The sequence below is a fragment of the Typopeltis vanoorti genome, chromosome 10 (genome assembly GCF_054136105.1).
Source record: "Typopeltis vanoorti isolate ZY-2024b chromosome 10, IOZ_Tvanoo_1.0, whole genome shotgun sequence".
Classification (NCBI taxonomy): domain Eukaryota; kingdom Metazoa; phylum Arthropoda; class Arachnida; order Uropygi; family Thelyphonidae; genus Typopeltis; species Typopeltis vanoorti.
The window spans coordinates 116999447-117255054 of NC_143558.1; the positions used below are offsets into that span (position 1 = coordinate 116999447).

Sequence of the window (255608 nt, forward strand, 5' to 3'; positions counted from 1 at the left end):
TCTTAATAAGCCACCCAAAACCTTGTCATCATCATCTTAAATACCCTGGCGTATATAAAATATTGTGTGATTGTGATATTCCTTATTTTGGGCAGACAGACAAATCTGTCGAATTGCGTATGGAAGAACACATGAGGGACATTACTTACAAGCGACAGCGAGCCAGTGCATTATCAATTCATATCCTGTTCTCGGCTAATCCTAATGATGAAAGCCAAAGTCACACAGTCTGCTGGGAAAAATCTACTAACATCTTCCGTTGCAATGATGAACTAGAGAGAAAAATCGTGGAATCTAGGGAAATCATCTTCAATCCTGTTCATCTAAATAATAACTTGAGCTACAACCTCCCAGATAGTCATTCAGCTGTAATCATGTACTGGCGTTCACGAGATGCTACTAGCACGCATTTTCCCAACAATACAACAAACGAAAAAACAGCTTTAAATACAACCACAACGTTTTAATGTCAATTATATATATAGACTCTCTTGTTGATAGTTTATTTAAGCTTCAGTGTTTTAGTGTTTTTTTCTTTTTTTTATGATGTCACCTGATGAAGGCTGTTACAAGCCGAAATTAGTCGTGTTTTAATATTAAAACCTTTTTACTTAAATCTTGGTTTTAGTCATTCAATTCTTTTAAAAAAAAATAATACACACACACACACACACACACACACACACACACACACACACACACACACACACACACACACACACACAGTATATACATATATACAGTATATACATATATATATATATATATATATATATATATATTAGGTTATTATGTGCACTTATTGGTTATTTTCGCATGAATTTTAAGTACTGGTTATTAGCTTAAGGTTTTAGTTTATTAGTTAGTTGAATTTATTGGTTAGTAAGTTATCAGCCTGAATTATTTTGCTATTAGATTTAGTTATCTTGGACATTATGGCTTATCACTTATTTATATCTGGTTTAATACTTGATAAATTAAGGTATAAATCACTCTTGCTACAAATTTGAAGCAGCATAGATAGATTCTTACTTGTTGATATTAGTATAAGAAAACGAAAGCTTTTTTTATATAAGATAATGAAGTTGGAGGGTGGGGGAATGGAATCTATGCAGCTTACTACAAAAAAGTGCTCTGTGTACGAAAAAAATAGATCTAGCACTAAGATGAAAAGCCAAAAGGCTATTTTTTCATCTTAGTTTCATCAAAAGGCTTTTCATCTTAGTTATACTATGTTATAATGTAATATAGTGACACACCTTTCGGTCAATCGTATAGCAAAAGTATGTAAGTTTTCTTCACTTAAACTCTGATATTATTAACTAGGTCTAGGTACTCACTGATGAGACCTCAAAAAAGGTTGAAACCGGTCTGGGTAGTGACCTCTCCTCATAATGTAAAACAGTACTACATCTCTTAAGAGCTGTGTTTTACATTATGAGAAAATATCAAGAACAGTGAGGAAGCTTGCTTCACCTTTGCAACGAGTTGCCGTGGTGTGGCACTACCAAGTGGTCACTTACGCTTGGATTCGCTGACAGTTCGTCGGCATGAAACGTTACAGATCGTAGTGTTCGATTTTACTGGCTGAAAAACAATAAGGGATTTTTATCCCCTTAACTTAGATCTAGCACTGTTTGAACAAAATCAACGTGTCCATTTTTAAGAGATTCCTCTATTACGCCCCTCTGCATACCACCACCATCAATTTTAAAAAAATGTTCACTAGATGGAGGTATCACACACATTGCCTTACACTAATTATTCCGGTTCATCTCACCAAACTGCATTCACTGGTGCCTAATTAACCGATTTAATATTTTATTTCAAGACCATAACCCAAGCATCATGCAGTATCTTAATGCGAATATCATATATCAAAATTAATTAAAGTTGATTCATTTTTAGACGTTTGATTTCATTACTGGTATTATAAACTGGTAGAGACTTGATTGAAAAATTCATGAATTTATTACAGTTGGATGATTCCTTTCAAGACGGTTGCAATAAAAAGGAAAGTTAATCATGATTGCTTAATTTATCGCTATTTAATATCAAAGTGTTCGTTTCGAAAATTTGTTTTTATGCTCGTATTAATATTAGTATTATCAGGTTTCTTACATGATGCATCTTTGTAAGCGTTTTTTTTAATTGTTGTTGTTCTTTTGTTTTTCTTTGTTTGTTTTTGTTCGGTTTAAAACAGCCGACGAAAATAAGTGAATTAAAAGTGATTCATTTATCAATGTTTAATGTCACCGTCTTCCAGAGTTAATATTGAAATGTCTTTTAATATAATTATTAACAGGCGTGACAAATGCAACACCTGTTCAAACCACAAGTCGAAAACCGTAATGTATTCTGCAGTGAGTCATCACCAGTCAAAACACATCAAATTTTATTGATATAGCAAAATACTGTCATGTGTTTTCTTTCTGAATTTATATATTACTTTAGTAAGACATTTAGCTATCAAAATGATTTTTCTTTATCCGACCCTGAAGACGTTTCATTTTAAATAAGCAAAATCGGCCTAGTTTAGTAAGTGACGTGACGTTTTGAAATTTCTAGACAGCACACAGGCTGCCATCTTCCGGTAGTATATATAAACTACTTCTTTTTTTACCCCCTCACCCCCGTTACCAAATGTAATTCTGGGGTCCAGACAGCAGTCCCCTGTGGCCTGCATTCCTGTCATTCCTTCGTGAAGCAAGAACTACTTGCTGAAAGAAAGAAATAAAGAAAAAAAAACTTGCGGCCGTAATTTCAGGCTTAGCGGAGTGGAAAGGGCAATTATAGCAACCAGCAGGAGAGCACCGCTACAGGGCAGCTTCCCCACAACAGATCACGACACTTGCCACCCCCGCCATGGCCCTCTTCTGCCCCAGGGTACTTCCACTTAAAGCTATAATACTTCAGCAGATTCTCAGAATTCCTGCTATAAAATACGTTGCAACCTTAAATAGAAAGTCACTGTCAGATTGCTGTGCGATATTGATCATTCGCAGTGAATCGTTATCCATCTCATGATAAATACTGTATATCCAAAGGGATAAATCACTAAGCATAAATAGCTACTACTGTATGTGTCATACAGTATATCAGTATTTCTAACTGGCTGATCAGAGGATTAAAACACTATATTACCGTGTTCGTGTTCCGTCTTCGAACCATGCATTATTCTTAATGCAGTTTGACGAAGGGTTTGGGAACACACTGACTCATAAACAGTATCCCACAGCGCATAGTGCAAAAGAAAACATATGGATGGAAATATCAGATTGATTTTTTTTAAACTGTGGAATTTCGTTTTGTTTATTTATTTATCCAGGATGAAATTCAAAACAGCCGGCAATCTCGAAATTTATAGTTTAAAATATCTAAACATTTAACCAATATAAAATATGCAAATTATAAAATTAAAGTGAAATAGATATTTTTTTTTGTCTGAATTACGGCCGAAACAAGTAAGACTACGAGGTCAGTCTACTGTCAGTTAATCTCGCGTACTTTTGGTGTACTTCGCGTACTTCTGGTTTGCCTGTTTTGAGGAATGAATAAAACCTACGTTTATGGAGGTAAAACCCAGCCACCCCCGTAAGATGATAACAGGACAACTACACAAGATAAACATAAGTGTGAGCCAAATATAATATGAAACAGCATGTTACAACTGATTTTTTTTTTGTTGGGATTTTACTAGATACGAATATTCAGTTGAATGAAACAATTACAAAGACCGATGAGGAACCATGCACACAACTTCACCTTCTCACGGTATGGTCCGTTTTCAGCAAGAGAGGTCTGGGGAACTCGATGAGTTTTACGCTACTACTAAAGAATGCCTATCCTAGTTGGAGAAAATGCCAAATAGGCAATAGTAGATGTAGATAAACAGAAGATAATAAAGACCTTCAGCTCCCAGTGAAACACTACCTTCTTATTGGGGACCTGATTCAGCTGTTGCGGAATGTAGTCTCCAGACCAAAATCTACCCTTCATTCTTACACGTATGCTAGTGGCACCCTTCAAGGACATGCCAGATACACTGCGAGGACCTTGACCCTCCCCAATTCGAGGTACAGAAGTAAAACGGTCCCGCAGGCCTGCTCTAGATAATACAATGTGCCTAACACGATAAAAAGGATTCGGGAAAAGTTCTGAGTAGCTAGGAAATAATCTTGCCATCTGGTTAGTCTTACTCAGCCAGATCATGCCTGGATAACTGATAACGGATCTGGCATGATTGTATGATTGGATCTGTGGTCCCTAATCCCTTTATCGTATCTACAAAGAAACATTTCGGTTAAAGACGATTACTGAACTTTTGACTAGCCCATTTTGGACTAATGCCAGAAAGTTGTTTAAAAAAAACAAGTTTCCCATCGAAGAAAATCAACATTAATCATCCAAAAAAAAATTATATATTATATTATATTAGAGTATGTGTAGTTCAGTGGAAGAAGCTTGTGCTGTCTACGTCGCTAGACTGCCTAAAGAAAGGGCAACGTAAGTTTAGTTTAAGCGCTGACTTGAGAAACTTTTACGAAGGCTTTTTCAGACCAGGTACCGATTTAGTCGATCTCTGACATGTGCAAGGGGATTTTTTTCTCCCGGAACCTGCGTTTTTTTTTCCCATAAACTCAAGAAAATCGACCATAGAAGCCACACAATTTTCAGACAATAAACATAATATTAGGATTATGGATCACAAGATGGCAGAACTTGCCAGCTGCCTCTCTTCACAGGATGCCAGATAAAATTAGTGATAGTCTTGGGGAAGCTATCTCTGATTGGCTACCAGTGGAGACTGAACAGTCCCATCAGTCTCCAAAAGTTAGATAGGACTAAAACAACCTTGCATACTTCCTGTGTGGGAAAAAAGGCGTTAGCTGATTTTTGATTATATTATATAATATAATATAATGTAAAAAAATAGGTAACATAATTTATTTAAAAGTTAGATACTACTTAGATGGCTCATCTAATCCGTATATAGGGATTAAAGGATTGCTGATTTTTGATTATAATATATAATATTAAAAATCAGTTCCCTTTATTGCCTTATAGGATAGGCAAGGCTTTTTTAGTCCTCTCTAATATTTGAAGACTGAGGGGACTGATCAATCTCCACTAGTAGCCAGTCAGAAACATATGGCCCAAAGCTAACACTAATTACACATGGCATCCAGTGAAGACAGGTGGTTGATAAGTGCCACCATCTCGCGGTCCTTAATCATAACACTATGTTTATTGTCTCAAAACAGTGTGGGTTCTACTGTTGATTTTCTTGAGTTTAGGGATGAAAAATCAAAGTTTCCAGGTGAATAAAATCCCTTGCCCATCCCAGAGATCGACTAACAATGCCTCGTAAAAGCTTCTCTATTTGACAACTAGAAGTGAACTTACATTCTTTCTTGTGGTGATCTAGCATAGCAAACACCACTTGTACTGCACTACACAGGCGTTATTTATTTGTTATCTTATATATATATATATATATATATATATATATAATAAGTTTAATGACTATTACTGAGAGAAAAGATGGCAAGATATATTTAACAAGATACTACTAGTTTACTAGTTTCGTTACAAGAACATCATCAGGTATCACATACTCAAAAAAATATATAAAAAATTACAGAGACTTAAAATTGTATTAACAGAACAAGTGAAAAACAGTAGCATGTTTGAAAAAATGCAAGTATGAGTTCCATACAAACGAATACTACGCGCTGTCGCGAGTGCGCCAGTACTGAACAGAAGCAACGTGTGCGTCCGAGAGATTGTAACTCAGGCTGTTGTTGATATGAGAGGTATCTAGAGAAATTTCTCTTGATTCAACAATCTTTCTTTCGAGTTCATCGTAGCACACATGGATATTAGCAGTTTGAGTCCAGTTTACAATGTGCTGGCGGCCTTCGTCTGAGTTAGCAGAAAAGAGAACGTGGCTAGAGAGAGCGCTAGCTCTAGTCCTGTTATAGGAGATATCTCTACGGTGTTCATCCAAACGTAGAAGGATGGATTTGGCAGTCTGTCCATAATAAGGCTTTCCGCAATCACACAAAATCTTGTAGACTCCTGGAAACTGAGTAGGAAGATGTTTCTGTTTATGTTTGCAAAGTAATGAACGAAGTTTTGGAAGCGTAGTGTAGCACGTTTTGAAGTTAAATTTCTTGAGAATCTTTGCCAGTTTTGGTGAAAGAGAGCTGATATAAGGCAAGGAGATGAAGGCTCTTGGGGGAGGGGGATCTTCAGCAGTAGTTGAGTGCCTGGGGGAAAGAAATTTGTCAATCTTCTTTGGAGAGAAGCGATTGTTAATAAACGTTTTTTTAAGAAAACTGAGTTCATTTATAATTTCTGTTTCTTCGGTAAGTAATGATTTGGCTCGGTGGGCTAAAGTGGAAATAATACCACATTTTTGTGGAGGATAATGATGGTAAGAAGCATGAAGGTATCTGTCAGTATGAGTAGGCTTTCTAAATATTGAGATTTTAATGTTCTCAGCACATCTGGTAAGTTTGAGGTCTAAAAAGGGAAGACAGTCATCCGATTCCAGTTCGAGGGTGAAAGAGATTTTTTCGTGGCACATGTTTAGGTGTTCTAAAAATAAATAGAGGTTATTGACGCCATCTTCCCAGATGAGGAAAATATCATCAATATATCGGTACCAGACTTTTGGTTTAAAGTGAAAGGAGTTAATAGCTTTTCCTTCAAATTCGTTGAGAAATATATCCGCAAGAATCGGAGAGAGTGGGCTGCCCATAGCCAGACCTGCGTTTTGTAAGTAGATCTTGTTATCATATTTGAAGTATCCTGACTTTATGCAATGGGAGAGAAGAGCAAAGAGTTTTTTTGATAATTTATTCTTGAGAAGATCGAGGACTTCTTGAGCAGGAACATTTGTAAAGAGAGAAACAATATCAAAACTTGCCATTAAATCTGTTTTTTTAAGTTTGATGTCCTTGATTTTAGAAACAAAATCTGCAGAGTTTTTAATATGTGAAGAAGAAATTCCAGAAAGATTTCTTAGAAAACTCGCTATAAATTTGGAGAGATTATAAGTGGGAGAGTGTATGCCCTCAACTATAGGTCTGAGTGGGCAGTTATTTTTGTGAATCTTGGCGAGACCATACAGTCGAGGTATCAAGGGATGAAGCGACCGAAGAGAAAGCCGAATGTTTTTTTGTAACTCTAAGGTGGTTTTTAATAAATTATTAGTTCTATTATGTAGTTCCATCGTAGGGTCATTAGCAATTTCTGAGTAGGTATCACTATTTAAAAGTTCCAAGATTTTTTATGGTAATCAGACTTGTTTAAGATGACAGTTGCATTCCCTTTGTCTGCGGGAATGATAACTATGTTACTATTATCTTTTAAGGACTTGATAGCTTTCCTTTCAGAGTAAGAAATGTTGTCAGGTGGAGGTCTAGCTTTATTAATACAGAAAATTGCTTCCATACGGAGGAGGTTGGCGTCTTTCTTTGGTAATAAAGAAGCTGCCTTTTCTATCTGAAGAAAGGGAAGACGGCGTCAATAACCTCTATTTATTTTTAGAACACCTAAACAAGTGCCACGAAAAAATCTCTTTCACCCTCGAACTGGAATCGGATGACTGTCTTCCCTTTTTAAACCTCAAACTTACCAGATGTGCTGAGAACATTAAAATATCAATATTTAGAAAGCCTACTCATACTGACAGACACCTTCATGCTTCCTCCCATCATTATCCTCCACAAAAATGTGGTATTATTTCCACTTTAGCCCACCGAGCCAAATCATTACTTACCGAAGAAACAGAAATTATAAATGAACTCAGTTTTCTTAAAAAAACGTTTATTAACAATGGCTTCTCTCCAAAGAAGATTGACAAATTTCTTTCCCCCAGGCACTCAACTACTGCTGAAGATCCCCCTCCCCCAAGAGCCTTCATCTCCTTGCCTTATATCAGCTCTCTTTCACCAAAACTGGCAAAGATTCTCAAGAAATTTAACTTCAAAACGTGCTACACTACGCTTCCAAAACTTCGTTCATTACTTTGCAAACATAAACAGAAACATCTTCCTACTCAGTTTCCAGGAGTCTACAAGATTTTGTGTGATTGCGGAAAGCCTTGTTATGGACAGACTGCCAAATCCATCCTTCTACGTTTGGATGAACACCGTAGAGATATCTCCTATAACAGGACTAGAGCTAGCGCTCTCTCTAGCCACGTTCTCTTTTCTGCTAACTCAGACGAAGACCGCCAGCACATTGTAAACTGGACTCAAACTGCTAATATCCATGTGTGCTACGATGAACTCGAAAGAAAGATTGTTGAATCAAGAAAAATTTCTCTAGATTCCTCTCATATCAACAATAGCCTGAGTTACAATCTCTCGGACGCACGTTGCTTCTGTTCAGTACTGGCGCACTCGCGACAGCGCGTAGTATTCGTTTGTATGGAACTCATACTTGCATTTTTTCAAACATGCTACTGTTTTTCACTTGTTCTGTTAATACAATTTTAAGTCTCTGTAATTTTTTATATATTTCTTTGAGTATGATACCTGATGATGTTCTTGTAACGAAACTAGTAAACTAGTAGTATCTTGTTAAATATATCTTGCCATCTTTTCTCTCGGTAATAGTCATTAAACTTATTTTATAATATTCCTACCGAGTAAAAATGAATTCTCCTAATATATATATATATATATGCATTATAAAATATATATAAGATAATATATAAATAATGCCTGTAATGCCTGTGTAGTTATTTATAATAACTACACAGGAAGTTATTTATAATAACTTCGGGACATGCTTCAACCAATTTCTAATATGTTGCAACAGGAATTGTGATTTTAGCACTAAATTCGCCTGAAGCTCAATAAGTTCCATCTGTAAGTTTTCTGGCACATTATTTACATCAGCATCCATCGGACGAGCAAATATAGCGAATGTGGAGTCTTTGTTTTTGAAGTCGGCAAACCTTGTATCAAAAATTGCTCTATTAGTGCCTTCAGTTCATCTCCATAACAATTATAAGGGGTATTTTTATGAGTTGCTAGAGTAGGAAAATGATAACAATTTTTAGCTCTTATCTGACTTTCCAACAATCTTAGTTTATTACAAAAAGCTTTGACATGTCCATGCAGTTCATGAACCAATTGTCCTTGTTTTTGCAATTTAAGATTTAGTTCGTTTAGGTATCCGGTGACATCTACAAGGAATGCTAATTCACACACCCACTCATCACCTTTTACTTGGTTAATTGTGTTTTCTTTTATGTCCATCAAATCTGCAATCATGTCTCAGATCATAAAATCGTTTTAACATTTTACCTTTACTCAACCACCTCACTTCACAATAATAAGACACATCTTCATAATCCGAAAATAGGTCTGCCAAATACTCCTTAAATTGGCGGTGATTAAGTGTACATGACTTAATAAAGTTAATACTGGCTACTACAACTTCCATAACATTTGTGAATTTAATCGATTTTGCACACAGATTTTGTTGGTGGATAATGCAGTAAAAATTTGTTAAATTTTCCGGATGGATCTGTAGTTCTATTGCTCTTTCATGAACTATTGCAATAAATCCCTTCTGTGCACCAACCATTGCAGGAGCTCTATCAGTGAATATGCCAGATAGTGAACTCCATTTAAGCCCAAATCTCTCGAAGACTGTTTCAAATATATCTTCACCGGTAGTTGTTCCTTTTAATGGCCGAAGCGCCAATAATTATTCTGTGATGTTGAAATCCGCATCAACTCCTCGAATAAATATTGCTAGTTGTGCTGTATCGGAGGCATCGGTGCTGTCATCTAAAGCAATTCAAAATGCTTCCAATCTAGTAATCTTCTCTTTTAAACTTTTTTGATATCATCAGGCATAATTTCTATCCGTCGGACAACAGGACGTCTCGACAAACGAATATTCTCGAAGTCTTTTTTCTTTTCAGGACATATTATACTTGCAACATCCAGCAGACATTCTTTGATAAATTTTCCTTCACCAAATGACTTAGAAAGCTTAGCGATTTTTTCGCTTACCACAAAGCTGGCTTTGACAATGCTGTGGTGCTGCGTTCTGTGCTTGTTGAACATTTGTTGCTGGGTATCTATCCAAGTTCTTCTTCAACTTCTGTATTTCAGCTTTTCGTAGTTGTCCATTAATTTTTGGGTGATCCACGTGTCTCTTCAAGTTGCATTCTTTATTGACGGATACGGATTCGTTGCACAGCAAACATACAGGCAAACCTTAATTCAGAATAAAATAATAATCCTTCGTCCAGTTGTCTTGAAATTGGTGATTCTCTGCATCTACTTTTTTCTTTTTTTTGCAAAAACCCCTGACATTGTCCCAAATTTATAAGTGATATTCAGAACTGTCAAACAAAACTGCCTTCTACACCGCAGGCAATGAACAAAACACAACACCAACGCAAGTACCGAACTGACACGTTGTAACACGTTCACACACCCCGCTAGTCAAAGTGAGAAAGAGACCTTGGTTGGAGAAAATATAGTGTGTTTTGCGCAAATCATATGACGTCAGCTTAATGTGAGTTAGTAGAACACACCATGTTTTCTCCCACCATGAATCAGACAAACTTCGCTGAAATAGATTAGGGCCGGATCAAAAGAAGTAGAAAACCGGATCCAGCCGCGGGCCGGGGATTGCCCATATGTGGTCTAAAGGATAGGTCTCGCAACCTCTCTTGTATGGAAATAATACTATTTAAAGCCTGCCAAATATGTAGAGTTACTGACTTTTATTTAACAGATTTCCTCCAAAATCTACTATAGATATCAACTCCTCTTTGTATCAGACCCTAACCCTGTTCAAATTACCAATGATTTATTATTGCTTCTGCATTGTCAATACACACATTAGTTCCAACAAATAATTATTTATTTGTATATATGAATCGATCAGACTGTATTTTCAGAAGTATTTTCATCAGAATCGATCAGAAGTATTTTCAGGTCTGATATATGATCAGACCTGAAAATACTTCAGGCGCAAACTTAGCTTACTTGCTTGTTGGCTTACTTGGGAAAAAAGGATTAAAAACCAAGTTTATAAAATTTCTTGGTATCTTTAACAACCAGGTTTAAAATAGCTTGGTATCTTTAACACACACACATATATATATATATACATATATACAGATGTTAGATGTTAGATAAAAAGAATCGTTCGTAATCCTCACTAATATTTATACACTCGTATGTGGTCTACGGGCGATTTCTCTGACTTAAGGGGTAAAACGCAAATTTTCTTTAGGAGAAAAGTCATCGAATTCTGGGATCGATTGGGGAAAAAAAAAGTTGTTCTACTTAGTCAGGTATGACAGTGAAGCTGCCAGGTCTGACATTAGATCTGCAAAAAATTACAGATTTAATGTCATACATGGCAGCCTAGATAAGGTAGGTAATTTCGGATGTTTCCGAAAAAACATTGAAAAAAATTAATGTCTTATTTTCTATCTTTTGACAAAAGCTTTATGCACGCTGCTCATTCATGCATAAGTTTTTCAGAAAGGAAACTATCTATCATCTCAGGATCAATTTGTTTTAAATAAAAACTATGAAAATTAGGTTGTCACATTCATATCTTATCCTTGGCTTGATTCCATGATCTTTATCATGGAAATCGCAAGTTGCGGTCAGAAGCATTTATCGCTCTGAGCAAACGGGATGTCACAAATCGGGGATCACAGTACTTTAAATAAAACTTCGAAGTTGAACTGTGTCACTGTTAGCAGTTGACTAACTGGTACAACTGTTAAGGGTGTACTGTAGTTGTTCAGTAAACAGCATTCTTAAGGAGGATTTTGTGGTGTACAACCTGGAATGTGAGAGCAATGTTCTGTCGTTTATGAGATCTGGAATTTATAAAGCAGGAGCCATACAGAGGCGAGAAGTAGTGCCTTGAACAAAACAGGATAGCAAGTTTTTTGGATGGTGAAGAGACTACAGATGTGAACTGTTAAAGTCAATTCATGAAGAGAAAAGTTATCTTGATTAGAGATCGAATATTATCAAAAGTAAGGCAGAGTGAAATGAAATTTTTATGGTGAAAAAATAAATAAATTAACATTAAAACTAAACAGATTATTTTCACACCTTGTGAATGGTAAGCAGATCAGTATTTAAGACATGGGATATCTAAGTTCATGAAGTTTGAATCATGAGCACTCAAGTATTTCGAATGAAGAAGAGAAGTGCAGTACTATCATCAGCAAAATATAATTACGAGGGGGGCTGAAAAGGTCTCGGCCTCGACTATAGATGGCAACACCATCGGCAAGATTTTTTTTCTAATTTGGTAGATCTGTCATAAGCATCCATGTGAAATTGCAAGTCATTCTATCAAGTAGTTTTATACAGCTGTCTCAAGCAAAAGTGTTGAAACAATTGAGTATCGTGCGGTTATAAAATTCTTTGTAAAAGAAGGTTTAACGCCAAAAGAAATTCATTTCAAGTACATAGAAGTTTATGAGCACTCTTCTTCTTAGTTTTCGACAATTAAGAAATGGGCTGCCGAGTTTAAAAGTGGCTGTACCACCCTTGAAGATGATCCACGGGAACGATATGGTATTGGATGACCTGCTTAAGTAGCCAAAGTACGTGAAATTACTGAGACTACAGGCATTTCAAAAGAACGTGTAAGATATATTTTGCATGAAGAATTGCAAATGAAAAATCTTTGCGCGGGATGGGTGCTGCGCTTGTTCGCAGCAGATCAAAAACGCAAATCTGTGAACAGTGCTTGGAGCGTTTTAACAAGAATAAAACTGATTTTTTGCCATTTATTACTATGGATGAGACTTGGATTCACCATGACACACCAGAATACAAGCAGCAGTCAAAACAGCGGACAGAAGCCGGTTATTCAGCGCCAAAGAAGACAAAGTCGGTTCCATCAGCAGGAAAGGTCATGCCATCGGAGTTTTGAGATGCTAAAGGCATTTTGTTTATTAATTATCTTGAAACGGGTAAAACAATAACCGGGGAATATTATTCCGATCTTTTAACCAGACTAGACGAAAAAATTCGTCAGAAAAGACACGGTTTTCAGAAGAAAAAAATCATTTTCACTAGGACAATGCACCTGTCCACAAATATGTTTTGACAATGGGAAAATTAAGGGATTTGCGCTATGATTTGTTGGAACATTCACCCTATTCCCCAGATTTGGCTCCCTCTGATTTCTATCTCTTCCCAAAACTAAAACTCTTCCTCGCTAGTCAGCTTTTTTCTTCGAATCAAGAGGTGACTGTAGATGAAGAGGGGTATTTTGAAGATCTTACCGAGAACCACTACAGGGACGGGATAATGGCGTGGAGCATCACTGGAATAAATGTATTAGTCTTAAGGGAAATTATGTTGAAAAATAAAATAATTTTGAAAATTATAAATTCGTTGTTTCATTGTTAGGCCGAGAAAGTTTCAGACCACCCTCGTATTATCTCAGGTTAGTGAGAGAAAGTCGTTAATGTATAGGAGGGAGACATCGACGAAAGCACAAAAGTCAGGGGATACTCTGTCGTTGATGGAGGAATCTGTAAAAAGCAAAGCATCTGTTGTGATGGGCAATGCACAGCCAAATGGAAACTGCGTTCCAATCTTAAAGAGCATAAAAAAAACTGAAAAATGGTAAATTAGTGTGAAGATCTCATGTCATATTCGATCGAACCTTGAAATGTCAAAACCGACCATATATGGGTTTTTCCAACATTCCATAGCTTGTGCCCAAAGGTGGGCAAGTTTTCTAGGGGATCTGTTGAGGGGTGAGAGTAGTGGAATACATACTGGTAATTACTAATTAATTAGTAAACCTACAGATAGTGAAGAAATTGACAATTAATGTTCATCTCCCATTATTTTATAGACGATTGAGATAAGGGCAATGGGACGATAGTTTGATAACAGACATTTATTTTCCTTTTTTCGGGAGAGGTTGGATAAAGAGCTTGCTTCCTCATCGCTCACTTCATGCTAGGAGAGTATGCCAGCTTGTATAAGGAATATAGAATAGCTGTTGATTTTAAGCACAATTTGTTAGCACAGTTGGAGTGATAACACCTGGACAAGGAGTTCATTAATATCTAGATTGCCGAGGATTTTTTCTGGTACATTTTTTTTTCTTAGCGAGAGATAAGGGTAGACATGTTGTGAGTTGTTTGTTGTACGGAGAAGATAATTTTTCTTTATCATCTAAAAGAGTCAACCAGGACTTTTCTTAGAAGATAACCAAACTCAAGAAGTCAGCCTTGTCTATAGACGGTGTCACCATGATACTGCTGTCTGGGTATGAGAGGTTAACGCATGGACAGAAAAAAATTGCACACACTAGCCTTGGCAAAGAACCAAAATTGACAAGAAGCAAACATCTTTTTTGTTCGTTTGTTTTGCATTGGGCTCTTTCATATCTGATTTGGGTTGATCTTTTCACAGATGCTGCAGGCTGGTGCAGCCTGAATGCGAAGCTGGGATTTATGATTTAAACTATTTAAGATCTACAGAATTTTAAGCTCGGCTGCCTTGGCACACGAGTTTGAAAAAAACCTAGATGGTGGTCGTGGGTTTTATGCAGAGATGAGAATGAAGGCCCTCATTCCAGCAAATCATTTCAGTTATTCTGTCGAGCAGGAGATCTGGAGAACGGAAACAGCAATCAGAGTATGGAAAAGTAGAGTAAAAAAAACCGGAAATAATCCGATTCGGTGCTGCTGCAGTACCAATGGTTCAGATAGGACATTTTGTTAGCCAGGATAATATTTACACTTCCCTTGACAAGAAACTGATGTTGCCCGAGCTACTGAGTGATAGATACCCAATGGCGGCATTGCTGATAAACGAAGGGTGCAAGAAAATCGGAGACGAGTATGGGAGCCAAATTTATCCAATGGGATCTATTGGATTAAAAGAACGTGTACTATAATTTATCAGTCCACATAATGCATTTTCATTATGTCAAATAGAACCATGTAGAAGTTATTTCCCAGTTAATCTTACAATCTACTGCATTTGAGAAGCAACTATTTAGTTATTTCAGAAATTTACGTAGGGGGAAGCTAAAGACCATATTTTGTCCAAGTGTTGATTTCTTTTGAGATAAGTTTAGTAATTAGCTAATTGATTCAATAGCTCACATTGAGTGACTCTTGTCCTAATCACTCATATTAAGGTTTTATGGGAAAATTTGTCAACAACTTTACATTGTCTGTTCTTCATTACCTTAACTCGTTTTGTACAAAATTCTTTCCACTTGTAGCAGCACCGTGATTATTCTTCCTTCCTGGCATCCACAACGAAATTCTACACACCACTACAAAACAAATACTGTTCTGTATGTTTCGCAGCCACATGGTGGAATATCCTAGAATTTGAATAATGTTATAATATTGTATCTTCTGCATACATCATACAAAACCCAGATGATACAGTATAAGTATACAAACCACGAGGTCCAACAACAAAGACTATTTATAGATAATCTATACATGTAATGAAATACTTGATTACTGCAAAACGAATGCAATGATTTTACGGAAAGAATCAATAATAATTGCAGTTTATTGCTGTGAGACATTAATTATTTTTCTATTTTCTTTTCAGAAATGGATGAAACAGAGTATAAAAATTAGAAAATATTTAATGTCGCGCCTAAGTTAAAGAAGTAGAGCTGGCTAGTAGATCTGCTCTTAAGATATCAACAGTAGGCTACATATTAATGTTTTCTTTGCTAATTAAATTATCAATAAATGAAGTTTTTAATAGCAGTACGAGTATAAAGAGAAATGTGAACATACCTGGATAAAAAGTAGAGATAATTTCGACATACTTAGTACTGGGTTTAAAATCGAACCAACATTAGTGTGAGATTGGAAGAAATTATGAAATTATGCAATAGTAGGAATTAAAAATAAATAAATATGTAACGAATTAAAAGATAAAGAATCAAAAATATGAAACGTTAGAGAAATTTAAAAAAAAATGCATATATGAAATACGCATTCTCACTGTTCTAAGATCTAAGATCTTAGAACAGTGAGATAACACATGGCTGGCAGCCACCATTACCTTGGTGGCTGTCAGCCATGTGAAGTATTTGTGAAGATAAATGTGGATTTACAAGGCTGGTGATTATGAAAAGCTCAGGAGATGGCTTGAAGCTGTAGCATGGAACGAGAAGTTTGGGTGGAAAATAGATCAATTCTGATTCGGCGCTCTTCAAGAGCTATCTAGCAAAAGCAATATCTAAATGTATTCCAAGAGTCAGAAGGTTAAATAAGGTAGGTGTGACATGGATGCAAGTAAAGGTATGTGCATTTGGTTTTTTGTTTCTCTAAATCAGGTGTATTACATGTATTTATATTACATTCCTGTTATTTCATAATTCCATAGATATGTATTGTTTCTTATTTTTCAATATTTTCCCAATCTCACACTAATTTTAACCCAATTAGTTTATTTTAAAATCAGTACTATATATCGAAATCATTCCTGCCTTTAAGATATTCAGGTATGTTCATGTTTGTTTTATTTATAATCCAATTAAAATTTCAATTAATAACAATTTAATTAGCAAATGAAACATTGATATGTGGCCTATTGTCTTAAGGCAGGTTCATTGTATTTATAATTCATGATACAATTTCAGAACAAAAAATCAATTCAAATATTTTTTTGTGAAATTCACGAAAATGTTTATGAAAAAATATACTTGTCATACAACAAAGAAAAAGGATTATCATAAAAACTTTTGAAGACAATGCCAGTAGCGAACGATTGTATATCTGTAGCACATTGGTATTACTATGGAACAAAAAATAATCTGGAGACAGGTTCAAATTTGAAATAGGGACAGTGTGGTGTGAGATAGAGGTGAATAGAATGAAATACTTAGTTGGATGTTGTTACAGACCCAGTAATGTGGAGGGTGGTGAGACCATGAAATGTATAACGAAACCAACCAAACAAATAGTAAAAGGGTAATCATTATCAGTAATTTCAATTAGAACAATATTAGATTGGGGTGACAAGATAGCATGAAAGTAAAGAAAATGAATTTCTTCAGTTTTGAGAAACAGCTGCCTCGGGTAGTGTGTAACGGAGTGAACGCAAGGATCGATGATCTTACATTTGATCATCTCATCGTAGGATGTCATTAAAGATGTGGTCTCAAATCTCCCTCCGGCGGTTGGTTAGAGTGACCAGGAAGTGATTACCTTGGTGGCTGCCAGCCATGTGAAGTATCTGTGAAAATAAATGTGGATTTACAAGGCTGGTGATTATGAAAAGCTCAGGAGACGGCTTGAAGCTGTAGCATGGAACGAGAAGTTTGGGTGGAAAATAGATCAATGCTGATTCGGAGCTCTTCAAGAGCTATCTAACAAAAGCAATATCTAAATGTATTCCAAGAGTCATAAGGTTAAATAAGGTAGGTGTGACATGGATGCAAGTAAAGGTCTAGCATGCAATACAAAGGAGGAATGCATTATGGAGGCAACATAGATGAGTGGTAATAATCAGTTCCATTAGGAGTATAGGGAACATACAGGCAAGGAAGATGACTCTGTAAGTAAGGATAGCAAAGGTACGACATGAGCAGCACTTAGCTAATGAAGTCAAAAAAAATAAATAAAGGAAAAGAGTTCTTTCGATACGTAGCCAGCAGGAAAAAAAAATATTGTGGAAGAATGACATTTTTGGATAAAATGGTATAAGGATAACTTCTGCGGAAAACACAGTTGAGATATTAAATGAACAGTTGATAAACGTATTTCATCCTTGTGAATGTGATATCATGCGGACCCTGAGAGCAGTAGAAGGGGTTAAGGAGAAACTGTGAGTGAACAAGACGTATATGGGAAGTGAGCAAGCTTGATGTTAATAAGGATGTGGGACTTGATATATCATCACATGTTTGAGGGAATGTGTCAGAGAATTGACATCTTCTTTGGCATACTTGTCTAATATGACTCTTACAGCGAGTCAAGTTCCAAAAGAATGGGAGGAAGGCAAGATTGTACCGCTTCATAATGAAGGTGACAGAAGTCAAGTTGTGAATTACAGGCTAATCTGTAAGTCAGGTGTTGTGGTTAAAGTGTTGGAGAGGTTAGCGAATAGGATCCAGAATTGGGTTGACAACAGTGTTATTCACTTTGATGGACACCGATTTGCCAAAGAACAGTCGTGTTTTAGTAATCTACTTACTTATTACAATAAGGTGACAGGGGCATTGGACAAGGAAGAAGGATATACAGTAGTATATTTCTGTATATCTTTCTTATACTGTATCTTAGTATACTAAAATTTTACAAAGTTTTTTTGATAGAATGCCACATAAATTTATAGTTAAACTAGAACGAATGGTGTTGGATATTAGATTAGTACACTGAATTGGAGACTGGTTGTCTGATAGGTATCAACAAGTTGTGTACTGAGGTGCATTATCCCAGAAGAGGAAAGTCACTAGTAAGCCTCAAGGATATGTTTTGGGGCCATTTCTTTTTGACCTGTATGTTAATGATATTGGGGAAAGTCTGAATGAGAATAATCAGTTGTTTGCAGATGTTCTGGCTTTACAATGGGGCTTAAGTAGACTGAATGAATGGGAATGGAAGTGAGATTCGGTATTGAAAGTATAATGTTTTAAAATCTCCGCCTGATTATTTAAAACGATTATATTTTACATTATAATGACATTGACAAAGATGGAATGCTGAACTTCATATTTGGTGGAGAAATATTAGAGGAGGTGGTGGAAATAAGAGATCTGAGGATGATGGATGTATAAAGATCTAATACCCAGAGGACACACTACTAAATTTGTGAGAACAACAGAAAGCATTCTGGCGATGATGCGGAGGATACTGACTTGTAGAATTAAAGAGATTCTAGTTCCATTGTATAAAGCTTTAATTGAACTAGTTTTTTTATTTATTTATTTATTTTTATTTATTTTTTTAGAAGAAGAATGCGAGAACACGGTAACAAGATTTCCGTTTTAAAGTATAACCCAAAACACCAGTGCCCAACCTAAAAAAGTTTATTGTTACCGAGTGAACAAAAAGAAAAACAAAGCACGGTGATCAAAATTATTTTACATGAAGGAGATTTCAATTACGAATCTGGATTTCCATAAAAAGTCATTTAAATACCTCATTTATTGCACTTTCCAACGAAAAATACTGGGATCGTTCTCAAGACAACTGGATTCTGATCATGACAATGAGTCTCAGAATGCTGTATAAAATTTAAAATATAACTTTTGGGCAAAAAAAACAACGTGCTTCACATTCCACTCGTTAGATGGTTACGCACAGGACGTTTTCTGATTCTCCAAAATTAAAATCTTCTTTTTGAATCCATTATAATGACATTGAGAAAGTAGTCTGAAAGGACTTACAGAAAATGTTTCTGATCAATGACTCACGTATTAACATAGATAAGGAGGTGTTTTTAAATCAGATAGTGAGAAAAACGAGATGACAGGAAGACGAGGAAAAGAATAACTTAAATCAGATTACTTTAATCAGAATCTTTCTTATTAATATGTTTTGTAAATTACATGACATTGATAGTGGATTTAAAAAAAACACGTATAATATTTTATAGAATTATTCTACAAATTTTATTACCATATGAATGGAAAATTTAATTTTTCCTGCACACTGCCTGATTATTCAAAACGATTATATTTTAAAACCATTTAATGGGTTTTAATTAATCTGTTATTTCTGAAAATTTTCGATAAATAATTGCAATATTACAAACAATTAATATAACTTGTAAGTTGAAGACAAAATCCTTTAATGCAGAAACAAAAGCCCTTAATTAAACTGAAGTAATTATCAAGTAACGCCTATTTACAGATAATATGGGTTAGAAATAAAATGACCAAGTTGCCTTCGTATCTATTAAAGTATAGGAAATTAAATAAAAAAACATAAATTAAAATAACAAATTGGAAAAAATAAAAATGTATTTTCTTGCTACTTTTTGAATCCCTTAGTACATTTAACATATGGTCTTTATTGTGATACTGTTAAAAATCCTCTGCTCCTCAAGTGTTAACGATACGTGGTATTTGGAATCTTTCTTTATAGACATGTTTTAACTTTAATTTAAAAGTTAAAACATGTTTAAAAGTTAAGTTTTTAAAATTTAAATGCGACCAATTTATGAAACGTATACTCGTATTAGTACCGTGATGATGGCTTATGTGTTAGATAATCCGGAAAATATATTCTGAAGATCCAACATAGAATTTTTTGAAGACATTCAGGTTTCAAATAAGAGGAGTGGTAAAAATCAAACATCTGAAACTAGTCCTATTTACAAATACTCCGCTAGCACAATGGCTTTGTGTTACTCCACTTATAAACTATCAATTAAATATACACTCTAAACGTACGTAAATAAAAAAAAATTTCTATGACATCTAACATCAAAAATGCGTGTATATAATGAAATAGTCATATCATCACACTTTCGATCGCCTATCTAGTCATTCTTTGTGTTTTGATTTCTCAGAATTACCGAAAAGAACAATTATTTCGGGAGAATTAACGCCAAGCTGCTTTAAATAATACGCTCCGCTAGCACAATGGCTTTGTGTTACTCCACTTATAAACTATCAATTAAATATACACTCTAAACGTACGTAAATAAAAAAAAATGACATCTAACATCAAAAATTCGTGTATATAATGAAATAGTCATATCATCACACTTTCTATCGCCTATCTAGTCATTCTTTGTGTTTTGATTTCTTAGAATTACCGAAAAGAACAATTATTTCGGAAGAATTAACGCCAAGCTGCTTTAAATAATATGCATTCTTGAAAGAAGAGCAGTTCTCTCTTTAGCATCCGGTAGGAAACTCATTCTTATCGGAATGGCCTTTTTCTATTTCTATGGCATCCTTTGACGTATATGGGCGTGAGAGATAACGAGATTCCAGGTGACGGGGCTTCGGTTTGTGGGCCGGATATGCTGACAAAGAGTGAGTTTCTGACTTACCAAAACTCTCGAATAGTGGTGGGGAGCCCTTATCTCTATCATCTATCTTTACACACTGCTTTCACTAGCTCCACGTGAGCCAAGGTTGTGGAAGGCCAAGGTAGTCTAAGTTCTACGCTTGACTACTGCTGGTATATACTAGTCGAAAGGTTGTAGATTTAAGTGGGAAAGCTTGTCATACACACACTAGAAAAGCCCCACTATGGAAGTCATTAGATAACCAACAAACAATAACAATGTAACCATAAGTGAGTCCAGAAAAAATAAATGAACAACGCCTATCGCCTGCTGCCAATCGTTACATTTCTTTTGAAGACATTACTTTGTTACACTTTAGAAAGACGCATCTACTCAGTTAAGTATTTTCTTTGGACAGTATCGTACAAGAGAAATATAGCGAACCTTAGATTAAGTTTCTCCAAATATGTTCTGTTAAACTCGGTAGGAAATTTATGTATTTAAGCAGCGGTGATTTAAACCAAACATTAGATTTTATAAATCGCCGTGACGAATTTCGTGCTTCAATAAACGGATTGCCAAGTAAAATCTGAAACACGTTCGTTCTGTGAATTTTTTTTTAATCTTATACTTTTCTTCCTGAATTTTCTTTAACTCGTAGGGTATCTTCTCTGTATTTGTTACGTTTGTATGTATATAATATATATATATATATATATATATATATATATATATATATATATATATATATATATATATATAATATATATATATATATATATATATATATATATATATATATATATATATATATATATATATATATATATATATATATATATATATATATATATATATATATATATATTATATATATATATATACACTTCAGAAAATATACACCTGAAAATGGAAACAAGCTATTTATATACTACATATTACAAAAGAAATGGATTTTTAAAAATGTACGTTATAACAGGGGAAAATAAAGATAAGTAGGAAGAGAAAGGGTCAGTCATTTTTCAACTACATGAAATACACTGTCTTTTCCAATCCTTAAAAGAGTACCAGTTGGGTAATCTTTACCAAACCCTTTATTCTGCGCCTCTTCTTATCTGAGTAGTCTTCTTGGCTATGTGTGTGTTACTGGTGCTAGAAAAAGTGTTCAAGGCATAAGTGATAATCTGTTTAATAAGCCGAAAGGCTATTTTACTGTCGAACATGTTAATAGAAAGGGGGATGGTTAATAGAAAGGGGGATGGTTTCGATCCGAGTTTCGTAGCCGGCTATTAAAACTTAAAGGGATTTACCATCCCCCTTTCTATTGATAATCTGTTTGTTTACAGGACAGGTCAGATATGTGTGTATTCCAAGGTACCTAGGATGTTGCAGAAGAGACAAAGATCCGATCCTCTAAGTTGGATCTTGTGGAACTTAGTAGGCAAGATGTGCTTATGGTTTGTTTTGTACGAGAGAACCCATTGAAAACTGAATGACATGTAGGTTTGCAGAGTAGGAAGTTGAAGATCAGGATAAAACTGCAAAGCTTGAAGTCTGAGGCTCTGACATGAAGAAGTATATTTTCTTGAAATTGGAAGGAAGAAATGGTAGCAAGGTTTAAAATTATGAAAGGTGAAAGGTTGGTTCTTTGGAGTTTTCAAAAGTAATTCGGATTCTTTTAGGTGGGTGATATTTGAAAAAGCTTATATAATGCCAGTGTGTACCTGATTTTTTGTTTTGTTTTGTTTTTTTGTGGGTTTTCAGCAATAGTCATTTGAAGATTTTCGACTGTAGGTCTCCTGTGATTCTTATTTCGTCCCAGTTTCATGTTGGGAGAAAAAGGTATTGGACAACTGTTGAACTTGTTATGTTTCTGCTTGAGAACAATGGTTCTATAAGCACAACTGTTAATCCTGTCGGTGTGTCACGAGATTCTGTAGTTTTCATTTTCGATAAAAAGAAGGCAGATTAAGAGGTTAGCGTGAGTCCCCCAGTGAATGCTTTCATAATGTGATCGAGAGTTATTGCATGAGTCTGATTTGTCTGTAGTTATTGAGGAGAAAGATTATCTTGAAAGATATTATTTTGTTTTCAAAAGAATTACTCTCTAGGCTTCTTTAATGAATGGTCTGCGCAGAGTGCTGAATAGGTTATGTAGTTGGTTCTATTTCAGAGGATACGTGTGATTGAATTTTGGATGTCATTATGAACAAAGCCTGCGGGGAGGGGCATAATTTTCAGGATATGGAGGTGTATACTCGCAGTATGCTGTTCTGTTATAGAAACTGCTTGAAGCAGTTGTGCATTTGTGTCCAGCTGAACATATTTTAGATTTAGGAGTTGCCAAGGCGTTTGTTTAAGTATTTTGGTCCTTCATTTCACTAGATACATTCTATTGGAGTGTAAGTTCTAGACTTCCATTTCCTACTCATAAACTATTAGGTTTTTTTTTGTTTTTTTTTTCAGAGTTTAATTTTGTACCTGAGTTTTGTGCGCGTGTAGTCAGTGTGCTGCATGGGTTACTTTCATTTCTTCATCAGTACCTATTATAATGGTGATGTCATTAGCACATGTGGATAGGCTTAATATCAGATGATTTTCTGTTATGCTGGTTCGTTTGGGAAGCATGGTACTACGTTTTTTTTTTTAAGAAAGGTTTAATGGCCAGGGTATACAGCTATTCAGAAAGAGAGAGAGAGAGAGAGAGAGATCATATCCTTACTTGATTTCTCCAGAGTATGGTAATATTCAAGTGAGAAGATTTATTTTTACACAGAAAACTACCCTTGAGTAAGTAGTTTGACTGATTCAATAATGAAAGGACCACGTCCAAATGCACTCAGGATTTCGAGAAGGCATTCGCGCTCTACTCTGTTAATTTTTTTTTTCTTTTTCCTGATCAATTCTGATGAGTGCTAAGTTTTTATTTTGATTGTTTGCGATGTGGACGAGATCTCTGATGTAGGTTTTTATCTATTGATCTGCGAGTAACGGTCAATAACTTTAGAAAGTGTAGACTTATGTCGGTTTGCAATAATTTTGAAATGATTCTGCAGCGTGTGCTACTGTAATTAGATTGGGCACCAGTTTCGAACGTCCGTGTGATTTCCCTTCTTTGGTACTAGACCTGTGCTACTGAGATAGTGACAGATTGTGGATTGTGAACGGTGTTTGTACATTGATCCTCCAATCACCATCAATTAGCTAGGCTATCTGCCGATGCTTGCTATGAGAGTAGATAAAATGTTTTTCTAAACCTTTGTTTTCTCAATTTCCCCTGTGTCGGTGTTTTAGGTACAGCTCCTATATAGTTTATTAAATTTCAGTAATAGTGAATTTCTTTTTCTCTTTCGTGTGTGTGTGGGGGGGGGGGGGAGCGAGCACACTATCTAATCACATTTCTGTCACTCGTTAATCTGGAACAAATCGGAACACATTTTGAAATGCTACGATGAGCTGAAGAGAAGAATTGTGGAGTTCGGTCCACCTTAATACTAACCATAAATATAACCTTTTTTTGTCACGCTTCAGCTATCCAGCTTTGGTATCAAAGCTTCAAATGTGCGCAATACGTTTGTAAGTTAATTTATAGTTGTTATTCTCTTGTAATGTATATTTTTATATTTCTCTTTTATCTCCCGATGAAGTCTTCTAAGAAGACGAAACTAGTTGTCCGTTCAAAAAATAGTTATTTCTATTTTCGTATCACTTGGCTTATAGTCATTAAATTTCTTTAATTATATATATTTATATATAATTATACATAATTCTTTATTATTATTATTATTATTATACTTCTTGCTTGGAGCGCATAGATAAACTGACACAGTGGCGCACCCAGAGGGGGGAGGGGGGGGCCTTGGTACCCCGTAAAGAAAAATGAAAAAATCTTTTCCTAATTAAAATTCTTTTTTTTTTTAATTTATGTTGTGTCGTGTCTTCTATTTTTATACTACTTATGAATTAACTATGCTTGCAGATGCTCAGTTATAGGTCATTTGAGATGCGTAGTGTGTATTCTCAAATCGTCTACTCAACTCGGGTTCCCCCCCCCCACACACACACCCAAGATTAAATCCTGAGTGCGCTACTGAACTGACACATTTCGTCTTGGAGTTCTGAGAAGTGAAAGAGACGTCCAAGAATTATCTGTAGAAGAAAGAAAAGTCTGGAGAAACTTTTATTTCGATCCGAATTTCTATGGACGTCTATGCAACATACTGAAGGGTGATCAAAATCGTCAAAGGACAATAGTACTATACCATTGGGTATAGTATAGTACTATCTTTGTCCCTCTGCAAGTGTAGAGAGAATAAAATCTGCTGGATTATTCCCCATTTTCAAAATGTAACTTCTGTTACTGAGAAAGTGTAAGACAATCACATTTCATGGTTTTACGATTTCTACTCCAAAAATAACAAATATCAAAGTATTGGATGTCCATCAAGTTCTTCAAACTGGCAAAATGCCAAAAAGACATCCGAGGGGAGAAACATTCCATTTCTTCTGTTCATTTTTTTCTCTTTTCGAACGAAAAAAAAATGAGCAGAACTTGAAAGATTGCTTTTATTAATTCAAAATCGAAATTATGTCTATCTACGATGCTGGAAGCCAGAAGCAATTCATTATTAGGCCAGTGTGTGTGTGTGTGTGTGTGTGTGTGTGTGTGTAAGAAAAACTTTCCACCTGCACATGAATTAGTAGTTGCAAAGTCATTCTTCACATCCTAAACAAGCTGAACGTCAATAACAACCACGGATTATGGATTTGCAAAAGGATGAAATTAATACACTGGATTAAGGAATATATCAATAAAAAAGCGATACGCTAATCGATACTCCTAATCATTTCGGAATTTCATTTGGATCCTGTCAGGCCATTCAGGCACAAAGCTAGGCTGCACTGATAAGGCAGCCTAGCCTTGTACAATATACTGAGAGAATGTGGGTATTGCGTTAAATAAATGTTTGGTTTAACAACAGAAGTATAGAAACTGTACAGATGTGAAGATTGTAGCGGTACTTGAACTGTATGTTCAGGTTTTGATGAATAATCAAATTACCAGAATCGCTACCATCGTAATTAAGCACTGTCCTTGAACCTCAGATCCGTGAAGTATCCGGCGGCTTTTTTTTTTTTCTCAGTTTTCCAACCTGAAGTTAAGTTGGCTATGAAATGAAGAGGAGCTGACGAACTCATCACGATTTAAAAACCATAGTCTTACCTGTCGAGTTAAAAACAAGTGATTTGTACAAAATCAAACAAAGATATTCCATGCCTCCCCCTTTGATATATATATCTATATATATATATAGATAGATAGATAGATATAGATATAGATATAGATATAGATATAGATATATAGATATATAACGAAACTTTTATAAGCTCAAAACGCACTGCGATTAGCTTGTTAGCCATCAGCTTGCAAAATGAATCATTGAGCAAAAGCAGGGAAATGTATTTTGATCACAGACGAGGAGGAGGAAATAAGTTATTCCTCCCACAAAGGTCACAGATAAAGTGACCAGTGAACGATACACAAACGAAAAAATTATAATAAAAGTAATGTTTACGAGAAAAACTGAATAACGCATATATCTCAGCAACTGGAAGAGCAATCGTTATCCAGCATACAGAAAACCCAGTGTATTAAGTCAGAAACTCCCCAGGACTAGAATCATTTGCAAATAATGGTGTGAACGTGATAGACATTAGCGAATTCCAGCCTGATAACTCATCCAAATGTTAAAAATTAAGTAACACGCAACAGCTCATTTTTAGTGGCAGAAGGAAAAACACCAGGTAATGTTGCTTACTCTACTTCCTACTGTGCAATCCCGAAGTATTCTTATTAGATGTGCGAAATTCTGCAACACCTTTCAGATGTAAACGGGAAGTTGACTACCTAACTGCTAAGGCTGTCCACTGTATTTCTAGAGCCTAAGCATAACATTTATTCTAGAAAAATTAATAACCTTGTATAACAGATAGGGTTTGGAATATTTGCAACTTACTCCCTACAACTCGGATGCTTTTCACGTGATTTTTACATTTTTTTTCCCATCCAAAACAATATAAAGGTGACGATTCAATCAATTCAGACGATTCGTTTTTTAATACGAATCCTTCCAAGAAATTAAAATTACATGAGCACTTTTTTAATTTATTTTTTATTAGCTATATTTTCCCCACTACTGGATAAAGACCTCTCCCATTGCGGGAGGATAATGTCTACTTCTCCCATTGTGACCCACTCCATCTTGGGAAAGTGTTTATATAGTTGTATGAATGAATTCATGAAGATGAAAGATAATCACAATCATCTTGGCGGGAGAGCGAATACGCTAATCACTCGGCCAACCAGGCCGGCACATTAACACACATGAGTGCTGTGGGTAGGGTAAGGGATAGATTTTCTGGAAACCGTACTCATGAGACTAAATAGGGAACTTGTTTCAAACCTCCACTAAGCAGGAATATAATAAAAGTAATGGTCTCACACCCGGCAATAAAATTCATCGACCGGTGGGATTCGAATGAATATCCTACTGGTTGGAGAGAGGAAGTGCTTTCCACTCGGCCAACCAGGATGGACGAAAACATGTAATTTCTAGTATTTAAAAAAATGTAAAAACTTTTCTCATCCACAATCGTTTTAAAAAGTATCATGTACTAGCTATTTTATGGTTACATGAATTAACCGGAATTCTGAACTGGTATTGATCAATAACCTGTTTATGCTTTATTTTTGAGTGAATTTTCTACTCATAGAAACCACTAGAGTTGAACAACGCAGAGTATTTTTCTTTATTTACTTTTATTTTTATTCATTTATTTATTTATTTTTGTAGCAAAATGATAAACATCATCCGATGTTTACTCAATATATAACTTCTTCTGGAAAACTGATCTGGTTTAAACAGCAGTGTATACATTTGCGAGAATTTCTGGAGTATCTTTTCTGACACGAATGGAAAGATGACAAATTCCTCTGTATTACTATTGGCGACAGCATTTTAATGGGACATTTGAAGCACCTTCATGCATTTTACCACTGGCCATAGCTGCTTTGACATTCATAAGGAATCAAGTCAAAAGCTACTAGAAAAATTCCCATTAGGAGCATGATATCCTATCAAGGTGGCGATAATGACTTGATGTTCACATGGATGAACTAATACTCAATTCATATGTTTAGCACTGGCGTCTGAACCTGAACGATTACGGATATCGTATGACATGAGGATATGAGGTTAGCTAAAGAAGAGAGAAAGTGAAGGTTAAGGTTGTGATGATTTGCTATTTCATTCAACCCAGTCCCTTTGAGTTCCTGCGTTTCGGAAAAAGAAAATGAACGATCATTGAGGAATTACAAAAATATGCACAAACAAGAGAAAAATGTTGACATTTATTGTGTTAATAACATAAGGTTAAAGTAGAAGCCAGAAAAAAATCAATGAAATGGAAACACGTGTATCAAAGAGAAAAGAGTTCAGAGAAAAGATTCATTGTGCGTTAATTTAAATGCAGGTACCAATGAGGATAAAGTGCATTAAATTGAAGATGGGATATTAAGTAGCTAATTCTTGTCTGTCATCCTAATCAGATGCACGAATTTTCTATATTCACTTAGTACAAATCATCAGACACCGCTGGATGTAAGAATCTGCGTCTTAAACGAAAGATGTGTAAGTTCGAATCCCCACTGTTAGAAGCTGGTGAGTTTTTCAGACTGAATCGTGCATCTGTAATGTTAGCACTGATGGAAAGTCAATGTTATATAAACTGAAGTTATTCAGTTATACTACTATTTTTATTAATCATTTTAAAAATATGCGCCCGTAGCTGACAGTATTTTTTTTTTCAAATCAAACCAGTTTTATTTCTTCTTAAGTAACGCTGGTGTGTTATAAAATTTAGTCAGTAATATCACTTTTTTTAGTGCAGATCATAATGGCATTACAAAGGTGATGCATATTTAATTGACATAAATAGTATTATAGTTGAATGTTTGACAACGTAAGTAGCATAAATAATATTACAGTTGCATATTTTGCAATTTAAATTGCATAATAATATAATTTTTGTATTATTATTAATATGTGCAGAATGAGAAAAATAAATTGAATTAAAATAAAAGTTGTTTTCGAATAGAGGATATAATGGATCCATTCATATTTTATAGCCAAATTTAAAAAGAACCTTAAAAGTTTCGAAATTACCAAGGAGTTATGATATGCACTACTTAAGAGACACAAGTTCTTCCCAGGAGCCCATATGGTCACCTTTTAGTATTGCTGAAATTAGTTTCACTGGTATGATAAATGTTCACACTGTTGGTTCCCATTGTGACCAGGAAGAAGCCTAAAGAAAACAAATACTCTCTGTTCAATACCTTCTCCTAAGTAAGAAAGTTTTACCCATCATAACTTGGTAGACATACCGGCCATAATTAAAAATGTTTATTTAATGCCTTGAGAGCCTCCGTTAGCTCAGTTGGTATAGACGAAGCCCTTTGGTCAGAAAGACCTGGGTTCCATTCCAGTCCATGACGTAGGGATCCTTTATCTGGTCCCTTTCGACTAAAAGTGAGTTAGCCGGTCTCAAACGGAGGAGAGGTTTTTTTCGCCCGGAAACTCGGGATTTTTGTTACCCAGAAAAGGAGAACCGTCCCCGTCAAGATACATACAGATTTACAGCCATGAGTCAAATCATGGTAATAAACCTCCTGGATAGGAGATGGAACTTGAAAGGGATGGAATTTAAAACCGTGTTGTACCTCCATTAGTCCGAATTACAGCACCTATGCGGTTTGGCATAGATCCTCGAGTGACTGGATTGCATTTACGTCTACAACATGCTTGGAATTCATCAAACAGTCCTTAATCTGGCTCAGATTTGACGGAATATGACACTGCTCCCAGATTATCTGTTTTTTCTAACATGTCCCATGCATCCTCAATGAATTTCAGATCGGAGCTTTGTGGTGGCCAGAGAAGATGAATGGAAGCTGCTGTTATGCTCGCCGAACCACTGCTGAACAATTCTTGTATGATGGACAGTATCACTGTCGTCCATGAAACTGTCACTTGCAGGATAAAAAAAGTAAAAGTCAACATTGTAGGATGAACTTCATCGGCAACAATGTTCAGATATTCTTGGAGGACATCCTAGAAATATCAGAACAAGGTGTACCATGACTCGTCGGACAACATGATTTTTTTTCCAGTGTTTAGTCACGGTGTTCCTGACACCAATGTAGACGTACTTTCCTGTTCTTCGAAAATAAGTGGTTTCCGTATAGGCATGCGACTGCCAATATCGATCCTCTTCAGTTACCTGGGCATAGTGAGATATATTTCGGGAACAACCCTCGTTAAAAGCTTCAGTCAATTGCACAAACAGACAGGAAGCTGTGTGTGTCTCCACAAGCTTTCTGACTTAGGACGACAGTTACGCCTTTTATACAAGCAATGTGAGTTATTTTTCCACTGAATAAACACCCGGGATATCTTACCTTTTGAGAAACCAGTCAGCTGTTCTGTTTTCTAAATCGTGGCTGCAGGCAGACGGGCACCCACAATAAGCCCTTTATCGAACTCCGAAAGATCCTTTGTTTTTCCCATTATGATCAACACTATTGACGATTACTGACCAGGCATCTTAAGTAGTTGCCTAGAAGGTGACGCAGGTGACTAAGTATTTTGTATTTTGCATATACGCTGCGTAAGTAACATTTACGTATATTTACATAAAGGTTTCTAATTCAGTGGCCGGTATGTGTAATGAGTCACTAAAATAGCTCATTACACATTACACAGTACAGAGGTACAAGGGCTTCAATCTGTTATAAGTTAAGTAATTTGTTCAAAGAATAATAATAGTAATGAAGGATAATGAGATGTTAATGTTGAAGAGATGTAATACTATCGACTTCGAAGTATAGTTTCTATTATGAAGAGAAGTGGAATTAACATATTACTTATATTGTTTAGTGATTTTTTTTTATATATAGAAAGTACGAGTAGGCGTTAGATATTGCAGTTTCTGTGTGTGTGTGTGTGTGTGTGTGTGTGTGTGTGTGTGTGTGTGTGTGTGTGTGTGTGTGTGTGTGTGTGTGTGTGTGTGTGTGTAATGGCAAGAGGACGTTTGGGAATTGATCAATGCAAAAAAGTCAGGTTTCCTTTCTGTGAGAAATAAAATAGAATCATTCGAAAGCAAAACTGGTGAATTCTGGATTTGATGAAACAGCCAATAACTTTGATAATAGCTGAGAAATAATGAGATGATTAGACATGATGCAAGTTTTCTGTGGTCCTTTCAAAATCTATTCTGGATGTCTGATAATTTGCTTTCAACTATTTCGATCATTTTGTATAAATAGAAAAGGAAGACAGAATTTGATGGAAGCCAACTGCGACATGCTGGATTCTTTTCTTGTGCAGCATTGGCACATTTCTTGGAGGAACGTAATTTACACAATGGATGATCATTTAATGTGCAATAGGGAATGAAAGTTTTCATACCAATATCAATTGTTTTAGAAGTGCGTTTGGTGCAGGTGCTTGGATCAGAAGAATAAATGCAATAAACCAAGAAAATTAAGAAAATGAAAATCTACAATAAACCATGAAAATGAGAGTGAAATGAAGTACAGGATCACGACGATCATTCCACTTGGCATTCTTGTAATAGCAACAGCAAACGAAAGTGGTTGTGTGTGACTGTTTTCCTTCAATGATAAAGAAATCAATACCAGATTGTCTTCGAATTCCTAGAAGACAAATGAAATCCACAGTATACTTAGAAGGTTACTAGTAAAGATGTGATATTTATAGTAATTGAAAAAGTGTTTAAGGTTATTATCTGATATTCTGATAGACATGTGAACAATTTGTGTGAGTTCAATGGTGGTAGTAAATGTCTCAGCATCTCTGCAGCTTGATCAGTGCAGTTAGAAGAGAAAGGTAGTTGGGAGAGCAGCGAACATCAAACCTCGCAAGGTCATTTCATCATTAAGAAAGCTGGAGTGCAGGAAATGAACATTTAAAAAAATAATAATAGTTAAAAGTTAACTAAAGATCAATATTAGATTCTGTATTGGAAACTCTTGCGAAAAACTCTGAAAAGCCTAATGCTAGAAGTACTAACTTGCATTCCTGTTCGAAAGAGTTGGTGTGGTTTTGGAAACTGGAAATACAAATGAACATCACTGGAGATGTAACTGAGAACACATAATTTGTAAACGAAATCTGGATGGCTTAAGAGGGATTCATATTTCTTTGCTTGACTTCTTATAGCTGTTGTTTGATTTCAAACCGGAAAAGACATAGAATATACAGTAATCGATTCTTTACTAAGTCATACATATGTAGAATTTCACCCAAATCCTCTGCAATCGTGGCTTCCAACATAGTACTACTCCGGACTCCAGAAAAGTACATCTGGCAGCGACATCGGTCTATAGAATAAATTTTTAATGCTGCACCCTCAAAAAGAAAATTTTAATCTCTCCATAATAACCAGAGTCTGGACACTCGAGTTTAATCTTTTTTGGCCACTTCATCTTCCACCATGCTGTATGATAATAAGTTTTCATACAATAAGCTCTATCCCTAGATAGAGCCCTCTCTCTGATGGTTTAATACCTGCTGGCTGGAGGATGATACAAGCAGTGAATATGGTTGCTGCAGGCCAGATAAGTTTATTGCTGTTGTTGTCAAATCTCTGTATTTTAAACTTCTGAAACACTGATCGTGCATTCTATCTAAAAACGATGCTTAAAAAAAAATATGAGAAAGATTATAATCAGGCAATTCCTCCTATCTATCATAGAAGACCTGGGTAAGTGGCTTAAACATTCATCTGAAGACAGTCTCGATTCCTTTTAAACTTTTTCAGCTTTTCTAGATAAAATTTTTTGTCTCCGCTATCAATCTTGCTTGCTGCCTTTTTCACTCTCTCTATGTTACCAACATTTCTGAACTTCATTTTTCTTTCTTCAGATATTGATTTTCTCTAGTCAAAGTTTGATTTTCTCTAATCCAAGTGGGAAGTTATGAATGAGGTGTGCCTAAAGCGATTAGCTTAACGTATTACGTCTGTACATTGCATGTTCTTCTGGTCAGTTTGCCTGTTTCGCGAGAGGGGGAAAAAACTGCCACATCAGTATGAGACATATCCCTAAGAATCACAATAAATCTTTACCATGAAATTACTGCTCACTTACTCATTTCAGTTCTTTCTAAAATAAATAAAAACTATATGGAAAAGTTTGGGTAAACTCAAGCAGTTACATAGGTCATTTGGTCAGGCTTGACACAAAGGCCAATTATATAAACTCCAGTTTTATAGTCTGCAGTTGTTCTGAAATTGTGGTTTTCTCTGTAATCTCACAAACTGTGCGATGGTGGACGGATCTCCTTCCTCAAACGCTGAACTAATCTGGAAAATTATACCCAGGAGTTGTTTCTTTTCTTTCACTTGCTCTACTGCGATCGAAATTGTAGTGAAAAAATCAACACATTATTGATTTTTCACTGCAATTTCGATCGCAGTTTTGACCAATAACAATATATTGCAGGTATCTTCCCAAAAAGAAAACATAAAAAGAACAATTCTTCAGGACATGACTTACCACTGGTACTCAGCAGAACATCCAGGAGCTACCATCAACTCCAAGTTTAATCGCAGTGCCACTACCATGATCTCTCGCCTCAAGACTGGCCACACAAGACCAATCAAGTTTAGCAATGGCATAAAAGTCTTCCCCACATGCAAAATCTGTAACATCGAGGAAGCATCACCAATGCATTTGTTAAACTGTATGAATATTTCCAAATGTGAACTCTATAACAACCCAGAAAAGGTGCTGTATAAAATACATGAACTTGACCTCTATGATCTGGTGTAAAAATACCATGGGATAATTAAGAAAAAAAAATCCACAATTTGACAACGGGTTTTGACAATCTTTTCAGCATGCTGCTTGCAAAAATCAATCCTCTCTCATTTTTGGCAAAAAAAAAAAAAAAAAATCTTGCAGTCCGACTTTAGGCAACACCAAAATTTCTGCCCCAAGTTTTATTTTCTTGGAATAACTCTAGCTTCCAACTTTTCTTAGTATGAATATATTAGAAATATCACGTCCTCAGCAACAAAGACATTAAGTTTTCTCTTTTGCTCCAGTTTTCCTTTATCTATAAGCGAGTGTTAACTCTGTATAAATCACAAAGCTTTCAAATAAATGAACATTATTTTCACATTTGGAATACAGTATTCCTTAGAACTCCCTAAAAGTCATATATTGATTAGATAAGACAGAAAGTGAGCTCATTAATGATTCGTTTCTCATCAGTTTCCTGTTTTTTATGTTGTTTCCGCCTAAGAAACGTTATTTGCAAACCTATAGTACATTTCGTAATGTGGGCAGGATAAAGATTTTTTTTGCATTTATTAATTTTATACAATTTTTATATTTTTAATTAACCATTTTCCGTATACTTTATACACTCTTTCGGAGATATTCAATTTGTGTTGTATGTTTTTTCTGCTCATATTTCAATGGATTGCTGTTCATTAGAATTTGCATCAGTAATTCTCAGTTTATAGTAATAAACTCACAGCACACATATTTCATCATCTTCATTCATTTCCTCTACTAGTGTTCTTTAGATCAGCCTTCTCGCTTATGTATTTCCTAAAGTATAATCTATAAGTCTTTAATTCCAATGTTAATAAATGTCTTTAGCTCCTCAAATTTTTACTCATTCACTGTACTACAAATTTAACAAATTTGTAGTGCAATTCAATAATCCCTCGTATGACATTAGATATGAAAAATGTAAAAACAATAGTAAGATATTTCACTGAGCCTACTGAGCACTGAAAAAAAAATTCGATAAACAGGTGAGTCATGTACTTAATGATCACTAATGTGCCCAAACTAATATAAATAACGCAACATATTTGCTATCCCGACGTTTAGAGGAAAATAATCCTGCATGGTTCTCTCAAGAGGTTCCCATTTCTTGAATTCTTCACTTCGGTTAACCTACGTGAAGAATTTTAGCGCAGTAGTGTTTTATTATTATTATTTTTTTTTATGTGGAAATAGAAAGGGAAGCGTGACCAGACCACTTAGAAGAGAAATGCACATGGAAAAAAATTCCCAGTCATTCTCTTCTTAAACTTTTGTTTTCATTCCTAATAATATTGTATTTGATACGTAACTATTCTATTTTTTGGTACATCTTGTAATACAACACCGGATTGCACATAACTGCGTTGTTTTTCTACCATGTTCAGTATTAACCAACATTTCGGTTGTCCAGTATCCTCCCCCCCCCAGCTCAACGACTGTAGGTTAATCGGGATTATTTAGCAGCACTAAAGTCAAAGCATGCAGATAATTACAATAACCTCATTATTTTGAGAAACTAGGAGGAATTTTTCAGTTTTTCCTATAGGGCATGATTAAAAACTTATTGATGAAAGCAAATACTTCTATAAAAACGCATTTTCTTTTTCTCTCTCTCTCTCTTTCTCTCAAAATAATAATTATAATTTCACATATTACACATCCAATTCCATATATGAATTAGCATTTCTAACTGTACTTAAAATAACATTCCAGAACGATCATAATCATAATGTCATTCTGAGTCGTCAAACAGCTTCCGACTGCACTATACGTGCTACAAGTACTTGGTATTTGGGTTCCGAAAAGCAGATTGGTAACACTCGAAAATTTTTAGTTGAGAAGTAGCTCTTGTAGATTTTCATAATCTCAGCTTATCGCATACTGTTGTCCCACTTACGGATATCTCTATTACGCACTTACACAGACCACCAACATCTGCACATGTTGACTGCCATTCAAGTATGCCATAGCGATATTCGAAGTCTTGAACAGCTTAACATTCTGATATAGAATGGAATTCTGACTTAAATTAGAGTGCGCGCGCTCCCCTTAACAGGCACTTCAATTCGGGACCACCTGTTTAATCAACCTGTGACTTGTACGGTATGTGACGCTGGCAGCCCACCCTCGAAGACAAGAGGTAGCTTATGGCTAGGTCATTAAGAACTGTGTGAGGACAGAATAAAAGCCACAGATATAATATAGAAAAATATTTTTATGCTAATTCAAAAACTCTTAACTATATAAGTTAATGATATATACGTATCTTAACAAGGACAGGCATTTAGCAGAAATACTTAACTCAGTGTGAACATAAATATTTCACAGAAGAGACACTTACATTTAAAGAAATGTTTAAGAAATACTTAAGAAATTATTCTCAAGTATTTTATTAGCGTTAAACAGTAAAATCAACTTGATTTACGCTCACGCAATTTTTCTCAACTACTCTACTAAAACACTACAACCAAGAGTCCGGAAACTATCGTTTCTGATTAAAACAGTACCGTTCATAGGGAAACTTAATTTATTTCTCGTATTAATATTTGAAAAAGAGAAATAAAATTAGAACTCAGAAATATCAGAAATACCAAGGAATTATCAAACATGCGAAAAGACTTCTTTTTTTTTAATATAGGCTCAGGGAAAAATCGTATACTGTCGATCTTTTCATCAACCTAAAGCTGCTCACCTAAGTCACTAACGTCATAGATAACTTATTGTTATCTAAAGTCGTCATGGAAACATGAAAGTATAATATTATATACATCTTAATCAGATGACATTGGAATCAAAATTCTGGAACAGTATCAATTATTTTACACCATTAGTACATTTTCTGGACTGCTCGGTCGAGTGAATGGAGTATTTCACTATAAAAGCAACTTATAGAATGTGAATTCAAATCCTCCTGTGAGATGAGTGTAAAAGTCGATCGGTGTTAAGTGATTTTAACAGGATGTCAGACTACAACATCCACAACCAGACTACTTTACGGAGACCTTAAATGGCTTGAAAAAGTTCGATATCTAAATCTCTTGAGCAAAGTTTTCGGATTACCTAGACCAAGATGGAATTTCCAAAAAGCCTACTGGGAAAACTTCACTGCGGATCTACACGCACGCCTTAGAAGAATTCCCCCACCTTACAAAAACTATACACGGTTCACTGGAGTAGTTACGGCGGTGGCAAAAATACACATTCCTCGAGGCTACCGAAAAGAATACGTGCCTAGATGGACCAATGAAAGCGAATCCCTGTATCGGGAATTCCTTGAAAGTAAGGATCCTGAGATAGGAGAAGAACTGCTCCATAGTCTCAACGCTGCCCGTAGAGAAAAGTGGATTCAAATAACTGAAAACATAGATTTCAAACACTCTGGTAGAAAAGCCTGGTCGCTACTTAAAAAGCTTGGCTCAAGCCCTCTGTACCAAAGAAATCTCCTCTTGTCGATCCGAATCAGATAGCTGCTCATATTGTTTCTCTTTCTAGAGCTCCAATAGATAAAGAACATACTAAAGACGTAAAACAAACTAAAAGTTATGAAGTCTGTAATTCAAAAGAATCAACAATTCTATTTGCCTTTTCCCCGTGAGGAACTATTTTGGGCGCTTCAAAACATCAAAATGGGGAAGGCTCCTGGATTTGACAATATTCATAATGAATTCCTGACGCAGCTGCACAAATCAAGTTCTCAGCTTAACAACCTACATTGAAGCAGGATTTCAAAGATGCCTGAAGACTACTGCAGTCTTTATTGACTTAACAGCGGCTTGCGATACTGTTTGGAGGGAGGGACTCATATATAAATTTCTTAAGGTCATCCCATGTAAAATATTGGGCCGTCTCCTAAACAACTTACTGTGTGATCGATATTTCAGGGTAGTCACCAGAGGAAGCATCAGTAAACATAGAGTGCTTAAGAATGGATTACCTCAGGGCTCAGTGCTCGCACCACTGCTTTTTAGCTTTTACATCGCAGATATTCCTGAAACAGCCAGCAGGAAGTTTGCTTATGCAGATGATCTAGCTATGGCGATCAGCGACAAGTCTATCAAAAGAACTGAAGAAATATTGACAAATGATCTGTCGGCTTTATGGCAGTTCTATAAAAAATGGAGATTAACACCAAAGTCAGGTAAAACCGAATGCTGTTGCTTTCACCTGAACAATAGACTTGTAAATCAAAAACCAGAGATATATGGTGATGAAACATTAATTTCGTTTAATCCAACACCTAAATATCTGGGAATAACTTTGGATAGAACTCTGACATATAAACAGCATATGATAAATATTGCTGCTAAAGTTCGCACCAGAAATAACATAGTTCAGAAGCTTTGTGGTACTATATGGGGCTCAAGTGCCACACTGCGGCACTTGAGTGCTCCTGTCTGGCTCAATAGTTACCATGTCAATAAACTAGATACTTAACTTAACTCCACTCTGCGTTTAATAACAGATTGCATTAGGAGTACACCATTACAATGGCTCTCCACTTTGAGCATATTGCTGCTCCGGAACTGCGACGACAGGAAGCCTTGCTTCGTGAACATAAAAGAATTTTAAATAACCAAAATCTCCCAATACATGAATTTATTCCAGATGCGTTATCTAATAGACTAAAATCCAGAACACCTACCGTAATCTTTTTAGCCAGAATGACAGTATGGTGAGTAGGTGGGATGTACTGTGGTCTCCCAAGCAATACCACCTGAAGTTCGTAATCACAAAAACATCTTCCAAAAACCATCTGGATTTGACCTGCCCAGGAATATATGGACGACGGCTAAGAGGATTCGTACAGGCCATGGTGTATGTGGAGACTCACTTTCAAAGTGGGGTAAGATACCAAATCCCCACTGTCCCTGTGGAGCCGAGACCCAAACTATTCACCATATAGTACAGGAATGCGAGCTGACAGCATATACAGGTGACTTTAAGGATATATTTGACCTATCCCCCAGAGGCGATCAACTGGATTAAAAACCTAAATGTTAAAATATGACTAATCTTCTGTCTGATGCTTGTCATAAATTTCATATTTGTATTTGCCTGAATGTAGACGTTTTTTTTATTATCATATATGTGTATCTTATCTATATTTATGTGTATTATATCTTATTGTCCTTTAACCATGTGTACAAGCCATACGATAAATAAATAAATAAATTCGGATTATCTAACCCTCCAGCCAATCGAAGGTAGTAAATGAGCAAGATTTACAGTACAGGAAAAAAATATGCCATAACTTTTTTACATCGACAAAAAAGTTATGTAGTGTTATAAATTAAGTCAAATATATTTACGCAGATGTATGCAGATGATACAGCATTACTGACAGTCCACACAGACATGAACACTGCTCTCGCCAAATCACAAACATGAACTAAACAAAATAACCACCACTTCTACCACAATTCAGTTATACTAAACAACACTAAAATGCAAATACTGATTATAAAGAACCCAAGAATTACGCACACTACACCATTCACGATATACTGTCACACATACCATTGCATTAACAACAGCAGTTGCCACTGTTCCAAAATCATAAATCGTAACGCATGCTAAATATCTTGGTCTATACATACACAGCCACCTTAAACAGGCTAAACATATAGAATACCTTCATAACAAACTCCCACTGTTGCTACAAAACAAACTCTTTCACGCAAAAGACATGAATGATACCAAAGAACGTATAAAACTCATATCACGGGTGAAACGATACTAAGATACAGTATAACTGTCACCGCAAACAGATAAAACAGTCACTTATCAAATTTAGAAAAGCTTCGCCGAAGAATCGTTTTAACGGTGCTTAGGAAGCCCAAGACACAGGAGACAATAACGAACTCCCGATGGCACAATATTCTAAGCATAAAGAATCTAAGACACAACATAGTATTACTAAGACACTATTTCAATAACGCTTACCATAACAACAGAGATAGGTATCGCATAACACGACCAACCACAACCGCTATGCAAACAGATGTTGTAACTTGTTAAAGAGACCATGAGGGAACAGCTCATATGCAGACAACTTAATAACCTGTCATGCAATCTAAAACATCTGAACACTTTTAGAATATTAAAACACTTAGCACTTCAAAAGTAAAAGTTGATATTCACATCACATAAAAGACAGTACACAGCAACAATGCTAACAAAAAATGTTATGTTTATAGTTAATCTCACTGTCATCAGAAAAGTTAGTCTGGCTTCAAAGTCAATGGGATTACTCTGGTTCACCATTCTTTTTCTACTAATATTAACAGCCATAACATACCAAGAATTATGCACCCTGAACCACTAACGATATATAGACACACACATACCATTGCATTAACTATGAAAGCTGCTCTGTTCCAAAATCACACCCGTAATAAACCTTAAATAACAAACTACACGCTATTGCTGCAAAACTCTTCAAAGCAAAATAAATGACTCCAACCAATGTTAAAAACTTATATATCATGCAATTTGTGAAACAATACTAAGGTACGGTATGACAGTCTAAGCAAACACAGCAAACAGTCTCTTATCAAATTTAGAAAAACTTCACCAAAGAATTGATTCAACTGTGTTTTCGAGACCCAATACACATCAGAAAATAACCAAACCCCTAATGGCAAAACACAAAATCCTGAGTATAAAGAATCTAAGACACTACATAATGTTACTATGACACTATTTCAACAATACATACCATAATAACAGAGAAACGTATCGCATCACAAGACCAAACACAACCTGTACACAATCAGGCATTATAACAGTTTGTATGGAGCAGCCGTGTGGGAGAACCTTGTTTTGCCATATAAGTAAAACTTCTGAACAAAGAAAGCTGAAATATGAAAATTGTATCAGCAACTCCATTGTTACCATGCAATTATAAACCATATTAACCACAGTAACAAACACTAATAAAAAGAAAAATGTTTCCTCCTCATCATCCTTTTACTGCAAATATTATCATGTAAATCATTTTCATAAATATATGAAAATTTCCATTCCTTACATCACATTACCCTATTATGCATTTAATCTAAAATAAAATTATTGTTAAATTTTTCATTTCCATACTCATGGAAACGGAAATGAAATCTCTCTCTCTCTCTCTCTCTCTCTCACACACACACACACACACACACACACACACACACACACACACACACACACACACACACACACACACACACACACACACACACACACACACACACACACACACACACACACACACACACACACACACACACACACACACACACACACACACACACACACACACACACACACACACACACACACACACACACACACACACACACACACACACACACACACACACACACACACACACACACACACACACACACACACACACTTAATTATTCAAATAATGTTCTTAGCCTTTTATAAACCTTATTTTAAAATTAAAAAAAAAACGAAGTATTTATTGCATCAACCATATTTAAATTAATACTAATATTAAAACTATTAAATGTAATGTAATATCTTCTTCTTCTTCCTAACATGGAATTTAGGCCAAGTGGCCTGTTCCGGTCTCATGCGTATCTCTTTCTTGGCCTTCCGATTCTTCTTTTACCACTTATTTTGTATCTGTATAATATTTTTGGTAGTCTGCTGTTGTCCATTCTATTTAAATGTTCTAGCCATTTTTGTTTATACTGTCTTATGTAGTAATTAATTGGTTTAATTTTCAGGGATTGTAAGATTTCTTCATTTGTTTTATGGTCCCACTTGGTATATCCAGCTGTTTTTCTGAGGAACTTCATTTCTGCTGTTTGAATTCGTTTTTCATCTTTCCTTTTCATGGTCCATGTTTCACTTCCGTGTAGTAGAGTTGGTTTTGACAAGACATTATATAGTCTGATTTTAGTGTGTTTTTGTACTAGGGATGGCTTAAATATATTATTTATTATGCCATTTACTTTGACAAAGTTTGGTATTTTAGTGTCTATGATAGATCACATCCCAAGTATCTGAAAGTATTTACTTGTTCTAATATTTTATCATCTATCACTATTTTACTTCTTATTGGGTTTTCTCCTTTGAATGCCATTATTTTTGTTTTTTCTTTAGATATTGTCGCATTATATTGCCTTGAGATATCATTTAATGATTTTAATGATCTTTGTAAGTCATTTTCTGATGTAGCTAATACTATTTGATCATTTGCAAATAGTAGTGTATCTATCTTCATTTGCGGGGTCATTTGTATACCAAATGGGTTATGCTGTTTTTCCAGATTGTTATAATTTTATTTATATATATATTGAAAAGCAGAGGTGAGAGGGTACATCCTTGTCGTTCGCCTCTTGATATATATTTCCATTCTGAGATGTGTTCTAATTTAACTGCTATTTTATTTCCTGTATATATTTCTTGAATAGACTGTAAAAGTTGGTTTGGTATGTTTAAATCGGTTAATATTTTAAACAAATTTTGTCAAAGGCTTTTTCATAATCAATAAAAGCCACGTGTGTAACATCAGCAGGATGGAAGTAGCAGAGATGAGAATGCTTAGGTGGATGTGCGGTGTGACGAGAAAGGATCATCTGAGAAATGACTATGTCAGGGGAACAGTGAAAGTTACGAACTTAAGAGCGAAAATACAGGAGGCAAGGTTGAGATGGTTTGGTCATGTGATGAGGAGGGAGGACGAATATGTGGGAAGAAGGGTCATGCAGATGGATGTGCAAGGAAGGCGGAAGCGTGGGCGGCCAAAGAAGAGATGGAGGGAGCTGGTAGAAGAGGACTTGAAGATGAAGAACTTGGATGTGGTGACAGCCCAAGACAGGAAGGTGTGGAGGAGACTCATAACAAACAGTGACCCTACTTAAGTGGGAGAAGCTGTAGAAGAAGAAGAAGAAGAATAAAAGCCACGTGTGTTTCTTTTTGAAATTCTCTTCTCATTTCTATTAATAATTTTAAAGTAAAAATTGGATCTATGCAGGATCGGCCTTTTCGGAAACCAGTTTGTTCTTCTGGTAATTTGTTTTCTACAATGCTCCTTAGTTTCTCTTTTAATATTCCTGCATATATTTTATATCCTGTATTCAGCAGGCTAATTCCCATATAATTATTGCAATCGTCTTTATTTCCTTTTTTATAGATTGGGATAACCAGTGCTTTTTTCCAAGAGTTAGAGGTTTTTCCGGTAATGTAATATTATTATGTAAAAATATGACTATTACTATATATAGTGTAATAATGTAATAATCTTATTATATAAGATTATTACATCAAATATATGAATATTATATTATCGCATTATCAATATATTGATATATTACATATATCAATATTACTATGCATAATATCATAATATTACTATGTAATATATGAAAATATAATATATCAAAATATTAAAATTACTAAAGTATATAAATAACGAATTTACTTTGCACTGTATGTCTGTTTCGAAATAGTAAACATATTTCATTGTATATATGTAAATACTGTGTATAATCACACTTTCTCAAATTTTGAAGACAAAAAAAGTGAACTGCAACATGTATAATTAATTAACTTATGTAACTGTGAATTATATATTTTAAATTATCACAGTGATTATTATTCATAATTAGCAATACATGAATGACTACTGTATACCAGTAGTCATTCATATAATATGATTTTAAATATAAATATAAATATAAATATAATTTGCACGTTATGCAAATGATATTTAAAGTTTGTACTGAATCACAAGTAGTAAAATGTAGTATCGTTGTCAAAATTGTACAGGGTATATGAATCCTATCCATATTTTTGCTGGGCATTCACAGATCCTAAGATTACTGACAACTTAGATTCATTCAAACTCATGATTAAAGACTTGCTTATTACACACACATGTAAAAAGTTAACAAAAAAATTCGAGGAGTATGAACATTACATACAGTATAATAACGATATCCTTCACGAAATGCTTGGAACTGTGCGAGACAAAACGAAATTAACGGTAGCGATAGAAGCAAGATAACCTGAAGCGCGAAAATAAAGAATTGCGGTAAGAGGTAAACACTCTCAAGTGCTAAATTGAGCACATACTACAAAAAAGAACGAAAAAAAGAACGTCAAACAGAGAGAATAGCAAAAGAAAAAGACAGAAGAATTAAACGCCATAGTGCAATTTATTGGCACTAAAATTGGCATTCCAGTCACAACCACAGACATCACCCTCTGTTAATCGACGACTAAAAAAATAAAGAGATGCCACCACCAAATATTGCTCATTTTACCAGCAGAAGTCTGAGAGATCACATTCTAGCAGCTAGCAAGAAAACGAAGCAGCAACATCGATGCTAACTGAAAAGAAACTCCCAACAGCAATCTATATATCTGAACATTGGACTCCATACTTTAAAAATCTTTTATACTAGGCAAGGAAAACAAAAAAAGAGAAAAACTAAAGTTCCTGTGGACTAAGGATTCATAGATATTTTTGACAGAATGAAAACACTCGAGTTAATATAATTGCAAGAGAGTCCGACCTACACTGTCTACAAATATAATACAATAACTCTCCAATCCTTAAGAAAATATTTAAAATTATTTTAAAAACCATATCATGGAGATCTCAAATTTAGGCGAACATATCCAGTCAAAAAAATACAAACTTCAAAGTCTTTGACTCTTTGAAGAAATGGACAGACAACATTTCCACTAATACCGACTTCGCTATCATACACACAAACATAAGAAGTATAAAGAAACACTGGCTTACGTTGATAACACTGCTCAACTGCACCTTGACAAACATAAACATACTAATCCTAACTGAAGTTGCAAAAAATGACACAGAAACTTATGCATACAACATTAATAACTACCAGTCCTACAACTTATGTAGACCAAAACAAAAGAGAAGGCCGAATCGTGGCATTTATCAAAGAAAAATACAGTATGACCGAAAATCTAACTCATTTCGAACATGCGGAAACACTATTTTGGAAATCACAAACATAGCATCAAATACACAATAAACATAATATACAGACCTACAGATAATAATCCACTCAGTTTTCTGCATGAATTAGAAACATGGCTAAGCAGCATTGAACCCAATACAACATATCGACTCATCCTAATAGGAGACATTAACATAAATACTCTTGACCATGCTTCTTCAACCACTTACACATACTTAAGGAAGTAGAACATTATCTCACAAAACCAAAAGACTTCCAAACAACAAAAAAACACCATCACATTATTATAAGACATCGCATACCATAAATATAGCTCTCAATAAAAATAAGTTCGTTGTCCTTATTGACTTAACTAAAGCCTTTGATACACTTGAACATGATATACTGCTGACCAAATTATATTCAGTCGGAATAAGAGGAACACTGTATACCTGATTCAGAAAAAATACAGCTATCTATCTCTCAAATAGAACACATCTTATACCCACGCTACTCAACAACCTACCACAAAATTTAAAACACATAGACAATTACAGAACATTAAAACACGAACTGTGGAAGCTATACCCAACACAATTAATATATCACTCACACCTATTTTCATTTCATAAACCACCAGCATCCAACGCCTGTTTTTCACCCATAAAAAATAGCAAACATAATTGGCTAAACATAATTGGCTAATCCAACTCTCTTCATAGCTAACCCTAGCTTCGAAGTAGGTAGGATTAGCACAGCTTAATCAAATAATCCTCATTAGCCAATCACTACAATAAACTTCAAAGTCACAATACCTTAACCGGTACTAATAAGTATGATAACATTCTGTACTAAAACGAAAATAATATTTGAATAGTCTAAATGTAAATAGCTGTATGATATATTAAATAAAAAAGGCAATATATATATATATATATATATATATATACTGTACATGTATATAATAAAATGTAAAATGTAGCATGTAATCATATTAACTACCTTGCATAACTGTGAACAACATATGAAAACGATTACTGAGATCGTTATTATTCTATTATATGAATTCCATATTATGCATTTATAAAGATGTTAAGAGTGAAAAGTGTAACGTAAGAAATTAGAGCACTGTTTCTAAATATTATGAAATATATGTCATTCTCTAAGAGGAAATGATAAGTGAAAGTAAAGTGATGTAGGAATTGTACAGATGGTTGTACGAAATTATAAAGTTTCAATGGTTCATTGTTGCTGTCGATTTTTTTATTTTAATTATTATTGTGAAAAGTGAAATGAATGCATTTAGCATTATCTATTGAATGTTAATAAAAATGTAATTGTTAATGTGAATTGTGTGGCATATATATATATATATATATATATATATATATATATATATATATATATATACCCTGAAAAAACAAAGCGAATGATATTCAAAAATACCCAAACACCCTACCCATAGAAACTAATTATATCACTGTCCAACATCCATCCTCTTATACACAAAGCGCTGATCCTAAAACCACTACCATCACAAAGGTAAAAACAATATATTATCTCAGACTTCACTACGATGCTGATCACAGTTGAAATAGTCATACAAATTATCTACACAGCATACTATATCTATTAAAAAAACATTTCTCACACACAAAATAAATATACACACTAAAGCCAGGATGTTTTGCGTGTACCTTGGCCTTTACATAGATTGCCCAACTTAAAGGGACAAAACATAGAGAATACATACATACTAAGCTCCGCATCATCGCAGCAAAACTCTCCCAAGTAAAAGATATGATTCCATCCAACATAAAAAATTAAAAAAAATCCTATATCACGGTATTTGCGAATCTCTACTCAGGTATGGTATAACGGTCTACGCAAATACATCAAACAGCCACCTAAGAAAATTAGAAACATTACATAGGAATATTGTATCAACAGTGATTTGGAGACTTTATATAAAACAGCCAATATCCGAACCGCTTATGGCGATACACAGAATTCTGAGCATTAAAAATCTGAAACACTACCTAACATTAATAAGGAATTACTTCAACATCACCTATCAAAACAACAGAGACACATATCGTATAACACGACCTACAACAACTCTCGACATCCACAACCTTCAATAACTCATATGGTTCTTTTGTGAGATCGCATCAGATATCCAACAACCTACTCAACAACCTACCAAGAAATTTAAAACACATAGATAACTACAGAACATTAAAACACGAACTCTGGAAAATATACCAACAAAGTTAATATACCATTAACACTAATATACACATCACAAATCACCAACATCCACTGCCTACATCCCATCCATAAATAGTAACAGCAACATAAATAGTGATGGCTAATCCCACTTTCTTCATAAAAGCTAATCCCACTTTCTTCATAAAAGCTAATCCAAGTTTCGAAGTAGTTGGGATTAATCCGCCTCATTCATCTACACGTAATCCTCATACCAAAGACTACAGATTATGTAACAAAACAGTCAGTAAGGTGTATAACAATAATGAAGATGCTGATAACGTTATTCAGATAAGCTCTGCAAAGCTTCGAGGAAAAAAACACCCAAAGAAACAAGCAAATATTATAATCGATTTAATAAAAAATGAATTTAAATGAATCATTGTAAATAGGAATGTGAAAAAAGATGTAAAAATGCATTGTTAATATCATTATTTATGCAATTTAAATAAGATATTTTCCTAGCATTCTGCACGGTATCTTAATGGGCTGCAGACATCTTCACATAACCTAAACACAGCTTTGAATTGTGTTTACGCAATCAGTATTAATTTCTTATGCTGTTAATATTATTTTGCTTATTATTATGTAATACTTCTAAAAGATGAAAGTATTAAGGATTATTATGCTGATTTTAACATCAAATGTAATAATAATAATGTACACATTTCTTGTGGAATTCGGTTGTAAATGAAAACAATTTCAAATAAATGAAATGAATGAAATAAAAAATATATATTATCATTATTATTATTTAAATAAATGTTATGTACGTGCAAGTATCTGTTATGCACAATTGTGTTAATATAATGTATCATAAATATTATATATAAATAATAAGGTTTGATTGATTGAATTGATTCAAAAAAACAGCAATGTTAAAAAGTGAAATGAATCCATGCAACATTCCCTACTGATAACATTAAATAAATAAATAAACTGTAAATATAATTTGTCAATTAAAATGAAATATTGAAAGATTGAAATATAAATGTACATGAGAAAATGCAGAAAAGGATTATGTATATATTTATAGAAATTATTCCACAACCAATATCGTTAATATAAAAAATCTCTCTCTCTTAACACATTAAATGAATCATTGTAAATATATATGTGGAAAAAATGTAAAATACGTTGTTAGTATCATTATTTATACACATTTAAATAGGATATTCTATTAAACTGAACATGTTGCCACCTATTGGTGAGAGTGATCATAAGGTCTTGACATGGGAGGTGGCTAAAGGTGTGGAATTTTCGATTAAGACAGGGTATATGCGGAAATACCGTGCTGGCAAGTATGACAAGCTTAGGAGATAGCTTGGATCAGTGCCATGGCATGTACAACTGCAAGGGCTGGATGTCAATAGAGCATGGGAAGTGGTCAAGGAGCATTTACAGGAGGTTATGGCTGATTGTATACCTAGGGTCCGAATAGTAAAACAAGTAGGGGTTAAATGGATGAATAACACCATTAAGCTTGAGCTGCAAAAAAAAAACAACTATGAAGGGAATTTAAGAGGAAAGGTGACCGGCAGGCACATGGACGGTATAAAGCGTAGGCCAGAAGGGTAACGAGTGTGGAAAAAAAAGCAAAAGCGGATTATGAAAGGAAACAAGCTATGCAAGCTAAAGAGAATCCCAAACAGTTCTTTCAATATGCTGCAAGTAAGAAAAAAACTGTACACGGCAAAATGATTTTAAGGAATGACGATGGTAAGGAGGTCATTGAATCAGTCGATATATTGGAGTTACTGAGCGAACACTTTACAAAAGTATATCATCCAAGTGGTGACATTGAAAAAATGAAGGAACCATTAGTTTATACGGAATTGTGATGAATAAAGTGGAGGTGAGTAGTCTATTATAGAACCTTAATGTGAATACATCTGTGGGATTGGATGGTATACCGGCACGGGTCTTGCGTGAAGCGGCTAAAGAATTATCAGTGCTCTTGACCATCTTGTTTAATCTGAGTCTCGGGTCTGGTTTAGTCCCGAAGGTGTGGAAAGAGGTGAAAATAGTTCCACTGGATAAAGGAGGATCCAAGACTACGGTTGCAAATTACCGACCAATCAGCATATCAGGAGTCGTTGTCAAGGTCTTGGAGAAAGTAGTCAAGGGGAAAATACAGGAATGGATTGATGAAAATGAGATACTGTAGGACAGCATGGCTTTGTGAAGGGTAGATCATGCCTCTGTAACTTGCTCAAGTTTTATGACAAGGTGACGGCTGAACTGGATAAGGGTAATGGGTTTACAGTGATACTGCTAGACCTGGCAAAGGCGTTTGACAGGATACCACATGGAATTCTAATACGTAAACTACAACATATGAGAATGGATATAGGGTTGGTGAGATGGATAGGTGGGTGGTTGATGGAGAGATATCAAAGAGTAGTTTATTCAGGAGTAGAGTCCAAAAGACGGCCTGTGACTAGTGGTGTGCCGCAGGGTTCTGTTCTTGGACCACTGCTGTTTAATTTGTTCATTAACGACATAGGGAAGGATCTAAGAGGTACAGTTCATTTGTTCGCTGATAATTCAAAGTTGGGTAGAGCGATAGTGAATGCAGAAGATGTCAAAATCTTGCAAGACGACTTGGATAGATTGGAGTTCTGGGCTAAGGAGAATGGATGTCAATTTAATGTGCCAAAATGTAAGGTTATGCATTTTGGGGTGAAAAGATTAGTAGCAGTATACCATATTGGTGGAACTTTACTCCAGGAGATTGATGAGGCCAGGGACTTGGGAGTGTTGGTGGATAGGGAGATGAAGGGGCACATTGCAAAACTAGCTAAATCAGCTCATCAACTCACTTGGTTGTTGAAAAATACCTTAACGAGCAGAGACAAGCAAGTTAATGTACCTCTGTACCGAGCCTTGATAAGACCTCATCTCGCCTATTGTGCCCAGATTTTGTCACCTAGGTTCCTTCTTGATGGGGAGGTGAAGAGGATCCAGAGGCGAGTGACTAAGATGATAGCGGGTCTATGGAATGAACCATATGAGAACAGGTTGAAGATTTGTGGGTTGCAGAAATTAGTTGATAGGCGGAAAAGGGGAGATATGATTGAGACATTCAAATTGCTAAAGGGTTTCTATAGGATTAATTCAGAGGATATTTTTGAGATCATGGTGGTGGGAGAACTAGAGGACACCTATGGAAGCAGGGCAAGAGTGTGGTTAGCAGGGGTGTTAGAGCTGGGTTCTTTACTTTTAGAATGGTAAATGAGTAGAATAAGCTGCCAGAGTCTGTTGTGGGTGCTATGACGGTGAGTGAGTTCAAGGCAAGGTATGATAGATACTGTGAGAATGTCGTATAGTTGTGTGACATGATGTTTAGGGCCACACTCGATGAGTCTAAGGACTCCCTGGAGTAGCCCGTAATAATAATGGTTACAGGAAAATTCATCGAAAAGCGAATTCGTCGAAAAGGCAATTCATCGAATGAACAATTCATCGAAAGACAATTCGTCGAAAATGCAATTCATCGAAAAACAGTTCACCGAAAATTTTAAATTTTCGATAATGTTATGGTAAAATAATCCATTTAGAACAAAAAGCTTAACTATGCAGACTGCTTCTTGTACTGCAACTTATACTAATTCCGCCAAGACAGAGAGTTTTTGTAATCCAGTACATAATTTGGACCCATTATTTCTTTGTCGCCCCGAATATAGCTGAACTGAAAACTGGAACAGTTCGACATTTTCTTGTAAAAGTTTCAAATAGCGAATCTGAGTAAAATTCATCCCATAAAAATTGCTGTATTGAAGTCGCATATTACTACTAGCAACAATAATAATAATGAAGCCCGCATAGTTCAGTCGAAAAAACCGAAGCTGTTTAGTTAGAAAGACCTATGTAGTTGGATCCCATTTATGCATAATTTTTATCAGTCCTGTTCTGCTAAAGGCAAGTTAGCAGGCATAATATAGATACGGCTGGGCTTTTCTTCCGGAAACAGGCAAATCAGTCCCATGAACAGGCATGAAACAGTTATCGGACAAGAAAGACTAAAAGAAACCATATTGTTCTATAATTTTTCCCTATGAAAGTAGCATTGTAATCTCCTTATTCACGGTTCAGGTTTTGTTCTAAATGGACCAATGTTCTCATAACATTTTCGAAAATTTTAAATTTTCGGTGAACTGTTTTTTCGATGAATTGCATTTGCGACGAATTATCGTTCGATGAATTGCCTTTTCGATGAATTGTCTTTCGATAAATTGCGTTTTCGATTAACTCTCCGGATACCAATAATAATAATAATAATTAACATCACGTACTGAATATTTGTAGTGAACAAAAATGTAATAGTAATAGTTCAATTGTATATTTGTAAATATTTTGTACAAGTGAAGAGGATAATAAACTTTATGAAGAATTATAAAATAAAAAAAATCGGAGATCTCCAGAAAGTCAAGGAGTTATCGAGGAGGCTATAAATCACCCAAACCGGCTGTCACATATCTCTTAAATTCATTCACACGACATGCACTCAGTATCCCCTAAAGGGAAACTATTCCACCCACTCACTGCTCTATGAGAGAAAAACCTAGAACCTAGGTGTTTCCTTTAACTTACATGGATGCCCCGTGTTTTCTCCCAACATTTCATATAACGTAAACTTTCATCAGACGATATCCTATAACACCTATTCAGAAGTTTATAGACCTCTATTACATCACCCCTCTTTCTCTTCTTAACCAGTCTTTAATCAACATACTCGTAATCTATCCTCATAATCTAAATCCCATAATCCGGATATTATCGTCGTAACTGTTCTCTGCATCCTTTTTCACAGCTTCATTCCCCTTGGAACTCTGGAGACCAAATCTGAGCACAATATAATCCAGGTGTGGTCTTATCAAGGCCTTATAAAGAGGCAAAATGACTTTCATATCCATATGTCAAGATTCGCTTCAATATTGCAATTATTCTGTGAGTTGCATTTGCAACTTTTGTTATGTGACGTTTGAACTTCAAATATCCATCATTACGCCAAGATTACTATTTATATTACTAATATATTATGTAATAATTTATAAAAACAAAAACATATATATGAAGTTGTTTGAAATTCTAAAAACCAATTACATACCTGTAGAATAGCAATTTTTCTTAAATAATACAAGTATAATTTCATGAAATGCTTGGAAAAATCACTTTCTCCGTAAGCTGTCATTTTGGTAATATGATCTTTGGATATCATATTCTAAATTTTAAGCAAATTAAAGGAAATGTTTGATTATACATGAATAACGTTACGAAGTACATGACTCTTATAACTACGAAAACAAACAAGAAAAATAAAAGGCACCAAAGTAATTTTCGGCAAGAATTCCTTAAACACAAAACACCAAACGACTTAGGCGCAACGAGATTAGCGCTACCTTCCGCTAAAAACCATAATAAATAATCTGTTATTATGGCAGTAAACAAAACGATAAAGCACTCTTCGAAGCGACATCATAAATACCAATATCGTTTATAAATAAAAATAACCAACAAAAGCTAAAATTCTAAAGAAACATTGAAATAAACAATTGAAAAAAAAAAGAAAAAGAAAATGAGTAAATTGGTCAGAACATAAGAGGAATAATAATCCTTCGTTTATCTAAATGTATGGCGAATGGTTAAAGAGATATTTGTGCTAGACTGACTTCTTTTCGTTTGTCATTGAACACTGTATTTTATTGGTTTTTAATGTTGAATTTTTACATTCCTTGTTTCAACTGTTGGTCGATTGGTAGAGCCTCTGCTACTAATGGCTCACGCAAAAAGTTAAGCAAGTTAGAGCGCGGGTAGTAGTTGGAAGGGATTCAATCGTTCGATGCTGTTGGCACACTCTCCATCGATAAGTCTTTGGACTCCCTGAAGGTGTCAAATAATAATAATAATAATATTTGTATCTTGTATAAGATAAGTAATCAACGTATGGTGTTTGTATTTGTACTTAAATATGTGTAATTTTCATGTTATAGGAAAAATTTGAACAGTTCATTAAACTATAAAATAATGAACACCATTATTTAGTAACTTATTTGTAATTTCTAGAGGTTGCATCAAGAGTGATAACATAACATACACTAGTTTCCATAAATTAAGGAACAAAGAGAAAATCGCGATAACGCGGAAGTGGAGGAGGGGAACCATACGAAAGTCAAGTACATTATGTAACAAGTGATGCTGAGTAATGTTTATCGTATATAAATAAGTGACGCTGGCAGTGGTATATGCAAATGAGCAACAGCATAAAAGCAGGAATTTTTGAGTGGTTTTCCGTTTCGCGTCTCGAGTGAAAACAAGACATTTCGCGATAGCAAAATTCTTGCATATGGTTGCATGACATCATTTAATCCATGAATTCAGGTGGCGAGTCATGGTAAAACTAGAGGTGGGCCAAAGGCAGCGGAGATAACTGAAGGTTGCTAGTGAGCCGTTCCGTAGTTCACAAAATATGGAACCAATTTCAATAGTCATAAACAGCATCCCTGAGTGAAGGAAAGCTACAGATCAAAACCGCAGTAGGTGACCGATATCTCATTATCTTCTCGCCGAAACAGGAGTGCTGCACCGAATCAGCAACACTCTGACCTCGCTTCGGCTATAACAACATTGACATCTGCTTCTAGTGAGAGCAGAAAGCTTCACGAAGCTTCCTGTCTATGTACTAGCCGACGGGTAGTGTGTGTTCTCCAGTCCCTCACGTCACAGGAGAGAACATTTGAAATGCGCCAGGTTTCACATCAACTGAATCCAAAAAAGCAACGGAAGTCGCTATTGTTTATAGACCAGACCCGATTTGCTCTACAAAGCGATATTAGATGTGCTCTGATTTGGAGAGAATCATCTCGTAGGATGAAAGCACCGACCTGTATGTGCTTCCTGCGGTCCATGAATGTTGCAACTTATAGAGACCCGGTCCTGCATTCCTATGTTCGTCCGTATGCGGTATGCGGTGCGATAGGGAAGATATTTATCTATAAGACGATAATGCTCGTCCTCATGGAACGAATCTCGTGGATCAACATCTTCAAGAAGAGAGTATCGTGCGTATGGACTGGCCAGCCGGGTCTCCTGACCTTAATTCCGTTTAGCATCTCTGGGATGCTCTAGGTAGACGTGTTCATTGGCGCACCAAGGGACTCTGCCCCCCCCCCCCCCAAAAAAAAGAAAAAGGAAAAAAGACTAGAAAAATTTCCAAAAATCTTTGCCTAATTAAAATTAATGTTTTTAAAAATTTATGTTGTATTGTGTGTTCTATTTCTATTCTACTTATGAATTGTCGGTCACATAAGGTGGGAATACCCTATAGCGCTCGGAAATCCTGGCCGCTATGAACGCAAGGCGAACGAAGTAGTGCTCGGGCACCACTTCGTTTGCCAGAGCCGGGCCAGAGGAGATCACAGGTATCATGTATTGGCGATCACTGCAGATGCTCAGTCATAGCTCGTATGCAATGCGTAGTGTGTATTCTCAAATCGTCTACTCAACCCCCTTAAGGAGTGTTCCCCCCTCACCAAGATTAAATCTTGAGTGCTCGTCCCCTCCAAGATCAAATCCTGAGGGCGCCACTGGACGTGTTGATGCCCTTTCAGGGACTTAGGAGAGTTTTGCAGCAGCAATGATCGTTGTTATCAATTGAGCTTCAGGACACCATTTTAAACAGTATGAAACATTGTTGTGAGCGCTGAATTGCGTGAGGAGTGGCCTCATTCCTGAGGCAATCTGATAATCGTATTATGACCTATAGTTTTTGACCATTGTCTTCTAGTAGTCATATGTTACTGAATTAAATTATTTATTTACTGTTTTTGTAGATGTTTCTTTCACATTTCATATTATGTTTTTTCAGCAAATTGAAGAAAAATTTATTATGCAGTTTATGAGTTATCGAATTTTTCTCTTTGTTCCTTAATTTATGGAAACCAGCGTAGTAGTTACCAAGATACATCCACAATGCAGAGATTCAACGGGTATTCCAGCAACTTAGTGTTTGAAAAATCAAAATCAAAATGACGTTGATATGAAAGTTTCTTGCCCTTAATCTGTTTTCTGATATATTATTATTATTTATTATTATTATTGTTCCGGGCAACTCCAAGGAGTCGACAGACTCATCGAGGGAGGCTCTAACATCATGTTAAGAACAACTATTCGACACTGACACAGTATCTATCATACCTTGCCTTGAACTCATTCACAGTCGTAGCACCCACAACAGACTCTGGAAGCTTATTCCACTCATTCACCACTCTCCAAGTAAAAATCCTAGCTCTAACACCCTTGTCAACCACGCACTTGCCCAGCTTCCATGAATGGCCCCTAGTCCTCCCACCACCAGTCATATTTTCAAAAATATCTTCTGGATCAATCTTATAGAAACCCTTCAGTAATTTGAATGTCTCAATCATATCACCCCACCTTCGCCTATCGTCCAATCGCTGCAACCCACAAATCTTCAACCTATTCTCATAAGGTTCATTCCACAGACCTTCTATCATCTTGGTCACTCGTCTCTGGATCCTCTTCACTTCCTCCCCATCACGAAGAAACCCTGGTGCCCATAACTAGGCACAATAGTCCAGATGGGGTCTTATCAAGGCTCGATAAAGAGGAACAACAACTTGTTTGTCTCTGCATGTTAAAGTATTTTTCAGAAGCCAAGTGATTTGATGAGCTGATTTAGTCACTTTTACAATGTGCCCCCTAAACTTCAATTCCCTATCCACCAACACTCCCAAATCACTGGCCTCATTAATCTCCTGGAGTACGGTTAAACCAATGCGATATACTGCTGCTATTCTTTTCACCCCAAAGTGCATAACCTTACACTTTGCCACATTAAATTGACACCCATTTTTCCTAGCCCAGTCCTCCAAACTATCCAAATCATCCTGTAACATTTTGACATCCTGTTCACTCACAATTGCTCTACCCAACTTTGCATCATCAGCAAACAAGTGAACACTTCCTCTCAAATCCTTTTCTATATCATTGATGAACAAATTGAAAAGCAGTGGTCCAAGAACAGAGCCCTGCGGCACACCATTAGTCACAAGCCGTCTTTTATCCACTCCTGCATAAACCACTCTCTGGTATCTCTCCTTCAACCACCCTCCTATCCATCTCACCAACCCTATATCTATCCCCATCTGCTCCAGTTTACTGATTAGGGTTCCATATGGTATCCTGTCAAAGGCCTTGGGAAGGTCCAGTAGTATCACTGTAAACCCATTACCCTTATCCAGTTCAGCCGTCACTGTGTTATAGAACGTGAGCAAGTTACCGAGGCATGATCTACCCTTCACAAAACCATGTTGTTCCCCATACAATATCCCATTTTCATCTATCCAATCCTGTATTCTTTTCTTGACTAATTTCTCTAAGACATTGACAATGATTCCTGATATGCTAATCGGTCGGTAATTTACAACAGCAGTCTTGGAACCACCTTTATGCAGTGGAACTATTTTCCTCTCTTTCCACCCCTTTGGGACTAACCTAGACCCGAGACTCAAATTAAACAAAATGGTCAAGGGTACTGACAATTCTTTCTGCTTCTCGTACGACACGAGCTGGTATACCATCCAATCCCACGGATGTATTGACATTGAGGTTATGCAATAGACTACTCACCTCCACTTCATTCACCACAATTCCCGTATAATCTATTGGTTTATTCGTTTCTGCAATGTCACCACCTGGATGATATATACTTGCAAAGTGCTCACTCAGTAACTCAACTATATCAACTGATTCAGTTACCTCCCTACCATCGGCATTCTTCAAAATCATTCTGCCATGTACATTTTTCCTTTTACTTGCAACATATTTAAAAACCGGTTTAGGATTCTCTTTAGCCTGCATGACCAATGTTCTTTCGTAATCCTTTTTTGCTTTTCTTACCACACTCGTTACCCTTCTGGCCTATGCTTTATACCGTCCATGTGCCTGCCGGTCACCTTTCCTCTTAAATTCCCTTCATAGTTGTTTTTTTTTTTTGCAGCTCAAGCTTAATGGTGTTATTCATCCATTTAACCCCTACTTGATTTATTATTTGGACTCTAGGTATACAGTCAGCCATTGCTTCATGCGAACAATTCTTAATCGCCTCCCATGCACTATCAACTTCTAGCCCTTGCAGTTGTACATGCCATGGCACTGAACCAATCAAACTCGTAAGCTTGTCATACTTTCCAGCCCGATAATTCCACATGTACCCTGTCTTAATTGAAAATTCCACACCTCTAGCCACCTCCCAAGTCAAGTCCCTGTGATCACTCTCACCAATTGGTGGCAATGTGGTCATATTTGTTACAGCCAAATCCTCAGATGTAATTACTAGGTCAAGCACTCTCTGACCCCTATTATTTCCATTACATGCTGTCGCAGATAGTTATCCCTTAATAACCGCATAAAATCAAATTCCTTTCTCCCGTGTGTCCTCTCCTCACTCCAATCAATGTGACCATAGTTGAAATCTCCCATAATAATCACCCTCCTTCCACTCATTTCTTCTATTTGCTTATGCATACTGTCACCACCATCTTTTCCATCACCTGGTCTATAGCAGCACCCAATTGTATATTCAGTTCTGCTAGCCACAATCTCACACCAAATGGCCTCAAATGTGCTCTTTTCTCTATCATGCAATTCAACTTCTATTCTCCTTGGCTGTAGCTCATCAGCTATCATCAACAATACTCCTCCCCCATTTTATTCTCCCTGTCATTCCTGAACACACTATACCCATCACATTCAATCCCACTAGCTATATCATCTACAGTCAGCCATGATTCACTAATATCAATAACCTGTGGTCTGGAAGTGCCAACCATGGCCAGAAACTCTTCCTTCTTGTTCCTAATGCTCCTAGCATTAGTGTACATGAATTTAAGACCCCCCATTAGCCCCAACCCTACCTTGTTGCCTTATATTAACTATCCCACTCTGATTTGTTGTCCTTATTCACTCGGGCATATTATATTCATTCATACATTCAACTGCCTCCCTAAGAATTGTATATCTACACCTCCCCATTAATAAATCTAGTTTCCCTGAATTTGCACATCCACTAGATTCAGCAACAATTTCTCAAGTCTCCTTACACTGTAATCATTCAAATGTAAGCCATCCATCTTATATAGATCCTTTCGCCCATCGAACTCACTCCACACATCCACAAATTCCACACCACTCGTCATACATAACCCACGCATAAAGTCATTCGCAATTATGGCCCTCCTTTTAAACATTTCACTGTCATACCCTGGCAAAAGACTAATCATTCTAACTCTCTCACTCTTTTCTTTTGCTACCTCAAACAATTCATTCAGGTCTTCTATCATTTCCATTTTATCTCCTTTCAAATCATTTACCTGCCACAATAATCATTTCTTTCACCCTTTCCTTTTGCTCTCTAATAGACTCAGTTACATCCTCTATGGTCGCACCAGGTTGGTACGATTTTGTCAAATCCTCTACTAACACTCGTACTAACGAGTCTCCATACAGCACTCTATCCTTCATTTTGTTAATGTTCACACTCATACGCCTATTTTTCCTGTCATACTTTTTATTATTGGCTGGTTCATTCAGTCGACTTTTGCTCATACGCTCTAGCTGCTGTTTTGCCCTTTGTATCGCACCATTCAACAACGCGATCTCACTCATTGCATCTATCTCATCTTTTTTATTCTCTGTAAAACCATTAATACTACCATTCACACTCTCACAATTCTCTGGTACAACCTCGCCGTTTCTTGTCATATCCCTATTTTCTTCATTCTGAAGTTTGACAAAAATATCACACTCACGATCCGAAATACACTTCAATTCCTCATTCCCTCTACATTTTCTACGCACATTCACTCCTTTATTATCATCTAACCACACTCTGACCGCACTCCGCAAAGCGTACATTTCGCAATAATCTCCTTTACATTACCGTTCTTGAAAGAAGATTGCGAACCATCATTACTGGCCGCCATTTTCCTTCGTGCTGGAGCTATACTTACTAGTAACGTATTTTATCAAATTATAAATTATAAACACCAAAAACACACATACAGACGCACTAACAAAGCAAGGCAAACAAAACTACGCAATATTAAAGTAAATTTATCAACGATAACTGAAAATAACGCTTATCTTATCAGGAGCTTTCACGAACACTACACACTACGAATCCCTCTAGCGGCGACTTCCCGACATAGATTATGTTATAAAACACTTTAGTACACTAACTACACTAATAAAACTACAATAATATACTAAAATTACACAATTAAATCTAACAAAATATTAATAAATCAACAAAAATCACAAATCTTTCAGGAGCTCTCCGACAGTACGTCCTTTCACCAGCTAGTCTCGACACCAGCAGATACAAAAAAAAGCTTTTTGGTTATTTTTTTTCAACAGAGGTTTTAAGTTATTGTTATTCTTCTAAGTAGGGAACTTGTCTTAATCGGAAACGGGGACGAACAACAATTTCATTACGGAATGGCTTGTTATTTTTGTTGTTGTTGTTGAAGAAGAAGAAATAGGACGAGACTAAGTTTTATAGTAATCAAATTCGAATTGTGTTTTCCTTTCCCATCATTATTCATTAGAGAATGGAATTTAATTTAATTTAATTTAATCGGAGAGAGATTCGAATGTAAAGGAAGAGAACGTTAGTGGAGTAATTAGAAGATAATAAAATGTTATCCGCGCTCATGTGTGTATATATATATATATATATATATATACCAGTATCTTCAATATTATTATACACCGTACTGACTGTTTTGTTACATAATTTGCAGTCTGATTGTGAGGATTAGATGTTGATGAATGAGGCGATTTATTCCTAACTACTTCTAAGCTTGGGTCAGCTTTTATGAAGAGAGTGGGATTAGCATTCATTATTTATGTTGTTGTTACTGTTTATGGATGGGATGTAGGCATTGGATGTTGGTAATTTATGATATGTATATTAGTGTTAATAGTATTTTAACTTTGTTGGTATATTTTCTAGAGTTCGTGTTTTAATGTTCTGTAGTTATGTTATGTTAGGTTGTTGAGAAGTGTGGATATCTGATGTGATCTCACCAAAGAACCATGAGTTGTTGAAGGGTATAGGAATGTAGAGAGTTGTTGTGAGGCGTGTTATACGATATGTGTTTCTGTTGTTTCAATAGGTGATGTTGAAGTAATTCCTTAGTAATATTATGTAGTGTTTCAGATTTTTAATGCTCGGGATTTTGTGTATCGCCATGTGCTGGTCGGATATTGGTAGTTGCGTATAAGGTGTCCAACTCACTGTTGACACAATTTTCCAATGTAATATTTCTAATTTTGATAGGCGGCTGTTTGATGTGTTTACGTAGATTACGTCGTATCTCAGTAGGGATTCACAGATACCGTGATATAGGAGTTGTTTTTTTTTTATGTTAGATGGAATAATGTCTTTTACTTGAAAGAGTTTCGCTATGATGATGCGGCGTTTGGTATGTAGGTATTCTATATGTTTTGTCCAATTAAGATGGCAATCTATGTAAAGACCAATGTTACAGGTTTGATTTCGGGATATTGGCAGGTTTTTTGTTGTTAATACAGCTGTATGTGTGATAGTATATCGATAGTCGTACGGGGCGTATGATTCTTGGGTTGTGATTTATCAACATCTGTTTTGGTGCCGTTGATTACAATTGCGTTTTGGTAGAAGTGTGTTGTAATTTCATTTATGTCTTGTTGTGCTTTGGAGAGAGAGCCGTGTTGATGTCTGTCTGGATTGCTAGTAATGCGGTGTCATCTGTGTAGTGAAATATTTGATTTCTTATGGCCAGGTTATGAACATCGTTAATGTATATATTTAACAGAGTGGGTGATAATATGGCACCTTGAGGGACACCGTGTTTTATTTGTATATCCCGGCTGTGACATTATACCTATTTTTGTTACTTGTGTTCTGTTTGAGAGGTAGTTCCTGAACCAGTATGCAGTGCTCCTCTTATACCCATTGGGTATAGTTTGGTAAGTAGTATGTCATGCTAAAGTGTATCAAATGCTTTGGTTAAGTCAAGCAGAATAATGACAGAGTACTTGTTTTTATTTTGAGCTTCGTTTATTGTGTCGACGATGTCTTCTACTAAAGTGATGGTGCTTTTTGTTTTCTGAAAGCCGTATTGGTTTTGTGAGATGATGTTGTACTTCTGTAAATAGTTCTGTAGTCTGGTGTGTGTTATTTTTTCTAGAATTTTTGAGATGACTGGTAGGGCAGTTATTGGTCTGTAGTTCTGAATATCGTTTATTTTAGAATGTTTGTGAATTGGCGTAATTATTGCAGTTTTTATTGTTGTGGAATAATGCCTGTGTGTAATATTATGTTCACGAGTTTCAAAGTATTGGATTTATTTGTTTAAAGTGTGTTACAAGGGCTGTGAGTCTTATTTTGTCTATTCCTGGAGTGGTCTTTGGTTTTAGCTGTAAGAGCGTTTCTTTGAGTTCCTGTTTTGTTACGGGTGGAAAATACATAGTTTGTTGTTGACTTTGTGTCGGTAGTTTTTTGTTGATCGTTGATAGTTGGTCTTTTTTAAGTTGTGTGATATTGTTTGTGAAGGTTTGGTTGAATGAGTCTGCTAGTTCCTCTTGGTTTGTATCCTAACCGAAATTTTTGCGATAAAATCGTTTGCTGAAATTTTATTTTATTTTTTTTTGAGTTTCTTATTCATTAAGTGTAGCCCATGTTTCCTTCATGTTGTCGTTATATTCCATGATTTTTTGGAAGTAGTAGTGTCTTTCTGCCCTACGAATTTTTGCTATTAGTTGATTTCTTGTGTTTTTGCATAATGTTTGTAAATGTGTGTTACTGGGTGACTTTTTCTAGTTTTTTTCCATAGATTTTCTTTTACAGTAATGCTATTTAGTATATCGCCATTTATCCATAGATTATTGTCTGTTTGTCGCCTGCTTTGTGTAGGCTTTGTTGCTTTTTTGTATATTTCTGTGAACTTTAGTCGGAAATTCTCATATAATGTTACAGGATCATTTATTTTAAGTAAGCAATTCCAATCTGTATTTTTTACAAGGTTGTCAACAATGCTCTTTAATATGATCGAGTTTTGTTGACTTCTGTGGTGGTGAGAGGGTAGAATGTAATAAAATGAAGTTGAGACAAAGTAGTGATCGGCAATTTTGACGTTAATTACAGATGATGTATATGTATTAATGGGAGCCAGTATGTTGATATGATCAATGAATGATTGTATTAGTGAATTGTTGAGTATTTCTTCTCTTGTTGGGGAGTAAATGGTAGAGTTTATGTTGTACTGACTTAGGATATAAAGGTATGTGATAGTGGTTGAAGAAGCATGGTCAAGAGTATTTATATTAATGTGTCCTATTAGGATGAGCCTATGTGTTGTAAGGGGTTCGATGCGGCTTAGCCATGCTTCTAACTTATGCAGAAAGCTGAGTGGATTATTATCTGGGGTCTGTATATTATATTTATTGTGTATTTGATACTATGTTTGATACTATTTGTGATTTCCAAAATTAGTGTTTCCACATGTTCAAAAAGAGATTTTTTTTTTTTTTTTCAGTCACATTTATTTTTCTTTGATCAATGCAACGATACCACCTCCTCTTTTTTTTGGTCTACATAAGTTGTAGGTTTGGTAATTATTAATGTTGTGTGTCTAAATTTCTGTGTTGTTTATTGTATCTATGATTGTCAAGGTGTAGTTGAGTAGTGTTATCAATGTAAGCCAGTGTTTTTTATTCTTCTTATGTTTGTGTGTGTGTATGATATTGAAGTTGGTATTGGTGGAAATGTTGTCTGACTATTTCTTCAAAGAGTGAAAGACCTTGAAGTTTATATTGTCTGACTGGATATGTTCGTCTATATTTAAGGTCTCCATTATATAGTTTTTAAGTGATTTCTAATCTTGTTCCTAAGGATGTGAAGAGTTAGTGTTTTATATTGGTAGTCTGTGTAGGTCGGATTCTTTTGCAATTATATAAACTCGAGTGTTTTCATTCTTTCTCATAATGATCTGTGAATCCTTAGTCCACAGGAACTTGTAGTTTTTCTGTGTTTTTGTCTTCCTTGCTTGGTATAAATGATTTTTAAAGTATGGAGTCCAGTGTTCAGATATATAGATTGGTGTTGGAAGTATCTTGTCAGTTAGGATCGATATTGCCGGCCTTGTTTTCTTGCTTGCTGCAAGAATGCAGTCTCTCAGACGTCTTCTGGTAAAACGACCATAGAGGCGATGTCTGTGGTTTCGACTTGAATGCCAATTTTGTTGCCGATCAGTTGCACTATGTCGCTTAAATCTTCTGTATTTTCTTTTGGTATTCCTTCAATTTGAAGTTCTTTTTTCTTTCTTTTTGTAGCGTATGTGCTCCATTTAAGACTTGAATGTGTTTACCTCTTCCTGCAATTCTTCGTTTTCGTGCTTGAGTATTTCTTGTGTTTCTATCGCTACCGTTAATTTTGTCTTTATTCCTCGCATGGTTCCTAACATTTCTTCCACAGTCATGTTATTGTATTTTATGTACTTTTCATACTCCTCGAATTTTTTGTTAATTTGTTCCATGTGTGTATTTAGCAAATCTTTAACGATAAGTTTGAAAGAGTCTATGATTTTTTTAACATTTTATTATGTCTCAGATAAATTACATACATTGATACAATGATTATTATATATACACGTATATATATATATATATATAATATTTATAATACATCACAATTATGAATAATAGATACGTGCAAGTTAATAATATTTTGAAATAATAATAATATTTTTTAAAATAAATAAATAATATTTTTATTCATTGCTAAAATATTTACACACATATATATATACAATAGTTATTTTGAGTATAATTTTAAAACTTTTTGTAGATTGGATTTCAGTTAATAATTTTAATAACACTCTTTGCCTCTGTATTATGCATTTTCAACAACACATGTTCTAATATTAACAGTGATGATTAAACAGAATTTTTTTTAGTGAATAACTAATATAATAATAATAATTTGGGAGCCATTTCTGATTTCTTCCTCGAAGCTTTGTAGAGCTTATCTGAGGAAGATGATAGACGGCGGTGGTTTCGTGGTTATGTTTCTATACTGGTCGCAAGCCAGGTGTTGTTGATTTTACTGTTTGTTGATATGTGCTTGGAAGGTTTCAACTGCTATTACACAGTTTAATTTTTTTTTTTTTTTTTTTTTTTTTTTTTTTTTTTTTGCAAGTAGAGTTGGATTTGAACATGGTGTGTTTGTTTGCGTCCTTGTAGTGGTGTTTTTTGAGAGGGGTTTGTCATAGTTTTTTTTTGTGGGGGGGGGGAGGAAGAGAGAGAGAGAAACAGGACGTTCTCTAATTTTCATTCTCGCTATAATATTTATATAGTGACTGTTTCAGCTCTCTGTATCCAAGGTTTCTGTTCGTCGAACAGCAGTTTGTTTATCATCTTAGTTATGTAGAAGTTTTGGGTGGTTATGCCGTAGTGATTGTTGTATTTATATGTTATGTAGTTTGTTGACTGTGGTCTTGTTATCTGATATGTTGTTCTAGTTACTCTATAGGTTGGGCTGTAGTAATGTTTTAACATGACTGTGTAGTGGCATAAGTGTTTCACCTTAAATATTTTGTGTTGTGTCCGTGCTGCCTGATAACAATAATAATAATAATAAAAAGTATATGAAAAAATTTTATTGAAGCATTTTGATGTTTTCAATAAGTCTTGAAAGCTGTTATCCGCTAATAATAGTACATCTCATCTCAGTGAATATTTCACTCAGGGCAGACCTAAGCATGCTTTAAGTTGAATATTCAGGAACAGTTTTATAACTAGTGTTTAGAGTCCAGTAGTGTTATCAAAGCTAAACGAATTATGTTACATTCTTTAAATATGTGTTTCCTACTCAGTAAATTCCTATGACCAATTTAGATTATTTATCTATTCAGCCACGTACAACACCAGTCATATTTCAGTCTTCAAGTCAGTATCAACCCACACTTTCCTTTTCAGTTCTTTTTGTTTGCTTCGACAGACACCTGCTACATTTTACATTCAGCCCCACTACAGGTGTTCATCAACAACACTAGCATTCCTGGCCTGTCTATGTGCCGCCTGATCCACATATAAACGGTGTGCAATGGAGACTATCCCATCTGTCATCGCTTGATTTCCTTGTCAAGTGATTGTCTCTGTCCGCCACCAGGAGGCCACGATGAACTTCGTTTGTCTCCATAAATTCCTCGAAGGAAAGTGGCTTAATTAAAACCTGTTTTATCTCAGGAATCAACTGTATCCGCAACGCGATCTGTTGCTGCTGCAGATGAAGCTAATGGTTTGAGACACGAATAGAAGACTACTAGATAAGAAGGTGTCTGAGATTAATCACCACTAATTTTTAATTATCCTTCAAAACATGGCTCTTTGTCTAACTTAATATCACCATAAAGTGTTCATTATAACTAGAAATAAGAATTATAATATGATATGAAATAAGAATTGTAATAGCGTATATTATATTTTAAGTTTTAGCACTAGAAAAAATTATTATAAAAATATGGAAATTAACTAGATTTCAGAAGTATATAATCTGTATAACATTAAGAGAATACCGAAAGGTCGTGTTTTCTCATTTCTGCTGTTATGCTTAATGTTATGCTTATGCGAGGAATTTATGGAGACAAACGAAGTTCATCGTGGCCTCCTGGTGGCGGACAGAGACAATCACTTGACAAGGAAATTAAGCGATGACAGTTATCTCTTAGGTAAAACTACCCAATTTTAATGAAACAGTTGTATTTCCATGCGATAGAGATATCTCAAATGAAGTTCATCAAGAGTACTTCCTTCTAGAAAGACGTCCAAAAAATAGGCAAAGAAAATAAATCTGAAATTCTTTTGCCTGGATTTCAAATAGACCATTAACGGTGAAACCGATCAGGGTATGTGTAGTATAGACTTATACTATTCAGTGTGAAATACTGTAAGAAGAATACCTTAGAATGAGAATATACTGAAGAAATTCCCATTTAGGTTTTTTTTGCAATATGCCTATACCATACATAAGTTTGTAATTAAAATTCATTTGCTTTTTTTCAGGTCTTCTTACAGTTCGATTTCATAAGAGGTAGAGTTGGTGCCTTTAGCACCAATTAGTTAAAATGAAGCTTATGCATCGTCTTAAATCTTGGTGACCGAAAAAACAGCTTACCAGAATATCAGTCCATGTACTAATATGGCAGAAACAAGGTAATCCTACAGAATAGCACATGAAAGTAGAAATTACGAATCAGTTGTCGAGTAGAGTACGATGAGATTTTGGAATAATAATCAATCTTATTTTGGATATTTGTGTGATAAACAATATTACCTAGAATGTGCATGTATTATGATCCTGCACTTCTGATCATCTAGCAAAAGAAGACGTATTTCAAAATTACTCACAAAAAAATTCAGCCGCGTATTCTAGAGATATCTTTTTTTTATTAAAATGTGATTTTTAATTAAAATCGCATTTTAATAAATTATTTTTTTATTCAAAAAGAAAATAATTTTTGAATAAAATTATTTTTGATTAAAAATTCTAGAGAAACGCATTTAAAAAAATTAAAGAGTTTTCTGTTAATAACTATTCACAGTCTTAGGACATATATTCGGGAGTTCATAGTCCACCGCTTTTTTGATTATCCGATATATATTCTAAGAAACGTTTCTTATAATTATATATCCAAATCTCGACGTTACAGTTATCCGGCTGTTTGAATTAGTAAAAATAACAATCATAATAAATTTAATCAGCAGTACCTTAAAAAAGGTATTGCTAATTAAAATTAATTAAAATTATTTTTTGTAAGTTCAGAGTAAAACGATTTTTTTTTTCTGGTTGGGTGAAGAGAAATAGATCATGCGCCTTACCTGTTTGGTTGATATTTTTGAACAGCTGATAAACTGAATTTTCAGATGCAAGGAAGGAATACAAACATCATATTATTCATTGATTCCTTTCTTTCATGAGTAAGTTGCAAAATTGGAAGAGAAAAGTCAAGATAGAAAATGTTGCCATGTTTGAAAAAAACTGTCATCAGTTCTTGTTGCTGGTGGTGAAGACATTTTGTCTTCACCACCAGAATTCTTCCAGAATTTATGAAAAATGAAAATTTTCAGCATCTGACAACACTGGAAAATTAATTCAGCCGATATTTTCTTGAATTGGTGATGAGGAGTTACGATGTAGTCTGAGACTCATTCAAGTTGTCAGTGATAAAAAAATTCCTGAAGATCATCAAGATGAATTTCTGGAGCTTAAGATTGATTCGGGAGGAAAAAGGTATGTTCAATAAGAAATCAGTCGCAGAGTTTTGACATTTGATGTATGATTCCTACCCAAAAATGGCAGAAAGAGCCATTCATACATTGCTTCCATTTGTATTGGCATATCTCTGTGAGTAAAGCTTTTCAATTTTGTTGCAAATGCAAACGAAACAACGAAGTAGGTTGGAGGTTGAAAATGACCTACGTTGTGCCTTTCAAGCAGTCCTCGTATCCAAGAAGTGGAGAAGGAAAAACAATTACTGGTTTCTTATCGATTGTAATCTTTTTGAATAAAATGAGTTACAATATCCTAGCATTCTCGAACTTTTTGTTTATTAAAGTATGCTTTAGATTATTCCATTAATTAGTTATGAATATAAGAAAACTGCTTTTATTCAAGTTTTAAAATCCATCAACATTTTCTACTACCAATAAATTTGTAAAATTCTGTAAAAAACATAACAAAATAATCCGAGTGAATGTATTATGTACATAATATAGAAAAATAATAAACGATTTTCAATATTGTGTCCATATTATTTGAACGCACCTTTTGGTCAGGCAATCTTGGAAATGTGGGGAATAATATTCAGGCATATGATAAAAGGGGTATATGGAACAAAACGCCTAGATTCCGATTCGGTCTAGAACGTCAGTAAACCTTTTCAACTGAAGGTCTCATCCAAATATAACAAAGTTTTTCAAGTTGAAACTTTTTTTTTTTTTGACCTGGCAAAACTTGTCGAAGCGATCAACAGACAAAATACACACTGGCCTAATAGTCTCGATTGTTTCAGCCGTAATAATTTGAAGCAATCCAACTCTACAGTACATCAGGGCATCTATGGGCAAGTGGCTAGGAAGAAAAAAGGAACCTGTTGAAGCGTTTCCTGAATATTGATGATTAAAGCAGCGTGAGGTAGACCGTGTAGACGGACTGAATGAGGAAGGTTGGTTCGGTAATTCCGATAAAGCTGGACTTTGAATATTTGTTGACTATCAGCTGAATATTTTTGCAGGTTTAGGGGGAAAGTGGAAGAATAATCGAAGGAAGTTCAGCAGAACAATGTCCATGAAAACATATAGGACAGAAACAGAACATAGTGAGAAAGCGATTGGTGTGTGTGTGTGTGTGTGTTGGGGGGGGGGGTTGTAATTTGGTTATCTATTCAGTGTGTTGCTTCTCTGATTGCACAAACATTTTTCATGCTATCCAAATATATTATATTTTGAGCGGGAAATAACAACACTTTTTTTTTTTTTTTTGTAAGCTGTGGAAATATGGATGTGGTGTTTTTAGCAGGAAGGAATAGATAGTATAAGATAATAGTTTCGCAAATAGTTCTCTCTAACAGACTCTCAAACAAATGGCCTAGAAACATCAAGAACGACCAGAGGAATTGTTTCAGATCTTTCCTGGTTTGTGTCCACATGTTGGTAATGTTTTCCACGTCTTTCGTTGGCTACGGGTGGGGGGGGGTACAGTGCAGACAAGGAGTCTGTTGAGATCACCAATGAAATCAACGCGAAAGAGCATCGCCCCAGTAGACAATGCAGAATCACATGAAAATTGACCTAAAATCAATCGCGCCCATATCCCCCTATGTTTGTTCAAGAACTGACAGGGACTTACTTTGGAGGAAGGAGGCATGTTGCAGATTATTTCTAATTTTAACTCAGTTTCAAATCGTGGTAAGTCATTGTTAACCGTCAATGTGCCATATATCCAGAAAGTAAGTTCTGATGGGCTGTCAGAGAAACAAAAATATACTTACAAAAAAATTTTATTGAAAATTAAAGTAGACATCTTTCACTACTTTTCTACATAATTTCCGCCATTTTTCAGGCACTTATCATAACGGGACACCAAGAGTTGTATACCTTCGTCGTGGAAGGTTGCCGCCTGTGACGCAAACCACATATTGACTGCTTCTTTGACCTCATCGTCGTCTTGAAACCGCCGGCCACCAAGGAAAGATTTCAGATGTTTGAACAGGCGAAAGTCGCTTGGCGCGAGGTTAGGACTATATGGGGGATGATGAAATCATCCTATTTCATCATCCTATATGATGAAAGTGGAAGAACTTTCATCATATAGGATGAAAGTTCTTCATCCTAACACAACAACTTCTTGCCACAGCAAGAAGTTGTTGTGTTAAGCCTGTCATGTGTGTGTGTGTGGAGGGGGCGTTAGGCGTTAGTCCAAATAGTCAGTCACTAAAGATGGTCGCCCGCTCCGTTCATCATCGTGTACCAGGAACGGATAACTGACCTAATTTCACATTCGGCGGACGATTCGATTTTCTTAGACATTATACACACACCAAGAAGCGTACGCACTGCGAGAATGTCTGAAAATGGCACCAAATCCTTGCTAACGAATCAACAAATTCACGCATGCGCACCATTGCGATCGCAGCGCTGCATTGAAAATATTTAGAAACGGAAGTTACTTTCTGGACGTCCTCGTATATCGGAATTGTTGGGCACGAACAGGCCCGTTTCTACATTTTGCGGGGCCCTGTGCGAAATAGAAAAGCGGGGCCCCTGAAAGTTAGCAAAATGTATGGAAATTTTAAATGGAAGAATATCTTGTTAATTAATTAATTAAATCAAATATGAAAAATATTTATGCACAGAAATAAACGAGTATGCTCTTTAGCATCAATTTAAGTAAAGAGAAAAAATTAGTTAAAAAATAAATGTGTTTGTATGTACATGATATATTATTTTATTATGTAAGTACACATTATCATATAAATACGCCAGAACAATGATTTATTTAATAATATAAATAATAATATAAAAATATGAAAAAAATATCCATTTTTACTATAAAGAATGAAATATATGTATAACAACTTATAAGATTTAAAAGAAATCTTAATATATTAAATTTTATTTAACCTAATGCACTTATCAATAAAATCATTTATAACGCTATCAAAATTCAAATTTTTTGCAATTTCATGCTGTATAGATATTATTGCCAGGGAAGACAAACGTTCTTGAGACACAGAAGATCGCAAATAGGTTTTCATTAATTTTAATTTGGGAAATGACTTTTCTCCTGATGCGACTGTAACTGGACTGGTCAATAATATTTTAAATGTCGTAGTAATATTTGGATAAATATCCAACAAATTATTTGCAATTATGAATTTTAAAATATTATTGGGTGCATCTTCTGGAACAATATTTCTAAAAATAATGAATTCATTATAAATTTCAGATTCATCAATATCTGTATTTAATTTTTGATACAGCTGTTTGCAGCAAAATTTTAGTTCAATTTCTGTCATTTTTCTTATTAATTTCATATCATAAAGAAATCCAAATGATTTTTCGTGAATTTTATACAATTCAAATCTTTGTGTGACAGATTGTAGAGCAGTATCTAAAATTACAAAAAAAGAAATTTATCCTAAAATTGTCTCTGTTATCACCTATGTGTGATTCATCAGGCGTTTCATAATGAAAAAATACTTTTCTTCGACGTACTCGACTTTCTTTAAATTTAATTTCTATTTCTAATAGATTTGACAGTTCGTTAGCAATTTCAAAACAGCTATCAAATCCTGATATTCTCTGCTCTTCAAAGTACTGCACTAACTCGTTAATATGCTTAGTTGCTACGTCTATGGGAATTTTTGCATTTTGTAATACTTTACTTACTAAATTAACTTTTGACAAAAGCTCATAGCAAATTACAAGGCTTAGTATAAACTCAAATGAATCTATTTGTTCATATATTGAAACCACTTCTACTTTGATAGTATTATCTGATGCAGTTTTAAATAATTCTTTTAGTGCATTTAAAAATTCTGGAATTTGAAAACGTACAGCTCTAACTGATTCTATTCTACATTCCCATCTTGTATCACATAACGGTTTTGGAGTTAATTGTTTAACAAATTTCTTTAATATGTTCCAACGTGAAGTTGAGGCAGAAAATAATGTATATATTTTTTGTGTGACATTAAAAAAATTTATTGCTATAATTGATGATTTTGCGACATCCCCTAAAATGAAATTTAAATTATAACAGGCGCAAGGAGAATAAAATTCCTTTTCGTTTTCATTTAAAATGTAAGCACGGACTCCCTTATATACTCCTTTCATATTCGCTCCGTTATCATACCCTTGCCCTCTACAATATGACAATTTAAGATTTAATTCATCCAAAAGTGATTTTATATTTTCATATATACCTTTACCAGTAGTGTCATTAGTTGTTAAAAACGTCTAAAAGTGTTCACGAATTTCAATATCTGCTTCAAATATATGTAAAAATCTAAAAATTACTGAAATTTGCTCCTGATGGCTAACATCAGGAGTACAATCGATAATTATTGAATAGTACTTTGCCTGTAGTATCATATTTATAATATTTTTTTTGAATTTTGGTTCCCATATTAACGATTAATTCATTTTGCACAATGGGTGATAGATACGAATTTTGTTTCTTACCTATAATTTTTGTTCCCCGAACATCGCATTAAATGATCTTTTAAAAGCGGATCAAATTCTGCAATTAATTCTATGATTCCAAAAAAATTACCATTATGGGATGTGTACAAAGTCTCAAAATTACCTCTAAAAGCCAAATTATGTTCGGATAAATAAAGAATTGCTGCTACTATTCGTCTTAAAACATTTCTTAACCGTTCTGCTTCAAATTTTATGACATTTTGATTTGTATGATAAATTGTATTGTGATTTTTAAATTACATTCCATTTGTGTCCATGAATACATGCATTTCATGTGCACTGGATTTCGCTCGTGCGATTTTAATCTTTCACTTACATGTCGCCAGTCAGAAAAGCTATTATTAGGTAAAAAATTATCGTCAGAAGAAAATAATTTGCAACCAAAACAAAAAATAGAGTCGGAAGAGTTTGAATATACAAGCCATCTTCTGTTTTGCTTCTCTCCGTTTGCAATTGTCCTAACATAGTGAGCTGTGGAAAAACACCTCTTGTTGTCATCTTTTGGAAAATAATTTTCAGTCGGAGGAGACGGTGGACCACGTTGTACAATTTGTGTTAGTGTTGCGTTGTATTCAAAATTTTGGGCCATGTTGCTGGATCATCAATAGTAAATAGTTCACCTTCCTCTGGTGTCTCAGTTTTAGGATCTTCAATACTCATTGTTTGACCAAACGCGTCATGTTCTCCGCTTCCTTTGAGTATTTCAGAACTCTCATTATTAATTAATATTGAAGCCTAACTGTTTGTAGTTATTTAAGAACTCTAGTTATCAACTGATATATCTGAACAAATATATGAGTTCAACTTCATAAATTTAAACAGTGAATTTCTTTGACGTTCCTCAGCCGCTTCTTTTTCTTGTTTTCGCTTTCGTTTTTCATGCCCACTTGGTCATTTTCTTCCATAATAATCTCTCTCACGACACACGACTAGTCATACTCTAGAATTAAATACGATAGATTTAATTATAAAATAAGTTAATAAATTTAAACAAAATTACTTACCTGATAAATAAATATATCTAAAATAGATAATATTAGAAAATAAATAAATCTAATATAGATTGAAAAAAAAAACTGCTATTGAAGAAAAAATTCTGATGTCGGATTACCTAAAACCAGTTTAAAAAATATATTTTTAAAGATGTTTTGCAAGTAATGTCATATAAAAAAAATTGCCATGACAGTATGTATATACTTACTTGTACATAAAATCATAAACTAAAATCAAAAAACTACTTAAAATTATTAAAAACACCTGTTTTAAAATGCACTTTTCCCTATTTAACACTATGTTATACGATATTGTTATATATCTTAGAGTAGTTTCAAATACTACCGCTACGATCTTATTTCGCTTACTATAACAAAAATAGTTGGTTGTAAAATTGTATACATATATTTTTCTATATAATGTTTTTTTATATAATAATTACAATATTAATTTATATAATAATAAAAAAAATTAATTGATTTTCTTTTTTCAATTTTTTTTCGCTTTGCGGGGCCCTGTGCTACCGCACAGTTCGCACACCCATGAATACGGCCCTGGGCACGAAATGTGGTATTTTCATCGAAGAAAAACCCTCACTTTCACGTGAATTTAGTACTTGCCAAATGATTTTTATTTATCAAATTTTGCATAAGAGTAATGCGATTTTATGGTAACCCTGCATATAAAGTCAAAATATGGCTGTGCGAAATGCACATACAATAAATGCGTTGTAACTATGTATCACCTTCAGTTTCAGTTCACATATATCCTCTATAGCGAAGTGGAATTTAATTTAATGGATAGATGTTTACTAAAATTTACGAATTAATCCAGTTTTCTTGTTTAAATGATACCGTTTTTGTTTTGGTGGCAAAATTCAAATATATATTTATTTATACTTTATATACTAGACACGTCTCCAGATGCAGCTCTGCTAAGTTTAATGAGAGACTTCCCTATAAAGAATGCAACCAGTTTTGCATTCTTTATTTGTGAATTGCAAATAGTTTCTTCTGACGTAATTGCCTTAAACAAGAACTTATTAAGGATGACATCAGTTAGTTACTGTTAGTGGTTCTTCTGCCGCGTTGACAATGTTACAAATGTATCGAATACACACACAGAAATAATGGTAATAATAATAATTTCTCACACATTCTATTTACATTATATAGTACATATCTAATATATACATGAGGAGCAGCTTGTATCTATCTTGGAAGGCTGTGATACGATTATCCGAGGATGATATTGGTTAGTTATTGTTTAGTAGCTGTTGCTATATTGGAAATAGATGTGATCTATACTACACCACTGCTGCAGTAGGATGAGAAACACATACGTTACGCTTAAGAAGGCTATGACACTTGACTTAACTGGAAAGTCTGAGCTAGTATAGTGCTACTCGTTAGGTTATAAAGGTTGTAGAGAGAAAGAGAGGTAGAGAGAGAGAGAGAGTTTATCTTTCATATTATGCCCTTTTTTTTTAGAATTCTGTAGTTTGCAATGTTTCTACTTTCAAATCATAGTTTGTTTAACATTTCTGGAACGTAGAAACTCGTAACTTTTCCATAGCGATTGCTGTATAAAGGAATTCTAAACTTAGTAGATCGTTGGAATAAGGTTATAATTAACGATGGCGATTATAGAATTGAATAATGTTAATTTGTTCTTTAATAAAATTTATATGAAAAATGCAGTTTTAAAATTTAATTACTTTCCCGTCCCCCTTATATTTATATTCGATGTTTCAGGTCTCATTATACGATATGTGGTATTGGCTATTCCGTAGTTGGCATCAAAATAATATTTTAGCATCTGTTAGTTCTAAAATAATATTTTAGCATCGTCTGTTAGTTCCAGAAATATCAGTTTGAATATTTTTTACTGTAAAGATATTAATCTAGTTTACATTATGCATAACGCATACGTTGATATCTTAATATATTTTCACGTAATGTCTTGTATATTAGTGCTATTATTATAAATCACTCAGTCTTTTGATTGTAGAGTTTGCGGCGATTGTCCTGAGTTTGCTTTGGAGACAATTTATATGACTATTCTATAGATATTTATATGGATCTTGCAGCTGAGCGAAAGTCAATTAATATTATGCATGTAAATGTTGAAGAGAATTTGACAGAGAGAGAAAGAGCCGTTCTTCTCGGGACTCCACAAGTTACTGGTAACTCTTTCTCTTGACTGGGAGTTGATCCGCTACTTGCGATTTGTTTTCTGCTTCATAGGTAATTATTAAATAGGAAAGGATTTTTACTGCACTGACATCACGCTACATAAAATATGTGAACTGTATCCACGACTCTTATTAGCACTTTTAAGTTTTTACGATAATCCCAACAGAGAAAGGGGTAAGCCAATTATCGTTGGTGACCTACAGTTTTAAATAACCCTTTTTCTGAATACCAAACATATATACATGTTTGGTATTCAGATTTTGAAGCCTCTTCTACCTTTCAGTAAACAGGAGTACTAGTCTCGCTATGCGATGATACTTGTCGTCCATCTGAAAATATGATTCCCCCCCCCCCCCTCTCTCTCTCTCTCACACACGCACACAATTTTTGGGTGGAGAGTCCTTAGCTAACAAGTCTGGCATTAGAAATCGAATTTGGGATTTTCAAACAATTTTTGTGCTATTCTTGCGTTCTAACAATAGAAGCAACAGTTCGAAACTGTGTTAGATCTGCGAAATTCCTTTCCCTTACTGAAATACTTTAATAAAAGGCAAACATATGAATTCTTAGGACAACTGTGTTGGGTTGTTTTAAAATTTACGTATTTTATCTGAATAATTACAAATTTCAAGATGGGTATTCTTTACTAACACCTGAACTTTTTACACATTCATTCATTCTGAATGCTTCATATTCATGCAAATAAAATTGGTTTTCACTTGTGAAAGTACTGGTAGAATAAATTTGTTATGAACAATTGAATCAATTTTGAGGTCAGTGTTTTATGTCTGTTAACTGCATATTGATTGCATGTTTTAGAAATGAATAACCCGATGTTTTGAGTAAAATACCCCTCCATGAATGTATAAGACGAGATACCTCACCTTTATTTGATAAGAAAATGAAAGTCCGCGTCTAGAGGTATTCTTCAAACCCAGGTCTTTTCCGTCAAAGAGCATTGTCAGTACCTATTGAGCTACTGTATAAAAAAGGATTATTCTACCCAATGCAGTATTAATTTTTTATAATAATTTTATATTCAAAAATTGCTACGTATCGTGTGATCATTTTTAAATACTGATAGCATAATAAGATATGCGCTTCCTAAAGGAAGCGCAACAAATATGTTCTTTTGTTCTTACATCATTTAGTTCAGATACTTTTTGTGAGAGGGTCTGTTTTCATCAGACTGCATTGCGCCATTCTCTAGGAATAGTTCAAACTTGTCTGGCGAAAACAGATGATTTCCAGAACTTCCTCTCTCGCTTTTTTTTTTCCTGCTAACTTTAAAATACTTGGCAGATTTATTGCATTTTTTCAGCTCATGTGCTTGTGACCAGATGCCCATGGTACGTTAAGAGTGACTTGCAGTACATCAAACTGCGATACGCAAGATGCTAAAAATGCTTTTCGTCTGTGGGTATTCACATTCCAATAAAACACCTACTATGAATTATATTCTGGTAATACTTTAAAAGTATAGCATGAATGATCTTTTAAAAAAATAAATACATTTTTGTTTTAGCTTAGCAAAGATATCATTTACTGTGAAAGTTTATAATAATGTTTTTGATATGCTAAAACATCGCTTCCTCGTCCAATTTCTTTGGCAAAAATATTCACAGACATTTTTGTAGAATATATGCTTAAGCATAGAAATATGTTTATTTAATAATTAAATACTCAAAAGATAAATACTACAATTGCTATGAATGTTGAATGTTGTTTCCTGTGAATGTTTTGAAGTGGAAAGTCGTGACCAGTAATGTTGGAGTGGATATCTAGAAAAAGCTGGAGTTTGCAGAACTGCTTTAGTAGGAGTTACCTTATTTAGATAATAGTAATAGTGAAACACAGGGCCCATGGCAATCTCCTTGCTCGAAATGCCAAAAGTAAGCTGCGGCTGTGGTTCGGAATTACTGCTGAAGTAGATAAGGCTATGAGGTCACTGTAGTCTGTTTATCTGTTAATTGCGTGTCTTCCTCCAGCAGGTTTCTTTGTTTTGAGAGATTAAAAAAACTCAGTTTTAGGAGCACTGCGATCCCTCGCATAAGACTAGCTAACTAACCCTCAGATGAAAAAAAAAAAAAATCTTTATTAGGCTCTTCGCGTCTTAGACGGGAGCCGAACACAAGGCTTTCTAACCAAAGGACTTAAGGCCGACTTTGAAGAAAATGTAAATACACATATCTCCTATTAAACAGTTATGATTTACAGAGATATCGGTATAAGCCCACTCGTCCCCCCTCATTTCAGGAAGTTGGACGGAAACACCAATACATTTTTGGAACGTCTTGATGAATTTCCAATTGTGATTTCAAGTTTCCATTCTGACCATTTTTGGAGAGGGAAGAAAAGTTGAAGCTGACTACATTGAATAATACTAAATAAGAGAAGCAGTATTTTTTGTTGTGTAGATTAAATAAAGATGTCTAGCTATCTTGTAAAGTTCGGCAATGATAATATGGTGATATAGTGCTGCCATCTACTGATATGTAGAATTAAAATCTCGAATTTTAATGCAACTTCCTATTAGAGAAATGTCCTACATATTTCTCTCGAGACCTTCCATACTACAAAACTAACCAATATTTAGTATGCGTTTATTTAGTTGTTTATTTTTAATTAACGCTACGTGTTCATTTAATCCAGATTCATCACTAAGATGACTTGAAGTAGTGCAGTCGTAGCTGGATGTACGAAGAAAAAAACATAATAGTAACTTTTCAATGATCAAGATAGCAGTACGGTATGTATGTTTATGCTTAAAAATCAGGTTATTTATAAGCATAAACATACATGCCGTACTGCTATCTTGATCATTTCAACTTCAAAATCCAAGCGAAACTAATTTTGATGAATGAGTCATCCTGAAAATATTTGAATGAAATCTATAAATCAATTAGATAAAATGTTTCTTAATATAAAATGTTTTAAATGTCTAAATGTGTTGTGCGCATTCAAACACGTAAAAATTTCACCAATTTGAGATAATTTGGATTAGGTATTATTGTATTAAATAAACTATACTACATTTGGATTAGATGTTACTGTATTACTATATTACAATTATAACATATATGTTATAATTGTGCAGATGAATCCGTTAGTTTGGACTAGAACCCTTTGTTATGGTACCTAGTAAAACAGACCTAAATGGTATACTCAGGGCCGGATTTAGACTTGCCGAGGCCCCCTACTGTTTTAAATTACATCAGCTGGTCTTTTTGTTTTTTTATTTGAAGCCCCGGCAGTTTGCGAGGCCCTAAGCTGTAGCTTTTTTTAGCTTATACGTAAAATCCGGTACTGGGTATACTGATATGCTAAACAATTCTGTTTTACCTATGCTAGGACTTTTTTTTTGAGAAAGAGTCATAGTATCAATGCGATAATGTCATAGGCAAGAGCTATAGCAAAATCTTTGCTATTGCAACAAGGTTTGAACATATGACCAAAGCTAAATGGCTGCCATTTAATGTGACCACTGGATATGTACTATATTGATGGAGCTGAACTGCAGGAAAGTGATGAGGCCAGGAACTTGTGGGTAATCGTGGACAGGGTGTTGAAGCTGAGAAGGAACATTGCGATGGTAGCCAAAATAGCACATCGGAATATGGGTTTTTGACGAACACACTAACAAGCTGGGATAGAGACGTCACTGTTTCCCCATATAAGTTTTAACCACCCGAACGGCTACATGGATGAAATATATCAAAAATATAAGCTTTATATCCGCGTTATTTCAATAGTATTCAAATGTTATATTAAAGTGGACGTTGGATTACTTCGCACAGATCTGGACCCCTGATTCAGTGGGCATGAAGAAGTCATTGCCAGATGCAACCGACAAGGATTGTAGCAGGACTATGGAATGCTCCCTATGAGAATACAGTGAAGGTCTGTGGCCTTCAGAAATTAGCTGATAGGAAAAATAGAGGAGACATAATGGAAACATGTAAGTAAATTATTAAAGGAATTTTATAGGTTTGAAACTGAGGACTTATTTCAGCACATGGCAAGAAGGGAGAGAACAAAAGGTCACCCATGGAAATTGTATAAGAATGTGGTTAGCAAAGGTTTTAGGACAAGATTTTTTTCTTGGAGGGCGGTGAATGGGTGGAATGAGTTGCCAGAGGTTGTTGCAAGTGCTTCATCAGCGAATGAGTTTAAGAAAGGTATGACAGGCATTGCGTGAATAATGAATCTCCTGAGATGAGTCTTTTGATTCCATGGAGATACCTCAATAATAATAATAATAATATAAACTTATTGGAACATAAATGGAAACGCAAATTCTAGACTCTTCAAATGAGTCCTAATTTTCCCTTCGCATATTTTGGCGCTTTAGTGAAGAGTTATGTTGATTAAAAGTAAGACCAACACATAGATGCCAAAATATGATTAAAAATATAACAGTGTACCGTGAGGTGATAAAAGTAGCCATGATATCGGAGTACTTGGGATATGTAATATTTTTGTAGATAATATAATTTGTCTTTCTGAAGTATAATAGCATTTATGCAGCAACTCTCTTCAGTTTTTGTCAAGCTAGTTGTTATCAGGATTCCCCAAAGTCAGGACAATGCATACGGAGACTGTAGCAGTGAAGCATGTGAAAATGATATCTGTTATTTGATCTTTTTACCCATTGGGTCTGTGGATATTTCTGTCTGTGCCACGTAAGAACTATAACATTTTTGAACTACAACATTTAAGAACTATAACATATGCATCGCAATTTATAAACATATCTCTGCATCAAGTTACTTTGATTTTGTTTGACTTATCGTATCAGAGAACAGATTTTCACAGGTAGAGACGTGTCAGTCTATTTCAAATTCATTTAAGGTTTGTTAGCTTCGTTTAAACTCTTCCACCACAAGACAAAGTGATGGGACCTTAAAATTCTTCAGTGGTCACTGTTGTCTTTTTTGCAAGTTGTAGATTCAAACGGCACAATATTTCATTATTGTGTCGTTTTGATTACATCATTTACTGAAGCCAGCTAGATTAACTCTTCATAATTAACTTTTCATCAAGCTTTAATTGCTAATAATATGAAATTTTGAGATTTGCAATGGTGAAAAGCAAAGAGTGGTTTTATTGGTTTAATGGTTTAAAACAAAGTAGCCTTTATTTAAAGATTAACCATTATTTTTTATGTGTGTCTGGATATAGTACTCTCGCTTATACTTGAAGAGAAGATAAGGTCTCCCAATCTGAAATGAAATGTATTCTATTTTTATCTTAATAGATAGATAAATCATATAATTACTTATTCGTTTATAAAATGAACTTTGTATAATAAGATGAATAGAAATAAAGTTAATAAAATGAAATATAATTTAGTACATTGATAATAAATGAAAACATAAATGGTTGTTAAAGAAGAGTCGCTGGCTTTGAAGTTAGAGAGCATTTTATAAAGAAAGTTGAATTGCAATTGCTTGGCGATTTTTTATGTATATAATTTTGATCTTGTTTAATAGAAACCTGGTTTTTATGTTATATGTGGTGTGACTGTCACCACCCATTTCTACTTTAACTATTTTGATACAACGTTGTGTTTTAGTGTCCTGTAGCAGTTTGGACATTTTAGGATTTGTGGCAAATTGCTGAGCAGGTTAGTTATGAGACTGAGTTACAAAGGCATCGCATTGTGTAAAGTCAGATTTACAGCGTTATGATGCATACCATGTCATTTATTGTCACAATAAGAGTAATTGAAATAATTTCATAGTAATTGCACATCATGTCTGTTATTGTTATTATTTTTAATGCTGTGAATTTGGCTCATGCACCGTAAGAGGGGGGCCTAGTGTACGTTAGAATCCCACAAACATTGTTGAAAAAATGTTTGGGTATTTTTTTCTCATTTTAGTACATGACTGTTTTACGTGACATGACAACAAATGTTAACAACGTTAAAAGTTCTACAATAATGTTGGCTAAAACAGCTTCCGTTACACGCAAATGTAATAGAAACAGTCACAGAGGAAAGTTTAAAGGAACCAGATGGATCAGCATCAATGAGCAACTATGAAATAGTATCCAACTTTAAACATTTTTTAAGATAATTAATTGCGAAATAGGATGTTAATATTACTTCTGGCGTGTACTTTATCAGCTACCCTACAATATGATACAACCAAGAGCGGCTCGTGCATTGGCACTGCAGAACTGCAGCACCCCCATTTTTTCTTGATATATAAATAAAAAGAAAAGAAGCAGCTAATGCCTTTTTGTTCCCGTATAGGGAGTAGGCGAGGCCGTTTTTTTTTAGCCCTATCTAACTTTTGGAGACTGAGTGGGCAGTTCAATCTCCACTGGTAGCCAATCAGAGATAGCTGGCCCAAGGCTATCACTAATTAATCGGCATGCAGTGAAGAATGCGGCTAGTAAGTGCAGCCATCTGGTGGTCCCTAACATAATATATTTAATGTCTGAAAATAGTGTGGGTTCGACGGCCGATTTTCTTGAGTTTACAGGAAAAAAATCCGCTAGCCCGTGCCAGAGATCAACTAACTCTGGAACCGGTTGAGAAAAGGCTTAGAAAAAGTTCCTCTAGTCGGCGACTAGATTCGAACGTCTTTCGTCGTGCAGTCAAGCGCTGTAGAGTGCAAACGCCACTTCTACTGAGCTACACAGGCTCTCCAATGCATAAATATATTTATTAAATTATTTATATTTGCTCGTAATATTTAATTTTATCATCAACAATCCTATAGAAGTCTCTTATTTTGTATAAAAAATAATAAAAATCCATCTTGTAACACTTAGGAGGGCGAAGGACGCTAGTAGTACTGTGTTTACTACAGTGTCATATTGCTACGCGCGCAAGCATATGCACGTCATAGTGAGATACGAGCTATTAGCGTAATGCGGCACTGTCCGTCGTTCATTTCCACTGTTGTTTATATGCAGTTTGCGCCAGTAGTAAAGTGTTCGTAGTGCTTATCGTGTTTACTCCGTCTCATTAAATATTTGGATATTACAATTAAAGATATAACATTTGTTATAGTTTTTATTTTAGACCATTATTGCGGTTGTGATAATGGATTTTATTTTTAAGTAGTTTTGAATTATACCAAACTGTATAATTTTATTGATAATAAACAATATTTTTTCATGTTTAATTTTTACCATAATTTTGATATTTTATTCAAGCACGTATACACTGTACTACTTACAGTGTGAATGTATATTTCGAAAGTTGCAGCCCCGACGATTTCAACCAACGAACCACCACTGGATATAACTGACAATTGTGTGGCACTTATAGTATTCTAACAGTGAATCAAAATATCTTCAAAACCTAGGATTGTCAACAACAGTCCATAGTCTTCTGACTTACATACAATGTGAGTAAATAGAACAAAGAGAGAATTATCTTAGCGCTAAGCTTAGAAAATGGCGATGCGCTGCAAGATATGAGAGGACCTAGCCCTTGATAACAAGATTCATAAAATGCGTAAATGCTAATTGTAACAACATGTATCATTTTTACTGAGCAGGACTAAGTGACAGCGAGTGCAAAAAAGATCTAAACAGAGAACTGGAAATGTAGTCCATGCAGATTTAGGGATCAACAAAGCATTCAGCGATCGAGCAACCCAAAGCAGACTACATTTCGGTGCCGACCAGTGCTCGCAGGCAAATGAGTCACTCAGTGCTGCCACCAGTGCAGCTACGCCTGTTGCTAACTTAACCAGTGAAATATCAAACTTAAAGAAAGAGGTAAGTGAACTAAAAAGTATCTGAATACACATCTGCCAAAATAGATGAGTTTCTATCCATTATAGTTGAACTAACACAGTAAATCAAATAACTTAAATCTAAAAATACAGAACTGGAAAATTCCAATTTACAGTTACGGCGCGAACTTAAATTAATTAACCAAAGTGCTGATTATCTTAGTTCAACAAGACTTTCCTTGCTAAGGCCGTTGGACACAACTTCTGCTCTCGTGCATTTCCATTCTCTCTCTCTCTCTCTCTCTCTCTCTCTCTCTCTCTCTCTCTCTATCTATCTATCTATCTATCTATCTCTGTACACGACACGATCATCTCCAAACGAACCAGAATAATAGAGCCACATCAAAAAATTGCCTTATCAGCATATGCCGATGACGTCACTGTAATAGTACGAAATGAAGAAGAAATGACAGTAACCGAAGAAGCACAAAGACTATATGCACAAGACTCAGGGGCCAAATTAAATTCTGCCAAAACCACGGGCTTGTGGTCAGGCAGATGGAAGTCTAGAAATGACTCTCCGATCGAATGTACCTGGTCAAGCGAAGGACAAAGATGCTTAGGTGTACACCTTGGCAACACCAAAATATATAACACACTGAACTGGACACAGCTGCACAATCGTTTTAAACAGGTGCTAGGTAAATGGAACAGCGTTCGTTCCATGTCTTCACTTAGAGGAAGAGTACTAATAGTTAACCAGATGGCTGCGAGTATCTTATGGCATACCCTCAAAGTACTCACACCTCCCGAAGAATTTCTCCACCACATTCAGAAGGAAATCAAACGTTTCCTCTGGAACAAAACTCACTGGACAACATACCCTCAACTCTGCAAGCCACTCAGCAAGGGAGATCAAGGCCTGATTTCCCTTGAAAACAAGATTAGATCTTTCAGGATAATCCTCCTCCTAAAAACACTTCAATACAATCACACTTATGTGACCACCTTCGATTACATCACGAAATCATCCACCAGAGGACTTACACTTTCCACAGTCCTCCGAATGGCCAGTCCTGCACTATCTCCTCCTAAGCTACCTCTTTTTTACAAAGACGCTCTACAGCAATGGAAAAACACAGGACTTCATCACACACTCAAAGGATCAACAGAATCAGCTGTACTTACAGAACCACTATTTGCGAACAGAAACATCACAAGTCTCACAACGGGCCAGCCTTTTCTTTTCCCTACATGGAACTGGGCAGGAATAAGAGTCATAGGAGACCTCCTAACCCACACCCTAAAGTGGAAAGCATTCACAAGCCTACCAATGAAGAACCCAAAAACTGAAAAGCAATATCAACAGCTGCAAGCCTCCATTATAAAAGCCTATCCAGACATCGCTACACCTCAGGAAATCCGTATTCCACCTAGAAACTGCTCGGGGCCAATATTTCATCTTGTACAATCTGAAGCCTCACTTCCAATTCTTCCCTCCAACTACAAGAAAATATACCAGTTCCTCATGTCAGTGTCCCCATCCTCGCCCTTCTTATACTCAGCCTTAACACTCTCATCTACAAGGCTGCATATACCACACAGTTTTCAGTGGGATCTGCCATATAAATCAAAATGTGCCAAACCAGATTCCGATATACAGTGGAGACTATGGCACAACATCTTGCCAACTCCTTCTAAGCTCTACAAATTTCAGCTAAGAGAAACGGATCTGTGTCTATTCTGTGACGTTTCAGGTACCTTGGAACACACACATCTGACCTGTCCCGCAAACAAAATGATAATCACCTATGCCCTGAATACTGCCTCGAGCACCTGTAACTACGCACACAGCCAAGAAGACTACTGGAATTTAGTCCACACAGAAGAAAACAGACATAGAACATGCAATTTCCTCTTCATCTGCGCTAAGGCCGTCATCTACAGCTTCTACCTAAAACAGGCAAGAAGTAACCAGCACCCATCCATCACTGAAACTGCACAAACCCTCATGTATATCCTCCGTCGGAAACTAAAAAGTTGGCTGATATTGGAATTTGAGCACTTCAAAGAAACAAGAACTGTCGCGAAATTCATAGAGGCGTGGAATCCGACTGGTACCCTCTTCTGGATTGACGACGACAATGTGCTTCATCTGAAAGATAACTCAGACGACTGAAACTGAACTGTAAATTTTTAATTCATTTGTTGCATTCTGTATTGTACACCCGAAAAAAAAAAAGTTTCTTTCTCTGAAATATATATACTTAAAAATACTTATAATATATAATATGTAAATAGTCCTTGTTACCTATCGTGTAATGTTTATTTTAACAAGTTAAATAAAAAAAAAATAATAATAAAAAAAATATATATCTATCTCTCTCATTTTGTTTGCAGTACTGTTACTTCACCGAAAGATAAAACTGACCTCCTGGCATCGTCTACCGGAATCCGGGTAGCGTATTCTTCTATAGTTTTTCTAGGGAAAAAAACCGAAAAAAAAAAAAAAACTAAAGAACTGAAAACTAAAAAGTCCTGTTCTGATGGAGTATTCTCTCCAGCTGTTCCCAAACATTGTGTTCCAAAGCTAACACCTATCCTGCATAGTCTCAGCAATTTATTATATATATCTGGTACTTAGCCCAATGCATGGAAGCGATCCATCCTATTACAAAAAAGGGTGATAGAAGTCTACCGTCAAAATAGCAACCAGTTGCTATCAACTCTGTCCTCTCCAGAATAACGGAGAAAGTCATCAATAGCCAACTATTGTGGCTATTCATCAGTGGCGGCTGATCTCAGCTTATATCACCACCACTGGACACGTACCATGGAGAAGTTCGGAGAACTTGTGCTGTCGTCCTTGCCATTTCCAAAGCTTTCGACTGCGTGTGGCATCGAAGCCTACTAAACAAATTGCCATCCTTTGGTATTGGGCAGCAGGCTCTCTCTCTCTCTCTCTCTCTCTCTCTCTGGTCATTCTCTTCGAGTCCATGACAGATGGCTCCTTCTCTTCGAGTTTCACCACTCAATGCTGGAGTGTCTCAATGCGCTCTAGCATTGAGGTACTCTACTGTCCTATAATATACTCTCTTTCTCTTGTACCTAAATGACCTACTCACAATAACGACTAATCCTGTCAAGAGTTTTGCAGATAGCAGTCTGCATTCATCATACTCATTTGACAAATCATGCAATACTCTGATGTCCCAGGCTACAAGATCATCTACATTAGTGCCTTAAACATTAACCACCTTATACATACTATCTTGAAATTGGGCGAGGACAACCTTGTCATGTGCAATGCCACCAAAACACAGCCTGGCCTTTTCTTGTGCAAAAGAGATCCTAGCTCATCTTCACCTACTTCAGTAATACACAAATCACCAGACAAAATCAGATCTCCTTTCCTGGACTAACGTTTACGTCCATTTTTTTCTAGCATATACACATCACATCAATTGCCTCTTCAGTCTTCAAGAAACTTGACAATCTCTTTCGGTCAAGAGCGTATTTCACATTCAACCAACTCTTAACCATATATAAATCCTATCGCCTATGTTTAGAATTTAGAATACTGCTCACGTGTTTGGAATGGTGCACCTAAATCTTCCATTAAAATTCTGGACTCCTTCCAGAAGCCAGCAATTAGGCTCATCGATGATCCTCTCTCTTACAGATTCACTTTAACCTCTATCTCACAGGCGTAGTGTTTCAACACTCTGTCTATTCTACAGGTACTTTTATGGACAATGTTCATTTGAATTGGCACCCATGACTCCTCTACTTTCTGTTGCATCTGATAATACAAGAATGGCAGCTGATCAGCATCCTTTTACTGTGCACACTGAACTTGCTTCTATTCTTCCCCTTTTATTTCGTCCAAGTCTGCCCTCTGGAACAACCTTCCTCATGAAGTATTCCCAAACAACTATACCAGCAACTCTTCAAAAGAGAGAGACAGAGAAAGAGAGAGAAAAAATCAGTAAACTTCTATCTCAGTCCTCACATGCACTCCACACGCTGCACTGATGTTCTAAAGGTCTCTTGACCTCTAAATAGCAAGTGCCCCTCAAAAGTCGCATGAAAACATATGAGATAATGCAAAAGATGCCACACAAAATTCAAGTGGATTATGATAAAAAGGACATAAAAAAGATTCACCTACTCCAAAATGGACAAAAAAAAATCGAACCATATTATCGTAAAATTCTGGTCTAAGGAGACGAGAGACAAATGGCTATTAGGACACAAGAATTCTTCTTCTTCTTCATGCAGCTTCCTCAGTAAGAGGGTGCAGCACCATGTTCTTCCCGTTCTCTCTGTTGGTGACTTTCCTTTTTTGCTTCTGCATAGCATAACCATGTGATCCTGTCCATTATCTTATATCTTCAGGCCATGTCCTTCGTTTTTTTTTTTTTTTCCCCTCTTGATCCTTTTCCTATAATTTTTCATTCTAAAACTGTTAGTATCCTCTGCCCTGCTGAACTTCTCAGTACATGGCATGCCTATCTAATTTTTCTCTGGATCATTTCCTGTAATAAAGATCTCTGTGTTCTCATTCTCTGTAGGTCATCTGTATTTGTCACATGTTCTGTCCATGAGATTTTCAGAGCTCTCCTATAACACCATATTTCAAAAGCCATTATTTGTTGCCTTAATCTCTTGAATATCCAGGTCTCACTTCCATATGTGAAAATTGGCCACACTAATGTTCTTATCATTCTTTTCTTTATCTCGATACTCACAGAACTTCTGAGCAGATCATTATTTTTCCAGAATGCATCTTTAGCTATCGCTGTTCTTATTTCTTTTTCTTTATCTTGCTTTCCATCTGCAGTAAATTAGGTGCCTAAATATGTGTATTCTGTTGTATGTTTAATTTTCATATTGTTTATGAATATTTCTGGCTCGGATCTGTTCTCTTTTGAGATTTTCATAAATTTGGTCTTTTTTTTTGCAGTATCTGCAGTAATTTGATTAATTGGTTTCTGTTTTCTGCTATTAGAATGGTATCATCAGCATATCTAAGATTGTTGTATTTTATACTAATTCCTATTTTTTTTTTTTTGTTTTCAATCTTTTTCATCATTGTCTCACTATAGATATTACATAGATTTGGTGAAAGGATACAACCTTGTCTAACTCCTCTTTTTATTTTCACTACAGAAGTCTCAGAGTTAAACAGCTGCATTTTCTGTTCGGTGTAAATCATTTTTATGATTTACACCATTTACATGATTTAGATGTACATGATCTTAATTAATTGTTCAATCTCCTTTCTGGGTAGAGTGGTATCTGTTGTTACGTTTTACTTAAGGTGTCGTGAATCATCCAACATGTTACCATTATCATCATGATACAGATCTCATAAGTACTCCACCCATCTTCCATTTATCTTTTCCTTATCAATGATTACATTTCCATCTTTGTCTTTGATGTTATTAGACTGTGTACGTTTTGCTCTTCCATTAAGTTCTTTCACTTTCCGAAATGCTTCTCTGTTTTGTTCCTATTTTGTAATTCTTCTATCTCAGTGCACTGCCTGTTTATCCAGATTTCTTTCAATCTTCTACATAACTGTTTTATTCTTTTATCCAATGTTTTATATATTAATCTTTCTTCTTCATTTGCTCCTCTTTTCAAAGTTCTTCTTTCATCGATAAGGTTGATTACTTCTTGTGTTATCCATGGTTTTTCTTTCTTTCTTCTTGTTGATTGATGTGATTTTTAGCAGATGTTATGATAGCTGCTTGTAGTCTATTCCACTGAGAGGATTCATTTTCGTTTTACAACTGTGCAAACAGCAGTTCTGAAACATTTTCATTAAATTTTGATTTTACTATCTGATTTTGTACCATTTGCAGATCCCATTTTAGGGGTTGACTTCTTTTATTTTTTATGATTTTCAGGCGAATATTCATCTTTATTAAGACCAGTCTATGATCAGATTCACAGTCAGCACTTGGCATCACCTTTGAGTTCCGTATTCCATTGAAGTAACTTTTACTGACCACAATATACTCTAATTGATTTTTGTATCTTCGATCTGGACTTTCCCATGTGTATCTTGCTGTTGGTTTTTTCTCAAAATAAGTGTTAGCTATGATGAGACTGTGCTTGTTACACAAGAATATAAAATATAAATTCACATTGTGGTGTCCGATGACTTCTTTCCAAGCAGTGTACTTTGCCGGTGTACAAGAGATATAAGTGATACTTTTAAAGATAGCAAAATACGTATACATGAACGATCATTTGACTGAGATTATGAAACATTTACTGTACGTAGCAAAAAAAAAAAAAAAAAAAAACATTTTTTCATCGATGATTCCTCTCTTACAAATCCACTTCAATCTCTATCTGACAGGCGCGTCTAAGGTCGTATATTCCTTCCCTCCTCTTTTTACCTTGCGGTGTCGAGAATTTTTCTACATTTAACTGCTACCGTGTCGAGGATAAAGTGGTTAGCACTATGCCTCCCGGTGTGTCCTGTAGATGCGTGTGTTCACTGGCTAGTTTGTCTGGGGACGAAAAATTCGAGTTTCCCAGTAGCACACTGTTCTTTGATTTTTCGTTGCAACCGGATTTCGGTTCTAGAAAGTTCTGATAAACACCTAGAACAAAATTAATTAATTTTATGTCTTCTTATATATCCTAAAAGAAAAATAAAAAAATATTACAATTTAATGAAACATAGGGGGGGGGTGTAAAGAGTTTTAAGATATGTTCTTTCTTGTGGTTATATCAGTTGTTTTAATATAATTTTTGTTAAGTATCAGAACTTTCCAGATCCCCCAATCTTATATTGTTCTTGATTGTCAATATTATTGTGCACTCTGATGCTCTGTATATCGATATTTGTGTAATTGTTATATATTTTATAACTCAAAAGCTTACATATGTTGTCTTTATGTTATGATTTTGAAAAATTTTAAATGGAATGAATTTTATTTGTAATTTTGTATTTATTTGTATTTGTATTAAAATGATTATTAATTTAAATAAACCGTATATCATATAGCATAAAGAAAGACAGTTATATGTGCATTTGAAATTTGCAACTAAGCTTCATTTCAATGAAGCTTAGTTGTAAATTGCCAGATCAGAATCTGAAAATGAAGCAATCTGAACCATGGATAATCCGGTAGCAACGAAAAACCAAAGAACAGTGTGCTGATCTTCGCAACTTACAAAAATCTTAAAGAACAACATCTGAAAAATGATAGCATTTATTATTTTTCTTCAGATTAATAATAGATAAGATTCTTCAGAAGATTATAGAATTATGGAAATAGAATCAGAAATGACGAAAAAAAAAAAAAAACGTAAAATGTTATTATTAAATAAATTGTAAGTGCAAACTGTCAAATTTGTGATCCTTGTAAACTTCATAAGAGAATTTACTTGATCACAATTTAACAAGTAGAAACTTTAATGAGAAAATAGTGCTTGCATCTAGGTATAAATGAAATAAATATATTGAAAAGAATAATTGTTAACTAGTATAAGAACATTGATTGTATAATATTAGAAAAATGACATAATTAATTTACAGTATTTAGTTATAAAAGTTTTGCATGTAAAAGGCTTGCTTGTTATACACTTGAAACTAGAGATTGTAAGTTATGCTAATTTTTAGAAAAATTGGGCGAGCTGATAGAGTTTGATAAAGTTGACTCATAGGATTAACTAGAACCAAAGTAAAATCCAAGGTCACTGTTCCCGACTTAGACACTGCCACGGGTCAGTCGGGTGCACACGGCCCACCAAAGGTAGAAGTTTCAGCAGGGAGACGCCGCCCTAACAGGTTACAAGAAACAAATCGGCCCTTCAGAACACACGCAATTTACAGACATAGAATACCAGTTGTGGTGGTGGTGGAGGTGTGCGGTAGATGGCGTTGATTCGTAGTGGAGGTTCGGTGTAGTGGTTGAGACAGTTGTAGGTGTCCTCCCGCGATGAGTCTTCGGACTCCTTGGAGGTGTCAGGAATAATAATAATATATCGCGGGAGAAAAAAATTAATTGCAGAAGGTGCCGGTAGGGTCATAATATAAAAGGGTTAGGAACTCCCCCCCACGAGGTCTTTTGCCTGTTTTCGTTCGGAGGCTACCTTAGGAGTTTCCTGAGTGACAGTCAGGAGTCCCCCTCCGTCTGCCACGACATGGAATATTAGTAAGTGGGATTTAGGTCCCGTTTTCCTACCGTCGAGAACAAAGGACGCCATATGGTTGGGAAGAAAGGTATTTTACTGTATACTACGCCAACCCCGGTCTAAAGGAAGGAGATCATCAATAGAAATTGTGGATATCTCATGGTGAATCTGATGACTGCAGAACAGCAGATAGATCGTGTTTCCTTAGAAGAAGCCTGATATGGTATAACCGAGATGGCCCTCATGATCCGAAGTACCCCAAATATGTCCCACTACAGAAGAAATATTTCTTCAGGAATCGCAGACAAGTAACGTCTAGTAGAAGAGCTTCATCAAACGGTATTGTGAAAGATTTTATGTTAATTCTGTTAATTTAATATGACTGTAATTATACTTCGTATTACTAAGCAATTTGAAGGACTTGAATGAAAGTTGAACTAGGACTTTAGCTCACTTAATAGTATAAAGAATGAGGGATTTAGTTTATCAGCATTACTGAGCGAGCAATAGTATGTATCGATACTAGTATATGTAATTTACCCTTAACTGGGAAAGGTCAAAAGAATTGAATGTGGCGTTCATTGTAGCAACGGAATTGCTAAGCCCACATAACTCTTGTAAATCAATGTGTGTAATCCAATTGTGTCTAATTAAATTATTGTGTCATATTATTGTGTTTAAGAGGGTGAAAGATTTAAGCCAACTTAATTATTGATGGGAAAGCCTCTTTGTCATGTGTGTGTAGAGTCTTTGTGAAGGGCATAACAGTTTATCCCACGTGCTAGTGTGAGGTTTCCCTTTTTTTGTATTTTGCTAGTCTTATTAACATTGTATCATCTTAGTAGTGAATTGTAGTTTTTAGAATTTCATGTATTGTATTGTATTTATGAGTTTAATAAACTTTTGCTTATCAAATATTCAGTTGTCTGAGATTGCCATTCAATGCACCGCTTGTTATAACGTACTAACCTAGGCGCGGGGGAGGGGAGTTAAGTTACGAGATCAAGGTTACGACTGCATGATTATTTCGCTTCCAAACTTATTTAGGAATTGCTTCTTGTTTTAAATTTCTTTATAAAGTGAATGTCCTAAATGGCACAGCTTTAAAAAAATAAATGTTTTAGGATACTAAGAGGAGCAAGAGCTTAGATTTCTAGTACGGAAGTGACGATACGCGGAGAAAAGGGATAAGATATATAAAGGAAAGGAAAGTATAAGGGAAATATATATTTTAAAAAGAATAGGACGCAACAAAACTAGAGAAGTGAAAAACTAAAGTGCATCTGACAAAGACGAATTTCATGGATTTTGATTAACACATTGAACCAGTCAACATAGTCGAATGGCTTAACAATTTCATCGTTTCTTGTAATCAGGCTCAATAGAAGACTGGATATCTGGATGAAACGTTCTCTTTCTGAAGAAAAAAAAAAGGAGGAAGACAAACAAAATTGTCATGGTAATCTTTACTGATTTAACTAAAGCATTTGACACACGCACACATCAAAACGTATCAGAAAAGTTAAGACATGTTGGAATAGATGGCCTCTGCACAGGTGGTTTAGAAACTACCGTCAAAATAGAAAGCAGATCACACATCGGGTCAACCGCAGTAGAGAGCTACCAGTAACCTGTGGAGTACCACAGGGAGCTGTTCTCTTCCTAACTCTATTCAACATTTATATGCACGATATTAATCAGCTACCTCTCAAAGTCAAGATCTGCCAATGCACAGACAATACAGCTATAATATCCATCCATAATAATGCAAGCATATCTCAAACAAATATGCAGCATGATATTAATCTGCTCATTGACTGGCTCATCAAAAATTCCATACACCTGAAACTTAGATAAAACAAAATTAATGATATTCAAAATCCACTGACTCGATCAGTTGATAATATATATATAACCATCCAGGTGTATACCTTGGAATTTACTTTGATGCAGGTATGAATTGGAATAGTCGCATAAATCATCTTCAAAACAAACTCCGAACAATAATTGGTAAACTCTACAGGTTAAGAGGCATAGTTCCCACATGCCTAAAAACACTAATATACAGAGCACTATGCCAAAATATGCTAAGATACGCTATAACAACGTATATGCATTCTGTGCACACTACAAACTAAATAGATTAATGTCATTACATTACAAAATGATAAAACTGATCTTTAGGGAACAAAGAGACAATGCCGGCTTTATATACACTGCGATGTCAGAACACAAAATACTAACAGCAAAACACTTATGTCACTATGTAGCTATGCTAAAACATTATTTCGATGCCACCTGCAGGACAACCAGAAATATATACCTTATAACAAGATCTCAGACAACTAATTATATCACATATAAATACAATAATCACTACGAAAAGGCCAACTGAAGCCTCTACATCCCAACAACAGAAACAACCATGGGTTCAACGCCCGCAGGTATCTGATGCCATATTGATAAGATTCTTTCAATGAAGAATCTTATTTTGTGCAAGATGACTTAGTTTGTGTATTGAGTTACGGCACCATTTGACAATGTCATCGCCCCATTCTCTGTTTGGTTTTCCTCTTTTGTTCTTTCCTTCAATTATTCCAAAGAGCAACGTTTTTAATTTTCTTTCATTGTTCATTCTACATATAAGTGAAATAGGCCTAGTTTCCATTTGATTATTTTCTGTATCAGGTTTTCTTTTGGTTCTATTCGTCTATACATTTTCTCATTGCTCACTTTCTGGATCCAGCTTATTTTCAAGATCTTTCTATAGCACTTCCTCTCAAATGCCAATATCATCCTTTCAGATTCTCTCAGGAGTACCCAGGCCTCACATCCATAGAGCATAATGATGAAGATACAGGTTTCCACAATGCACAGTTTAATGTGCATCTTTATAGCTCGGCTTTTCCATATTTTGCCCATGGCTTTTAAGATAGCTGTAACAGCTATGCATCATGTGGCATCCAAGATATGTGCAGTGTTCCACATATTTCAGTTGAAATCCTTCAATGGTAACTTTGTTCAGTAACTCTTGCTTCCGAATATCATTATTATAATTTTTTCAAAATTGACATTTAGCCCATATCTTTTCCCTTCTGTATATAGTGTTTGCAGTGTCCTTTCCAGCCTTGCTGCATCTTCTTCAATCAGGACGATATCATCTGCAAAGCAGAGGTAGTTTATTCTCATCCATTTATTGAAATTCCTCCACCTTGTTCTTTGATCTTATTTAGTGTCCTTCCCAGATGTGTGATGAAGGTGGTTGGTGATATTGGGTCCCCTTGTCTTGTGCCTTGACTAGTAGTAAACCAATCTCCAGTCACACCTGCTATCCTGAACTGTCGATTGTGCTTGGCTGTTTATATCTTTCAGCAGGTGGATCAATTTATTGTCCACACCATAGGATTCCAAGACAGCCCGTGTTATATTTTGGTCAATATTATCGAATGCTTTTTGGAAGTCCACGAAACAGCAGTATATCTTTTTGTTCTTTCTTCGAGCTTTCTCTGTTATTAGTCTTAATGCGAGTAGTTGTTGCCCAGTTAGGCCTGCCGCGAGGCATGGGCGGAAAACGTACAGAGTTTATGTTATAATTATACTGGAGGTAGAAAAAATTTAAATTGGATATATCATATATTTAAAAAATATTAATTTTATATATACATATTTATAAATATAATTATATTTTATTCTAATTATATAAGCTCCAAATAATTATTTTTATTTTGATACTCCCTGGGACAAGTACTGTTGACAGGGTGTAGCACAGAGGTGGCCTGCCTCACGGCGCTGCTTAATAAGGGCACTCGTTCAGCCGTATTACGGCAAGAAGATATTTTACAAAAAATACATCATTTAGTTTACCAAATAAAAAAGGCGGCATTTCCCATTGACAGTTAAATATGTGCTTATTATATTATTAATAAAAAATTTAGTCCATATCTTTTCCCTTCTGTATATAGTGTTTGCAGTGTCCTTTCCAGCCTTGCTGCATCTTCTTCAATCAGGACGATATCATATATATATATGTGTGTGTGTGTGTGTACTGTATATTAAATTATATTATGCATGAATTCTCCTACTCAAATTGCGAGTCACAAGCGCCCTGACTTTTCACGTTGGAGTGATAACTCGCACCCTGCAGTAAACAATACACCCTCCACAACAGCAACTATACTGCAGAAACACGGAAAACAATTAGTTTTATCATGTCACTGAATAAGGTTCACACTGTGAACCTTATTCAGTTGAATCACAAAATTCAGATGAATCACATCTCCCCTCAACAGAAACTGCTGTTTAAAGACTTTGCTTATAGACTTAAGCAAAACCACATGTTGCCGGTGCAAAATATGGTTTTGCTTGACACTACTCACGTCATGAACGTGTTAAAACTAAGAAATATATGGTGAATATATTTCAGATATTATGGAAATTTAAGAGAATTAGCACTTCCATTCAATTATCAGTTTGCTTTTTGTTTGGTCGCGCGGTCTTTTGTTAATACCGCACCAATCATATGCACTTCCTGATAGGTGTTCTTTCTCTACTGGCCTACAATCGCGCACATCTTTCACTTCTCATTAGTAATTTGTCAAGGATTGTTCATTACGTATTTCAAGTCTTAAATTACTGGTAATTTTTGCTTGATATAATGGGAAGGAAGATGACTCTATTTGGGTAGATAACTCTGCACACAAGGAAATCGCTCTCCATGACAGAAGTGATGGAGAATAGAAGCTTCTTGGTAAGTCATACATCTTTTCAGTTTTTTTTCCCCTGAAAACTTTAGTTTCCGAAAATCTCTGCATATATCTCGCACCACGATTTTTTAGCTTTAATTTTGGAAAAAAGTGCGAGTTATATTCGAGTAAATACGATAATTTTTTAAGCTTTCAAATTGTTAAGTATGGATCATTGGTTAAAGACTGGATTTATAAAACGCACAAAAGAGAGCAATATAGCAGATATAGAAATAAGCAATTTCACTCCTCTCATTGATGATAAATTATTTATATTAAATAAAAATGTATAGTATCTTTATAAATTTTATTCTATTAAAAATAAATCATATTTTTTTGTTTAAATGTACATCTAAATTCAAATAAAACAGATATTTTCAATGAAATATATTTTTATTTATTTATTTATTATTATTATTATTATCATTATTTTGATAAGAGCTTGATAACAATGAAAAATAAAGAAGGGGTATATGGATATCTGACAATTTAATTATGGGCTTGGTACTTTCAAAAAATTATTTTCGCTTCTGTATGACGGCAAGAATTTTTTCGTGACATCTAATGATTTCAAGGCTTCCATAATATTGCAAGAGATATTTTGCAATTGTTTGCTAGATGCATTGACTTCACTCAGAATGTCATACCAAACAAATATGCTAAATATAAATTTGAAAGAATTATTTTTTTTTACTAACGAACTAGCTTCCAATTTTGTTTTAATATCTTGTTGCCCAAATAAGCTGTCATCTTCTGTCATGAAAATTAAAGCTGCATGTATTTCTTTTACTTGATTTCGTATTGCTTTTACAGCTTCAACGCGACTTTCCCATCTCGTCGTGCATAAAGGTTTTAAAGTAAAATTTTGGATGTGGTTTAGAAGAACTCCCCATCGATGACTCGATGAAGAAAAGAAATCATAGATTGACTGAATTATGTCAAAAATTAAAACCGTATCTACATTGCAGCTTGCTGCATCATTTAATACCAAGTTCAAGGAATGCGTACAACACGGAACAAAAAATGCTCTAGGATTTTTGTTTCTTAAAAATACTTGTCCCCCTGCATTCTTCCCCTTCATATTTAACCCGTTGTCATATCCCTGACCACGGATATTTTGAATATTTAAGTTGTTTTTCTTCTAATAATTTTAAAATGACTTCAGCCATACCACTTCCTGTTGTATTATTAATTTTAATAAAATCTAGAAATCTTTCCTCTATTTGTATAATATCTTGGGTTTCTTCATTTTTTTCTTTTATAGAAACATATCTTACAATTAAGAACATTTGCTCCTGCCGCGAAATAACAGTGGTGCAACCAACAATTATTGAAAAATACTTAGCATTCATTATTTTATATATATTTTTTTTTTAATTTCATTACTCAATATATTAATGATTTCGTTTTGCATACATTTCCCTAAATAATGAACGTGAATTGCATTGTTTTTTATGCGTTCTACATGTTTTTGTAATACGCTGTCAAATTCGGCGAATAATTCAATCAGTTTCAAAACTTTTCCGTTATTATTTGTATATAGAGTATCTGAACTTCCTCTGAACGCTATGTTTTCTTTTGCAAGAAATGTAATAACCGATATTATGAGTTTTAAAACATGCATCCCGTGTTCTTGTTCTTTTTTGAGTAATTTTAGCTGATGTTGATCAATTGTAGTTTCATTTTTTAAACGTTTTTCCAAATCAATCCATTTTTAAAAATTATTAAAATGTTCTTGAGATTTCTCGTGGCGCTGAAGAACTTGGGACATATGTCCCAAGAAAAATTTGCGGATATGTGAACGATTTATAATAATAATAATAATTATTATTATAAAAAGATCCATGGAGTGAAAGACTCATCGTGGGAGATCCACTATTATACACATAGTTTATCATACTGCGCTCACTACACTCTCGGGCTATTCATTCCAATCACTCACCGCTCTCCATGCAAAAAACCTTCTCCTCACTCCCTTGCTCACACAAATTCCAAATCTCCTTATATCACTTGTTGCTTTCTTTACTTGCTTTTCCTTTCTCTTTTCCTTTTGAGAAAAGCAGCTCCCGATAACTTTTTCTCTTTCAAATTACTGATCTAAATGACAACAAATTTCGTATTGATAAATTATTCTTTTTTTATTAATTATTAATTTTGAGTTAATTCATTTATTATTTTTAAGAGTTTTAAAACAATTAAATCTTATTTTTAAAAAAAATCGATTTAAAACAGTTGCCTTCTACGGATTTTTACTATAAATAATTAATTTATACAATAATTTGATAATTAAAGGTAAACTATAATTATTGAGGGCAATGTAAGATGTAAAGTATGCTGCCCAACCAGCGGTTTTGACATTTTAGCAAAATGCGCCTCTGATTAATGTTTATAATTTATAAACTATTATCTTTAAAATTTTATTTGTCTATCAAAAATCCAAAAATAAGTACACAATTAAAAACAAAGTCAAAAATTGTACAAAGTCACTTAAACACACAGAGTACTCAATATATTTCACATTCAAAATTGAAATGACGCTGAAAAATATGTAAATGAATATCACGCTGTTTCGTCTATCCAAATTCGAAGAGGGATTTAAGAAAACGAACAGCGTAATATACACCTATGTTTCAGACTAAATATTTGGATAGATAAGTGATTTCCCAACTAACGACAGCACACGAACTCGACATGTAAAAACTCACTTCGATTATGAATGCCCTGATGAATCAATTACTAATTTTGAGCGACAGTTTCAAATTAATTTTTTAATGTAATTCTTGATTCAGCAATAACATCAATTACTGAGAGATTTGAACAGCTAAATAATATGAAGCAATTTTTGGGTTTCTCTTTAACATTGATAACTTAAAATTTGATAATGATACAGTAAAAAAAAGCTTGTTTCGACTTAGAAATTGTTCTGTCTGATGGTGATCAAAAAGATATTTCAGCAATAGTTTTATTAGATGAATTTAAAACATTGTCTCGGAGGATATCAAATAATTATTCTCCCAAAGAAGTATTAAATTATATTTGTGCAGATAACTGCATAAGCCTTTTTCCTAATGTGTACACATCACTACAAATTCTTTAAACAATCCTAACTACAGTTGCAAGTGCAGAGCGCAGTTTTTCTAAATTAAGACTTATTAAAAATTATTTGAGGCCCACAGTGTCCCAAGAGATATTAAAAACTTTATCTATTGAAAGCGACATAGACGAGACATTACATCTAGAAGAAGTAGTAAAGTCTTTTGCCGAAATTAAGGCTAGAAAGATTTTTTTTTTTAAATAATTAAAACTGTTAATTGTTTATTTACATTTTTTTCATATTTGTTTTGTCGTATTTAATGTGATTTATCTAATATTTATAAATTGTGTTAAAATTATGTAATCAAACAGATATTTCAGCAATATTTATTAGATGAATTAATAATTTTATTAATAATAATTTTTATATATACATATACAATTTCGACCAAAGGGCGGAAGTAAAAATCTTGCCCATACTCAAAAATTTGCTCTGACCGGTGCTGTGCCCTGTACTTCAATCACTTCAAAATCTGGCTCACTCATCAGGAAGATATACTTCCATATGACCCTTCAGGCGTTCTGTATTTTCATCAGCACTTTGCCAAGATGACTCATTAGTGCAATAGTTCTGTAATTGGTGCATTCTAAAGCACTGCCTTTCTTATGAAGAACTACCAAGACCGATTTTTTCCACTCTTCGGGGGGTTACTCTGATCTCCATATTTCATTGCATAGCTTATGGATTTCTTTTACAACCAATTCTCCCCCATATTTCAGCATCTCACCTATTATGTTGTTATTTCCAGGACTCTTGTTGTTCTTGCGATGTTTTATAGCCTTATTTACCTCCTCTTCCAAAATGTCATTTTCAAAGATCCCTGCTGGTGGAGAGATTGCTTTTAGTTCTTTGATTACTTCTGTTGCAGTGTTATTTAGTTGATTTTTATATAGATCACTGCAATATTTTGTCGATCTTTGTATGATTTCAGTCTTGTCCATCAATACTTTACCATCTTCATTTTTGACTGCTACTGATCTTGTTTGCCACTTCCTATTGACATTTCTTATAAGTTTATAGACCTCTCTAGTTTTGTGTTCTCCATAGTACTGTTCAATGTCTTTGCATTGGTCCTCCAGCCATTTGGCTTTATCAGATCTTGCTGCTTTCCTTACTTCATTGCATTTTTGACGGTATAACTGGTCTGCTGCGTCTGAATTCTTTTAAGTTTCAGTTCGCTTTTCTCTTGTACCAATTTCAGGGTTTCCTGAATTATCCATTTCTTATTGATCTTCTCTTTTTCAGGAATTACTTCCTCTACTGCTCTTTTTAGTACTGTAGTCAGTCGTTTTGCTCTTGTATTTATATTTTGTTTTTCACTTGGGGTCTTAAGCTTAGTTTCCAGAAGCTTAGTTTCCAGTATATTTTGATATGTTGTCCTTAGCCTGTCTTCATTTAGTCTTGAGATGTCTCTAGCCTTTTGGAACTTTCCTTTGTATTTCTGTTTCAGTTTTAGTTTTATATTCGCAAACACTAAGCTGTGGTCCGAATCAATGTCAGCTCCTTGATATGATCTGCACTGTTGAACTGATGTTCTCCATTTCTGATCTATCAATATATTGTCAATCATATTCGAAGGAGCGCCATGTCCATTTACGACAATCTTTTTGTTGGAGTTTGGTATTGCAAATCATCAAGTTGTTATCAGAGGCAAATTCCATAAAATCTCTCTGCATTCATTTATTTTTCCATATCCAAATTTTCCCATAACCTTTACCCATCCTGTGCTATTTCTGCCAATCTTTGCATTCCAGTCTCGTCCAATGATGAGTATATCCTGCTTCAGTACCTCATCAATTTCTAGTTGTAGGCCTCTGTAAAATCTCTCAATATCTTCATCTGTACTCTCTGCAGTGGGAGCATATACTTGGATAGTCGTGATATTAAATGGTTATGCAGTGAATCTTGTAACTATTATCCTTTCACTAACTGCTTTGTATCATATCATTGCCTGACAGGCCTTGTTACTTAGCAGGAAACCTACGCCTGCTTCATGCTTACTTTCATTTCTTGACCAGAGAACTCTTCCACCATTTGTTTCTCCTGACAATGTCAACTGCAACTACAACTGCAATTTTCCAGTTGCCCACAGTGTACGGATATTTCACGTACCTATTGATATTTCATCCTTTACAGGCATGAGTTTTTTTTTTTTTTTTGTCTTTGTTTTCAGTAGCTGATTTTTCGAACCAACCCTGATTGCTCGGGGACTCAGACCTTGTTTGACCGGGCGACGTCCGAGCCAGCATGAGTCTTTTCTCTTGTTCTTTGGGATCAGATTTAAATGGTATTTTCTTTTTATTGTCAGCACATCGACACTTATCTGACAAACCCTTAGTCTTCCTTGAAGAGCTCGGTAGAGATGTAAGAGGTAGCATATAGATTATGTTTAGGCTTTGGGAGGCCTATCAGACCACCCACTTATTTTATGTACATAACATAAGTGGGTGGTCAGATAAGCTTTCGGCCTCAACCATAAATGGCAACAGTATTGGTCAGATTTTCTTTTCTTGGTTGGTACATCTGTAATAAGCATCGATGTGATTTTGCTAATCATTCTATCAAGTAGTTTTTTTTTTTACAGATATCGGAATCCAAAGTGTTGTCTGTATCCCATTAAATGGATAAAATTCAGACTCGTGCGGTTATAAAATTCTTTGTAAAAGAAGGTTTAATGCCAAAAGAAATTCATTCCAAGTTCATAAAAGTTTATGGGCACTTTTCTCCTTCGTTTTTCACAATTAAGAAATGGACTACCCAGTTTCAACGCGCCCGTGCCAGCCTTGAAGATGATCCACGTGAAGCAGGTCCAAAAATTGTAACACCAGAAATCATTGATCAATGCGCGATATCGTATTGGATGACGGGCGGATCAAAGTGCGTGAAATTGCTGAGACTATAGGCATTTCAAAATAACGTGTAGAATACATTTTGCATGATGAATTGAAAATGAAAAAGCTTTGTGCAAGATATGTGCTGCACAGATCAAAAACGAACTCGCATGAAAATCTCTGAACAGTGTTTGGAGCGTTTTAACAATAATAAAACTGATTTTGTGAGTTGATTTATTACTATGGATGAGCTTGGATTCATCAGTACACACAAGAATCCAAAGAGCAGTCAAAACGGTGGACAAGAGCTGGTTGTTCAGCGTGAAAGAAGACAAAGTCATGGCATCGGTGTTTTGGGACGGTAAAGGAATTTGGTTTATTAATTATCTTGTAAAGGGTAAAACAATACCAGGGGAATATTATTCCGATCTTTTAACCAGACTATACGAAAAAATTCGTGAGAAAAGACCCGGTTTGCAGAAGAACAAAGTCATCTTTCATCAGGACAATGCACCTGCCCATGAAGGTGTTTTGGCAATGGGAATATTAAGGGATCTGCACTATGAATTGTTGGAACATCCTCCAGATTTGGCTCCCTCTGACTTTTGTCTCTTCCCAAAACTAATAATCTTTCTCGCTGGTCAACGTTTTTCTTCAAGTCAAGAGGTGATTGTAGCTGTAGAGGGGTATTTTGCAGATCTTACTTAGAACCACTACAAGGACGTTCAATGGCCCTGGAGCATCGCTGGAATAAATGTATTAGACTTAACCACTACCAGCCAGGACGTATATATACTTCCACATTTCCATGGATGCGAAGTGCATATAAAAATTGTAATACTATTGATATTACATTGAAATTTATGATGAATACGAAGTTTTGAGGGTGCGTATTTGATCTTTAATGGCCGCTAAAGTGGTTAAGGGAGATTATGTTGAAAAATGAAAATAATTTTGACATTATTAATTCGTTTTTTCATTGTTAGGACGCGAACTTTTCAAACCACCCACGTATATTATTGTATGTATATATATATATATAATTTAAAAAAAAAAAAAAAAAATCAGCTAACGCCTTTTTATTCCCGTATATACGGGAGTAGGCGAGGCCATTTAGCCCTATCTAACTTTTGGAGACTGAGTGGGCAGTTCAATCTCCACTGGTACCCAATCAGAGACAGATGGCCCAAGGCTATCACTAATTAAGCGGTACGCAGTGAAGAGAGACGGCTCAAATGTGCCGCCATCTCGTGGTCTCTAACCCTAACACAATATATTTAATGTCTGAAATAATGTGGGTTCTACGGTCGATTTTCTTGAGTTTACAGGACGAAAAACCCGAGTTTCCGGGAGGAAAAACCTGCTTGCCCGTGCCAGAGATCGACTAACTCGGGAACCGGTCGAAAAAAGGCTTAGAAAATTTCCTCTAGTCGCCGACTAGACTCGAAACCAAGACTTCCTTCGTGCGGCCTAGCGCGATGGTGTGCAAACGCCACTATCTGATAAATAATAAAAAAAATGTTTTTATTATTTTCATCATCATTACCTAACACCTCCAAGGATCAAAAGACTAATTGCAAGTGGGCACTGATATTTAAAATTCATTATATTTTTAAAGGTAAATATTTTGAAATATAAGTTTTAAGTCGAGTCCTTGCAGTTAGCCTGCTGGCTATGCACTTGGCATCCATATGCCTGGGAAAGGAATGTCTTGGGTTCGATTCCCGTTGCCGGCGTGAGAAGCTTAAGGATTTTTCTCACACATAGCCAAGCTAGTCGGTCTCGGGCATGGACATCAGAGTTTATCCCAAATACACAGAGGAAAATCCCAGTGTATCTATCTGGGATTTTCCTCTCGAAAGCATGCAAACCGTCTCTGTGAACATACACAGGTAAAGCAATAGAATATAACAGGAGGTATATGGCTAGTCACCTTATCCTCGGGACGGTACGACTTAGAAGGGCTTAAGATAGCTTTATAACTGACCAGTAGGCCTAACACCTAGATAGGAGAAGAAGATGTTTTAAGTTAAGAGAACTTATGAGAATTTTGCCTTTTGAGTGATCTATAAAAGAATAATGGATTATTAATAGCCTTTGTTTCAAGAACCTGATTTGAAACCTAGGCTCTTTCTTCAATATTCATGCACCGACCAAGAATCCAGTAATCAAAATGCATCATTTGTCCAAAGGATTGTCAAATGTAATGGTTAGAAAAAATTTATAAGGATCTTTCATTACGTGTGAAACTTAATTAGAAGCACTAATACAAGGTTACTCAAAGACTATCAGCAAGGTCCTTCAAAGACAATAATTCCTGCGGAGACATCGTCGTTGAAGTAGTGCAACACCAAGGCAACTCAAAATCAAAGATTGTGTTATCATAAGCTCTATGGTTAATATCGAAACTTTAATGGTTTAAAATATTTTTTAATGAAAGAATATGGATTTTTTTAAACTTTCTTTCATTTCTTCAGCACAGGAGACACTTATCTCTCTTAATAACTTGCCGAAATTCCATAGTTACCAGTGTAAGCTTTGGTTGGAAAGACCATTGATGGAATCCTGTCTAGAAAGCAAAGCAAAGGCTGAAAGATATTTAGCACGTTTCCTACGAGGTAGAAGGGTTTCCTCTCGAAAATTCTGTTTTTCATCTGAAACAAGCAAATTAGCTGGGATAGAAAATACATAAAATAAACTGAAAGAAGAAAGTTTCTTCTTTAAGAAAAAAACCCTATAATTTTTATGTCACCTCTAGTACAATGAGATGTAGTTCCTGTTTTCTCAGTATAGTTTTAATGAAGAGTGTTAATTGTTGAGTTCTGCAGCCTTAAACTTGATCACTTTTATGTACGGTTGTCAGCCTATTTGGCCGAGTCGGTAACTTCTCCGCTCTCCAACCTTCGAACCCAGGCTTGGGTTCGAATCTTACATGAGCGTGGCCATTTTTAATGGCTTTATGTGGTAGCACATACAGAAACCCTATTCTAGAAAAGCATTCATCGATCTTTGCCTATTGAAGACGTGAAATGATTTCAAAAAGATTCGTGATTGGTTTTCTAGACCAGGGATCTTGGATGATGAAATCCTCACCTAACTCGCGCTGATGATGTTATATAGGTCTATAACTTTTCATTGGTGGAAATCATCTAATAATACAAAACTTTATGATCACTTTTTGTACTACAAATGAAAAAATTTAAGTAATTCTTAATAAAAATCGAAATAAATGATAATTTGATTATTATACCTATTTATGTAATTAAAGATTATATTAATTATAATTATATTATCGATTTGCGAATTTTTAGTCAAAAATAACTAAATATGGATTCGTCCTGTTTTCAGTATAGTATCCCACTGCGACGTCGCAGTGGGGTGATCTGCTTAACTGCGGCGTCGTGCCGTATTTTGTCGTTGTCACCTAGTTGTGGAATTTTGTGGTTTAACCATGTGAATTTTTGGAAAGAGAACTTGACAGGTATTTGCATTTTAATGGTAATCTTCAAATGTTGTAGATGTACTAAGGCTCAGTGATGAGGTTAACATGCTAACTGTTTCACTTTAAGAATGGAGATATTTCATCCGTAACTTCACGTTCATCTTCATTTTGTTCAGAAATGTTATCCTTATTTCATTTGTCATGTGAAAATGAAACACCTCATCAGAAAATGGACTGATCAGTCAAGTGGCATATTCACGAGTCCACTATTTACTGATTTGAAATACAGTACACATGATCCTGGAGAGTAAAATTACTAGGAATTAAATCAGTGATGGATCTTTTGCATTACTGTGTAAGTAACGGATATGAATACTGATTATGTTTGTTTACTTGTTTGTGTTATTATTATGAATAAACTCGGAAATGTTATTCTAGAAGTCATTGTGGAAGTCTAAATGTGAGTTTTTTTAAAATAGACTAGGGATTTTTATATTATATTTATTATTTCTTTTGCGTAATTACATATTTAAATTTGTTTACGTATGTTTTGGATTTTGTCAGTTCGGTATAAAATTCAGAAAAGCATCGAAAGAGTAGCTTTAATATAATATTCGACAGAATGCGAAGGTAACTTGAATAGCAATCAGTTTCACGTAGAGTGATATTTACTTATTTGAAAACAGGAATTTGGACAATCAGATTTATTCGTGCCAACAGATACAAAAGGTTCTAGAAGAAAAGAGGAGAGAGATTTTTCAAATACCAAGAGAGTGTACCTGACACTAAGAAGAGGAGCTGGTTCGTGTTTGATTCCTGCTGAACAGCAGAGTAAAATTAAGATAGATGACGGTGTGAAAGTAACTAAAAAAAAGTCATGGGAAGACTAGTAAGCATATAGGAGTTAAATATCATGAAGGCTACTGAAAAAGTTTATAACTGGAGAAAAGTGTGCTACAAAAGGAATGAGAGATGATAAATTTGATATAACGTTATAGCATAAAAACTGGTGAAAATGATATTCTAGATGTCTGGAGTAATAACTGAAAGATTATTAAATTACATAAAAGCAGTGACAAATCAGTGATAGTAAATGTTCAGGACAAATCCTCTCAGGGGTAGATAACAGCCCTTGAGGTAGAAAAGCTATTAAGATACCTTTAGTGCAGAAAGAAAGCTTGATTTACTTTTGTTGTGCAAATCTTACCCACGCATAAAATTACAGACCTAGCATTTAGAGTTAGATAATATGGAAACTTTGCTTTAATGGTTAAAAGAGATTTGCATCAGACCTCCAATAAACAGAGTGGTAGTTAACACTAAGTAGATTAGATAACTTACCAGAAATGCTTAGATATGGAGATAGTTTTACAGTGACTATACTGCATAATTCTGAAGGTCTTGGTGAAATTCTTGATGGTTGGCATACCCATCTGTAAAAAGGAAGATGGAGTTGAATGTGAGAATATTAGAGCAATTTCATTATTAGTTGAATTTTTCTGTATTTCTATAGAGAAATTATAGAGCAATTTTATAGAGATATAGAAATTTTATATGTTGTAAGAAACACTCCATAGAAATTCATTATCATCAATTTTCTGAAGGGAGTACCCTCAATGGGCATGCAGAGTGCAATGATAGTCTACATGATTAAGTTTACATTATTACTAATGTCCAATCAGTTTTCCTCAAGATTAGTCTATCACTTATCAGCATTTCAGTATTGTTAGATTTTTATACTTTTGTTTTCAAGTACTATGATTGCATTAATCCACCTAGATCTTGGGCTTCTTTTGGATCTTTTTTTTTTATACTGTCATCCTGATATCAAACATCTATTTTTGTTAACCTTTCTATTCTTTTTAAATGATCATACCACATTTGATTAGCTCTGCTAACACATTCTTGAATGCTAACAATGTCAGGTTCAAACCTTATATCATTTTTAAAATAGTTCCAGCTTTGATGCTCTCTGTTCACTCCCCTCATTTTACTCAGAATTCTTATCCAAGGTCTCCAGACCTGTCTTGAATCATCTATTTTATTTCTAATCCATCTCTCAGACACATATGTTAAAATTGGTTTGAACACTGTTATATACTTCTAGTTTAATGTTTTGGCTAATTTCACTCTTAATCCATACAAATTTATTCAGTTAGCTCTCTTCTATATCAGCTATGTGTATCTTGTTTTTGTTTCCATACTAAATTTTGCTATTAACACCAAACATTGTGCCTAAATAGCTGAAATATTTTACTTGTTTTGTATGTTCTTGGCATAGAATGCAGTTGGGTTTCCATTTTTGTGCTATTTTCATCTCATGGTTTTTTTTTTTTTTTTTTATTCCTGTCTATTTTTTAGTCATTTTATTGCATATTTTTATACAAAGTTTGTTACAGCTATTATTCAATTTAGTTAAAGAATCCTGGAGAATTAATTCCAGGATTCTTTAACTAAACTAACTAAATTCTGGATTTCTTTAGGAGTATATCATCATCATCTGCATAAAGCAGAGTGATAAGTTTCATATATCTCAGATAAAGGATTTGATGCCAGTTTCTTTCATAATGGGAGCAACATAAATGGGAGTGGAGATAGAGTGCATCCTTTTCTCGCACTCATTTTTATGTCAATGCACCTTCCTATATATATATATATATATATATATATATATATATATATATATATCCTTTGTTGTGTTTCTCTTTGATCCTTATCATATCCTTTTTTTTTTTTTTTTTAAATCTACAAAACTTAAATACAGATCCTTGTTATATTCCCATTATTTCTCAAGGTTCCCTCCCCCCAAGTGATGAAAATATCATCCTGACAACCTATTTTTGGCATGAATCCAGCTTGCTGAAGTTTTTCTTCACATTTTTTCTTAGTGATCAAGTATGGTGCATAAATCTTATCTGAAACTCTTGTACAGAAATCCCCTGTAATTCTTGCATTGTGTCTTTCATATTTGTAGACAGGAAGTATGATAGCTCTACTCTAATCGTTTGGAACTAGACCACCTTCTGACCCGCACCTCCATATTTGAGCATTTATGGCTGTATCATCTACTCCAGCTGCCCTTGCTCATTTCGGGAATTGTATAGCTTTTCTATCTGAAGACTTGATGTGTACTTCTGATTTGCATTCCTTTTGAATTTTTGTGTGACTGCTTTCAGTGTTTGCTTGATTCAACAAGCTTTCAGGGTTATTCCAGACATCTAGATTAATTTTATCTTCAGTTTTCATGGTACCTTTATCATTTTTGATTTCTTTTACCAAATTCTTTCAAACTTTTTCATCAGCCTCCAGAACGTTTTGTCACCTTCCTGATATTTATCATGTATGTTCTTACCACAGTATTCCCATGTAAGACATGGGAATACTGTGGTAAGAACATACATATTGCTTTGCTGTCTTACATTATCCTCAGTATTCTCTTAGGGTGTCTTCTGCTGCTATTTAATTTGATATGCTTTCTTCTCTTCGATGAACTTCTTCAGCAAATCATTATGGAATTCTTAGTTTTCTAATCCTTGTGGATGACTTCACATGCCTCCCTAACCGAATCAGCATTTTCTTTAGTTTGCCACTGAACTCCAAGGTTTGTTTCTTGTTTTCGAACGTGTTGATGTTTTCTTGAATAATATTTGTATAGTTGAGTGTATAGTTCACCCACAAAAGCTACCCAACTTTAATCATCATCATCATCATCAAATTCCTGCCATGTACTCTCAAGAGGTGTACATGGCAGGAAAAATTTGGTGGTACAATGATGGTACAACCCAACTTTAATTCTTTTAAAAGCTTTATTACATATTTTTTCTTTTCAGTATGATATTAATTTTTAAGTAGTGATCACCTAAATTCTATAATTCGATTTCAAATCCTGTGTGTATTCTTGTATCCTGGACCAGTGTGAACATATGATAATATAGTAAATACAGCAATTCTTTTTTTTCTTATATCTTCTACATGTGAATTAGGCCATATCTTTATGGCCAATTCATCACCAACACCATAACATGGTGTTGGTGATGAATTGTCCATGTCTTGAACAGAAATCTAACAGGTACTAACCAATTTATTAGCTTTGCACTTTTCTTCAAATTTTCCTCAAGCATTTCTGTATGCCTGTGATTTATTTCCTACCCTGTTGCCTAAATATGCAACAGGAGCAGCTTTTCTGATTTCTTGATGTCAGTGCTTTCTCTAATAACTCAAAAATTTCCTCTGCTTCTTTCTAGGGATGGGCCTCTATCCTCCTCCTGCAGGTTCTCCTAAGGAACAAATAAATTTCATTGTCCAGTTCCCCATTTTGAAATTTGTCCCCATAATTACTTGATATTGCCTGCCATTTCAAGAAGATCATCTTCGCATTTGTTTTTGAATGCTATCTGTACTCCTTCCTCTTTTTGGTTTGATGCATGAATATAGCATTCTATATATTTTCATCTAACCTGCTTTAGTCTTCATCTTAGTAACACCAATTATATCCATGTGGCACTTCTCCAGTTCTTGTGCCAGTTTGACTTCTTAGGTCTTATATCTTTCTGCTGATGAAGCAGACTGGGAGGCTTGTTTAACTGGACAGTCCCTGCATGAAATTTCATCATGTTGTACCATCATGCTTATTTCTGGTTTAAGTCATTACAGAATACAATTTGGTCATCTAAGGACCAAATTGTCATTCATCCTTCTTCATTCAGCATCCATCGGATGCCTATTAATGGGGGAGCACCACACAAAGTGAGTAGCATTAGATTTGAAGTCTCATTTCTCTACATTCCTTAAAGGTTATGTGGATGGTTTTTTCAAGTTATGTATCTCTATGCCCTTAAGCAGTCCCTGTAGAAATTCTATAATTTCTGTAGAGCAATCATAGAATTCCAATGTAGAAATTATAGTGTGCTATAGTTCTTTAGAGCAATTGTAGAGAAATTTCACTTGCATGGGTGTTAATTTTGCTTGCATGAATATTGACAAATAAATATTCATGCAGGCATATTTGAGAAGAGGCTAAGAAAAATTGTGCAGGAAAAACTTGGGTATGAACAAACTGGGTTCAAGTCAAATAGGTTATCAGGACTAGATTTTTACTGAATGACAGTCAAGAAATCATGGGAACGTAATAACAGGGTTCTGAATTGTATATATGAAAAGGCATGTGATAAGGTATCAAGAGAAATGCTGTGGATGATTATATACACTAACTGTACCTAACAGTGGAGGTAGTGTAATAATCATCCACATGTATGGATTCTATTAGAACAAAAGTGGTATTCATCACCATAATGGCCATCAGAAGGCACTCAAAACAGGTGCAAATTATACTTTTGAAATTTAAATATAATTGAAATAACATGGAATAGAAGAATAAGATAGCTAATATATTTCATCCTCTATAGCAGCCTGGGCAGTTTAACTTGATATTAAAATTAGATATTCATCTCAACTCTTTATGCAAATGAGATGGTACTAATTCTGTACTAAATAAATCTGCTAGATTTATTTAGGAGGAAAAGCTGATTCAACGCTATTTTGAGTGAGGACAGTTTATTTCAAGTCTATGGTGGTATCACTTTAATAATAATAATAAACACAGCTTTACTTATACCCATTTAGTTTTGAAAAGGTAGTTGTAGATCCTTTGGGGGAGGAATATGAGTTAGAATTATTTTCTGTTGTTTGGATCCACATGCTAAGCTGCAGCACATTATTTCCCATTTTAGCTCTTCTTAAGTGTTAATATCACTTTTAATGATATTTCAATACTAGGTTTTAAGCTTGGCTCCAATTGGCATCTTCAAAAGGTATGATGGTAAAATGGAAGCTTCAGGTGAACTGCAGCAAAAAAATTAGGAGTTCAGCAGGAGGTGAGAAGCAGAGGGAGTATATTTGAGATCACCATGTTAGAGGCTTAATGGAGTGAAAACAGTACTGGGAAAGGACCAAATTTAAAAGGACCATGGGACAGGATGCAACAAATTCTATACTTCCGGTTTGCCACTTAATTAATATGTGATTAATTATTATGTGTGTTTCTAGAAAAACAATCCATTGTGGTACCTGCTGTTTATAGATTTTGTTCTTCCAAGAGAATGGATAGCAGAGGCAAAGAGATTTGTGATATCAGGAGGAAAAACATTTCTTTAAAAGTGTTAAGTATCATTCAAAGAAATATTTGTAAACAGAGAGTTGATGTCAAAGCTGATCACCATGTCAGTTATTTACAATTAAAATTTTTGATAGATGCTTTAAAATTGGTAGAATAAGGGCATGACCGGTGGTGGGAGGAGATGGAGTTTGGATAATCCCTAACAGGAGGAATCTCTGTAGTCATTGCTGTAATCATTTACTGTGGCTTTAAGAGTATAATTAGGTCTCTGAGAATAACATCCAATTTTCGATTACATTCACCAATATTGAGGATTACCTTGTCTTCTCTGGTAAGAATTATATTATTATCTTTTCATATACTCTTGAGATTATGTGACAGATTACTTTTGAATAGTGAAGCTTCAGAAAGAATGTTGGCCATTCAGTACTTGTTTAAGCACTATATCAAAGTTGTGGTGACTGAGACTAAGGGTTCTGATGACTGCTTCAATAAGCCTTTTTTGGTGGTAGATTAATTACAACTTGGAGAGGCTAAACTTGAGGTTGAACTTTTGAGTTAAAAAGACTATTCTACTTTCTGATATGTCTGTTTCTTACTTTTATGAATTCTTTAAGGGCACAGACATCAGAAATGTCAAAAGAATGCTTGAACTCTATTTTGAGAATTGTAGAAAGCTAAGATGCTCACTGCATTAGCAGCAGCAGCAGCCAGGCTAGTACAAATAGCTGATCTGTTCCCACAGCAGAGCAAAACTGGCATGTTTATAAATAAGGAGAACTTTTTTGAAAGATATTGAATGAATACAGGCTGTGTATAACCTTCAAGCCTCACTTGCAACTGATTATCCTTGTTTGTTCTAAGGACCAGCTCCTTTCACCTTTAGTTATTGGTGTGTATAAAGTACCTTGTTTTTGCAAACTGTCCTACTATGAACAGAATGGAAGTTTGACCATCATCCACATAGAACATAAAAATACATCTGTAATCATGGTAAACTATGGTCATTCAGACCATGTATTGGGTATTACTCCCATTAAGTTTGAAAGTGAAACACTTTTTTATAATATGCAGCAGCCTTCAAAACTAACGTTATCTAAATAAGTATGGATGCATCAAACTTCTAAAATTCTCAGAGATTCTGTGTTACAACTGAGGCCCTTCAAATGGTGCTCATACAGGGCATTCTACCTAGTTAGGACTCTGGACTTGAGTGTACTGAATGTCAGTTTGTTTGGTGTGTGTGTGTGTGTTACAGTTGGGAATTCTACTCCCTGGAGATGTTTATTTTCATGACAATTGGAAGCACTAAACATTGATTTAATCCTTTCCTAGTGGTATTTTCACTCCTGAGAGTCAAATACGAGTTTTGCCCAGCACTTCTAAACACAAGACATTTGATGTGAGATAAAGGCCAACAGGATATAATATATACGTGGGTGGTCTGAAAAGTTCTCGGCCTAACAATGAAAAAACAAATTTATAATTTCAAAATTATTTTTATTTTTCAACATAATCTCTCTTAAGACTAATACATTTATCGCAGTGATGCTCCAGCGCCATTATCCCATCCCTGTAGTGGTTCTCAGTAAGATCTGCAAAATACCCCTCTACAGCTGCAATCTCCTCTTGATTTGAAGAAAAACACTGACCAGTGAGGAAGATTTTTAGTTTTGGGAAGAGGTAGAAGTCAGAGGGATCCAAATCTGGGGAATAGGATGGATGTTTCAACAATTCATAGTGCAGATCCCTTAATTTTCCCATTGCCAAAACACATCGTCCTGATGAAAGATGATTTTTTCCTTCTGCAAACCGTGTCTTTTCTCACGAATTTTTTCGTCTAGTCAGGTTAAAATATCAGAATAATATTCCCCGATTATTGTTTTACTCTTTTCAAGATAATTAATAAACAAAATGCCTTTAGCATCCCAAAACACCTATGTCGTGACCTTGTCTTCTTTGGCTCTGAACTAACAACTGGCTTCTGTCCAATGTTTTGACTGCTGTTTGGATTCTGGTGTTTATTGGTGAATCCAAGTCTCATCCATAGTAATAAATCAATGCACAAAATCAGTTTTATTCTTGTTGAAATGCTCCAAGCACTGTTCAGAGATTTTCATGCGAGTTTGTTTTTGATCTGCTTGGCACCCACCTTGTGCAAAGCTTTTTCATTCGCAATTCTTCATGCAAAAGAGGTCCTACACATTCTTTTGAAATGCCTATAGTCTCAGCAATTTCATGCACTTTGACTCGCCAGTTATCCAATACTATATCGTGCACCGATCAATGATTTCTGGTGTTGTTACACTTTTTGGACATCCTTCACGTGGATCATCTTCAAGGCTGGTATGGGCGCATTTAAACTCGGCAGCCCATTTCTTAATTGTCGAAAATGAAGGAGAAGAGTGCCCATAAACTTTACCGAACTTAGAATGAATTTCTTTTGGTGTTAAACCTTCTTTTACAAAGAATTTTATAACCACATGATACTCAATTTTATCCATTTCAAGGAATACAGACAACACTTTTGCTTCTGACAGCTGTTTAAAACAACTGTCACGTAGTCATTCTATCACTACGTGATAGAATGACTTGCAATTTCACATAGATGCTTATGACAGTTGTACTAACTTAGAAAAAAAAAAATCTTGCCGATAGTGTTGCCATTTATGGTTGAGACCACCCATATATATATAATAGTATATTCATATTATTATATATTTACTACAGTGTGATTCGCGTGATTCATTTTTTCACTGTTAACTGTTCTTTTCTCCCTGACATTGTTCATGTTACATTCAACAAAATATATTGGAGTCGTTAATACATTATCTTTTTTCTGTGCATTTGTTAACTGTTGTAAATATGTCCAGTATGCATGTTCCTTTAAAATGTCTAAAATACGTTGTCAGTTGCTGCTGTAGGTCAGATGATGCAGAGGGTGATATTATTATTATGATGTGATCCCTCCAGGGAATCCAAAGACTCATCGAGGGAGGGCACCCACTCTACAACTCTTCGTCTCCACCACTCAATCCACCAACTACAGCGAACTGCAACTACACCAATATCATCATCTACACCAGCGTATTCCACAAACATTTCCTACGATGGAACACTTCACAAATCCTGAAATTTTAACCGAACACCTTGGTTAGAGTTGAGTATCATCGGTCTCATATTCAATGTAAAGTTAAGCACATATATTATCACTGAAGCAGGCTTAAACCGCTTGGCCAACCAGGCCGGCTAATGCATGATTTGCATCAGCAAATAAGCTCAATGAGTAAAGGGCAATAATTATTATAGGGCACTTCAGCATTGCAAGAAGGAAAGGCTACATGGGGTTAAAGGAATTGGAATTATGTAGCCTACTAAGGATTAATTACATGAGGTAGGTCACCACTTGAATTTTGTCCATAACCAACTTCTTCAGTACCTTGACCACTGCTGCTGAGATGCAGATTGAGTGATAATTTATATTTTTGTCTTGTGCCTCCTCTATCTTCCTCTCTTTTCACTACCTTTGGACCTTACTAGAGATAATGCTTACGTTAAAAAATCTGGTCCAAGGCTTGTTCCCTAGCACATTCTGGATGATAGCATAGTAGTTGTTCCCATCTATGGTGGAGATGCAAGGAGCAAATATTGACAATAGTTTTAAAGCAGCAGGTGTGAAGTGGAGGTGGACAGGATGAAATGTTTAGTAAGGTGTTGCTATAGACCTGGTAATGTGGAATGCAGTGAGAAGGAAATGTTTACACAAATTGGTCTGGCTAATAATTGAAGGATGATCATTATGGGCAATTTCAATTATGGTAATGTAGACTAAAATGAACAGACAGCATCAGGAACTAAAGAGAATGATTTTTTTGAGTTTTTAAAGAATAACTACCTTAAGCAGTACATAACAGAGGCCACACATGGATCGAGGATCTTGGATTTGATCACCTCATTAGAAGATGTTAGAAATGAAGTGTCACATCATCCTTCAGTTGGTTAAAGTGACCATGAAGTGATCAGTTGGGTGGCAGCCAGACATTTGTAAGAAAGGGTTATATGTGGAACTATAAGGCAGGTGATCATGACAAACTCACAAGGCAGCTTGCAGCGATATCATGGAATGAGAATTTTAATGGGAAGAAAATCAGTGCTGCTTAGTCTGTACTCAGGAAGTGACTGAATTTATTTCAAAGATCAGAAGATTAAATAAGGTAGCTGTATAATGGATGACTGAAGAGATGAAGCATGCAATCTGGAGAAAAAAAAGAGTATTGTGGAGGTGGCACAAGATGAGTGAAGATAATCCGTTACATGAAGAGTACAAAGAGCAAACCAGGAAGGTGACTCAGTAAGGGTAGCAGAAGTGTAGTATGAGCAGTAGTTAGCAAGTGATACTAAAAGAAATTCTTGGCAGTTTTTTTGATATGCGACTAGTAGCAGGAAGCCTGATTATGGGATGATGATATTGGTCAGTGATAATGGGAGAATGATGAACACTGAGTTGAATATACTAGGTGTGTTAAATGAGCAGTTCGTTAAAGTATTCCATCCTTGTGATTGTAACATAATACAGAACTTGAGAGCAGTGGAAACGGAGGAGGAACCAGTGACAGTTAGTGAGCAGGAGGTACATGAGGAATTAAGTGAACTTGATGTCAACAAGGCCATGGGACTCGATGGTATATCACTGTATGTGCTAAGTTCCCAAGGAGTGGAAAGATTGCAAAATTGTTCTGCTTCAAAAATTGGGGGGGGGGGGGGTGATAGACTAAGGCTTCAAATTATAGGCCAATCTGCTTGTCTGGAGTTGTGGTCAAGGTGTTGGAGAAGCTAGTGAGGACAAGGATTCAGAACAGTGTTGACAGCAGTAAAATTCACTTTAACGAACAACATGAATTTGCTCAAGGAAGATCATATTTTAGCAATCTGCTTACTTATTATTATAAGGTGACGAATACATCATACAAAGGAGATGCACATACAGTAGTATATTTAGATTTTGCAGAGGCTTTTGATAGATTACCATGTGACAAACTAGCACAGCAATCCCTTGATTAGTGCGTCATTTTTTTTCGATACCCAAATTTGATTAGTGCACCTCTAAAATTCGAATAGTGCACCTGTATACATCTTAAAAATAAATGTTACAAATTTTAAATATTTTCGATCTGTACATTTTTTATGGCTAACTATTTTAAAAAATCACTCACCAGGATGAAATAATTTAATTACCGATTTGAAACATTTTACAGAGTTATTTTTTAATAGCATACTACACTATTTCCATGTACGCTATGTTCCAAATTTACGTCATCTGCTTTACATAGCATTTTGCTGATCATATCTCGTGCAGTTGTTTTCCGTACCTTTTTATTTTAAATTATTTTCCTAACCTTTAATCATGAGTAAAAGAATTAGTGAGCAAAAAACAGAAGTGTGAAAATTATTCGAAAAGTAATCTGAATGGAAGAAAAACTTGAAATAATAAAGAAAAATGAACCAGCCAAGTCCAGGTGTGTTTGCTTGAAGCTCATCATGTATGCACTGAAAATCAAAGTATTATAATGATTGAATTAGACAGACTTCTTTTTACATGGATCGAAGATTGTAACCAAAAACGGATCCTGCTAAACACCGGCCTTATTAAATCAAAAGCATTGTCTCTTTGTAACCTGGAAAGAAAGGGCTATCAATGATGGAAAAGAAGAATTGCACATTAGTGCTGGGTGATTTGAGTGTTTCAAAAAGAGAAGTAGCCTACATAATGTTCTAATCACAGGCGAAACTGCAAGTGCAGATAAGGGATATCCAGAGATTTTGAAGCAAATTGTGTAAGAAGGGGACTATTGTCTCCTTCTTAATGTCGATGAAACCAGTCTTTTTTTGGAAGTGAATGTCTGCCAAGACTTTTCTAGCCAAATCAGAGAAATCTCAGCGTGGTTATAAATTTGCAAAGTCGAATGAAATTACTGCTAGCAAGATGCGAGTTGTTTGGAAGCACATTCTTCCACATTGTGCAAATGATTTTAGAGGCTTTTCAGATGAAATTAAATCTCATTCTGAGAAGTTGAGTGATTCCGACCTGCTAATTTTAGATGCACAATGGGAAGATCCTGAAAAATATGAAAAAAATTCAATCACTGACAAGCCCAAAGTGGTTTTACAGAAACAATTTGAAGATATGTGTGTGGAGGCTTAAGTGCTGTGAGGACATCATGTTGGAGGCTTAATGGATTTTTTACAACACTCAAAAAGAATTAAAATAGAATTTAATACTTCATATAAATTTGTCCTAGTCACTAGGACATCTACAGGGATTACAAAAACAATTAATGTAACATGCACACACAAATCTTACAATACTAAGCCCAACCATGTGGGTGACACTAAAGTCCTATCTAGGTGGAGTGCCCTCTAAGGGCAGTAGTAGGTGGCCTGGAATGTAAGATGGGACCTCTGGTGATGAGTGTTTCCCAAATCTTCAGAAGCTTAATGCAACCATATTTATTAAGATTTGGTTGGTTTCTGAGAGCTGCTGCTGCTGCTTCTAAGAAAAGTCTCTCTTTCTTGAATTTGCTGTGGTGGAGCATGGTGGTTTTCTTCCATGATACTCTGTGGGTCGTGTCCAAAACATGGTCTGCCAAGCCTGAATGGCCATAGTTATGTTTACATATGTAAGACTTGTGTTCCTCCAGGCAGATGGATGCTGATCTGCCTGTCTGTCCAAAGTACGCCAGCTTACAGGAACAGGGTACTTTGTAAACTCCAGACAGTGAGAGAGGAGGGAGTTGATCTTTCGTAGAACGGATAAGAGTACAAGTTTGCAGTAGGGCTTATATACCGTGTGTAGGTTGTGCTTTTTTAGTATCTTGGCTATTTTATCAGATGTGCCACGGATGTAGGGTATGGTGATGGCATTTTTAAAATCTTGTTGACGAGAAGGACGGGGAATGGGGGAGGAACTGATTATTTTTTTGATGCTGTGTTCGCTGTAGCCATTGGAGAGGAAAGTGTTGTGTATGTGGTTAAGCTCAGTAGTAAGGGCGGTTCCACTGGAACAAAGATTGTTAATTGATGATAAACTAATGATAAAATATTAGTATTGCAAGATTTGTGTGTGCATGTTACATTAATTGTTTTTGTAATTCCCGTAGATGTCCTAGTGACTAGGACAAAATATAGGAAGTATTAAATTCTATTTTAATTCTTTTTGAATGTTGTAAAAAATCCATTAAGCCTCCAACATGAATTTGAAAATAGTTTTCATACAATTGAAGTTTTTAAGCAGCAATGCTTAGAGACTGAACCTGGTGAAGAGAGAAAACCAGTAAAATTTGCAGGTGAGGCAATAGGATCATACCGTCAGTTGTATGAAAAAAAGAAACAGAATTCCCACTAAACTACGTTAGCTCGATTCTTTGTTAAGAAGCAGAATAATAAATTTATATTCTGAATATGTTTTATTGTCTTTCAGCTTCATGGTTTTCCTTCGACTAAGCCCTGAGACATATCCTAATTTTTTTATAAAAAAAATTAAGGGTCAAAAAAGAAATTTGAGCAACAAATTATACATTTTCTCATAGGTTATTATATTTGATAATTGCGTTTTCGATTAATGCACCTGTTTTAAAGAACATATTAGGCGTATTAATTAAGGGATTGCTGTAGTTAAATTGGAACAGTTGGAGTTGGATAGTAAATTACTGCAGTGGATTAGAGATTGGTTGTCTGATAGGTATCAGCAAGTTATGTATGTGGGAGTGATATCCCAGAAGAGTAAAGTCTCTAGTGGCATGCCACAGGTGTCTGATTTGGGGTGGTCATTGTTGTTTAATTTGTATGTAATTGACATTGAAAAGGGCTTAAATGGTGATACACAGTTATTTGCAATTGAGAAGTAGAACAGGTGTAGATTTGCAAGAGGACCTAAATAGACTGTCTGAATGGGTGAGAGTGTGGGGGGGATATCAGTTTAATGTTGCAAAGTGTAAGGTTTTAAAATTTGGGAAACGGGAACAAAGATGAAATGCAGAGTACAGGATTGGTGGGAATATTTTGGTGAGGAGATGAAAGATCTGGGAGTGATGTCGAATAAGGACTTGAAATTTCCTGAACATGTTGCTACATTTGTGTGAACAACAAAGCAGACAATAGGAATGATATGGAGAAAAGTGATGTGTTGAAGTAAGGATGTTTTGATACCATTGTACAAGACTTTGATCATGCCGCATATGGATTACTGTGCAGAGATTTGGTTGCCAGGTTTTCAAAAGGATGATGTGATGTTGGAGAGGGTTCAGAGATAAATGACTAAGTTATAGTCTGGTCTCAAGAATGCAGAATATGAGGACAGATTGAGAGAATGCAAATTACTGGTCCTAGTGGATAAAATGAAGAGGGGAGACTGATTGAAATGTACCAGATTAACGTGGATGAGATTTTTTATAGAATATCTGGAGACAGGGAGAGTGAGAGGTCATCCCTTGAAATTGGGTGTGAGCAATGTGGCGAGGAGTATATTTTTTGCATGCTCAGTGGTGGGTGATTGGAATGCATTGCCTGAGAGCAGAGGTGATATTCAGCCAGTACACCTGTTCCAGTTGTTAAAGGCATTATTTAATTTTATCATGATGCCATTATTTAATTAAATAAATAAAGAAAAATAAAGAAAATGCAAGCATATTCATAGATTTAAGGAAAAAACACACTGATTACATCAGAGTACTATTTATCATTGCATGCACAATCCACACTTAGTCACAAGCAGTGACACATGTGTGGCTATGTACTCTGTTTTTTTTTTTTTTTTACTTTATTTATGAACAGTCAAACTTTCAAATTTCAACCACCAACTGCCGACAAGTCCAAACATGCTCGAAACAGATGTTTTGATCGGACGTTATCGGCTATCATCGGGTGAAGCATACTCTTTCTAATGTGTATGTTTGGATCACTCAAAAAACAGTCGAGTGATGATGGTTACGGTGCATGCATGCAGAAAGATTTAATGATCAAGTACAATATTTTAAAATTAATTTCAATTTATTATTAATTATTAAAAATTTTCTTTGCTTCCCTCTCAAAATGAAAAGGCAGCATTTTTTTTTATGACTTTTTAAGCAAATCTAAAAAAGTAAGCAGTTAATGACACCGAACAGCAACTCAAATTTTTTGAATTTTGAACAAGCAAAACATTTACAAACATCTGCTGGGAACGAAACAAGAGTTAATTACGATACCTACCTCTGAAATATTTTGGAATGAAAAACAAGGGAATTATTTTAAAACTAAATACTAGTGGCTTAATATTGTTAGCAATGAAAATGTAGGATGGCAGTGGTGTTCAAAAGTAGAATTGTTAAATGTTAAAAGTATGATATGGAAATTGAGTAGATTTCTAATATTATTATATACATGACATGTAAATAAATAATTACAAGTTAATAGATGTCTACAGTAATTTATTTTTTATTTTTTGAAGCGTACTGGTTGTCGAATATTTCAAATATAACCTGAGAGAGTGGTGACTACAAGGAATGCATTTAAGTTGAGGTATGATGAACTGTGCACATTACAGCACTATCTCCCACGAACTCCATGGAGGTCTGTTGATGATAATAATATCCTATCTCAAGGTTGTATTCACATCAAAGTTCTGTGATAGCCTGCATTTTTACTTCATTTGCAGCTATTTCCAGATTAAAGTTTTGTTTTAATTTGGAAAAAGCAGGTTACCCTCTTACTCTATTTGCATATTATTATCATCATAGTTCCTCAGGTCTAAATACCTGTCATCTCTCTGTGTGTGGCTCATTGTCTTTCAGTGTATAGAAATATACATTTTCTTGATAGGAAGTGTGATTTGCATTATGGAATATTAAGGCAATTTATGTTACGCCATCATAAATATAATTTATGATGGCTTCGTGAAGCTACTTCACACACAAAGTTTGTTTTTTATGCTTTGGAAAAGTGTGAGTAAACTTGCCAAGAACATAATTTCTTGGCAGGTTTAATTTCATAGCCTAATCCCCCCCCCTTTTTTTTGTGTGTGTGTGTTTTCATCCCAATAGTAACCCTACTAGGAGGTAATTTATTCCTACATGCTCCATTGCATTACAGTGCTTATATTACATGTAGCTTACAAGTACTGATTAGCATTTCTATTTATATTTTTGTATCATTTATATTTTTATATATACACATGTTAACACTATGCAGTATAATTCACATAAATGTTTGATCACAAGGACTGGAAGTTGATTTTATTAGCAAATTTAATTAATTCTGTGTAATACTTTTCGATAAGTCTCTGTCTTGACACTGGCCACTTGTCTCCGGAAGTGATGATGTGTTGTATTAGGGGCATCCGGATGGAGTCCAATAGCTGACATTTCTAAAGTATGTGGTCAACAGTCTGTTGAAGATGTGGACTGCAAATACACGATGGTGATTCCAGGATATGGAATCTGTGTAAGTAGTGTCTTAGTTTTCCGTGTCCCATTAGTAGCATTGTTAAACCTGAAGAAATGGCGTATTTTTTCAGCCGGAGTCTGCTTCTGATGCTAGGAAAGAATTCTTTTGTTGTTGATCCTTTTTTTGATGTTTTCCATTCTTCTTCCCACATGTCTAGGCTTTTCTCTTCTGCAAGTGTTTTTATAGCAGATTTCAAGAATTTCTGGTAACTTGTTTCTAGCCATTCGTTTCTAGCTGCTTCTTTAGCCAACTGATCTGCTCTCTCATTTCCTGCTATTCCAGTAAGTGCTTTCACTCAGCAGAACTTGATTTCCCATCCCTCTAGAGTGAGATTTCAAACAGATTTCTTGTCTGTTCTATCAATGCAATATGGTTGTTCTGGTTTTTTATGCCATCTATAGTCCTTCTACTATCACTGTAAATTGTTACTGTCTTTTGCTGAGAGGTGTTGAGTTCTAATTCCTGGAGATATGTAAGTGACTGAACTATAGCAAGTTGTTCTGCTTGGTTCTTGGAACAGAGAGGATGCAGTCTAGAGCAGCATTCTTGTATAATGGACTGTCTGTTGTATGCAGTGAAAGAACAACTGATGTCCCTTTCAGTTTTGCTTCTGTCAGTGTATATTTGGAATTCATCACTATCAGAGCTTTCCTTCTCCTTAAATTTATTTTCTTTGCTGGGTGAGGCCACTTACTGTAGTGAAGTGAACGTTCGTAATAATTTGGATCGATGTTGTAACTTTCGATATATCTTCCGGAAGTGACTTCATATATAAGAGATAATTCTTGTATTTTCAGGCACATCAGTTTTAGAGCTGCAATAACGCAAGCTGCCTTGAAAGATATTGTCCTGTATCCTTTAATTATGCATATGGCTATAAGGCGTTGAACTCTGTTTAGTTTTTTGTCGGTTTATCTTTGATTTTAGTGTATGTTTCCAGGCAGGTGCAGCATAAGATATCAGTGGTAGTATAGCACCGGTATATATCGTTTTCAGCTCCTGTTGGCCTAATCCCCAATTAATCCTTGCCGACTTAACTAGGATGTTTACTATTTGTAAGCTTTTTTTGGCATATGAGATGTGCCTATCGAAGGTGAATTTTTCGTCTATTGTTACTCCTAGGTATTTTAACACTCACCGGCTACCTCGAGAACTTCTCCTTTTAGGAAGACTGTTACAGGTTGTTTTGATTTTTTTTGTGAGATGTGGAGCACTTTAGGCTTGGTGCTATTGAAGGTCACTTCCTTCTTGCGTGCCCGCTCTGCAATTTTAAAGAGTTCTTCGTTGGCCGTTACTTCTAACTATAAGCCGTGCGTCCCTGAATCATTATCATTGGCGAAGGCTATGACTTTTGTTTCACTAGGGACAGGAAGTCTTAAAAGAGAGTCATACTGGATGTTCCAGAAACCTGGCCCATAGCAGGAACCTTGTGGACAGCCTTGTTTGACTTTTTTCATTACAGTTGTGGTTTTTAGTATCATAGTTGCTCTTCTGTCTGAAAAATAATTTTTTGTAAGATAGAGTAAGTTTTAAGGGCATTTTAAATCTATTAATTAATTGTTTATGGCTGGCAACCATGCACCATCGAAGGCTCCATGTACATAGAGTGAGATCAGTAGTACGTCTTTTTTTTTTTGCTGTAGACTGTGTTCTGCGAAGTCTTTCACCTCCATAACTGCGTCTACTGTGCTGGACTGAGGTCTGAATGCGTATGGATTGCTGCTTAATAAGTTTCTTGAGTATACGTAGTGCATTATTTGGTTTATTAGAAGTTTTTTTTAGTACCTTACCAGCAACGTTTATGAGTCTGATTGGTCTGTATTTGTTAATTTCGTCGGATGTTTCTTTTCCTGGTTCGATTATAGGTATAATTTTTGAGTGTTTCCGTATTGAAGGAAATCATCCTCTTTTTGGGCATTTATTGTAAACTGTTCCCCCATTATACCCCCCCCCCCTCTCTCTCTCTCTCTCACACACACACACACACACAACTTTAAGAAATACATAGTAAATGTTGTCATGGCAACTTCAGATGTTCTATAATTCGGAGAGAATCAGCATTTCAACTCAACAATCATTGGCTTGCTTTTGTCGTTGAGTCACATGCCTTTTTGTTAATACCATACCAATCTTATGCGTGTCTTCATTACTGCACTATCTCTACCATTTTGCACTCTGCTTTAACTTCTAATTAGTCATTCGTGAAGGATTATTTGTAACATATCTCTTGTAAATTCGTGGTAATTTTTGCTTGAAATATGGAGAGACATTCAAGTTACAGTGTGGGTTTTTAACTCAAAGTTATGATAAACTCAAAGATCTTATGATTCCAAAATGATATAAGTACAAGCAATAATGAAACTGTTTGTTTTAATTTAATTTAGAGGAGCATTGTCGCTGAAGATTCAAATATATTGCATGATGAAGGTGAGCGGCCGATCACATAAATAACGTTGATAATTAAAATTTAAATGCATTTATTTTATAAATAATGTGAGCAATTATAAATTATAATGAATACCAAGGATTTAATTATAAACGTTGATTTAGTTTTTTCCAGAAAAATTAATTTCCGAAAATCCCCACATATATCTCGTGCCATGATTTTTTTTAACTTCACTTTTTGGGGAAAAAAGGGCGAGTTACATTCAAGTAAATATAGCACGAATACATGACAGAGAGAATAAAATGGGGGGAGGAGTATTGTTGATGATAGCTAATGAGCTCCAGCCAAGGAGAATAGAAGTTGAATTGCAGGATAGAGAAATGAGCACATTTGAGGCCATTTGGTGTGAGATTGTGGCTAGCAGAACTAAATATACAATTGGTTGCTGCTATAGACCAGGTGATGGAAAAGATGGTGGTGACAGTATGCACAAGCAAATAGAAGAAATGGGTGGAAGGAGTGTGATTATTATGGGAGATTTCAACTATGGTCGCATTGATTGGAGTGAGGAGAGCACACACGGGAGGAAGGAACTGGATTTTATGCGGTTATTAAGGGATAACTATCTGCGACAGCATGTAATGGAAAATACTAGGGGTCAGAGAGTGCTTGACCTAGTAATTATCTGAGGATTTGGCTGTAACAAATATGACCACATTGCCACCAATCGGTGAGAGTGATCATAGGGTCTTATCTTGGGAGGTGGCTAAAGGTGTAGAATTTTTAATTAAGACAGGGTACATGTGGAATTATCGGGCTGGAAAGTATGACAAGCTTAGGAGTTTGATTGGTTCAGTGCATGTACAACTGCAAGGACTAGAAGTTGATAGTGCATGGGAGGTAGTTAAGAAGTGCTTGCATGAAGCAATGGCTGACTGTATACCTAGAGTCCGAATAATAAATCAAGTAGGGGTTAAATGGATGAATAACACCATTAAGCTTGAGTTGCAAAAAAAGAAACAACTATGGAGGGAATTTAAGGAGAAGGGTGACCGGCAGGCACATGAACGGTATAAAGCGCAGGCCAGAAGGGTGACGAGTGTGGTAAGAAAAACAAAAAAGGATTACGAAAGAACATTGGCCATGCAGGCTAAAGAGAATCCTAAACAGTTTTTTAGATATGTAGCAAGTAAAAGGAAAAATGTACATGGCAGATTGATTTTAAAGAATGCCAATGGTAGGGAGGTAACCGAATCAGTTGAGATAGTTGAGTTACTGAGTGAGCACTTTGCAAAAGTATATCATCCAGGTGGTGACATTGCAGAAACGAATAAACCAGTAGATTATACGGGAATTGTGGTTAATGAAGTGGAGGTGAGTAATCTATTGCATAACCTCAATGTCAATACATCTGTGGGATTGGATGGTATACCAGCTCGTGTTGTACGAGAAGCAGCTAAAGAATTGTCAGTACCCTTGACCATTTTGTTTAATTTGAGTCTCAGGTCTGGGTTAGTCCCGAGCGGGTGGAAAGAGGGGAAAATAGTTCCACTGCATAAATGTGGTTCCAAGACTGCTGTTGTAAATTACCGACCGATTAGCATATCAGGAATCATTGTCAATGTCTTAGAGAAATTAGTCAAGAAAAGAATACAGGATTGGATAGATGAAAATAGGATATTGTATGGGGGACAACATGGTTTTGTGAAGGGTAGATCATGCCTCAGTAACTTGCTCATGTTTTATAACACAGTGACAACTGAACTGGATAGGGGTAATGGGTTTACAGTGATACTACTGGACCTTGCCAAGGCCTTTGATAGGATACCACATGGAACCCTAATCAGTAAACTGGAGCAGATTGGTATAGATATAGGGTTGGTGAGATGGATAAGAGGGTGGTTGAAGGAGAGATATCAAAGAGTGGTTTATTCAGGAGTGGAGTCTAAAAGACGTCTTGTGACTAGTGGAGTGCCACAGGGCTCTGTTCTTGGACCACTGCTTTTCAATTTGTTCATCAATGATATTGGAAAGGATCTGAGAGGAAGTGTTCACTTGTTTGCTGATAATGCAAAGTTGGGTAGAGCAATTGTGAGTGCACAGGATGTCAAAATTTTACAGGATGATTTGGATAGTTTGGAGGACTGGGCTAGGAAAAATGGATGTCAATTTAATGTGGCAAAGTGTAAGGTTATGCACTTTGGGGTGAAAAGAATAGCAGCAGTATATCGCATTGGTGGAACCATACTCCAGGAGATTGATGAGGCCAGGGATTTGGGAGTGTTGGTGGATAGGGAATTGAAGTTTAGGGGGCACATTGCAAAAGTAACTAAAACAGCTCACCAAATCACTTGGCTTCTGAAAAATACTTTAACATGCAGAGACGAACAAGTTGTTGTTCCTCTGTATCGAGCCTTGATAAGACCCCATCTGGACTTCTGTGCCCAGCTATGGGCACCAGGGTTTCTTCGTGATGGGGAGGAAGCGGAGAGGGTCTAGAGACGAGTGACCAAGATGATAGCAGGTCTGTGGAATGAACCTTATGAGAATAGGTTGAAGATTTGTGGGTTGCAGAAATTGGACGATAGGCGAAGGAGGGGTGATATGATTGAGACATTCAAATTACTGAAGGGTTTTTATAAGATTGATCCAGAAGATATTTTTGAAAATATGACTGGTGGTGGGAGGACTAGGGGCCATTCATGGAAGCTGGGCAAGAGCGTGGTTGACAAGGGTGTTAGAGCTAGGTTTTTTACTTGGAGAGTGGTGAATGAGTGGAATAAGCTTCCAGAGTCTGTTGTGGGTGCTACGACCGTGAATGAGTTCAAGGCAAGGTATGATAGATACTGTGTGAATGTTGAATAGTTGTTCTTGACATGATGTTAGGGCCTCCCTCGATGAGTCTGTCGACTCCTTGGAGTTTCCCGGAACAATAATAATAATAATAATAATACTGCATATACAAGGACAGTATTCCATCAATATGAAAAAAAAAAAAATTTTTCTTTTTGAAATATCCAGGTTTGTAATATTAGCAAGAAAAGTACATTTTATTTTGAATTTGTATTTTTTAATTTATGTATTTTTAATGATTTTCTTTTATTTTAAAGGAAAAATGTATAAGTAAACTAAAAGGGAGACTTCAAATTTTTTTTAATTGGGGCTGAAAAAGACCGAGAGCAGTTTGCCTCTCACCATTTTGGTCACTCAGTTCTGGATTCTCTCTGCCACTTCATCATCCCCCCCCCCCCCACGCCACCACATCTCTATACATTGGTTTGCATGGATGTATATCAAAACGTTAAAAATAAGTGATAATAATTCTCTGTTTTTCATTGTGTCGAATAGCAAGCAATCCTGTGAACTCTCTTGTCCACATTTGCAGTGTGCCATCTGCATTTAAATTTCCTGCCCACCATTACTCCCAAATCCCTACCTCCCTAGTTTCCTGTTGTCCATTCCCATCATTATGCACAGATAATTCTTTTCATCTAAAACCTTTGACTTACCATGTTAAACTGACATTCGCTATCTTTGCCACACACTGGTCTATTCATAAATCCTGCACGACTTCCACATCATTTTTGTTAACTCTTGCCCTTCCCAGTTCACTATTTTCAGTAAACAACTGGAAAAACTGCTCCCTATTATGTATCAAACAATATACAGTATAGTATATAACTTTTTTTTTTCTTCTATTGAAGTTGCACACAGCAGCTGCCAGGGACTATGCACTAATAAAGTATATTTTAGTTAACATAGTACAGGAGTGTTCAATACGTCGATACCAGTCGATCGCGGAGGGATTTTTGGTCGATCTCTTGTGTATTCCTCCTTACTTACAAATTTAATTAAAACTGAAAACATATTTTATTTATCGTTATTTTGTATTATTTTTAATTTGCTTTAAGTGTATTGCTATTGTTTATTTTTTGTTAAAATTGTCAAATCGGTAATTTTCTTACTTATAAGAAAATTACCGGGTAAATGAATTAATTTGGATCAGTGGAAGTCAAACTGAGAGCCGAGTGAATACGATTATAAACAAAGTGTTAAAACTCGATTGTAGCTTAAATATTAAATATTCCAAAGCACATTACATCGATTTTTTAATTCATGTGAATATTTAAAAAAAATAAACTTTGTTTGTCTCGGTATAGTTTGTATTAGATGTTTTTGTAAATAACTCTTTTGAAGCTAACTGTATATACTGCTTTAATAAGAATATGTTATAGTGTTAAAAACAAAGGTAATGTTTTTGTCACCAAAGCTGAACATGGCAGCATTAGAAAGATTGTTATTGAAACTTGTATGTATGAGAAAGGCTTGTAGGCTCTAAGTGTAAACATCTCAAAAGTCAGTCAGAAAGAGTTCGAAATTACTTTCCGATGGCCGGCAACTTACAATCAAAAGAACGCGGAGGAGAAGAAAAGGCGTGTCGAATTTGAAACTTAAGATGAAAGACTCATACCGATTCTTTGGGGGTTGCCAAACTTCATGCGAGGTCTCAGAGGAGGCCTAATAAAAAGGGACTGAAGCAAGCAGAAGGAGTCCCGGTTCCAGAATTGCTGTAAGAGAGGAGGCCACCCGGTCCAGAGTCTCCATCAGAGAGACTGCCCGGATCTACGTTGCTTGAGAGAGGAGTTCCCGCTTCCAGAAAGGAGCTTCTTGGTTCGAGACGTCACTGGAGAGAGAGAATACTTATAGGCCGCAGACAAGGTTTCAAATTGCTGAAAGGAAGAGTTCCAATTGCCGGAGAAAAGTTTCCAGGCCAGGTTAATGTCAGACATTCACCAGTGTGTTGCGTATTCGTTACAATTTGATGAATCAAATGACTTCACTGATATTGCTCAGTTAATGGTATTTATTCGCATGGTATTTCAAGATTATTCAAGTAAAGAAGAACTTTTGAAAATTATACCAGTATTGGGAAGGACTAGGGGAGAAGACATTTTTTCGGCATTTGATGAATTTGTTAAATAACACAAACTTCCACTTTTTAAACTTGTGTCTATTACTACTGATGGTTCTCCTGCAATGATAGGTAATAAATTAGGCTTCATTTCATTATATAAAAACGATGACAAATATCCAGATTTTTTAACGTACCACTTATTATTCACCAACAAATACTGTGTAGTAAAAGATTAAAACACAAAAGATGTTTTGAATATTACATTTAAAATTGTAAATTCTGTTCGAGGAAAAGCCCTGCAACGGCGGTTATTTAAATTACAGGCAGATGATGATAGGGAACTTCTGTTGTACAATATTGTTCGCTGGCTCAGCAGAAGTCAATTTTTAAAAAAAGATTTCTTGTATTAATTAACAATATAAAAAATTTTCTTGATTAAAAAGGAGATATTTATCCACAGTTGAGTGATAAAAGATGGTTGTTACACTTATCATTTTTAATAGATTTCTGTACAAAATTTAGCAATTTAAATTTAGAATTACAAGGTAGAGATAAAACTTTAATTGACATGTTAAGTTCAATAAAAACTTTCCAACAATACTTACTTTTATTAAAGAAAAATATAAATGACCGCGAATTTAGACAACTCCCATATTCATTAAAATTTTTTGAACAAAATCAAGAAATGCTTCGCTATGATTTAAAAGAATTTATTCCTGAAATAGAATTAGTTGAGGAAGAAATAAATTTCAAGTTTTAAAGATTTTAATAAAACTGAAATGATTGTGTCTTTTATCAATAATCATAGTCCATTTCAAAAAAACTTGAACGTCACAGAAATTTCAAATAAAATTAGTGGGCTGTTTGATATAAACCAAGCTGAAGTAGAACTTGAGATAATAAACATTCAGAATAGTTTACATTTAAAATCAATAAACAATGAAGTCATTTGGAAGTAAGCACATGAAAAATTCCCAATATTAACTGATATTGCATGAAAAATTCTGTCGTGTTTCGGATCGACATACTTGTCAGAATCCACTTTTTCAAATATGACCGTCATAAAAAATCAATTAAGAAACCAAATTACAAATGATCATTTGGATGATTGTCTTCGATTGGTCACTTCTTCATATCAACTTGACTATGAAAATATTGCGAGGTCCAAACAATGGCAAATTTCACATTAACTTTTTTTTTTTTAATCAACCAGCATTTCCTGTAACTTGGGAGTTTGTAATCAATCTGTTGTTTTTTCTAACTTTGGTTTTCCAAAATAGAGAAATAAATATTTTATTCCAATATATTTGTTTTATTTTTTTGTATTAAAATATTTGTTGCATTAAAATAATTAAAAGTGATAAATAAATTTTTAAAAACACAGTTTTTAGTTGTGTATTTTTTTTAGTTGTTTATTTGTGCGTAATCAGATATCAGGTTGGGGAATTTGTTGTATTAAAATAATTAAAAGTGATAATTAAATTTTTAAATACACAAATAAAATTTTTAGTTGTGTATTTTTTTTTTAGTTGTTTATTTGTGTGTAATCAGATATCAGGTTGGAGGAACATGATCTATATAAGAGAGTAGATCACCGAATAACTTATATATAAGAGAGTACATCGCCAAATAACTTTTTATAGAAAAGTAGCTCGCTTAGTAAAAAAGGTTGAACACCACTGACATAGTGACTTATGTTGACAGTACTGAGTTAAGAAGGTGGGCGATGATGGCAAATAATTTCATGTGCAGGCTGTGTAGAAGATATGGATGCGAGATTCTGGATGTGAGGGAGGGGATGTTTGAAGGCAGAAAAGACTTGTATAAGAAGGATGACCTGCACTTGAATTCATTTGGCATCAGAAGCCTGGAGAAATTACTTCTTGTTATGAGACCTAATGCAGAGAGTTAGGGAAACTAGAGGAATGGGGAAAATATGTGTGAAAGTTCAGCTATGGTATGCAAACATGATAAAGATATGAATGACTTCGAACATGGTTATGTATGTGGCAAAGGGTTGGGAAAATATGCTTTGGGTTTGGACCTTTTAAGTATTTCTGGGGAGGGAAAAGAGAAAATTCTAGAAGACCAAATAGATTGCTTATCTAATTATAAGATTAGGCTAGGTGGTAATTTATTATGTCTATACACAAATACTAGGAGCATTAGAAACAAAGGGATTGAGTTCATTGCTTTATTGAATACGATGTGGCCTAAGATTGTTGACATTAGTGAAACGTGGCTTTCAGAATCAGATATGGTAAGTGGGATCGAGTGTAATGGGTATACTATTTTTAGGAATGACAGAAGAGATAGGTGAAGAGAAAGAGTGCTACTAATGATATCAGATGACTTAAATCCAGTTAGAGTAGAAACACAAGAAAATAATATGGTAACAATGTCCCATGCAGCAGTGAGTTTGAGTCTATCTGGTGTGAAGTAGAGGTTAACAGAATGAAATATATGGTGGGGTGTTGCTACGGACCTGGTGGTTCAGTTGCAGGGGATGAAGAAATACATCAGCTTAGGGGTACGAAATGAATGATCATTATGGGTGACTTTAATTTTCTAAACATTGATTAGTGATTGGGTAGAAGAGAAATCTCATGGCAAGAAAAAAGATGAATTTATTGAATTGTTATGAGACAACTTTCTGAAGCATCATGTGAAAGAAAGAACTTGAGGTCGAAGAGTGTTGGATTTACTCATAGTGTCAGAAGGAATCTGTAAAGAATATGGCTATTTTGCCACCAATTTGTGACAGTGATAATGCTGTACTTACTTGGGAAGTATCTAATTGTATTGATGATCTGATAAAAACAGGTTATATGCTGAACTACAAAAGCTGAAAATTATGATCAACTTAGGAGAATACTATCTTTAGTCCTATGGTATCTGTTACTGAATAGGAAAAATGTCAGCAATGCATGGAAATCTTTAAAAAAGAGTTTGAGTCTATCTGGTGTGAAGTAGAGGTTAACAGAATGAAATATATGGTGGGGTGTTGCTACGGACCTGGTGGTTCAGTTGCAGGGGATGAAGAAATACATCAGCTTAGGGGTACGAAATGAATGATCATTATGGGTGACTTTAATTTTCTAAACATTGATTAGTGATTGGGTAGAAGAGAAATCTCATGGCAAGAAAAAAGATGAATTTATTGAATTGTTATGAGACAACTTTCTGAAGCATCATGTGAAAGAAAGAACTTGAGGTCAAAGAGTGTTGGATTTACTCATAGTGTCAGAAGGAATCTGTAAAGAATATGGCTATTTTGCCACCAATTTGTGACAGTGATAATGCTGTATTTACTTGGGAAGTATCTAATTGTATTGATGATCTGATAAAAACAGGTTATATGCTGAACTACAAAAGCTGAAAATTATGATCAACTTAGGAGAATACTATCTTTAGTCCTATGGTATCTGTTACTGAATAGGAAAAATGTCAGCAATGCATGGAAATCTTTAAAAAAATGCTTAAATGAGGTGGTATCTGAATGTATCCTTAGTGTTCGAAGATTAAATAGGTTGGGAGTGATGAATGTGCAACCTTATTAAGCAAAAGATCCACAAGAAGAAAATGATGAGGAAAGAATATTGTGAGAATAATTAGAGGAGTTACGAAATATATAAAGCTCCGGCCAGAAAAATAATGAGTATTGTGAGAAAAATTCTCACAATACTCATTATTTTCCTCAAAAAGAAATTGGCCATGCAAGCAAAAGAAAGAATGAATATAGAAGAATAATTATTGAATGCAGATGATACTCAAGTGTCGGAAGCTTAATGAAATTGTTCAGTTAATGAGTGCTCACTTTTGCTAAGATATATCAACCAAGTGTATGTAACATGGTACACAGTGCTACTACTACATTGAATGAAAGTTAGAGGTTCATGAAAATGAGGTTGAAGAGCTGTTGCATAACTTGGATAAGAATTTGTCTGTAGGGAGATAGAATATCAGCCCGTTTGCTAAAAGAATATTCAGCTGAATTGGCTACACCTTTCACATGTTTGTATAACTTGAGTCTCAGCTCAGGAATGATACCACAGGAATGGAAGGAATGTAGGATAGTTCCATTGTACAAGGGTGGTGCAAAAATTGATGTGTCTAACTACCGACCTATCAGTATCTCTTATGTGGTAGTGAAGATTTTAGAGAAGTTGATAAGAACTTGCATAGAAATGGATGGACAAACATGCTATACTCTGTAAGGAACAGCATGGGTTTACTAAAGGAAGGTCATGTTTTAGCAATTTGCTCATATTTTATAACAATGCTATGGCCGAGTTGGATAAAGGGAATGGATAGACTATGATAATGTTTGATTTTTCTAAGGCATTTGATAGGATACCACAATAAAGGTTTGCATAAACTGGAGAATATGGGATTGGAATATAAACTCTTGACTTGGATCAGGGATGGTTGACAGAGATATGTCAAAAAGTGCTTTACAGAGGGTATGAATCTGCCAGATTTACAGTGACCAGTGGTGTACCTCAGGCTTCAGTTCTTGGGCCATAATTGTTCAATCTATGCATTAATGACATCAGACAGGATCTAACATCAGATGTGCAATTGTTTGCCAATGATGTGAAGATAGGCAGGGCAATCAGGGATGCTACCTGATATCCAGCAATTACAAAATGATTTGAATAGGCTGCAAATTTGGGCAAACCACAATGGCTGTCAGTTTAATCTTAGTAAGTAAGTTATGTACTTTGGCGTGATTGGAGTTCCAGCGACATATTATATTAGCAAGGTTATGTTACAAAAAAACTGAAGAGGCAAGGAATTTTGGCATATTGGTGGATGGGAATTTAAAGTCCAAAGGTCACATAGCAAACTGGTTGGCCAAGTGGTTAGTGTATACGTATACTCTCTGCAGCCAAAGGGCTGTGGGTTCGAATCCCGTTGTGGGCATGGATGTTTGTGATTGTCTCTGGAAATACTAGTGGTGGTGGTGGTGGGCAGTAGATGGCATTGGTGTAGTTGCAGTTGGTGGATTGAGTGGTGGAGAGAGAGAGAGAGTTGTAGTGAGTGGCGTAGCTAGGGGGCGCAGATGGGGGCGGGCGGCACTTTGCATCTTTGAACTTTTGCAGTTAATTCTAAAATACAGTCTCGAGAACTCAGTTCCAAATATTGTAATACTGCTGCGGATTTTCCTGACAACTGCTGTAAGTGTAGCTAGTTGTGAGAGGAGTTTTTCTAAATAAAATTTGATTATGAATTATCTACACTACTATGAAATAGACTTTGCCAATGTAATCGATTTTGCTAAAAGAAAAGCAAGAAAAATAACATTTTAGAATGTTGAAATTAAAGTTTTACTTCAAAAATAAACATAGTGTTTTAATTTATTTCCCTGTATGTCGCTTTCACTTTTTTGTAGTATTTTTGGTGTGTATTGAGAGGGACGGCAAACCCAGGGACCGCCCCGGGCGCAACAGTTCTAGCCACGCCACTGGTTGTAGTGTAGAGTAGGTGCTTTCCCTTGATGAATCCTTGGACACCCTGGAGGTGTCATGTAATAATAATAATATAATAATAAAAAGTTGCAAATACAACTCGGAGAATAATTATGTATGTTGAAGCGAACCTTGACATGTAAGGATAAGGAAGTCATTTTGCCTCTTTTTAAGGCTTTGAAAAAACCACACCTGGATTATTGTGTGCAGATTTGATCTCCTGGGTTCCATGGGGATAAAGAAGCTGTGAAAAGGGTGCAAAGAAGAGTTACAAAGATTATATCCAGATTATGGGATTTAGATTATGAGAGGACAGGTATGTGGATTGCAGACTCTGGTTAACAGGAGAAAGAGGAGTGATATGATAGAGGTCTATAAACTTTTGAATGGGTGTTATAGGATATCAACTGATAAAATTTTTTGTTATATGGAAGGTGGGGAGAGAACACTGGAGCATCCATGGAAGTTTAGTTTGTTCACGGTCAAGAAAAGGATAAGATATAACTTTTTCTCCCATAGAGCAGTAAGTGAGTGGAATTTTTTGTCCTTAAGGGTAGTGAGTGTGTATCTAGTGTGAATGAATTTAAGAGAAGGTGTGATAGCTGGTTTGGGTGATTTATAGCCTCCCTCAATGAGTCCTTTACTTCCTGGAGGTCTGAGATATTAATAATAATAATAACTGCAGAGTCAATAGTGTTATTTTTATTAGATATAGCAGATACACTACAAAGATCAGTGCAAGTCAATGAAGATGATATTAAGATACTTAAATCTACAGGAGGTTTTAAGCTATCATGTCTAGATGAATTGGTTGAAGCTTTGATTATGTGCATATTTTGTTACATATTTTTTAAATAAAAATATCTAACTTCTCAGGGTTTTTTTTTTAGGGGGGGGGGGAGCTTGTAACTTTAAAGTATACTGTGCACTTTTTATTGGAAATCACAGCTCTCCTTGCTGCTCAGAAGATGTTTGCTATTCCTGGATTAGATGGAGTGTTAATATGAATCTAACATTACTAATTATTTCCAAAAAAATCTTTCTGTGCTATGCCATTATCTTCTACTACTGAACAGTTGTTGGGGTTGTGTTTTGCATGTCCATGAAGGTTGTCACCAGCATCATACATTATCAGACAGGAAGAAGAGAACAGAAACCAGAGACTGTGCCCTTTAGTTCAAACATGTCAATGGCCATAGGCCTCCAATAAGCAAGGCAGTGATGTTTCATTAGCCATTAAAAGTGATCTTTTTTTTTTTTATGTTGCTCCTACCCACGAAAGGTTATTTGCAAACATGTAGTACATTTTATATCATGGGCGGGAAATGATTTTTTTTTTTCTATTTTTATCAATTTTATATATTTTTTGTATTTTTTCTTAAATTTATTTTTGCAAGTTCAAAAACCCTGCTCTTGAGACCACATATGGAACTTTTTCAAGCCATTTTAGATCTCCAGTTTGCAGAATGGTGATCCCACACCAGACAGTGAAATTCCTCTCCCACCTAAAGTCAATCACAACATTCATGCCCACAGTGGAATTGGAACCCGCAGCCTATTGGTTGGAAAGCCAGTACTCCAACCACTTTGCCAACCATGCAGGCATCTACCACCTACTGGGTGTGGAGGTCTAGTGAGCATCTCCATGAATTAAGGAAGATATGCCAGATAACTAATATTTAAGGAATTGACAGCGTATACTAGAAATATAGATTAAATAAACTTTAATATATACTTTCCTATATTTCGGCGAACGTCACGTTGCCATCTTCTTGGGAACTTACTACAAAGACACGTGCACACAAGTACTAATAACAGCAAATGAGACTGAAGCTAGGAAGCTAGCGTTTTCCTAAAGTCCTGATGGTGCCCCCTGGTGGGCTATATTGGTAGTTCTTGGCCTTTGGGCTGAAGTTCTTCTGATAACAGTTTCCCAAATTTGGGGCAGTCTCATGCATCCAAATTTGTTGAGGTTTGGCATGTTCCTAAGGGCCGAGGCTGATTCCATGAATAGTCTTTCATACTTGAACTTGCTGCGGTGTATTACTGTGGCTTTCTTCCATCTTATTCTGTGGCGAGAATCCAGAGCATGGTCTGCAAGCCCAGAGTGGCTGTACTGGTGAAATCGGATGTAATCCTTGTGTTCTGAGATTCTGATATTTGCTGTCCTGCCTGTTTGGCCAAAGTAGGACAGTTTACAGCTGCAAGGGACCTGGTATACACCAGGTAGGTCTAGGGGAAGTGGTTGGTCTTTGGTGGAGCGGATAAGGGATGCCAGTTACAGACCACATAGAAAACTGGCATCCCTTATCCACTCCACCAAAGACCAACCACTTCCCCTAGACCTACCTGGTGTATACCAGGTCCCTTGCAGCTGTAAACTGTCCTACTTTGGCCAAACAGGCAGGACAGCAAATATCAGAATCTCAGAACACAAGGATTACATCTGATTTCACCAGTACAGCCACTCTGGGCTTGCAGACCATGCTCTGGATTCTCGCCACAGAATAAGATGGAAGAAAGCCACAGTAATACACCGCAGCAAGTTCAAGTATGAAAGACTATTCATGGAATCAGCCTCGGCCCTTAGGAACATGCCAAACCTCAACAAATTTGGATGCATGAGAGTGCCCCAAATTTGGGAAACTTTTATCAGAAGAACTTCAGCCCAAAGGCCAAGAACTACCAATATAGCCCACCACGGGGCACCATCAGGACTTTAGGAAAACGCTAGCTTCCTAGCTTCAGTCTCATTTGCTGTTATTAGTACTTGTGTGCACTTGTCTTTGTAGTAAGTTCCCAAGAAGATGGCAACGTGACGTTCGCTGAAATATCGGAAACTATATATTAAAGTTTATTTAATCTATATTTCTAGTATACGCTGTCAATTCCTTAAATATTAGTTATCATGTTTAACCAGCGTATAAGCCTCTCAACAAGAAGAATGAAGATATGCTAGAAATGGTAATTACTTGTGTAATGCTCCTGAGCCTCATCTATGGAAAAGTGAAGTTGGATTTTTTGGGAGTGACTTTATGTTGTATATCACCAGCCCATTACCAGCCAAATTTGTTAATCAAGTATTAGTCCTGTTTCCATCAATAGATGTGGGGCAGTGTAATTTATAGTGTTTAGTTCTTTAAGTGACTCAATTAATACTATAATTTTTAAGTATTATTATGTATGAATTTTGCTGTTAAACACAGCATAAATGCTGTGAAAGTAATTGTGTCTAAATGCTCTCTTTAACTTTTCGGATCAAAATTTGTATAGATATCTAGTTTATATGTATTACTGTAATATAAATGAAAATGTGGAAGTGAAATCTGGACAATAAAACAAAAAGACAAAGATTAATAACAGCTGAAATTAAGTTTATGAGAAAAACTGCAAAGGTATACTCTATTCGATCACAAAAAAAATGAAGAAATTATGAAAGAATTAAACTAAGAATCAGTAATATAAAAAAATTTTAAAATATAAAAATAAATGGATGGAACACGCTGAAAGAAAACAGAAAGATTACCAGAACAAGTTTTAAATTAAAAACCATTAGGAAAAAGAAACCCAGGATGTCCTCTAAAGAGATTCAACGATGTGACTTCTAAGGCTGGAACAGGCCACTCTAGGCCTAAATCCTTGAAAAGTTTGATAATGATGACTCTAATATAAATATAACCTTGACATCCTTGAAACTTGTGTACATTTTTTGTAGAATTAATCCTCTGCTGCTGTATTTCATATTCAACCTTCTACCTCTTATTATAAACAATATTATGAATAATAAATTGAATTTGATATATTTTCTACTTATGAATTTTACAACACTCTCTTCAGGTTTTTATAACAAATATGTTTTATCTAGGTCTTATTCATTGTTTTTGCCATTGGCTCAACTCATCGTGGAATGTTAGATGCTACAGAACCCTCAATTGGAATTGGCCAACAATTAAGCCATGATAAAAGCTTATTACTTTTAAGTGCTGGAGGATGTGGAATACCATGTTCTACATTTGATTCGTTGGGACCACCTCCTAATTCTATTTTGACTATTCCACCACCACCAGTTCCTTCATTTCTTCAAGAAACCTTGCATTTGAATAGATCAGATAACTGTAACCTTTGTCATTTGTTTGGATCTCATTCTCAAGAAAGTGATGATAAAATGTCACTTCCATCTGGTAAATAATATATATATATATATATATATATATATAAAATGGATAAATGAATTTATTTGAATATATTCAAATAAATATATTTATTCAAATATATTTATTTGAATAAATTACATAAAAAATTGAATTTATTTGATAATATAAAATTGCATCATACTATATATGCAGAAAGTGAAGTTGATTTTTTTTTTGTTTCACCAGTTATTGAACTTGAATATTAGATATACAGTAATAATCATATTTGGCTTGTGGTTTGAGGCTCCACCTCAAACCACAAAAGCAATAGCAAATATAATGGAAGAAAGCTATATTAAAATTAATAATGAAACAGCCAAAAAAATTAAAAGCAATAAAGGTCTCATTCAAGGAAATGGATTATCACCAATACTCTTCAATATATATATATATATATATATATTTAAAAATAGATTTAATGACTTAAAAACCGAGATTACTTATAAAGATTTAATAAGATAAATACAACTAGTTTTGGCTTATAATAGCCTTCATCAGGTATTCTTAAAGGAAGAGAATAGTAATAAACATTGAAGTATCTACAAAACTTGAAAATACAGGTAAAAAATCGCCACACATAATTGATACATAAAAAACGTATTTTTTCAAGTTGTTCTAACAGGCGTGCCATTGTTTATTGCAAGTATGCGTGCAGACTCACGTGAACGCCAATATTGAATAACTGCAGCATGGCTATCTGGGATGTTATAACTCAAATTGTTGTTTAAGTGGACAGGATTCAGAAGGATTTCCCTTGATTCTATAATTTTTCTCTCAAACTCATCATCAGAGCGAAAAATATTTTCTGATCTATCCCAGCAAACGGAGTGGCTTTGTTGATCATCATTAGGATTATTTGAAAAAAGAACATGACTGGATAACGCAGTTGCATGAGATCTTTTGTAAGAGATGTCTCTTTTATGCTCTTCTATACGTTGCTCAACAGATTTGTTAGTTTGTCCGAAATAAGGGATATTGCAATCGCACCATAATTTATAAACACCTGGATATTTTAGGTTGTGATGAGGAGGCTTTGGATGGCTGATTAGAGAACGGATTTTTGGAAGGGTGGTGAAGAACGTCTTGATGTTATATTTTTTAAGGACTTTTGCTAATTTGTTAGCGACTGTACTAATATATGGGATGGAGATGCTGCCTTTAAAATTACTAGTTTCTGTGGTGCACTGTCTAGGAGGATTCAGAAGAAATTTCTTAATCGTTTTTTCAGAGTAACCATTTTGTTTAAAGATAAGAGAGAGTTGATTTATTTCTTTTTGTAGTTCATCTTGTTCATTCAAGAGAGAGCGTGCTCTGTGTCCTAAGGTAGATATAGTTCCAAGTTTTTGTGGTGGAAAATGATGAGAAAGATTATGCAGATATCTATTGGTATGAGTAGGTTTTTTGTAAATAGAGATTTTTAATCTTTCAGAGCAACATGTAAGCATGACATCCAGAAAAGGCAAGGAGTTATTATTTTCTAGATCAGTAAATTTTATATTAGGATGTTGGATGTTAAGATGATTAAGAAAAGCTATGAGAGATGTGTGCCCGTGATTCCAAACAATGAAAATATCATCAACATATCTTTTCCAAACTTTCGGTTTAAATGAGAAGGAAGATATGGCTTTCGCTTCAAAATCTTCAAGGAAGATGCTAGCTAGAACTGGGGACAAAGGATTGCCCATTGCCAGGCCTTGTTTTTGTTGATAAATGGAGTCCTGATATTTAAAGTAACCAGAATGAATGCATTGTTTTAATAAAGCAAACATTTTTTTGGATAATTTGTCCTTTAGTAATGTAAGTACCTCATCTGTAGGAACGTTAGTAAACAAAGATATAATGTCAAAACTTGCTAGAATGTCATTTTCATCACAACCTAAAATATCCAGTTGTTTATAAATTATGGTGCGATTGCAATATCCCTTATTTCGGACAAACTAACAAATCTGTTGAGCAACGTATAGAAGAGCATAAAAGAGACATCTCTTACAAAAGATCTCATGCAACTGCGTTATCCAGTCATGTTCTTTTTTCAAATAATCCTAATGATGATCAACAAAGCCACTCCGTTTGCTGGGATAGATCAGAAAATATTTTTCACTCTGATGATGAGTTTGAGAGAAAAATTATAGAATCAAGGGAAATCCTTCTGAATCCTGTCCACTTAAACAACAATTTGAGTTATAACATCCCAGATAGCCATGCTGCAGTTATTCAATATTGGCGTTCACGTGAGTCTGCACGCATACTTGCAATAAACAATGGCACGCCTGTTAGAACAACTTGAAAAAATACGTTTTTTATGTATCAATTATGTGTGGCGATTTTTTACCTGTATTTTCAAGTTTTGTAGATACTTCAATGTTTATTACTATTCTCTTCCTTTAAGAATACCTGATGAAGGCTATTATAAGCCGAAACTAGTTGTATTAATCTTATTAAATCTTTATAAGTAATCTCGGTTTTTAAGTCATTAAATCTATTTTTAAAAATGTATCACAACAACCGAGTTGAAGCATATAATTACATATATATATATTGAAGAGTATTGGTGATAATCTTCAATATATATGGAAAAAATCAGTAGCATTTCAAGATAAAGAAATTAAAAGATGCAAACTAGTCATCCACAACAAAGTAATAGAACAAGTGAACAAATTTAAATATCCAGGAAATTACATAAGCAACAATGGAGAAATCGACATTGCATATAAAAAGCAAAAATTCTAGCTGGCATTGGAACTTTGAACAGACACTTCAGTAAACATGTCTAGAGCAACTCAAATATAACTATATAAAATAATAGCCAAACCAATTCTGAAATATGGCAGTGAAACATGGACTTGGGGAAAACGAGACAAAAGACAAGTTAAAGCCGCAGAAATGAAGTTCCTAAGACCACTTGCAGACTATGAAAGAATAGACAAGATAAGAAATGAAGAAATAAGAAAACAGTTATCCATAATTAACATAACAGATTACATCACAGACTATAGAAAGAACTGGAAAAAACCACATAGAAAGAATGAATGAGGACAGCTGGCAAAATATTGCCTGGAACTATAAACCAAAGGGGCACCAATGAAGAGGAAGACCCAGGAGGAGATGGGCAGAAGACTTTTTAAACCCTTGAAAATGTTACAGGCAAACAATTGCCTAATATAGGAAGCCAAGAAGAAGAAGGCTTGTGCTACAAATGAGCCAACTTATCCCACATTGAAGAGTTTACTTACAAAAAAAAATTTCATTTCGTGAAAGTTTAAATTACCAAAAATTTGCATGGAACAAAAGATACCTATTTTCCTTTTAAGTTACAGTACTGAATGATGAATATGAGAGTTGGCTGATTTTTACATCAGTTCATGTTACAATCATATCTTTGAAGCTGTCATAATCATGTACACTGCTTGGAAAAAACTCAATGGACACCATAGTGTGAGGAACAAACATCCATGGCACCCACCTTAATAAGATGATGCAGGTCCTCCTTTTGCTGCAATGAGTGCAGCAATCCTACAAGGCATACATTTCACAAGCTTACAATGGAATTTTGGAATGGGAATGGGAATTTTGGGCCATTATTGCTGTAGGCATGTAATAAGGCCCTGGTTGTTGTGGGTTAGATGTTCACTAAGATTGTGATCAAGGCTTGAGGCCAGTCAAGTGTGGTAATGTTCATGTCCACAAATCATGCAGTCAAAGCAGCAGCCTTAACACAGTGCATTGTCTTGCTGGAAGAGAGAATGGTGTCATTTTTGTAGAAATGCTATAAAGTAGGAAGCATTGCATTGTCCAGATCGTTCAGATTCCTCTCAGAGTTCAATGTTCATAGCACCATAGACAGAGGTCCAGGGCCAAACCAGTAAAAACAGGACCATATCATGACACCACCTCCAAATTTCATAGTTGCGGGGGGTTACACACTCTGTTAAGAGATGTTCACCCAGCATCTGCCATACCCACACTTGTCCGTCTGCTTGGTAGAGAGTATAGCATGATTCATTGCTCCTTAACAGCTTTTCAAGCTTCCGCATCCCACTCTACATGCTCTTTGCACCATTGAAGATGATGCTGCATATTGGTTCGGGTAATATGGGGCTTGCATATTGCAGTCCTGCGATGGAGACGTATGTTGTGAGCCTTGGTTCTGTGAAGAGGGCAGAGATGTCAAAACTAACTAATAAACCTTCATGAATGTCCTAATCCTTCTCTTACAGGACAAATTCCCTCCCGACATCACGGTGCTCTTTGCAGATGTATTACGTTCTGGTTATTTTGTGTGGCAAAATGCTTTCTACCTACAAAAAGAAGGCACAGCCATGGGCTCACCATTATTCTCCCCCTATTGCTAACTTTTAAATATTTTGAGCAACGTGCACTAGATTCCTCTCCTTTAAAACCCAAAGTCTGGCTTAGATACATTGACGATGTTTTCGCTATCTGGCCCCATGACTGCCAGGCATTAGACTTTCCTCAGCCACATAAACAAACAACACAAACACATACAGTTCACAATTGAAATCGAAAAGCAGAACACACTTCTGTTTCTAGATACACTTGTCACATGTCTTCCTTCTGGCTGTCTTTCCTTCACTGTTTACTGGAAATCAACACATACTGGCCAATATATACATATAAACATCTCTGTGAATTAGAGTTACAAGAAAGAAACAAAGAAGAAAAAGACAAAGAAGATACCAGATATGAAGCTCAAAATCGGTTTTTCACTTTAAAAGGCCTAGAAGAAGCATTTAAACTTCATGAAACTTCTCAAGCAATCTTTGAATCACAAGATACAGACTTTGAACTATTTAGTAAATTTTCCCACGAAATGAATAATGCTTCTGCTTGCTATCAATCTCTTTTAAATGAACCGAAGCAGATGACACTCGAGTGAGTCCTTTGTTGAAAAAAAGATGCATCGAAGCATTCTAATATATCTCCTACTACTTCGACTGCTGCCTATTCATCCGGTGACATAGAAATGAGCTAATGTTTTTTTTTCCAAAGAATCTTTTTTTAATTTAAAATTTTTCTTATGTTATTTTTTAAGTATGTAAATCTTTGGTCAGTAAAGTCTTTTCTTATCATTTAATATTCCTTTTATATTTTACATGAGGGACGTCCAGAAAGTAAGTTTTGTTTTTAAATATTTTCACTACAGCTGCGATCGCAATGGTGCACATGCGTGCTGAGTTTGTTGATTCCTTAGCAAGGCAGTGCCATTTTCAGAAATTCTCGCAGTGCGTATGCTTCTTGGTGTGTGTTTATAATGTCTAAGAAAATCGAATCGCCTGCTGCATGTGAAATTAGGTTTCTTGAATGCAAGGCAGCTGAAATTCATCGTCAATTTTTGAGGTTTATGGAGAACACGCAATGAGTGATTCAATGGTACGAAGATGAGCAAGACTTTTTGATGGACAGGTGTGCACAATGATGAATAGAGCAGGTGACCATTTGGTGTATTCAATTGAAGAGAAGATTCAATATAATAGGGGATTCACTATGACATCACTCTTGCTGCAATTTCTAATAGTTTCATGTTCATGTCTTCATGAAATCGTGTCAGAGAAACTGAATTATCGGAAATTGTGTGCACGCTGGGTGCCGAAGTTGCTTACAGAACAGCACAAAATGAATCTGCTGAGCAGTGCGTTGGAATTCTTGACATGCTACCATGAGGATGGCGATGCTTTCCTGAGCAGACTAGTCACTGGGGACGAGACTTGGGTGTTGCACACAACCCCTGAATCCAAACAACAGTCCATGGAGTGGAGGCATACCTCATCACCAGTCAAGATGAAATTGAAGACAATGGTTTCCACTCGGAAAATCACATGCACTGTGTTTTGCGACAGACAAGGAATTTTGCTGGTTGACTTCTTGGGTCAAGGCTCCACAATCGATGCGAGTATGTACTGCCAAACCCTTAAGAAACTGCATCGTGCGATCCAGAATAAATGACATGGCATGCTTACCAGGGGCGTTGTTTTGATTCATGATAATGCCCATCCACACACGGCCGGCGTAACACAACAACTTCTCGCTAGCTTCCTCTGGGAACACCATATAGTCCTGACCTCACGCCAAGTGACCTTCATCTTTTCAAACATCTGAAATCTTTCCTTGGTGGCCAGTGTTATCAAGACGATGACGAGGTCAAAGAAGCAGTCAATACGTGGTTTGTGTCACAGGCGGCAACCTTCTACGATGAAGGTATACAACTCTTGGTGCCTGTTATGATAAGTGCCTGAATGATGTACGAAGAACATGGCAGAAATAATAAACCAGAATATTGCCACAGCAGCAATTCATTTCAATGGAAACATCTCTGCTGTGGAAATACAGAGAGGTATAAGACAGGGTGACACAATATCTCCAAAATTATTCACAGCATGCCTAGAAGAAATATTCAAACTTCTTGATTGGGAAGGGAAAGGCCTGAAGATAAATAGAAGATATCTAAGCCATTTGTGCTTTGCAGATGACATAGTTATCTTTACGTCAACTGCGCATGAATTACAGACTCATATCCATGAACTCCAAATTGCTAGCAAAACAGCTGGCCTAAAGAAGACCCAAGTTACGTTCAATCAGAAATAATAAAATCAATAATGAGGAAATTAAACAAGTAGATCATTACATATGCTTGGGACAACAGATATCAATGAAACAAAATATCATGAATGAAATTAAAAGGCGCACGATGCTTGGGTGGAAAGCATTTGGAAAATTATATTCAAAAGTCAGCTACCATTATGCCTGAAAGAAAAGTTTTTAACCAATGTATTCTTTCTATACTGATATATGGCTGTGAAACATGGACACTGAATGCAAAGGAAATTCAAAAATTAAGAAGAACATAATTTAGTATGGAAAGAAGTATGCTTGGTATCACAAGATTGGATCACAAAAGGAATACATGGACAAGAAATCAAACCAAAGTCTCTGACATCATTGGAAGAGTGAAACATCTGAAGTGGCAATGGGCTGGGTATATTGCTCAAAAACAAGATCAACGATGGACAAAGGTACTGGATTGGATTCCATGAGAGGAAAAACGACCACGATGCCGACCTAAATCACAGTGGATTGATGATATCGTCATATTTGCAGGAGGGATGTGGGAAAGGAGAGCCATGGACAGACAGTTTTGGAGTAATCTTGGAAAGGCCTTCATCCAGCAGTGGATCGACAATGGCTGATAATGATATATAATTAAATAAATTAGGGAAGATTAGCAGATTGAAAAAAAAAGTACTATCTCCCATAAAGGAGATAAACATAGACCATTGGATCTGTTTAAGTTTGGAAATGGAGTAACTCTGTGCAGAGTGGAAATGGCAGGTTCAGTAAACCCTAACTGTTCAGGTTCATGGTAATTGATATAAAATTTATGTTCTTTGTGAAAAGCAGATTTTACAAAATTGTTTATAATAAGATAAGCCAAAGGAGCAAGGAACCTGGTAAACACCAGGAAAATCAAGTGAAGAAAGCTTGTCCTTAAGCAATGAGAGAAAGGTGGAGATTTTACTGATAGGATGAAAGGCCATGAGAACTGTTTAGAAGTTTTTAAAATTTTCTCAGTATGCTCTGACATTCCTTGCACATAAGGGTGTGGAATACAGATGATGTCCTCTTGAGCAGAAAAGGTGGGAATTCTATAACCGATGAATACTTTATTGATGAAGACTTCACTAAAAGTGTTTGATTAGAAAGCTGACTTACTATGTTGCAATTCTTAAAAAGTTCATCTGAACATAAAGAAGGGCATGATGTCTTGACAGTCCCAGTTTTTTTTATTAGAATGAGTGGTCTTAATCTGCATGGATAGAGATGGCCTGGATGAGTTCTTCTTCCAAAATATTTGAACTGTATGCTGCCAAAAGGTTGAAGAAGAATTGCCAGATCCAAAAAGGCCATTTGATAGTTTCTTTTTCTAATGGGAACTGAATTCTGATATGAGCTGCATTTATTTTGAACAGAAATTGCTATTTGAAAGAAGAACCATTCCAAACTGCAAAAATGTCAGACATTCTAAGCTGAACACACCATCTTCCACCAGGTACAGTGTTCTCTGGAATAAATCAAAAATCTTCATAAGAGCAGGTTTTTTATGTAATGTCTTTATAAGGATTTCTTTAATTCACATGAAAAACACAAGTAAATAACTAATTGTATATATTTAACACCACATATTTCAGCCTAAATATTACTGGCCATAATCAGTGGCAACAATAGTTAATTACAAAGTTGATGGCAAACAATGGATTGATTTGAAACAGTAAGAGCTGCATGATGTTATACATCATGCAGCTCTTACTGTTTCAAATCAATTTCAAATCAATTACTGTTACAGCTCTTACTCAAACAAAGCAATGGTTTAACTGAGGAAATATTGACAATTCATTAGCTATTGAAAAAAAAAAAATTGATGTGTGATTAAAAAAAACTTTACCATATTTTAGAGAGAGAGAGAGCAGTCATTCCAATTTAAGTTCAGATGGTGAAGTAAGGCTTTAGCACTTTCTATAAACAAGTGTTCAAATTTATATCGGCATTGATGAAGTTAACGTGTTTCAGACCATAGGATATTGTAGTATCTATTCCATGATATGCCAAGCCAGATTTTTGAGATTTACTGTTGCCAATATAAGATTGTTCCTGTATTCTCTTTTCTACAGAACTTTCAATTTGTCTGAAGTAAGAACAATGACAGTCACACGAAACTTGGTAGACACAAGAAAGAGCCAGAGGAGAATGTTTATATTTGGAAGATGGAAACTATGATGATAATTTGTTGACAGGAAGAAAAGTAGCCACTAAATTGTATTTCTTAAGAATTCTGGAAATGAGTTCTGAGATGCCAGAAATGTATGGGATTGGTAATTCCCTCTCATTCACAAAAATTTATCCAATTTTGTAGATAAAGTAAAAATTGTTTTCCCTACGACCAACTGATCTAATTGTTATCTTTGATATAGAATCTCTCTTCACTAATGTACCTTTTGAGGATACACTATATCTACTTTTTGAAGCATTTCCACAGGATATAGTGAAATTATTTGACTTTGTCATTCAGTCTGGATATTTTGTCAAAATAAGTTTTACAATCAAGTTGAAGAAATTTCCATGGGAAGTCCACTCTCAAAAACTTTTATTTTGGACATTTAGAAGTCACCGTGTTCTCATCCATACACCTTCAGCCTTCATTTTGAGTTCATTATATAGATGACATTTTTGTGATCTGGTCCCATAATGAAGAAAAATTACCTACTTTTTATCTGATATAAACAATCTACATCCACGAATTAAATTTACTGTGGAAATAGAAAAAGTCAAATTATCCTGTTTAGATATTCTACTCCTCCGTTCACCATCATGTGATTAATTACTTTCATTTATCGAAAGCCTACTTTCAGTGGATGCTACATTCAACAGCAATCTGCTCACTATTCCTCACAAAAGACTGGAATTATAAAAACTTTAGTACGACATGCTCATGGCTGGTCTGGTTGGCCAAGTGGTTAGCTTATTTTCTTTCCAGCTGAGAGGCTGTGGGTTTGAATCCTGCCAGGGATGGCTGTTTGTGATTGTTCTACTAACCATTTACCATATGTAGTGCTGTAACCTGTGTCCTGGCAGAGTATGACCTTGGATGTCTTACGTCATATAAATCAAAAATAACTAACATGTTCACACTGTATGCTCTATGCATCACCAGTTATAGCAAGAACTCAAACATCAAACAATATATGAAACTCACTGGTTTCTCAGAAAAAGCCATGCAACAGTGTTTTTAATTCCTATATTCCCTCAGATAACAAGGAAACGGTGTGCTAAGTCCCAATCCCTTACATTTCTGGCATCTCAGAACCTATTTTCAGAATCCTTATGCAGTTTAGTGGCTACTTTTTTTCCTGTCAATGAATTATTGTCATGGTTTCCATTTTCCAAAGATAAACATTCTCCTCTAGCTCTCCCCTCGTGTCTACTAGGTTCCTTGTAACTCTCATCTTTCTTATTTTGGACAAATGCACACTCAGTAGAGAACAGAATACAAGAATACCAATCTTACATTAACAATAGGAAATCTGAGAAATCTGGCTTGGCACAGCACTGAATAGATACAGACCACCATATCCTATGGTCTGAAACACGCTTACTTTATCTATACTGGTATAAATTTGAATGCCTGTTTAAAGAAAGCTCTGAGGCCTTATTTCCATTTGAACTTAAATTGGAATGGCTGTCTCTTGCTATCTAAGATATGGGAAAATCTCATTCTAATTACACACCACTAAAGTTTTTTAGTACAGTTAATGAATAATTAATAATACGTTTCCTCAGTTTTACATATGTGGCAGATATCCTGCAAAACCTGAAGTCGAGCATCAGAGCCCTATATGCAGATGATACAGCAATATTGGCCAGATCTCTCAGTCCCAAGCTGGCAATCCAGTGCCTCCAGGATAGCATCTCTTCCCTGGCGAAATGGTTTTTGGATTGGAGGATCCAGGTCAACCCCCACAAAAGCTCAGCCATACTTTTCTCTAGAAGGAAGATCCCCATCAATGACTACATCCAACTCTTTGGAAAAATGATTCCATGGCAGACAGAAACAAATACCTGGGAGTACAACTTGACAAAAAACTTCAGTTTAAGAGCCACATATCAAACTCATTGGCTGTAAGGTATCCAGAGCCATAGCTCAGCTTTAACCCTTGATCAACCAAAGAAGTAAACTACACATACCAAACAAACTGTTAATATATCTGATAGTGATATGTCCTGTAATTACTTATGCCTCTCCAGCATAGAGCCATACCTCTAAATCAAATATCCAGAAAATACAAGGGATTCAAAACAAGTATCTGCAGATGATTCTAGATGCTCCATGGTTTATTAGAAACATCCAGATCCATCGAGAGACCAAAATTCCATTTGTCTTCTCCCTTCCTCGCGATTCAATTGAAAATTACTTTGCCATGACAAGCATGCACTCCCCAAACCCACTAATCAAACAAGCTTCCAATTATGACGAAGCAGTCTACTGCAAACAAAAGACCCAAATCAATTCTACTTCCAGCTGAATGCAGCTAACCATAATGCCACAAGGGGCGAGAGTAAAGCTCAAAACCATCCCACACACAATTTCCTTACTCAGACAAATGGGAATATGAAAAGCATGCTTGCTTCACCCATCTAGTCAGTAACGTTAATTGATTGATCAGTTTTAACATTTGTGTTGTTTTATGTATCGTATCACGTGGCTCTTAGTGTTACAAATCAAACAATTGCCTGCATTCTACCTTGTAATTAACTAGCGTGCACTGATGATGGTCTGTAATATTCAGGCTGAAATATATTATTATTATTAAGAGAGACCTCCAGGGAATTAGGCACTCATCGAGGGAGGCCGCATACTACATGCACCAGCTATCATACTTATTATTGAATTCATTCACTCTGCTTGTGCACACACAAACAAATGGCAGTCCATTCCAATCACACACCACCCTATGAGAGAAAAATCTAGCCCTCACCCCCTTCTTTGTGGCATTTATTCTCAGCTTCCAAGGATGCTTTCTCTTCTCCTTTCTCCATCTGCAGTCTACAAATTCTCAGTCTGTCTTCATAATCAATATTCCACAATCCTGATATCATTTTTAACACTCTCCTTTGCTCTCTCTCTCTCTCTACTGTATCAGAATCACAATGGAAACCAGAAGACCAGACCTGTTCACAATAATCCAGGTGAGGTCTTATCAAGGTCTTGTAAAGAGGCAAAATGATATCCTTGTCTTTGCATGTGAAAGTTTCTTTCAGCATTGCAATTATCTTTTGAGTTGTATTTGCAATCTTTGCTACATGCCCTCTGAACTTCAACTTCCTATCTACTAACACTCCAAGATCCCTAGCCTGATCAGTTTCTTCTAGCATAATCCCACCAGTATAATACGATATTACATATTTATTCACACCAAAGTGCGACTTTGAACTGACATCCATTTTTCCATGCCCACAATTCCAGTCTATTTAAATCATTCTGCAAGTACTTCATATCAGCTGCATTCCTGATTACCCTACCTATTTTTCATCATCAGGAAATAGTTGTCTGTTGCCTGTCAGATTCTTCCAAATATCATTAACGTATGAATTGAATAACAGTGGACCAAGGACTTTTCTTTGTGGTACACCACTAGTTACCTTAAATCTTGCAGACTCACTTTGCCCGTATACCATATACTACTTTTTGATATCTGTCGGTCGACCATCCTCTTAGTCATGCTAATATTTTATAATCCAAACCCATATTCTTTAATATATGCAACAGTTTCCATGTTGTATATTCTGTCAAAAGTCTTAGCAAAATCCAAAAGTATCATGGTGTATCCATTCCCCTTGTTTAGTCCAGTGGTAATGTTATTATAGAATGTGAACAAGTTGCTAAAACATGACCTTCCCTTAGTAAACCCATGCTTCATTGCAAAGTAGATTATTCATTATGAACTTATTTCTGAATATGAGGCCTAACTTATTTTTCCAAAATCTTCACCACCACCTCTGAGATACTGATTGGTCAGTAGTTGGATACGGCCTTTGCTCCACCCATGCAATGGGATTACCATACTGTACATTGTTTCCATTCCTGCAGTATCTTCCCTGTTCTGAGACTCAAATTATATAGCCTGGCCAAAGGAATAGCCAGTTCATCTGGACACTCTTTTAGCACCCATGCTGACATCCCATCTGTTCCTATTGCTGAATTCTTATTCAGTTTGTGCTACAGCTCTGATATCTCCTCTTCATACACCACTGTTTCTTCATTAATTGAAGAGATAGCAGTGAACTCAGTGTCGCTTAGGTTGATAGATTTTACCAAAATGAGCACTCATAAGTTGAACAACCTCTTTTGCATCTGTCACTCTCACACCATCTGCATTCAGAAGAGGTATTCTTTCTTTATTTGCAGCATATCAATAAAATTCTTGTGGGTTGTCTTTAGCTTGCAGATCCAGTTTCTTTTCATACTCAGACTTAGCTTTCTGTACAACAGTTGTAACTATTCTAGCCTGCTGATTATAATTTTCATAATGGACATCATCCCTATGCACACGGTATTCCTTCCACATCATCCATTTCTTATGAATCTCTGGCTTAATAAGATTACACATCTATTTGACACCTATCCTGTTTATTCTTTGAACTTTCAGGACATGTTCTGATATTGCATCATTTAAGTATTTTTTTAAATTATTCCAATGCACTGTCAATATTCTTCCCAGCAACTGATACCATTCTTACTTACCTGGCGCTGGCAAAACTTTGATCTTCAAGGAAGTTTGCCCAGTTAACTGACCCATTGCACACATGTGTTGGTTGAGTTCTGCCACTTTCCCAAACTGGGAAAGTAGCAGAAGTCAACCAACAAGGAGTGTGGAATTTTTCGCGCTATAGCTGGCCTGGTTGGCCGAGTGGTTAGCATATCCGCTCTCCAGCCAAAAGGCTGCGGGTTTGAATCCTGCCGTGGGCATGGATGTTTACGATTGTCTGTGAAAATAATAGTGGTGATGGTGGACAGTAGATGGCATTGGTGTAGATGAGGCGGTTTGTGGATGAGGTTGAGTGGTGGAGATGGAGAGTTGTAAAGTAGGTGCCCTCCCTCGATGAGTCTTAGGACTCCCTGGAGGTGTCAAATAATAATAATAATAATTCCGTGGAACTCAGTATACTCCTTAGTTTGTCATAATTTCCTGCTTTGTAGTTCAGCATGAAACCTTCTTTGAATGGAACATTCATAAACTTAGTCACTTCCCTTGAACACTGTCACCAACTGGAGGTGGAATAGTTACATGTTTAATTGAAACAGCCTCTGACACTATAATCAAATCGAACACTCTTCGACTTCGAGGTCCTTCTGTCAAATGCTGCTTCAGGAAGTTGTCTCACAACAGCTCAATAAATTCAGTTTTTCTTCTCATGAGAATTTAGTGCTACCCCAATCAATATTTGGGTAGTTCAGCATGAAACCTTCTTTGAATGGAACATTCATAAACTTAGTCACTTCCCAAGTGAGTACCCTTGAACACTGTCACCAACTGGAGGTGGAATAGTTACATGTTTAATTGAAACAGCCTCTGACACTATAATCAAATCGAACACTCTTTGACTTCGAGGTCCTTCTGTCAAATGCTGCTTCAGGAAGTTGTCTCACAACAGCTCGATAAATTCAGTTTTTCTTCTCATGAGAATTTAGTGCTACCCCAATCAATATTTGGATAATTAAAGTCTCCCATTATGATTACTCTTTTTCTGCCCATCATCTCTATTTGGTGATGCATTTGTTCATCACTTGCATCCGATCCACCAGTCTGTAACAACACCCCAGTATGCAATTGATCTTGTTAGATTTCACCTCACACCAGATGGTTTCAAACTCACTGCCACATTAAAAACTGTTACTAGTATTGCAGTCATCGGTCTCATCCCTTACTGGATTCAAGTCATCTGATATCATTAGCATCATACTCCCCCCCCCCTTCTCTTATCCTGTCTATCCTTCCTAAAAATACTGTACACTTTAAACTCACTACCAGTTAGTATGATTCTGATAGCCAGGTCTCACTAATGCCTTTAATCTGAGGTCTCAATATATTGACCAAGGCAATAAACTCTACGACTTTCATTCGTGTATAGACATAATAGTATACCTGCATGTTCTTTTGTATACTCTTGTCTGCATGATGCAGTTGGACAACTTGCAGATCTCTGTTCCTCTCTAGTGCTTTATATATGTAGACATCATTGTACATGTTTGATTTGTCCAAACCAGACAAATACAACTTCAAAATTGTTCTCTCCTAAATATTATTATTTATTTCCTTGTGTTTTTTCTGTGAATTAAATCAACCTCTCATGACACGTATATCTTTAAGAACAATCTTTATAAGAAAAGTTGTAGCCTTTGCTCCGTTTCCCAAACTTAAATAGATCTACATTGATCAGTGATCTACATTTTTTGTAGGCCATTGTGAGAGATAGTACTACTGTTTCAGTTTGCTAATTTTTTTTAATTATATATGTAATTAGGAAAATGTTAACCCTTTTTGTTAACTTACTATAGTTGTCATGGTTGTGCTTTTTAGAATTTTTCTGTGTAACTTGTATAATTTCTATTTCATTTCTCCACTGAAGATGCCTGTGATACACAGGCAAAAATAAAATATTGAGATTTTTCCAAATGAGTTCCATCTTGTTATTATTGTTGAACATAGTCGTAAATAATTTTTTCTTTTAATTTTACATGGTGGTCACCATTCATAGTGAAGAATTATGGAGACAGAAATAACAGAAATGTTGAGTGTTATTTTCTTAATTATAAATAATTCCTCCAACACGTGTGTTTTTATCTACATAAATTCTTCACTATGAACAGTCATAAACAGTTCTCCTTAATAGAGGATGAGTTAGCTAGTCTTATATGAAATTGTCTTCTTCTTTGCCTCAGAAACTCATTGGAGAACTTATGGAGTTAACAAAATTAATATCCTCACTTAGCCTTAGTTGCTCATGCATTATCTGAACAAACCAATAATGTTTCATTAAAAGTTACTGTTGTTTAATTTTTATGATAGAACTTTTTAAATTCACATTGTTGATCTTTTTTTATATCAGTCCTACACACATAAAGCTGCAGAGTTTATAGCACATGCATGACATGTGTTCTGAAGGTTGAGAGGTGAAATTTAGTTTTCAACTGGCTTGCAGTCTTTGGGATAATAGGGAAAGAATGCAGTTCAGAGATTAGAGATGGATAGAATGAAGGAAAATAACTTGTTTGATGTTTTTTGACTGTACACTTGTTACCTGCATTTTATTGTACTGAAGTCCAAGATTTGTTGTCTGATAAATGATGTCCATGCTCATAAATTCCAAATTTAACTATTACAAGTGCAGTGACAGTAGTTTGTCTTTTAAAGCTAAGTTAAAAGGATCACCGCTATTAAAAAAAAAAAAAAAATGACCTGGCATATTGGATGATTAAAACTAGTGTGGAAAAAATTGATAAATGAAGGTGAATCAGATCACACTATAGTGTTCCATGTGAATTTCTGTGATGATGTGAGTATCATCTCCAAAAAGAACTTTTGTATATACATTGCCAAAACTGCTTTTACGAGAAATTTTCTGCTGTTTTCATTTTTGGTCTGTACAGAGCAAAATACCAAGCATTAGTGGATGGCTAATTTGTCCTGCCCACCCACCTCATTTGACTTTTGTGAATTGTTTCTCATTGGGGGGGGGGGGGCATTCTTTGCTGGTTTTTTATTAAGAAAATGACAGTATTGGAAGTATATCTAGATATTGGTTGCACAGTAAGCATTGGAGCTTATGTTTGGAAGCCATTTATAGTTTCTGGTGAAGTCAGTCATTTATAACACAAACAAAATAGGCTTCATATAGATATGATTTATCCAACATTTGAGAGTTACTCTATTTCGGTTTTCTATGAGTCTGAAACAAAAGTATTCTTTCCCTGGACTTTAGCACAAACAGGTTTTCCACTAATCATTACTCCTTTTTTGTATGGTTTTACTACTGCTTTAATTATTTGGAAGAAGATACCATAATAGCTAACGATTTTGAATATTCTTTATCTGTTAACTGAATTAAAAGCACTAGAGAAATCTATGAAATTTAAGAGAAGATTATTTTGAAAATCTTTCTTCTAATGATTCTATAAGGGAGTTGATACATTTGTAAATATTTCAGTTTTTTCAAGATGAAAACCTTAGTTTTGATCACAAGAAGTGCTATATGTGATTCATTTTGATTTAGAAGCATTGTTATAGTGATAAGAAGTACAATGGGTTTGTCCATCTACTTCTGATTCTGCATCACCATGCTTTATTTTATGCATTTTAAAAAATCATGGTCAAATCAATTTAACCATGGTTTTCCAAGGTATGCATGTTTTTCCCCAGTGGAAATGAGGGGAAAAACATGCATACCTTGGAAAATTGTTGAAATACCTATTAGCAACCTATATATTCCAAATTTATGAGTTTAAAACTTTCTCAGTCAGGAGATTGCATTCATATAATGCATATAGACATGCATACGTACTCTTTTTTTTTTTTAACTGAACATTTGAACAGTTTCTGAAAGTAAATAAAAATAATAATAATTAAATCCTGTATTGCTTTTTATTTCCTAAATGGATTAGAAAGAGCTCCTTTAGCCCTAATTTTCAGAAGACGGGTCAGAAGTGAGTCTCTGTCCTTCAAGCATTATTGATATTGAGCTTGGGCCATCACTGAACTAAGACTTTTCTGAATAGAGGGAGGAGTATAGGTAATTGTAATAGGTAATTGTAATTGTATAGGTAATTTACTAGTTAGGTAAAAAAAATGAATCCAAGATTTTCTGCTGTAGACTTAAATATAGACTTGGCAGCCAGTGGGATTAATGTTTCTGACATGACAATCCATCAGTGATAGTTGGAAGCAAGGAGGACTGCCCACAGAACAAAAAAGAAACAACTGTTGTTGAAGGCTATGCAGAAAAAGAAGCTCTGGTGGGCAAAAGTGAACTGTTGAGAAGTGGAAGGAAGTCATATTCTCAGACGAGAGCTATTTCGTCTCAGAAAAGAGCGAATACCCTATGTTCTCAAATCAGTGGCTGAGAAGACTTCTCCCACCCACCTTCTACAACTTGTAAACACCCAGCTTAAAAAGATGTTCTTGGGGTTGTTTTATACATGATGATCCAGGATCACTTGTGCCTGTTGACGGTATAATGAAAAGTGAAACATAAAAATTAAAAAAAAAAGTGATCCCAACAGATCCAGAAAGACAGAACTAATCTTCCAACACAGGATCTCAGCTCCATGCCATACTTCAAAAAAGTTAAAGAGTTCCTCAAAAATCATAACATTCAATTCCTTCAGTGCCAGGTAACTCTCCTGACATTAACACAATAGAAAATTTGTGGGCCATAGTGAAAAAGAGGCTTGAAAAATTAAATTGTGATAGAAAGGATAACTTAATCTAGTGGCAAAAATTTTAATTTCACAATAAAATAAGTACATAAATTAACTGACTTTACGTAATAAATTATATGTGGTCCTCTGTTCCTAATATGTTCATTAATTTGCTTAGGCATGGATTCTACTAACGTACGAGGGTGGTCTGAAAGGTTCTTGGCCTTGACCATAGATGACAACACTATCGCAAGATTTTTTTTTTCTAAGTTGATACATCTGTCATAAGCATCCATGTGAAATTGCGAGTCATTCTATCAAGTAGTTTGTTTTATACAGCGTCTGGAGCAAAAGGGTTGTCTATATCCCTTGAAATGGATAAAATTGAGTATAGTGTGGTTTTCATTGTAATAGGTTTAATACTAAAAGAAATTCATTTGAAGTTCATAAAAGTTTATGGGCACTCTTCTCCTTCGTTTTCAACAATTAAGAAATGCCAAGTTTAAATGTGGCTGTACCAGCCTTGAAGATGATCCACGTGAACAAGGTCCAAAAAGTGTAACAACACCAGAAATCATTGATCGAGTGCATGATATGGTATTGGATGACCGGCAAGTCAAAGTGCATGAAATTGCTGAGACTATAGGCATTTCAAAAGAACGTGTAGGATATATTTTGCATGAAGAATTGCATATGAGAAAGCTTTGCACAAGATGGGTGCCACGCTTGCTCACAGCAGATCAAAAACACACTTGCATGAAAATCTCTGAACAGTGCTTGGAGCATTTCAACAAGAATAAAACTGATTTTGTGTGTCGATTTATTAGTATGGATGAGACTTGAATTCACCATTACATACCAGAATCCAAACAGCAGTCAAAACAGTAGACAGAAGCCAGTTGTTCAGTTCCAAAGAAGACAAAGTCAGTTCTATCAGCAGGAAAAGTCATGACATCGGTGTTTTGGGATGCTAAAGGCATTTTGTTTATTAATTATCTTGAAAGGGGTAAAACAATAACTGGGGAATATTATTCCGATCTTTTAACCAGACTGGAGGAAAAAATTCATGAGAAAAGACCTGGTTTGCAGGAAAAAAAAAATCTTCTTTCATCAGGACAATGCACCTATCCACAGAGGTGTTTTGGCAATGGGGAAATTTAGGGATCTGCACTATGAATTGTTGGAACATCTACCCTATTACCCAGATTTGGCTCCCTCTGACTTCTATCTCTTCCCAAAACTAAAACTCTTCCTCACTGGTCAGCATTTTTCTTCGAATCAAGAGGTGATTGCAGCTGAAGAGGGGTATTTTGCAGATATTACTGAGAACCACTACAGGGACGGTATAATGCTGTTTTAGCATTGCTGGAATAAATGTATTAGTTTTAAGGAAGATTATGTTGAAAAATATAAATAATTTTGAAATTATAAATTCGTTTTTTCATTGTTAGGCTGAGAACTTTTCAGACCATCCTCATATGATTCTTGTCATATGATGAGAGGACTCGGATTTTTCATTCTATATAACAAGAAGCTTGCAGAGAATATATTTAATACACTTGCTTTATAGTTTAGTTGTTTTTTGACATAATCTAAAATTAAGCATCCAATGCTTAATGCCTAAGTGTTTAGGACTTATTTGAATAAATTTTTTTGGACTGAAATTGTTTATGCATAGACTCACATTTCTTCTTTTATTTCTATTTGGAAATTTTACCCAACTGAGAATCTTCTTCATTGTCAGTCTTTGACACTTTTTTATTTTATTATTTTATTTTTTATTTATATGTTTATTTTTGATTTATTGACTTTGATTTATTAAGCAGTAAAAATATATCTTTTCAGTTATTTCAGTTTTTATTCTCAAAATGGTTGACTATTAAATTAAGTAATAAAATGATTAAAATGCGTGTGTAGTGTTTATAACTGCTGGCTTACCACAAGCTTTTGTAAAGCAATAATAATAACTTTCATTAAATTAATACACGTAAACAAAGTGAAAAAATAAGTGTAATAAACAGTTTAATCTGAGTTTCTTAGACATTTTAGAGAGGCCATAAATGGCATCAAGTACACCTTGGTAAGAGATAATGCAGCAATTAAAATAAATAATTTAATAAATTGAAATAAGTAAAAAAAAAAAAAATACAAAAATGTATAAAATCAATAAAAACCAAAAATCATTAGCCCAATTACAACAAATGTACTGTAGGTTTACAAATAAACCTTTGTGGATGGATGCCACATTAAGGAATAATAATGATAATGATAAAAAAGATTATGTAATTTTTTATGACAAACCTTTGTACACAACTATGCTCAGATCTGATAATAGTAGTATTGTTGTTGTTGTAGTTGGAGGATCAAGTAGGCAAGATGGTGAGATGGAGTGATTTGCCTTCCTACCATAGGTTTCACATAACAATAATATACTTTCATGATAAACAGTGGTTTTAACTCACAGTATTTAGTACATTATTAATTACTGTCATCCCACACTTGCTGGGGAGAATGGTAGTGATTAATAATGAATGTATAACTGAAGTTCAGGAGTTTGATCTGTACACTATATTAAAAACTTTTGTAAAAATCCAACTTGAGTTAAGGACAAGTAGCCACTGCTGTCATGTTTATTCTAGTTTTTATTTAATCCCTTGCTCTCTTATTTGCAGACAGACCGTTAAAATGTTTATTGGAAGCCTGAAGTGGCTTAAAAAGTTAAAAAGAATTTTCTTTAAAAAAATCTTTTGTCCACTCACGGTATGAATGTACTATAGATTTACAAAAACCTTTCGTGGGTAGGAGCCACATAAAACAGAAATGAGAATTGATGAATATAAAGATTACATCAGATTTCTCTAGTTGGACAAGTCATGCATATTACAAGTTACATCATTTCCATTAGATGCAGAGTTCAGTAAAACCAAATAATATTACACAAGTAATTTCAGATAAAATAATCCCTTTATGGAAATGTGAAACCTTTTTTCTACCAACCCAATTTCAACTTTAGTGATTGTGTACCAGTCTCTAAGTTACTTCAATGAATTTATGAGGTGATAGCATCCTCATTCTCCAGCTGTGAATGGGTGTGAATTTCAATCTATTGAATGGATGTTCATGAAAGTCTTTAAGTGGTATGTGATTTTGATTGGCAGTGTAAGACCACCATCCTACTTAATGAAGCCTGAAATGCTTTTGAAAAAGTTTCATGTTTGTGCTCTTGACTAGAGTTTCCAAATTATCCAAACTTTTGTCCACCTATAATACTAATCTGCTATAAGTTTCTTCCTTTTCATGGATGAAAATTACATAAAATTTTAATCCTCATATAAAGCAAGGATTAATAGTTACTGTTACATAAGGGTTCTTTATCCATAATTTTCATCATCTGGCATATGGTCATTCCATATGATGAAGTGTCATAGAAATTCTCACCAGGTAGCTATATCCAGAGTTTTTTGAATCTTCAATGCTGAAGATCTCATTCCTGATAAGAGGGGGTCGTAGGCTCTAATAGTGGCAATTCCTGCTCATGCAACCATGGCTGAAAAGTTGGTTTAAATGCTTGTGCTGCTATCCAGTTTAAATTTAACATATTTGTTTCACTGTTCTCCATAAGTGTCGTAGATACTTTCTTTAATCAGTGTTAACGTCTAATATACCCATTCCACTTAAATGTGAATAATTCAATTAAAAATTTCAGTGGTGTTTTAACATCAGCATAATCTTGAAAAGAATATAGACATTAAAAAGTAATAAGTTAATCAGTTTTATTAATTATGCAGGATTGCTAATCTCTCTGCATATTTATATTGGTTATAGGCAGACTTGAAGAATCGTGGATTCCAGTAGTAATAATAATTGTTGTTGGATCTGCACTTATTGGAGGAACATTGATGATATTTGTTTTAAAATGCAAAAAGTAGGTAAATTAGGGATGTTTAAAATACAAAATTTTGTTGCTGTTCTTTATCACAATAGTGTTTAGTAAATAACATTCTTTAAATATGCCATATTTAATTTATGTGCTGATTTTTATTTACTTGGTTTTTTTTACCAGACCTGTGAGATCAGTTTAATATTCGTCCTAGTGAAAATTGTAAACATATCCAGGTAATGGTAGTAGAAGTTACAGCACTTAGTTCCACCATCTGTCCCGTCATGAAATTGTGATATAAGGTGTCATTATAGCTCTTTTCTGCATAGATGGTTCATTCTATCTCATTCTGTGTGTTATGACTTGAGCATGGTCAGCCAGACCAGACTTATTATAGTAAGTCTGGTCTGGCTGACCAGACTTACTATAATAGTAAGGAATATATTTCTTATTCTTATAGATATTTATAGTTACCTTGTTAGTTCGGCCAAAATAGACTAATCTACAAGTACATGGTAACTTATATACATCTGAGTGTGCTCATTAAGGAAGAAAAGCAGATGTAAAGTTGATGTGTGATTTGAAGATAGTGTGGATATTTGAGTAGTTTCACTTTGGAGCTGTTTTAATATACCAGACCTATGAGATCAATTTGAAGTGATCTCACATGTCTAATGTAAGCTTGTGGTGGGAAAAAAGGAGGGTTTTAATATGTTGATATAATTGCATGTATGAATTCTCTGATGGATGCAGAGTGGATTGTGCCTTAATGCCTCTACTGTTTAACTTATCAGAATAATTGTTGTGGATGTAGTTGCATTTTTTTTTAGTAATCCCACCAACTTAAGGTTTCTGAACCTCTAGTACTACTAATACCGTGGGTGGAATGCTGGTTATTTACTGATTAATAGCAGTAATAATAAATATTTCACAGGCCACTTAAGAGTAAAACCTAGGTAATGGGAGAGAAGACCTCTGTATGTATAGCCAACTACTTGACCTTCTCATGTTGTGCCCCCCCTTATTAGGTATCTGCTTGGATAATAAATGAATGAGGTTCGGCTGGCAATTTGGGACTTAGCCAACTAAACTGTAATCTGTATTGTTTTAATTTTCCAAAATAAACATGATAGTACTCATGTTGTTTAAGAGAAGGAAACACACATATAGTGATAATAATGAATTAATTAACTAACTTTATTTAGTTAAATTATTTGACCAATATTTTGCCTCAATCACCAAAGTATCTTCGGGTACAAAGATATAAACTATGTATCTGTACAAATGCACACCCTTAGGAAGGCAAACACACACTTAGTGGGAGAGAAAATGCAGTATCCCAGTGTCTTAACTAGCATTCTGTAATAGTTCATGGGATCTTGCTCATTCAGCTGAAAATTTCAAGATAATGGTCTTCCACATCTTTGGAAGACCATTATCTGTTAGGGAGCATACTGTACTGTATGTGGCAGATTTTTTCACATTGTCTCTACTTTAGTATAATAGGGGAGATCCTGCCCCCCCCCCCCATTGGATCCACTGAGAATCTGAATATTATTGAATTGAGAGGCTATACCAAAATTGACCATAATGTCAATATCTTTGAGGATTGTCTCATAAGCATGATTTGAAGGTACAGAATTTTTAACCTTGGTGGTGGGTGTTCAGTAATGTGAGAGAGACTTGGACTAAGTGCTTGGCTACTTTGAATAGAGAATCCAGTACTATCAACTATGGTTCTTGAGGGTGTATAAATGATTGTGTTTGTGTATTTTTGGTAATCTGTAAATTCATCTGTGGCGTAGCTGAATGAGCAGGATGCCTCGCCATTCTCATAGAAAGTATCAGTTAAGACTTAAGGATCCTTCCTTTTTGCACTCAGTATGGTTTATTTCCTATTGATGTGTTTAGTCGATTTATTTTTGCCCATGAAGATGCCTTGTTAACTAAAATGATGGTCCAATATTTTGCCTGGGTATTGCCCAGTTAAACAAGACGCGTACTTTTTTCATTAGGAAAACCAGGGCAGACAGTGAAAAGACACCTTCCAGAACAAATTCATCAGCAGAACCAAGCATTGATAACATCAGTGTGGCATCACTGCCAAAGTAGAACTCAGACAAGAATTATGATGTTAGCATAATTGGTGTTACAGAAACTAAAAAGACTTAAAACATGTGCAATGCTGGTAAATAACGCTTATAAGTTATGTTCCAGTATTAACGATCAATGAAAGGAATGAATAGCCATAGTAGCAAACATCAAACATGAAGATATACTTCTTGAATATAGTGAATTTCAGGTACAGTGATGTGAACACATTTCTGAAATGAAACTGGAAGATGAAAATTACTTGTGTCTATTGTCCCACATAAGGATTTTTCTATAAAAGATGAAATAGAGGGTATTTTTTTGAGTCATTGAGGAGGACAATAAAATGGAAAATCTGGTTCTTGATAAATATCTAAACTACAGACAAAGCTGTTGGAAATTTTTCCACTTGATTATACTATAAATTAAAGATACCAAGAAATTATATACTTGGTTTAATCCTTTATCCAAGTGTAAGCCAACAAGTTTATACACTTGCCTTAGTAGCCCATAATGCAAAGCACATCTTCTTGCAGACATGTATAATGCTATGCATTAAGGGAATGGTCACTACCCAGACTGGTTTCGAGTCCTGAAAATAGTTCAGGCCCAAACTTGTTTGCTTACACTTGGATAAAGGATTAAACCAAGTATACAATTTCTTGGTATCTTTAATTTATCTAAACAACAGAGTAGGACATATACTAAATGTATAGAAATGCTTTGAGAAAATCTGGAGAAAAGTTAATAAGTCATGTTGTATTTCTGTTCAGGGCATGGATTAGTCATACAAACACCATGTTCCAGCATAGATATGTGTGCATAAATTCATATGAAGGAACATACAAGAAAGGAAAAAAAAAAAGGGTCTTCTAATATTATTGCTGATAGTGAACATCTTCATGCATTTTCACGACATGAGAGGATACATAGGATTTGAAGTAGGCAGTGATTGCTATCTAGTTTTGACCAGGATAGAAATAAATATCGCATTGACAAAAAAATATGTATGAAAGTATTAAAAGGAATTAGTCAAGCAGCTTTTAGAAGTGAACTGTAGACATACACGTTATTCAAGAAAATATGAGAGTCTGAAATGAGAATCAAACCTGGGTGAGGTGAGGTAGTTTTCAATAATAGAAAAATCCAGAACTTTACAGTGGATTCCAGAAGTTAGAGGCAGTCCAGAAAAAGAGGAATCATACTATGAAAGTACCTGGCAAATAAGTCAGCAGATACCCTGAGAGAATACACAGTAAAATGTGATAAAGCTCAGCTACGTGTAAAAGTGGGAAGATTTTGGTAAAGAGATGCGAGTTAAATATCATGAAAGCTTAAAAATAGAGAAAAAAGTACTATAAAAAGGAATCAAGATTTGATAAAGGCAACATAAAAACTGAAGATAGATGTATTCTGGATATCTAGAGTAATTACATAGAAATATTACATAAACAATGACAGAACAACATAGAAAGTAATCAGGAGGGAGCATAAATCACTACCTCAGCAGCCTATTCTTAAATTGGTAAATCAGCTGTGAAAATTAAAGAACGTACATAAAGAATGATTTAGTATAAAATCAAGTATGTGGGTGGTGTGAAAAGTTCTCAGCTTAACAATGACAAAACGAATTTATAATTTCAAATTTATTTTTATTTTTCAACATAATCTCCCTTAAGACTAGACTAATACATTTATTCCTGCGCCATTCTCATCGCTAGTAAGACCTGCAAAATACCCCTCTGCAGCTGCAATCGCTTGTTGATTCGAATAAAAACTCTGACCAGCAAGGAAGATTTTTAGTTTTGGGAAGGGATAGAAGTCAGAGGGAGCCAAATCTCAATTTCCTACAGGTTACTTTTCCACACACACACATACACACTACCTGGAAAGAAGTCAATAGACCCTCCCCCCCCTCCCCTATGGACAAGCTGCATCACGCAATGCACCGAGTGACTGTTTGTAGCCAGTATAAACTGTGGGAATATGATGCTCCCAAGTCAATTCAACTGTGTCTGTGTGAAATGGCTGCAAGAAGGGAACTGGTGGAGTTTGAAATTGGCATTGCGATAGGGTACCATTTTGCAGACTTATCTGTTTGACAAATTGTTAACATATTGTCAAACTTCCATTTCAGTATGGTATTACTATTGATAACAGCAGTATTCTCTGTGGTTATCAGTATGAGTTTGTTAAGGGGAGATCATGTTTCACTAACTTATGTACTATAACAGGGTGACAAAATACCTTGGACAAGGGAAATGAATATACAGTGGTGTACTTAGATTTTGCAAAGGCTTTTGATAGACTGCCACACGATAAGCTCTTAAATAAATTGAAACAGATGGGATTGGATATCAGACTTCTGAGTTGGATCAGTGACTGGGCTGTCAGATTGCTATCAGAAAGTTGTATATGGGGATGCAGTATCTCGAAAAAGAAAGGTAACTAGCGGTGTGTCCACAGGGGTCAGTTTTGGGGCCATTGTTGTTCAGTTTGTATGTTAATGGTATTGGGTTGGGTTTAACTAGTGATATCCAGCTGTTTGTAGATGATGCAAAACTGGGGGGAGCAATGTAGAGTCAAGTGGATGTTGTTGCCTTACAAGAGGACTTGAATAGATTGAATGATTGGGCAGGTAAGTGGAACTGTCAGTTCATTGTTGCAAAGTGTAAGGTTTGAGATTTGGTAAGCAACGATGGGATGCAAAGTATACACTTAGTGAGGAAACTTTAATGGAAGTAAGAGGAGATGAGAGATCTAGGGGTGATGGTGAACAGGGACCTGAAATTCAGGGGCCACATTGCACACGTTGCAAAGACATCATATCGGATAATAGCAGTAATGCGGTGGACCCTGACATGCAGAAATAGAAAGGTTATGATTCCATTGTATAAGGCCTTGATCAGACCTCATATGGATTATTGTGCTCAGATTTGGTTGCCGGGTTTTCATTGTGACGAGAATATGTTGGAAAGAGTCCAGAGAAGATTCACCAAGATAGTCAGTGGTCTTTGGAATGTAGAGTATGAGGACAGATTGAGAGAATGTAAGTTGCAGAGCCTCGTGAATAGAATGAAGAGGGGGGGGAGGGATATGATTGAGACATGCAAGCTAGTCTGGGATTGTTATCAGGTCAACATGGAAGAAATTTTTCATAGAATGGGAGAAGGGAGTAGAACAAGGGGCCATCACTGGAAACTGTATAAGGAGGGTGTGAACAGAGGAGTGAGGAGTAGGATCTTTGCATGGAGGGTGGTTGGTGATTGGAATGCATTGCCTGAGTGTGTTGTGGGTGTAATAGTATGGGTTGGATGAGCATTGTGTGTAATAGTGTGTGTTGGATGAGCACTGTGCAATAGTGTGACCTCCCACGATGAGTCTCATGGGAGGTCACATTATTGCACAGTGCTCATCATCATATTGTGTTGTGCAGTAGTATGTGTTGGATGAGCATTGTGTGTAATAGTGTGTGTTGGATGAGCACTGTGCAATAGTGTGACCTCCCATGATGAGTCTCTGACTCCATGGAGGTCAAATGTTAATAATAATAATATTTTTAGGAAGGATAGAGAGGATAGGAGAGGAGGAGTGTGCTGCTACTGATACTGGATGACTTGAATCCAGTTAGAGTTGAGACCTATGATTGGAGTACTACTAACAGTATTTCATGTGACACTGAGTTTGAAGACATCTGGTGTGAGGTGGAATCTAACAAGATCAATTATATAGTGGAGTGTTGTTACAGATCTGGTGGATTGGTTGCTAGTGATGAAGAAATGCATCACCAAATAGGCAAAATGAGCACAAAAAGAATAATCATAATGGGAGAAATGAATTATCCAAATATTGATTGGGTAACAGTAGAATCTCATGAGAAGAATGAAAATGCATTTATTGAACTGTTGCGAGACAACTTCCTCAAGCAGCATGTGACAGAAGGAACACAAGGCTAAAGAGTGTTACATTTGATTATAGTGTCAGAGGGTGTTTCAGTTAAAGATAGAACTATTCTGCCTCCAGTTGGTGACAGTGATCATGAGTATTAATGGAACATTCATAAACTTTGTCACTTGGGAAGTGACTGAGTTTATGAATGTTCCATTGAGAAAAGGTTACATGCTGAACTGCAAAGAAGGAAATTATAACCAACTGAGGAGTATACTGAGTTCAGTGGAATGGAATCGATTGATGAATGGGAAGAATATCGATAGTGCATGGTAAGCATTTAAACAATACTTAAATGATGCAATAGCAGAGTGTGTCCCTAGAGTTTGAAGAATAAATAGGGTAGGAGCCAAATGGTTGTGTAATCTTATTAAGCAAGGGATTCGTAAGAAAAGCATGATGCGAAAGGAATACCGTATGCATAAGGATGATGTACATTATGAAAAACTGTTGTACGGAAAGGGAAGTCTGAGCATGAAAAGAACTATCTCTGCATACTAAAGGAATGAACAAGAATTCTATCGATATGCTGCAAGTAAAAGAAAGAATAACTCTTCGAAATAGAAGTGGCGTGAGGGTTACAGATGCAGAAGAGATTGTTCAACTAACGAGTGTCATTTTGTTAAAAGCTGTCAACCTGGTGTACATGACATTGAGCTCACTGCTATCTCTTCACTTCATGAAGAAATTCAGGTGTATGAGGATGAGATATTAGAGCTGTTGTGCAAAGTGAATAAGAATTCAGCAATAGGGACTGATGGGATATCAGCCGCATGTGCTAAAAGAGTGTTCAACTGAACTGGCTATTTCTTTGACCACGCTGTTTAATATGAGTCTCAGAACAGGGAAGATTCCGCAGGAGTGGAAAGAATTTATGGTAATTCCATTGCATTAGGGGTGGTGCAAAGACCAGTGTATCCAACTATCGACCAATTACTATCTCAGGAGTGGTGGTGAAGATTTTGGAAAAATTCGTTAGGGCTTGCATTCAGAAATGGGTTGACGGTCTACTTTGCAATGAGAAACATGGGTTTACTAAAGGAAAGTCATGTTTTAGCACCTTGCTCACATTCTATAGCAATGTTACCAATTGAACTAGACAAGGGAAATGGATACACCATGATACTTTTGGATTTTGCTAAGGCTTTTGACAGAATACAGCATGGTAGACTGTTGCATGAATTGGAGAATATGGGTTTGGATTATAGAATATTAGCATGGATAAGGTGATGGCTGATTGACAGATATGAAAAAGTAGTATATGGGGGAATGTAAAGTAAGTCTACAAGATTTAACTAGTGGTGTACCACAAGGATCAGTGCTTGGTCCACTGTTATTCAGTTTATACACGATGCAAAGATAGGTATGGTAATCAGGAATGCTGCTGATATGCAGTACTTGCAGAATGATTTGCATGGGCTGGAATTGTGGACATGGGGAAAATGGATGTCGGTTCAATGTCAGTAAATGTAAAGTCATACACTTCGGCGTAATTAGATATCCAATGTCGTATTATATTGGTAGGATTATGCTTGAAGAAACTGATGAGGCTAGGGATCTTGAAGTGTTAGTAGATAGGAAGTTTAAATTCAGGGGCCATGTAGCAAAGATTACAAATACAACTCAAAAGATAATTGCAATGCTGAAACAAACGTTCACATGTAAAGATAAGGATGTTATTTTATTATTATTACTGTCATCAACACCTGAAATCCATGGAGTCAGAGACTCATCATGGGAGGTACTTACTATTGCATACAATGCTCATCCAACCGTATCTTAAACTGATTCAGTGTGCCCACATCCACAACACACTCAGGCAATGCATTTCACTCGCCAACCACCCTCCATGCAATGAACCTGCTTCTCACTCCTTTGCTCACACCCTCCTTATACAGTTTCCAGCAATGGCTTCTTGTTCTATTTCCCTCTCCAATTCTATGAAAAATCTCTTCCATATCTATCTGATAACAACCCCTAACCACTTTATATGTCTCAATCATATCCCCCCCCCCCCTCTTCCTCATATTCACAAGGCTCTGCAACTTACATTCTCTCAATCTGTCCTTGTATTCCATATTCCTAAGACCACTGACTACCTTTGTGAATCCTCTCTGTACCCTTTCCAACATATCCTCGTCACCATGAAAACCCAGCGACTGACCAAATCTGTGCACAATAATCCATATGAGGCTTGATCGAGGCCTTATACAATGGAATCATAACCTCTCTATTTCTGCATGTCAGGGTTCTCTGCAGCATTGCCATTATTTGATGTGATGTCTTCACAACTTGTGCAATGTGGCCCCTGAATTTCATGTCCTTGTTCACCATCACTCCTAGATCTCTCATCTCCTCTACTTCTGTTTAAGTTTTCCCACCAAGTGTATACTTGGCATCCCATCGTTGCTTACCAAATCTCAAAACCTTACACTTGGCAACATTGAACTGATAGTTCCACTTACCTGCCCATTAATGCAATCTATTCAAAGCCTTACAGCATGAACATCAACCTGACTGTGTATTGCTCTCCCCAGTTTTGCATCATCTGTAAAGTGCTGGAGATACTAGTTAAACCCAACCCAATATCATTAACACACAAATTGAACAACAATGGCCCCAAAACTGACCCCTGTTGCACACCACTGGTGACCTTTCTCTTTCAAGATACTGCATCCCCATATACAACTTTCTGATACCTATATTTTGCCTCTTTACAAGGCATTGATAAGACCTCACTTGGACTATTGTGTGCAGTTCTGGTCTCCTGGTTTCCATTATGATTCTGATATATTGGAGAGAGTGCAATGGAGAGTGTTAAAAATGATATCTGGATTATGGAATACTGATTATGAAGACAGATTGAGACTTACAAACTTCTGAAAGGTTCATACAGGATTTCAGTTGATGAAATTTTTCAATTTATTGGAGGTGAGGAAAGGACAAGAGAGCATCCTTGGAATCTGAGAATAAATGTTGCTAAGAAGGGGGTGAGGGCTAGATTTTTCTCTCATAGGGTGGTGTGTGATTGGAATGGATTGCTATTGAATGTTGAATGCATGCAGGATGAACGAATTCAAGAATAAGCGTGATAGCTGGTGCATGTAGCATGTGGCCTCCCTCAGTCCCTGACTTCCTGGAGGTCTCTCTTAATAATAATATATATATATATACACACACACACACACACACACACACACTAGGGGTCCCACCTACGCCCCCCCCCAAGTTCCAGGCTGGTAAGCCAGTTCTTCAATTCTGATGACTCGAGACCATGCAACAATAATGTGTTTGTCTCATGAAGGCAAACACATTGTTGGACGTTTCAAAACAATGAAGAGACAAAAAACGCGACATAAAAATGTTTAAAATTTCGGCTTATCTTTTTATATATATAGAATAGATATAACATCACCTGGGTTGATAATCAATTTGATTAGCAGTGGTCAATGACCTGCTGAAACTGACAAATGGAAAACCTTTCTTTACATATCAGTATCATTTGAACTTGAAAACTTATTGAAGAATAAAAATCAATTTTTTTTGCCGTGGATTGAAAACAGAATAATAATTAAAAGGAAAAAAGTGTAGATCCTATTGCCGTTTTCAACTATCCATATGTGAATGAGTTTTTGGTTAAAAGTTTAATTACCAGAACACACTTGATGCATGTTTGAGGCAATATCTGTCTTTTGTCCAACTAAATATTGCTTTTAAATTATACATCTCCTTGCGGACATGTATAATATGTCCGCAAGGGAAGGGCTAACACTTAGATAAAGGATAAAATCCAATATATAATTAGTACCAAATAATATTCTAAAAGCTATCATAAATGTATATGAAAATAATCAAATACAAATAAGATTAAATTATGAACTATCATGCCCGAGAGAGATAAACCAAGTAGTCCGACAGGGATATCCCCTTTCAGCAACTCTTTCTAATATTTACCTAAATGAAATAATAATAAAATGGAATGAAAATTTTCATCAATGTATTAAACCTTCTACTATGAACACTCCTTTATGCTGATGACCAAATAATAATTATAAATTCTGAAGATAACGTACAGAAAGATATCTTAAATATAAATGAAATAGCCAAAGATTGTGGAATGATAATATCAACAGAAAAATCAAAAACGATGGCCTTTAAAGAACAAGAGCTAATAAAAACTAAAATAATAATAGATAACATCATTTTAGAACAGGTGAATTCATTTAACTACCTAGTATGTATGTATGATTACATATGAAAGTGAAAAAGATATAAACCTGAAAATTGCAAAATATTTAAAAATAACGTATGATGAACTACATTTAAACCTAATCCAGTTCAAAAACAAATAAGACTAAGAGTGTATAATACATTAGCCCTACAAGTCCTATTACGAGGGTGGTCTGAAAAGTTCTTGGCCTCAACCATAGATGGCAACACTATCGGCAAGATTTTTTTTTTCTAAGTTGGTACATCTGTCATAAGCATCCATGTGAAATTGCGAGTCATTTTATCAAGTAGTTTGTTTTATACAGCCGTCTGAAGCAAAAGTGTTGTCTGTATCCTTTGAAATGGAAAAAATCGAGCATTGTGTGGTTATAAAATTCTTTGTAAAAGAAGGTTTAACGCCAAAAGAAATTCATTCGCAGTTCATAAAAGTTTATTATTATTATTTCAGGCAACTCTAAGGAGTCGACAGACTCATCGAGGGAGGCCCTAACATCATGTCAAGAACAACTATTCAACATTCACACAGTATCTATCATACCTTGCCTTGAACTCATTCACGGTTATAGCACCCACAACAGACTCTTGCAGCTTATTCCACTCATTCACCACTCTCCAAGTAAAAAACCTAGCTCTAACACCCCTGCTAACCACATTCTTGCCCAGCTTCCATGTATGGCCCCCTAGTCCTCCCACCACCAGCCCTATTCTCAAAAATATCTTCTGCATTAATCTTATAGAAACCCTTCAGTAATTTGAATGTCTCAATCATATCACCCCTTTTCCACCTATCAACCAATTTTTGCAACCCACAAATCTTCAACCTGTTCTCATAAGGTTCATTCCACAGACCTGCTATCATCTTGGTCACTTGTCTCTGCATCCTCTCCACCTCCTCCCCATAACGAAGAAACCCTGGCGCCCATATCTTGGCACAGTGGTCTAGATGGGGTTTATCTTGTTCAGAAGCCAAGTGATTTGATGAGCTGATTTAGCCACTTTTGTGATGTGCCCCCTAAACTTCAACTCCCTATCCACCAACACTCCAAAATCCCTGGCCTCATCAGTCTCCTGGAGTACGGTTCCACCAATGTGATATACTGCTACTAATCTTTTCACCCCAAAATGCATAACCTTACACCTTGCCACATTAAATTGACATCCATTTTCCTTAGCCCAGTCCTCCAAACTATCCAAAAAATCTTGCAAAATTTTGACATCCTGTGCGCTCACAATTGCTCTACCCACCTTTGCATCATCAGCAAACAAGTAAACACTTCCTCTCAGATCCTTTCCTATATCGTTAATGAACAAATTGAAAAATTGTGGTCCAAGAACAGAACCCTGCAGCACACCACTAGTCACAAGCCGTCTTTTGGACTCCACTCCTGAATAAACCACTCTCAGGTATCTCTCCATCAACTACCCTCCTATCCACCTCACCAACCCTATATCCATCCCCATCTGCTCCAGTTTACTGATTAGAGTTCCATATAGTATGCCATCAAAGGCCTTAGCAAGGTCCAGTAGAATCACTGTAAACCCATTACCCTTATCCAGTTCAGCCGTCACTGTGTTATAAAACATGAGCAAGTTACTGAGCCATGATCTACCCTTCACAAAACCATGTTGTCCCCCATACAGTATCCCATTTTCATCTATCCAATCCTGTATTCTTCTCTTGATTAATTTCTCCAAGACCTTGACAACGATTCCTGATATGCTAATCGGTCGGTAACAACAGTAGTCTTGGAACCTCCTTTATGCAGTGGAACTATTTTCCCCTCTTTCCACCCCCTCAGGACTAACCCAGACCCAAGACTCAAATTAAACAAAATGGTCAAGGGTACTGACAATTCTTTAGCTGCTTCACGTACGACACGAGCTGGTATACCATCCAATTCCACAGATGTATTGACATTGAGGTTTTGCAATAAACTACTCACCTCCACTTCATTCACCATAATTCCTGTATAATCTATTGCTTCATTCATTTCTGTAATGTCACCACCTGGATGATATATTCTTGCAAAGTGCTTGTTCAGTAATTCAACTATATCAACTGATTCGGTTACCTACCATAGGCATTCTTTAAAATCATTCTGCATATACATTTTTTCTTTTACTTGCAACATATTGAAAAAACTATTTGGGATTCTCTTTAGCCTGCATGGCCAATGTTCTTTCATAATCCTTTTTTGCTTTTCTTACCACACTCGTTAGCCTTCTGGCCTGCACTTTATACTGTTCATGTGCCTGCCGGTTACCTTTCTCCTTAAATTCTCTCCATAGTTGTTTCTTTCTTTGTAGCTCAAGCTTAATGGTGTTATTCATCCATTTAACCCCAACTTGATTGATTATTCAGACTCTAGGTATGCAGTCAGCCATTGCTTCATGCAAACACTTCTTAACCGCCTCCCATGCACTATCAACTTCTAGCCCTTGCAGTTGTACTTGACATGGCACTGAACCAATCAAACTCCTAAGCTTGTCATACTTACCAGCCCGATAATTCCACATGCACCCTGTCTTAATTGTAAATTCCACACCTTTAGCCACCTCCCAAGTCAAGACCCTATGATCACTCTCACCAATTGGTGGCAACGTGGTCATATTCGTTACAGCCAAATTCTCAGATGCAGTTACTAGGTCAAGCAATCTCTGACCTCTAGTATTTTCCATTACATGCTGTCACAGATAGTTATCCCTTAATAACCGCATAAAATCGAATTCCTTCCTCCCATGTGTCCTCTCCTCCTTCCAATCAGTGTTACCATAGTTGAAATCTCCCATAATAATTTCCCTCCTTCCACTCATTTCTTCTATTTGCTTATGCATACTGTCTCCACCATCTATTCCATCACCTGGTCTATAGCAGCACCCAACTGTATATTTTGTTCTGCTAGTTTCAATCTCACATCAAATAGCCTCAAATATGCTCTTTTCTCTATCCTGCGGTTCCACTTCTATTCTCTTTGCCGTAGCTCATCAGCTATCATCAATAACACTCCTCCCCCATTTTATTCTCCCTGTCATTCCTGAACACACTATACCCCTCACATTCAATCCCACTAGCTGTGTCATCTTCTGTCAGCCATGTTTCCCTAATGCCAATAACCTGTGGTCTGGAAGTGCCAACCAAGGCCAAAAATTCTTCCTTCTTGTTCCTAATACTTCTGGCATTAGTATACATGAATTGCGGAAGCCGATTTGTCCCATCCTTATTTTGATGCCTTATACTAACTATCCCATTCTGATTCGCAGTCTTTCCCTACTCGCTTGGGCATATTTCACACACTCAACTGTCACCCTAAAGTCTGCATGTCTACCCCCCCCCCCCCCTAATAACTCTAGTTTCCACTACATTCGACAACACCTTTTGAAGTCGCCGAACACCAAATCCATTCAAATGTAAACCATCCATTTTATATAAATCCTTTCACCCATCGAATTCATTCCGCACATCCACAAATTCCACACCACTCATCCTACATAATTCACGCATAAAGTCATTTGCAATTATGGCCCTCCTTCTATACCCTTCATTGTCATACCGCAGCAACAGACTCATCATCCTAACTCTCTCACTCTTCTCTTTTGCTAACTCAAGCAATTACTTCACATCCTCACTCGTAGCCATTTTGTTTCCTTTCAAATCATTTGTACCTGCTACCACTATCAATTCTTTCACCCGCTGCTTTTGCATTCTAACTGACTCACTTACATTCTTAATGTTTGCACCAGGTTTGTACGATTTTGTTTTTTGTTAAACTCTCAACTAACACACCTCTTTCTTTTCTAAGGAATCTCCATACAACATTTGCTCTTTCATTTTGTTTATGCTCACTATCATACCCTTATTTTTTCTATCATACTTTTGCCAATTATTAGTCGGTACGCTTGTTAAACATTTTTGCCAATGCTCCAGCTGCCGATTTGCCCTATGTATCGCTCCGCGTAATAGAGCGATGTCACTCATTGTGTCAGTGTCGTTATTTTTATTCTCCGATGATTCATTCAATCGTTCTGTATGTTTACCTTCATTCTCACTTTCAATGCCACTCTCACAGCTATCAGATACTACCTCGCAAATATCATCATTCTTACCTTGCATATCACTGTTATCTAGATTCTAACTTTCAACAACGATATCACTCACAAGACCTGAAACACTCTTTAAATCCTCACATTCTTTACACTTTTTGCACACATTCACTCCACTATCGTTGTTTAACCAGACTCCAACCACTCTCCTCAATGCATACATTTCTCAAACGGTACACTGAATCAAATCCTTTTAGTTAAAATTTTTAGACAAATAAGGCGACCTGGATGCCATCTTTGTATTCCTCTTTATGGGAGCCATGTGCACAGATAATGGTATCTATCAGTTTACTATTAAAATACACAAAATAACACACAGAAATCACCCAGATACACTAAAATACTAAAAGTAAACAATACTATGTAAATACTATGCAAATTCAACAATTATTACTCAAAATATCACTTATCTGTTCAGGAGCTATCCACAAACACTACACACCATGTAGCCCTCTAGTGGCTTATATGGGCACTCTTCTCCTTCGTTTTCAACAATTAAGAAATGGGCTGCCGAGTTTAAACGTGACCATTCCAGCCTTGAAGATGATTCACGTGAAGGATGTCCAAAAAGTGTAACAACATCAGAAATCATTGATCAAGTGCACGATATGGTATTGGATGACCGGTGAGTCAAAATGTGTGAAATTGTTGAGACTATAGGCATTTCAAAAGAATGTGTAGGATACATTTTGCATGAAGAATTGCAAATGTAAAAGCTCTTTGAACAAGATGGGTGGCGTGCTTGCTCACAGCAGATCAAAAATGCACTCGCATGAAAATCTGAACAGTGCATGGAGCATTTTAGCAAGAAGAAAACTGATTTTATGTCGATTTATTACTATAGATGAGACTTGGATTCACCATTACACACCAGAATCCAAACAGCAGTGAAAACAGTGGACAGAAGTCGGTTGTTCGGTGCCAGAGAAGACAAAGTCGGTTCCATCAGCAGGAAAGGTCATGTCATTGGTGTTTTGTGATGCTAAAGGAATTTGGTTTATTAATTATCTTGAAAAGGGTAAAACAATAACAGGGAAATATTATTCCGATCTTTTAACCAGACCGGACGAAAAAATTCTTGCGAAAGGACCCAGTGTGCAGAAGAAAAAAAATCATCTTTCATCAGGACAAATCACCTTCCCACAAAGGTGTTTTGGCAATGGTAAAATTAAGGGATCTGTACTATGAATTGTTGGAACATCTGCCTTATTCCCGAGATTTTACTTCCTCTGACTTCTATCTCTTCCCAAAACTAAAACGTTTCCTTGCTGGTCAGCATTTTTCTTTAAATCAAGAGGTGATTGCAGCTGTAAAGGTGTATTTTGCAGATATTACCGAGAACCACTACAGGGATGGGATAATGGTGCTCGAGCATCACTGGAATAAATGTATTAGTCTTAAGGGAGATTATATTGAAAAATAAAAATAATTTCTAAATGATAAATTCATTTTTTTCATTGTTAGGCCAAGAACTTTCAGACCACCCTCATATATGGAAGCAAAATCTATAGAATGAAACAAAAAGATAAAGATTAATAACAGCTGAGATGAAGTTTATGAGAAAAACTTCCAAATATATTCTGTTCGATCACAAAAGAAATGAAGAAATTATGAAAGATTAAACCAGGAATCAGTAATTGAAAAAATTAAAAATATGAACATAAACGGATGGAACACATTGAAAGAATGAAAAGAGAAAGATTACGAAAACAAGCTTTAAATTACAAGCCATTAGGAAAAAGAAAACCAGGACGTCCTCTGAGGAGATTCAACGATGACTTCCAAGGCTGAACAGGCCACTCTAGCCCTAAATCCTTGAAAAGCATGATGATGATATTAATATTATATTTAAGGATTTTATTACATATTTTGCTTACAATTAGTTTACTGTCTTACGTTATATCATGTTAAATAAATATATTTTCCATACTGTTTTTTTTTTTTTTTTCCCATTCTGAAAGACCAGTGTTAGATATTGGTACATAATATATTATTAAGTGATAATGCTTATAAAAATATACTGCTAATTAAAATTAAGAACTCGTATTTAATTTCAGAGAATGTAGGCTAGTGGTTTATGGTAAAATTATTATATTGAAAGGGATTTTTGAGTCAAAAATTATTATTTGGTAACCTCCATGGAGTCGACACTCATCGTTGAGACATGTTGCTGGATGAGTGGGAGGTCCACTCAACCAGTAACATGTCTGTTGTAATGAGCTTTGAAGTTATTTATACCACCTGCCCTCACAACATCATATCTGTTTTTATTTGAATGTCAACTACAAAGAGGTTGCAAACCTATAGTACCATCAAGTACACTGATAATAACCTCCTTCATTTTCTCTATACACCAAACATGGAACTCTTTTGATCCTCTTTAGGTCTTCAAAGTGGCTTGCAATAGTTCCACAAATAAGCATGTTGGCAGTGTCGCAACAGGAACGAAATTCTACTACCTAAAGGCAATTCGTGTTGACCATGAGATTTAAGCCCACAGCTTACTGATTTGAAAGTGGAAGGAAGCACTGTCCATAAACAACAGTGCCAGCATATATATAGATGTATACACACACACATAAACATGCTAATTCATGCCATTCAATTTTCACATTTTTTATGATTAATCCATTTGTTCTGATTCAGGAGCAATGTAGTAGATCCCCAGAACTTTCTTTAAACAGGAGTTAGTACCTAACTTGCTTTTATGAAATAGCTTGGTGTCATTCTAAATGATTTTTAGGTTCATTACCATGCTACACCATGGCAGACTTTTGATGTTTTGAATGTAACTGTGATGTTTAATCTTCTTCAGTAATGAAAGTTTCACCAAAATATGTAAAAGCTTCAATTTACATGATACTTGATGAGCACATGAAAAAGACAGAGCTTGGGTTTCCTTGGGGGGGGGGGATAACTGGAACTTGCTCAAAATACCTAGAGATTTGTTCTGAAATACCAAATATGTAAGAAATTGAAAGTCTTGTTTTATTTGCAGCAGTGAATGAAGATGGTGTATAGTTATCTGTTTGGATAACTTTTGGACTCTATCCATTGTGTCACATAATAAACTTTGTATAAACTACATGGAACAAATACTCTTGATCTCTGCTTAATTTCATGATGTTCTATTTCTTTGAAGGATGATGTGCCTAATTTTTCTGCATATATCTGCCTGTAAATGTGGGCTTATGCTATTTTGATAGAACTGTGGTACTGTTGGCCAATTTTGTGACATAGGTTGACACTGTTCTGTTTATTGGAGTGCTTGAAAAAGTACTATGCTTGGGTCTCTAGAGCATTATTTCCAGATTACTTCATCCTAACTTGTCTACTATTTAACTCAAATGTGTCTTCAAGGTTGTAGATTTTACTCAAGAATGGAGATTATATATTTTTTTGAAAGATATTGCTCTTTTCTCATTCTGAATGAGGCTAGATGGTGAATATGCCATCTGCATAGCAAACCTAAAGAGCTTACTGAAGTTTAATAGTTGAATACAGTTTTATCTTCTAGGTGTTCAAAATAATTTTTTTTAAGAGAAGATAGTGAACTACTCATTGTTTGACCATGCCCTTGATCTCTTTGTAGACCAAAAGTTATACATGAAGTGCTTAACTGTTAGTTGCTATACAAGTTATTCCTTATATTAACACTGAAAATTAATCAGCTAATCATTCTGAAATATCTGTTTGCTATTAATTACTAATACGACAATGTGATAATGTGGTATAACCATAGAACATCAGATGTCTTTAAAATTGTCTTATTATTTGTCCCTTATGTGTCAGAATTAACTAAACAAAACATCAAACTGCAAAAATTATGTTCAGCATGGTAAGTTTTATATACAAGTTAAAAATCATTCTGACTTTTGCCAGAATAAAAGAGACAGTTAAGACAACAACTGCCCATAATATTTATACTTCATTTTAAACTAGCTATTCCTGACTAAACTAGAACTAACACATAACATGCAGTCAGTCAGTGAGCTAGAAACAATTATTTCAGAAACGTTGAAAAACAGAAGACAACAGAGAAGAGCAGTGAAATTTGAAAATCCACACCTAAAGAGGTTAAGTTTGCCAAAAGTGTTTGGTTTCTTTCCAGTATATTTATTTACTTGAAAAAGAATATTGATTTTCTTCAAAAGTTAAAATAAATCTCCTGTATCACATTCACTTAGTCTTATCTTTTAAATAAGATGAGAGACTTGTGATACAAAAAGTTGTTTAATAATATAAAAAATTAGACCGTTATAATTATTTACATAAAATTCATTAAAAAGATTCCATAAGACATACAATTTCTCTCTCATGCACAAATTTAATTTCAGGAATAATAAAAAAAATTTAAATATTTAAATAGCTAAAAAAATTAACACATTCTTTGCTAATCCTCTCTAGAAATTAAAAACTTCAGCTTTTCATTACCTTTCAATAGATTCAGTTTCAAAATGAGTCATCTCACTCTGGCTTAAAGCTAACACTCTTCTCAAAATATTCTCCATCCTTAAATTGGGGAAAAAAATATATATATTTTCAGAATTCATTTTTACTCGGTTGGAATATTATGAAAAAGCTTTAATGACTGATACCCAGAGATAAAAAGATGACATGATATATTTGAAAAGATACTACTAGTACACAAGTTTCGTTGAATTGATTAACATATTCAGTTATCACAATCAAACAAGTATATAAAGAATTATAGAGACTTAAAATTGTAATAACAGAACAAGTACAAAAAGACAGTAGTGTGTTTCAAAACAAAATGCGAGCTTGAGTTCCAAACAAACATATACTATGTGCTGTCGCAAGTGTGCCAGTACTGAACAGAGGCAACATGTGCGTCAGAGAGATTGAAACTCAGGCTGTTGTTGATATGAGAGGAATCTAGAGAAATTTCCCTAGATCCGACAATCTTTCTCTCGAGTTCATCATAGCACACATGGATGTTAGAAGTTTGAGTCCAGTTCACAATGTGTTGGCAGCCTTCGTCTGAGTTAGCTGAAAAGAGAACGTGGCTAGAGAGAGCACTAGCTCTAGTCCTGTTATAGGAGATATCTTCACGGTGTTCTTCCAAACGTAGAAGGATGGATTTAGCAGTCTGGCCATAGTATGGCTTTCCACAATCACATAAAATCTTGTACACTCCTGGAAACTGAGTTTGAAGATGTTTCTCTTTAGGTTTGCTAAGTATTGAATGAAGTTTTGGAAGCGTAGTGAAGCAAGTTTTGAAGTTAAACTTCTTGAGAATCTTTGCCAGTTTTGGTGAAATAGAGCTGATGTAAGGCAAAGAGATGAAGGCTCATGGGGAAGAGGGATCCTCAGAAGTAGTTGAGTGATTGGGGGAAAGAATGTCAATTTTCTTAGGAGAGAAACCATTATTAATAAAAGTTTTTTTTAAGAAAAAGGAGTTAATTTTCAATTTCTGTTTCTTCTGTAAGTAATAATTTGACTTGGTGAGCTAAGGTGGAAATTTGTGTGTGCTATGATGAACTCAAGAGAAAGATTGTCGAATCTAGGGAAATTTCTCTAGATTCCTCTCATATCAACAACAGCCCAAGTTTCAAACTCTCTGATGCACACGTTACCTCTGTTCAGTACTGGCGCACTCGTGACAGCGCATAGTATACGTTTGTTTGGAACTCAAGCTTGCATTTTGTTTTCAAACATGCTGCTGTCTTTTTGTACTTGTTCTGTTATTACAATTTTAAGTCTCTGTAATTCTTTATATACTTCTTTGATTGTGATACCTGAAGATGTTGATCAATTCAATGAAACTAGTGTACTAGTAGTATCTTTTCAAATATATCATGTCATCTTTTTATCTCTCGGTATCAGTCATTAAAGCTTTTTCATATATAAGAAAAAGTAGAATATGAGAAGAGATTATAAATTGTATATTTAGTTTAATCCTTTATCCAAGTGTAAGCAAACAAAGTTTGCACCTAAAGTATCTTCAGGACTGGGGAAACTCATAGCAAAGGTGGACAAAGCTTCACATCACTTGTCTTAGTATACCATAATGCAAAGCACATCTCCTTGTGGACATGTATAAGGCTATGCATTATGGAAAGGGTCACTACCCAGACCAGTTTTGACCTTTATTGAATGTTCAAGTACAGGTCAAACTCCAAAAACTCAGCATTGTTCCTCTCAGTAACAGGTTTACCCTGCCACTGAGAAGAACTCTCAGCATTGGCTTTACCCCGTGGCAGGCTCACCCCACCACCGATAGAGATATTCCGATAAAGATAACAGCAACAGCCATGCCTCAGTTAACTTCATGGGCTACAGCATTGCCATTCATTACCCCCCCCCCCCCCCCAGAGAATTTTAATAATAAAGTGTGGCACCTTTTGGCAACTGGCATATGGAAATAATGACTTCTCCATTACTTCCACCTTAGTACCACCACCTCTGGGTCTGGCTCCCACCAATGAGACCTCAATAAAGGTCGAAACCGGTCGGTAGTGACCCTTCCCTTTAATGCATAGCATTATTCATGTCCACAAGGAGATGTGCTTTGTATTATGGGATACTAAGGCAAGCGATGTGAAGCTTTGTTCACCTTTGCTACGAGTTGCCCCAGTTCTGAAGATACTTCAGGCACAAACTTTGTTTGCTTACACTTGTATAAAGGATTAAACTAAATACATAATTTATAGTCTAACCAAGTGAAAAAAAAACTTTCAGTATGAGAGGAGATTAGCCAGTCAGGTCAAAGCTAATCCAAGGGAATTTTTCTGCTATGTGGTAATCAAGAGGAAAAATAATTTTGACAATGTGATACTGGTAGATAGTTACAGTTGCAGAATAACCATTCCAAATGATATAGTGGAATTATTTAATTAACTCTTCATCAGTGTATATCATAGTGGCGTGAATGATGCTGTACAACATGTAGAAGTGTCAAGAATTAGGAGAATTAAAGAGAAAGAATCAGAGGTGTATCAAGTATTGCTTGGGTTAGATGTTAATAAGGCTGTGGGAATGGATGAGATATCACCATGTATTTTTAAAGAATGTGCAAAAGAGTTAGCCATGCCATTGTCCTGGTTATTTAATGAAAGTCTTGCAGTAGGGAAGGTTCCTAAGGAGTGGAAAGAAGGTAAAATAATACCTCTCCACAAGCATTGTTTAACAGAAGTTCCCAATTATAGACTGGTTTGTATATCTGCAGTTGTGATCAAAAGTGTTGGAAAAAGTGGTTAGAAATAGAATACAGGATTGGGTTGATGAACATAAAATTCTCTGTGATGGTCAGCATGGGTTTGTGAAGGGTAGGTCTTGTTTTAGCATTCTGTTTGTTTTATGATAAGGTGACAATTGGATAAGGGAGAACATATAATTGATATTCTTGGACCTCTGCAATGCATTTGATAGATTACCACATAAGTTGGTGTACAAGCTGCAGAGGATAAGAACAGATAATATATTGGTTAGATGGATTAGAGATGGGCTCTCTGAACAATACCAACAAGTTTTCCATGGTGGAGTCATGTCTCGGTAAAAGAAGTGATCAGTGGCATGCCTCGGGGTTCCGTTCTTGTGCCCCTACTGTTTAACTTATTTGTTAATGATATTTCGTGTAGATTAACTGCGGATCTTCAAATCTGATGATGCAAAGTTAGGTAGAATTATCAGGAGTAGTGCTGATGTTAATTCTCTACATGAAGATTTGAATAGACTTTCAGCTTGGACAAATGAGTAGCGTTGCAGTTTTAATATTAATGAATGCAAGGTGTTACACTTTGCGATACTGAGATATAAGGCTAGATACTGTAATGGTGGAGTTGTACTACAGGAAGTGGTGAGATTTGGGATCTTGGAGTAATGGTAGAAAGTTCCAAGGGCACATTGCAAGTACAAAGTCTACACATCATATTGCTGCCACGATAAAAAAAAAAAGTATTTTGACATGAAGGGATAAGGAGGTGTGGTGGTGCCTCTATATAAGTCATTGGTCTTACCACATATGAACTATTGTGCTCAGATTTGGTCACGTGGTTTTCATTGTGATGTGGAAACACTGGGGGGGGGCAAAGACAAATGACCAAAGTGATATCAGGACTCTGCAGTGTTGGTTATGAAGAGCATCTGTGAGAATGGGAATTACAGAAGTTGGTGGATTAGAGGAAAAGAGGAGATATAATAGAGACCTTTAAGGGATTCTATGATTAATACAGGAGAAATTATAAAAAAAAAAGTGGATGTTAAGATGGGAAGAATGAGAGGCCATCTCTGGAAGTTGTATAAAGATGTGGTGAAGAAGATGTGAGGAGTAGATTTTTTACACGGAGAGTTGTTAGAAGTGGAATGCATTTCCAGAGAACATTGTGAATGCAGGTATTGTAAATAACTTCAAAACTCATTTATGATAGACATGTTGCTGGTTGAGTGGGCCTCTCATAATGAGTCTGTTGATTCTGTGGAGGTTACCAATAATATTAATAATATTATACATATATTATTGTCCTGCCCCAGTAGATTTCTACTTATCAGAAGAATTGCACTGCTTCAGAAAATTATCACTTAGAATAAACTGTTAGCTTTACAGTTCTCTAAACAGTCCTTTCATTACTAATGAAATCAGTTCTCTTCTCTGATAGTTTTCTTCTTGTCTTTAGTGTTTTGACTTCAGTTTTGTCTGCTGAGAGGAACAAGGCTAATATAGGCTTAAATAAACAAACAGCTGACCAAAACTACCACAGAATGCACTTCTTTCAAGGTCTGCTGCAAACAGTTTAAAAGGATAAAACATATCCTTTTGAAATAAAGATTTTCTTTTAGATTTTGATCTTCTGGTGTTCGTTCACCATTGATAAAAGAAACACTTTCAGATAAATCTATTGGGCTCCAAATCCGTTCCTTTAATTTTTTTTTTCCTACCCCTAAAAAGGAACCCACACTCTCCTTTCAGTTCCACAAACTATTTCAAACAACTTTCTAGCAAAGAAGAAACACTAAGATAAATCTGTCTCCAAATCCATTCCTTTAATTTTTTTTTACTTTCCTCCTTAAAAAGGAACCCACATTCTTTTTCCATTCTCCAAAACAACTTCAAATGACTGTCTACTTGCTCATTCTTCAATGTCTAATGTCTGTGCATGTATACACTAGCTTCAAACTGCCAGTTAAATTAAGGGTATTCTTGCATAATAAGATGAAAGAACACATAAAAATAGACTTGTGCGTAAGAAAGGCAGTTTCATTATACAGTTTCAGTCCATTAAAGTGAAATAATGACAATTCTTGATATTTTTTGGCTGAAATTTCATTTATTCATTCCTTAAACTTAGAAGATATAGACTGTGAGTTGTCTCCATTGCCATTATGAAACATTGTCAAAGTCTAGTCCTGCTTCAGAATATAAACTTAGACTGTTTTAATAACCACTTCAAATTTTTATATAATTTATTAATATAATTTTTACATTCTTTGTGGAGATGGACCAGTGAATTCTATGATGGTAAATTTAATCTTGTGACAGTATTAATAAAAGAAATTGCATTGTATTACTTGTAAATAGGAAGGAGAAATGTTTATTTATATCAATCTCTTTTCAATTTTTTTTTAACATTGCTTAATATATAAGTGACCTAATTTATAAAAAACAACAAAAACAATGAAATATTGTGTATCTGAATTAAAGTCATGGGATACTCTGCAGCACCTTGTTTCTATAGCCTACCAAGTATCATAAGACCAGTTGTATACTGCATTGATTTGCCAGCCTACAAAACTAAGCATTTATTATATCTTGCAACCAGAGGTCATTCCAGTTTCCTTTGTCAAGGTTAAGGATATTTTTCTGCAGCCATTAGATAGCAGTGTTTGATATCACATCATTTATCATTATTCTTTTTGCAGATACTTCTACATCTTCTGCTCCAAGACATGCCTGTATTTAATGTCCTTATTTTCTTCTGTGCTCAGGTTATTTTATCTGGAGGAACAGGGTCTACAGGCATATCATTGGCACAGCAGTCGGTATTGCTCCCCCCCCCTTTCCCAGCAAATTATCATTATGAAACCTAGATTAGCTATTTAGCCCAGCCATTTCTTTGGTTGCCAACCTAGGGGTTACATGGAAAATTAAAGGATTTAATCCTCTGACAAAGGGAAGTAGGTTTGTCAGTTTTGACAGAAGGTTGAAGTCTCATGATGACAGTAGAAAATTGCAGATGGCAATACAGTTTATTATGTATGTCTGTAGTACTGTGGAGCAAATGGAGAAACTACTGCTCTATTCTTTCTAGACTAGTCACCATGGCAAGCAAATCTACACAAATGGCCCCAAGTTCCTGGCATCCCTTAAATGGGACAGGACGTCCCTTAAATGCGAAGAATCTCCAGGCTCAAAATGATGTATCCACTAAAACTAGGAACCTGGGATATCAGAACCCTGAGCTTAGAAATGCTATCCAGGAAATGAAATGACCTGAAATTGGGATTTTAGGGATGAGTGAAGTTAGGTGACAAGGATCAGGCAAAACTCAAATTAATGACATGACAATGTACCATTCTGGAAGTAGTGAAAACAATCATCAAAATAGTTGTTTCGTTGGAATAATATTAAACAAAAATGCCAATAAGTCACTGTTGAGCTTCATCCCCTAACCAGTTAGGATGATGTTATTAAAACTGAGAAGTCAACCACTCGATATTAATCTTATACAGGTCTATGCCCCTACTGCTGACAAGAATGATACTGAGATCAAAGAATTTTATCCATTAAAAGAACTAATGAAAAACACAATGAAACATATTAACATCATCATTGGTGATTTCCATTGCCAAAGTTGGGAAAGATAGAAGTGGAGATGTAGTTGACGAACATGGACTGGGAACAAGAAATGAGAGAGGAGACCATCTTATTCAATTCTGCCAAGAAGAGGAACAAATAATCGCAAACACATAGTTTAAGCTGCCACCCCAGAGGCTATCTATATAGAGACTATCTATATCTATATTTGTATTATATAGAGACTATATAATACAAATATAGTCAGAAACCAAATTGATTACTTGCTAATTAATCAACAATTTCAAAGTTTTTCTTAGATATTGCTTTAATCATAATCTACTGGTACAGACAGAGTTAAAACTTAGACTGAAAGCTATACTTAAGAAACATCAGCAAAAAAGGTTTGATCTAGGAAAGTTAAAAAAAAAACAGCGATAAGAAACAAATTGAGTCCAGATATGAATCAAGATAGCACTTATCAAGAACGATGACGTCATGAGGGTTGATGAATCATGGGACAAATTAAAATCTGTGTTCATAGAGAAATGTACCTATACCTTGTGCCCTGATAGAGCAGTAAAAAAGAAGATTGGATAACTGACGAAATTCTTTCTCAGTTATCCAATTGACTTTAATTGGAGTCAGTTGGATAACTGACACCATTTGTATAGATTTGCTTGCCATGGTGACTAGTCTGGAGAAAACAGAAATGCATTCCACTTACTAACAACTCTTCATGTAAAAATCATAGTCCAACAAAATATAAAGAGGTTCAGAAAATTATTAAAGGCAAGATCAAAGGAGCAAAAGAAATCTAGATGAATGACAAATATAAAGAAATAGAAATTCTACAGGAAAAGAATGACAGTTTTAATCTACACAATATACTGAAAGAGACCTCAGGTATATTTAAGAAAAAACAACTATGTATCCTTTGAAACGAAAAGGGAGAAATAATATCCGAAAAGGATTACAAAATACAAGAATGGGTGAAATATGGAAGAACTCTTTACTGCTAACAGACAGAACCCAGAAAATACTTAGGAACAGATGGAAAGTCCATGCATTCTAAGATCAGAAGTAGAATGTGTGCTGAACTCAGCTAAAAATGGTAAAGCCTTAGGCCTTGATGGAATACCAGCAGAAATAGTAAAGTTATTAGAAGGAGACAACATTACTATATTAGTAAAGCTATTTAATAAGATCTATGTGTAAAGTATATGCGAAACTTTTATTGGTAACAGAAAACTAGCTTGGATGACTGATGTATATAAAGTCAATATCAACATCCCTGATTACGAACGTGTGATGAAAAGGACAGGAAGATTTGGAGCTTCCCTGGAGAGCATTCGAAGTAAATACAATTAACAACTGCTTTGAAATGAAACATATGAATAAGCAATATTTACTAATATTCATTAAGTGCCAAAATACGCAGGAAACAAAGTTGGTGAACCAACACCAATGTGTGAATTTTTCCATTAAAATATAAAAAATTACAAAAAAGAAATAATAAATAATAAAAGTTAAATACGTTTCTTTTAAAATAAACAAAATCTACTTAGTCTTAAAACATTTTAAATTTGTTTTCATTATTTCACGGCCCTCCTCAACAAAACCTATGGCCCCCAAGGGGGCCACGGCCCACAGTTTGGGAAGCTCTGATTTAGAGGACAGATTCCCTGAGAATGAGATACAAGAATGGTCAGTGTTTGATATCTCCTCTGGCCCCCAAGGGGGCCACGGCCCACAGTTTGGGAAGCGCTGATTTAGAGGACAGATTCCCTGAGAATGAGATACAAGAATGGTCAGTGTTTGATATCTCCTCTATTTCACATTGTGATTTCTCATTTGGTAGTGAACATGTTAATGCCCTTTGTCTTAAATATCATGATTTTCTGGATGATATTACAGAAATAATTAGTCAGTTTAATGATTTCAAATTTTCTGTACAAGAAAAAATTAAATACAAAATGATATCAGATTTTACACAAATGGTTGTATTTGCTCTTCAAAATGACCAGTTTTGTGATTTAGCAAAGTTGATGGATATTGGAGGAACCTTCCTTGCATATAGTGCAGACTGTGAGTGAGGTTTTAGTCTAATGAATCAAATAAAAAACCAACTTAGAAACCGTTTAGGAGATTGTCATTTGGATATGCTAATGAGAGTGCAAAGTTACCAATTATATGGAAATTCAATCAATTTAGATAGTGTGTATAAAGAGTGGGTGAATGCCAAAGACAGAAGAGATAAAAAATAAAGAGATAGAAGCTAGAACTAAACAAGATAAGAATTAGTAACGGACTTATTATGAATGTTTAACAAGGTGAGAATTGGTAATGGGAATATTTTATTATGTATGTTTAGAGTTATTTGCAAAGTTAGAAAATTTAATTAAAGGCAATCAATCACTAGTGTTACCTGTTTTTTTTACCTTATTTCTTACTTCTAATCAGATCAATATTAAATACATATAAAATATTTATGTTGGCTCTGTGATTGATGTCACACAACTTACTTGGTGATGGTAATAATACACACACTTAGAATCCTATCTAGTACAGTCGGTATCGTGTTGGCCTCGCATGCGCTTAGTCCCCGGATCGAGTCCTGCCCAAGGCTTGTGAATCGTGATTTTCGACCATTTACTGGAGAAGCTACTGCCATGTGTGGGAACACGGTGAGGAGTTGGGGTGACCTAGTTGACGTCCCATTGACACCAGAAGGTAAAGAGTGAACTAAAATCTTTTTAACTTTTTTGCTTAAATGATCAGTATGGTGACTTGTATGGGTGCACACATACTTTTCAAAAGAAGGCAAATTTTGCACACATGCAAATTTCTGCGCACACTCACAGCAAAAAAAATTAGAGGGAACATTGGTAACAACCAACTACATATTTTGTCTTACTGGCCTTAATCTCACACCAGATTGCTTCAAATGAACAGCTACACTCCTGCCTATCATCTATTCTTTTTGCTACATTTCATCCTCTATCATTAGCAGTACCCTTCCCCCATCCTATCTTCTCTATTTTTCCTTGAAAATGCTAAATCTTTTGTATTCTATTCCTGTAACTATATCATTGCTGTTAGCCAAGTTTCATTAATGCATATAACGTTTGATGAGATTGTACTAACCAATGCCAAAAACTCATTCCTCTTATTCGTGATATTTCTGTCATTAGTATATAGAAACTGTAGCATCCCTTTAGGCCACCCATCCACCTTTCCTTCGTGAATTGACTAACCTATTCAATATTTTTGCTTGAGATATTGGATTCCACATCTCGTCATTCTCACACTCACTCGCCTCATGGGTGCCTTCACATAAACTTACCTGCTTCCACCCTAATTGCTTAAATTTTCCTGAATTTGCACTTTAGCATGCTCAGTGAACAAAGCTTTCTCTAGACATCTAACAAAACCGTTTAGATGCATTCAGCATAGAAGGAAGGATTTCTTTCTATCAAAAACAGACCACAGATCCACAAATTCTACATCAGTCATTCTGCACAACCTACGTATATACTCATTAGCTACCAATGCCCTCCTCAGTTCGCCTCAGTCATAGTGTGGTAGAAGATATACAATCTTTATCTTCTCTTTGGCTTTGCCTCTTCCTTTACATCCTTTTTACAATGATGATGATGTGATTGTTTATGTAAATATCTTCCTGTGTGTTAGCTTTCTGTAAATAGAAAAAAAGATAGGGATCGATCTGAAAGGCAAGTATGTAATGCGTCAAGAAAAATCAAATAGTTATATCATTTTTCTGCTGTGAAGTGAATTTCAGGGTGTTGGCTGTTTAGGTAGGTGACAAAAGCATCCAGAGTGTCTTATCCATGGGGCCAAATGGCAACCACATTATCAAAGAAGTTTGACCCACTAGGGCAGGGGTCTTCAACCTTTCAGACAGTGCAGGCCACATTAAAAATTTCAATGAAGCCCGCGGGCCACTAACCTATACTGCGGTATTTAGAATTGTAAGATGCTATCCAGATTCACAAGGAACGCTGTGCGTATGATACTTTACATAAAATCCTATAAAAATAAACAAACTCAGCTTTAAAAGCATATATAGGAGTCAGGTTCATATAATAAGTAAACATAATCAATACTTGAAAAAAGATAATTTAATGAAGAAAACATTCATTTTTTAAAATGTCAATGGGCAACTTGCAATGTTTTTCCTTAACCAGCTTGTCGATGTTGGCATCAATGTTGGAAGTCGCTATGCGCAGAGTATTCTTGAGGTGTTGGTCCATAATCTGAGTTCTTGTTTTGGACTTCACATGCTTCATACTGGAGAAGAACTGCTCACAAGTATGTGCTTCCCTGACAAAGTGCACATCTTCAAAGCATGCCAGTGAAGTTAGAAGAAAATGTAAGCAAGGGCACATTAAATTTTTCTCTCAAAGAAGAGTTGTTTTGGAGTTCAAGCAGCTCCACTTGTACTGAGCCTGGCATTTCGGCAGCATTGACACTGAATGGCATTGAAAATAAATCTAAAGAAGACTGTTGGTTACGAAAATCACTAAATCTCTCTTCGAACTCACTTCGCAACACAGCTAATTTTGTAGCGTATTCATCAAGAGACAAACAGTTGGAGTCAGTGAGAAGCTGAAAATGAACTAAGTCTTTTTTTTTTTTGCGAGTTGTGCCTCACAAAGTTTGAGCTTGACCACAAAAGCTTTGATGTGATCAAACAGAGTGTGCACCAGTTGATCTTTGGATTGTAGCCACGTATTTAGGTCATTCGTATGCAACGAGATGTCAGTCACAAAGGCAAAGTCTGTCATCCACTTCGGATTGTTAAATTTCTCAATTGGATTCCCCTTGGTTTGCATGAACTGCTGTATTTTGCTACTTAAGTCAAAGACTTAAGAACTTTTAAGAACCTTCCCTGCTCAACCAATGCACATCACTATAATAAACAACATTGCCGTGATCTGCTTTGCACTCTTGTGTAAAAAACTCTTGGAATTGACGATGATTCAATCCTCTTGCCCTAATAATGTTGACGACAGTCACAATAACTTTCATAGCATTTCTCAAATCCAATAGTTTTTGCACACAAATTATCCTGGTGGAGTAAACAGTGGTAATGGATGAAATCTTTTCCTTCTAGTTCCGGTTCTTTCCGTAGCAGCACAACAAACCCTTCGTTTCTTCCCACCATAGCAGGGGCACCATCAGTTACCACACCCTCGAGCTTGGTTAAGCTGAGGTCGAGATGCTCCAGCAGTTTCTTGGCGGCTTCAAGAATATCAGTGCCTTTCGTCGTTCCTTTTATATGAATATGACGTAAATTCGGATGACTGTTTTTTTTAATTGCTTCAATGTCATTGGCAAGTTCTTTGACGTGTCATGCTACAGTTACCCCAGACAAACTTGGTTTTTTAAACACTTCCTTATTACTTGGGTACAGAATATCCCCAGCAGTGATGAGATACTCTTTCACAAACTCGCCGTCCAAGAAGGCTTTTGATTTTTTAGCAATTTTTTCAGCTCTTACATAACTTTGATGCACACTTCACTCTCTTCCCTCTGCCATTTAAATGTACCCTGCTGGCATTTTAAATCAATTTGGAGATGGTTCACTTGGTCCACACGAAGTTGCTCTTGAAGGTGATCAAAATTGGATGCATGATTTGTCTCATAGTGTCGTTTTATATTGTATTCTTTTGACACTGACTCACGGCAAATTAAACACACTGACTTATCGTCAATCGGCACAAAAAAGTACAAATTGGTCAACTTTTCATTAAAAACCCGACAAGAGTCACTTGATTTACGCTTTTTACTTGTAGACGCAGTAGTGATGAAAGGTGAACCCAAAAAATGATCCAAAATGGCCATGTAATGGTTATTATCCTTTGAATATGTCTCACACTACTGAAAAAAGTTTCGCAATATAAAACCACGATAGGCTATGGCTGACACAACAAACCTGCGTGCGCTAGTGCACTGTCTAGTGTCTGGAAGACACTAGACAGTGCACTCGAATGAATGAACTACTGCTTCAGCGATCTACCTGCGACATTAGTACTAGTACTAATGTCGCAGGTAGATAGCTGAAGCAGTAGTTCGTAGTAGACGACTGAGGAAGCATGTCTATTTAATATTTATTTTTATAGGATTTTATGTAAAGTATGAAATGCACAGTGTTCCTTGTGAACCTGGAAAGCATCTTACAATTCTAAATACCGTTTTAATGTTAAGTAGTTATTTTTTCAAAATGGCCGGTGGAAGTCAAAGAGCTCCGCTGGCCATGCGTTGAAGACCCCTGCACTAGGGGCTTGTATTTAGCTGTGGTAAGTATTTTGTTTTCATAGTGTTCCATGTAAAAGTTTGCTGGGTGGGGGGACATTAATCTTCCACCTTCAATAGCTAATAATGTGTATTTAGACATAGCAAGCATCTTAAATAAGGCTAAACCACTAAAAAGTAATTTACCACAGAATGAAATAGTTGCCTTAAAAACGTTGTATAGGAATAAAAATACTGTTATTACTAAAGCTGATAAGTGTAATGCAATAGTTATCATGAATCGAGAGGATTATAACAAAAAAAAAAAAAATGCAAGACCTCTTGTGTGACAGTTCTAATTAACAAATTATAGATTGAGATCCTACAATATCTCAAAGGAATAAAGTCTTCAAATTATTGAAAAAAGTGACTTCTTGACCCAAAGAAATCATCAAAATAAAACTCATTCATGTTAAACCACCCCGCATTTATGGTGTAGCTAAAATCCACAGATCTAAAATTCCCCTATGCTCTATAGTTGATAGTATAAACTTGTCTGACAATTAGCTAAGTCACTTGGCTCCCCCCCCTTCCCTTACTGGTAACTCCTCTACTTTAGTAAAAAAAAAAAAAAAAATTCAGTCCATTTTAAATTATTGGTTAAAAATTATATCCTTAAAAATTCAGACATAATGATTGTACTGATGTCATTTCTTTATTTACTAATGTACCACTAATAGACATGTTATAAATAAATATTCTGTTATTTCGATTATGTATTTCTCAACCCTGCTTTGTCTTTGTTTCCTTACTTAAAACTTCGTGAGATGGTATGAATGGTCAACTGCCACCATTTCTTTGCTTCTACTATATCTTATGTTCTCACTCTGTAGTCTAACAAATTTATTGGTTTTACGACTGCACCAGTTAGACTATGTATTGAGTGCAAGATTATAAGATTTTAAAACTAAAGACAAAGCAGATATTGTTAGCATTCTCCTTTTATGTTAATCTTTACTGTTAATTAGTCATACCCTGATTAGTGATCACCTAAACTTTATCTTATGCAGGTTTGAAATTTTCAGGATAGTGCATTGACAGAATCAGTCCAATGTTTTGTTCATAAACCATTTAATTAAATCAAAAAGGAGTATTTATAGTTTGATTCACATTAACATATATATATATATATACATACAATTGCATTACACTTCTTTGATAATTCCAATTCTTCCTAATTCAAACTTAGTTCTAATTTTTTTCCTTTAAAGCTAACTCCCAATGTAGAATATCTTGCCAGTCACATGTACACAACTGACAATAAAGCATACCTTGAGTAAGCATAATTCAGTATCAATTTACATTATCTTATTGTACCCATAAACAGACACACCTGATCTACATTCTTGTTTGGAAGTATCACATACATAAGTACTGCCCTTTACATGAATCTTTTGTTCGCATGAAAGTGCTCCTTTTTTGTCCTTCTTTCCTTCTGTTGGCCCGTTTTTGATTTCCTGCCAAATTTCTTCTTTGTCTGAGTCATTGATTATTCTGTGCCCTTTAAGACCCTTGCTACACTCCTCCTCCTATTACTGACAACAGACTTCACATGGCAGCGGACCCAGGTAGAAGACTCAGAGACCTCAGATGCTTATCTTTTGATTACCAACAGCGGATCCAAGTAACAGAAGGTGAAAACTCTAAGACATGGTCCTTCTCAACATCTGAGCTTATATAGGCCCGGACTTCTGTTGTACGCATGCACTCATCTCTTGAAACTTCCACATATCCTTTGGTTACGTGTGGTTATGCTTTGTTGATGATAAACAACAAATTATATGATAACCATTACAAATTACACTATGGTTATCGTGTAATTTGTTGTTTATAGTCATGCCACAAGTACCTTTTAAAGATATTTGTTGATGATGTGTTTGCCTTTTGGCCCTATGGACAGAACACTTTGGATGCTTTTGTCACCTACCTAAACACCAAAACTCCAAAATTCACTTCATAGTAGAAAAAGAATCTAATAACTTTTTCCTTTTCTTGACACATTAGTCACCCACCTTTAAGATGGATCACTACCTTTTTCCATTTACAAAAAGACAAAACACACAGGAAGATATCTACATAAACAATCACATAATCATCCAGCCCAATGGTATGTTATTTTAAAAATACACACAGATCCAGAGTGATTGGTTCTAATAAAACAGCTCATTCCACAAAACTTGAAAAATTTGCACCATACTTTCTTGGCCAATGGCTACAATTCCTACAAAATAGATAACATACTGCATAGCTTCATTACTTCTTTCTCCTCTGATATGCACAGGAACAAAACAAAAGATAGCCAAAGTATACTAATAACACATGTCCTTCACTCTACATTCAAACTGCATGTTAAATTAGTAACTCTGATCCACTCTCCTAAGGATAAACTTCATCCCCTAGCATATCCTGGAGTGTATGAAGTTCCTTGTGACTGTGACTTGGCCTACTGTTGGCAGACAGGAAGATCTGTTAATATCTGCCTTGTAGAGCATAAAATATACATTCACTACATTATTGTGGCAAGTCAGGACTGGCAGACCACACTTTAGACAGGATTAGATGGAAGAAAACTAATGTACTGTTTAAAAGTTGTTACAGATCAGAAAGATTATTTTTAGAGTCAGCCATACTGGCAGACCACACTTTAGACATCACTTCACACAGGATTAGATGGAAGAAAACTAATGTACTGTTTAAAAGTTGTTACAGATCTGAAAGATTATTTTTAGAGTCAGCCATGGCTGTGAAGAATTCTTCTAACCTGAACAAGTGTGGTTGCATTATTTGCCAAAAATTTAGAAAATAGTTGTTAAGATCGATTCCAACATATCTGTGATATTTGTTTTTCACAACTATTAGAGGGTGCGAAATTGGGACTTTATATCTTTTGTCCATTACACTTTGAATTGTTTCACTTACTCATTGTCATGTATAAACTATAACATGCAGATTTGAAATTCAGCAAAATATAAGCCAGTTAATAAACATCTTTTTTATAAAATAGTTTGTTTGGTGTTGTTAATACCATTAAAATAAGGTATGAATAACGTTCAACACCTAAGCCTGTCTGTTAACTCTCACTGAACAGCACTCTCTTCAAACATCTAACTCCAAACCATTAAATGCAGACCATCAGATTTACTTCATACATTATAAACTGCACAATCTTCTGTTTGACTCATTTGTGATCATTGCTCTTCTTCTCAGTTTGGTCCTGTTATACTGAGGCAGCCTCATAATCTTTACTCCCTCTCTCTCTCTCTATTTTTTAATTTTGCATATTTCTCACCTTTCAAATCATTTATGCCAACCAAAATTTAACATAAGTTAGATGTCAACAAATAGGATAACAGGAGTAAAAGTCATGTTTAGATCAGTGTTTATGACACTTTTTATAAATGATTTTGAAGCTTGAGGATCACAAGGGGTGTTATATGAGTTAGTGCCATCATCATCAAACCTGTGGATGGGATTTCAAGTCAGTGATAGGCTATTTCACCCATTTTTGTTTTCCCTCACTCTATATCAGTAGTTCTCAAACTTTTTTGTCTGGCGGCACACTAAAATCAATAAATAAATTTCACGGCTCCCCTAGTATTATTTGCTTTTTATAGAGAGTAAAGTGCCAAATAATTGATTCTGAAAGACTCGCATATATAACCCATAAATAAATTGATATTACAGATACTAAAGATATGAAGCAAAGCGTGTTTAAAAGAAAACAGATTTTGTTTAAACTAAATTGGTTTATTTTCAAACAACCCCAAAACATACAAAACAAAAGCTATTATAAAGGTTCAGATAATAAAATATGAACTTAATGTGAAATATGTGCCTGGTGTTGTTTGCATATTTCTTTGATATTAAGCCTTGTTTTTGAGAGACATATTCTCATCTCATTTTCAAGGGCCTTTAGTCTTTCCCTCTTCTTTGTTTTAATATTTAAGAGTGCAGAAAAACCCAGTTCACACAAATAAGATGTAGAATATTGCAATAAGATGTTAAGTGCTTTGAATCCTATATTGGGATACTCCTTCATAGTTGTTATCCAAAATGAATTCAGACATATTTCTGAATGCTTCAGTCTCAACATACGATTGCTACTTATATCAATTAATTCTTTGGCTTCTATAAGACTTAACTCACTCATTGCCGATGTTGACTCTACAAATGGATTTCGAATCCAATCGTATAAATTGACTGAAATGTCTGGAAAATAATGAGCAATTTTTTGTTCTAACGATGTTAAATGACTGTAAATAAGTTTTTGCAGATCAGTGTTCTTACATTTTCTGGAGGCAACTTTAAGGAACATTTCTACATTGTTGGTGCTTAATTTTATCTTTAAAAGCTTTAATTTTATCTGTAGATGTCAAAATATTCTCATTTCTTCCTTGCATGTTGGAGCTCAGCTTGTTCAGATGATCGAATATGTCTGTTAAATAGGCTAGTTTGGAACACCAAAAATCATCTTGTAATAATTTATAGAATTCTGGTTTGTCCTCATTTTGGAAAAACATTAATATTTCTTCTTTAAGTTAAAAAAAAACGATCCAATACGCGACCTTTTGAAAGCCATCTTACTTCGGTATGAAGAAGAAGATTCTTGTAATGAGATTGCATCTCTTCACATAGTCCTGCAGATATTCTAGATTTTGATGGTCTGGCCTTGATATAATTAACCATCTGAATGATTTCTTCTAATACACTTTTTAATTCCAAGCCTATTGTCTTTGCCACCAATGATTCACGATGAATGAAGCAATGAGTCGTTATAATGTTCTCATTTTCTTTTCTAGCAAAGCAAACAAACCCTTTTGTAATTCCAACCATCTGTACATATACCCACACAAGTTTTCCAAGATAGACCATTTGTATTAAAATATGTGTTCATTATATCAAAAACATCTTTTCCCGTCGTAGTTTTTTCGAATTCCTTGCAGCATAGAAATTCTTTGATAATATTATCATCTTCAATGAATCGAGTAAAAACAAGTAAGTGTGCTTTACCACCGATATCAGTTGACTCATCTAACTGCAAACTGAAAAATTTTGATTCGATTATTTTGGTTATAACTGACTTTTCAGTATCGATTGACAGATCATTAATATGTCTACTCATAGTATCATTTGATAATGGAATCTTCTTTATTTCTTCTTCTGCCTCAGTACCAAAAATTCTTCTCACAATTGCTGAACAGGCCGGACAAATCAAGGTTTCGCTGATAGCATGAGGCTTCATTTCCTTCGCAATTATTTCAGCGACTAAATAACTCGCTTCTTGAACTCGGTCGGAAATTGTAAACTTTCTTACAAAACTTTTACTTTGTTTTTCTTGTAATCTTATTAACTCTTTGAAATATTCAGGATTTTTATTCGACAAGTTGTCATGTTTTGTGGAGAAATGTCGCAATAATTTGCTAGGAACCATAGCCTCATTTGATAGAACCAAACCACACAAAATACACTTAGGTCTGGGAATTAATTTATCACCACACCACGTAAATCCCATTTTTAGATAGCTCTCTTGATATAAATGAGTTTTTACATTCTCTTTCATTGTTCCCTTTTTACATGAACTTATTCTTTCTGTTTCCGTTGTTTCATTAGCGCTTTTTTGTTGCTGAACGTTAAAAATAGTCAAATCTTCATTAATGCAAGTATCAGTTTTTGATAATTTATTAGTGCGAATTGGTTCGTTAGCTTTGCTACAAGTAGACATTTCTTGATCGTCAGAATCTTCACTCTTCTTTTTTTAAGGAAAAAATTATTCATGATTTTGAAGGGCATATGTAACTTTAATATTTTATTTTAAAATTTATTTCAAGTAAATAATTTTTTTTTCTGGATGGAAAAAGGAAAAACATTTGTTTACGATGTCTCTCATTATAGTTGGAATATATAACAATAAGAAAACCCTCTACTCACTGAATTTAACGACTTTAATATCGTGCTTTGTTTATTCTCACCGATGACAAAAGACTCATGATTTTTGTTTAGGGGAAATGATCATGTATAATGCTTGTCACACTGAACAGAGAAATACTAAAACAGACAGCAGGACAACTAACCATTTATTAGTTCATTTTCTCCAGTATTTATGTGCCGTCAAAAAGACTCATGATTTTTGTTTAGGGGAAATGATCATGTATAATGCTTGTCACACTGAACAGAGAAATACTAAAACAGACAGCAGGACTACTAACCATTCATTAGTTCATTTTCTCCAGTATTTATGTGCCGTCACATATCTAGTTACTACGACACACGATGATCTAATGAAATCCCAGGATATAATATAAGAGTGATACAAAAAATGATAATTTTTATATACACATCATCCATTAAAATCAAAATTTATAATTTTTTTGTTTTTGATTTAGTTATTTGTGGCAATTGAATATTTTGCTTTTTTCAAATAAACGATTCAAAATTTCACGTCTCCCTTGTGGTATATTTGCGGCACCCAGTTTGAGAACCACTGCTCTATATAATGGAAGAAGATGGGTGAAATAACAGAGCCTGAAGGCCACCAGCATTGTTATGGTATTCAATTTTTCAATCTGTAGAAGTTCAATGTCATCTCATTGCCTCTGCTATCTATACTAATAATGCAACATCATAAAAACATTAATCTGTGGGACAAGAACAGTTTGCTCTGACAATCCATTTCATCAAAATAAGCTGTATGACATCCAGTCAGCTTTGTTGTAATATAATCTCATTAAAATTAATATTTGTAAACCAACCAACCACAGACCTCTATTTAACAAAAGCTGACAAAAACTTTTTAAAGTGCTATATGTCCCTCATATTTGTGCCACATCTGAAATTATCAAAATCCTTAACAAATAACAATTACAAACTGTGAACAAACTAGTTTTTAAATTAACATTCCTTATCTATTCTTCACAGGATGAGATATACATCCTTTCTGTAGGCATTTAGAGAATCTAGACTGCACAACAATTTGTTGTACAGTATAGGATCACCTGTTGAGCATGCTGCATAAGAGAGTGCAGGCAGTACAGTAGTTTACCAGCTTAAGTTTACTATGTTTACTCATTGTACTTTTGTAGTATTGTAGATTGGTTTGAACCCTAGCATTGCTCCTGTGACCGGTGTGAAATATTAGTAAATGTGGTATTAAAATTAAGCACAGTCAAACTTTGTTGTAACAAGAGCGAAATAACCAGATCACAGCTGGAATGAGCATACTACACAGTTATACCATACAATTTGTGGTAACTGCAAACATTCTTAATTGCTGGGTAATTCTTGGAATAGACAAAAATGAAAGGAGTGACTTAGCTTTTTTTGACACCACCTGTATTGGATTACAGGGCAGCTTATAACTTAATCTCACCCTTGGGAATCATCTCCACTCTGCCTACCTGTCCAGTATCTAGCCTCTGGCACTCCTTCTTCACTTGACTCAAGCACAGCCATGACTATAAAATAAGTTAAAAATGAACCCTCCATCAGAAACATGTCTACTAAAGAAAGTGTCTCTTTTGTGTAAAAGTTGAAATTATTCGTGAGTTAGAACATGGTGTGAAAAATCTTAAGTGTGTGTGTAAACATTTTCTTTGTTCTCATCAACGGTATTGACATTGTGGAAGAATAAATATGTTTACGTATCAGCACTGGAATTCATAATTATTTTGCAGAACTCCATATAAAGATAAAAAGTGTTAAGTGCAAAAATAAAATACTATCAGAATAGCAACCCAGTGTTTATACATGCTTTAAAAAAAACTCAAGAATTGCATCGTGTGTTGCCCTGCACAATCTCAAGATGATATTGTATGTCCACTTTTTGTGGCACTGGCAGTATATACATAGTTTTTTTTTATGAAAGTCGAGGGTAATCAGATCTAGTGACCGTGCAGGATAGTTATAGGCCCTATTTGACCAGGTAATTGCATATTCAAAAGGTTATCCTCAAGGAGCTGTATCAATAACCTTAACACCAACAGGTCACACCACAAACTTTTTTTCATGTAAAAATAATAGTCCATAGACTCATCATATGTAAATGTACAAAAATTTTAACTTTTGTACTGTTCCCTGATTATTCAACAGCGTTTTGTGGATTTTCAGAATCCTGTCTACAGATGTTATGTCCATCTGTTTTTCCTGACACATGAAATGTGGTTCTGTCAGTGAAACAAACTGTAGAAAGAAATATTCCATCCTCTTTGATGTGTATCATTATGTCTTATTCAAAACTTAGTAGCAGGCCACTGTGTCATTCAACATAAATGGCCTGCAGTAATTGTAAACAAGTATGGCCATAGTGTGCAAGGTTTGTTTTGCAGAATTTTCCTTGGTACTTCTTTGGTACATTCTCATTGCATCTATACTACTGTTAGATAAACTTCTGCATGCTTCATTTAAACAGTCAATTGTTTTCTGACTCACACAGTTAGCTGGAACTCTTCCCTTTACAGATGCAACCATTCTTATGAAATTTGTGATGCCACTTATGAATGGAATTTGCAGTTGTACTCTTTTCATATTTCATTCTTCACTGTAGAGAGACAGAATTTGTGCAGTGAAACTACAACATGGTCATGGTCCACTTGCTATCTTTCTCTGTGCTAAGTTGGCAATGCAGTACATGGTGCTTTCTAGTGGTAACTGTTGGAAAATGATTCTTGTGATTGTCCATACTAAAACTCTTAAAACAGATTTCTTATTATGCATGTTACATCTTCCTTTTGCCAATTATTTCTTCATAAAATTTTTTAGAAATTACTTATATCATTTTGACTTACCCTGTATACTGTTATGAATATATTAGGTGCCTTGCATGATGCCTTATTAATTTTACGATTAATTTATCTTTTGCAGATGGAAAATATTTCCAGTAACTGGTGAGTATACTTTTACTCTTTTATGAACTCTTAAAATATAGCAAAGCACTGGCATAAAGCTTTATTTAAACATAATTCTAATTGTTAAAGATTCTCTATTTTCAGACACATAAGGATTAACTTATTTTCATACTACAAGTTCATTTTTTCATAAAAACTGTTTTTATGAGATACTTTTCTGGTTACATGCCTTCAAGGACTGAATCAGATATGATATAATACAATTAGTAGTTAATCACTAGTTAACAGTGTACTTTCAAATTTGGCTGTTACTTCTGAGGTCCCTGGTCAGTTCTTGTTTTTTTATCTTTGAAAGATATAACTGCATTGGTCCATTCATATCTTGGACTTCCTCTTGGTCTACTTTTTCTGCTATTTATACTTCAAATGTGTTTTGCCACTCTTCATTTTCCATTCTGTTCATTTGGCCATTTTCATTGCTCTTTACTGATTCTTGAATATTAACACAATGGGAGCCTTGACTTCTGTTAACATTGACAACCAATGTTCTAAGGAACTGGTTAACCATCAATAAGAGTTTTTATTTTAATGATCAGTGTTAATTGTAAGAACCAGTGACTTTCCGATTACAGCTGGGAATGCATGGGTGGAGTGTTGACTATTGTGCATAACATGATGCATATGTTCAAGTATCTTGTTCTCAGTCATTCAGCACATCTTTGTTATTGTTTAGCTCAACATCAAGCTTTATTTTGAAATACATAATGGGCATTGTTATTCTTCTGTTTGATATGGGTATTTTTGAACTCAGAAATAATTTTTGAGTCTAAAAACTATATTAAAATATTCTGGAGGAATGATAATTGTAGCAACTGGGCTTACAGCAGAAATTAGAATCTTATTAAAGATTCTAATCTCTGCAGTAAGATAGTTGTTATTATTATTAAAGGGAACCCTCCAGGGAGTAGGTACTCATCGAGGGAGGCCACATACTACCTGCACCAGCTTTCATACCGGTTCTTGAATTCATTAACACTACTTGCACACACCATCTAATGGCAATCCATTCCAATCTGCATTGCTGTATGAGAAAAAAAATCTAGCTCTCTCACCCTCTTCTTGATGGCATTCATTCTCAACTTCTAAGTATGCCCTCTCATCCTTTCCCCACTCTCCATAAAATGAAAATTCCATCTACTGATGTTCTGTGTGATCCTTTCAGAAGTTTATAAGTCTCAATCATATCATCCTTCTTTCTCTTGTTTGCTAGTGTTTGCAGTCTACAAATTCTCATTATGTTTTTATAATCAGTATTCCACAATCCTGATATTATTTTTGACACATCTCCTTTGCACTCCTTTCACTATATCAGAATCACCATGGAAACCAGACCTATGCACAAATGTACTTATATCATCATCATCAAATTCCTGACATGTACCCTCAAGGGGGTGTACAGGATATGATAGTACTACATGAAAAATTTACTAACTTCCTATCTACAATTTTCCTCCAAATCAGTGTTTTACTTGTCAAGACTCCAATATTATCATTATCAGATCTTATATTTCTATCGTCTAAGGCACATTGTACCGTATCAATCCACCAATATCTTGATCTTCCTCTGGGAAGATCAAGATATTGGTGGATTGATACGGTACAATGTGTTCCTGCCAACCTGGCAGAGAACACTTGTTTTGCTAATCTTTCCTTGCCCATTCTGTTTAAGTAACCATACCACCTGAGATTAGCTCTGCTAATGCATTCCTGGATGCCGACAATGTCAAGTTCTTTCTTAATACTCTCATATCTGTGGTCTCTAGTCTTTGGTCAAGTGTTTTAATTCTGACCCAGCTCTCAGATCCATAAGTTAAAATTGGCTTGAACACTGTCTTGTATACAGCTAATTTAATGTTTTGGCTAATTTCTCTCTTATTTCATATAAATTTATTCACTTGACTTCCCACCATACCAGCTTTGTTGATTCTGTTGTCTCTATTTGTCCATATTTAATTTACCATCTTCACTAAAAATCGTGCCTAAGTAGCTGAAATGTTTTACTTGTTCCACAGGTTCCCTGTTCACAACACAATTGACATTTTCAACAATTCTACCTATTTTCATTGTCTTTGTCTTTCTAATGCTGACCTTCATACCATATCTATTACAACAGTTATTCAATTTAGTCAGGGACTCTTGTAAACTTGTAGCAGATTTATTTAGAAGTATAACATCGTCTGCATAAAGCAAAGAACCATCTTCCTGTACTTCCTTCAATTCTAACTGCCAACTTACAACTCAAATACAGACTAAGTATTGCTTGATATAATGCCCCATTGACACCATATAACTGTTGCATATTGAATAGCTTCTCTCTTGGTACCTTGTCATATGCCTTTTCCAGATCGACAAAACTTAAATACTGATCTTTGTTATATTCCCATGCTTTCTCAACTACTTGTCGTAAAGTGAAGATCTGATCCTGACAGCCTCTATTTGGCCTGAATCCAGTTTGTTCTTCACCAAGCTTTTCTTCCACAATTCTTCTCAAATGTTTCTGAAGTATGCTTGCATAGATCTTGCCAGGAACACTGAGTAGGGAAATACCTCTGTAATCCTCACATTCAATTTTATTTCCCTTTTTATATATGGGTACTATTAGAGCTCTATTCCAATCATCAGGAATTCGTCCCTCTGTCCAGGTTTTCTGAACTATGCAGTGCAGCCACTGTAAGACTTTTATACCACCATATTTCAGCATTTCTGGTTGAATATCATCTACTCCTGCTGCCATTTCACATTTCAAGCCTTTGATGGCTTTTTCTTCTTCAAGTATAGATCCCCCCCCCCCCCACCCCCCCCCCCCCCCACCCCCCCCCCCCCCCACCCCCCCCCCCCCCCACCCCCCCCCCCCCCCACCCCCCCCCCCCCCCACCCCCCCCCCCCCCCACCCCCCCCCCCCCCCACCCCCCCCCCCCCCCACCCCCCCCCCCCCCCACCCCCCCCCCCCCCCACCCCCCCCCCCCCCCACCCCCCCCCCCCCCCACCCCCCCCCCCCCCCACCCCCCCCCCCCCCCACCCCCCCCCCCCCCCACCCCCCCCCCCCCCCACCCCCCCCCCCCCCCACCCCCCCCCCCCCCCACCCCCCCCCCCCCCCACCCCCCCCCCCCCCCACCCCCCCCCCCCCCCACCCCCCCCCCCCCCCACCCCCCCCCCCCCCCACCCCCCCCCCCCCCCACCCCCCCCCCCCCCCACCCCCCCCCCCCCCCACCCCCCCCCCCCCCCACCCCCCCCCCCCCCCACCCCCCCCCCCCCCCACCCCCCCCCCCCCCCACCCCCCATGATGATCAGAGTTGAATATGGGGAAGCAGCATTAGGGAGAAGGAAAATTACACAGGGTTCCAGACTGGGACCATTGCTGTTCAACCTTTGTGTCAATGATGTTGGTACTTGATTATAAGAAGATATTCAGTTTTATGCAAGTATTGTGCTTCTGCAGGAGAGTTGATATGAAAAGTAGGATATGAGGCTGATGTAACTAAATGTAAGACCTTGAAATTGGGGTATGTACAGTTTGGAGTTTGCATATCATATTGGAATTATGCTGAAGAAATTTTTATCTTCTTATTTTTGTATGTCTGCAAAAGGAAAAAAAAAAAAAAAATATATATATATATATGTACACGTTTGCAGATATATTTGAATACATTAGGTAAGTCTACAATAATATCCGATCCTTGAGAAAAAGAAAAAATTATTATTTATTTTTTATTTTCACATCAGTGACAAAGCCCTTTTTATGTATTTACTGACACGGAAATTCCTTTTTGAACTAAAACACATCATTAGTTTCTCTCTTAATAAAAGTAAGTTCAGATTCAATCTGATCAGCATATAACAACTATTCATGATCATATACAAGACCCTGAATCATTAGTAGGCTTACATTGCCTTCTCACTCCTCTTTCTAGAAATCAGTACTCTAGTTCTTGAAAAGAATATCTAAATCAGAATTAGATGCTTCTTCAATCATCCTGAAGATTTTAGATTGAAACTAGGTATAATAATTGCATTATTGTCATAATAACATTTCTTCGCTCTATCTGAATGAATAATAATGAATTTGCATTGTTGTTTTATATATACTATTTTATATTGAAAGTTAATTTTTCACTTGGTAGAGTATAATAAATTTAGTTTAATCCTTTATCCAAGTGTGAGCAAACAAAGTTTGCACCTGAAAGTATCTTCAGGACTGGGGTAAGGTGGTACAACACCAGGGCACTCCTTGCAAAGGTGGAGCAAGATACCAACACTCCTATCTCAGTATCTCCCATAATGCAAAACACATCTCCTTGCGGATATGTCTAATGTTATGCATTAAGGGAAGGGCCACAACCCAGACTAGTTTCGACCTTTATTGAGGTCTCTTCAGTGGGAGCCAGGCCCAAGTGGAGATACCAGGCAGAAGCATTAGCAGGTCATCTCTACCTATAGGAGTTGCCAAATGGTGTGCCACCCTTTTTTAATAAATTACTCTGGATTTAGAGAAAATGTTGAAAGTTTATTTTTCAGTTGGTTAGAGTATAATAAATTTAGTTTAATCCTTTATCCAAGTGTGAGCAAACAAAGTTTGCGCCTGAAAGTCATGACACTGGGGTAAGGTTGTACCACCTTACCCCAGTCCTGAAGATACTTTCAGGTGCAAACTTTGTTTGCTCGCACTTGGATAAAGGATTAAACTAAATTTATTATACTATTTTATAAGTGACAAGTGATAATCTTTTGAAAGTTCTATAAAGAACTTTCAAACCATGCTCTTTATCTTCTGAAAATGATTCACTTACTCCCATTATTATTTTTCATATAGCGGAAAAACCTAACCTAACCAAAAATGTATTCATATTTTCATAACTATAATTAGGAGGAGAATGAATTATGTCCAAAAGAAAATATCATAATAATTTGAGGCAAATGTAGACTTTTCTTTAGTGCTATTATGAGCAGAAGAATATAAAGCAGCAGAAAGATTAACACCCTAATATTTTTTTTCTCTTAAATCAGCTAAGGTAGAAAGTAACGGTGTTATAGATTTATTCATTCTCTCACAATATCTGCAAGAAGTATTTTGAATGTTTGCCAGCATTTCAGCAAAACCTTTCCTAATTTAGAACAGTTTTTGCACATTTTGTTTTCCTGAAAGAAGGAAGTCCTAGTTTTGTATCATCATTTTTATTGAGTATAAAAAGTAGTCATTCTTATTAGCTAGAAAATTTTTTACAGGATAAAACCCTCTGCAGTGGTACTACCTGTGAGACCATTTCAACATATTACTGATGTTATTTGACTATTGAATAAACAGACACAGATCATAAGCATATCTTTATAGTGATGGATGTTTGATTTGGTATAGCAAATGTAAATGTAGTTTTTGTCTAGATTAACATTTTCATATACTTCACTCGAGAATGGATCTGCTTCTTTGTGCAGCTCGGCCAAGACTACATTGTCTGGCAGTTTGAATTTGCTGGATATTATTCAGTGCAATGTATGCATCGAAGAAATTAAAGAATATGTGGATGGAAGTTAAAACTGGAGAGAGAATATGTATTAAGTGTTTTAAAAGTGAGTGCCTGTTAGGGTAGCGAGATGCAACAAATACTGACGATAAGATAGAAAATGATGTTAATAATATCGAATGTGCGGCCTGGAAATAGACAATAATGAAATGGATATCAATAAAGAAATAGCATGCTTAAATGTTATCCTTCATAGGACAAAGTGCAAAATTGAAAAACTGCAGAAGCATCAAGAGCTGAAAAAAGAAAGAAGCAAGTGAACCGAAAGAATAATAAAGACTGACCGAACGAATGAGAAAAACAAGTAAAGGAGAAAATTATGTATGAACATTATGTAAGTACTCTCTAATGAGGGGAGTACTTAAGAGTACTTAACGAAGGTATGAAAAATCGTGTTTCATGGAGCAAAAATTCACGATATTAGCCACGCCATCCGGATGCAAAAAGGTAAGTCAAAGGAAATGATTGTCTTGGTTGGTACCAATGATTTGAGAGGCGAGAAGTATTCTATGAGGGTGTAAAGGAGTTGTTAGAAGAAGCAAAACTGAAGAGTGAGAAGGTGAAGAATGTAAGTCTGGTACCATGCCATGATAGAGGTGAACTGAGGAGGAGGGCATTGATAGCTAATGAGTCTATACGTAGATTGTGCAAAAGAAATTATGTAGAATTTGTAGATCTGTGGACCTGTTTGATGGAAAGAAAGATTTATACAATGCAGATGGACTACATCTGAATGGTTTTGGTGTTAGATGTGCAAATTCAGGAAAAATTAAGAAATTAGGGTGAAAGCAAGTGAGTTTGTATGAAGGCAACCATGAAGCGAGTGAGTGTGAGAATGACCAAGTGAGGAGTCTAGTCTCTCAAGCAAAAAATGTTGAATAGGATAGTCAATTCAGAAAGTAAAGGTGGGTTGGGGAATAAGGGATGTTGCCATTTTTATATACTAATGCCAGAAGTATCAGGAACAAGAGGGACGAGTTTTTGGCATTGATTACTGCAACCTTGCAAAAAGTTATAAGGATTAGTCAGACTTCACTAACAGCAGATGATGTAATTATAGGGATTGAATGGAAGGGTTTAGTATTTTCAGCCAAGATAGAAGAAATAGGATGAGGGAAGGAGTATTGTTGATGGTAGTAGATGAATTGCAACCAAAAAGGAGACAGGCGTGAGGGGGGGGGGCTGTTCATGTGAAGCAATCTAGTGTAGGATTAAGACCAATAACACAAAATACACAGTTGGTGGATGCATGTCTTCCAGATCATCTGGAAGACATGCATCGCCAAATTAGTACACTGAGTACAGGTAGAGGGATTATTATGGGGGGAGGACTTCAACTATGGGGATATAGACTGGAAGGAAGAAAGATCACGTGGAAGAAAGGAAATAGAACTTATACACCTGCTGAGAGATAATTACTTAAGGCAACATGTGATGGAAGGGACTAGGGGTGTGGAGAGTATTGGACCTGGTCCGAGTAGACCATAGGATCAGAAGAGCTATCCATAACCAAGCTGACAACATTGCCTCCAGTTGGTGAAAGTTACCATGAGGACGACTTGATTTGGGAAATTGTAAAATATGAGGAATATTCTGTCAAGAAGGAGGTAATTGTGGAACTACAAGGCAGTTGATTATGACATGCTTAGGAAGAAATTTAAATCTGTATCATGGCATAAGACACTGCAGTGTAAGGATGTTAATAGTGCATGGGATATAGTTAAGGGTCATCTAGAGGAAGCAATATTAAATTGTATGCCTCGTGTAAGGAGGGTTAATTAGGTAGCAGTTAAATGGATGAGTAATATATATCATTAAGCATGAGCTGAAGAAGAACAAAATGCTGTGGAAGGTATAGAAAGAGACCGGTGACCATCAAACTCATGAACAGTACAAGGCTCAAGCAAGAAAGGTGACCAGCATGGCAAGGAAGACATAATCAGATTATGAGAAGAATTTAGCTGAGTAGACCAAAGGAAATCCCAAAGAGTTCTTTCATTATGTGGCAAGTAAGAGGAAGAATGACTATGGAAGATTAATCTTAATCAGTGATGATGGTCATGAGGAGATGTAAGCAGATAAAATAGTTGAATTACTGAATGATCACTTTGCAAGCATATATCTTCCCAGTGCGGTTATTGCTTTAACCTATGAGACAGACACTAATGTGGGAACAGAGGTGGATGAATTGGAGGTTCTTATGATATGCAGAGTCTCAATGTAAATACAGCTGTGGGATTAGATGGGATATCAGCTAGGGTTTTGCAAGAATGTGCAAGGGAACTGCCAATGCCTTTGACTAAGCTGTTTAATTTAAGTCTCAGCTCTGGTAGAGTTCCAAGGGAGTGAAAAGAGGGCAAAATTATTATTATTTTGGGCGACTCCAGGGAGTCCTTAGACTCATCGAGAGAGGCCCTAAACATCATGTCCACACAACTATACTATACGACATTCTCACAGTATCTATTATACCTTGCCTTGAACTCGCTCACCGTCATAGCACCCACAACAGACTCTGGCAGCTTATTCCACTCATTTACCACTCTAAAAGTAAAGAACCCAGCTCTAACTCCCCTGCTAACCACACTCTTGCCCAGCATCCATAGGTGTCCCCTAGTTCTCCCACCACCAGTCTTGATCTCAAAAATATCCTCTGAATTAATCCTAAAGAATCCCTTTAGCAACTTGAATGTCTCAATCATATCTCCCCTTTTCTGCCTATCAACTAGTTTCTGCAACCCACAAATCTTCAACCTGTTCTCATATGTTTCATTCCATAGACCTGCTATCATCTTAGTCACTCGCCTCTGGATCCTCTCCACCTCTTCCCCATCAAGAAGGAACCGAGGTGACCAAATCTGGGCACAGTAGTCAAGATGAGGTCTTATCAAGGCTCGGTTTAATTAGAAATTCCTTAAAAATATTAGAAAAATTGGTAAAAAAGAGAATTAAAGAATGGGTAGATAAAAATAATACTTTATGAGGGTCAACATGTCTTTGTGAATGGTCGCTCATGCATTAGTAATTTACTAACTTTTTATAATAGAGTAACAGCTAAGTTGCATAAAGGAAATGGCTACATGATGATTTTGCTGGATTTTGCAAAGGCATTTGACAGAATACCACATGAAACACTGTTGTGCAAATTAAAACAAATGGAGATGGATACAGCGGTGGCCCGTGAAGTTTTAAGTGGGGGTGCTGCCTATAGAAAATTAAAAAAAAAAACATTCTTTTTTTCCTAATTAGTAACCAATTTTTGCTAATTCATTAATATATTTTCTCTTATTTCGGTGATTACACCACATTTTTTATTATTCAGTTATACAACATACTGAAATAATAGTTCCAGACAAGTTTCGTAAATCATAAGATTTACATCTTCAGAGGTAAATAGTATAACTTAAAGTTTAAACAAGAGAAATTAATAAATACAAATCATAACCGTCTGGCTATTCATAAACTCAAATAACAGAATGCAGATATACAACATTATTGACGTTGAGCAATACTGGTCGATGTCACGTGTTCTTGTTCATACAGTCCGAGCTCAGATTGAGGTAGATTTTTTATTAGGGCTGACCACACTTGATGGAGAATCAAACCTTGATTTTTATTGCATTGGGTTGGGTTTTTCAGCAAAGGATGTTTTGATTGTAAGTATTTTTTAAGTTCTTCCATCCAGAGAGGCACTTTTTTTATGAGATCATTTTTTTTTGTGTGTGTATGCTAAGTTGGGTCTCTGTCTAAGGGTTTGTAGGTGTTTGTATCCTCCAGGAGACTTTTCATTTTATTATTATATTCTGTAGCATTTAAAACGACAGTTGCATTGCCTTTATCCGCTTTGATTATGACAATATTTTTGTCATCCTTTAATTTTTTAAGGCAAGCTTATTCATTGTAAGGTAGATTCCTACAAGGTAATCTGCTTTTTAATAGTAAAGCTGTACTCTATATGGATAAGATCTGCCGTGTTGTCCTGTAGATTTATAAAAAGTGCCTCTCTGGACGGAAGAACTTAAAAAATACTTACAATCAAAACATTCTTTGATACCAAGAATCTATGGTGTTCCAAAGATCCACAAGACAGATATACCTTTAAGACCAATAGTAGATGGAAGAGATTCACCGACTTCCAACTTGGCGAAATACCTCACCAACATGATTTCACATCATATAGGAAAAACATCTTCCTTCATAAAAAATAGTACACATTTCATAGAAAAAGTGAAAGATATACATATTGGTCCATCAGACATCTTAGCAAGTCTAGACATTATCAGCTTGTTTACAAACGTCCCAAGACAAGAAATTTTGAATCTCCTAGAAGACCTCTTCCCTCCGGACATCTGAGATCTTTTTAAACATTGTATAAATAATACTTTTTTCACTTATCAGGACAGAATCTGGGAACAAAAAGAATGGCTGGCCATGGGTTCATCATTATCATTGGTATTAGCAAACCTATTTATGGAAAAATTTGAAAACAATTCTCTAAAGAATTACCATAAAAAACCAAAAATATAGCTGACCTGTGTAGATGATATTTTCATCATATGGAATGGAATATCAGATGAACTTATCAATTTTAAAGATTATCTCAACAATTTGCACAACACCATAAAATTCACTTTAGAACAAGAAGAAAATAGAAAACTTCCTTTTCTAGATATTCTATTAGAAGTTAATGAAGAAAATAAACTCTCCTTCTCAGTATATAGGAAGCCGACCAACACAGGAAGATTTCTAAATGCAGCTTCACACCACCATCCTTCACAAAAAATAAGCTTAATTAAAACTCTTCGAGACAGAGCATACAATATCTCCCGCGCACAAGAAAGATGTAATGAAGAACTAAAATACTTAACACAAATCCTCCAACAGACTGGATATGAAACAAACCATCAAGAGAATCCTTAAAATGCCTCCAACTAACAACACAATAAAACAGGATTACACAAACCCCGTCTCACTTCCTTATATCAAAAATGTTACAGACAAGCTAGCCAAATTATTGAACAAACACAACGTAAAAGTAGCCTTCCTTCCTATGGAAAAAATCTCAAGATTCCTACATCCACCAAAACCACCTCATCATCCTCTTAAAAAATCAGGAGTCTACAAAATCCATTGCTCTTGCAGGATTTGCTACGTAGGACAGACAGGAAGATCTGGAGAAATATGCATGGCTGAATACCAAAAAGACGTACAATACAAAAGAGAACAAAAAACGGGTCTTGCTTACCATACCACTTCCACTGGACATGATGTACTCTGGCAAAAAACGACGATATCATACATAGAAAACAACTGCTACATAAGAAAATTTAAAGAAGCTGCTGAAAAACCCAACCCAATGCTATAAAAATCAAGGTTTAATTCTCCAAGTGTGATCAGCTCTAATAAAAAATCTACCTCAATCTGAGCTCGGACTGTATGAACAAGAACACGTGACATCGACCAGTATTGCTCAGCGTCAATAATGTTTTATATTTGCATTCTGTTATTTGAGTTTATGAATAGCCAGACGGTTATGATTTGTATTTATTAATTTCTCTTGTTTAAACTTTAAGTTATACTATTTACCCCTGAGGATGTAAATCCTACAATTTACAAAACTTGTTGGGAACTATTATTTCAGTATGTTGTATAACTGAATAATAAAAAACATGGTGTAATCACCAAAATATGTCTTTTGAACCAATTAGCCACAGAAGTCTATGCCTGCAATATTTTCTCTTGTCGGATCTTGCACCTCGCTTTACGCTTTTATTTAGTTCATTGTAATGTTTATTACATACCTTGTATAATCGCTTTAAATTTGTATTATTCATTAACTAACATCCAAAATATTCTAACCTTTTGTTTTTCTGTCATTTTTTTCATATGATTGCTTTTACAGTACTCTTTTCTCCATTTCTAAGATTTTTTGATAGTGTCTGGAACATTTTTACCTTCTTTCTTAAATGCAATTAGGCTGTGCATGTGTTTCCAAAATAGACTAGTTTTATCTGTATTATATAGTTGTCTAAATTTTAATATGCTTGTGAAATTTCAGCACTCTCTCTTGGTTTTATGCTGTGGAAGCCATGACAGACTTTGAATTTCGCCAACCATCCAGCCTTTTTTTAAAAATCATTTTAGTAGGAGCAGGCAAATTTTTCTTATTGTACAATGAAACCTATGTAGAATTCATGACTAAACAAACACACATAATAACCACAGTAATAAGTTTTAATAAGTAAATGTTTCATCCTAAGTATCTTAGGACATCGTCAGTTAATTCAAACAATACTAGGAATAACATACAGTTAGGGTGCATGATTATAATGGAATCCCAATATGCATGCAGTAGGGTGTTATAGAATTAAATGAAAATATATCTGGAGGAAAAAAAAAAAAAAAACAGATTACATTAAAATAAGATAACATACATAAAAATTATAGGTAACCCTTGTACAACATGGATGTTAGGTTCCATAGAAATGCTGCGTTATATAAATCGCATTATGCAAGACTTAGATAACATAAAAAAAGTAGGGTTAGGTTCCGAAATCGTTTTTTTTTTTTTTTTTAAATTATATAAACAACAATGACATATCCAACCAAAAAATATTTTTATTTAATTCAGGTAATTCATGTAAGTTAAGAAAACATAAACTATGAGACAAATACATGGTATAAACTTATAAAAATTACAAATTGTACATAAACTTCATTGCACACAATGAATAAATGTTTTAGACACAATAAAATAAAGCGCATATTTTAATCATCATCACTCTCTTCAAACCTAACATTTCGTAGATGTTCTTTATTTATGAGTGGCCGGACGTCGTCATCTCTTGAAATCTCTTGGACATCATTTGTATAATTCTCATTGCATACTTCGACTGGTTTAGTTATCAAGAAATCATTAATAAGACCTTGCTTTCCACTATGCTGCAATTTTTTATTAAGTTCATGATATGGCACTAAACAAATATCCAATTGTCCCGTGAATTTCTCGAGTGCTCCATTGAGGGATCATTATCCGTAAAATAACTTCCTAACCTTCTTGCCAAGTCCAATCCTTCTGCTAATTTCTTTAAACTGAATTCTTTAACTGGATTTATCACAATCAGAATCTTCAGCAGAACTTTCCCCGCCATTTGGTTCGACGGCATCTATTAATTGTACCAGTTGTTCCTCATTTAAATCTGTTTCCCCATCATTTAATTCACTACTTTCGTTTTCAACCATATCGCAAAAGCCCTCTCCACCAAAAAGGTGTGCGACGTTTATTATGACTTAGCTCGGATCCACTGGAGGTACGAAATTTTGTTCAAGAACGGCTTCAGGCCATATTTTTTTCCAGCAAGCATTCAGCACAGAAGGTAATTTCTTAATGGACAGAGAAATAATTTTCACGCAATTCAATTTTGAAAACTTTCCATGCTTGAGGCAGTGTCATGTTTGAATTAGATTCCATTTTTTCCAAAATTAATTGGAATGTGCGACGAATATAATATGACTTAAATGTTGATATTATTCCTTGGTCAAGTGGTTGAATAAGTGAAGTAGTATTAGGTGGCAAAAAAGTTATTTTAATATTCAGATGACTTAGATTTGTTGGGTGGCCTGGTGCTTATCTAAAATTAGTAGCATTTTAAAGTCCATATTCTTTTTCTTTGTGTAACTTTCTACATCGGGTACAAAACACTTGAAAAACCAATTTTCAAGTATGCTAGCTGTAACCCATGCCTTTTTGTTGGCCCGCCAATAAACAGGTAGGGTGAGCTTGTCGAGCCCTTTCATCGCACGAGGATTTGCGGATCGCTTAATAAACATTGGTTTTGTCATGTAATCCTGATGCATTACTACAAAGCAGTAGAGTAATTCTATCTTTGGAAACTTTGAATCCAGGAGCTGATCTTTCATTTTTCGAAATATAGATTTTTTCCAATATAACCCAGATTCATCTGCACTATAACCACCTTCTTAAATGCATTTTAAAAGTTCTGCTGGGTATTTCCGGGAAGCTTCAACGTCTGCTGATGCTGATTCTCCCTGGATTTTAAGATTATACAAAGAAAATCTTTTTTTAAAGTTTTCGAACCAACCCTTACTGGCACAAAATCCATGCTGAGAGATTTCTTCTGAAGAATCTTGATCAGGTTCTTTTAAATGTTTATAAACTTTGAGAGCTTTTTGCTTAATAAGATGTCCATCCAAAGGAATTTTCTTTTGAGTGCAATCTTTATCCATGTCTTTAGAGATTTCTCCATTTTTTCTATTAGAATATCACCTACTCGACCAACGCACTTTGCACTTACTGTTGACCCAGCAATAAACACTTTCTCGGATTTTATGTTCATTTTGTTTGATTATTCGAATTGTTGATTCATTTAAATTCAGAGTCCTTGCAACAACTCCTGGTTTTTCTCCAATTTTCAACTGATCCAAGATTTTAATTTTTTCTTCGAGAGAAATGAATTTCCTCTTCAATGTTGGTTTTTTTCCCTTTCATTGCAGTTTTAGTGGCCATTACAATAAAAATAAACTTTTACATAAAAAAAAGCATTACATATTGTGTGTAGCTCACCAGAAAATAAACTGCTCATCTTGAGAATAACACACTTATGATTTTTAATGCGCTTTCCTGGCAGAAAACGAAGACAATTTTCAACAATAAACACTTTATGGAATAAACCCTAGTTGGCGAACCTATGACACTCGTGCCAGGGGTGGCACATCAGAGAATTTTGCTGGCACATCAACGATTTACAGGTGATATCCTTTTATACGCTTATAAATTATTCAACTTTTTATTATTATTATTATTACAATATGTACAAGTTGAATTTTGTTTTACACGAGAGCTATGAAGGCGTGCATAGGATTGGTGCAGTATTAACAAAAGATCGCATGACCCAAAGACAAAGGCAAATGACAAGTGTTGAGTTGAAATGCTAATTCTCTTCAGTTGAATTCCATAACATATAAAACTCATGACAACATTCACTATTAGTTTTAACACATTCACGACAGGGTGTCATTTATCGTTTCAAAGGAACTTCTCATTACTGGCTGGCTCAACTCACACAAAGTTTCAACCCTTGGTTGAATTTTAAGGCTGCTTGTTTGCGTTTGAGGTGGCAGACGAACTCACACACTTATTATATGGCATGTTTCAATTCTTAGAATTTTATTTGAAGTTAGCCTTTGTGATCTGTCATAATAACATCGAGAATTTCAAATGCAATAAAATAAACACTTATTTCATAATTGAAAAGTTGGACAATAGTTTTTAGTTAGATACTGTGTTTCAGTGCAATATATGGTTTTGCTTGAGTGTATACAGCATAGTTTCTGTGAGAGAGGAGGACACATGATTCATTAGTTAGTGCCGTTTTTATTCCAGCTGTCTCTAATTGCACTATTTGTTGAGAATTACACAGACTGTAAAAGCCTCTGTACAGTACCTTATTCAAGGATACAATAAAACTAAATTAGATACTTATAACTATTTGCCCAATACGGGCAGACACAAATTTAAAGAAGATAAAGTTGATTTTTAAGTGGTGCGGTGAAAAATATATGAAAAAAATAAAGGGTTACTAGAAATTGTAGATCGCGTTATATCGAAACCATGTTGAACAAGGGTTGCTACAATTTGTAGACCGCGTTATATCGAAACCATGTTGAACAAGGGTTGCTACAATTTGTAGACCGCGTTATATCGAAACTGCGTTGTATAAGTACCGCATTATACGAGGGTTATCTGTATTTTACACAATTTTGTGTTGACAATTTTCCATACTTTAGGAATAGCAAATTTTTTTAAAAAGTCCAGATGTGATAAACTCATTCCAACGTTAAAATTAAACTAAAGGAAGTTATCAAATCACCAGATGCTCATAAAATCTTATCAGAAAGCAAGCCATTCCTTACTACTTAATCAGTTACGAGTTTCTAAACATGCCCCGGATGAAGAGATCTGCTCAGAAATGAAAGATCAAGGAATGACAGCCATGAGAAGAATGCTTATGCATGGGGTAGTCACCAGACCTAAACCATCAACAAATGTTGTTATCTGCGTCTAATATGTCTAACATGTAGACCATAAGAGTAAAATAGCAAAATGCTCCAATTGTGAGGAAGATCACTGAGAGTAATTAAAATCATGCTAAAGATTCAAGAATGAAAGGGAGATTCAAAAAATATAAACTAAGCAAAACATCCCATATCAGGAGACAGAGTAGCAATATAACACAAAAATTAAAATATCCAGTGGTAAACCCCCTTATGCCAAGAAAGCAACTGTAAAGAAACGTATACATCAGTCCCGTTATCACAATTACATCCCTAAATCCTTTCCTTTAATGTTAAATGTTAATCAGCATTTATATTGGTAAATTATAGAGACTACAACCATGTTAGGAATAATTACTTAGGTTTCCTGACTTTCAACCTTCATTTTAAGGTCATCATTTGGAGTATACACATATACAAAGACAAGCTTTGCAGTTCAAACCATATGCAAAAGTGACAATGATTTGATCAGCCGTTATTCTACTGGCTTGATCTCTAGTGGGAGGGGACCTACATCAAAGCTGTATCCTATTTCAAACATAATCAGTGAACATATTCGTTTTAATACAGCAAAATTAGTGGCCTAATGAATAATTTAACATAAGTGTTGTTATATTAAAGCTAAGATCCTAGATTACTACAGTCCTAATTATAATTAACTCTTAGACTACCAAAAGGTTATGTGGGTATAATATGTGATATCCATATTCTGCAAATTTTTAGACTACCATTATTGGTAAGATTAGGGTAACTGATAAAGGAATGTAACAAGCCTCTTTAAATTTGCACTTATATCACATTTTCATATGATGTAAAGAACAGGTGCCTTTCCAGTCATTTCTATGTAGAGTATTCAGAGCATGATCAGAAAGGCCAGATTTACATTGTTGTTAAATTTAATATGCCTTTTATGTTCCTTTTTTTTCTGATAGAAATTGAACATCCTGTTCAGGGCACTTACATAGGGCATATTGCAGGTACAATGAATATGGTATACTCCAGGGTGGGCCATTGGAAAAGTGGATTAAAGTGGCATTAAGGTTGTATTTCTGTAGTATTCTGTTTATTTTATCTGATCTATCCCTTACTGTGGAATTTCTACAGTTTTATTCTAATCTAGTTGATTTTTGTATTTAAGTTGAGTCTTGTGAAGAATTTTGTTGATAGTATTTTTGCTGTAGCCATTTTTCAGGAAGGTATTGCTGATAACTTTTAATTCATATAAGTGATTTCTCACTGGAGCAAATTTCTAAAGCTCCATTTTTTAGTGTGTTGATATCTAGTTTTTGTATTGGGTGGTGATGAGTTTATGTGTAAGGCTTACAGTAAACAGTGAAGAAAAGACTGTCTGAAGGAAGATTTGTGACAAGTGTATCTAGAAAAGGAAGTGTATTTTCTGACTTTCAATTTCAATTTTGAATTGTATGCCTTTGTGTTATTTGTTTAGGCCGGTGAAGAAAGTGTATAATGTCTGGCAGCCATGGGACCAGATAACGAAAACATTGTCAACGTACCTAAGACAGACTAGGTTTTAAATTAAAGGAATCTAGGGCACGTTGTGCAAAAGCTTCCATATACAAGTCGACAATTTGGAGTGGGGGGGGGATCACGGTGAGCCCATGGCTTTGCCTTCTTTTTGCATGTCTAAACCAAACAACTTACTTGGAAAAATTGAATAAGTTAGTCTCAAAAAACAGTACCTATCAACTTCTGAAATATAACCCAATTAATTGGATTAAAAAGGAAACAGAAGAATTACTTAAATCAGTCACATCCTGGCGTGTAGATTCAGTCAAAGAACTACTTCCTCACTATGCTCTTTGCCCAAGATTCACAAGCTGAACATATCACTTTGGCTGATACTGTAAGGCATTGATAGCCTCAGTTATCAAGTTAAGAAACTAGCTTCAACACTCAAGGAGTTGGTAGGTCATTCCCCCTCCTATATTAAAAACACACAACACTTTGTGTGTTTTTAATATCTCATCTCATCATCTTCTTTATACCCTCTTTTACCTTGCGGTGTCGAGGGTCCATTGATCATCGGACCTCACTCCGTTTACAGGATAAGGTGGTCAGCCCTATGCCCCGGTGTATCATATGTCCTGTAGTGTTAAGTTCTCAAGGCCAGTTTGTCTTCTTTGCGGGATGAAAAACTCCAGAATAAACTGGGGAAAAAACCCTGCTGTCCACGCCCAAGACTGGCTAACTTGGCTATGGCTGAGGAAGATCCTTCAGCTCCTCATGTCACCGACGGGAATCGAACCTAGAACACTCCTTCCCCAGGCATATGGTTGTGAAGTGCATAGCCACTAGGCTCACCGCGTGGACTGTGTTTTTAATATAGGAGGTCCTTAATTTTGTTTAAGGACATCACACTTAAAAAAGTGATTTATTTGTCAGTTTTGATGTCACTATCCTTTTCACAAATGTCCAACCAATGACACAATTCTTATAGGACAAATTCCTGCATGATATCATGGTGCTCTTTGCCCATGTACTAGTTTATGGCTATTTTGTGTGGCAAAATACTTTTTACCTGCAAAAAAGAAGGCACAGCCATGACCTCACATTTATCCCTCAGTTGCTAACTTTTATGTGGAAGCTTTTGAACAACATGCTCTAGATTCCTTTACTTTAAAACTTAAATTCTGCCTTAGATTCATTGACAATGTTTTCATTATCTGGTCCCATGGCTGCCAGACGTCAGACACTTTGATCAGTCACCTAAACAAAACACATAGGCATACAATTCACAATTGAAATTGAAAATTCTTCACAAGACTCAAATACAAAAATAAACTAGATTATAATAAAACTACAGAAATTCAACTTTAATGCGACCTTTAAACTTCCTGCAAAATTAAAGAACTTATTCAACTCATTCGAGGATCCACTTAATGAATATACTGTATTTATTGCACCTGCAATTTTGCCCTATATAATTGCCCTGAACAGGACGTTCAATTCCTGTCCGAGAAAAGGAACATAAAAGGCATATTAAATTTAATAACTATGGTAAATCTGGCCTTTCTGATCATGCCTTGAATACTCTACGTAGAATTGACTGGAAAGGCACCTGTTCTTTACATCATACAAAAATGTGGTATAAGTGCAAATTTAAAGAGGCCTGTTCAATTCTTATCAACCACCCTATTCTTAACAGTAATAGTGGTTTAAAAATCCCAAGGATATGGATGATACATATTCTACCCACATAACCTTTTAGTCTAAAAGTTATATATGGATGATACATATTCTACCCACATAACCTTTTAGTCTAAAAGTTATATATAATTAGCACCAGTAGCACCGGATACACCAAATAAAAATTTTAAAAAATTGTGTATTGCCGCCTCTTTGATCAGTTGGCTGTTTACAATTTTGCAGCGAGAGCAGACTAAATGCTTGCCTGCAGAATGTTGTGTCTACTGCAGTCTATCTAAAGTGATACGGTGAACATGTGCAGAAACGAATTTTCGTACAAAACATTTGTTGTTACGTAAACGAGTCATATGGTATGCATCTCAGTAGGCTACTGACAGTAGCTCAGTGTGGACTATTATTTCGTCTCTGTGTCGTGTTTTGTAATAATTTCTTGTGGGCATAAAATAGAATTGGAATCAAAAATTTAAAAAAAAGTTATCCAGTGCAGAAAATCGTAAGCGTCATGCTGCGAAAGAAGCAGATATTAAGAAACAAACTGGGGCTCTTAATAAATTTGTTAAAATATTAAAATATTCTGATGCAGATTGTAACCAACTTGATTCATCAGAAATCAGAGATGATGAACCGTGAACATCATCCAGCTTGCATGAAAGTACTATTGCAACTATTGAACAAGATAACAAGATGTATGATTTAAGTGAAAAACATTTAGGAAAAGATTTAGTTGTAGTTGACCACGAAACTAACACATTCTTAGTCTTTAAATTTAGAAGATTCAGATGAATGGGGAAATATTGATGAAAAATTATGAGTAGTTTTAATTGAAATGGAGCCTGTTCAAAAGAAAAATATAATATATCCTATAGATACATATGGTCATAAATTTGGCGACACTTATTATAATAGAAAAGTGGAAAACGGGAAGCTCGTGCCAAGAACATGGCTCATTTATTCCGAAACTTTAAATTCTGTTTTTTTTGCTTTTGTTTCAAACTTTTCGCACCTACTGAATCAAGTAGTTTTGTAGAAGGTTATAACGATTGGAGAAATGCAAGTACAACTTTGCATAGACATGAGACTAGTTTAACTCACATGAAAAATTTCTTAAAATGGAAGGAACTTGATAAAAATTTAAAAAACAAAACTACTATTGATTGCCAGACTCAAAGCATGTATGAAATGGAAAAGAAACATTGGACGTGTATTAATGCTTGATTGAAATTGTAAAATTCCTTGGTAGCAAAAATTTAGCTTTTCGCAGATCATCTGATAAATTATATGAAAGGAATAGAGGAAATTTTTAAAATTAGTTGAACTGTTTGCGAAGTTTGATCCCGTTATGGAAAATAATGTTGAAAGGGCCCTACAACGAAACAATAGAGTACACTATTTGAATAAAGACAGTCAAAATGAAATATTGGAAACTTTAAGTAATGCAATCAGAGATACAATTTTATTATCAATTCGAAAATCTAAATATTCCATAATTTTAGACTGCACACCTAATGCAAGTAAAACAGAACAGTTGACCGTTATTATTTGCTTTGTTTCCTGTGTCAATGGAATTGTCAAGATCAGGGAAATCTATTTAGGTTTTGCAGATATATCAGATTCCACAGGACGTGGTTAATGTGCAACAATAATGGAACATTCCCATTAAAGACATGCGAGGTCAAGGGTAATGACAATGGGAAAAAATATGGATTCCAAAATTTGCTTTTGAACAAAAATCCTCGAGCTTTTTACGTGCCATGTGCTGCTCATACTCTAAATTTAATCATTAACGATGCAGCCAAAGTGAATGCAGATACAATTAGTTTCTTTGCAAATATTCAAGAAATATACAATTTCTTTTCATTCTCTTACAAACGTCGGGCAATCCTTTTAAAGTTCATAAAAAATTTAACATTGAAACAGCCATCAACGCGACAGGAAAGTAAAATTAATGCAATCCGCCCTCTACGATATCAGTTAGGAGAAATTTACGATGCAATTTTTGAAATTTTAAATAATGAAAATTTTAATAAAGAAACTCAGAATGAAGCACAAACATTATGTGCTAAAATAAAGGACTACAAATTTATTTGCTCTCTTATAACTTGGCATGATTTACTTAACAGAATAAACTCCGAGTAAAATACTTCAAGACAAAAATATGAACATTACACTTGCTTTAGAATCTATTGAAAACTTAAAAATATTCTTTGATCAGATACAAATTTTAAAGTTCGTTAATAGAACGTTTTGAACAACTAAACATATGATAATTTCAATTTCGTGTATAGATTTACGAAACAATTGTGATGATTCAGAGATTCTTGAAGGACAGCGACAATAAAGACATAAATGCAATAGAACTATATGACGAATTATGTGCTTTCCGGGATATTTTTCGGAAGGATAATTTAAATATTCAAAAGCCCTTTCGATATTATTAATTTTATTGTGTCCAATAAATTATCTTTCCCTAACTTTTCAATTGCTTTAAGAATACTATTAACCTTACCTGTTAGTGTAGCGAGCGGTGAATGCTCCTTTTGCAAGTTGAAATCGATTAAAACCTACTTAAGAACAAGTATATCACAAAAAACGCTTGTTAGTTTGGCGTTAATAGCTATTGAAAATGATATATGTGCGGAATTAGACGTTAAGACCATTCTTTTTAAGTTTGTGAATATGAAATCAAAAACCCTAAAATTTTAATAAAAAAATTTCAAGTATATTTATGTAATTTAATTTATTTTCGGTTATTCTGTAAAGATTTTATTTTTTGAATACTTTTCTTATTTTCTCATCTATCTTGAGTTTCTTTTATTTTCCTAAAAGATAGTTTCACTTATAAAAATTATTAAAAAATTTTTACAAGTTACTAAGAATTTAGTAACTGATAAAATGCAAGAATTTTTTAAACTTTAGTTCAAATAAATTTTAACTTTAATTAAAATTCATTTTAATTTTGAAAGCGATTCGGGTCGGTGAGAAGGCTATAATCCTTGTATTGTTATATTCAATGATTAAAGTGAAGTGACTTTTTTATCAAAATTTGCTTTAAATTTTGAGAATTTTTTGAATATTCAGGTTTATAACCATTATCCTGCCTAGTCTACACCCCCGGTTTGTTACATTTAGCGAACCAACGTGTGGCTGTTCTGTCAAAAATTAGTTAAGAAATTTCAAATAATTTAAATTTTTATTATCGTAAAAGAAAATCCATGCCCGGATCGTTACGCGGGTGCTTAGATAGAAATTGCATACAGGCGGCAAAGACCCTAGTGCCGCCACTGGCTGTAATAGTACTTCGCAAGGTTGGAATGCAGCCACCTGTTATTTTCAACACACTAAAATCACTCAGGATCAGTAGAATGTTTGTGTATTTGACTATTAACCATTATAAAAAATACAGAAGATGTATCTGACTGCCAAAAAAAAAAAGAGGTTGACCATGCTGCGTTAGGATGCAATAGCTTGTGTGGGCATGCCTTTGCTGTAATCTTCTGAGAATGGATAAAGTGATGTTGAAGAGATGAACGTTTTGCAGAGAATCATGTCATGTATACTAACTGATGAGCTGAGGATGAGAGCATATCGTTGTTCTACTGGATACTTCCTAACACTACAACTTATGCAACAGAGATTGATTAAATCATTTAAGAAATTTCGAATAATTTAAATTTTTATTATCGTAAAAGAACCACACAAGACCGGACTGTTACAGGGGCACTTAGATAGAAATTGCATGTGGGGAGCAAAGACCCTAGCGTCGGCACTGGCTGTAATAGTACTTCGCAAGGTTGGAATGTAGCCTTGCGAAGTACTTCTCCGGTGATACAGTACGTGAACAACAGACACAGAGATATTATTATTACTATTACTATTATTTCGGGCAACTCCAGGGAGTCATTGGACTCATCGAGGGAGGCCCCAAATCATATTCATCACAACTATTTGACATTCATACAGTATCTATCATACCTTGCCTTAAACTCATTCACTGTCACAGCATCCACCACAGACTCAGGGAGCGCATTCCACTCATTCACTACTCTAAAAGTAAAGAACCCAGCTCTAACACCTTTACTAACCACACTTTTGCCCAGTTTCCATAGATGTCCCCTAGTCCTCCCACAACCAGCCCTGTTCTCAAAAATATCTTCTGAATTAATTTTTATGAAACCCTTCAGTAATTTGAATGTCTCAATCATATCTCCCCTCCTCCGCCTATCAACCAATTTTTGCAACCCACAAATCCTCAACCTGTTCTCATACGGTTCATTCCACAGACCTGCTATCATCTTGGTCACTCGCCTCTGGATCCTCTCCACCTCCTCCCCATCAAGAAGAAACCTAGGTGACCAAATCTGAGCACAGTAGTCTAGATGGGGTCTTATCAAGGCTCGATACAGAGGAACAATAACCTGCTTGTCAACGTATTCTTCAGCAACCAAGTGATTTGATGAGCTGTTTTGGTCACTTTTGCAATGTGTCCCCTAAATTTCAATTCCTTATCTACCAACACTCCTAAATCTCGTGCCTCATCAATTTCCTGGAGCACGGTTCAACCAATGCAGTAAACTGCCGCCAATCTTTTCACCCCAAAATGCATAACCTTACATTTTGCCACATTAAACTGACATCCATTCTCCTTAGCCCAGACCTCCAATCTATCCAAATCATCCTGCAAAATTTTGACGTCATCTGCATTCACTATTGCCCTACCCAACTTCGCATTATCCGCAAACAAATGAACTGTTCCTCTCAGATCATTTCCTATATCATTTATGAACAAATTAAACAGCAGTGGTCCAAAAACAGATCCTTGTGGCACACCACTAGTCACAGGCCGTCTTGTGGACTCTACTCCCGAGTAAACCACTCTCTGATATCTCTCCGTCAACCACCCTCCTATCCATCTCACCAACCCTATGTCCATTCCCATATGCTGCAATTTACCGATTAGAATTCCATGTGGAATCCTGTCAAAGGCCTTGGCAAGGTCCAGTAGAATCACCGTAAACCCATTACCTTTATCCAGTTCAGCCGTCACCGTGTTATAATACGTCAGCAAGTTACTGAGGCATGACCTACCCTTCACAAAACCATGCTGTCCCCGATACAGTATCCCATTTTCTTCTATCCAATCTTGTATTTTCCTCTTGACTATTTTCTCTAAGACCTTGACAATGATTCCTGATATGCTAATCGGTCGGTAATTTACTACAGCAGTCTTGGAACCACCTTTATGCAGTGGAACTATTTTCCCCTCTTTCCACCCGCTCGGGACTAACCCAGACCCGAGACTCAAATTAAACAAAATAGTCAAGGGTACTGACAATTCTTTAGCTGCTTCTCGTACAACACGAGCTGGTATACCATCCAATCCCACAGATGTATTGACATTGAGGTTATGCAATAGACTACTCACCTCCACTTCATTAACCACAATTCCCGTATAATCTACAGGTTTATTCGTTTCTGCAATGTCACCACCTGGATGATATACTTTTGCAAAGTGCTCACTCAGTAACTCAACTATCTCAACTGATTCAGTTACCTCCCTACCATCGGCATTCTTTAAAATCAATCTGCCATGTACATTTTTCCTTTTACTTGCTACATATCTAAAAAACTGTTTAGGATTCTCTTTAGCCTGCATGGCCAATGTTCTTTCGTAATCCTTTTTTTGCTTTTCTTACCACACTCGTCACCCTTCTGGCCTGCGCTTTATACCGTTCATGTGCCTGCCGGTCACCCTTCTCCTTAAATTCCCTCCATAGTTGTTTCTTTTTTTGCAGCTCAAGCTTAATGGTGTTATTCATCCATTTAACCCCTACTTGATTTATTATTCGGACTCTAGGTATACAGTCAGCCATTGCTTCATGCAAGCACTTCTTAACTACCTCCCATGCACTATCAACTTCTAGTCCTTGCAGTTGTACATGCCATGGCACTGAACCAATCAAACTCCTAAGCTTGTCATACTTTCCAGCCCGATAATTCCACATGTACCCTGTCTTAATTGAAAATTCTACACCTTTAGCCACCACCCAAGTTAAGACCCTATGATCACTCTCACCGATTGGTGGCAATGTGGTCATATTTGTTACAGCCAAATCCTCAGATGTAATTACTAGGTCAAGCACTCTCTGACCCCTAGTATTTTCCATTACATGCTGTCGCAGATAGTTATCCCTTAATAACCGCATAAAATCCAGTTCCTTTCTCCCGTGTGTCCTCTCCTCACTCCAATCAATGCGACCATAGTTGAAATCTCCCATAATAATCACCCTCCTTCCACCCATTTCTTCTATTTGCTTGTGCATACTGTCACCACGATCTTTTCCATCACCTGGTCTATAGCAGCACCCAATTGTATATTTAGTTCTGCTAGCCACAATCTCACACCAAATGGCCTCAAATGTGCTCTTTTCTCTATCCTGCAATTCAACTTCTATTCTCCTTGGCTGGAGCTCATCAGCTATCATCAACAATACTCCTCCCCCCATTTTATTCTCTCTGTCATTCCTGAACACACTATACCCATCACATTCAATCCCACTAGTTATATCATCTACAGTCAGCCATGTTTCACTAATACCTATAACCTGTGGTCTGGAAGTGCCAACCATGGCCAAAAACTCTTCCTTCTTGTTCCTAATACTCCTAGTATTAGTGTACATGAATTTAAGACCCCCATTAGCCCCAACCCTACCTTGATGCCTTATATTAACTATCCCACTCAGATTTGTTGTCCTTATTTGCTCTGGCATATTATATTCATTCTTACATTCAACTGCCTCCATAAAGACTGTATCTCTACTCCCCCCCCCAACAAATCTAGTTTCCCTGAATTTGCACATCCACTACATTCAGCAACACTTTCTCAAGTCTTCTTACACCGTAACCATTCAAATGCAAGCCATCCATCTTATATAGATCCTTTCGCCTATCAAACTCACTCCACACATCCACAAATTCCACACCACTCGTCATACATAACCCACGCATAAAGTCATTTGCAATTATAGCCCCCCTTTTAAACATTTCACTGTCATACCGTGGCAAAAGACTAATCATTCTAACTCTCTCACTCTTTTCTTTTGCTACCTCAAACAATTCATTCAGGTCTTCTATCATTTCCATTTTATCTCCTTTCAAATCATTCGTACCTGCCACAACAATCATTTCTTTCACCCTTTCCTTTTGCTCTCTAATAGACGCAGTTACGTTCTTTATGGTCGCACCAGGCTGGTACGATTTTGTCAAATCCTCTACTAACACACCTCGTACTAACGAGTCTCCATACAGCACTCTATCCTTCATTTTGTTCATGTTCACATTCATACGTCTATTTTTCCTGTCATACCTTTTATTATTGGTTGGTTCATTCAGTCTACTTTTGTTCATGCACTCTAGCTGCTGTTTTGCCTCTTTCTATCGCACTATTCAACAACGCGATCTCACTCAATGCATCTATCTCATCTTTTTTGTTCTCTGAGAAACCATTTATACTATCATTCACACTTTCTACATTCACACTCTCACAATTTTCATGTACAACCTTGCCGTTTCTTGTCATATCCCTGTTTCCTTCATTCTGAAGGTTGACAAAAATATCACACTCACGATCCGAAATACACTTCAATTCCGCATTCTCCCTACATTTTCTACACACATTCAATCCTTTATTATCATCTAACCACACTCCGACCGCACTCCGCAAAGCGTACATTTCACAGCTAGTACACTGACTCATTTCTTTTATGCTACCGTTCTTTGATAACGATGGCGAACCTTCATTACTGGCCGCCATTTTCCTTCGCACAGGTGCCATACTTATCTGTAACGTGCTTTGTCAAATTATACCCTAATCTTTAATAATTATTCAATTAATAAATAAGAGGAAAAAAAGTACAAACATCAGAACATTTAAGTACTAAATATAATTAAATAAAATGAAATATAACTAAATACAGTAACTTAGCTTCGTTTTGTCTTCCACCGTTACGCGTTCGATTCCGACGGTACCAAAATATATTATATCGCGACAGCAACTAACTTCCAAAAAACAACCACTGAAGTACACTCGTATTCAGAGAAACAATTTAGCACTCAAAAACGTAGAAAAACGGGGAAAAAAGCGGACTATTCACCGATTAAAAATCACTTTCTTCTGCACAGCTCAAATTCACTGCCACGTGCTACGGCGACGCTAGCACCCTAATCTTCACAGATGAGAAGATTTTCACCATAAAGAGTGTTTAACCACCAAAACAGTTGGGTATATTCCCTCTGTTGAATCTTCAATGGAAAATTTTAATTTGATTTTATTCAGGATTCAACAAGAATTAGAAAACAGTTAAGAGATACTTGAGCTTTAGTATAGAAACTGATTGTGAAAAGAATATATAGAATGAATAATTTATGTAAAGATACAATGCATGAATTAGATATGTCAATTATTCTTTGTGAAGAATTATGTTTTAGTAAGTTGTAACGACCATAATATGTTCTATGTGAAACATATGTAATCTAAGGTTCAAGGTGCTTGGGCGAGCGTTACGCTTGCGGCAGTGTAAATTATCGGAAAGCGGCTCACGCTCAAATTCGCAGAAGATGCAAACCTAAGGAGATGCGGTGACCTGGATGGGCTAGCGGGAAAGGAAGATGAGTGTTGGGTGAAGATTTGCAAGAGAAAAGAGGGCGCTAAAGGTGCGAAATAAAAAGGGTTTGCCCCCTCCTTGCAGAAGGCTTTTTGATCGTCATTTTTTCGTGCTTGCTCGTGTCTTGACTGTTTAGTTATTGACCTGCTCTTCTCAGACGAGTGGTTCTATCTCGCCTCGTGATGGATCTAGGATAGCCTGTAGATGTTCAATATCGGCAGCCATAGTTCCCGTATACTTGACCGCTGAGGCAGTGATGTGGAATAGGACAACCGGCAACAGAACCAGACCAGTGTGGACAGATCACTAGCCATGCTGAAGGGGCAGACGAGATGAACACCATGTATGACCACGTGCGTAAAGGTAATCCTACGATGTTCCAGACCCAGTTTCAAGGAAGGAGAACCTAACACTGTATGCAGAATGTGGACTATCTTGGTAAAGTAATGTTTTATTCACCTTAATGTTAAAAGAGAAGCAAGCTGTGAAATAAGTGTAAATTGCAGTTACGTATTAAGAATAAACAGACATTCTAGTAAGGAACTTTAGGTGATTAGCGTTAGCTGCAAAGGTTTAGCTCTATTGGTAACTTTGTCTCAGATTATGAATTAGGTAGAGTGTGATAATCGTGATTTGTAACTTTTAACATAGCTTGATAGGATAAATTGGGAAGATTAGAATTTTGATAAATGTATTGTGTACAGTCAAATGAGTGGAGTCTTAAAAGGATGTTATGTTAGATTTCCAATTAATTTCTAAATGTCAATAATAGCTCCTCACCTGAGTATGACTTTGATCTAATAGTGCGAATGAATGTAACTATGTACAATTTAGTGATCTTAATAAAATTTTCTTTATGTTTCAACCTGAAAATAGCCTGTGCCTGAATTCAACTCATTGCTCATAAAATTCGGAACCTAATGCAGAGTATATTTGAATATATAGGCCACAATTGCAAGAATCATTGAATATAATTAGTTTAGATAATTAGGTGCTGAAGGATAAGCGTAAGGATAATCACCTGTATAATTTCTGAGAGAAGTTCCCTGGTTAAGGATTCCTCCTAACCTAAGGATACTGGCTGGCGCAGCAGAACAAAGAAATTTGCCAGTATCTGACGGGGAAACAACTCCAGACAGTAATTACAAAGGATTTGGCTCCAACAAGGAGATAGGCCCTTTGTCCGAGAGTTCAATACATGTGGTTACTCTTAGTATTCAGCCAAGTAGATAGATAGCCTTCTGAGTCTAGCACCATGGCATGTATTAAGATAGGATTTTCAGGGTAGTCAGTCTAAGTCAGAATTAAAGTAGATCGATTAACACAAGGACGCGATAATTAATAGAAGATAAAATAGATTAAAAACAAAAAAATAACACCTGGATGGTTGCACAGAACGTGCCATAGAACCCAGGATTCAGAGATTTACCTCGCATCAGTAATGGTTCGATGGTGGTGATGTATCAGAGCCTATCCAAGTTGCATTTCCTTGAGAAAGGGGTCAAAATCGTTTGCAAAACACTTTTTTGCCATTCCCTTTCACCAAAACTTCATATGCTATTTTTATTTGTTTATATCTCTTGTCTCTATCCATTGCATAATATCGAGCTGTTGTAGTAGCAATTGAGCCACACTGCAATTCTTTCAATTTGTCCAGTACTTGTTGTACATACTTGACTTCACTGGTTGGACTTGTGTCTCGTCCATTTGAAAAGAAATGAATAAATACTTTGGACACTCCGTGAAGTTTCGCACCTTCTATTAAGCCAAATAAATGATTGATGTGTGAATGAACTCCACCATCACTAACCAAGCCCAGGAAATGCAATCGACTGGAGTTAGCCTTTGCATGTTTACAAGCTTCAACAAAATATTCGTTATGATAAACTGCCTTACTTTGGACATTACATACAATATCCTGATACATCATTTGACCTGCACAGTGTCTTGATACACTTTGCACTCGACATGCAAAGTGTATAAAGACACTGTGCTGCAACTTGCAGTATGGCACTGAAGTCAGATGATATATCACCAAAAAAAAAAAAAAAAATGAAAACACTTCTACAATAGAATTCTCATGGATTCCATCAAAGCATTAATGACATCAAGGCTCTCTTGCAGAAGTATAAACTAATCTGTTTTTGCCTGCAGGAAACATACTTGAACCTCGGTGATGATCTGGCATTTCAAAATGGAGCCGTCATTCATAAGGAGAGTTGGATCTGCCCTTAGAGGAGTCACCACCCTTGTGTAGCAACTGCACCCCCCCCTTCTCCAGCAAGTCCCACTTAATACAAACATAGAGGCAATTTCTAATTTCTAATTCAGATTCCTTATAACAGTATGCTGCATTTACTTCTTGTTGCAGATATCTCTCGGGATAATCTTGAATATGTGATATTATTATTATTAGTGACACCTCCAAGGAGTCCGAAGACTCATCGCGGCAGGACACCTAGAATTGTCTCAACTACTACACCGAACCTCTACTACGAATCATCTCCATCAACGCCATCTACCGCCCACCTCCACCACTACCACAACTAGTATTTTTTGTCTGTAAATTGCGTGTGTTCTGAAGGGCCGATTTGTCTGTATGCGGGAGAAAAAACCTCCGTATGAGATCGGCTAACTTACTTTCTATTGAAATTGTCCAGATAAAGATTCATCCTGTTGCGACGAGAATCGAACTTAGGCCTATTCCAATCGAAGAGCACAATGTACCGTTGTTCTTCCAATTGCGCTACGGAGGCGCTATTATATTATATTATAATTACCTTTCCCCTTCACTTTTAATGGGGAATTTAAATAGACACAACACTTTGGGATAGTACACGAACTAACATCAGAGGAAGAGTTGGCAAGTGTATGTATGCTCAACAATCAACTCTCTCTCTCTCTCTCTTAAACACAGAAAGCAATGTGCCTACCCGAACATTTACTGCTGTCGACAATCTGCTCAACCACCCATTTCTCACTCTTTACATGAGAAACTGATAAGAACTTATTTGGAAGCAATCATTTCTTTCTGATATCCACCTTTTTACACAAGCAACTAGTGCTTTTTATTGGTAAAACAATAGGTGCCAGTACTAATTCTTTGCTAGCAGGAAAACTTTAAAATTAAAAGGATATTAAAATAAAACTAAATTATTTACTGATACTTTTACTTCATAGTGTGATAATGCTTTTGGAATAAGAACAGGAAATTTTAAGCATATAACACAGTTTATGAATCCTAAGTATACTGTACAAGTGTGTGTGTGTGTGTGTGTGTGTGTGTGTGTGTGTGTAAAGGTTGTATATAGTGGGCATCTTATCAATATATGAAGTAAAAACACAAATTTCAATCAGTAATTAAGCTCGTTATGCATACTAAGTAAGCATAAAAAATTACTGAATATTACAAATTTTCTTACGTGCTTGCATTTGCATGCCACATATCACTCTTAATAACGATGCCAGTATGCTCTATCATCACAAAAAAGCCCTGTGGATGATCATGGATTCAGGATGGAAAATTGAGCAAGCTAACTGGCCCAGCTGCTCTGCTTTAGCAGAATTCAGTTCTGCAACAGTCAAATCATCTATCAATGATGCAGTGAACTACTGTATGTGTCAGAGTGTTCTACACAACCAGCAGCAATGCTATTCCTTTCCTAAAGCATAGTTTTTTTTTAGGAAAAGGAATGCTATTCCTTTTCCTAAAGCATAGAAAAAATGGTCAACTCTTGCCTTTTATGGTTCTGGAGAGAAATAACCTTTTCCAGAACACAATCTGGCTACCAGGAATATCATTGCTAAGCCATGATGGACTTATGATTGCACAGCAGTCAAAGAAGCTCAGAAAATAGCATGGAACATTTTTCACAGATACTCCACAACAACAAACCACATTGCTTTCATGTGTGCTTCAGCCCAAGCAAGATGCATCTGCCATCAGAGCGAAAAGGAATTTTGTATTGAATATGTCTTCCACAAGAGCAACCAACAGTTAAAGACATCTGGGACAAAATCTGGTACATGAAGGGCAGATACACCACCCACCAGCACTCCATCTATGAACATAGTGGATGCCAGATTGTTGACACAGTTTGGAATACATTTGCTAAAATATGAGCCGTATCTTTTTATCCCCCCCCCCCAATTCCTTGCTCAAAAATGCAAAGCAGGAAAATAACTTTGTTTTCTTAAGAGTTCATTGACAGAAGCAGAATATAAGAGTTCATTGACAGAAGCAGAATATAAGAGTTCATTGACAGAAGCAGAAATGACGGCTGCTTTGTTTAAGTGCTGTTGGGCAAGATAACATCCATCACTGACTGTCAAGATCAAATATTGCACATGTTCAGCAGAATTTTCTGTAAGAATGTTTTTCTGGATACTTGGCAAAAGGCTAGCCAATTGCTCTGACCAGCTGCTTGTGGAAGATCAGAAAATAAGTATTGGTAAGTAGTATTGGTTTTGAAAGTTTATTTTTCACTTGGTTAGAGTATAATAAAATTAGTTTAATCCTTTATCCAAGTGTGAGCAAACAAAGTTTGCACCTGAAAGTATCTTCAGGACTGGGGTAAGGTGGTACAACACCCGGGCAACTCATTGCAAAGGTGGAGCAAGCTACCAACACTCCTATCTCAGTATCTCCTATAATGCCAAACACATCTCCTTGCGGATATGTCTAATGTTATGCATTAAGGGAAGGGCCACAACCCAGACTAGTTTCGACCTTTATTGAGGTCTCTTCAGTGGGAGCCAGGCCCAAGTGGAGATACCACTTGGGCCTGGCTCCCACTGAAGAGGTGACCTGCTAATGCTTCTGCCTGGTATGTCCACTTGGGCCTGGCTCCCACTCAAGAGACCTCAATAAAGGTCGAAACTAGTCTGGGTAGTGGCCCTTCCCTTAATGCATAACATTAGACATATCTGCAAGGAGATGTGTTTTGCATTATAGGAGATACTGAGATAGGAGTGTTGGTAGCTTGCTCCACCTTTGCAACAAGTTGCCTGGTGTTGTACCACCTTACTCCAGTCTTGAAGATACTTTCAGGTGCAAACTTTGTTTGCTCACACTTGGATAAAGGATTAAACTAATTTTATTATACTCTAACCAAGTGAAAAATAAACTTTCAACATCTTTCTCTAAATCCAGAGTAATTTATTAAAAAAGGGTGGCACACCATTTGGCAGCTCCTATAGGTAGAGATGACCTGCTAATTCTTCTGCCTGGTATCTGCACTTGGGCCTGGCTCCCACGGAAGAGACCTCAATAAAGGTCGAAACTAGTCTGGGTTGTGGCTCTTCCCTTAATGCATAACATTAGACATATCCGCAAGGAGATGTTTTGCATTATAGGAGATACTGAGATAGGAGTGTTGGTAGCTTGCTCCACCTTTGCAATGAGTTGCCCTGGTGTTGTACCACCTTACCCCAGTCCTGAAGATACTTTCAGGCAGAAACTTTGTTTGCTCACACTTGGATAAAGGATTAAACTAATTTTATTATAGTATTGGTTTTCTTTGATATGCAAAAAACATATGACATTGCTTGCAGATTCAGAATACTGAAAGACCTACACAAAGTTGGTCTCATAGGAAAACTTCATAGAGAACTTTTAATTCAACTGAACCTTAAAGGCCCAAGTGGGAATTGCTCTCTCCTGACGCTATACTCAAGAGAAGGGAGTCCTATTGTTTTAAATGTCATGTTTTTTTGCAGTTAGTGTTAACTTAATAACTGAACAACTTCCTCCAAATTTAAATAATGTTATGTGGATGACTTTACTGTCTTTTGTCATTTGCGTAACATGAGATTCATACAAAGACTGTTGCAGCAAATCATTGATTATTAGCTGTTCTGCCTGTTTGGCCGTAGTAGGAAGTTTGCAACTACAAGTGACCTGGTATACTCCAGGGGAAGTGGCTGGTCTTTGGTGGAGTGGATAAGAGATGTCAATTTTTTTAGGATTTTGGTTAGCTTTTCATAAGTATCGCGGATATAAGGAATGGTGATAGATTTAGAGTAATCTCTGTTATGGAAGGGGGGGGGGTTAATGGGTTTTAATATTTTTTGTATCTTTTGGGAGTTGTAGCCATTGGCTATGAAGGTGTTAAGAATATGGTTAAGTTCAGTAGTTAGGGTATTGTTATCTGAACTGATTAATGTTGCTCTGTTACATATAGTGGTGAGCTATAAGGGGCTCGCCCGAGCCCTTTGTAAACTTTTTCTCAAATTTGCGAGCCCCTTGTTCTTCTTGTTTAATAATCTTGTAGAACGAGAAAATACCACTTGGAATGTATACATGTTACTATAATTGCTTCTTTAAATTCATATGGATTTTCTGATAACTGTATAAAAAATCATTTCATTGCATTTTGTTCTGATGGAGCTAATGCAATGTTAGGAAACAAATCAGGTGTTGCAATCAAACTTCTACAAAATTTTCCCAACGTTATTATTTGGCATTGCGCTCATCATTTACGCTTAGCATTAGACGATTTGATAAAAAACATTAAAGAAATAAATCATTTTGAAATATTTATGGATAAATTATATGCTTTTTATGTGTGTTTGGACCACGATGGGCAGCTTGCGGTTTATGAATGGCAGTTTTTCCAATTTCTCCACAAATTTCTTCGTGGAGAAATTACCCAGCTTTATGCAAGCATTGAACGATTTTGCATTGAACGATAAATATAAGGGCTTTTTAAACCGACTTCTCAATTTGGAATTTTTAAAAGATCTAGCATTAATGATTGATATCCTACAGGAATTATCATATCTGTCAGAAGCTCTACAAAGTTGCAATATAAGCATTATAAGAGCTAAGTTAGGTTGTTGTTTTTTTGTACTGGACGATGCAAGCCCTTTGTTAAAATTTCCATAGCTCACCACTGGTTATATAGGGTTTTTATAACCCCATATTGTTGGTGTGTGTGGCAGGGAGTGATTGCTGGTGAATGTATCTGCCTGTATGTGTAGGTTTTCTGTAAACAGAGAAAGCCAGGGATTCCATCAGGCTGGTGAGGGTAATCAGAATGTCTAGGAAAAGGAAATTGTTATTGTTTTCCTTTTCCAAGGTAAATTGGATCCTGCGGGTGTTGATTGTTTAAGTGTGTTAAGAAGTTGTGGAGTGTATCCAAGCCGTGCAGCCAAATGGCAAACACATCATCTACATAGTGTAGCCAAACAGTAGGCTTATGTGGAGCTGAGTTTAAAGCTTTTTCTTCAAAGGTCTCCAGAAAGAAGTTGGCCAGGGGTGGAGAGAGCAGAGAACCCATGGCTGTTCCCTCTTTCTGTTTGTAGAAATAGCCTGACTTCATGGTGAACTGAAATAGGGCTGCGATATCGGGAGGAAATTTGGCTTGGATGAGGGCCAAGGTATCCTTGAGTGGGACATTGGTGAATAAGGAGGAGACATCAAAACTGACCATTATGTCTGTGTTGGAGTGAGAGGTTTTTTATACTGGCTTTAAAGTGGGTTGAATTTTTTGTTTGTGAAGCTATGTTGCCAGTATATTGTGTGAGCACTGTGGCTAATTTGTATGTGGGAGAATCTGCCATCCACAATGGAATGTAATGGCACATTCTGTTTATGGATTTTTGGTAGTCCATATATTCGAGGGGGTCTAGAGTTAAAAGGTTTTAGTTTGTTAGTCACTTCCACAGGCCAAGAAGTAATCTTCTTAAGTAGCCTATGGGCCCTTGTAGTTGCAAACGTTCCTACTATGGACAAACAGGCAGGACAGCTAAAATCAGGATATCTGAACATAAGGACTATATCCGGCTCCACCAATACAGCCACTCAGGACTTGCTGACCATGTTTTGGACACCTGCCACAAAATACGCTGGAAGAAAGCCACTTTACTACACCACAGCAAGTATAAATATAAGAGATTATTCCTGGAATCAGCCTCAGCTCTAAAAAAAAACTCCCAAAACTTCAACAAATCTGGATGCATGAGACTACCCCAAATATGGGAAGCTTGCATTCTAAGAACATCAGCCCAACAGCCAAGACAACCTAATTTAGCCCACTAGGGGACACCTTTAGGACTCTAGGACCAACTTCAGTTGTTTTCTTCAGCCATATTTGTTTAATGTTAGTGCCTGCATGCACATATCATTATTTTATGTTCCCTGAAGATGATAATGTAACATTTCTGAAATATAGGAAGTATTTAATTAATATTCTAATATACCTTGTCTTTCCCTAAATCTGACAGTTAACTCAGATGATTAACCTCTTTGATACATATTCATTTTAGCACTGCAGTTATCAAATGAATATGTATCAAAGAGGTTATTGGTAGATGGAAATTGTGATTTCATAGAGGATGAGAACAAGAGGACATCCATGGAAATTGAGAATGATTGCAGTCAAAAAAATATATAACTAATGTGGGTGATATGCATCCTCCATTGAAGAGTTCCTGGAGATCTGGTAGTAATAATAATATATGGTGTCAGGTGTTTAGTTAATAACTAAAAAAGGTGAAACTTTTGGTTTGCTTAAAATTTGCATACTTTGTGCATTAGCCTTAGTATGCATATTCACTTTTCACTCACTGATTTTCAAATAATGATCTTCAGTCAGATAATATTTACATGAGAAAATCCACTTTTTGATATCAGTAATAGAAAAACTGTCTTTATATACGTGTTAAAGAGCACTCTAGAAATTTCACTTATGGAAATTTAATCTTTAATCTTTACATTTTTTACACCATCCACAGAAGGTTGAAAACCTGAAGTACCTCTTACTATCACAAAAGGGTAAGGATTAAATAACCCAGTATTCAGGTCATCCAGTAAAAAGGATAGTGGTCTTACAATAGGCACTGTATTTATACCACTTAACAAAATTCAAATAATATGTCACACTGGGATTCACATCCTATATGAATGTAGGATTGTATCCTAAGACTGATTGTGAAGCTGTTAAGCATCTGTTTCTGTATACTAGAAAATGTTATTCTTCTGAAATATGATTAGTTAGAAATTGAATTCCACATTCTTCACATCTAAAAAGGTTTTGGCTGCTGAATATTCTTGCATTCCTTCACTACCAACATTATTTGTCTTCTGAAGAACTGCTAATGTTAGAGAAATCAAAAAATGCATTCTCTTATGAAATGTTCTTTCCCTCCTGTGGGATTTCCTTTTCTCCATCTACCAGAAATTCTCGAGTTTTAAAAGACACATACGATGTTTGGTATTTGCATTTTCTTCTTACTCCTCTAAACCTATTAAAACATATAACATATTAAAATATATAACAATTAGTCGCAATCCATTCATGGATGTTTCTTTTGAAGCCTGAAGTAAAAGTGAACAAGTTTATTTTCATTAAAAAAAAAAGGGGTAGGTATAAGTTGAGTATGGTGGTGGTGGTTTTTCTCTTTCAGTCATTTCCAATCCTAGGTGACTTTGTAGGCATTGCCCACAAAGTGTTCCTGGTGCTATTTTACAAGGTAGTTCACCATTGCCCCCCCCCCCCCTCCCCCCATTTCACTGGGCTCGGGACGACATATGGCTAGGACGTATTCATGACTGTAATCTATGTGTGTTCACGAGGCCTGTTCTGGGGGGTGAAAAAAATTCCCCTACCTCCGTATGAGACCAGCTAACTCACCTTCCGTCGAAAGAGACCAAATAAAGGTTCCTCATGTCACTGATGGGAATCGAACTCAGATCTTTCCAAACAGCTTCATCTTTACTGACTGAGCTATGGAGGCTCTATAATTTTAGTATACTAGTTTCTATCAAATTTTTCTTTTCTTTTTTTTTTTTTTTTAATGAAAAAAACAAATTCTGATTTTTAAGTTTTATTCTAATTCAGTCCTGTTTTCTTTTAGCTGATTCATGTCCCATACTACCTGAAAGTTTCCACAGCCATAAACAAAATGTTTCAAAACCTTCAAAAGATAATGAATTTTATAGCATTCCACATAAAGTCAGCGTAAAAGATGAAGGTCTGAAATCGAGTTTGAAATATTGGCTTCATGGTTCTAGTCAAGGAAAGCCTCTACAATCTACTGATTCTCAGAATTCTGTTAATGAACTTACTGAATCATACTCTACTCAAGAATCCTCTAATAATAATCCCAATAACCATGTTTATGCAGAATTAGATTCTGCATCTTCAGTCTTACAATTTACGATTTCAAATGTACCTAAAGCAGACTGCTCTCCTTATGCCATACATACATATAATAATATATCAAGCAGAAATGATTCTTCACCAGATATAGTTAACAAGTTTATAAGAGATGGAGCTTATGATAATGAGGCTTTTTGGTCATCAGAAGGAGCTAAGAGTCCATTAATGCAACTGAGATCAAAATTGCCAAATCACTTGATTTCTAAAGCATTTGCTCAACAGTCTGAGCTTGCTTCTGTATCTTCTGTATTATCACCTCACCTAGGGGTGGTTCCACCAAAGAAATCAGTAATGGAGCAATATCAGCAGGAAAGTATGCTAAACAAGCAACCATTTCTGCCATACAGAATTGAGCAGCCTTTACCTTATGCTAGTGTAAAAGTCAATGGAATAAGCTCTTTCTCTCAGCCAAGATGTCCTTTGAAAATGATTAATACATCTCTTAAAAATGGAGAACTTCAAAACCGACCATTACCCCCTGTTCCTAAAGATCCTGCATAAATTTGATATTGGATGTCAGTATTGATTATCAAAATGATTCAGCAAGGAATTACGTGCAATTTATGTAGATCTGCAAGCCGTGCTAAATGTGATTTTTGGTTATGTGCACTATTATTGCATTAAGTTCATAAATGCATTTTGTAAATAAACTTTTGTTATAAAGAAAAAAAATTATAACTGTTGTATAAATAAGTGAATTTTAATATATCAGTTATTTGTATTATGTTCTTTTAGCATATAACGTTTATATGCATATATATAACCAAATCTCCAAAGTTAAGGACACTATTACAGAATGAGATTCATGTTACTCTGGTATTTCATATTTCACGGATTATGTGCAACTCTGCAGCTATGTGCTGGTTGACTAATACTTCCCAAACTTATATACCTCTAAACCAGTCTTGAATTAAAATTCAATCATATATATATATATATATATATATATAAACCACTAGTGGAAGCAGTTTGCTTCTCTTCATTATCTTGTGATGTCACTTAAACTGAAAATCAAGAATAATTACTCTCATTGCCTTATTTTACTACAGAGAAAAATTTTAAACATTAACAGTTAATTCCACAGTTTCTTTCAAAGCTATCTTGGGATATTTTAAAGATGGATGCAGAAAATGTGTTATGATTCTATTATATTGAACTTGTTAATTGAAATGCTCACTTGTGACACAGTTGAGCTTGGAAACATACAAATGAGAACAAATGTTGGAAACCATATTAATATACACAATATTATTAGTGGTGTGATTTTTATATTTTTATATGCCAGGATTTTAAATAAAGTTTAAATTATTTGTATTATAATTTTTTAACCCTTTCTGCCTTAGTGATTCCAATTGGAATCACTAATTGTCTTGGCTTTCGTAGCCCATATTACGTGGCGATTGATTCCAATTGGTATTGTACATTGTAGTTCCATTTCTTTAATATAATAACAGCTATGTATTATACATATAAATCTTACCAATATCGGTTTTTATGACTTAGTAGAATAATATGCATATATTGGATTATAGAGTATACGCTCAGAAGTTGAATATTTGCTACCATATGGAATCAGTCGGTCAGAATTCCTATCCTGAAATGTATTTTTCATCAAAATACTTGATATTCTTGCTTTTTAGACCTAAAGACAAAATAAATAAAGAAAATTTTTTTTCACTTGGAAAAAAAAAATTCAGGTCAGAAAGGGTTAATGTGCTCTTCTGTTAGATAAATTAATGACTGCTAGATATTTGAATCTAGATATGATACAGCCACTGCATATGATATTTTCTTGTTTAAATTGCATATGTGAAATATTATTTTTAAAGTTTCATATTCAGAACTTTATTGAATTCTAGCTACGCTACACAAGAATTTCGTTTAAAACAAAGTTATGGTTCCCTAGGAGGCATGATTTTCAGTATCAATAGAAAAGTAAAATCCATTGGATAAGTGTTGCTCTCCAGCAGTTTTTCATGAATGATTTGTAATAAAATTGTCTTGAGTATTCTACAATTGAGCAGGTTCTTCTTTTAGTAGCAGAAACTTTCCTTCCACTCTCTTCTGAGCCTTCTCTTTCTAGGTTGTGTACCTGTCTCCATTGAGCATGTCATCTAGCATTGTTTTCCTTATTCTTCCTCTGGATCTTTTCCCGTCTATTTTTCCTTCGATGGCATCTCTGATGATTCCATTCCCTCTCAGAATATGTCCGATCCAGTTTCCCTTGTTTCTTTTTATCCTCCTTAACAGACTTTCTTCTTCTACTCTTTTTAAGACCTCTTCATTTTATCTGTCCATTTTATTTTTTCCATCCTTCTCCAAATCCACATCTCAAAGCTTTCCAAAATCTTAATTTCTTCTTTCTTCAATGTCCAAGTTTCAGCTGCATAGAGGACAACACTCCACACATAACATTTTATTAGTCTTTTCTTTAGGTTTCTATCCATTTTACTTCGGGATAAATTCCATTTTCTATTAAAGGCATCTCTTCCCATTGCTATTCTTGCTTTTGTGTCACTTTTACATCTTCCATCACTGTTAATAACACTTTCTAGATATTTAAATGTCTTTACTTGATTCAATTTTCCCCCATTTATTGTGATATCCATATTTGCCTCTTTCCTTGCTATTTTCATTCCATTTCATTTCACCAGAAAAACCTTTGTTTTTCGGATATTAATTTTCATTCCATAATTGATATACAGGATTCCAGTAATCTGTTCAATAGATGTGGTAGTCCTGTTTACCTCCAATCTTGATTCCTTCTTCCGAATTCTCCAGTGCTTCTTTTAACATTGCTTCAGAATACATGTTAAACAAAATTAGTGACAGAGAACAAACAGCCTTGTCTTACTCCTCGTTCAATGATACCTGGTTCTGTTGTACCATATATGTCTCTCACCATGGCAGTTTGTCCCATATATAGTGAAATAATTAGCCTTCTGTCTTTCCAATCTATACCAATCTTTTCCATTACTTCCACATCTTATCCCATTTTACAGAGTCAAAAGCTTTTTCAAAATCTATATAACAGATATTGACTTCTTTCACTTACTATTCTTAACAGTCTAATCGCATCTCTTGTTCCCCTGATCTTCTCCAAGAAATTCTTCCACTTTAGATGTAATTCTTCGTGTTAAGATTCTCATAAGTATTTTTGACGTGTATGGGAAATGAGGTTTATTGTTTTAAAATCCTTGCAGTTCACTGCATTACTTTTCTTTGGTATAGGTATAAATGTTAAGGTCATAAAATCTTTTGGTAGATCTCCTTTGTTATAAATTAAATTTATTATTTTGGTTATTTCTTCAGAAGTTGTTTCAGGAATTCTGAAATTTCTTTGCCTTTCCATATTTTAGTTCTTTAACACGTTCATTGCCAACCACGCGATATCGCGCGATGCGAGTTCTCACCAAACGGCCGATCATGCGTTATCGCATGGACGTCGTTAACTAAATAAAAAAAAGTTGGCCACCACACGAAATTCCAATTATCAGCTTGGCAATGAAAGTGTTAATGGCCATTTCTACTTCGCTCTTCAAAATCTCTGGGACTAGATCATCTTCATTTACCTTCTTTATATCTTCTAATGGCAACTCATTTGGTCTGTTTTCCTGTCATATAGATTTTCAAATGTATTCCTTCCATTTCATTAGGATTTTATCTTTTTCAGTTATGATTTCTCTATTCTTATTTTCCATGCCTCTAGCTCGAATTCCATTTCTCTTGTGATTCATGCTTCTTGCTTTTTCATATAAAAGATCATACTATTAACTTTTAATTGAACTTGCATCCATCACATGTAATATCACCTTGCTTTTTTGAAAAAAAATTTGAACATTAAGTAAATGTTCTTTCCCATTATGTTTGTCAATTTGATGACAAAATTCTTTTTTGATCAATGTTAGCTGTAAACATAAAATAAAATTTGTTTAAATCAGGCAACTAGAATTTTAACTTTGAAGATTGCAAAGAAAATAACTAGTCAGACAGTTATAGTGGCTATCTGAATAAGCTACTTAAACTACTTTTGAATAAGAGAATTTCTGAGGGAGGAAAAATGCTAAGATAATTATATTTCTACTTTGGCAGTATATTGCTTTCTAGTAGTATACTGCCAAAGTGATCCTTCTGCTATTAGCACTCTGTTGTACATGATCCTCAAGTGGCATTTTATTGCTTTGTAAATACATGTTTCATTTCCCTCTTTTTTTTTACATATAGTATGTAAATACATGTTTCATTTCCCTCCTTTTTTTTTTACATATAGTATATTTTTAAATTTGATAAAATGTTGGGAACAAAAAAAAAAATGGTCACAAGGTCATGTTATTCATAAGATAATTAAAATTTTTGTTTTAACTTATATTTGTAAAATGTCACTAATCTTGATGTTCTTCATGATGCTATTGTGTAAGTTCAGTTTACTTCTACTTTCATGTGAAAACAAGCAGTTCTGTAGTAAATCTTTCTCTCTCTCTCTTTATATATATATATTTAATGTAGTAACTGTAGTTGTTTGAAAAGTTATACAATGTTTGCACAGGGTGTAGATCATTAGGGCATTCATAAATCTTTTGCTATCGTTTCCAAGTAATTTATAAAAATTGGTTGACATTGATGTTATAACGTAAATTTTAGATAACTTCTCTTATAGGTGTAAGACTGCATATTTGTAATTTCATATTGTTAAAAATGTGTCAGTATTTTTGGTGTAAAATGTGAGCATTAGAGATGTTGTACACTTATGCATCGTATTTCTGAGTTGCACTTAGCTGATGTTTAAAGAATGGCATATCATATCTGGCAACTTTGAAGGTATGGAATAAATATTTCAAAGTATTCAGAATGTGAAATATCTTTGCTGTTCCATTGTGTGAAAATGTTTTATATGTTGTGGAAAGTGAAAATGTGCAAATGCAATATTGGTATAATGTGATTAGATTTTTTGCTATCTGAATATATGTGATTCATTGTAGAATAATTAACATACAGTGGAATTATGTAATTTACAACTATGTGCATAAATATACTGTTTTAAAATGTTTTAATTTGTTATTCATTCTTTACATAGTCCATATACAAAATGTTTTTATCTTGCAGTATTTTATGTAAATAAAGACTGTGATTCAACAAAAATTCATTTTTGGGTACTTGATTCTACAAGGAATAGAGCAGTCATTTCAAAAAATTTGTTCTAGTAGAAATAATTAAATATATATATAAATTCTTATATGAAATATAAGAAAAAAAAACTTTGCCTAGTATTGAAGTAAAACAGCCCATAATATTTAGATCACAACAATTTGTAATTTCAAATTTATGTATAAATAACTGTGATATTAATTTATTAATACTTAAAATATTTAATGAAAAGAAAATTACATAAAATTTATATTTCATATTTATAAATTTAGGGACACAAACACATGTGTTGAACAGATTATTTTATTAATTACTAATAAAATAAAACGTGACGTTTCGACCTCTGTATCGAGGTCATTATCAGAAGGATACAAGTGTATAAGGAACCAAGCTACATGCTCTAGCTCTGTATACCGGTAAACTAAATCTACGTAGTTAATTAAGCCTTTTTCTTAGCCTGACCTCTAGTGATTAAAAATAAATAAATACAACTACAATAAACTGCTAAAGTCCTCATGTATTAATATTCTTCTAGATTTGTACAGTTCTGATTGTTATATGATTTCTTTCAGTTGTTGTTGAATGTTACAAACACTTCACCAGGTTGTCTTCTTGTAGTGGGATTTTTCCATGGCTAGTTTAGGTTGTTATACAGGTTGTAGATGGGTCCACATTCTTGAAATGGTTAGGCCATCATTTTTGTTGAGATTTGGGTTGTGTTTGAGAATTTCACATGACTCTTAAAATTTTCTCTCAAACCAGGTTTTGGTGGGGTGTAAGGACTTGGTATTTTTCCAATCAATTCTGTGATATGTTTGGAGTGCGTGGCCAGAAAGGCCAGTTTATCCAAAATGGAGGTATTTAATGTGTCATTTGTGTTCATCTTGACTGATTGTGATAGTTCGCCCTGTACCCCCTATGTATGGTATGTTACATGTGCATTGTATTTTGTATACCCCTGGGTGGGCTAGGTGTGGAAGAGGATCTTTAGAACTGAATAGGTGTCTTTACTTATTTGGGGGTTTAAAGGTAGTTTTAATGTTGTATTTTCTTAGTGTTCTATTTTTTTCAGAAATGCCTCTAACATAAGGAATGGCAATAGCATTCCTGAAATCTTTTTTGTTCTTACTGGTATCTTTATGGAGGATCTTGTGAATAGTTTTTTTACTGTATCCATTTTTTATAAATGTTTGGTTGATGATCTTGTATTCCTGGTTTAGAGCTTGGTCATTAGAACAAATTGTTAGAGCTCTGTGTTTAAGGGTGCTTATGACATATTATAACTAGTTTTTGTGTTGGGTGGTGGTAAGAATTTTTGTATATGTATTGGCCTGTGTGTGTAGGTTTGCAGTAAACTGAGAAGGGAAGATGTGTGACAAGTGTGTCTAGGAAAGGAAGAGAGTTGTTTTTTTTTCCATTTCAGTGGTGAATTGGATACGTTTGTGTTGTTTGTTTAGGTGGCTAAGGAATGTATTTAGAGCTTCGCAGCTGTGGGGCCAAATGGCAAAATATCGTCAACGTATCTGAACCAAATTTTGGGCTTTAGACATGCTGTCTCTAGAGCACGTTGCTCAAAGTCTTCCATATAAAAGTTAACTATGGGGGGGGGGGAAGTGGTGAACACATGGCTGTACCTTCTTTTTGAAGGTAAAAATTGTTTTGCCACACGAAATATCCGGAGCGGAGTATGTGGGCAAAGAGGGCCGTGATGTCATGTGGAAATGTTCTGTAGGAGCAAGATAGTGTCATTGATTGGAACATTGGTGAAAAAGGAGGTTATGTCAAAGCTGACTAATAAATGTTGATCGTTGAGTGTAATGTTTTTAAGTTTATTAATGAAATGTTGTGTATTTTTTTATGTAAGAAGGGGACTGACCTACCAATTCCTTGAGTGTGGCCGCTAATTTTTTGGCTAAGTGATAATTTGGGCTGTCAGTTCCTTCAACAATAGGACGTAGTGGTGTGTCTGGTTTGTGTATTTTTGGCAGGCCATAAATTCTGGGCACACGGGTATAATGAGGTATTAATTTTTTTGTTAAATTAAGGGGATATTAAATCCCGCATAGTTTTAAAACCGAATAAGAAACTCAAAGATCGGAATCAGAGAGTTTCTTGCCGAATATAGTAAACTATAAAGTATCGGCGACACTAGCGTTAGCCAATGCAAGTGATCCTAGTACGTAAAGAACTTATATACTCTGCGAACGAGTTTTCCAAACAGGTGCAACCATTAAGTTACTTAAGTATAAAGAGCTAATAAGCTTCATTTCGGCAATGAAAACATTACTTAAATTAAGGGGATATTAAATCCCGCATAGTTTTAAAACCGAATAAGAAACTCAAAGATCGGAATCAGAGAGTTTCCTAATGCAAGTGATACGTACTAGTACGTAGTACTAGGATCACTTGCATTAGGAAACTCTCTGATTCCGATCTTTGAGTTTCTTATTCGGTTTTAAAACTATGCGGGATTTAATATCCCCTTAATTTAAGTAATGTTTTCATTGCCGAAATGAAGCTTATTAGCTCTTTATACTTAAGTAACTTAATGGTTGCACCTGTTTGGAAAACTCGTTCGCAGAGTATATAAGTTCTTTTTGCTATACACTTTGGTATTAGGTCTAGCTACTCACTGATGAAGCCTCAAAAAAGGCTGAAACCGGTCTGGGTAGTGACCTCCCTCCATAATGTAATAACAGCATACATTTCCTAGGAAATGTGTTTTTACATTATGGAAAATACCTAAGAATAGCGATCTGAACTTCCTTCACCTTTGCAACGAGTTGCACGGTATTGTACTACGTACTAGGATCACTTGCATTGGCTAACGCTAGTGTCGCCGATACTTTATAGTTTACTATATTCGGCAAGAAACTCTCTGATTCCGATCTTTGAGTTTCTTATTCGGGTTTAAAACTATGCAGGATTTAATATCCCCTAAATTTAAGTAATGTTTTCATTGCCGAAATGAAGCTTATTAGCTCTTTATACTTAAGTGATTTTTTTGTTGTTTCTTTGGGCTATGTGTGGACGGATTTGATTAATTCAGTTGTTTTTTTTTTGTTATGTTTTGTGGGGTTGTAGTTTACCATTTGGTAAGTGTTGTGGTCCGATATCAAATGGTTCATTTTTTCAATGTATGTTGTATGGTCTAAAAGAACAGTGGCATTGCTTTTATCTGCTTTCGTGATTATAATGTCTTGGTTATTTTTTTAGGATTTAAGGACTAGATTTTCGGTTTTGTTAAAGTTGGTGCTTAGTTTTTTGTTTGAATTTAGTATACATGATGTTTCCATTCGTATTTTATCAGCCAAATTGGTGGGGAGGAATCTTAAACCTTTCTCGATATGATAAACGATATCATGTTTGTTCACTGACCTCGGAGCGATGGCATAGTGCAAACCTTTCTTTAGCAGTGAGAGTTCACCTTGGGTGAGATTGTGGTTTGATTGGTTGATAACCAAGCTGTGGTCTGATGGTGGTTAGTTGCTCCTAACTTCGTTTGTGGGTAATTGGCTGTTCCTTTTGTTATGGCATTCTGATGGTCTTGTGCTTTTCTGTTGTTGTAGGGCTTGAAATTTCATTACTAATTTTTCTTTGTTTTTCAGTAATAAGTGCTTGGCCGAGTCGTCTGTGATCCTGTCTAAAATCTCTCAAATTTCTGGAATAACTTAGTCGGATAGCTCTAATTTAAGTCGTAGAACTTTGGCACAGGTGGATGCCTTGTGGATTTGTTCTCATAACAAGGCTTTTTCCAACCAGGCATAAATACGGAGCGCTTTGGCTGATTTAAATTTCTTCTTTAGTTTAATTCAGTTGGGTATTACGTTGCTGTCTCTACATCATTTCAAAAAGGGTAGTCGATTCGTTAACAAGGAAACACATATCTTTAGCTTACCGTAGAAGCTGCACTGCTTGTGGGTCACATTTCCATGGATTATGATGATTCTTTCTTTTAGGTTTACACGGTGATCAGCATTCATATTTATAAATTTAGGGACACAAAAACACGTGTTGAACAGATTATTTTATTAATTACTAATAAAATAAAACTTGACGTTTCGACCCCTGTATCGAGGTCATCATCAGAAGGATACAAGTGTATAAGGAACCAAGCTACATGCTCTAGCTCTGTATACCGGTAAACTAAATCTACGTAGTTAAGTAATCCTTTTCCCTAGCCTGACCTCTAGTGATTAAAAAAAATAAATAAATACAACTACAATAAACTGCTAAAGTCCTCATGTATTAATATTCTTCTGGATTTGTACAATTCTGATTGTTATAAAATGATTTCTTTCAGTTGTTGTCTAAAGCCCAAAATTTGGCTCAGATACGTCGACAATATTTTCATCATTTGGCCCCACGGCTGCGAAACTCTAAATACATTCCCTAGCCACCTAAACAAACAACACAAACTTATCCAATTCACCACTGAAATGGAAAAAACAATGGAAAAAGACACACTTGTCACACGTCTTCCCTCTGGCTGTCTCTCCTTCCCATTTTACCGCAAACCTACACACATAGGCCTGTAAATGTGGTTTTTTTATCCAGTCGTTCCTTGTTTTTTTAATATCCTGTCGTTACTGCGCCATTGTAATATCTTAGGTTTTTTTCTATATTTTACTTTATCTTATTTCTTTATATCTCTCTTATTTACTTCTATATCTCTCTTCTATATCTTATCATCAATTCCCAAATCTTTAACTTGTCTCTTTCCCTTATACAACTCTATTGACTTTAAACTTATATCCTCCTGTCCATTATTTTTACCTCTAGTATTCCTATTTTTATTATACCAAGGATCTCTAGATATTTATTTGAATTAGTGACTGCGCCTCAGGAAATCCTTTTATGGCATTAAATATTACTACTTTCAGTAGATATCATTCCTTACTCTTATATACAGTCGTGGCTATCCCTTTATCTAATTCTCGTATTAATTATCTATCTTCCCCGCTCACAAGCTCGGTTGTTTTTTTTAGAACAGTGCATCAAAGAACTAAAATATCAAGCAACATTCTATTAATATTTAAACAACAAAATTTTAATTCACATAAGACAAATTTTATACTGCATTTTCAATAATAAAAAGAAACATCACAATTGAAATCTGCATAAATAGACTAGTTAAGTTCCTGCATTTTCTCACACAAATTCATATCACATATTTAACTAATTTTCTTAATATCACATAAATCATTTATACTGAGCAGTGGTACTTATTACTTAAATGTTAACTCTTACTCATCGAACACAAACAATATCTTTTACACACAATTGCTCTTTCCTTTCTATGCTGGGAATATTCTATAGGCAAATTTCACCAATTCAGCAAACTATGACTTAATTCGAACTACAAATTCCTGACACTTAATTACTTTATAATCTTTAACTGTTAGATATGCCTATTTAGATCAGCCTCTACTTACAGTCCATTAATAAGTGTTCTCTTAAAAGCTCAAGGAAATTTAACAAACAGGTCAACTCACTTTATAGCTGCTATCCACTGTGCACTTGGCTTCGAACTGGACTTCCATTCCGTTTCAGGTTTTTCAATCCCTCTTTACGCCGGCAATAGGGCTACTGATGTTTCAAGGATACTCTGTCCTGCTGCACTTCGGGCGAAGATTATCGGCTTGTGGAACGCTTGCATGCGCGTTGGATTAATGGAGTAATTTCTTCCCTCTGACAACAGCTCCCGGCGAAGACTCGTCAATTCGTTGTCAACTATCAGCTTTGCCTGGCGGATCGGCTCCTTGTCATCTTTCTTTTTGATCACGGGCATGATTTCTCCTGAAGTTGCGTACTCGATGGCCTACATCTGCCGGACAACCATTGGCGACTTCTTGATCACAACCTCTGGATCACAGACGAAAATTTCTCGATCCGAATGTGCAATCTTTTCGTCCACACCTTTTATTCGGTCACTTCCGAATCCTTGTGCGGAGATATGTGAACCCCGACCATTTCGGCGAAATCCCTTGATCCTTTTCTCTGACTGACCCTCCCTTTGTTTTTCTCCTACACTCCCTAAATCCTATTCATTCTGGCAGCGGACATTTGTTTGAAACTTGTCAGTCCACCTAGCACTGACCTTGAGCTTTCCATGTAGAACACACAAAGTTTGACGTCTTTACAAAGCCCTAATATACTGTTTACTAATGGCAAGGTATTGCCTTAATACTACACCTTCTAGAATATTCCCTTATTTGGCATAGAGCACATACAAATTCCAATTGGGATTATTTACATATAACATACAACTATTTACAAGTTACAGGTCTTACTGGGCTCGACCTTGGTAAACTCTTTATGTGAAAATATCTGGACTTTTAGAGCCACATAAATATTTTTACAGGCCAATACATACACAAAAATTCTTACCACCACCCAACACACAAACTGTCATAAGCACCCTTAAACACAGAGCTCTAACAATTTGTTCTAATGAACAAGCTCTAAACCAGAAATACAAGATCATCAACCAAACATTTATAAAAAATGGATACAGTAAAAAAAACTATTCACAAGATCCTCCATAAAGATACCAGTAAGAACAAAAAAGATTTCAGGAATGCTATTGCCATTCCTTATGTTAGAGGCATTTCTGAAAAAATAGACAGAACACTATGCAAATACAACATTAAAACCACCTTTAAACCCCCAAATAAGTTAAGACACCTACTCAGTTCTTCTAAAGATCCTCTTCAACACCTAGCCCACCCAGGGGTATACAAAATACAATGCACATGCAACATACCATACATAGGGGGTACAGGGCGAACTATCCCAATCAGTCAAGATAAACATAAACGACACATTAAATACCTCCATTTTGGAAAAACCGGCCTTTCTGACCACGCATTCCAAACATATCACAGAACTGATTGGAAAAATACAAAGTCCTTACACCGCACCAAAACCTGGTTTGAGAGAAAATTTAAAGAGTCGTGAAATTCTCAAACACAACCCAAATCTCAACAAAAATGATGGCCTAACCATTTCAAGAATGTGGAGGACCCATCTACAACCTGTACAACAACCTAAACTAGCCATAGAAAAATCCCACTACAAGAAGACAACCTGGTGAAGTGTTTGTAACATTCAACAACAACTGAAAGAAATCATAACAATCAGAACTGTGCAAATCCAGAAGAATATTAATACATGAGGACTTTAGCAGTTTATTGTAGTTGTATTTATTTATTTTTTTTAATCACTAGAGGTCAGGCTAGGGAAAAGGATTAATTAACTACGTAGATTTAGTTTACCGGTATACAGAGCTAGAGCATGTAGCTTGGTTCCTTATACACTTGTATCCTTCTGATGATGACCTCGATACAGAGGTCGAAACGTCAAGTTTTATTTTATTAGTAATTAATAAAATAATCTGTTCAACACGTGTGTTTTTGTCTCCCTAAATTTATAAATATGAATGCTGATCACCGTGTAACCCTAAAAGAATTAACAAAGATTAGAAACTACTGCCTTTAAGAGATATGAAAAAATGTGACACGATATATTTATTTATATACACAGCACGGTCCATAAGTTTTGGACAAAGAAAAAAAATTATTAAAAATATCAAAAACATATTTGTTATTTAAAATAGGATCCGTTGGTATGGCCATACAGTTTTTGGAGAGCGGCAGAAAATTCTTCTATTTCCATTGTCTTTAATTCATTGGTTACAGCTTTTTGGATGTAACATCTGCTAATTGGCGTCCTTACAATTTTCATTTGGAAAATAGTCTAAAGGGAATGAATCTGTAGAGTAAGGGTGGGGATACTTTTATGTGCAAAAGAAAAAGTGGTGAGCAGGTGCATTATTGTGCAACACGAAAAAATCTCTCCAAGCAAAAAATCTAGTCCTTACACCCCTATTGATCAAACTTTTATTCAACTTCTAGGGATGACCCCTTATTCTGGTCCATCTAGCCAAGTGCTGAAACATTTCCTCTGCATTTATGCTATAAAACCCTTTAAGCAACTTAAATGTTTCTATTATATCCCCTCTTTTTCTCCTATCAACCAACTTTGCAATCCATGCACCTTCAATCTATCCTGATAGGGAATATTCCACAGGCCACTCACCATCTTGGTCACTAGTCTTTGAATCCTCTACACCGTTTCCTCATCTCCAAGGAACCAGACTTGAGCATATCAAGACCTTATAAAGAGGAATAACAACTTCTTATCTCTACTTGTTAATGTTTAATTCAATCCCAAGTAATTTTATGGGCTACCTTAGCAACCATAACAATATGTCCTCTAAACTTTAACTCTCTATCTACCATCACGCGTAAATCTCTAAATTCATCTATTTCCAGGCGTACAGTGCCATTAATGTGATACATGGCTTTTAATCTGTTTATTCCAAAATGCATAACTTTACATTTCTCGACATTAAACTGACATCCATTATCTTTTCTCATACTGACAGCCTATTTAAATCGTCCTGCAAGCTCTCCACATTGCTTGATTAACTATTACTATACCTAATTTCACATCATCAGCAACCACTGAATATTTCCTTTCAGGTTATTTCCTATATCATTTATGAAAAAATTAGACATCAGTGGTCCCAGCACTGAATCTTGTGGCAGACCACGTCACCTGTTTTCACCTCCATTCTGTCACTCCATACAGCAGTTTTTGATACCTGTTCAGCAGCCACCCTCTTATCCACTTAACTAGTGTCATATCTATCCCCATTTGTTCTAATTTGCATAACAGAGTTCAATGTGGTATTCCGTCAAATGCCTTTGCAAAGTCATCTTGTAGCCATTTTCTTTATCCAACAAAGTTATTACTCTATTATAAAAAGTTAGTAAATTAATAAGGATGAATTACCTTTCACAAAGCCATGTTGACCCTCATACAGTATATTTTTACCTACCCATTCTTGAATTCTCTTTTTTTTTACCAATTTTTCTAATACCATTAACAGCACACCTGAGATACTGATTGGTCTATAACTTGCTAGTGCAGTCTTAGAACCTCTCTTATGCAAAGGAATTATTTTGTCCTCTGTCCATTCCTTTGGAACTCTACCACAGTGGACACTTAAATTAAAGAGTCTAGTCAAAAGAACTGCCAATTCCCTTGCACATTCTCGCAAAACCCTAGATGATATCCCATCTGATCTCACAGCTGTGTTTACACTGAGATTCTGCAATATCATAAGAGCCTCCAATTCATCCACCTCTGTTCTCATAGGTTAGTGCAATAACTTCACTAGGATGATATGTCCTTGCAATGTAGTCACGGAATTTAACTATTTTATTTGCTTCCGCCTCCTCATGACATTCATCACTGATTAAGATTAATCTTCCATAGTCATTTTTCCTCTTCCTTGCCACATAAAGAAAGAACTCTTTGGAATTTCCTTTGGCCTGCTTGGCTAGATTCTTCTCATAATCTGATTTTGTCTTCCTTGCCATGCTGTCAACTTTCTTGCTTGAGCCTTGTACTTTTCGTGAGTTTGCTGGTCACTTCCTCTTTATATACCCTCCACAGCATTTTCCTCTTCTGCATCTCATACTTAATGATATTATTCATCCATCTAACTCCTACCTGATTAACTCTCCTTAGCTAGGTATATAATTTAATACTGCTTCCTCTAGATCAGTGCTTCCCGAACTTCTGGATGTCAGGGCTCCTTTGCAAAAATTAAAATATTTCACTGCCCCCCTCGAAAAAAAATCATAATAGAGAGATGTATTATCATATTTATTGTATTTATATTCAATACAAAACATACACAGCGAATACTGCAAAAATCAAATGCATATATTACATTTTTTGCCTCTTACCCTTTGGTTCTGAAGACTATGCGGGCTATTCTGGTAAAACATAAAATACTGTCCTTTTTTTTGAGTCTGTTTCTGATTGTTCGCGGGAATTTTTTTTTTATTTTTTATCAGCCACTTATCCATCTCAGGGTTAAATTTTTTAACGTAGAATAGTTCAAATAATATCACCACTTACCGATACTGGCACACCACAGACTGATAACATGAAATTAGTGAATATTACCTGAATAAGGGAATCCCCAGACCAGGAACATTTTTGTCTTTTGTGACTTTTCTCCCTTTAAGGTAATTAAGCCTAACACGAAACAGACAGCAAAGGCAGGTTATTAAAACGTGCATATGATTGGTGCAGTATTAACAAAAGATCGCGCAACCGAAAGATAAAAGCATAGCTGACGATTGAGTTGAAATGCTAACTCTCTTCAACCGAATTCCATATGCGAAACTGCCATAACATTCTTTATATATATATATTACTTAGTTTTAACACTTTTACGAATTTTAACATGTACGGTTGAATTTTATTGCTGCCTTGGGAAATTGAACTAACACACGTCTAATTAATAACAATAGTTTTTAGTTAGATACTGTGTTTGTCCATGCAACATATGGTTTTGTTTCAGTCTATATAGGCATAGTTTCTATATAAGGTCGTTTCCATACTATATGAAATTCTGGAGTACCATACATTTTGAATGTGACACTATATTTTGTTGGAGGCTTAATGGATTTTTTACAACACTCACAAAGAATTAAAATAGAAATTAAATTCTATTTTAATTCTTTGTGAGTGTTGTAAAAAATCCATTAAGCCTCCAACATGATGTCCTCACAGCACTTAAGCCTCTACACACGTGACACTATATTGCACTCCTGGATCCTAATTCTTGATCTCAGAAATAACAAATCACAACTTGGGACTTAAAGATCACAACTAATTGGATAATTCTAAGTGCTCTGCAAATATAGTCTAATCTAGGAAGTATGGATACACTCCTATTATACAACATTCTACACCATGTGCAGAACATTAAGACAAGTCTCCAGAAATCTATTGGTCAATGGCGAATTATCAGTCAAGTGGCAAACAAAATTTCAGCTTCATTCTGAATGCATTTAATTTTTTTTTTTTGGATAATTTACACTTTTTTTCATATTAAAAAATCATCTCATTCCAAAGAATTTATTAAAGAAGTTTTATTTCCAGCTCTGTAAATATAACTTATGAACCTGAAATCCTTAATTTGAACACTATAGTGTTCCCTTTTAAAGAATCAGAATAAAGTGAAATTTTTGTTACTAGTTTTCTTTATAAAAGTCAATCACTTTCACACAGTCATCTTCACTTTATTCTTGATTACTAAATAACTTAAGGAATTCACAACATATACTGGAATATAAATTAAAATAAACTTTAATATATATTCCTATATTTCGGCAATGTCACGTTGCCATCTTCATGGGAACATAAGATTAAGACACATGCATGCAAGCACTAAAACAGCAAATGAGGTCGAAGTGAGGAAACTACTGTTTTTCCTTAAGTCCTGATGGTGCCCCATAGCAGGCTATATTAGGTATTCTTGGCTGTCGGGGTGAAGAAGATTCTTTGAAATGGCAGGCTGATAAATGATGTGAGGCTAAGAATTACAGGTGAAGGTAGCACACTGGCTAAATGAGAAACAGTCATCTCAGCACTATGGATGTAGTATCAGGGGAAAGAAACCATTACAAAAAGAGCTGGTCAAGGTTGCCCGAGGACGGCATCAACCAGAACAGACCACTATCTGGATACAAGGTGCAGATCAATAGAAAACCTTACACTCCAACATACTGACATAATGGTCAGTTTTGATGTTCTCCTCCTTATTCACAAATGTCCCACTCGAGGAAACCGTAAAACTCATCCAAGCCAAATTTCCCCGATATCTCAGCCGTATTTCAGTTCACAATGAACTCAGGCTATATCGTTTGGCAGGGAAAATTCTACAAACAGATAGAGGGGACAGCCATGGGTTCACCACTCTCCCCACCCTTGGCCAACTTCTTTATGGAGACTTTTGAAGAGAAAGCCTTAAACTCTGCCCCACAAAAACTTACCATATGGCTTTGCTACGTTGATGATGTGTTTGCTATTTGGCCACATGGCTCTGATACACTCCTCTCCTTCTT

At 35.5% G+C, this 255608-nt stretch overlaps 1 protein-coding gene across 1 annotated transcript; it reads left to right on the top strand.

The window, feature by feature from the left end:
• The first annotated feature begins 105095 nt into the window (after positions 1–105095).
• On the top strand, positions 105096–243517 carry LOC150102727 (uncharacterized). Its single transcript, XM_090399242.1, has 5 exons — positions 105096–105475; positions 138352–138667; positions 160491–160590; positions 200843–200865; positions 238166–243517. Exons 1-5 carry the CDS (start codon positions 105455–105457, stop codon positions 238969–238971), a joined length of 1266 nt encoding a protein of 421 aa, XP_090255368.1. The 5' UTR covers positions 105096–105454; the 3' UTR covers positions 238972–243517.
• The last annotated feature ends 12091 nt before the right edge of the window (positions 243518–255608 follow it).

Bases quoted from the DNA above. Each gene is read 5' to 3' on its own strand.
- LOC150102727 (XM_090399242.1), top strand. From the start codon at position 105,455: ATGGATCTTTTGCATTACTGT. The intron at 138,668-160,490 runs GTAAATAATATA...TATTGGTTATAG, and splicing joins TAAAATGTCACTTCCATCTG to GCAGACTTGAAGAATCGTGG. The intron at 160,591-200,842 runs GTAGGTAAATTA...TATCTTTTGCAG, and splicing joins TTTGTTTTAAAATGCAAAAA to ATGGAAAATATTTCCAGTAA.